This window comes from Sylvia atricapilla, chromosome 27 (genome assembly GCF_009819655.1).
Source record: "Sylvia atricapilla isolate bSylAtr1 chromosome 27, bSylAtr1.pri, whole genome shotgun sequence".
NCBI classification, from domain to species: Eukaryota; Metazoa; Chordata; class Aves; order Passeriformes; family Sylviidae; genus Sylvia; species Sylvia atricapilla.
Window position 1 is genome coordinate 3,996,940 of NC_089166.1, and position 222,019 is coordinate 4,218,958.

Below are 222,019 nucleotides of genomic sequence, written 5' to 3' on the forward strand. Positions count from 1 at the left end.
GACTTTGGGGTGTCCTAAGCATGGCAGCCACCAGCAACATCCTCCTCTGCAGAGAGGGCTCATGGAGTCAGTGGTGCAGATCTTGGGGTGCTGGATGCAGGACAGGGCCCAGGCAGGAACATCTTGTCTCTGGGTAACAGCATTTCCTTAGGCTTCTTCCAGCTGGAATAACAGCAAGGAAAAAACATCTGAAGCAATAAGGGCAAAGAAATAACCGTGAAGGAAATAAAAGGAAAAAGTCAAGGAAACAGTAGTAAGGAAAACACCAAGAATATTGCCTCCAAGGAAGTATTATCCAAGGAAATAGGAGCAAATAAATGACAATGAAAGAAAAGCTAAAGAACCGGGATCCAAGGAAATATCCTGGGATATAACCACCAAAGAAGCAGAATCCAAGGAAAGCCTCAGCAGTTCCTACATCAGAACAAGAGCTGATGAAAAAGTGCAGGCATTGCCTGTACTAAAAGTATCGGCCAGGCCCTTAATTCCCAGGAAAATTAATCCCTGACGGTGCAATGCAGGGTACTGGGATGTGGAGACAGACATTTTCATACACCATTCAACTTGCTGTGAACACTGGACATGAATGAAGTGGCTGAAAATGGGAAGAGCCTGGAAAGCACAGTGGAAGGGAAGGATTTGGAGAGGCGAGGAAGACCATGAAGCACATAGTAGCTGATCTCACCTACTCTACATCCTCTGCCTTGTACTTCTTCCTCTCCATTACAGATTTTCAAAGAAGCTCAGAACATTTTGCTCCCAGGGGTTCAAGGGCCACAAAGAAATCCCTCTCTGGTCAACACTCAGTTCAGCTCCCAAGGAGAGCATCAGGGATGAAAATAATTCAGCCATCAGTCTGGGAGCCAGGTGGGTGTGAGGGAGGGCAAAGGGAAGGAGAAAGAGAGGGAGACTTCAGGGTTGCAGAGGAGACAGTGCTGTTTGTGCCAGCACTGGTGCCAGCACCACGGGGGCACCAGTGCCATGGCCTCTGCAAGAGGACACCGGCCATTCCACCTCCAGCCACCACCCCGAGCTCTTGCGCTCGCAGGAGTCACTGGTAACGCAAAAGTGTTGACCTTGGAAAGCTACAGGGGCCTTGGGACGTTTTAGAAGCACTGCTGCAAAGCCTTTTCCTTTGCTATCCAAAGAGCTATCCAGGAAGGCCTCGTTGCAATGAGAAGCCACGTTGCACCTGAAGCAGGAAGGGAAACCCAAGTGCTGAGCAGCAAGGAGGTGACTGATGGCGCTGGGTGACGCTCGTACCTGCACCACCCCAGTGCAGGGCCAGCTGCTGGGCACAGGCAGACAGAAGGGCACAGACAATGGCAAGGGGAGCAGCAGTGGAGGGAAGGCACCTCTGGATCTGGGAAAGATCCCAAAGAATTGATGCACGAGGGAAGCGGATTGGGAAGGGACGTCCAAGCTGGAAAGAAGCAGGAAGGCAGTTTCCTCCTCCGAGACTTTGGCTTTGTCCTCATCGGCCTCCCAGATGAGAATCCAGCTGCGGTTTCTGCTGTTCAGTGCGCCATAGGCAGAATACGGCACGTGGTGACCCAGAGGGAGCTCGTGCAGTTCCTGGGCCGCTGGCAGTGCCAGAGCCAAGCAGTGGCAGCGAGCTGGCAGAGGTAACGGGGAAAATGGAAACAGGTCCCTGCTCGGGGCAGCAAGGGAATCCCCTCCTGGCCCATCTCACCTTGCCAGCTCCCGCTACACAACACGGTGGAGGCTCTGGGCCTCTGGGGCCGGGACAGTCACAATGGGGACAAAGGCCCTTGCAGGGTGCAGGGGCTGCCCAGGGTGAGACAGTCCAGCCACGCTGGTTGAGAGGCTCCCTGGGGACGCTGGCCTGAGGGGCAGAGGAGTCCAGGGCTGCTGGACGGTGTGCAAGGAGAAATCCTTGAAGGCGCAGGCAAGAACAGGCCACGCCCGGGTGCCCAAAGACGAGCTGGTGAGGAAGCAGAGCGGCTGAGCAGGAAGCTTTGGCTGGGTCTCTGGGAAAACACAGAATTTACAAACCTCAAAGAAGGGCAGCGCTGCAGGAGGATGGCAAAGACGTCGTTGGGGCACGCAGGGAGAAAGATAGCAAAGCAAAGGCCCAGCTGGAACTGAATTTGGCCCATGCCGTAAGAGGGACCAGAAGCCGCTTTTACAAATACATCAGCCATAGCAGGAGGAACGAGGATAATCTATGTTTTTATTAAATGCAGGGGGAATCGTTGCCACAAGGGCTGAGGAAAACACTGAGGTACTGATGCCTTCTCTGGGTGCCCTGAGCTCGTGGCCGCCCACAGTACCCTCCAGCCTTCCCTCAGTGTGACAGAAAGAAAATAACGTTCAAGGAAAAAACATCAAAGGAAATAACAACAGCCAATGAATCAACATCGAAGGAGATCCTCAGCAGGTTCTCGCCAGCCTCAGGAGACAAGTTGTTAGCATCTCGTTAACTTCTTCCACATCTGGAAAATCTTCCAGTCACTTGAGTTCTTCACACTATGTCTCTTCCTGGAATGCTTTTCTGTCACTTTCATAGGAATCCGTGATACACTGAAGCAAGGGCATTTCAGATTTCTTGAACAGAGAAAAGCCCTGGAAGTCGCGGAGGAAGGGAAGGACTCTGAAAGGTAAGTATGCACGGGCAGTCTGGGAAGAGGGGTTACACTGGAAGGAGCTCCCTGCCCTTTTCTGCTCTACATTCCGTGCCTCCTTGGTATCCTTCCTCCCTCTCTGTGGCAGTTTTACAGAGAACCTGAAGAAAAAAAAAGAAACAGGAAGGGAAAACAGGGAGAAATAGAGAAGGCAGCTGGTGATGGAGGCTGTGGGTAGCAGGGCTGCCTGTGCTCTGCCCTGTCTGGGAAGCAGCCGCTGGGGGAGTGGGGAAGTGGCATTTCCAGCGCTGCAAACCAATGGAGTGTGCATGGTAAATGGGGAGAAAAAGGCTTCTGGGCATCACATCCTGAGAGGTCCCTGCTCCCGGTGCATAGGCAGTGCGGTTTGGCCAGAGGAAGGTGCAGCAGGTGCCAGCCCCTCTCCCTGCTCGGTGGGGCTGTGTCGTCAGCAGAGCCTAAGGAAGACGGGGAGCCCCAGCGGGGCTGGCAATGGCTGGAGTAGCTGGGAATGAGCCCTGGGTGCAAAAGGCAACTGGGTGGAAGGGATGGGAGTGAGTTCTTCACAGGCTGCTCTGGGAAGGGAGCGGGGCAACATAGGGCAGAGCCATCAGCAGAGGAGACTGTTTTGTGAACAGAGAGGTATTGCTCATGCTCACAGAAATTTGGGATCTCACTGGAGCCCAAGACATCCGTCCCAGTGCTGGTGTGGGAAAGGCTGCTCGGGCTGGGAGCTCCTGGCCGTGCCCAGCGCTGTCGCCCAGGACCCCTTTTCCCAGGGCTCCGCCAAACACAATGTGTTTGAAACACAGCCAGGGGAGTCCTGGTCAGCGGCACCTGCACGGCCGTGGGGCTTGGGGAGGAGTTTCTCTTCGCAGGAAAGACTCTTGGTGGCACAGCAGTGACACGGGCACAGAGGAGTTACCTTCTCGGGCAAAATTTCCTGGCAATGCAGGCTTGGGAATCGTGACCGGCTTGGGAATTATCTTCATGTGATAGGAAGCACATCTGGGGATGGAAATGGGAGCTTTGTAACTTCATTTTTCCTGAAAGATATACTATATATAATATTATTATTATATTATTATTATATTTTACTAAAATACTGCCATCCAGGAGAGGGCGAAAGCTCTCATTACTGTGTGGCCGAAGGCAGGAGAGCAAAGCAAAGCTGGGAGAACTGGGACAGAAGGCAGGACAAGCTTCCCCTAGGCAGACTGAACCCTGCTGAGCTGGGTGCTGTGGAAGCTGCCACATGCTCTAGGCTTGGGAAAACAATCTCCAGTGGTAGCCATCACGTGCAGGGGCATCTGCAGTGGCATGTGCGGCTGGTCACCTGGGCACTCTAGCTACAAGACAGACATCTCTGTGTCAAAGAAGATATTGGCTTACATGGAAGAAGACTTTCAGCAGCACACAGATGATAACAACGATGGATAACAAAACAACAAACATGACCACTTCCGCTCTCTGCTGTAGTTTCTGTTCAGAGAAAAGGAAGGAAGATGATAGGAGTGAGAGAATTACTCCCACCATTCTCCATTGCCCAGGTAGACACATGCAGCAATGACCAGCAGCTCTCCTACCTTCCCTGTAAATTCCTTGCTCTTCCCCAAGGCCATGCGTCTGGAGATATTCTCTTGCAGAGGACACTTTCGTATGCGATCAGAGGATCCCTGGATCTCTTGCCTCTCACTGAGCACCTTTAGAAGCAGCCCGGTCTTTGAGACCATCTTTGCACAGGCCAGCTGGAGCTGGGGCAGGCTGCAGTCCATCCTCAGGGCTTGTTCCATGTGGGCCATGAATGTCCGCAGGCTTTTGTCTGGCACCAGCAAGCGCAGGTGATGATCAACCACAGTTTCCAAGGGCTCTCCTGGAACTGTCACAAGGTCTGGACTTTGGGGCTTCCAAGGTTTATTGAGGAACCTGGAACCTTCCTGCTGTCCTTTCCAGTGTGTGTGGGGGGTTTCAGGGATGACCAGTATGCGCTTGCTTAGAGAGGGATGTTCCTCCTCAGCCATGGCCTCTCCACTGCTGCTCACAGCAGGGTGGCTCTGAACCAATGGATCGGACAGAAAATCCAGGTTCCTGTTTAGGCGCTGCTCATCTTTGGTGGCTGTGGCTCTGGGCTCTCCCTCTGCTTTCACTGGGCTCAAAAATTGGTAGAAAAGCCGATTATGGGCAAGCCAATACTGGCTGTCTTCCTTGGGCTGTTCTTGAGTACTGACATAGTTCTGCCTTAGAGCTGCATCACCCACCTCATCTCTGAGGTGTCTGTCGACAGACTCACCATGAGTGGGCTTTAACCCACCAGCTACATCCCAAGGGTTCAGTGCTTGCCAGTTCAAACGTGAGTCCATCTCCTTTTGATGCCAACTGGAGGGTGTCTTTCCCTCCACGTCCTCCAGCCTGGCAGGCTGGAGCTGGTGTGGGACAATGCTTTTTGCTGCCTTGATGCTTTTAGACTTGTGCAGCTTCTTCTTGAGCTTGGCCCTCCGGTCGTCAACACTTGTTTTGCCTTTGTGCCCCAAGAGGCGCTGAGGGGGATACGAATTTGTTCTGGAATTGTCCAGGCTGCTGACATCCCCCTCAGCGCTCCGGGTCAGGGCCACCGCAAGCGTTACAGTTCCATGATCTGCCAGTGAAGGCTCCTTGGGCTTGAGGCTCAACACTGGGCTGGTGTTCAGTTCTTCCATGTCCATTATTTCTCCCCGTGTCCGTACCAGCGCTGTGTGAGCTGGAGAACACCAAGAGAGCAGATCAGCGGCTCGGCACAAACACAGGCTCTGAGATTACCCCGAGCAGCAGAAGCTCATCTCAAGGCCAGGGAGCGTGAGAGCAGAGTGCGGCATGTGTTGTGGAGAGCAGAAGGCCCCTTCAACCCTTCAGTGCATCCCATTGTGCCCTCTGGGCAGAGCAGAGAGCTGCTTCCTTCCTGGTGTTTCCTGGGGCTCTGTTTGGATGGGAGGGAAGCATCCCTGGGGAACGGGTTTGCTGTCAGAGAGTTTCCTCCAGCTCCAGATGAGCCGGGCTTGGGTTGCTCTGCAGGAGCCAGTGAAGAGCCAGAGACCCCCGAGGATAGATCAGCACTGCCACGGGGGGCACAGACGGGCCGCGGAGAAAAGCCCAGGGACTCCTTTGCTCCGGGGCCACTGCCAACAGCAGCAGCTCAAGCTGTTATACCATGAAAAACTTCCTCAAGGGCACCAGAGCTCTGGGACCGTGCTATGGGAACCCGGGGGCTGAGGCAGTGGGAGAAGCGAGCTCCCTGGGGACCTTGGAAAGCTGGCCGTATATGCCTTTGCAGAAGTCCAGCCTGGCCCTGCTGTGGAGAGGATGTTCTCTGCCCTGTGCCCAGCTGCAGCTGGATGGTGCTTTGTTCCCACTGCACAGGCCAACGAGGGGATAACGGGGCTAGTGCTCACCCAGCAGAGCACATCAGGGGGCCCTGCCTTTTCTCCTGCATGTGGGCACAGGGGTGAGGTGGCACAGAAACCGGGCAGTTAGGGGAATTTAGGGGAGGTTAGGAGCAGATGTTGCCTTCCAGCCCCAGGGAAGGGCACTTGGCATTCCTGCTTTCCTTGCCTGGGGGCACAGTGTGGATTGGGAGCTCTTAGGTCTGGTGAGTCCAGTGAGCTGTTCCGTCTCCAGACAGCACTGGACACACAGGATATGTACAATCATCAGGAACATTTCAACCCAAAGCGCTTTGGCCAAGTCCTGTACTCCAAGGGGAGATCAGGACCCCCCAACACGGGGCAGGGCTGCAGCTCCTCCTCCGGCTCGAGAGAAGTGGCAGGTTTGAGCTCCACACCGCCCCCCCCAAGCCCCTCCGGACACCAACCGCACTGCGGGGCGCTGGTGCTGCACAGCTTCTCGCAGAGGAACTGGATGGTCCTGCACGGGCTCTCGGTGCGGGGACGCTCCTGGCACAGGCAGCAGGCCACCTCCTTGGGCACTTGGCTAGAGACAAGAGGGCATTATTAGAGGAGCACCCGGCCACCCCATCCATGGCTCCGAGCCCAACTCAGGGAACACACGGATACCCCGCATGGGGCTCGTGTGCCACAGCTCTGGGAAAGTCCCCTCACTCCCAATGCAAACCATGAAAAAGGGGATTTTATCCTGGAGAGCGGAACTGCTCCCAAAATAGCACCTGACACAGAAATGCAACCAGCTGGAGTTGAAACTCCCCTTGGAGAAACCTGCAGCAAGTCACCCGAAAGGTGAAATTCTGCCTCCGAGCTGGAGTCTTCTGGCAGGTTGCCAGAAGGAAACGGCAAGCCTTGAGCTTACTGGGCTTGCTCTGGTTTTGTGGCACACCGATTTGTTTCCCAAGCAGAGCCCTTGTCCCAGCCCTCAGGGTGTGCTGGTGGCTGGGGTTCAGTCGCACACACTCACAGGGTTTCCAAGCTCAGTGTGGTCTGCAGGAGCAGCAGCAGCGTCTGCGGAGTCACTCGGGTGGCGCTCAGGTCTCTGCAAGCATTGGAAAGACCTCACTGAGTTCTCTGGTGACATTGCCAGAATTGTGCAGTGAGAACAAGCCCAGGCCCCTGATGAGCGTGGTGCTGTTGGCAGAGGCCTCCACGTCTGCCTGATCAAAGAGAAGCCGTTCTGGAGCCCAGCTTCTCTCTGCCTTGCCCTGCTCTAGACCAGGCCGTGGGAATGTGGACGACAGAGTCCTGCAGCTCTCGTGGCAGACGAATGCCACGAGGAAGGATTGCCCCGCTCCTGACCCCGCTGCTGCTCTCCCCTAAGGGCGGCTCCAGTGCCTGAAGGAGGCAGGAGCCTCGAGCTGCTGGCGTGAGTGCTCCTGCAGGAGCGCAGTTGATTTATTCCCAGAGCCACTCTTGCAGGCCCCAGACCTGGATGGGCTGTCGTCCCTGCAAGTTTGTGTCCCAGTTCCTGGCTTGCTTTGCAGCTGGGACACACCAGCACTGCTTGGCTTCTGCCTTGCTCTGCTGGAGCCGCGAGTAGTTGTGTCTCCAGCAGACTCAGGCTGGGCAAGAGGGAGATTTGCTCCTGCACCTCTGCTGCTTTCCTGAGAACAGGGCACTCGAGGGAGACACAGATCTTGGCGGATCTGCTCCAAAGGAGCCAATACTTACAGAGACCTCACTGAGGGCAGCTTGAAGAAGGCAGCGTCATCAATGACAGCCAGCGGGTTATTGCTGAGGATCCTGAGAAACAACAGAGCTCCGTCAGGGCTGAGGCAAGGTCGTGAGCTGGGCGTGCCGGGCACGTGGGCATGGCCTTGCCCGTTTAGTAGGAAGCCTTGCAGGAGACAGGCAGGGCAGGGGAAAAGGCCTTTCCCGCTGCACACACTCCGGGTGCTCCCTGGCTGACATCCACAGGCCAAATCAGGACTTGCCAGAGGGCAGATCTGCTTTTGCCCCTTGACCCCGCAGAGACTCGCCCTGCCCTGACTTTAGCCCTGGTGCCACTCACAGCTCCTGGAGAAACTGCATCCCATGCCAGGCCTGGAAAGTGCCGCTGTGGATGTGCGTGAGGTCATTCCCGGAGAGGTTTCTGGGGAAAGAGGAGGAGGTCACACTGAGGAATCGGGCCTGTCCTACAGGAAGAGGGGGCAAAGCGGGATGCCTTTGTAGGAAAGGTGCAGATCCCAGGTGAAAGAGGGAGGAAAGTGCCGCTTTCTCCGTGTTTGTGAACTGCCCAGGAGGGGAAGTGAAGGGCACAAGTGCTGCCTGTACTTGTGTTCCAGGATGCAGCCAAGGCTGCGAGAACTGGCTGCTCTGATTGTCTGCGTGTGGACAACCCCGCTGGGGTCTGTCCCCCCGGCGTGGCCGTCCAGCCATCGGCATGGACCTCTGCAGCCCAGCCGGGCTCTGAGCAGGGCAGATTCAGGGAGTGTTGGGAGAAGAAAAGGAGCGGTTTCTGACACAGGAAGGGTGCCCAATGCAGAGCCTGCGCTAAAAACACCAGAAAGAAACTTTCTCACTCACAGAAGCTTCAGGAAAGGCAGCGGCTCAAAAGCCCGTTCCTCAATGGACAGGATCTCATTGCCGGACAAATCCCTGTTCCAGTCAGAACACCAAAGGTCACTTCCATTTGCCCTGTTGCTTTGACTTGCCTCTGCAGCCTGGATCCCAGGAGGGACAAAGGCCACATGCCCGCGGCTGGGCTGAGCAGGAGGGCCCCATGGAGGGGCAGGCAGGAGCCCCCAAGGCGTGGGCAGGGCACGGTGCTTACAGGTGCTTCAGCAGGAACAGCCCCTCCAGGGAATGGCTCTTCACTGCCCGCAGCTCATTGTCCCTGAGCACTCTGCAAAGGGGACACAGAGACAGTGTGACAGCGGCCGCTGGCCAGCAGCAACTGGGACCGTGGTGGGAAAATCTCCTGCAGCAGCTTGACTCAAGCATCTCTTTGAAGCATCTCTTCAGGCGCCTGCTCCTGGCCGCCTGAAGCTGGCCACAGCTTGATCCCTGGGCAAACAGACCCGGCCCACGGTGCCCTGGGCTGCAAGAGACGCGGCTCCCGGCATTTCTTGCCGTGCTGGGAAGCCACGGTGATTCACACCCCTTCTTGCAGAGCAGCCCAACTTTGAATTCCGATGGAAACGGGTGGTGTGGGGGCTGCTGCTCCAGCCCCAGACCAAAGGATGGAAAACACCCAAAGTCCTGACTTTCCAACTGCTGCAGGGCACTTACAAGGTCTCAGTCCATGGGTAGTCCTTCCAGGCTTGTTTTCCAACAGCAGCAATGGAGTTGCCGGTGAAATCTCTGCAAAGAAACCAAAGACCTTGTCTCCTCTCAGGAAAACCCCTTTCCCTGCTGTTCGGGTGCCCATCTGGAAGCGGGCTTTCCCTGGAGAAGGCCCGACGTGCCCAGCCTGGCTTCACCCTCGCGCTGAGCTCTGGCCCCCAAACCCCCGCTGTCCTCTGGCCAGGGAGACCCCCGGGTGTTCCACGTGGGGTTCGCAGCAACAGGGAGCTGAGGAGGGGGAGCAGCAGGGCTCTGTGGGGCAGAGGGACTCACAGGAGGGCCAGGGCCCGACGGCGGCTGGCCGGGGGCACGGTGGCCAGGCCGGCGTGGCGGCAGTCCAGCCGCCTACGGCCTGGGCAGCGACAGGGCTCTGGGCAGAGCTCCTTGGCCGCTCCCGGGTAGGGGTCTACTGCCAGCAGCAGGGCCAGCAGGAGCAGAGCGCGCGTGAGACGCGTCACCAGGTCCATGGCGAAGCAGGACTGGCTGCAGTCACCTGGGACGCAGAGCTGAGGTGTAGCTGTGGCAGTTCCTGTGTCACAGTGGTGCTGCCAACATCACAGTGCTCCTTCTCATGTCACTGTAGCAATGCTTGCGTCACCGTGGTGGTGGCTGGCATCAGAGCTCGCAGCTAAGCTGAGTTCAGGGCAACGCTGTCACCAAATGACTCTGTCTCAGAGCCATCAATCTGCGGAATCACGCAGTGGATTGGCTTGGAAGGGGCCTTAAGGATGAAGCGGTTGCAGCCCCTGCCACGGGCAGGGACACCTTCCACTACCCCAGGTTGCTCCAAGCCCTGGCCAGCGTGGCCTTGGACACTTCCAGGCATCCGGGGGCAGCCACAGCTGCTCTGGGCACCCTGTGCCAGGGCCTGCCCACCCTCACAGGGTAGAATTCCTCCCAAACACGCCATCTAACCCTGCCCTCTGTCACGGTGAAGCCGTTCCCCTGTGTATTGGGGTTGTGTGGCCAGGTTTTGGTATGGGTTTGGGGCTGTTGGAATTTCAACAGGCGCTGTTGAAAGCTCTTTTGCTTCTCATTATCCTGCACCGATTTTGTTGCTAATAAAGGTAATTAACGTTGCCAAGTCCTGTCTGTTGTGTCCGTGACGGTGATCGCTGAGGGACCTCTCCCTCTCTTTCTGCAAACTCATTTGAGCCTTGCGCCGTGTTTTCTCTCCTCCCCTGTCCCCTTGGGCAGGGCGGTGAGGGCGCCGTGTGCGGGCACCGGGCATCCAGCCAGGCCCGTGACCCCCGCCTGGCGCTGGGAGAGCGAGGGGAGCTTCCCGAAAGCCGGGCAGAGCTCGGAATGTCCCCGGGCAGAGGCTGAGGGAGCCGCAGCGCCTGTGGCGGGAAGCGCTGGGAGCCTGAGGGGCGGCAGCTCCGCCTCGGCGCGCCGGGAACAGCAGCGGCGGCGGCCGGGCCGAGCCCTCTGGAAGCGCCGCTGCAGCCGAGCCCCTGAGGCCTCCCTGAAGCGCCCCGGCACGGGGGGCTCTGGAGGCGGCAGCGCGGGGACACCGACGGCAAAGCTCCCGACGCGGCCGGAGCGCCACACGGGCGCCGGCACAGGCCGAGGAGGGCGGCTCGGCCTCAGCGCGGCGGCACCGGCAGCGGCCCCCGTGGCGAGGAAGCCGCGGGCAGCTTTGGGAAGGCCGGCACAGCCGCAGAAGCGGCGCCCAGAGAGGCGGCCCGGGCCCGGGCGGGAAGCGCGGCCGCTCCGCCGCACAGGCGGCTCCGGCTCCGGGCAGCGGCTCCGGGCAGCGGCGCCCCCGGCCTGAGGGGAAACGCGCGGGCGAACAGCTCGGGCCGGGGCAGCTCGGGCAGCGCTTGGGGCAGGACGGGCTCCAGTCGTGGACACGGACTCACGGAGCCTCAGAGTCACTGATGATGGAAAAGACCTCTGGGTTCAGCGAGTCTATGCTGTGCCCGATGCCCACCTTAGCAGCCAGGCCACAGCCCTCAGTGCCACCTCCAGCCGTTCGTTGGACACCTCCAGGCATGGGGAGTCCAGCACCTCCTTGGGCAGCCTCTTGCAAGGCCTGACCACCCGTTCCGTGAAGAATTTCCTCCCTCATGTCTGCGTTGCCCATCTCATACACCCTGACGCTACTGTAAAGCTGTTCTGGGCCATATTAAACAAATATGTGCGTTTCATGCATGCGCATTAAACCTCCTTGAGAAGATGATTCTTCTCGGTGCCAGCAGCCCTTCTGCAGGAGGTACAACTGAGCAACCATCAGCCTGGGAGCCAGGCGGGTATGAGGGAGGGCAAAGGGAAGGAGGAAGAGAGGGAGACTTCAGGGTTGCAGAGGAGACAGTGCTGTTTGTGCCAGCACTGGTGCCAGCACCACGGGGGCACCAGTGCCATGGCCTCTGCAAGAGGACACCGGCCATTCCACCTCCAGCCACCACCCCGAGCTCTTGCGCTCGCAGGAGTCACTGGTAACGCAAAAGTGTTGACCTTGGAAAGCTACAGGGGCCTTGGGACGTTTTAGAAGCACTGCTGCAAAGCCTTTTCCTTTGCTATCCGAAGAGCTATCCAGGAAGGCCTCGTTGCAATGAGAAGCCACGTTGCACCTGAAGCAGGAAGGGAAACCCAAGTGCTGAGCAGCAAGGAGGTGACTGATGGCGCTGGGTGACGCTCGTACCTGCACCACCCCAGTGCAGGGCCAGCTGCTGGGCACAGGCAGACAGAAGGGCACAGACAATGGCAAGGGGAGCAGCAGTGGAGGGAAGGCACCTCTGGATCTGGGAAAGATCCCAAAGAATTGATGCACGAGGGAAGCGGATTGGGAAGGGACGTCCAAGCTGGAAAGAAGCAGGAAGGCAGTTTCCTCCTCCGAGACTTTGGCTTTGTCCTCATCGGCCTCCCAGATGAGAATCCAGCTGCGGTTTCCGCTGTTCAGTGCGCCATAGGCAGAATACGGCACGTGGTGACCCAGAGGGAGCTCGTGCAGTTCCTGGGCCGCTGGCAGTGCCAGAGCCAAGCAGTGGCAGCGAGCTGGCAGAGGTAACGGGGAAAATGGAAACAGGTCCCTGCTCGGGGCAGCAAGGGGATCCCCTCCTGGCCCATCTCACCTTGCCAGCTCCCGCTACACAACACAGTGGAGGCTCTGGGCCTCTGGGGCCGGGACAGTCACAATGGGGACAAAGGCCCTTGCAGGGTGCAGGGGCTGCCCAGGGTGAGACAGTCCAGCCACGCTGGTTGAGAGGCTCCCTGGGGACGCTGGCCTGAGGGGCAGAGGAGTCCAGGGCTGCTGGACGGTGTGCAAGGAGAAATCCTTGAAGGCGCAGGCAAGAACAGGCCACGCCCGGGTGCCCAAAGATGAGCTGGTGAGGAAGCAGAGCGGCTGAGCAGGAAGCTTTGGCTGGGTCTCTGGGAAAACACAGAATTTACAAACCTCAAAGAAGGGCAGCGCTGCAGGAGGATGGCAAAGACGTCGTTGGGGCACGCAGGGAGAAAGATAGCAAAGCAAAGGCCCAGCTGGAACTGAATTTGGCCCATGCCGTAAGAGGGACCAGAAGCTGCTTTTACAAATACATCAGCCAGAGCAGGAGGAACGAGGACAATCTTCGTTTCTGTTGAATGCAGGAGGAATCGTTGCCACAAGGGCTGAGGAAAACACTGAGGTACTGATGCCTTCTCTGGGTGCCCCGAGCTCGTGGCCGCCCGCAGTACCCTCCAGCCTTCCCTCAGTGTGACAGAAAGAAAATAGCATTCAAGGAAAAAACATGCAAGGAAATAACAACAGTTTATTTAAGCCTTAACCGGTTATACTAAATCCTAACAAATGCTTCATTGGAAGCCAATGAAACAGCTTCCAAACAGAGCCTCAGCAGATCCTTTAGTAAAATGGGAGGTGAAGAACCGCTGGCATCCGAATAACTTCTTCTTGAAAGTCTTCCACCTGAGTTCTTCACACACTGTCTCTTCCTGGGATGCTTATCTCTGAGATTCATAGGCATCCCTGATGCGTTGAAGCCACGGCAGCTCCGACCTACTGAACAGGGAACAGCACTGGGAAGCACCATGGATGACGGGGGAACAGAGGCCGCACTCGGAGGAGCTCCCTGCCCTTTTCTGCTCCGCATTCTGTGCCTCCTTGGTATCCTTCCTCCCTCTCTGTGGCAGTTTTACAAAGAACCTGGAAAAAAAAAACCAAAAACAGGAAGGGAAAAGCGGGAGAAAAAGAGAAGGCAGCTGGTGATGGAGGCTGTGGGTAGCAGGGCTGCCTGTGCTCTGCCCTGTCTGGGAAGCAGCCGCTGGGGGAGTGGGGAAGTGGCATTTCCAGCGCTGCAAACCAATGGAGTGTGCATGGTAAATGGGGAGAAAAAGGCTTCTGGGCATCACATCCTGAGAGGTCCCTGCTCCCGGTGCATAGGCAGTGCGGTTTGGCCAGAGGAAGGTGCAGCAGGTGCCAGCCCCTCTCCCTGCTCGGTGGGGCTGTGTCGTCAGCAGAGCCTAAGGAAGACGGGGAGCCCCAGCGGGGCTGGCAATGGCTGGAGTAGCTGGGAATGAGCCCTGGGTGCAAAAGGCAACTGGAAGGGATGGGAGTGAGTTCTTCACAGGCTGCTCTGGGAAGGGAGCGGGGCAACATAGGGCAGAGCCATCAGCAGAGGAGACTGTTTTGGGAACAGGGAGGTATTGCTCGTGCTCACAGAAATTTGGGATCTCACTGGAGCCCAAGACATCCGTCCTAGTGCTGGTGTGGGAAAGGCTGCTCGGGCTGGGAGCTCCTGGCCGTGCCCAGCGCTGTCGCCCAGGACCCCTTTCCCCGGGGCTCCGCCAAACACAATGTGTTTGAAACACAGCCAGGGGAGTCCTGGTCAGCGGCACCTGCACGGCCGTGGGGCTTGGGGAGGAGTTTCTCTTTGCAGGAAAGACTCTTGGTGGCACAGCAGTGACACGGGCACAGAGGAGTTACCTTCTCGGGAAAAATTTCCTGGCGTGGCGGGCTTGGGAATCGTGACCGGCTTGGGAATCAGCTTCGTGAGATAGGACACGCTTCTGGGGATGGAAAGTGGGATATTTTAAACTTCACTCTTCCTGTAATATGCTGCCAATCGGGAGAGGGCGAAAGCTCTCATTACTGTGTGGCCGAAGGCAGGAGAGCAAAGCAAAGCTGGGAGAGCTGGGACAGAAGGCAGGACAAGCTTCCCCCAGGCAGACTGAACCCTGCTGAGCTGCGTGCTGTGGAAGCTGCCACAAGAGCTCCAGGCTTGGGAAAACATCACCTGGGGTAGCCGGCACTTGCAGGGGCATCTGCGGTGGCACGTGGGGCTGTGTATCAAACAAGATATTGACTTACGTGGCAGATGGCCGTCAGTATCAGCAAAACGGCGACGAAGAAAGACAGTAAACCCGCCACGGTGATCACGTACACCACAGCCTCTAGTTTCTGTTGTGAGGAAAGGGAGGAAGAACACAGGGGTAAGAGGATTGATGCTGCCATTCTCCTTTGCCCAGAAGGACACATGCAGCAGTGCCCAGCAGCTCTCCTACCTTCCCTCTGTGTTTCTCGCCCTCCCCCAAGGCCATGTGAATGATCATGTTCTCTTGTAGAAGACACTGGTCCATGCGATCAGAGGCTCCCTGGTTCTCTTCCCTCTCCCTGAGCGCCTTTAGAAGCAGCCTGGTCCTCAAGACCATCTTGGCACAGGCCTGCTTGAGCTGGGGCAGGCTGCAGTCCGTCCTCAGGGCTTGCTCCACGTGGGCCATGAACGCCTGCAGGCCTTTGTCTGGCTCCGTCAAGGGCCGGTGATGATCAGCCGCGGCGTCCAAGGGTTCCTTTGGAACGAGCACAAGGTCTGGACTTTGGGGGATCCCAGGTTTATTGCGGAGCCTGGAGTCCTCCTCCTCTCTCTTTTCAGGGGTGATACGGATGTGCCTGCCTAGAGAGGAATGCTGCTCTTCCTCCATGGCCTCTCTCCTGCTGCTCAGAGCAGAGAGGCTCTGAACCAATGGATCAGAGAGAAAATCCAGGTTCCTGTTTAGACCCTGATCGGCTCTCGGCTTTCGCTCCGCTTTCCCAGGTCTCCAAACCTGGTAGAAAAGCTGATTATGTCCACGCCAATACTGGTTGTCCTCCCTCTTGTGCCGTTTGCGTGTCCTGACGTAGTTCTTCCTGGGAGCTGGAACCTCCTTCTCAGCTCTGTGGTGTCCAGTGATAGGGCCATCGTCATAAGGGTCTAATATCCCCGCTCTATGCGAGGGCTGTAATGCTTGCCTGTTCAAACGTGAGTCCATCTCCTTTTGATGCCAACTGGAGGGTGTCTTTCCCTCCACGTCCTCCAGCCTGGCAGGCTGGAGCTGGTGTGGGACAATGCTTTTTGCTGCCTTGATGCTTTTAGACTTGTGCAGCTTCTTCTTGAGCTTGGCCCTCCGGTCGTCAACACTTGTTTTGCCTTTGTGCCCCAAGAGGCGCTGAGGGGGATACGAATTTGTTCTGGAATTGTCCAGGCTGCTGACATCCCCCTCAGCGCTCCGGGTCAGGGCCACCGCAAGCGTTACAGTTCCGTGATCTGCCAGTGAAGGCTCCTTGGGCTTGAGGCTCAACACTGGGCTGGTGTTCAGTTCTTCCATGTCCATTATTTCTCCCCGTGTCCGTACCAGCGCTGTGTGAGCTGGAGAACACCAAGAGAGCAGATCAGCGGCTTGGCACAAACACAGGCTCTGAGATTACCCCGAGCAGCAGAAGCTCATCTCAAGGCCAGGGAGCGTGAGAGCAGAGTGCGGCATGTGTTGTGGTGAGGAGAAGGCCCCTTCAACCCTTCGGTGCATCCCATTGTGCCCTCTGGGCAGAGCAGAGAGCTGCTTCCTTCCTGGTGTTTCCTGGGGCTCTGTTTGGATGGGAGGGAAGCATCCCTGGGGAACGGGTTTGCTGTCAGAGAGTTTCCTCCAGCTCCAGATGAGCCAGGCTTGGGTTGCTCTGCAGGAGCCAGTGAAGAGCCAGAGACCCCCGAGGATAGATCAGCACTGCCACGGGGGGCACAGACGGGCCGCGGAGAAAAGCCCAGGGACTCCTTTGCTCCGGGGCCACTGCCAACAGCAGCAGCTCAAGCTGTTATACCATGAAAAACTTCCTCAAGGGCACCAGAGCTCTGGGACCGTGCTATGGGAACCCGGGGGCTGAGGCAGTGGGAGAAGCGAGCTCCCTGGGGACCTTGGAAAGCTGGCCGTATATGCCTTTGCAGAAGTCCAGCCTGGCCCTGCTGTGGAGAGGATGTTCTCTGCCCTGTGCCCAGCTGCAGCTGGATGGTGCTTTGTTCCCACTGCACAGGCCAACGAGGGGATAACGGGGCTAGTGCTCACCCAGCAGAGCACATCAGGGGGCCCTGCCTTTTCTCCTGCATGTGGGCACAGGGGTGAGGTGGCACAGAAACCGGGCAGTTAGGGGAATTTAGGGGAGGTTAGGAGCAGATGTTGCCTTCCAGCCCCAGGGAAGGGCACTTGGCATTCCTGCTTTCCTTGCCTGGGGGCACAGTGTGGATTGGAAGCTCTTAGGTCTGGTGAGTCCAGTGAGCTGTTCCGTCTCCAGACAGCACTGGACACACAGGATATGTACAATCATCAGGAACATTTCAACCCAAAGTGCTTTGGCCAAGTCCTGTACTCCAAGGGGAGATCAGGACCCCCCAACACGGGGCAGGGCTGCAGCGCCTCCTCCGGCTCGAGAGAAGTGGCAGGTTTGAGCTCCACACCCCCCCCCAGCCCCTCCGGACACCAACCGCACTGCGGGGCGCTGGTGCTGCACAGCTTCTCGCAGAGGAACTGGATGGTCCTGCACGGGCTCTCGGTGTGGGGACGCTCCTGGCACAGGCAGCAGGCCACCTCCTTGGGCACTTGGCTAGAGACAAGAGGGCGTTATTAGAGGAGCACCCGGCCACCCCATCCATGGCTCCGAGCCCAACTCAGGGAACACACGGATACCCCGCATGGGGCTCGTGTGCCACAGCTCTGGGAAAGTCCCCTCACTCCCAATGCAAACCATGAAAAAGGGGATTTTATACTGGAGAGCGGAACTGCTCCCAAAATAGCACCTGACACAGAAATGCAACCAGCTGGAGTTGAAACTCCCCTTGGAGAAACCTGCAGCAAGTCACCCGAAAGGTGAAATTCTGCCTCCGAGCTGGAGTCTTCTGGCAGGTTGCCAGAAGGAAACGGCAAGCCTTGAGCTTACTGGGCTTGCTCTGGTTTTGTGGCACACCGATTTGTTTCCCAAGCAGAGCCCTTGTCCCAGCCCTCAGGGTGTGCTGGTGGCTGGGGTTCAGTCGCACACACTCACAGGGTTTCCAAGCTCAGTGTGGTCTGCAGGAGCAGCAGCAGCGTCTGCGGAGTCACTCGGGTGGCGCTCAGGTCTCTGCAAGCATTGGAAAGACCTCACTGAGTTCTCTGGTGACATTGCCAGAATTGTGCAGTGAGAACAAGCCCAGGCCCCTGATGAGCGTGGTGCTGTTGGCAGAGGCCTCCACGTCTGCCTGATCAAAGAGAAGCCGTTCTGGAGCCCAGCTTCTCTCTGCCTTGCCCTGCTCTAGACCAGGCCGTGGGAATGTGGACGACAGAGTCCTGCAGCTCTCGTGGCAGACGAATGCCACGAGGAAGGATTGCCCCGCTCCTGACCCCGCTGCTGCTCTCCCCTAAGGGCGGCTCCAGTGCCTGAAGGAGGCAGGAGCCTCGAGCTGCTGGCGTGAGTGCTCCTGCAGGAGCGCAGTTGATTTATTCCCAGAGCCACTCTTGCAGGCCCCAGACCTGGATGGGCTGTCGTCCCTGCAAGTTTGTGTCCCCGTTCCTGGCTTGCTTTGCAGCTGGGACACACCAGCACTGCTTGGCTTCTGCCTTGCTCTGCTGGAGCCGCGAGTAGTTGTGTCTCCAGCAGACTCAGGCTGGGCAAGAGGGAGATTTGCTCCTGCACCTCTGCTGCTTTCCTAAGAACAGGGCACTCGAGGGAGACACAGATCTTGGCGGATCTGCTCCAAAGGAGCCAATACTTACAGAGACCTCACTGAGGGCAGCTTGAAGAAGGCAGCGTCATCAATGACAGCCAGCGGGTTATTGCTGAGGATCCTGAGAAACAACAGAGCTCCGTCAGGGCTGAGGCAAGGTCGTGAGCTGGGCGTGCCGGGCACGTGGGCATGGCCTTGCCCGTTTATAGGAAGCCTTGCAGGAGACAGGCAGGGCAGGGGAAAAGGCCTTTCCCGCTGCACACACTCCGGGTGCTCCCTGGCTGACATCCACAGGCCAAATCAGGACTTGCCAGAGGGCAGATCTGCTTTTGCCCCTTGACCCCGCAGAGACTCGCCCTGCCCTGACTTTAGCCCTGGTGCCACTCACAGCTCCTGGAGAAACTGCATCCCATGCCAGGCCTGGAAAGTGCCGCTGTGGATGTGCGTGAGGTCATTCCCGGAGAGGTTTCTGGGGAAAGAGGAGGAGGTCACACTGAGGAATCGGGCCTGTCCTACAGGAAGAGGGGGCAAAGCGGGATGCCTTTGTAGGAAAGGTGCAGATCCCAGGTGAAAGAGGGAGGAAAGTGCCGCTTTCTCCGTGTTTGTGAACTGCCCAGGAGGGGAAGTGAAGGGCACAAGTGCTGCCTGTACTTGTGTTCCAGGATGCAGCCAAGGCTGCGAGAACTGGCTGCTCTGATTGTCTGCGTGTGGACAACCCCGCTGGGGTCTGTCCCCCCGGCGTGGCCGTCCAGCCATCGGCATGGACCTCTGCAGCCCAGCCGGGCTCTGAGCAGGGCAGATTCAGGGAGTGTTGGGAGAAGAAAAGGAGCGGTTTCTGACACAGGAAGGGTGCCCAATGCAAAGCCTGCGCTAAAAACACCAGAAAGAAACTTTCTCACTCACAGAAGCTTCAGGAAAGGCAGCGGCTCAAAAGCCCGTTCCTCAATGGACAGGATCTCATTGCCGGACAAATCCCTGTTGCAGTCAGAACACCAAAGGTCACTTCCATTTGCCCTGTCGCTTTGACTTGCCTCTGCAGCCTGGATCCCAGGAGGGACAAAGGCCACATGCCCGCGGCTGGGCTGAGCAGGAGGGCCCCATGGAGGGGCAGGCAGGAGCCCCCAAGGCGTGGGCAGGGCACGGTGCTTACAGGTGCTTCAGCAGGAACAGCCCCTCCAGGGAATGGCTCTTCACTGCCCGCAGCTCATTGTCCCTGAGCACTCTGCAAAGGGGACACAGAGACAGTGTGACAGCGGCCGCTGGCCAGCAGCAACTGGGACCGTGGTGGGAAAATCTCCTGCAGCAGCTTGACTCAAGCATCTCTTTGAAGCATCTCTTCAGGCGCCTGCTCCTGGCCGCCTGAAGCTGGCCACAGCTTGATCCCTGGGCAAACAGACCCGGCCCACGGTGCCCTGGGCTGCAAGAGACGCGGCTCCCGGCATTTCTTGCAGTGCTGGGAAGCCACGGTGATTCACACCCCTTCTTGCAGAGCAGCCCAACTTTGAATTCCGATGGAAACGGGTGGTGTGGGGGCTGCTGCTCCAGCCCCAGACCAAAGGATGGAAAACACCCAAAGTCCTGACTTTCCAACTGCTGCAGGGCACTTACAAGGTCTCAGTCCATGGGTAGTCCTTCCAGGCTTGTTTTCCAACAGCAGCAATGGAGTTGCCGGTGAAATCTCTGCAAAGAAACCAAAGACCTTGTCTCCTCTCAGGAAAACCCCTTTCCCTGCTGTTCGGGTGCCCATCTGGAAGCGGGCTTTCCCTGGAGAAGGCCCGACGTGCCCAGCCTGGCTTCACCCTCGCGCTGAGCTCTGGCCCCCAAACCCCCGCTGTCCTCTGGCCAGGGAGACCCCCGGGTGTTCCACGTGGGGTTCGCAGCAACAGGGAGCTGAGGAGGGGGAGCAGCAGGGCTCTGTGGGGCAGAGGGACTCACAGGAGGGCCAGGGCCCGACGGCGGCTGGCCGGGGGCACGGTGGCCAGGCCGGCGTGGCGGCAGTCCAGCCGCCTACGGCCTGGGCAGCGACAGGGCTCTGGGCAGAGCTCCTTGGCCGCTCCCGGGTAGGGGTCCTACTGCCAGCAGCAGGGCCAGCAGGAGCAGAGCGCGCGTGAGACGCGTCACCAGGTCCATGGCGAAGCAGGACTGGCTGCAGTCACCTGGGACGCAGAGCTGAGGTGTAGCTGTGGCAGTTCCTGTGTCACAGTGGTGCTGCCAACATCACAGTGCTCCTTCTCATGTCACTGTAGCAATGCTTGCGTCACCGTGGTGGTGGCTGGCATCAGAGCTCGCAGCTAAGCTGAGTTCAGGGCAACGCTGTCACCAAATGACTCTGTCTCAGAGCCATCAATCTGCGGAATCACGCAGTGGATTGGCTTGGAAGGGGCCTTAAGGATGAAGCGGTTGCAGCCCCTGCCACGGGCAGGGACACCTTCCACTACCCCAGGTTGCTCCAAGCCCTGGCCAGCGTGGCCTTGGACACTTCCAGGCATCCGGGGGCAGCCACAGCTGCTCTGGGCACCCTGTGCCAGGGCCTGCCCACCCTCACAGGGTAGAATTCCTCCCAAACACGCCATCTAACCCTGCTCTCTGTCACTATGAAGCCGTTCCCCTGTGTATTGGGGTTGTGTGGCCAGGTTTTGGTATGGGTTTGGGGCTGTTGGAATTTCAACAGGCGCTGTTGAAAGCTCTTTTGCTTCTCATTATCCTGCACCGATTTTGTTGCTAATAAAGGTAATTAACGTTGCCAAGTCCTGTCTGTTGTGTCCGTGACGGTGATCGCTGAGGGACCTCTCCCTCTCTTTCGGCAAACTCATTTGAGCCTTGCGCCGTGTTTTCTCTCCTCCCCTGTCCCCTTGGGCAGGGCGGTGAGGGCGCCGTGTGCGGGCACCGGGCATCCAGCCAGGCCCTGACCCCCGCCTGGCGCTGGGAGAGCGAGGGGAGCTTCCCGAAAGCCGGGCAGAGCTCGGAATGTCCCCGGGCAGAGGCTGAGGGAGCCGCAGCGCCTGTGGCGGGAAGCGCTGGGAGCCTGAGGGGCGGCAGCTCCGCCTCGGCGCGCCGGGAACAGCAGCGGCGGCGGCCGGGCCGAGCCCTCTGGAAGCGCCGCTGCAGCCGAGCCCCTGAGGCCTCCCTGAAGCGCCCCGGCACGGGGGGCTCTGGAGGCGGCAGCGCGGGGACACCGACGGCAAAGCTCCCGACGCGGCCGGAGCGCCACACGGGCGCCGGCACAGGCCGAGGAGGGCGGCTCGGCCTCAGCGCGGCGGCACCGGCAGCGGCCCCCGTGGCGAGGAAGCCGCGGGCAGCTTTGGGAAGGCCGGCACAGCCGCAGAAGCGGCGCCCAGAGAGGCGGCCCGGGCCCGGGCGGGAAGCGCGGCCGCTCCGCCGCACAGGCGGCTCCGGCTCCGGGCAGCGGCTCCGGGCAGCGGCGCCCCCGGCCTGAGGGGAAACGCGCGGGCGAACAGCTCGGGCCGGGGCAGCTCGGGCAGCGCTTGGGGCAGGACGGGCTCCAGTCGTGGACACGGACTCACGGAGCCTCAGAGTCACTGATGATGGAAAAGACCTCTGGGTTCAGCGAGTCTATGCTGTGCCCGATGCCCACCTTGGCAGCCAGGCCACAGCCCTCAGTGCCACCTCCAGCCGTTCGTTGGACACCTCCAGGCATGGGGAGTCCAGCACCTCCTTGGGCAGCCTCTTGCAAGGCCTGACCACCCGTTCCGTGAAGAATTTCCTCCCTCATGTCTGCGTTGCCCATCTCACACACCCTGACGCTACTGTAAAGCTGTTCTGGGCCACATTAAACAAATACGCGCGTTTCATGCACGCGCATTAAACCTCCTTGAGAAGATGATTCTTCTCGGTGCCAGCAGCCCTTCTGCAGGAGGTACAACCGAGCAACCATCAGCCTGGGAGCCAGGCGGGTGTGAGGGAGGGCAAAGGGAAGGAGGAAGAGAGGGAGACTTCAGGGTTGCAGAGGAGACAGTGCTGTTTGTGCCAGCACTGGTGCCAGCACCACGGGGGCACCAGTGCCATGGCCTCTGCAAGAGGACACCGGCCATTCCACCTCCAGCCACCACCCCGAGCTCTTGCGCTCGCAGGAGTCACTGGTAACGCAAAAGTGTTGACCTTGGAAAGCTACAGGGGCCTTGGGACGTTTTAGAAGCATTGCTGCAAAGCCTTTTCCTTTGCTATCCAAAGAGCTATCCAGGAAGGCCTCGTTGCAATGAGAAGCCACGTTGCACCTGAAGCAGGAAGGGAAACCCAAGTGCTGAGCAGCAAGGAGGTGACTGATGGCGCTGGGTGACGCTCGTACCTGCACCACCCCAGTGCAGGGCCAGCTGCTGGGCACAGGCAGACAGAAGGGCACAGACAATGGCAAGGGGAGCAGCAGTGGAGGGAAGGCACCTCTGGATCTGGGAAAGATCCCAAAGAATTGATGCACGAGGGAAGCGGATTGGGAAGGGACGTCCAAGCTGGAAAGAAGCAGGAAGGCAGTTTCCTCCTCCGAGACTTTGGCTTTGTCCTCATCGGCCTCCCAGATGAGAATCCAGCTGCGGTTTCCGCTGTTCAGTGCGCCATAGGCAGAATACGGCACGTGGTGACCCAGAGGGAGCTCGTGCAGTTCCTGGGCCGCTGGCAGTGCCAGAGCCAAGCAGTGGCAGCGAGCTGGCAGAGGTAACGGGGAAAATGGAAACAGGTCCCTGCTCGGGGCAGCAAGGGAATCCCCTCCTGGCCCATCTCACCTTGCCAGCTCCCGCTACACAACACAGTGGAGGCTCTGGGCCTCTGGGGCCGGGACAGTCACAATGGGGACAAAGGCCCTTGCAGGGTGCAGGGGCTGCCCAGGGTGAGACAGTCCAGCCACGCTGGTTGAGAGGCTCCCTGGGGACGCTGGCCTGAGGGGCAGAGGAGTCCAGGGCTGCTGGACGGTGTGCAAGGAGAAATCCTTGAAGGCGCAGGCAAGAACAGGCCACGCCCGGGTGCCCAAAGACGAGCTGGTGAGGAAGCAGAGTGGCTGAGCAGGAAGCTTTGGCCGGGTCTCTGGGAAAACACAGAATTTACAAACCTCAAAGAAGGGCAGCGCTGCAGGAGGATGGCAAAGACGTCGTTGGGGCACGCAGGGAGAAAGATAGCAAAGCAAAGGCCCAGCTGGAACTGAATTTGGCCCATGCCGTAAGAGGGACCAGAAGCCGCTTTTACAAATACATCAGCCAGAGCAGGAGGAACGAGGACAATCTTCGTTTCTGTTGAATGCAGGAGGAATCGTTGCCACAAGGGCTGAGGAAAACACTGAGGTACTGATGCCTTCTCTGGGTGCCCCGAGCTCGTGGCCGCCCGCAGTACCCTCCAGCCTTCCCTCAGTGTGACAGAAAGAAAATAGCATTCAAGGAAAAAACATGCAAGGAAATAACAACAGTTTATTTAAGCCTTAACCGGTTATAATAAATCCTAACAAATGCTTCATTGGAAGCCAATGAAACAGCTTCCAAACAGAGCCTCAGCAGATCCTTTAGTAAAATGGGAGGTGAAGAACCGCTGGCATCCGAATAACTTCTTCTTGAAAGTCTTCCACCTGAGTTCTTCACACACTGTCTCTTCCTGGGATGCTTATCTCTGAGATTCATAGGCATCCCTGATGCGTTGAAGCCACGGCAGCTCCGACCTACTGAACAGGGAACAGCACTGGGAAGCACCATGGATGACGGGGGAACAGAGGCCGCACTCGGAGGAGCTCCCTGCCCTTTTCTGCTCCGCATTCTGTGCCTCCTTGGTATCCTTCCTCCCTCTCTGTGGCAGTTTTACAAAGAACCTGGAAAAAAAAAAACCAAAAACAGGAAGGGAAAAGCGGGAGAAAAAGAGAAGGCAGCTGGTGATGGAGGCTGTGGGTAGCAGGGCTGCCTGTGCTCTGCCCTGTCTGGGAAGCAGCCGCTGGGGGAGTGGGGAAGTGGCATTTCCAGCGCTGCAAACCAATGGAGTGTGCATGGTAAATGGGGAGAAAAAGGCTTCTGGGCATCACATCCTGAGAGGTCCCTGCTCCCGGTGCATAGGCAGTGCGGTTTGGCCAGAGGAAGGTGCAGCAGGTGCCAGCCCCTCTCCCTGCTCGGTGGGGCTGTGTCGTCAGCAGAGCCTAAGGAAGACGGGGAGCCCCAGCGGGGCTGGCAATGGCTGGAGTAGCTGGGAATGAGCCCTGGGTGCAAAAGGCAACTGGAAGGGATGGGAGTGAGTTCTTCACAGGCTGCTCTGGGAAGGGAGCGGGGCAACATAGGGCAGAGCCATCAGCAGAGGAGACTGTTTTGGGAACAGGGAGGTATTGCTCGTGCTCACAGAAATTTGGGATCTCACTGGAGCCCAAGACATCCGTCCTAGTGCTGGTGTGGGAAAGGCTGCTCGGGCTGGGAGCTCCTGGCCGTGCCCAGCGCTGTCGCCCAGGACCCCTTTCCCCGGGGCTCCGCCAAACACAATGTGTTTGAAACACAGCCAGGGGAGTCCTGGTCAGCGGCACCTGCACGGCCGTGGGGCTTGGGGAGGAGTTTCTCTTTGCAGGAAAGACTCTTGGTGGCACAGCAGTGACACGGGCACAGAGGAGTTACCTTCTCGGGAAAAATTTCCTGGCGTGGCGGGCTTGGGAATCGTGACCGGCTTGGGAATCAGCTTCGTGAGATAGGACACGCTTCTGGGGATGGAAAGTGGGATATTTTAAACTTCACTCTTCCTGTAATATGCTGCCAATCGGGAGAGGGCGAAAGCTCTCATTACTGTGTGGCCGAAGGCAGGAGAGCAAAGCAAAGCTGGGAGAGCTGGGACAGAAGGCAGGACAAGCTTCCCCCAGGCAGACTGAACCCTGCTGAGCTGGGTGCTGTGGAAGCTGCCACAAGAGCTCCAGGCTTGGGAAAACATCACCTGGGGTAGCCGGCACTTGCAGGGGCATCTGCGGTGGCACGTGGGGCTGTGTATCAAACAAGATATTGACTTACGTGGCAGATGGCCGTCAGTATCAGCAAAACGGCGACGAAGAAAGACAGTAAACCCGCCACGGTGATCACGTACACCACAGCCTCTAGTTTCTGTTGTGAGGAAAGGGAGGAAGAACACAGGGGTAAGAGGATTGATGCTGCCATTCTCCTTTGCCCAGAAGGACACACGCAGCAGTGCCCAGCAGCTCTCCTACCTTCCCTCTGTGTTTCTCGCCCTCCCCCAAGGCCATGTGAATGATCATGTTCTCTTGTAGAAGACACTGGTCCATGCGATCAGAGGCTCCCTGGTTCTCTTCCCTCTCCCTGAGCGCCTTTAGAAGCAGCCTGGTCCTCAAGACCATCTTGGCACAGGCCTGCTTGAGCTGGGGCAGGCTGCAGTCCGTCCTCAGGGCTTGCTCCACGTGGGCCATGAACGCCTGCAGGCCTTTGTCTGGCTCCGTCAAGGGCCGGTGATGATCAGCCGCGGCGTCCAAGGGTTCCTTTGGAACGAGCACAAGGTCTGGACTTTGGGGGATCCCAGGTTTATTGCGGAGCCTGGAGTCCTCCTCCTCTCTCTTGTCAGGGGTGATACGGATGTGCCTGCCTAGAGAGGAATGCTGCTCTTCCTCCATGGCCTCTCTCCTGCTGCTCAGAGCAGAGAGGCTCTGAACCAATGGATCAGAGAGAAAATCCAGGTTCCTGTTTAGACCCTGATCGGCTCTCGGCTTTCGCTCCGCTTTCCCAGGTCTCCAAACCTGGTAGAAAAGCTGATTATGTCCACGCCAATACTGGTTGTCCTCCCTCTTGTGCCGTTTGCGTGTCCTGACGTAGTTCTTCCTGGGAGCTGGAACCTCCTTCTCAGCTCTGTGGTGTCCAGTGATAGGGCCATCGTCATAAGGGTCTAATATCCCCGCTCTATGCGAGGGCTGTAATGCTTGCCTGTTCAAACGTGAGTCCATCTCCTTTTGATGCCAACTGGAGGGTGTCTTTCCCTCCACGTCCTCCAGCCTGGCAGGCTGGAGCTGGTGTGGGACAATGCTTTTTGCTGCCTTGATGCTTTTAGACTTGTGCAGCTTCTTCTTGAGCTTGGCCCTCCGGTCGTCAACACTTGTTTTGCCTTTGTGCCCCAAGAGGCGCTGAGGGGGATACGAATTTGTTCTGGAATTGTCCAGGCTGCTGACATCCCCCTCAGCGCTCCGGGTCAGGGCCACCGCAAGCGTTACAGTTCCATGATCTGCCAGTGAAGGCTCCTTGGGCTTGAGGCTCAACACTGGGCTGGTGTTCAGTTCTTCCATGTCCATTATTTCTCCCCGTGTCCGTACCAGCGCTGTGTGAGCTGGAGAACACCAAGAGAGCAGATCAGCGGCTCGGCACAAACACAGGCTCTGAGATTACCCCGAGCAGCAGAAGCTCATCTCAAGGCCAGGGAGCGTGAGAGCAGAGTGCGGCATGTGTTGTGGTGAGGAGAAGGCCCCTTCAACCCTTCGGTGCATCCCATTGTGCCCTCTGGGCAGAGCAGAGAGCTGCTTCCTTCCTGGTGTTTCCTGGGGCTCTGTTTGGATGGGAGGGAAGCATCCCTGGGGAACGGGTTTGCTGTCAGAGAGTTTCCTCCAGCTCCAGATGAGCCAGGCTTGGGTTGCTCTGCAGGAGCCAGTGAAGAGCCAGAGACCCCCGAGGAAAGATCAGCACTGCCACGGGGGGCACAGACGGGCCGCGGAGAAAAGCCCAGGGACTCCTTTGCTCCGGGGCCACTGCCAACAGCAGCAGCTCAAGCTGTTATACCATGAAAAACTTCCTCAAGGGCACCAGAGCTCTGGGACCGTGCTATGGGAACCCGGGGGCTGAGGCAGTGGGAGAAGCGAGCTCCCTGGGGACCTTGGAAAGCTGGCCGTATATGCCTTTGCAGAAGTCCAGCCTGGCCCTGCTGTGGATAGGATGTGCTCTGCCCTGTGCCCAGCTGCAGCTGGATGGTGCTTTGTTCCCACTGCACAGGCCAACGAGGGGATAACGGGGCTAGTGCTCACCCAGCAGAGCACATCAGGGGGCCCTGCCTTTTCTCCTGCATGTGGGCACAGGGGTGAGGTGGCACAGAAACCGGGCAGTTAGGGGAATTTAGGGGAGGTTAGGAGCAGATGTTGCCTTCCAGCCCCAGGGAAGGGCACTTGGCATTCCTGCTTTCCTTGCCTGGGGGCACAGTGTGGATTGGAAGCTCTTAGGTCTGGTGAGTCCAGTGAGCTGTTCCGTCTCCAGACAGCACTGGACACACAGGATATGTACAATCATCAGGAACATTTCAACCCAAAGTGCTTTGGCCAAGTCCTGTACTCCAAGGGGAGATCAGGACCCCCCAACACGGGGCAGGGCTGCAGCTCCTCCTCCGGCTCGAGAGAAGTGGCAGGTTTGAGCTCCACACCCCCCCCAGCCCCTCCGGACACCAACCGCACTGCGGGGCGCTGGTGCTGCACAGCTTCTCGCAGAGGAACTGGATGGTCCTGCACGGGCTCTCGGTGTGGGGACGCTCCTGGCACAGGCAGCAGGCCACCTCCTTGGGCACTTGGCTAGAGACAAGAGGGCGTTATTAGAGGAGCACCCGGCCACCCCATCCATGGCTCCGAGCCCAACTCAGGGAACACACGGATACCCCGCATGGGGCTCGTGTGCCACAGCTCTGGGAAAGTCCCCTCACTCCCAATGCAAACCATGAAAAAGGGGATTTTATCCTGGAGAGCGGAACTGCTCCCAAAATAGCACCTGACACAGAAATGCACCCGCCTGGAGTTGAAACTCCCCTTGGAGAAACCTGCAGCAAGTCACCCGAAAGGTGAAATTCTGCCTCCGAGCTGGAGTCTTCTGGCAGGTTGCCAGAAGGAAACGGCAAGCCTTGAGCTTACTGGGCTTGCTCTGGTTTTGTGGCACACCGATTTGTTTCCCAAGCAGAGCCCTTGTCCCAGCCCTCAGGGTGTGCTGGTGGCTGGGGTTCAGTCGCACACACTCACAGGGTTTCCAAGCTCAGTGTGGTCTGCAGGAGCAGCAGCAGCGTCTGCGGAGTCACTCGGGTGGCGCTCAGGTCTCTGCAAGCATTGGAAAGACCTCACTGAGTTCTCTGGTGACATTGCCAGAATTGTGCAGTGAGAGCAAGCCCAGGCCCCTGATGAGCGTGGTGCTGTTGGCAGAGGCCTCCACGTCTGCCTGATCAAAGAGAAGCCGTTCTGGAGCCCAGCTTCTCTCTGCCTTGCCCTGCTCTAGACCAGGCCGTGGGAATGTGGACGACAGAGTCCTGCAGCTCTCGTGGCAGACGAATGCCACGAGGAAGGATTGCCCCGCTCCTGACCCCGCTGCTGCTCTCCCCTAAGGGCGGCTCCAGTGCCTGAAGGAGGCAGGAGCCTCGAGCTGCTGGCGTGAGTGCTCCTGCAGGAGCGCAGTTGATTTATTCCCAGAGCCACTCTTGCAGGCCCCAGACCTGGATGGGCTGTCGTCCCTGCAAGTTTGTGTCCCAGTTCCTGGCTTGCTTTGCAGCTGGGACACACCAGCACTGCTTGGCTTCTGCCTTGCTCTGCTGGAGCCGCGGGTAGTTGTGTCTCCAGCAGACTCAGGCTGGGCAAGAGGGAGATTTGCTCCTGCACCTCTGCTGCTTTCCTAAGAACAGGGCACTCGAGGGAGACACAGATCTTGGCGGATCTGCTCCAAAGGAGCCAATACTTACAGAGACCTCACTGAGGGCAGCTTGAAGAAGGCAGCGTCATCAATGACAGCCAGCGGGTTATTGCTGAGGATCCTGAGAAACAACAGAGCTCCGTCAGGGCTGATGGCAAGGACGTGAGCTGGGCGTGCCGGGCACGTGGGCATGGCCTGGCCCGTTTGTAGGAAGCCTTGCAGGAGACAGGCAGGGCAGGGGAAAAGGCCTTTCCCGCTGCACACACTCCGGGTGCTCCCTGGCTGACATCCACAGGCCAAATCAGGACTTGCCAGAGGGCAGATCTGCTCTTGCCCCTTGACCCCGCAGAGACCCTGCAGAGACTCGCCCTGCCCTGACTTTAGCCCTGGTGCCACTCACAGCTCCTGGAGAAACTGCATCCCATGCCAGGCCTGGAAAGTGCCGCTGTGGATGTGCGTGAGGTCATTCCCGGAGAGGTTTCTGGGGAAAGAGGAGGAGGTCACACTGAGGAATCGGGCCTGTCCTACAGGAAGAGGGGGCAAAGCGGGATGCCTTTGTAGGAAAGGTGCAGATCCCAGGTGAAAGAGGGAGGAAAGTGCCGCTTTCTCCGTGTTTGTGAACTGCCCAGGAGGGGAAGTGAAGGGCACAAGTGCTGCCTGTACTTGTGTTCCAGGATGCAGCCAAGGCTGCGAGAACTGGCTGCTCTGATTGTCTGCGTGTGGACAACCCCGCTGGGGTCTGTCCCCCCGGCGTGGCCGTCCAGCCGTCGGCATGGACCTCTGCAGCCCAGCCGGGCTCTGAGCAGGGCAGATTCAGGGAGTGTTGGGAGAAGAAAAGGAGCGGTTTCTGACACAGGAAGGGTGCCCAATGCAAAGCCTGCGCTAAAAACACCAGAAAGAAACTTTCTCACTCACAGAAGCTTCAGGAAAGGCAGCGGCTCAAAAGCCCGTTCCTCAATGGACAGGATCTCATTGCCGGACAAATCCCTGTTGCAGTCAGAACACCAAAGGTCACTTCCATTTGCCCTGTCGCTTTGACTTGCCTCTGCAGCCTGGATCCCAGGAGGGACAAAGGCCACATGCCCGCGGCTGGGCTGAGCAGGAGGGCCCCATGGAGGGGCAGGCAGGAGCCCCCAAGGCGTGGGCAGGGCACGGTGCTTACAGGTGCTTCAGCAGGAACAGCCCCTCCAGGGAATGGCTCTTCACTGCCCGCAGCTCATTGTCCCTGAGCACTCTGCAAAGGGGACACAGAGACAGTGTGACAGCGGCCGCTGGCCAGCAGCAACTGGGACCGTGGTGGGAAAATCTCCTGCAGCAGCTTGACTCAAGCATCTCTTTGAAGCATCTCTTCAGGCGCCTGCTCCTGGCCGCCTGAAGCTGGCCACAGCTTGATCCCTGGGCAAACAGACCCGGCCCACGGTGCCCTGGGCTGCAAGAGACGCGGCTCCCGGCATTTCTTGCCGTGCTGGGAAGCCACGGTGATTCACACCCCTCCTTGCAGAGCAGCCCAACTTTGAATTCCGATGGAAACGGGTGGTGTGGGGGCTGCTGCTCCAGCCCCAGACCAAAGGACGGAAAACACCCAAAGTCCTGACTTTCCAACTGCTGCAGGGCACTTACAAGGTCTCAGTCCATGGGTAGTCCTTCCAGGCTTGTTTTCCAACAGCAGCAATGGAGTTGCCAGTGAAATCTCTGCAAAGAAACCAAAGACCTCGTCTCCTCTCAGGAAAACCCCTTTCCCTGCTGTTCGGGTGCCCATCTGGAAGCGGGCTTTCCCTGGAGAAGGCCCGACGTGCCCAGCCTGGCTTCACCCTCGTGCTGAGCTCTGGCCCCCAAACCCCCGCTGTCCTCTGGCCAGGGAGTCCCCCGGGTGTTCCACGTGGGGTTCGCAGCAGCAGGGAGCTGAGGAGGGGGAGCAGCAGGGCTCTGTGGGGCAGAGGGACTCACAGGAGGGCCAGGGCCCGACGGCGGCTGGCCGGGGGCACGGTGGCCAGGCCGGCGTGGCGGCAGTCCAGCCGCCTACGGCCTGGGCAGCGACAGGGCTCTGGGCAGAGCTCCTTGGCCGCTCCCGGGTAGGGGTCCACTGCCAGCAGCAGGGCCAGCAGGAGCAGAGCGCGCGTGAGACGCGTCACCAGGTCCATGGCGAAGCAGGACTGGCTGCAGTCACCTGGGACGCAGAGCTGAGGTGTAGCTGTGGCAGTTCCTGTGTCACAGTGGTGCTGCCAACATCACAGTGCTCCTTCTCATGTCACTGTAGCAATGCTTGCGTCACCGTGGTGGTGGCTGGCATCAGAGCTCGCAGCAGACCCGAGGTCAGGCAACGCTGTCACCAAATGACTCTGTCTCAGAGCCATCAATCTGCGGAATCACGCAGTGGATTGGCTTGGAAGGGGCCTTAAGGATGAAGCGGTTGCAGCCCCTGCCACGGGCAGGGACACCTTCCACTACCCCAGGTTGCTCCAAGCCCTGGCCAGCGTGGCCTTGGACACTTCCAGGCATCCGGGGGCAGCCACAGCTGCTCTGGGCACCCTGTGCCAGGGCCTGCCCACCCTCACAGGGTAGAATTCCTCCCAAACACGCCATCTAACCCTGCCCTCTGTCACGGTGAAGCCGTTCCCCTGTGTATTGGGGTTGTGTGGCCAGGTTTTGGTATGGGTTTGGGGCTGTTGGAATTTCAACAGGCGCTGTTGAAAGCTCTTTTGCTTCTCATTATCCTGCACCGATTTTGTTGCTAATAAAGGTAATTAACGTTGCCAAGTCCTGTCTGTTGTGTCCGTGACGGTGATCGCTGAGGGACCTCTCCCTCTCTTTCTGCAAACTCATTTGAGCCTTGCGCTGTGTTTTCTCTCCTCCCCTGTCCCCTTGGGCAGGGCGGTGAGGGCGCCGTGTGCGGGCACCGGGCATCCAGCCAGGCCCTGACCCCCGCCTGGCGCTGGGAGAGCGAGGGGAGCTTCCCGAAAGCCGGGCAGAGCTCGGAATGTCCCCGGGCAGAGGCTGAGGGAGCCGCAGCGCCTGTGGCGGGAAGCGCTGGGAGCCTGAGGGGCGGCAGCTCCGCCTCGGCGCGCCGGGAACAGCAGCGGCGGCGGCCGGGCCGAGCCCTCTGGAAGCGCCGCTGCAGCCGAGCCCCTGAGGCCTCCCTGAAGCGCCCCGGCACGGGGGGCTCTGGAGGCGGCAGCGCGGGGACACCGACGGCAAAGCTCCCGACGCGGCCGGAGCGCCACACGGGCGCCGGCACAGGCCGAGGAGGGCGGCTCGGCCTCAGCGCGGCGGCACCGGCAGCGGCCCCCGTGGCGAGGAAGCCGCGGGCAGCTTTGGGAAGGCCGGCACAGCCGCAGAAGCGGCGCCCAGAGAGGCGGCCCGGGCCCGGGCGGGAAGCGCGGCCGCTCCGCCGCACAGGCGGCTCCGGCTCCGGGCAGCGGCTCCGGGCAGCGGCGCCCCCGGCCTGAGGGGAAACGCGCGGGCGAACAGCTCGGGCCGGGGCAGCTCGGGCAGCGCTTGGGGCAGGACGGGCTCCAGTCGTGGACACGGACTCACGGAGCCTCAGAGTCACTGATGATGGAAAAGACCTCTGGGTTCAGCGAGTCTATGCTGTGCCCGATGCCCACCTTAGCAGCCAGGCCACAGCCCTCAGTGCCACCTCCAGCCGTTCGTTGGACACCTCCAGGCATGGGGAGTCCAGCACCTCCTTGGGCAGCCTCTTGCAAGGCCTGACCACCCGTTCCGTGAAGAATTTCCTCCCTCATGTCTGCGTTGCCCATCTCACACACCCTGACGCTACTGTAAAGCTGTTCTGGGCCACATTAAACAAATATGTGCGTTTCATGCATGCGCATTAAACCTCCTTGAGAAGATGATTCTTCTCGGTGCCAGCAGCCCCTCTGCAGGAGGTACAACCGAGCAACCATCAGCCTGGGAGCCAGGCGGGTGTGAGGGAGGGCAAAGGGAAGGAGGAAGAGAGGGAGACTTCAGGGTTGCAGAGGAGACAGTGCTGTTTGTGCCAGCACTGGTGCCAGCACCACGGGGGCACCAGTGCCATGGCCTCTGCAAGAGGACACCGGCCATTCCACCTCCAGCCACCACCCCGAGCTCTTGCGCTCGCAGGAGTCACTGGTAATGCAAAAGTGTTGACCTTGGAAAGCTACAGGGGCCTTGGGACGTTTTAGAAGCACTGCTGCAAAGCCTTTTCCTTTGCTATCCAAAGAGCTATCCAGGAAGGCCTCGTTGCAATGAGAAGCCACGTTGCACCTGAAGCAGGAAGGGAAACCCAAGTGCTGAGCAGCAAGGAGGTGACTGATGGCGCTGGGTGACGCTCGACCCTGCACCACCCCAGTGCAGGGCCAGCTGCTGGGCACAGGCAGACAGAAGGGCACAGACAATGGCAAGGGGAGCAGCAGTGGAGGGAAGGCACCTCTGGATCTGGGAAAGATCCCAAAGAATTGATGCACGAGGGAAGCGGATTGGGAAGGGACATCCAAGCTGGAAAGAAGCAGGAAGGCAGTTTCCTCCTCCGAGACTTTGGCTTTGTCCTCATCGGCCTCCCAGATGAGAATCCAGCGGCGGTTTCCGCTGTTCAGTGCGCCATAGGCAGAATACGGCACGTGGTGACCCAGAGGGAGCTCGTGCAGTTCCTGGGCCGCTGGCAGTGCCAGAGCCAAGCAGTGGCAGCGAGCTGGCAGAGGTAACGGGGAAAATGGAAACAGGTCCCTGCTCGGGGCAGCAAGGGGATCCCCTCCTGGCCCATCTCACCTTGCCAGCTCCCGCTACACAACACGGTGGAGGCTCTGGGCCTCTGGGGCCGGGACAGTCACAATGGGGACAAAGGCCCTTGCAGGGTGCAGGGGCTGCCCAGGGTGAGACAGTCCAGCCACGCTGGTTGAGAGGCTCCCTGGGGACGCTGGCCTGAGGGGCAGAGGAGTCCAGGGCTGCTGGACGGTGTGCAAGGAGAAATCCTTGAAGGCGCAGGCAAGAACAGGCCACGCCCGGGTGCCCAAAGATGAGCTGGTGAGGAAGCAGAGCGGCTGAGCAGGAAGCTTTGGCTGGGTCTCTGGGAAAACACAGAATTTACAAACCTCAAAGAAGGGCAGCGCTGCAGGAGGATGGCAAAGACGTCGTTGGGGCACGCAGGGAGAAAGATAGCAAAGCAAAGGCCCAGCTGGAACTGAATTTGGCCCATGCCGTAAGAGGGACCAGAAGCTGCTTTTACAAATACATCAGCCAGAGCAGGAGGAACGAGGACAATCTTCGTTTCTGTTGAATGCAGGGGGAATCGTTGCCACAAGGGCTGAGGAAAACACTGAGGTACTGATGCCTTCTCTGGGTGCCCCGAGCTCGTGGCCGCCCGCAGTACCCTCCAGCCTTCCCTCAGTGTGACAGAAAGAAAATAACATTCAAGGAAAAAACATGCAAGGAAATAACAACAGTTTATTTAAGCCTTAACCGGTTATACTAAATCCTAACAAATGCTTCATTGGAAGCCAATGAAACAGCTTCCAAACAGAGCCTCAGCAGATCCTTTAGTAAAATGGGAGGTGAAGAACCGCTGGCATCCGAATAACTTCTTCTTGAAAGTCTTCCACCTGAGTTCTTCACACACTGTCTCTTCCTGGGATGCTTATCTCTGAGATTCATAGGCATCCCTGATGCGTTGAAGCCACGGCAGCTCCGACCTACTGAACAGGGAACAGCACTGGGAAGCACCATGAATGACGGGGGAACAGAGGCCGCACTCGGAGGAGCTCCCTGCCCTTTTCTGCTCCACATTCTGTGCCTCCTTGGTATCCTTCCTCCCTCTCTGTGGCAGTTTTACGAAGAACCTGGAAAAAAAAAAACCAAAAACAGGAAGGGAAAAGAGGGAGAAAAAGAGAAGGCAGCTGGTGATGGAGGCTGTGGGTAGCAGGGCTGCCTGTGCTCTGCCCTGTCTGGGAAGCAGCCGCTGGGGGAGTGGGGAAGTGGCATTTCCAGCGCTGCAAACCAATGGAGTGTGCATGGTAAATGGGGAGAAAAAGGCTTCTGGGCATCACATCCTGAGAGGTCCCTGCTCCCGGTGCATAGGCAGTGCGGTTTGGCCAGAGGAAGGTGCAGCAGGTGCCAGCCCCTCTCCCTGCTCGGTGGGGCTGTGTCGTCAGCAGAGCCTAAGGAAGACGGGGAGCCCCAGCGGGGCTGGCAATGGCTGGAGTAGCTGGGAATGAGCCCTGGGTGCAAAAGGCAACTGGAAGGGATGGGAGTGAGTTCTTCACAGGCTGCTCTGGGAAGGGAGCGGGGCAACATAGGGCAGAGCCATCAGCAGAGGAGACTGTTTTGGGAACAGGGAGGTATTGCTCGTGCTCACAGAAATTTGGGATCTCACTGGAGCCCAAGACATCCGTCCTAGTGCTGGTGTGGGAAAGGCTGCTCGGGCTGGGAGCTCCTGGCCGTGCCCAGTGCTGTCACCCAGGACCCCTGGGGACAAGCTGGGGGAAGTGTGTCCTGACTTGTGTCTCAGTTCTCTCAGCTTTGCTTTGCTCTCCTGCCTTTAGCCACTTAGCAATTGGATTGGGAGCTCTCGGAGTTCTGAACAGCTCTGGGAGTTCCTGCAGAGAGAAACAGGAAATTGGAAAGGAATAACAGGTTCTTTTTTAAATAATGGCTGCTGGCACAGACTTGTGCCTGTGTAGGAAAGACTGGGCTGGGTGAAGGAGTTTTTGGTCTTTCATGTTCTCTAGAGAATGTCAAGAAATCTCTGGTGTTACACAAGTCTCTCTACTTTCCAAGGTGTGTTCCAAATGTACTGCAGCTGTTTGCCGACAGCTACTGAGCACGAAATCTTGGCTGAGAAGGTAACTCCTCCCTGCCCATGCCACTGCTGTGCTACCAAGAGTCCTTCCTGTGAAGTGGAACTCTTCCCCAAGCCCCACAGCCAAGCAGATGTCGCTGCCCAGGACTCCCTTGGCTGTGTTTTGGTCTTTGAGGAAGCTCTGGGAAAGGGGGTCCTGAGCAACAGCGCTGGGCATGGCCAGGAGCTCCCAGCCTAAGTAGCCCTTCATGCACCAGTGGTGCTCCCCAGGATGGGGTGCATGTGTTGGGTAGCCAGGGATGTCCTTTCTGGGGCCCCATCTTCCTTGGGCTCAGGTCAAATACTCCCAAGCAGGGAGAGGTGCTGCACCTCCTGCAGACCTGCCTGGCCAAACCTCCCTGCTTATTTTCTTTTCAGGTTGTCTGTAAAACTGCAACAGGCATGGAAGAAAAGGAAGTACGGGGAGGCAGAGGATGCAGAGCAGGTAAGGGCAGGGAGTAGATGCCAGTTCTGTTCCTCTTCCTGCACCACCTGCTCTTCCTCACCTCTCTAAATCCTTCCCTTACATGGCAATTTCCAGGACTTGCCTGAGCTCAGCGAAGCTGAATTGCTGTTGGTTCAATACATCATGGATGTCCTTGATAAAGAGGAGGAAGAATTGCAGAAGCAAATGCAGAAAGAGAACACAGATGTCTTGCAGGAAGACACACATGAGGAACTCGAGTGAGGAAGATTTTCAAGATGTGGAGAACAAGAAAGTAGGATGCCAGCACTTGTTATCCAGCTCCTATTCTGATAGAAGAACTGCTATAACTTTCCTTGGAAGCTATTTTCTTATCTATTTCCTTGGATGCTAGTTCTTGCCTTGGAGGTTATTCCTTGGCTATTTTCTTACTGCTATTTCTTAGACTATTCTCTTGCCCTTATTTCCTCAGATGTTGTTTTCCTGTGGTCATTCCAGTTAGAAGAAGCCTAAGGAAATGCTGTTACCCAGAGACAAAATGTTCCTGCCTGGGCCCTGTCCTGTGTCCAGCACCCCAAGAACTGCACCACTGACTCCATGAGCCCTCTCTGCAGAGGAGGATGTTGCTGGTGGCTGCCATGCTTAGGACACCCCAAAGTCCCCTGGGGACTGTGACAGGGGGGATCCAGGAAGCTCTGGGTGTCCCAAGCAGTCACCGCAGCCCAGCCTCTGGAGCCGCAGCCTTCCCGGGGCCATGACACCCTGGGGGGCACCCTGTGCATGTGACGGGGTCCGCCTACACAGCCCTCTGTGTGCAGCTGTTGTATCTGTTACCAGGTGGGAATGCTTTCCCAATAAATGCTGGTTTTGTACACCTAGAGTGTCCTGGAAGTGTCCATGTATTTGCTGAGCTGCGCCCATTTCTGTGGGGCTGCACACAGGTGTATAGTGTTGTGTTTCTAGACCTGGTGCCAGAAGCAGGACTCATATTTGAAGTGGCAAACATTGAACCTGTGCGATGTAGCTGGTGAGTTATTCCCTACTCATGACAAGTGTGTTGACAGACACCTCAGAGATGAGGAGGAAGGTCCAGCTTGAAGGCAGAAGTCTGTCACAAACAGCCCAAGGAGGACAGCCAGTATTGGGCTGGGCATAATCAGTTTTTCTACCAGTCTTTGAGCCCAGTGAAAGCAGAGGGAGAGCCCAGAGCCACCGCCACCAAAGACGAGCAGCGCCTAAACAGGAACCTGCATTTTCTGTCCGATCCATTGGTTCAGAGCCACCCTGCTGTGAGCAGCAGTGGAGAGGCCACGGCTGACGAGGATCACCCGTCTACAAGCAAGTGCATCCTGTTTATCCCTTGCACCCCCCACACACACTGGAAGGAGCAGCACGAAGGTTCCAGGTTCCTCAATAAACCTTGGAAGCCTCAAGGCCCAGACCTTGGCCCAGTTCCAGAAGAGTCCTTGGAAACTCTGGCTGATCATCACCAGCCCTTGCTGGAGCCAGACAAAGCTCTGAAGATGTTCATGGCTCATGTGGAGCAAGCCCTGAGGACGGACTGCAGCCTGCCCCAGCTCCAGCTGACCTGTGCCAAGATGGTCTCAAAGATCTGGCTGCTTCTAAAGGCGCTCAGGAAGAGGGAAGAGAACCAAGGAGCCTCTGATCGCATGGACGAGTGTCCTCTACTAGAGAACATCTCCAGATGCATGGCTTTGAGGACAGGCAAGGAACTCACAGGGAAGATAGGAGAGCTGTGTGGCACTGCTCCATCTGTCCACCTCAGGATGTGTCCTCCAGCATCTCAATACATGATGGAAGCCCTTAATAAAGAATAAGAATTCCAGGAAGAGACGCAATGCAAAACACGTCGGTGAGGAGGAAAAGAATTTAAGATGAAACGGTAATTTGCACACGAATAATTCTCCTCTACCTCCTATTCCAACAAATTAAGTGGTGAGGCTTTCCCTGGGAGCTTTTAACCTGTTATTTGTTTCCAGTTACTTGAGAGGGAAGCACCCCAGAGAAGCAGCAAAAGTGAGGAAATGCTATCACCCCAGGATGAGGTACCTCTGCCCAGACACTGCAGTGCAGCCCAAGACCTGGCACATTTAGCCCACGCTGCAAAGACAGGTGCTGCACGCAGCCAGGACCTTGAGGCACCCAGAGAAGTTGGTACCTCAGTGTTTTCCTCAGCCCTTGTGGCAACGACTCCCCCTGCATTCAACAGAAACGAAGATTGTCCTCGTTCCTATGCTTTGGCTGATGTATTTGTAAAAGCAGCTTCTGGTCCCTCTTACGGCATGGGCCAAATTCAGTTCCAGCTGGGCCTTTGCTTTGCTATCTTTCTCCCTGCGTGCCCCAACGATGTCTTTGCCATCCTCCTGCAGCGCTGCCCTTCTTTGAGGTTTGTAAATTCTGTGCTTTCCCAGAGACCCGGCCAAAGCTTCCTGCTCAGCCACTCTGCTTCCTCACCAGCTCGTCTTTGGGCACCCGGGCGTGGCCTGTTCTTGCCTGCGCCTTCAAGGATTTCTCCTTGCACACCGTCCAGCAGCCCTGGACTCCTCTGCCCCTCAGGCCAGCATCCCCAGGGAGCCTCTCAACCAGCGCGGCTGGACTGTCTCACCCTGGGCAGCCCCTGCACCCTGCAAGGGCCTTTGTCCCCATTGTGACTGTCCTGGCCCCAGAGGCCTAGAGCCTCCATCATGTTGTGTAGAGGGAGCTGGCAAGGTGAGATGGGCCAGGAGGGGATCCCCTTGCTGCCCCGAGCAGGGACCTGTTTCCATTTTCCCCGTTACCTCTGCCAGCTCGCTGCCACTGCCTGGCTCTGGCACTGCCAGCAGCCCAGGAACTGCACGAGCTCCCTCTGGGTCACCACGTGCCGTATTCTGCCTATGGCGCACTGAACAGCGGAAACCGCCGCTGGATTCTCATCTGGGAGGCCGATGAGGACAAAGCCAAAGTCTCGGAGGAGGAAACTGCCTTCCTGCTTCTTTCCAGCTTGGACGTCCCTTCCCAATCCACTTCCCTCGTGCATCAATTCTTTGGGATCTTTCCCAGATCCAGAGGTGCCTTCCCTCCACTGCTGCTCCCCTTGCCATTGTCTGTGCCCTTCTGTCTGCCTGTGCCAGGCAGCTGGCCCTGCACTGGGGTGGTGCAGGTACGAGCGTCACCCAGCGCCATCAGTCACCTCCTTGCTGCTCAGCACTTGTGTTTCCCTTCCTGCTTCAGGTGCAACGTGGCTTCTCATTGCAACGAGGCCTTCCTGGATAGCTCTTTGGATAGCAAAGGAAAAGGCTTTGCAGCAATGCTTCTAAAACGTCCCAAGGCCCCTGTAGCTTTCCAAGGTCAACACTTTTGCATTACCAGTGACTCCTGCGAGCGCAAGAGCTCAGGGTGGTGGCTGGAGGTGGAATGGCCGGTGTCCTCTTGCAGAGGCCATGGCACTGGTGCCCCCGTGGTGCTGGCACCAGTGCTGGCACAAACAGCACTGTCTCCTCTGCAACCCTGAAGTCTCCATCTCTTCCTCCTTCCCTTTGCCCTCCCTCATACCCGCCTGGCTCCCAGGCTGATGGTTGCTCGGTTGTACCTCCTGCAGAAGGGCTGCTGGCACCGAGAAGAATCATATTCTCAAGGAGGTTTAATGCGCGTGCATGAAACGCACGTATTTGTTTAATGTGGCCCAGAACAACTTTACAGTAGCGTCAGGGTGCATGAGATGGGCAACGCAGACATGAGGGAGGAAATTCTTCACGGAACGGGTGGTCAGGCCTTGCAAGAGGCTGCCCAAGGAGGTGCTGGACTCCCCATGCCTGGAGGTGTCCAACGAACGGCTGGAGGTGGCACTGAGGGCTGTGGCCTGGCTGCCAAGGTGGGCATCGGGCACAGCATAGACTCGCTGAACCCAGAGGTCTTTTCCATCATCAGTGACTCTGAGGCTCCGTGAGTCCGTGTCCACGACTGGAGCCCGTCCTGCCCCAAGCGCTGCCCGAGCTGCCCCGGCCCGAGCTGTTCGCCCGCGCGTTTCCCCTCAGGCCGGGGGCGCCGCTGCCCGGAGCCGCTGCCCGGAGCCGGAGCCGCCTGTGCGGCGGAGCGGCCGCGCTTCCCGCCCGGGCCCGGGCCGCCTCTCTGGGCGCCGCTTCTGCGGCTGTGCCGGCCTTCCCAAAGCTGCCCGCGGCTTCCTCGCCACGGGGGCCGCTGCCGGTGCCGCCGCGCTGAGGCCGAGCCGCCCTCCTCGGCCTGTGCCGGCGCCCGTGTGGCGCTCCGGCCGCGTCGGGAGCTTTGCCGTCGGTGTCCCCGCGCTGCCGCCTCCAGAGCCCCCCGTGCCGGGGCGCTTCAGGGAGGCCTCAGGGGCTCGGCTGCAGCGGCGCTTCCAGAGGGCTCGGCCCGGCCGCCGCCGCTGCTGTTCCCGGCGCGCCGAGGCGGAGCTGCCGCCCCTCAGGCTCCCAGCGCTTCCCGCCACAGGCGCTGCGGCTCCCTCAGCCTCTGCCCGGGGGCATTCCGAGCTCTGCCCGGCTTTCGGGAAGCTCCCCTCGCTCTCCCAGCGCCAGGCGGGGGTCAGGGCCTGGCTGGATGCCCGGTGCCCGCACACGGCGCCCTCACCGCCCTGCCCAAGGGGACAGGGGAGGAGAGAAAACACAGCGCAAGGCTCAAATGAGTTTGCCGAAAGAGAGGGAGAGGTCCCTCAGCGATCACCGTCACGGACACAACAGACAGGACTTGGCAACGTTAATTACCTTTATTAGCAACAAAATCGGTGCAGGATAATGAGAAGCAAAAGAGCTTTCAACAGCGCCTGTTGAAATTCCAACAGCCCCAAACCCATACCAAAACCTGGCCACACAACCCCAATACACAGGGGAACGGCTTCATAGTGACAGAGGGCAGGGTTAGATGGCGTGTTTGGGAGGAATTCTACCCTGTGAGGGTGGGCAGGCCCTGGCACAGGGTGCCCAGAGCAGCTGTGGCTGCCCCCGGATGCCTGGAAGTGTCCAAGGCCACGCTGGCCAGGGCTTGGAGCAACCTGGGGTAGTGGAAGGTGTCCCTGCCCGTGGCAGGGGCTGCAACCGCTTCATCCTTAAGGCCCCTTCCAAGCCAATCCACTGCGTGATTCCGCAGATTGATGGCTCTGAGACAGAGTCATTTGGTGACAGCGTTGCCCTGAACTCAGCTTAGCTGCGAGCTCTGATGCCAGCCACCACCACGGTGACGCAAGCATTGCTACAGTGACATGAGAAGGAGCACTGTGATGTTGGCAGCACCACTGTGACACAGGAACTGCCACAGCTACACCTCAGCTCTGCGTCCCAGGTGACTGCAGCCAGTCCTGCTTCGCCATGGACCTGGTGACGCGTCTCACGCGCGCTCTGCTCCTGCTGGCCCTGCTGCTGGCAGTAGACCCCTACCCGGGAGCGGCCAAGGAGCTCTGCCCAGAGCCCTGTCGCTGCCCAGGCCGTAGGCGGCTGGACTGCCGCCACGCCGGCCTGGCCACCGTGCCCCCGGCCAGCCGCCGTCGGGCCCTGGCCCTCCTGTGAGTCCCTCTGCCCCACAGAGCCCTGCTGCTCCCCCTCCTCAGCTCCCTGTTGCTGCGAACCCCACGTGGAACACCCGGGGGACTCCCTGGCCAGAGGACAGCGGGGGTTTGGGGGCCAGAGCTCAGCACGAGGGTGAAGCCAGGCTGGGCACGTCGGGCCTTCTCCAGGGAAAGCCCGCTTCCAGATGGGCACCCGAACAGCAGGGAAAGGGGTTTTCCTGAGAGGAGACAAGGTCTTTGGTTTCTTTGCAGAGATTTCACCGGCAACTCCATTGCTGCTGTTGGAAAACAAGCCTGGAAGGACTACCCATGGACTGAGACCTTGTAAGTGCCCTGCAGCAGTTGGAAAGTCAGGACTTTGGATGTTTTCCGTCCTTTGGTCTGGGGCTGGAGCAGCAGCCCCCACAGCACCCGTTTCCATCGGAATTCAAAGTTGGGCTGCTCTGCAAGGAGGGGTGTGAATCACCGTGGCTTCCCAGCACGGCAAGAAATGCCGGGAGCCGCGTCTCTTGCAGCCCAGGGCACCGTGGGCCGGGTCTGTTTGCCCAGGGATCAAGCTGTGGCCAGCTTCAGGCGGCCAGGAGCAGGCGCCTGAAGAGATGCTTCAAAGAGATGCTTGAGTCAAGCTGCTGCAGGAGATTTTCCCACCACGGTCCCAGTTGCTGCTGGCCAGCGGCCGCTGTCACACTGTCTCTGTGTCCCCTTTGCAGAGTGCTCAGGGACAATGAGCTGCGGGCAGTGAAGAGCCATTCCCTGGAGGGGCTGTTCCTGCTGAAGCACCTGTAAGCACCGTGCCCTGCCCACGCCTTGGGGGCTCCTGCCTGCCCCTCCATGGGGCCCTCCTGCTCAGCCCAGCCGCGGCCATGTGGCCTTTGTCCCTCCTGGGATCCAGGCTGCAGAGGCAAGTCAAAGCAACAGGGCAAATGGAAGTGACCTTTGGTGTTCTGACTGGAACAGGGATTTGTCCGGCAATGAGATCCTGTCCATTGAGGAACGGGCTTTTGAGCCGCTGCCTTTCCTGAAGCTTCTGTGAGTGAGAAAGTTTCTTTCTGGTGTTTTTAGCGCAGGCTTTGCATTGGGCACCCTTCCTGTGTCAGAAACCGCTCCTTTTCTTCTCCCAACACTCCCTGAATCTGCCCTGCTCAGAGCCCGGCTGGGCTGCAGAGGTCCATGCCGATGGCTGGACGGCCACGCCGGGGGGACAGACCCCAGCGGGGTTGTCCACACGCAGACAATCAGAGCAGCCAGTTCTCGCAGCCTTGGCTGCATCCTGGAACACAAGTACAGGCAGCACTTGTGCCCTTCACTTCCCCTCCTGGGCAGTGCACAAACACGGAGAAAGCGGCACTTTCCTCCCTCTTTCCCCTGGGATCTGCACCTTTCCTACAAAGGCATCCCGCTTTGCCCCCTCTTCCTGTAGGACAGGCCCGATTCCTCAGTGTGACCTCCTCCTCTTTCCCCAGAAACCTCTCCGGGAATGACCTCACGCACATCCACAGCGGCACTTTCCAGGCCTGGCATGGGATGCAGTTTCTCCAGGAGCTGTGAGTGGCACCAGGGCTAAAGTCAGGGCAGGGCGAGTCTCTGCAGGGTCTCTGCGGGCTCAAGGGGCAAGAGCAGATCTGCCCTCTGGCAAGTCCTGATTTGGCCTGTGGATGTCAGCCAGGGAGCACCCGGAGTGTGTGCAGCGGGAAAGGCCTTTTCCCCTGCCCTGCCTGCCTCCTGCAAGGCTTCCTACAAACGGGCCAGGCCATGCCCACGTGCCCGGCACGCCCAGCTCACGTCCTTGCCATCAGCCCTGACGGAGCTCTGTTGTTTCTCAGGATCCTCAGCAATAACCCGCTGGCTGTCATTGATGACGCTGCCTTCTTCAAGCTGCCCTCAGTGAGGTCTCTGTAAGTATTGGCTCCTTTGGAGCAGATCCGCCAAGATCTGTGTCTCCCTCGAGTGCCCTGTTCTCAGGAAAGCAGCAGAGGTGCAGGAGCAAATCTCCCTCTTGCCCAGCCTGAGTCTGCTGGAGACACAACTACCCGCGGCTCCAGCAGAGCAAGGCAGAAGCCAAGCAGTGCTGGTGTGTCCCAGCTGCAAAGCAAGCCAGGAACTGGGACACAAACTTGCAGGGACGACAGCCCATCCAGGTCTGGGGCCTGCAAGAGTGGCTCTGGGAATAAATCAACGGCACTCCTGCAGGAGCACTCACGCCAGCAGCTCGAGGCTCCTGCCTCCTTCAGGCACTGGAGCCGCCCTTAGGGGAGAGCAGCAGCAGGGTCAAGAGCGGGGCAATCCTTCCTCGTGGCATTCGTCTGCCACGAGAGCTGCAGGACTGTCGTCCACATTCCCACGGCCTGGTCTAGAGCAGGGCAAGGCAGAGAGAAGCTGGGCTCCAGAACGGCTTCTCTTTGATCAGGCAGACGTGGAGGCCTCTGCCAACAGCACCACGCTCATCAGGGGCCTGGGCTTGCTCTCACTGCACAATTCTGGCAATGTCACCGGAGAACTCAGTGAGTTCTTTCCAATGCTTGCAGGGACCTGAGTGCCACCCGAGTGACTCCGCAGATGCTGCTGCTGCTCCTGCAGACCACACTGAGCTTGGAAACCCTGTGAGTGTGTGCGACTGAACCCCAGCCACCAGCACACCCTGAGGGCTGGGACAAGGGCTCTGCTTGGGAAACAAATCGGTGTGCCACAAAACCAGAGCAAGCCCAGTAAGCTCAAGGCTTGCCGTTTCCTTCTGGCAACCTGCCAGAAGACTCCAGCTCGGAGGCAGAATTTCACCTTTCGGGTGACTTGCTGCAGGTTTCTCCAAGGGGAGTTTCAACTCCAGGCGGGTGCATTTCTGTGTCAGGTGCTATTTTGGGAGCAGTTCCGCTCTCCAGGATAAAATCCCCTTTTTCATGGTTTGCATTGGGAGTGAGGGGACTTTCCCAGAGCTGTGGCACTTGAGCCCCATGCGGGGTATCCGTGTGTTCCCTGAGTTGGGCTCGGAGCCATGGATGGGGTGGCCGGGTGCTCCTCTAATAACGCCCTCTTGTCTCTAGCCAAGTGCCCAAGGAGGTGGCCTGCTGCCTGTGCCAGGAGCGTCCCCGCACCGAGAGCCCGTGCAGGACCATCCAGTTCCTCTGCGAGAAGCTGTGCAGCACCAGCGCCCCGCAGTGCGGTTGGTGTCCGGAGGGGCTGGGGGGGGTGTGGAGCTCAAACCTGCCACTTCTCTCGAGCCGGAGGAGGCGCTGCAGCCCTGCCCCGTGTTGGGGGGTCCTGATCTCCCCTTGGAGTACAGGACTTGGCCAAAGCACTTTGGGTTGAAAAGTTCCTGATGATTGTACATATCCTGTGTGTCCAGTGCTGTCTGGAGACGGAACAGGCTCACTGGACTCACCAGACCTAAGAGCTTCCCAATCCACACTGTGCCCCCAGGCAAGGAAAGCAGGAATGCCAAGTGCCCTTCCCTGGGGCTGGAAGGCAACATCTGCTCCTAACCTCCCCTAAATTCCCCTAACTGCCCGGTTTCTGTGCCACCTCACCCCTGTGCCCACATGCAGGAGAAAAGGCAGGGCCCCCTGATGTGCTCTGCTGGGTGAGCACTAGCCCCGTTATCCCCTCGTTGGCCTGTGCAGTGGGAACAAAGCACCATCCAGCTGCAGCTGGGCACAGGGCAGAGCACATCCTATCCACAGCAGGGCCAGGCTGGACTTCTGCAAAGGCATATACGGCCAGCTTTCCAAGGTCCCCAGGGAGCTCGCTTCTCCCACTGCCTCAGCCCCCGGGTTCCCATAGCACGGTCCCAGAGCTCTGGTGCCCTTGAGGAAGTTTTTCATGGTATAACAGCTTGAGCTGCTGCTGTTGGCAGTGGCCCCGGAGCAAAGGAGTCCCTGGGCTTTTCTCCGCGGCCCGTCTGTGCCCCCCATGGCAGTGCTGCTCTTTCCTCGGGGGTCTCTGGCTCTTCACTGGCTCCTGCAGAGCAACCCAAGCCCGGCTCATCTGGAGCTGGAGGAAACTCTCTGACAGCAAACCCGTTCCCCAGGGATGCTTCCCTCCCATCCAAACAGAGCCCCAGGAAACATCAGGAAGGAAGCAGCTCTCTGCTCTGCCCAGAGGGCACAATGGGATGCACCGAAGGGTTGAAGGGGCCTTCTCCTCACCACAACACATGCCGCACTCTGCTCTCACGCTCCCTGGCCTTGAGATGAGCTTCTGCTGCTCGGGGTAATCTCAGAGCCTGTGTTTGTGCCGAGCCGCTGATCTGCTCTCTTGGTGTTCTCCAGCTCACACAGCGCTGGTACGGACACGGGGAGAAATAATGGACATGGAAGAACTGAACACCAGCCCAGTGTTGAGCCTCAAGCCCAAGGAGCCTTCACTGGCAGATCACGGAACTGTAACGCTTGCGGTGGCCCTGACCCGGAGCGCTGAGGGGGATGTCAGCAGCCTGGACAATTCCAGAACAAATTCGTATCCCCCTCAGCGCCTCTTGGGGCACAAAGGCAAAACAAGTGTTGACGACCGGAGGGCCAAGCTCAAGAAGAAGCTGCACAAGTCTAAAAGCATCAAGGCAGCAAAAAGCATTGTCCCACACCAGCTCCAGCCTGACAGGCTGGAGGACGTGGAGGGGAAGACACCCTCCAGTTGGCATCAAAAGGAGATGGACTCACGTTTGAACTGGCAAGCACTGAACCCTTGGGATGTAGGTGGTGGGTCAAAGCCCACTCATGGTAAGTCTGTTGACAGACACCTCAGGTATGAGGTGGGTGATCCAGCTCCAAGGCAGAACTATGTCAGTACTCAAGAACAGCCCAAGGAAGACAGCCAGTATTGGCTTGCACATAATCGGCTTTTCTACCAGTTTTTGAGCCCAGTGAAAGCAGAGGGAGAGCCCAGAGCCACTGCCACCAAAGATGAGCAGCGCCTAAACAGGAACCTGGATTTTCTGTCCGATCCATTGGTTCAGAGCCACCCTGCTGTGAGCAGCAGTGGAGAGGCCACGGCTGAGGAGGATCATCCGTCTACAAGTAAGTGCATCCTGTCTATCCCTGACAGCCCCACACACACACTGGAAGGAACAGCACGAAGGTTCCAGGTTCCTCAATAAACCTTGGAAGCCTCAAGGCCCAGACCTTGGCCCAGTTTCAGGGGAGTCCTTGGAAATTGTGGCTGATCATCACCGGCCCTTGCTGGAGCCAGACAAAGCTCTGGAGATGTTCATGGCTCATGTGGAACAAGCCCTGAGGATGGACTGCAGCCTGCCCCAGCTCCAGCTGACCTGTGCCAAGATGGTCTCAAAGATCAGGTTGCTTCTAAAGGCGCTCAGTGTGAGGCAAGAGACCCAGGGAGCCTCCTATCGCATGGGCCAGTGTCCTCTGCAAGAGAACATCTCCAGACGCACAGCTGTAGAGGAGGATCAGGAGCCCACAGGGAAGGTAGTAGAGCTCATGGGCCCTTCTGTTTGTGTTCTTCTTAGCAAGGGAGAATGGATGGGGCAGTCCTCTCACCCCCGTGATCTTTTTTCCTTTTTTCCTAGCCAAAGGCAGAGACTATGGATGACACAGTCACGTTCATTGTATTGCTGTCTCTCATCGCAGTCATTTTACTGATACTGAAGGGCATCTGCCGTGTAAGCCAATATCTTGTTTAATACACAGCCCCACGTGCCACCGCAGATGCCTCTGCATGTGCCGGCTACCCCAGGAGATGTTTTCCCAAGCCTGGAGCTCTTGCGGCAGCTTCCACAGCACCCAGCTCAGCAGGGTTCAGTCTGCCTGGGGGAAGCCTGTCCTGCCTTCTGTCCCAGTTCTCTCAGCTTTGCTTTGCTCTCCTGCCTTTAGCCACATAGCAATGAGATTGGGAGCTCTTGGAGTTCCGAACAGCTCTGGGAGTTCCTGCAGAGAGAAACAGGAAATTGGGAAGGAAGGACAGGTTCTTTTTTAAATCATGGCTGCTGGCACAGACTTGCGCCTGTGTAGAAAAGACTGGGCTGGGTGAAGGAGTTTTTGGTATCATGTTCTCTAGAGAATGTCAAGAAATCTCTGGTGTTACACAAGTCTCTCTCCTTTCCAAGGTGTGTTCCAAATGTACTGCAGCTGTTTGCCGACAGCTACTGAGCACGAAATCTTGGCTGAGAAGGTAACTCCTCCCTGCCCATGCCACTGCTGTGCTACCAAGAGTCCTTCCTGTGAAGTGGAACTCTTCCCCAAGCCCCACAGCCGAGCAGGTGTCGCGGCCCAGGACTCCCTTGGCTGTGTTTTGGTCTTTGAGGAAGCTCTGGGAAAGGGGGTCCTGAGCAACAGCGCTGGGCATGGCCAGGAGCTCCCAGCCTAAGTAGCCCTTCATGCACCAGTGGTGCTCCCCAGGATGGGGTGCATGTGTTGGGTAGCCAGGGATGTCCTTTCTGGGGCCCCATCTTCCTTGGGCTCAGGTCAAATACTCCCAAGCAGGGAGAGGTGCTGCACCTCCTGCAGACCTGCCTGGCCAAACCTCCCTGCTTATTTTCTTTTCAGGTTGTCTGTAAAACTGCAACAGGCATGGAAGAAAAGGAAGTACGGGGAGGCAGAGGATGCAGAGCAGGTAAGGGCAGGGAGTAGATGCCAGTTCTGTTCCTCTTCCTGCACCACCTGCTCTTCCTCACCTCTCTAAATCCTTCCCTTACATGGCAATTTCCAGGACTTGCCTGAGCTCAGCGAAGCTGAATTGCTGTTGGTTCAATACATCATGGATGTCCTTGATAAAGAGGAGGAAGAATTGCAGAAGCAAATGCAGAAAGAGAACACAGATGTCTTGCAGGAAGACACACATGAAGAACTCGAGTGAGGAAGATTTTCAAGATGTGGAGAACAAGATAGTAGGATGCCAGCACTTGTTATCCAGCTCCTATTCTGATAGAAGAACTGCTATAACTTTCCTTGGAAGCTATTTTCTTATCTATTTCCTTGGATGCTAGTTCTTGCCCTGGAGGTTATTCCTTGGTTATTTCCTTACTGCTATTTCTTTGACTCTTCTCTTGCCCTTATTTCCTCAGATGTTGTTTTCCTGTGGTCATTCCAGTTAGAAGAAGCCTAAGGAAATGCTGTTATCCAGGGACAAGATGTTCCTGTCTGGGCCCTGTCCTGCGTCCAGCACCCCAAGATCTGCACCACTGACTCCATGAGCCCTCTCTGCAGAGGAGGATGTTGCTGGTGGCTGCCATGCTTAGGACAGCCCAAAGTCCCCTGGGGACTGTGACAGGGGGGATCCAGGAAGCTCTGGGTGTCCCAAGCAGTCACCGCAGCCCAGCCTCTGGAGCCGCAGCCTTCCCGGGGCCATGACACCCTGGGGGGCACCCTGTGCATGTGACGGGGTCCGCCTACACAGCCCTCTGTGTGCAGCTGTTGTATCTGTTCCCAGGTGGGAATGCTTTCCCAATAAATGCTGGTTTTGTACACCTAGAGTGTCCTGGAAGTGTCCATGTATTTGCTGAGCTGCGCCCATTTCTGTGGGGCTGCACACAGGTGTATAGTGTTGTGTTTCTAGACCTGGTGCCAGAAGCAGGACTCATATTTGAAGTGGCAAGCATTGAACCTGTGCGATGTAGCTGGTGAGTTATTCCCTACTCATGACAAGTGTGTTGACAGACACCTCAGAGATGAGGAGGAAGGTCCAGCTTGAAGGCAGAAGTCTGTCACAAACAGCCCAAGGAGGACAGCCAGTATTGGGCTGGGCATAATCAGTTTTTCTACCAGTCTTTGAGCCCAGTGAAAGCAGAGGGAGAGCCCAGAGCCACCGCCACCAAAGACGAGCAGCGCCTAAACAGGAACCTGCATTTTCTGTCCGATCCATTGGTTCAGAGCCACCCTGCTGTGAGCAGCAGTGGAGAGGCCACGGCTGACGAGGATCACCCGTCTACAAGCAAGTGCATCCTGTTTATCCCTTGCACCCCCCCACACACACTGGAAGGAGCAGCACGAAGGTTCCAGGTTCCTCAATAAACCTTGGAAGCCTCAAGGTCCAGACCTTGGCCCAGTTCCAGAAGAGTCCTTGGAAACTCTGGCTGATCATCACCAGCCCTTGCTGGAGCCAGACAAAGCTCTGGAGATGTTCATGGCTCATGTGGAACAAGCCCTGAGGATGGACTGCAGCCTGCCCCAGCTCCAGCTGACCTGTGCCAAGATGATCTCAAAGATCTGGCTGCTTCTAAAGGCGCTCAGGAAGAGGGAAGAGAACCAAGGAGCCTCTGATCGCATGGACGAGTGTCCTCTACTAGAGAACATCTCCAGATGCATGGCTTTGAGGACAGGCATGGAACTCACAGGGAAGATAGGAGAGCTGTGTGGCACTGCTCCATCTGTCCACCTCAGGATGTGTCCTCCAGCATCTCAATACATGATGGAAGCCCTTAATAAAGAATAAGAATTCCAGGAAGAGACGCAATGCAAAACACGTCGGTGAGGGGGAAAAGAATTTAAGATGAAACGGTAATTTGCACACGAATAATTCTCCTCTACCTCCTATTCCAACAAATTAAGTGGTGAGGCTTTCCCTGGGAGCTTTTAACCTGTTATTTGTTTCCAGTTACTTGAGAGAGAAGCACCCCAGAGAAGCAGCAAAAGTGAGGAAATGCTATCACCCCAGGATGAGGTACCTCTGCCCAGACACTGCAGTGCAGCCCAAGACCTGGCACATTTAGCCCACGCTGCAAAGACAGGTGCTGCACGCAGCCAGGACCTTGAGGCACCCAGAGAAGTTGGTACCTCAGTGTTTTCCTCAGCCCTTGTGGCAACAACTCCCCCTGCATTCAACAGAAACGAAGATTGTCCTCGTTCCTCCTGCTCTGGCTGATGTATTTGTAAAAGCGGCTTCTGGTCCCTCTTACGGCATGGGCCAAATTCAGTTCCAGCTGGGCCTTTGCTTTGCTATCTTTCTCCCTGCGTGCCCCAACGACGTCTTTGCCATCCTCCTGCAGCGCTGCCCTTCTTTCAGGTTTGTAAATTCTGTGTTTTCCAAGAGACCCAGCCAAAGCTTCCTGCTCAGCCGCTCTGCTTCCTCACCAGCTGGTCTTCGGGCACCCGGGCGTGGCCTGTTCTTGCCTGCGCCTTCAAGGATTTCTCCTTGCACACCGTCCAGCAGCCCCGGACTCCTCTGCCCCTCAGGCCAGCGTCCCCAGGGAGCCTCTCAACCAGCGCGGCTGGACTGTCTCACCCTGGGCAGCCCCTGCACCCTGCAAGGGCCTTTGTCCGCATTGTGACTGTCCCGGCCCCAGATCCTCCACCGTATTGTGTAGCGGGAGCTGGCAAGGTGAGATGGGCCAGGAGGGGATCACCTTGCTGCCCCGAGCAGGGACCTGTTTCCATTTTCCCCGTTACCTCTGCCAGCTCGCTGCCACTGCTTGGCTCTGGCACTGCCAGCGGCCCAGGAACTGCACGAGCTCCCTCTGGGTCACCACATGCCTCTTGCAGAGGCCATGGCACTGGTGCCCCCGTGGTGCTGGCACCAGTGCTGGCACAAACAGCACTGTCTCCTCTGCAACCCTGAAGTCTCCATCTCTTCCTCCTTCCCTTTGCCCTCCCTCACACCCGCCAGGCTCCCAGGCTGATGGTTGCTCGGTTGTACCTCCTGCAGAGGGGCTGCTGGCACCGAGAAGAATCATCTTCTCAAGGAGGTTTAATGCGCATGCATGAAACGCACATATTTGTTTAATATGGCGCACAGAACAGCTTTACAGTAGCGTCAGGGTGTATGAGATGGGCAACGCAGAAATAAGGGAGGAAATTCTTCACGGAACGGGTGGTCAGGCCTTGCAAGAGGCTGCCCAAGGAGGTGCTGGACTCCCCATGCCTGGAGGTGTCCAACGAACAGCTGGAGGTGGCACTGAGGGCTGTGGCCTGGCTGCCAAGGTGGGCATCGGGCACAGCATAGACTCGCTGAACCCAGAGGTCTTTTCCATCATCAGTGACTCTGAGGCTCCGTGAGTCCGTGTCCACGACTGGAGCCCGTCCTGCCCCAAGCGCTGCCCGAGCTGCCCCGGCCCGAGCTGTTCGCCCGCGCGTTTCCCCTCAGGCCGGGGGCGCCGCTGCCCGGAGCCGCTGCCCGGAGCCGGAGCCGCCTGTGCGGCGGAGCGGCCGCGCTTCCCGCCCGGGCCCGGGCCGCCTCTCTGGGCGCCGCTTCTGCGGCTGTGCCGGCCTTCCCAAAGCTGCCCGCGGCTTCCTCGCCACGGGGGCCGCTGCCGGTGCCGCCGCGCTGAGGCCGAGCCGCCCTCCTCGGCCTGTGCCGGCGCCCGTGTGGCGCTCCGGCCGCGTCGGGAGCTTTGCCGTCGGTGTCCCCGCGCTGCCGCCTCCAGAGCCCCCCGTGCCGGGGCGCTTCAGGGAGGCCTCAGGGGCTCGGCTGCAGCGGCGCTTCCAGAGGGCTCGGCCCGGCCGCCGCCGCTGCTGTTCCCGGCGCGCCGAGGCGGAGCTGCCGCCCCTCAGGCTCCCAGCGCTTCCCGCCACAGGCGCTGCGGCTCCCTCAGCCTCTGCCCGGGGACATTCCGAGCTCTGCCCGGCTTTCGGGAAGCTCCCCTCGCTCTCCCAGCGCCAGGCGGGGGTCAGGGCCTGGCTGGATGCCCGGTGCCCGCACACGGCGCCCTCACCGCCCTGCCCAAGGGGACAGGGGAGGAGAGAAAACACAGGCGCAAGGCTCAAATGAGTTTGCCGAAAGAGAGGGAGAGGTCCCTCAGCGATCACCGTCACGGACACAACAGACAGGACTTGGCAACGTTAATTACCTTTATTAGCAACAAAATCGGTGCAGGATAATGAGAAGCAAAAGAGCTTTCAACAGCGCCTGTTGAAATTCCAACAGCCCCAAACCCATACCAAAACCTGGCCACACAACCCCAATACACAGGGGAACGGCTTCATAGTGACAGAGAGCAGGGTTAGATGGCGTGTTTGGGAGGAATTCTACCCTGTGAGGGTGGGCAGGCCCTGGCACAGGGTGCCCAGAGCAGCTGTGGCTGCCCCCGGATGCCTGGAAGTGTCCAAGGCCACGCTGGCCAGGGCTTGGAGCAACCTGGGGTAGTGGAAGGTGTCCCTGCCCGTGGCAGGGGCTGCAACCGCTTCATCCTTAAGGCCCCTTCCAAGCCAATCCACTGCGTGATTCCGCAGATTGATGGCTCTGAGACAGAGTCATTTGGTGACAGCGTTGCCCTGAACTCAGCTTAGCTGCGAGCTCTGATGCCAGCCACCACCACGGTGACGCAAGCATTGCTACAGTGACATGAGAAGGAGCACTGTGATGTTGGCAGCACCACTGTGACACAGGAACTGCCACAGCTACACCTCAGCTCTGCGTCCCAGGTGACTGCAGCCAGTCCTGCTTCGCCATGGACCTGGTGACGCGTCTCACGCGCGCTCTGCTCCTGCTGGCCCTGCTGCTGGCAGTAGACCCCTACCCGGGAGCGGCCAAGGAGCTCTGCCCAGAGCCCTGTCGCTGCCCAGGCCGTAGGCGGCTGGACTGCCGCCACGCCGGCCTGGCCACCGTGCCCCCGGCCAGCCGCCGTCGGGCCCTGGCCCTCCTGTGAGTCCCTCTGCCCCACAGAGCCCTGCTGCTCCCCCTCCTCAGCTCCCTGTTGCTGCGAACCCCACGTGGAACACCCGGGGGTCTCCCTGGCCAGAGGACAGCGGGGGTTTGGGGGCCAGAGCTCAGCGCGAGGGTGAAGCCAGGCTGGGCACGTCGGGCCTTCTCCAGGGAAAGCCCGCTTCCAGATGGGCACCCGAACAGCAGGGAAAGGGGTTTTCCTGAGAGGAGACGAGGTCTTTGGTTTCTTTGCAGAGATTTCACTGGCAACTCCATTGCTGCTGTTGGAAAACAAGCCTGGAAGGACTACCCATGGACTGAGACCTTGTAAGTGCCCTGCAGCAGTTGGAAAGTCAGGACTTTGGGTGTTTTCCATCCTTTGGTCTGGGGCTGGAGCAGCAGCCCCCACACCACCCGTTTCCATTGGAATTCAAAGTTGGGCTGCTCTACAAGAAGGGGTGTGAATCACCGTGGCTTCCCAGCACGGCAAGAAATGCCAGGAGCCGCGTCTCTTGCAGCCCAGGGCACCGTGGGCCGGGTCTGTTTGCCCAGGGATCAAGCTGTGGCCAGCTTCAGGCGACCAGGAGCAGGCACCTGAAGAGATGCTTCAAAGAGATGCTTGAGTCAAGCTGCTGCAGGAGATTTTCCCACCACGGTCCCAGTTGCTGCTGGCCAGCGGCCGCTGTCACACTGTCTCTGTGTCCCCTTTGCAGAGTGCTCAGGGACAATGAGCTGCGGGCAGTGAAGAGCCATTCCCTGGAGGGGCTGTTCCTGCTGAAGCACCTGTAAGCACCGTGCCCTGCCCTCGCCTTGGGGGCTCCTGCCTGCCCCTCCATGGGGCCCTCCTGCTCAGCCCACCCGCGGGCATGTGGCCTTTGTCCCTCCTGGGATCCAGGCTGCAGAGGCAAGTCAAAGCGACAGGGCAAATGGAAGTGACCTTTGGTGTTCTGACTGCAACAGGGATTTGTCCGGCAATGAGATCCTGTCCATTGAGGAACGGGCTTTTGAGCCGCTGCCTTTCCTGAAGCTTCTGTGAGTGAGAAAGTTTCTTTCTGGTGTTTTTAGCGCAGGCTCTGCATTGGGCACCCTTCCTGTGTCAGAAACCGCTCCTTTTCTTCTCCCAACACTCCCTGAATCTGCCCTGCTCAGAGCCCGGCTGGGCTGCAGAGGTCCATGCCGATGGCTGGACGGCCACGCCGGGGGGACAGACCCCAGCGGGGTTGTCCACACGCAGACAATCAGAGCAGCCAGTTCTCGCAGCCTTGGCTGCATCCTGGAACACAAGTACAGGCAGCACTTGTGCCCTTCACTTCCCCTCCTGGGCAGTTCACAAACACGGAGAAAGCGGCACTTTCCTCCCTCTTTCACCTGGGATCTGCACCTTTCCTACAAAGGCATCCCGCTTTGCCCCCTCTTCCTGTAGGACAGGCCCGATTCCTCAGTGTGACCTCCTCCTCTTTCCCCAGAAACCTCTCCGGGAATGACCTCACGCACATCCACAGCGGCACTTTCCAGGCCTGGCATGGGATGCAGTTTCTCCAGGAGCTGTGAGTGGCACCAGGGCTAAAGTCAGGGCAGGGCGAGTCTCTGCAGGGTCTCTGCGGGTCAAGGGGCAAAAGCAGATCTGCCCTCTGGCAAGTCCTGATTTGGCCTGTGGATGTCAGCCAGGGAGCACCCAGAGTGTGTGCAGCGGGAAAGGCCTTTTCCCCTGCCCTGCCTGTCTCCTGCAAGGCTTCCTACAAACGGGCAAGGCCATGCCCACGTGCCCGGCACGCCCAGCTCACGACCTTGCCTCAGCCCTGACGGAGCTCTGTTGTTTCTCAGGATCCTCAGCAATAACCCGCTGGCTGTCATTGATGACGCTGCCTTCTTCAAGCTGCCCTCAGTGAGGTCTCTGTAAGTATTGGCTCCTTTGGAGCAGATCCGCTAAGATCTGTGTCTCCCTCGAGTGCCCTGTTCTTAGGAAAGCAGCAGAGGTGCAGGAGCAAATCTCCCTCTTGCCCAGCCTGAGTCTGCTGGAGACACAACTACCCGCGGCTCCAGCAGAGCAAGGCAGAAGCCAAGCAGTGCTGGTGTGTCCCAGCTGCAAAGCAAGCCAGGAACGGGGACACAAACTTGCAGGGACGACAGCCCATCCAGGTCTGGGGCCTGCAAGAGTGGCTCTGGGAATAAATCAGCGGCGCTCCTGCAGGAGCACTCACGCCAGCAGCTCGAGGCTCCTGCCTCCTTCAGGCACTGGAGCCGCCCTTAGGGGAGAGCAGCAGCGGGGTCAAGAGCGGGGCAATCCTTCCTCGTGGCATTCGTCTGCCACGAGAGCTGCAGGACTCTGTCGTCCACATTCCCACGGCCTGGTCTAGAGCAGGGCAAGGCAGAGAGAAGCTGGGCTCCAGAACGGCTTCTCTTTGATCAGGCAGACGTGGAGGCCTCTGCCAACAGCACCACACTCATCAGGGGCCTGGGCTTGCTCTCACTGCACAATTCTGGCAATGTCACCAGAGAACTCAGTGAGGTCTTTCCAATGCTTGCAGAGACCTGAGCGCCACCCGAGTGACTCCGCAGACGCTGCTGCTGCTCCTGCAGACCACACTGAGCTTGGAAACCCTGTGTGTGCGACTGAACCCCAGCCACCAGCACACCCTGAGGGCTGGGACAAGGGCTCTGCTTGGGAAACAAATCGGTGTGCCACAAAACCAGAGCAAGCCCAGTAAGCTCAAGGCTTGCCGTTTCCTTCTGGCAACCTGCCAGAAGACTCCAGCTCGGAGGCAGAATTTCACCTTTCGGGTGACTTGCTGCAGGTTTCTCCAAGGGGAGTTTCAACTCCAGCTGGTTGCATTTCTGTGTCAGGTGCTATTTTGGGAGCAGTTCCGCTCTCCAGTATAAAATCCCCTTTTTCATGGTTTGCATTGGGAGTGAGGGGACTTTCCCAGAGCTGTGGCACACGAGCCCCATGCGGGGTATCCGTGTGTTCCCTGAGTTGGGCTCGGAGCCATGGATGGGGTGGCCGGGTGCTCCTCTAATAACGCCCTCTTGTCTCTAGCCAAGTGCCCAAGGAGGTGGCCTGCTGCCTGTGCCAGGAGCGTCCCCGCACCGAGAGCCCGTGCAGGACCATCCAGTTCCTCTGCGAGAAGCTGTGCAGCACCAGCGCCCCGCAGTGCGGTTGGTGTCCGGAGGGGCTGGGGGGGGTGTGGAGCTCAAACCTGCCACTTCTCTCGAGCCGGAGGAGGCGCTGCAGCCCTGCCCCGTGTTGGGGGGTCCTGATCTCCCCTTGGAGTACAGGACTTGGCCAAAGCACTTTGGGTTGAAAAGTTCCTGATGATTGTACATATCCTGTGTGTCCAGTGCTGTCTGGAGACGGAACAGCTCACTGGACTCACCAGACCTAAGAGCTTCCAATCCACACTGTGCCCCCAGGCAAGGAAAGCAGGAATGCCAAGTGCCCTTCCCTGGGGCTGGAAGGCAACATCTGCTCCTAACCTCCCCTAAATTCCCCTAACTGCCCGGTTTCTGTGCCACCTCACCCCTGTGCCCACATGCAGGAGAAAAGGCAGGGCCCCCTGATGTGCTCTGCTGGGTGAGCACTAGCCCCGTTATCCCCTCGTTGGCCTGTGCAGTGGGAACAAAGCACCATCCAGCTGCAGCTGGGCACAGGGCAGAGCACATCCTATCCACAGCAGGGCCAGGCTGGACTTCTGCAAAGGCATATACGGCCAGCTTTCCAAGGTCCCCAGGGAGCTCGCTTCTCCCACTGCCTCAGCCCCCGGGTTCCCATAGCACGGTCCCAGAGCTCTGGTGCCCTTGAGGAAGTTTTTCATGGTATAACAGCTTGAGCTGCTGCTGTTGGCAGCGGCCCCGGAGCAAAGGAGTCCCTGGGCTTTTCTCCGCGGCCCGTCTGTGCCCCCCGTGGCAGTGCTGATCTTTCCTCGGGGGTCTCTGGCTCTTCACTGGCTCCTGCAGAGCAACCCAAGCCCGGCTCATCTGGAGCTGGATGAAACTCTCTGACAGCAAACCTGTTCCCCAGGGATGCTTCCCTCCCATCCAAACAGAGCCCCAGGAAACACCAGGAAGGAAGCAGCTCCCTGCTCTGCCCAGAGGGCACAATGGGATGCACTGAAGGGGTGAAGGGGCCTTCTGCTCTCTACAACACATGCCGCACTCTGCTCTCACGCTCCCTGGCCTTGAGATGAGCTTCTGCTGCTCGGGGTAATCTCAGAGCCTGTGTTTGTGCCGAGCCGCTGATCTGCTCTCTTGGTGTTCTCCAGCTCACACAGCGCTGGTACGGACACGGGGAGAAATAATGGACATGGAAGAACTGAACACCAGCCCAGTGTTGAGCCTCAAGCCCAAGGAGCCTTCACTGGCAGATCATGGAACTGTAACGCTTGCGGTGGCCCTGACCCGGAGCGCTGAGGGGGATGTCAGCAGCCTGGACAATTCCAGAACAAATTCGTATCCCCCTCAGCGCCTCTTGGGGCACAAAGGCAAAACAAGTGTTGACGACCGGAGGGCCAAGCTCAAGAAGAAGCTGCACAAGTCTAAAAGCATCAAGGCAGCAAAAAGCATTGTCCCACACCAGCTCCAGCCTGACAGGCTGGAGGACGTGGAGGGGAAGACACCCTCCAGTTGGCATCAAAAGGAGATGGACTCACGTTTGAACTGGCAAGCACTGAACCCTTGGGATGTAGGTGGTGGGTCAAAGCCCACTCATGGTAAGTCTGTTGACAGACACTTCAGGTATGAGGTGGGTGATCCAGCTCCAAGGCAGAACTATGTCAGTACTCAAGAACAGCCCAAGGAAGACAGCCAGTATTGGCTTGCACATAATCGGCTTTTCTACCAGTTTTTGAGCCCAGTGAAAGCAGAGGGAGAGCCCAGAGCCACTGCCACCAAAGATGAGCAGCGCCTAAACAGGAACCTGGATTTTCTGTCCGATCCATTGGTTCAGAGCCACCCTGCTGTGAGCAGCAGTGGAGAGGCCACGGCTGAGGAGGATCATCCGTCTACAAGTAAGTGCATCCTGTCTATCCCTGACAGCCCCACACACACACTGGAAGGAACAGCACGAAGGTTCCAGGTTCCTCAATAAACCTTGGAAGCCTCAAGGCCCAGACCTTGGCCCAGTTTCAGGAGAGTCCTTGGAAATTGTGGCTGATCATCACCGGCCCTTGCTGGAGCCAGACAAAGCTCTGGAGATGTTCATGGCTCATGTGGAACAAGCCCTGAGGATGGACTGCAGCCTGCCCCAGCTCCAGCTGACCTGTGCCAAGATGGTCTCAAAGATCAGGTTGCTTCTAAAGGCGCTCAGTGTGAGGCAAGAGACCCAGGGAGCCTCCTATCGCATGGGCCAGTGTCCTCTGCAAGAGAACATCTCCAGACGCACAGCTGTAGAGGAGGATCAGGAGCCCACAGGGAAGGTAGTAGAGCTCATGGGCCCTTCTGTTTGTGTTCTTCTTAGCAAGGGAGAATGGGTGGGGCAGTCCTCTCACCCCCGTGATCTTTTTTCCTTTTTTCCCAGCCAAAGGCAGAGACTATGGATGACACAGTCACGTTCATTGTATTGCTGTCTCTCATCGCAGTCATTTTACTGATACTGAAGGGCATCTGCCGTGTAAGCCAATATCTTGTTTAATACACAGTCCCATGTGCCACCGCAGATGCCTCTGCATGTGCCGGCTACCCCAGGAGATGTTTTCCCAAGCCTGGAGCTCTTGCGGCAGCTTCCACAGCACCCAGCTCAGCAGGGTTCAGTCTGCCTGGGGGAAGCCTGTCCTGACTTGTGTCCCAGTTCTCTCAGCTTTGCTTTGCTCTCCTGCCTTTAGCCACTTAGCAATGAGATTGGGAGCTCTTGGAGTTCCGAACAGCTCTGGGAGTTCCTGCAGAGAGAAACAGGAAATTGGGAAGGAAGGACAGGTTCTTTTTTAAATCATGGCTGCTGGCACAGACTTGCGCCTGTGTAGAAAAGACTGGGCTGGGTGAAGGAGTTTTTGGTATCATGTTCTCTAGAGAATGTCAAGAAATCTCTGGTGTTACACAAGCCTCTCTCCTTTCCAAGGTGTGTTCCAAATGTACTGCAGCTGTTTGCCGACAGCTACTGAGCACGAAATCTTGGCTGAGAAGGTAACTCCTCCCTGCCCATGCCACTGCTGTGCTACCAAGAGTCCTTCCTGTGAAGTGGAACTCTTCCCCAAGCCCCACAGCTGAGCAGGTGTCGCGGCCCAGGACTCCCTTGGCTGTGTTTTGGTCTTTGAGGAAGCTCTGGGAAAGGGGGTCCTGAGCAACAGCGCTGGGCATGGCCAGGAGCTCCCAGCCTAAGTAGCCCTTCACGCACCAGTGGTGCTCCCCAGGATGGGGTGCATGTGTTGGGTAGCCAGGGATGTCCTTTCTGGGGCCCCATCTTCCTTGGGCTCAGGTCAAATACTCCCAAGCAGGGAGAGGTGCTGCACCTCCTGCAGACCTGCCTGGCCAAACCTCCCTGCTTATTTTCTTTTCAGGTTGTCTGTAAAACTGCAACAGGCATGGAAGAAAAGGAAGTACGGGGAGGCAGAGGATGCAGAGCAGGTAAGGGCAGGGAGTAGATGCCAGTTCTGTTCCTCTTCCTGCACCACCTGCTCTTCCTCACCTCTCTAAATCCTTCCCTTACATGGCAATTTCCAGGACTTGCCTGAGCTCAGCGAAGCTGAATTGCTGTTGGTTCAATACATCATGGATGTCCTTGATAAAGAGGAGGAAGAATTGCAGAAGCAAATGCAGAAAGAGAACACAGATGTCTTGCAGGAAGACACACATGAAGAACTCGAGTGAGGAAGATTTTCAAGATGTGGAGAACAAGAAAGTAGGATGCCAGCACTTGTTATCCAGCTCCTATTCCGATAGAAGAACTGCTATAACTTTCCTTGGAAGCTATTTTCTTATCTATTTCCTTGGATGCTAGTTCTTGCCTTGGAGGTTATTCCTTGGTTATTTCCTTACTGCTATTTCTTTTACTATTCTCTTGCCCTTATTTCCTCAGATGTTGTTTTCCTGTGGTCATTCCAGTTAGAAGAAGCCTAAAGAAATGCTGTTATCCAGGGACAAGATGTTCCTGCCTGGGCCCTGTCCTGCGTCCAGCACCCCAAGATCTGCACCACTGACTCCATGAGCCCTCTCTGCAGAGGAGGATGTTGCTGGTGGCTGCCATGCTTAGGACACCCCAAAGTCCCCTGGGGACTGTGACAGGGGGGATCCAGGAAGCTCTGGGTGTCCCAAGCAGTCACCGCAGCCCAGCCTCTGGAGCCGCAGCCTTCCCGGGGCCATGACACCCTGGGGGGCACCCTGTGCATGTGACGGGGTCCGCCTACACAGCCCTCTGTGTGCAGCTGTTGTATCTGTTCCCAGGTGGGAATGCTTTCCCAATAAATGCTGGTTTTGTACACCTAGAGTGTCCTGGAAGTGTCCATGTATTTGCTGAGCTGCACCCATTTCTGTGGGGCTGCACACAGGTGTATAGTGTTGTGTTCTAGACCTGGTGCCAGAAGCAGGACTCATATTTGAAGTGGCAAGCATTGAACCTGTGGGATGTAGCTGGTGAGTTATTCCCTACTCATGACAAGTGTGTTGACAGACACCTCAGAGATGAGGAGGAAGGTCCAGCTCGAAGGCAGAAGTCTGTCACAAACAGCCCAAGGAGGACAGCCAGTATTGGGCTGGGCATAATCAGTTTTTCTACCAGTTTTTGAATCCAATGAAAGCAGAAGGAGAGCCCAGAGGCACCATCACCAAAGACGAGCAGCGCCTGAACAGGAACCTGGATTTTCTCTCTGACCCATTGATTCAGAGCTGCCATGCGGTGAGCAGCAGTGGAGAGAAGCATTCCTCTCTAGGTGGACACCTCTTGACTCCCTAACATCACACACACACACTGGAATCAACAGCAGTAAGGCTTCAGGTTCCTCAATAAAACTTGGAAGCCCCAAGGCCCAGACCTTGTGCCAGTTCCAGGAGAGCTCTTGGAAACCTCGGTCGAGTGTCACCTGTGCTTGCTGGAGCCAGACAAAGGCCTGCAGGCGTTCATGGCCCACGTGGAGCAAGCCCTGAGGATGGACTGCAGCCTGCCCCAACTCCAGCTGGCCTGTGCCAAGATGGTCTTGAAGATCAGGCTGCTTCTAAAGGTGCTCAGGGAGAGGGAAGAGAACCAGGGAGCCTCTGATCGCACGGACCAGTGTCTTCTACAAGAGAACATCTCCAGATGCATGGCTTTGAAGAAGGGCAAGGAACTCACAGGGAAGATAGGAGAGCTGTGTGGCACTGCTCCATCTGTCCAGCTCAGGATGTGTCCTCCTTCATCTCAATACATGATGGATGCCCTTAATAAAGAATAAGAATTCCAGGAAGAGACGCAGTGCAAAACACTTTGGTGAGGAGGAAAAGAATTTAAGATGACACAGTAATTTGCACATGAACTATTCTCCTCTACCGCTTATTCCAACAAATTAAGTGGTGAGGCTTTCCCTGGGAGCTTTTATCCTGTTATTTGTTTCCAGTTACTTGAGAGGGAAGCACCCCAGAGAAGCAGCAAAAGTGAGGAAATGCTATCAACCCAGGATGAGGTACCTCTGCCCAGACACTGCAGTGCAGTCCAAAACCTGGCACATTTAGCCCACGCTGCAAAGAAAGGTGCTGCATGGAGCCAGGAGCTCGGGGCACCAGAGAAGTTGGTACCTCAGTGTTTTCCTCAGCCCTTGTGGCAACGATTCCCCCTGCATTCAATAAAAATGAAGATTGTCCTCGTTCCTCCTGCTATTCCTCATGTATTTGTAAAAGCAGCTTCTGGTCCCTCTTACGGCTTGGGCCAAATTCAGTTCCAGCTGGGCCTTTGCTTTGCTATCTATCTCCCTGCATGCCCCAATGACGTCTTTGCCATCCTCCTGCAGCGCTGCCCTTCTTTGAGGTTTGTAAATTCTGTGTTTTCCCAGAGACCCAGCCAAAGCTTCCTGCTCAGCCACTCTGCTTCCTCACCAGCTCATCTTTGGGCACCCGGGTGTGGCCTGTTCTTGCCTGCGCCTTCAAGGATTTCTCCTTGCACACCGTCCAGCAGCCCTGGACTCCTCTGCCCCTCAGGCCAGCGTCCCCAGGGAGCCTCTCAACCAGCGCGGCTGGACTGTCTCACCCTGGGCAGCCCCTGCACCCTGCAAGGGCCTTTGTCCACATTGTGACTGTCCTGGCCCCAGAGGCCCAGAGCCTCCACCGTGTTGTGTAGCGGGAGCTGGCAAGGTGAGATGGGCCAGGAGGGGATCCCCTTGCTGCCCCGAGCAGGGACCTGTTTCCATTTTCCCCGTTACCTCTGCCAGCTCGCTGCCACTGCATGGCTCTGGCACTGCCAGCAGCCCAGGAACCGCACGAGCTCCCTCTGGGTCACCACGTGCCTCTTGCAGAGGCCATGGCACTGGTGCCCCCGTGGTGCTGGCACCAGTGCTGGCACAAACAGCACTGTCTCCTCTGCAACCCTGAAGTCTCCCTCTCTTCCTCCTTCCCTTTGCCCTCCCTCACACCCGCCTGGCTCCCAGGCTGATGGTTGCTCGGTTGTACCTCCTGCAGAAGGGCTGCTGGCACCGAGAAGAATCATCTTCTCAAGGAGGTTTAATGCGCGTGCATGAAACGCACATATTTGTTTAATGTGGCCCAGAACAGCTTTACAGTAGCATCAGGGTGTGTGAGATGGGCAACGCGGACATGAGGGAGGAAATTCTTCACGGAACGGGTGGTCAGGCCTTGCAAGAGGCTGCCCAAGGAGGTGCTGGACTCCCCATGCCTGGAGGTGTCCAACGAAGGGCTGGAGGTGGCACTGAGGGCTGTGGCCTGGCTGCCAAGGTGGGCATCGGGCACAGCATAGACTCGCTGAACCCGGAGGTCTTTTCCATCATCAGTGACTCTGAGGCTCCGTGACTCTGTGTCCGCGACTGGAGCCAGCTGAAATCTGAGTCCTGCTTCTTGCACCAGACACACCAGCACACACGCACATACACACAAAAACACATGCACAGATGTTTCTCCCCACTCACAGGACACTCTGGCTGCATTTATTACCAGCATTTATTCAGAAATAACATCCAAGGAAAGAACTGTGAAGGAAGTAACACTCAATGAGAGTCAAAGAAATATCAGTAAGGAAATAGCTAAGGGAATAACATCCAAGGCAAGAACGGGGATCCAAGGAAATAGACAAGGGAATTACATTGTGGTGTCCTCTGGAGTGGTTCGAGCAGTTCCATGTCCTGCCTGTGCTAGGGACCCCAGGGCTGGAGGCAGCTCTGCAGGTGGTGTCTCACCTGAGCAGGGCAAGGGGCAGAATTCCCCCCTAACCATCTGGTCACACTGCTAGGGATGGTGATAATTTCATATTTTGATGCATTTATAAGTCAATAGAATATAGAAATTACATTTCCACCTGAGAAAATGCCCCAGGAGGGATTTATTTCCACAGAGGCCAAGTTCCCTGGTTGCTCTCTCCCCTTGTTAATCACTACATCTTCCGACCTGGAGTTCTCCACGTTCTGTGTCCAGACATTGGATTTTGCTTTACCTTTGCCCTTGTGCTTTCAGCTCAGCCAGGGCCAGGGCCAGGGCCAGATTTCTCCTGTAGCAAATCACCCCTTTCCTCTCTTTTTTGTTAAACAGGCTACATTTCCCTCATTTCAAGAGGATTCTCACATCATTCCTGTGGCTCATCTCTGAGCTCTCCCAGTTTTTGGTTGTCTTTTTTTTTTTTTTTTTTTTTTTTTTTTTTTTTTTTAAGAGAGGTCAAAATATCTGAGCAAAGAGTTTGTTGTGAAATAAGACACTCCCCTACTCCCTTCATGATTTGGTGAGCTTGGTGCCCCTTCCCACTGCTTGAGCTGCCCCAGATATTCATTCATTACCAGGTTACAAGACCATATTTCTTTCAATGGAAAACATGTTTGAAAGTAGAAAGAACCTGTGTTTTACATAATGTTAATGCCCCAGCTACTTGAGGTTCAACACCTGTGGTTCACAAGGCTCTTGTGGCTCAACACATTTATTACAAGATTTATTTTTTTTCTTCTTAGAGAAATACTTTTCTGTGTCTGTGCAAACGAGTCCCACAGCTACTCCTACTGGTAAAACACCTTGCACCTTCAGTTTTCTCAGAGCAACTCTGGGATTTACGTGGGCTCCTGCAGGGAGGGCACATTCCTTTTGTTTTTCTGGAAGTGCTGCACACATCTAATACTCTGTCTAAATAATCCTGCAGCTCTGCTGGTTCCAGATATAGCTGACCTCAATAAGTTGACAGGAAAACACCTCCTTTCCAAAACCAGCATTTATTTTGGGGCCTAATTTTAGTATCATTTGGTTTTATTGCCCATTTCTGTTGCTGTTACATATTTGGAGGAGAAGCAGACGTTGGATGTGACGCAGGTGGTGTCTTACAGCATTAAATTTTCATCTCTAATAAAACACTGCAAAACTTTTGGAAATGATGAAGAGAGAGTTGCTCCAATTCAGTGGCATCATTAAAACTGAGATCTAACAAAACTTCTTCTTTGAGGTCAAACTGTTCCGAGGAAAATTCATTTGCCTGGGAGAGAAATCAAGGCCAAATTACTCTCTACAACATGTTTCAGTTTCAGCCTTATGAACATATTTGTCATATGTAAGGGACAGCTTCCCCAGAATTTACCACTTGAAAATGTTTCTGCTTTGGAAGAACTGACTGACATCACGAGGCAGTGAGCCAGAAGGACACCGAGCCACTCTCATCCCAAGAAAGTCCTTCCAAATCCCTGTCTGTTCTCCTTTCCATTGGGCTGGATGGTGTCTTGCCAAGAGCGAGTGTCCAATTCCCTCCCACACTCTGTCACAAGGGAAGCAAGTAGGCAGAAAGCTGAGGGATGACTTCTGCAGGAACAGAGGTTTCTGTTTGACTCTGCTGCTCACTTCCCCTGTGGATAGTACCAGTCAGGTCAGCACTCTGTGCCTTTGGAAGGGGCTGGAGAGTAGGGGCTGCAAGGATGTGTGTGGAGAGGCAGCAAACCAGCAGAAATTCCATCTTCTCAAATGATAAACAAAAAATCTGATGGCTATTGCTTGTATCACACCCCAAAATGCTCATTTTGCTGCTGCTCTTCAGTAAGGACCGGTTGTGCCTGTGGACAGCAGGTGACTCAGTGTCATCACAGGGAACAGGGTATCAAGAGTGGGCAGACACTGCTCCAGGCAAACCGCAGGAGTCAGAACCACGGAATATCCTCAGCTGGGAGGCTCATTCCAGTCCCACCGCTGGCCCTGCACAGACCCCCCCAACAATCCCACCCTGGGCATCCCTGGCAGCGCTGTCCAAATGCTCCTGGAGGTCTGGCAGCCTTGGGCTGGGACCATTCCCTGGGGAGCCTAGGCAGTGCCCAGGGCTGGCTCACAGCCGGAGCAGCTCTAAGGAAGCCAAGGCCATCCTGGACTGGGCTCCTTACAAGCAGACAAGAAAATTCAAACCCTCTTTTCTGTGGGACAAATGGAAGCACAACAGGGTCTCAGGAAATGACACCACAAGAGAAAGCAATGGTAGAGTTGAGCACTGGGAATGAGCTACAACTGAGGGGATTTGGGGACACCTCTCTGTGTCCTCCTTTCAGCTGCTTTAACAACAAAACATGACCCTGCAAGGCCACGGCTTTGCTTGCTGTCAGCTTTTCCGCCTTTGCCATGAGGTTTGTGTTGAGAAGTGCCTGTACCTGTTCAGGTGAGTGGGCTCTGGGCACAAAACTGAGCCTCCCCAGGGAAGCTGTGGTGTTCCCAAACTCAGTGACAGGAAAATCCTGTGCTCAAGATTGGCTTGTATCAAGGCTGGCCCTAGCACCCACCTCGTGAGCACCACCAACACAGATCACCTTGGAATCAGCTCCTTCCAAATTCATCCCCCAGCTCTACTCTCATCAGACCTCAAATCCACTTTCCCAGCCCCAAATCTGCTGCTCAGTCCCAAATTTACCCCCAAATCCCTCCCAAGCCACAAATTCACTCCCCTCAGTTCCAACTTGGCCCCCAACCCTAAATCCAATCCCTAATTCACCCTTCCCACTCCAAATCCACCCCCAGCCCCAAATCGCTGTTCAGCCCCAAATCCGCTCCCAATCCCCCCTGCCCCAAATCTATCCTTCTAGATCCAAATCCACCCCCAGCCCCAAATTGCTGTTCAGCCTCAAATCCGCTCCCAATCCCCCCTGCCCCAAATCTACCCTTCTAGATCCAAATCCACCCTCACAGTCCCAAATCCTTATCCTCCAGCTCCAAATCCACCACCCAGTCCCAAATCTACCCCTAAATCTCCCCTAAAGCCTCAAATCCACCCTCTCAGCCCTAGTTTTCCCCCTCCACCCCAAATCCACCCCACAGTCCCAAGTCTATCCCCAAATCCAACATCCCAGCCCCAAATCCACCCCAATTTTCCCCCAGCTCCAAATTCAATCAAATTCTCAGACCTAAATCCTCCCCTCCCCAGCCCCAAATCCTCATCGCCCAACCACCAAATTCACCTCCGAGTTCCAAACCCTCACCCCTCAGCCCCAAATTGCCCCTGTGGCATCTTGCCCCTTGCACTCCCCCGAACATGCTGTACCCCCCAAAAGCCAGACTCGTGTTGGTAGTAGCGGGTTTTATTCTCCAGTTTCCTCTCCCAGGAGCGGGACGGGCTCAGAGGGCGCAGTTCCCCTCTCCGTAGCGCCGGCACCTCATCACCTTCAGGTAGGTCTCCACCTTGTGCAGGTCCTTTTTGAAGCACGACAGAAGCCCGTAATTCTTGAGCAGCGCGTCCTCGCCGCGCAGGTGGAGCTCGAATTTCTCGTAGGTGGGTTTGAGCACCTGAACTCCCCGCGGGCTCCGCTCCTCCAGTTCCTGCGGGACAACGGGGACATCCCGGGCAGGGGCATCTCCCAGGGAAAAACCTCCTGCCGACCTCTGGGTCAGGTGATCCCCCCCACCCCCGCTCTTAAATGGGATTTCAGATATGGTTTTGGGCGTGTGTGTGGCAGAACGCACAGGTGGATGTGGTGCCACGGGGTGATGCCACACTCTGTGTTCCAGTGACACACACGGGGCTGCAGGGGGGGGCTTAAAATAAAGGCAAAATCACAGGGTCTCTCTGCAGCCCCTCCAGCCAAAGAGATGGGGAGCTGCACAAATAATTCTCTCTTCCCTCACTTTTCCAAAGCTCTGATCCGGTCCCACATCTTCATCTGGAAATCTGTAGTCAGCCACTCCACCTGCTGTGCTCAGCAACAGAATGGTTTTGGTGAAGTAAAAAGTGTCATAAAAGGTGAAAAGGGAAATCGGTTGGTGAAAAGAGCACATTTGTGTAATTTCTGTGTGTGGCTTCCCAATGCCCAAACACACATGGAACGCAGAGCAAAGTCTGCAGTGGTCCTGATTCCTTTGCCTGCTTACTCCAGCACAGAAGGTCTGTGTTTGCTCACACGGCCTGACTTGCAGCGTTATTTAACTGCTAGAAGATGTAAATAATGGCCCAGAACTCATTTCTCACAGCTACTGCTTCAGGGTAATGCTGGCAGATAAACCTATAGAATAAGCATAACTGAAGGGTGTCCTGGCAGATAATGAGCAATTTGATTTAAAACAACAAACACCAAATTAAAGGTTTATAAGCCCTTAAAGGGACTTATAAAAGAGAGGGCAAGTGACAAGGGGGAATGGTTTTAAACTAAAGGAGGGGACATTCAGGTTAAGTTTCAGGAAGAAATTCCTCCCTGTGATGGTGGGGAGGCCCTGGCACAGGGTGCCCAGAGCAGCTGTGGCTGCCCCTGGATCCCTAGAAGTGTCCAAGGCCAGGTTGGACAGGGCTTGGAGCAGCCTGGGACAGTGGAAGGTGTCCCTGCCCATGGCAGGGGTGGCACTGGGTGGGCTTTAAGGTCCTTTCCACCCAAACCGTTCTAGGATTCTCTGACAAGATCTTCCTTAGAGAGATCACTCTCCAGCTCTCAGCTTGAAGTGTTGTATTAATGGAAGAGGGAAATATCAGAGCAAGTCCTTCCCTGCACAAAAATGTGCTTTTAAAATGTGAGATTGCAAACCTTGTGAAGTTTGCCCCATTTCAAAGTACTATGCCTGGAGATGTAACAAATATCGTGCTGCTGTTTGTCTAACGTATTTCAGCAACTGGAAATTCTTTGGTGCTGGGTTTGTGAAGATTTTGGATCTGTAATATTGTGATTCCTGTGGATTCTACTGCCTGAGGGGTTGTAACAGTGCAGGTAACACTGTCCTGTGTTCTTACCCTCCTCAGTGATGGGACCTGTCACTGGGGGGTCAGCATCTTGTTATCTAAAGGGAAGGAAAGTCCAAAGGATGCCCTCTGGAAGGCAGGGAGATTTCTCACAGTGTGTGGATCTCTAAGAGTTCCCCATGCCTGGGAGGTCTCTGTTATTCCACAGTCATGCTGGGACTTACCCTCATCAGAGCTTGGATCCCTTCTTCCAGGTCCTTTAGCTTTTCATACACCCTGTCTGAGGTGCCAAAAACCAAGTTGTTTGTGAACACCTTGCTCAGGTACTGCACTGGAGTCAGCCAGGACTGGATGAGAACCAGGGAAAACCGGAGAAGCTCCATGTCCTGAAATTGAGGCAGGAAAGGGTCAAAGCTGAGTAGGTGTGGTGTTGGTGGAGTGTCCTTCTCCCTCTGGAACAGCCTGGAGTGACCCAGGGAGGTCCTGCAGCTGCTCTTGCAGCTTCAGTTTGCAGGCTGAGGGCACCACCCAGTCCCATGTCCTGTGCAGACAGCAGTGTTCTCATCCTGGAGCTGGGAATATGATTTAACCCAAAGGCGTCTGCAGGGTTTAAATAGCAAAGAAGAGAGAGGAGGGTGAAAACACCGAAGGTCTCACAGGTGGAAACCCTCTGATCCTGCAGCAAGGACTCTACAAACAGGTCTGTGCCTGCCTCAGGTCAAAACTCACCGATTTCTGCTGGGCATCCTCCTTTCCTGTGGGAGCAGGGATGGTTTCTGAGTAGCAGTAGGCTACCTGGGAGTTTTTGTTGGTGTGCCTTTGGTCTTCTGGGATGTAGCTGCGTTCCTGTGGAGACATCCCAGATACACTCAGGTCTGCTGCCCATGGACTGGAGAGGAACACAGAGAATTCCCAAGCTATACTGCAGTTCCTCTTTGCAAGGAATAAATGGGAGACAGCAGGTGCCTCTGGACAGGGTGGAGAGCTGGGAAACAGGAGTTTGTCTGTTGGCACAACAGCTGCCCTGGAGGTCTCCCTCTCTGTAGGACAAGGTGCTGCTCTTCAGTAAGGGCCAGTTGTGCCCGTGGACAGCAGGTGACTCAGTGTCACCACAGGGTCTCACAAGGATGGGCAGACACTGCTTCAGGCAAACTGCAGGAGGAGGAGGAACAGAACTCACTTGGACAGGTTCTCCCAAGGAGGAGATGACCCCCAAGGACAGCCTATGCCAAAGAGACAGCCCATGCCAGCTCCTGGGCAGCAGCAGACACTTGCTGGGTTTAAGCACTCAGACCCTCCCAGGGACAAAGGTGACCAACACAGGGAAGTCCTGGAAAATATCTGTGCTACCTCCCAGCTGTCCCTGTGAAGTGGGTCTGGACACAGGTGGGAATGGCCCCAAAGAGGCATCAGAGAGGGGACAGAGAGGTGACAGTGTCCAGGCTGGTGGGACACAATCTGCCCTATCCTGTTAAGGTTCTTTCTCCTCCCTGAGAGCTGGCAAAGATAGCAACAGCTGGGAATTCTCTGGGAAGTTCTACAGTCCTGGAGCCATCAAGGAAACACAGAGGAGGTGCCCTCAGGCCACAGCACTCACAAACTCTTTGTAGGTCTCAGCAGCCAGGAGGTGAAGGTGCTGAGCCCTCAGCACAGCGTTGGCAAACAGGCTGGACAGGGGCATGGCCGGGAAGGTGGCAGCTGGCTGTGGCCACTGCAGTCCCAGGGTGATCACCGCAATGGCCAGAGGAGAGAGCCAAGACCCTGCAAAGTGGAGAGGAAAGTGTTGGGAGCCCTTGGGAACTATGCTGAGGAGGAGGTGGCACCTGGGAATTCATTCCCAGCCTGTTCTGCCCCTGCTGGATCCACGGTCACCTTCTGTGGTGCCCTGTTGGACACTGGGTGGGCTCAGCCCTCCCCAGAATCAAGGGAGACCCTTTCACTGGACCTGCCCTTGGGGCCGGGGCTGCTCCCAGTGTGACCAGCAGCATCTTCCTGGCTGGAATTGTGGTTGCTCCATGAAAACTAAGGAGTGTCCCTGTGGTTTTCACTGACACACTCATGTTTTCCTCTAGGCCTTGTCCCTGCCCTCATTGGGACAAGAGCTGATGGCATCACCTGTGCTGTGACCAGCTACTTTTGCTCCCTGGGTCACACCTTTAGGATATGGTGATCTTGGTCAAGCCTAAAGGTTTTCAGCCCATGACATCCAACACAAGTGTCCACTTGTGCTCACACAGACCACAAAGCTCATCGCAAACAAAGACCCTTAGGAGGAGGAATGCCCTGGAGCCTGTAGGACTTGGACATTATTAGACATCATCCTCATCCCTATCTGAAGTTTGGAATATGAGTTTTATTGTCCCTGCCAACATTTATAGTAATAGTAACTATTATAACTGTGGCTTGATCTTGTTCTTCAAGCTCACAGCACTCTCCCTGCCCACTTTAGATTAAAGGTTAATTCATGGATTAGAGTCACACTGCAGGGAAAGGTTTTCTTTTTCATGGATGTAGAAGTTGCCATATTTTAATTTAGAGATGGCAAGGAGTATGTTCAGCCCACCACAGAACCACCCCATCATCATCATGATCTCCTGTCGCCCTACAGACCCAGCACTAGAAATACTTTAAAACTGAAATAAAATGTACCTGGAGCCATTTCTGCTGGGTGAGCTGCTCAGGTCTGGCTTAGTTGGGAATGTTTCCTCCTTTCACCTGGTGAAGGAAACTGTGGAGCCCCCCCTTATATAGCAGGGGATCTGTTTAAAATGGATCTGTGTGTCCATGATCACAACAACAGCTCTGCACCTTTCCCCTGCATAAATGCACAATTGTTCACGGTGGTGCTACCTCATCACAGGTATTTTCACAGATGTGCAGCTTGGGGAGCTTTGTTTGCCTTGGGATGAGACCAGTGCGCCATGATTTCGCCATATTCTCTTGTTTATTGCAATTAAAAATTTCCTCATCACAGCAAGACCCATCCCAGATCAGATCGTGGTGGAAGTGGTTATGTCCTCCTGACGTTCCCGCCTGGCTCTGCAGCCTTGGCCCACAGTTCACAGGGCTGACTGCCCGGCCTGGGACATTTCTGGCTTAAAGCGAGTGGCACCAGGAGGGGTGGATATTAAGGAAGAGTTTTTCCTGAAAGGAATGTCCAGCACTGGCACAGCTGCTCAGGGCAGTGGTGGAGTCCCCATCCCTGGAAGGATTTAAAGCTCTGTGGATGTGGCACTTGGGGACATGGGTTAGTGGTGACCTTGGCAGTGCTGGGGGAATGGTTGGACTGATGATAGAAACCTTGTCCAACCTAAAGGATTCCATAATTCTGTGATATTTTCCTTCTATTGTTTGTGGGGGTAGAGCTGGCTGCATGTTGTCAGATGAATCCTATTTCTGCCAAGGAATTGCTTCCAATTTCTCCCAAAATGTCAGAAGTTCATCAAACATTTTTGCTGAGCTGACTTGTCACTGGTGTGAGAAGGAGCTGTCCTGCCTTGGTGCTGGTTTGGATTCCAACTTGCCCAGTGCAAATCCAGAGCTCTGGGAGCTTTCTCTGATCCTCAGCTGGACAAGGCTGTGAGAGAACCTGGTCATGTGCATCTTCCTGCTCCTGCCTGAGCTGCAAGCATGAAATACCATGGGATTAAGAAGAGGAATGATGTGGGAAGGAGATAGGAGGGATGGGGAAGAGGAGATGGGGAAGGGAATCTTGGAGTGGTTTGGGTTGGAAGGGACCTTAATGCCCATCCAGTGCCACCCCCCACCATGGGCAGGGACACCTGCCACTGGCCCAGGGTGCTCCAAGCCCCATCCAACCTGGCCTTGAAGAAGAGAGGACACAGCTTACCCATCCCTGCATTTGAGAAAAACAAGACAGAACCTGGAATGGGCAGCTCCAAGGGATATTTAAAGGACTTTTATTCTGCAGAAAGCCCCCATTTCCCCAAACCAGACTGGTTTGGCCTTTGTCTGGTGTTCAGGGGATGTCCTGTGTTAGGAGGTGATTTGGCTCCCCCAGGCCCTAGGTTTGTGGTGTGTTTGCCTTCGGTTTCCAAGCAGCAGCATCACCCCCGGAGCCACTGGAGCTGAGGGAGTAGAGAGAGTAGAGCTACTCGATAAACATGAGGGAGAGCAGGGCTGTTCTGAGAAGTCCCCGGGTGTTGCTGCTGGAGACGCGGTGGTGTCACAGGCAAATGTCAGTCCCGGCAGCAGAGGGAACAGCAGGTCCTGCCGCTATCAGGTGTCTCGTCACCCCATAGCGGCAACATCTGGGCGTGTTTTTGTGTTTTCTACCCCGGGTCGTGTTTAAATCTGTCAGCGCTGGTCAGGGACGAGCCGAGCCGCAGCTCCCCAGCGCAGCCCTGAATGACGCGGCTGTGTCCCTGCAGCTCCTGCGTGTCCTGCGCAGCGCCGGTGGAGGGAGCGCGGCTAAATTCACATGATTTGTGCCGCAGCCGGCACCGAGGGGCCGGGGTGATCCGGGCCGAGGGCTGCCCGAGGCTGGGTTTGTCCCCGGCGCTGTCTGGGCAGTAAATGAGGCAGAAGCGGCGCATGACGAGCGCCCGGCCGGGCAGAGCCGCGGTTGCATAAGCGGCTCCCAAACCTCAGCCGGGCTATTTTCCGGCTCTTCAACTCCTGCATTCCCAACCCACAGCATCCTATCTAAAGCAGCCGATCTAAATCACTCCGTGATTTCCACATTCCTTGGAAGAGAAAAAAACCCTCCATTCTCTTCAGGATGGCTCCGCGTCCGCCCACCTTTCCATGAGCTTTTAAACAAATGAAACATCTTTTCCTGGAGGCACCGTGTGCTCCAGGACCCCGGGTGATCCCCGGCCTGGAGGAATCCTGACCGAGGAGCTGCTGCTGAGCCACAGCCCAGCTCTGCCGAGGGTTTAGGGTGTGGGGGATGATCTCTCCTAACTCACTACTCCTAGTGAAATTCCATTTCAGATTTATGGGGATTATTTACCAGAGCTCGAACTGCTGGGTTTCACTGAACTGCTGTGGAAAGATGAGGCTGAACCCCCAGGTTCAGTTCCCCAGGACTGCAACCCCGCCTGTCTGCCTGAGCATCCCAATGGAAAGCAGGGATTTTCCCTTCCTACAATTACCTGGAAGGGGGTTGTAGCCAGGTGGGGGTCGGTCTCTTCTCCCAAGGACAAGAGAAAACAGCCTCAAGCTGTGCCAGGAGAGGCTTAGGTTGGATATTAGTGAGAATTCCTTCCTTGGAAGTAGTGTCCAGCACTGGCACAGCTGCCCAGGGCAGTGGTGGAGTCCCCATCCCTGGAAGGATTTAAAAGTTGTGTGGATATGACACTTGGGGACAGGAGCTAGTGCTGGAGGACACAATGATCTCAGAGGGCTTTTCCAACCTGAGTGATTCCATGAGTCGATTGACAAAAATCAGGACAAAATACAGAGCCTGGACTGTATATACTCATATATTTATTTACATTAAATGTGTTTTAAACACAGACCATTCTCAATATAGAATGAAACCAACTCCCATCTCCAGGCTCCTCAGAAACTACTTCAAGCATTTCAAATAAACCAACAACACTGCAGAAATATTTATTTACTTACGGCATTTTAAAGGAGGCCAAAGCCCTGGGCTGAGGGAGCAGCAGAGCAGGACTGGGGTCACAAAAACTGCTTTTGACATCAGTGATTCCTCACCAGATGCAAACAGCAAAATTTCTTTATTTTTTTCTATTATTCTATTCAGTCATTTGAGTGAGTTGTTTACACAGGTCAGAGAAATCTGGAAATGGGAAGGCCAGAAAAAATTTCCATCTTCCATTTGGAAACTGAAAATAAGGAATGGAGGGATGAGCTCTGCTAGACCTAAAATCTTGGCAAATGTGAAAACCAGGAACAGCCAGTTCTTTTCTCTCCCTGTGAATGCTCCTTTTTCAATTAACCCATTTTACAAGTAAAATATACTTAAATAACTTTTATATATATGTGGCTGAACTAATTTGGGGTAGTTTTATTTAACTAGTAAAAATCAAATTTAAAGTGCTGGGTTTTGTGCTGCTTAAAATGAATTCGAGTTTTCCACAGAGGTGCTCTACTGGTAAAGAACTATTCTGTTACTTCTGAAAAGCCCTTTTTGCTTAGAATTCTACCCTTCTCTTGCTGTTTTTGGGGTGCAGAGCAGTTGCAGGAACTGCTTAAAGCCCACAATGTTGTGAACCATCAAGACACAGAGGCCTTGGGCTCTCTGAGAGGGGACAGTTTGAGCCACAATGTCCTTGTCACCCTCATCCAGCCAAGTCCCCACCCCCCTGTGCCCCCCAGTTTGGGCACCTGGCTGGCCCCAAGCCCACCAGTCTCAGTTGCTGCTGCCATGCCAAGATAATTTAATTACAAACCGAATCTCCAGATGTTTTTAGCTTCTCCTTCAGACCTAGCTGAGAGTGGAGCTGCTGGTCCTGGGCCTTGTTCTCCTGTTTTGGATCCTGGTGATTCTCTTTGTACAGTCCCAAGCTGATGTTTTGGGACTGCTGAGGTCCCTACTGGGAGCCTCACATCTGCTCTTGGTTTTCCATCCCTGCCTGCCCTCGGGGTGAAGTTTAAAGAGGTGAAGTTTGGTTCCAGCAAAGCTGGACCCAAAAAGCTGCTTGTTATTCCTAGGAAATCAGCAGCAGGGTTATGGGACACCCCTGGAATGGGCACAGCAGGATGAAGCAGGATGAGGATTTACCCATTACCTTTATTAGGACTTCAAAAGCAGTTAGAGGATTGTGGTCCACAATTTACAACTTTCCCAGATGTTCTGAGGTCACACCTGTCCCTCACCATGGGAATGACCTTCTGACAGGGACCAGCTCTTGCCTAGGGAGCAGCAAGCCTTTGAGTGAGACCTTTCTCCCCATCTTTTCCATAGTCTTTGGAGAAAAAGAGGTGCTTTTGGGGGATTCTGCACCTCAGACCACCTGGGTCTGTGGACACAGCCATGGCTTTGACAGCTGAAGAGTGGCCCCAAATCCGTTTCTCACAACACCCACATGGTGCTGTTGGCAGTGTCCTTGTAGTGCCTGGTCCTGTCCTTCCTGGGGTGGTGGGGTTGGAGCAGATCCCTCATTCCCAGTCTTTCCATGGCACTGACCAGGCTGGAGCTCAGTGCTGGGTGTGGGGCTGGCCAGGCTGTGGGACAAGTTTGATACTAGGGGGATCACAGGTGGCTCCTAATTTCTACAGAGGCTTTAGGGGTTGGTCAGCAGGGTGGGGACAGTGACAGCCAGGGCGGGACAGCCTCGGAGACACAGCCTGGACACGTGAGCACCCCAGGGCAGCAGGATCCCAGCCCTGGGCAGGTCTGCACAGGTGTTTGCAGCCCAGGATCCAGGCAGAGCCGTGCTCCAGGGTATCTGTCCCCACAGGGGCTGGCAGGGCCTGGCAGAGGGCGCAGGACCCCTCACTCTTCACCTGGGTGCTCTCCCACCGCCCACTTGGCCTTCACGTCCCGGAAAGGAGTGATGTCCTCGTAGGTGGCCATCTGCTCCACCTCCAGGCCCTGCAGCAATGACAAGGAAGGTGGGACATGGGAGGAGGTTCCAGCCACAGTGCATCCTTTGGGACACCCAGCTGGGGACCATCCCAAGAGTCCCTGAGACTGGAGCAGCTTCTGACAGGGAGAGAGGATGGAGATGGTCGGATGTTGGATGTGCACTGGCTGCTTTTTGGGGCAGCTCAGCAAAGCTGATGCGTAATTTGGGATGAAGGTGCCCTGATCCTCCTCCCATGAAAGGGGCTGCAAGGTGACCCCCAGCAGACACCCAGCAGGGGCAGAACTCCCTGTTTCAAGGCTCAGGGTGATATTAGGGAGGTTCTGCTATCATTAATTACCTCATACGTGTGGTCCTCCTCTGGGCTTTTCTTGTCTTCACCCTATGGAGAGTCACAGGTTGGTGTCAGTGCCCACCAGGTGCCCTGTCCCCAGCCTTGGTCCCCCAGGCCAGGTCCTACCAATTCTACAGGCACATCCATGGAGTCCCCAGCATTTGAGATGGTTATGTTCCCACTTCAGACATCCATGTTCGCACCCACAACCCCAAACCCATCCCATGCCCTAAACTGCCTGGGATGCACTGGAGGACACTGCTGTGAGCCCAGCTGGGGACATCCCCTCTGCTGGAGGCACTGTCACTTGCCTTGTCTAGGAAGAGGAGGATGGGGATGCTGATGAAGATGACGAGCAGGATGGACTGAATTATGATGATGGCATCTTTCAGCGTATTCCTGTTCTGGACCTGTTTGATGCTGCTGGTACCTGGGAGTAACAGCACAGGGAAAGCCCAGGTCTCACCTCTGTGCCGGGCTGCAGGGGGAGGCGTGAGCTTGCCATGGTCAGAGTGTGTCACCAAGGGGGCGTGTGGGGACCAGGGTGACCTGTCCTCTGCACTGGGAGAAACCAGAGCACTGCAGCTGCCCCCAGAATTTGCATCAGGGAGCAACTCTGGGTTGGGACACCTTGGGCAGCACCCAGCAGTCACCAGGAACAGGACAAATCTGAGAGGAACATGTCCCTGCTTTTTGCAGGATGGACATGCCAGGGCAGATCCAGGGAGGTTGTCCTGCTCTTGGGGCTGGCAGTGAGGAACAGAACCTCTGTGGTGCCATAGCTGGGTCAGGGAGAGTCCCACCAGCACAGGGAGAGGAGGAGGTGTGGGAGCACCATGTGGGGTTCATCCGGAGGGGGAAATGGGAGAGGAGGAGAAAAAGCAATTCCTGGCTTGCAAGAGGACAGGGAGCTGCCACTCACCCATGACCCGGAGCTCTGTCCCACACGAATGCAGCTTCTCCTTCTGCACCAGGCCCTTCCTGTCACACACATAGACCCCACTGTCCTGGTGGGTGGCCCTGAACAGGGTGAGGTTGATGGAGTTGTCTGTCCTTTCAATGCTGTAGCTGGATGTGTTCTGATCCAGCACATGGAGGTCATCCCTGGACTCTGCTGTCTTGTACCACTGCATGGTCTGGGCATCCTTGGAGTAGCACATGAGGTAGATGGGCATGTTCTTCTTGACAGCCACATACCGCAGGTTCTGGTACACCGGGGGACACTTGCCACCTGCAGGGGACAAGGCTGTCACTGCAGCCACTCCCATGAGAGCCCCTCAGCACTTCACAAACAAAGAGCTTCCCATTTTCATGCTGCTTTTGAGCATCCAGCTTGGTTTGGGTGAATTATCCTCATCCCAGATGCCCCAGGGAATGGTCCCAGCCCGAGGCTGCCAGAGCTCCAGGAGCGTTTGGACAGCGCTGCCAGGGGTGCCCAGGGTGGGGTTGTTGGGGGGTCTGTGCAGGGCCAGGGGTGGGACTGGATGATCTCTGTGGAGCCCTTCCAATCAGGATATTCTGATATTCTATGAGATCTGAGGATTTTGGTGGAAGTCTGTTTTTAATGGAAACTCCAATTTTCTGAGGGAATACCTTCACTCCAATAATTCAGTCCTGCTCCCACCCCTCTCTGTGCACATTTAGTTAATCCCAGCTCCAAACTTACAGCCTGTGGAATCCCAGCTGGTTTTTCTTTTGCTTCCACATTTTTGTGACTTTTGGTTTATTTTGTAGTTTTTGGCCATGTTTTAGTCCCAAAGTAGTGACTTTGAGAGCCCGTTTGGGTTGAAGAGGTCACCCTTAGAGCCTCATGGGTGGGAACAGCACAAGGACCATGGCACAAGTGCTGTGGCACAAGCCCAATGCTGGTCCCAGACTTGGTCGTGCAGCAAATGCAGAGGGAAAACTTGTGGGTGCTCAGGAAAGACAGAACACATCCAGCTTTGCAGAGGGAGAGGAAGGTGCAGGACTGGGGATGAGCCATGAGGGATATCACAGCCTGGGAATGGCCTTTGTTGGGGGGAAGGCCTGTGGGTTGCAGGGTGAAACCTCGTAGAGTAGAAATCAGAAGGTTTATTTACAATTAATTCAGCCTTTTTATAACATGTTGTGCTAAGAAGGCACGTTATTGTCCATAGGACTGACACCTCTCCCACTGGATGAGTAACAGAAAATAGCAAACAACACCTGTTGTTGTGGGAAAGGAATATTGTTTACACAAGGTTGTTTTGGGAAAAAGAAAACTGTTGAAAAGTTTCCCTTGGGAAGAGCTCAGCAATTCTCAGGCTCAGAAAATATCTAGCCCACAGTGGGTGGTGGGATAGCTGCTCTGGGGGGCCAGGAGGGACTCTGGGGGGATACATGCAAGGGAAGGGCCCAGCAGGTCTGAGGGTACCTGTGCTGTTCCTGGTGTTGCTCTTGTCTGCTGAGATCCCACCTGCAAGACAGGAGAAGGGTCTGAGATCGTGGCCAGGAGCCCACCAGGATGTCCCCAGTGGGACAGATGTGTCCTGGGCCCTTCCTGTCCACTCCATATGGGATGGAGCTCTGAGTAGCAACAAGGGAGCCCTCTCAGAGGACCTTGGGCAGTGCAGATTTGGGTACAAACCCTTCAATTTCCATCCTGTCTCCTCAAAGTTTTCCCAATTGTTTTCTGGTTGATACCCCAGTGAAACCAGCTCCCTATAATGTCCTCGAGGCTGGTGCCTCTTGGGAAGATTCCAGATACTCCCAGCTCTGCATTTCCACTCTCTGAACCAACCAGAAACCCTCCCCTGCTGGTATTTCCAGGGTCTGAAGCCCTGTGATGGCCAGGGGCATTCCCAGATCCTGTGGCCACACAGTCCGCTGGGACAAGGGCTGCGGGTTGGTGCTGTGGGACCTGCAGTGCAGGAAGCAGGGTGAAGTGGAGAACCCCCCAGCACCCATGGGTGCCCTGCCCACAGCTCCCAGTGCTGCTGGGCCTGGTTCCTCTTGCTGCAGCTGGGCAGGAAGCCCCAGCCCTGTTTACTGCCCCGCTTGAGTGCCTAGCTCTCTTCTTGATGGAGATTCACCAGAGTCTGTGGAGGAGCTGGCACAAAGGTGGGGCTGCAGCAGCTGCAAACCTCCCTATCCCCAGAAGGAGAAGAAGGAACAGAAAAAGAAGAAGAAAGGTTCAATTCCCCAGCCTGAGCTTTGTGCCACCCTCCTGCAGACTCCCAGCCTGCTGGGACCTCCTGGCTTGGACAGGGGCTCCTGTCATTTCCCCAGAGCCCCTTCCAGGTCCCTGCTGCCCTGTTCATATTCAGCACCGATGCCTCTGCAGGCAAATCCTCCCTTCAAGCCCCATTGCATTTTTTTTTCCATGATGGGACATGCTCTTTGTCCTGGCTGTGCACTGGCTGGGTGTCCCTGTCACCTGCAGTGCCACTGGCTAAGGCTTTGCTCTCCAGGTTCTCTTGGTGTTTCTAAAGGAGGACCAGGCTGGTCCCTCACCTGAAAGCCCTCAAGTCAGGAGTTCCATTGCAGCCACAGGTGGCCGTAACTTCCCCTGTCCTCTCCCAAAGCCATCATGAGAGCCAAGTTCAAACCCTGCAGCTTTGAATCCATGCTGGACTTGTGTGGCCATCACAGGAACCCTTTAAAGGCCCTTTGTCCTGTGAGCACACATTTCCCTCTGAGGGTGGGATCTGCTGCAGGTTCTTGTAACTGTCCATGCACTAGGCAAGAGGAGCTGGAAGGGGGCAGGAGCCATGTCCTGGGTTTTGCTGTTGCTTCTCCAAGGGGAGCAGTGCAGGGATGTTCACACAGACCCCACAGATCACCTCAAAAGCCTTTTTCCTCCCATTTCTCCTCTGCTCCTGGGCACTGAACCCCACAGAGCAGAGATGTGGCTTGGCCATGGCCTTGGTGATGTGCCAGCTCCATCCCCGGGCCTCTGAGAGTAATAAATGGTTAAACCCCCCTCAACAACCCTTCTTTCCTGCCACCTGCAGCCCCAGCCAGGCTGTCTCTGTACCCGCTCAGCCAAAGCCACCTGCCTGCCCCAGAATGTGTCTTGGCTGCACACCCCCAAGGGAAGCACAACCCAAACCCAAGGCAGGTGCTGGGCTCCGAGCCCTGTGTGCCCTCCCAGCACAGAGCAGGACTGAGAGAGATCAGCACAAAGCTTAAAATTATTGCCCTGAGAGGCAGAGTTGGGGGAAGCCCCCGATCAGGGGACACCCCCCCCCCGTCATTATCCTGGCTCCTTGCTCTGAAGTGCAAACCCTGTTTGTGCCTACCTGTGAGCAGAGCCAGCAGCCAGAGGGTCACCGGGAGCAGCCAGAGCCTCGTACCCAGATCAGCCATATTTCAGTGCCCAGGGCAGGCAAACATCCAGCCTGTGCTTCTGCAGAAACAGCGGCTGCTCCCACCACCCTGGCCCCAGTACCTAAAAATGGCAAAGCTGCTGCTCCGAGCGCGGCCCCTTTCCTGCTCATGTAAATCCTCCCCGCTGGGGACTTTCCCTCGGGGCTGGTTTTGAATGCGGTGCAGACGCTGGGGCGGCCGTGCCGGTGGGCAGGGCACCATCCAGCCCCGGCTCCCTGGGCTTCATCCATCCTCCTGTCCCTGGGCACTGTCCACCCTCATATCCCTGGGCACTGTCTACCCTCGTGTCCTCTGTTGGCTCCCCGTGGTGTCAATATTCCCTGGAGGTATGAACCTGCAGCAGAGCTGGGAATGAGCCCATCTACAAAGCAGGAGATGCCAAACCCGGGCTGAGCACGAGATGTGTCCAGGGAATGGGATTGGTGCTGCCTGGCCACATCCCTGGGGACAGGATGGGGGTGACCCCCAGGGTTTCCCCCCAGCTCCACTGATCCCCCCAGGGTGTTTGGCCCTGAAGGGGATGGGCAGGGATTGATGGTGGCCCAGTAGCCGAGAATTGCAGCAGGAATGGGGTAAGAATAGGGGATATTTGTGGAGCTGCTTGTGGGATGCAATGGCATGGGGCCCCCAGCTCCCATCCCTGCATCCCAGGGAGACCAGAAATCTAAAATCATAGAAACATGAGCCAATCACAAAATCATTATGGCTTGAAAAAATGTTTAGGATCATCAGCTCAGCACCACCACCATGATCACCACCAACCCATATCCTCTAGTGCCACATCCACGTGTTTTTTGAGCGCTTCCAGGGAGAAGGTGAGAGGGGGAAATGGCCAAAATAAGGAGTCAGTCGGGTGCCAGCCATGCCCACCCCTTCTCCAAACCCCATTTGCCACTTCCAAGAGAGTTCTCCAAGGAACCTTTAGACAGCCAGGCTCCAGGGAAGCACAGTGAGGCCACCCAAGGTGAGCTCTGATGCAGAAAGTATTTCCCCCAGGCTCTGCCCCCCTGTTGTTGCTGGTTACCAGCTGTGGGTGAGCACTGAACTGTAACTCCAGTGAAAAACACCTTTGGGTACTTCTGCCAGTCGTGTTGGTCCCCAGAGCCCGGTGCCACTGCCTGGGGCCTCCCCAAACCTTCATCTTCTGCAGGCTGGGTGGGTTTTTTTGCCAGTTCTGAGCATCTGATGGGTGCTGGGAACCAGCCCCAGCCTGATTTTGCATGCAAAGGGACAGAAAGCAAGAGAAATAAGTTTTCTAGAGAAAAACTGGCTTCATGAGGAAACGATGATGGGAGAGCTGCCTTCTCTCACTTCTGTTCACAGGGGCAGCACTCTCAAGTGCTTGTTGCCATCACCCCTGGGTCTGGCTGGAAAGCAGAGCCTGGCCCTGATATCCCAGCAGAGCAAAGCGAAAGGGAAGCCCATGTGCTTGGCAGGCATTGAAGGGGTTTCTATGGGGCTCTGGGGCTGCAGATGGGAGCTGGGATGCTGGAGGTTCCTGGGAAAGCCCTGTGAAGTAAAACCAGGAGTGGGGCACAAACTGCGGAGGGTTTTGCAGTGACAGTGGCTGAATCAGCCCCTGCGCTGCCTGAGGGCTCCTTGGCACCCTTGAAAGGCACAGAGGGGCTCGGTCTCCCCTGGAGACCCCTGTGCTTACAGCCACCACGACACGGGCTGTAGGGGAACCCGGCTGCCCCACCGGGAAGGTCCCATGTCCCCACGCCCGTTCCCTGGGCCACTCTGCCTGCACGGCTCCCCGAGCAGAGCAGAGGCACTGCCGGCAGCTGCCCGTTCCCCGCCGTCCCCGCGGCTGTCGGGGTTTGGGTTTCACAGCCCCTCCTGCCGGCTCCGGCAGCCCCGGGACGGGCTGTTCCAGCGGCAGCGAACACAGCGGCACGCCGAGCCGTGGCCCCGGGGACGTCAGCGGGGCCCGGGGCGGCTCCTCCTCGCTGACGCACAACCTCCTTCACCCACCGCCGTCCTCTCCCGGCGGTGCTCACCTGCTCCCACGTGGCTGCTGGGGTGGGGTTGGAGACTGTGTGGGCAAACTGAGGGGCTTGAATCTCCTCCAAACCCTCCTCTGGCCTTGGTGGAGCCCACAGCAGCGTCTCCTGTGGCTCCCGGTGTCAGCGAGCACCGAGGGCTCCAGGAGATGGGGTCACGAGCAGAGCAGAAGCTGTGGGAGCTGGGCTGGAGGTCCCAGGGGTCAACCCTGGGCCCTCCTGAGCAGGATGAGACCCCCAGGTCCTGCTGAGGTTGGCAGGTCCAAGGCCAAGCACAGGGAGCCAAGGAAAGGGGTGTTCACCCCTCCCGGTGCAGGGAAAACATTCCTCCCCCAAGACACCTCAGACATGCTTGGTATTGTAATAACAGATCATTTACAGTTTATTGTAAGAAAGGTACAAAGAAAAACGGCTTTAGCTCACACAAACCCTGCTCTGGGGCATTTCCCCATCCCTGACGATACAAACGTAGAAGCAGCATCAGTTGTGAACCACGATCCAGGCAGGGACTGCCATGCCAGGTGTGCTTCCCATGAAAATGCCAGCGACAGCCGCTCAGACTCCTGCTGCAGGGAGCATGGACATGGAAATGAGAGCACAAGGCCACTGGACGAGCCGAGTGTCCCCACTGTCCCCACCTGGCTGGCAGCTCAGCCAAGCTCAGCACCACTCCTGGCCAGCCTGGCCGTGGGGTATCCGTGACGGCAGCGCCCAAAGCAGCCCAAGAAGAGAAGAGAATCATCAGAGTACAAAAAGACATAGCCTTTGGCTTCAGGAACAGCCCTTGTTTGAACTGCAAGAGGTTTTGGTTCGTGTTTGTTTTGATCTCAAGAGGAGTTTTTTCCCTTTTGAAGACAGAAGATGGTCAAAGGTGAACTTGGGACTTTTGCTCATTTTCCACAGAATAGTTTGAGTTGGAAGGACCTTAAAGCTCATCCAGTGCCACCCCTGGCCATGGGCAGAGGCACCTTCTACTTTCCCAGGGTGCTCCAAGCCTTGTCCAAGCCTTGGACACTTCCAGGGATGGGGCAGCCACAGCCGTGCCGGGGCCATTTTCCTTGATTTACTTTCCTTTTGCTCACCTTTGTGAAGAACAGCAAATCCTTTTTCTACCTGGGAAAATGCTCCTCTGCCTGGAGGTTTCGTGGTGAGGACCTGCCTGGCCCATCCAGAAGGCGCCACCGGGGCCTCTCTGCAGCCCCAGCCTAGGGAAGGATGCTCTGTCTGAGCGTTTTGGGATTCACACCCCAGTGGGATCATTTATTACATGCGGCCACCTGGGGCTTGGGTGGGGTTTAGGCACCCCTAAAGCAGCTCATGGAAAGGGTCATTAAAACATCTGCTCTGATCCCTCATCTCATCTCATTAATTAACACTAGGGAAGAGGATGTTTGGAATGCCAATCAAGAGCACTCCAGTGGGATGGTTCCTCTTGCAACAGGGCTAGGAAAAAAACCCTGAAAAGTTTTGTCCTGGGGACTGGGGATTCTTTGAGGATGTTTTACAAACCCTACCTTTGCCCATTGCTTTCCTGCCACAAAACCTGGATGGAAATTAGAAAACCAAGTAAAACCTGACTATAAATAGTGTTTACAGTCGTCCTACAGAGACCTGAATGATTTCTGGTTTCAATGCATATTCAGAGACCTTGAAAACCTGATATTTAACCCTGAGAACAAATCTACAGATGCTTTGCTTTGGCTTTGCAAACCAAGTTTTAAGACATAATTGCACTTTCTCTTGTATGTAACAAAAAATAATCAAGCTTATTCAGAGGTTCAAAAGAAAGGTGCTACTTTAAGACTTTGGAGATTTTTGTTCACAAAACCTTCTGTTTTCTGTAATTATTCTTAATATTATTTCACTTGGCTCATCTTTCACTGGTTGCTTGGCTGCACCCTGGAGGAATAAAATACAAGAAAATCTCTTAATTGTGAAATAACATTAATAAATAATTACTTTAAGTGAAAGAACAACCATACTCTTCTGTTCGTGCCTGAAAACCATCGTTAAAGTGATGAGATAATTTCAAAAGTAACTTGTTTCTCTTTCACCGACAACAGATTTCACATTTGAGTTCTCATAAGAAAAAGAATTAAACTCTTTGCAAGTGCAGTGGGCTGTGAAACCCAGGATCAGGAGGAGATCCTGCTTTGAAATTCAAGGTGGTTGCTTGAAATATCTGAAAATAGCTCAATTTCTAAGATCTAGAGATCTGTGCATGGAAGAGCTTTGGACAGGAGATACAAATGAAGTCTCTTCAGGCTGGGCCAAGAATCCTCTTGTGTTACACCAGTGACTCTTTCACCACGCGTTCCTTATCCCAAACCTGTGCTTCCTCAGGAGCATCCTGGGGTGTCTCTGAGCTGGGAATGGGCTCGAGGCCCAGGGCAGCGGCTGTCTCCACATCTGTCCCAGTGTTCCCATACATCTCCTGCATTCTGGTGGCGATCAGCCCTTCCTTCTCGGGCGCGTCCTGGCCCAGCGTGTCCTGGCTGTGCCTGTACATGTAGGATGCCTGCTTCACCGAGCGCCTCAGGAGGTATCTCCGGAAAGCCCTCTGGATCTTGGTAGCACAGACCTCCTCTTGTTTCCTCTTCAGGGTGGTGGTGATGGGTTCATAGGAAACCTTCGAGGGGTTGGCAGCCATGAACTTCTCCTCCATGGTGGCCTTCAGGGCATCCATCTCTCCTGAATCTCCCAGCACTTCCTTAGTCAGCGCAAAGAGGATGTCTAGGCAGTGGATTTTGTCCCCAGCAACCATTGGTAGATCCATGGTGATGAGTTTGATCTTGTTGGGCTTGGGAACTCTGAGTGGCTCCTGCAAAGTGTCCACAAAGTCAGACAAGGTGCTGTAGGCGATGAACTGGGTGGCGTCTGGGTCAAACTTCTCCCAGGTTTCATAAAACATTTCAAAATCATCTTCGCAGAGGGGCTCGCTGCTCTCCTCCGTGGCCACACTGAAGTTCTCCAGGATGATGGCAATGTACATGTTCACCACGATGAGGAAGGAGATGATGATGTAGCTGCAGAAGAAAAAGATCCCAATGGAGGGATTCCCACAGTCTCCTTTCACCGAACTCCCGGGGTTCTCCAGCTCAGGGTCGCAGTCGGGGGGGCCGCTGTTGAGGATGGGATTGAGGAGCCCATCCCACCCTGCTGATGTGGTGATCTGGAAAAGGCAGATGATGCTGTTCCCAAAGGTTTCAAAGTTGAAGATGTCATCGATCCCCGACTCCTTCTTGACATAGGCGAAGTTGGACATCCCAAAGATGGAGTAGATGAACATGACGAGGAAGAGCAGGAGGCCGATGTTGAACAGGGCAGGCAGGGACATCATCAGGGCAAAGAGGAGCGTCCGGATGCCTTTGGCTCCTCGGATCAGCCGGAGCACGCGGCCGATCCTTGCCAGCCGGATGACCCTGAAGAGGGTGGGGGACACAAAGTACTTCTCGATGATGTCCGAGAGGACGATACCTGTGGAGGGATGAAGGACAGATGAGTTTGGTGTGCCACCAGTGGGAGGTGAAGGGGAGCTGCTCCACTCTGTCTGGGCTGACGCAGTGAAGTGAGGCCTCCCCCGACTGGCTTCTCCAGTGACAGGGAAAACATTAAAAAATAACCTCTGAGCACAGACCCAAGGGTTAAACTCTGGCTGCTCTGTTTCAGAGAAAGAGAACACCAAGGGCAATAACACTAAGGAGGAGCAGAGATGTCCCCAGCCCCTCGCCCAGCCTGGTGGCCTGGAGAGGCCTCACATCTGTCATGTCTCAGGGTCCTGCTGGCTTGGCCCTGCTCAAAGGATGGGTGCAAGTGGAGTCTAGTGACAGCTCGGTGGGTGTGGATTGGTGAGACCACTTCCAGTCTTCATTGTCCAGTGGGTTCCCTTAGGGACTGGTGGGAGCAGCAGGACTCACCTAGGATGGAGAGGATGACCACCACAAAGTCGAAGATGTTCCAGCCCACAGTGAAGAAGTAGTGGCGCAGGGCGAACATCTTGAGCACGCACTCCCCGGTGAAAATGACGATGAAGACCAGGTTTATCTTGTAGAGGACAGAGGTTTTGAGCTCGCTCTGGTCATCTGTTTCCACCATCATGGTGACCATGTTCAGGCAAATCAGGATCATGATGGTGATGTCAAATACTTGCTTGGTAACGAAGTCAAACACCTTCCCTTGGAATTTGTTCTGCAATGAGAGACATGAGGGTGATGATGGAACACCAGGGAAGAGGTGGGAACATGGGACAGACGCAACAAAACAAAAACATAATAGAAAGAGAGGAAGGAACCATATTTACAAGTGTGGGAAACCTCAGGGTTGTGGGCAGCATGGCTCTCACAGCCCCAAAAGTTATGGGGGGAGGATTCCTAGCACTTTTCAGGATGGAGCACACCTGGGAATGCCATGCCAGGAGGAGTGGGCACAGGCCACAGTCACTTGCCAATTATATCCACAGCTGATAGGGCACAAATTAACACATGGGAAGGACCTCCCTTGTGCAGGACTACAAAACTCAAATCACAACTGAGAATATTTTGGCTGGACCAGGGTCCCTCCTAGTGGGTTGAAAGCTGAGCTTTCCCTGATCCCAGCTCCCTTCTAGAGAGGAGCTGAGAGCTGAACTAGGAAGAAACCCAAATTCCTGCAAACGAAACCCCATCATTTTCCTTGCCAGAAGACCCAGGGCCAATAGGCAGACCCAAAGGAGGTGGCCTGATGTCAACCTCTTTTTGAAGTCCCAGCTCTTGGCCAGGTCTTGTCTGAAAAGTAACAATGGGGCAAATGGTCTTCCCCGGACCCTTCTTGTTCCCTTTGGGACAGCTGGTGGCTTGAATTGTTCCCTGTGTGCTCCACTCCAGGAGGATGAGCCCAACATACCGCTGGCCTGGGGATGGGCTTCTGGGGTTTCTTGGAGCCCAGCTTCTTCATGGCATTGTAGTATTTCTTCTGCTCTTCTGTCATGAAGATGTCTTTGCCTCCAAAGTATAAAGGGAATCACTGCTGTTATTCTCAGGAATTGTCTTCCCACCAAGTGTGTTTGACCATGTCCCTTCCCACCACGTATCTCCAGCCCCTCAGAGATCCTGCTGGGAGCAAGGTGTCCTCTTTGCAGACCTTGCTCAGCACCACTAGTGTGCTTGGCCCTGCTCACCCTCTGCCCAGCCACTGCTCTGAGCTGTCAGTTCTGAGCTACTGGCTTGGAAGCAGAAGATGAGTCTCAACCTCATGCATGGGAAAATTATTCCAGGATAGGAAAAAAATTTAAAAGTGATGGCCCAGGCAAGGGAAAACATAGCCTCCCTTTGCTTCCTCCCTCTGCACCCATAAACTAGGTCCTCTGTATCTGCTATGATCAGGACACAAAGCTCCATGTGCTGCTTATCAAGTGCAGGAAGGCACTAATAGATAAGAATCCTGGGATCCATCCTAGTCCTGGGCATGGTGGCCCTGGTACCATCACCCCACTGCTGTGTTGGCCCCCTCCAGCCTAGAGCAGCACCTCAGGGGCAGGAAATACTCATCTTTTTCTTCTGCTGGTTGAAGTTGTCGATGATGACGCCGATGAAGAGGTTCAGGGTGAAGAAGGCACCAAAGATGATGAAGATGACAAAGTAGATGTACATGTAGAGGTTGACCTCATACTGTGGCTGCTCTTCAATCTGGCCAGGAGAGACAGGAAATGTGAGACTGACCCTGTCCCAAAAAGGTGTCCCCAGGCCTCCAGAAAAGGGCTTGTGGTGTTTAGACAGAGTCAAGAGGTGGCTGCTCCAAAACTTTTGGCTGTATGTTCCCAATGGGAAGAAGCCACAGGAAGGGACATCCATGTGACACTGACTGAGTGACAACGACATCCTAACCCCTGATCCCACAGCATGGGCAGGGGAATGGGAAAGGAGGTCCTTTGCAGTGATATTAATGAACAAATTAGTTTCTTTCCAATAATCATCATTCCAAGGGCTGAAATATCTGAGAGGGGAAAGGAAAAATGGATTAATTTGTCACACCAGCACAGTTGGGTGACACAGCCCAGCAACCCTGGACAATGCTGCTCATCCCAAGGAGCATCCCTTAATCCTGCTCTGTGTTTGCCCAGAGATACCCCACGGTGACCCCATTGGCTTCCCCCATTTTGAGGAAAGCTCTTGGCAGAACAGGTAGGATTTCCTCCCAAACCAGCTTTGCCATAGCATGGGCCTGAGGGACTTTCAGAGAGTGATGGAAGTAGGCTAAAAAAAGGCAATGAAAACTACCCCTTCAGGCCTGTGGGTGTGTGGGGTGACCCTCAGTGTGACTGGAGAAGAGTAGGAAACCCCTTCTGCTGTGGGGACACTTTTGGGGATGGATCACAGTAGGAGTAGCCTTTGTACAACACTCTTCAAACACTTGGGTTTTTTAAGTAACTCAGTGAACCCAATGGTTAAATGCTGGCTGCTCTGTTCTCATAAACCATTGATTGCTCAAGGCAAGCCAGGCACTTTCTCTGGGATGGGATGAGCTTTCCCAGCTAGAGGGGTCATGGAGGACATTGTGTCACAGCAGGCAGAAGGATGAGCCCTCTAGGTTGAAGCAGTGGGGGCAGAACAGGGATTTTGGCCCCTGGAACTGAAGCTGAGTGGAGCAGATTCAGCCTCAGCTGTGGGGTGGGGTGGGAGCCCAGTGTGGGGCCAGGCTGCAGGTGACAGTGACATGGATGGCACAGGGACACATGGCTGCCCTTTCTGAGGCTGTGCCCCTCAGCAGGATGTTGTGGCTGCCAAGGTATCCAAGGCTGGGTTGGACAGAGCTTGGAACAACCTGAGGTAGAGGAAGGTGTGTCTGCCCATGGCAGAGGAAGGCACTGGATGGTTTTTAGGGTCACTTCCAACACAAACTGTGCTGGGATTCCACAATCTGCTACATTTTGGTGTTTCTCCACCCTGTAGCCCATGTCCTGACTGAAGTCATGGGTGGGATGCAGGCAGCCCTCAGCACCAAGAGGCAGAGCCAGAGGTGATGCTGTAGTCAAGGATCCATCCCAGCCTCAGTTCTGGGATCCTGTTCCTAGTCTGCCAAGGAGAGTCCCCCTCTGGAATCAGCAATGTGTCCCTGCATGTCCCCTCACCTCACGTGAGTCCACAGCTGCGTACATGATGTCCATCCAGCCTTTGAAGGTTGCCTGTGGGAACAGGAATGGTCAGATTTGGAGGCTTTTCCAACATAAACGATTTTGTGATTCTGTGGCAGTGGAGAAGAATGTTTTCTGGGAATTGTTTGGGGCTGGGAAGAAAGGGAAAGTGATGGATGCGTGTCTGGGGTTAAGCTCTGAGCACTCCAGCTTCTCTCTGGGAATGGCAGGAGAGGACTGTGGGTTGAATCCACAAGAAAAATGTCCCAGAAATATGAAAATTCCCATGTGAAAATGCATGGACCATTCTGGGGCTGAGGCTACCAGTGACTTCCTAAAACACCACTGCAAACAAGGAAGGGAAAAGAAGCAATTGACTCTTTTCTCCCTTCTCCTCTTGACTTTGAAGTAATTTTCCCAAAGGCAGAGCTTTGCCAGGGCCAGCTGCCTCCTTTTCAGTCCCAAACTATGCCACCTCCATAGCCCTGAGTTCCATATCCTGCCTCTGGTTCTGCTGAATTCCCATCCCAGCAGGGTGGGGGGTTACACCAAATCTTTTACAGGGTCTCCACTGCATCTCTTACAGTCTTTTGCTGCTGATTTGTTAAACAAAAGCTCTGCGGATCTTGTTTCCTGAATCTGATGGAACAACAAGGCTGAAGAGGAAGCTGAATTTAGAAGCAGGGTTATCAGCTGGGGTTGTTTTCCGATTCTGCAGCCACCAGTTGCCCTGGATCTGATGGGAGTAGCCCCAGCCTGCCCAATAATGGAGCCCACACCTATATTTTTATTCAAGCTGTGGTGAGCAGTTCCCCTTTGCTGCCTGGCCCAGCTGTGGGGTGTTCGGTGGAACCCGGCTGTGTTCACCCACTGCCCACAGGGGACACATGTGCCCTTTTTCCAGTTGTCACCCGCCCCACGCAAACTCCCACAGCCTACGGCTGGAGCACACTGAACTTTCCAAAGGAGTGCAGGGGTAAAATACAGCCTCTCCTCCTGACTCCTGCACCCCGTGCTGTGCAGGGACTGCTTTGCAGCACCAGCTTTGGTACTATCTGTAGCAGTTCCCTGGTGACAGCTTCCCCTCCCATCTTCTACTCTGTCCCTTTTCCTCTTTGGCTAGGAGGAACCCCTTTCCTAACGTTTTTTTTTTTTTTTTTTTTTTGCATTAAAAGGCAGGTTTGGAGCTAAGAAGCAGCTAAGAAACCCCATCCAACATCAGCCCTGATGCTCATCCCACTGCCCTGCTCTGTGCATCTTGGACAGTGACACCCAGTGTTGTGACGTACCACCTGCAGCAGGGACAGGTATCCCAAGCCCACGTTGTCGAAGTTGACCTTGACGTTGACCCATCTGACCTCGTTGCTGTAGAGCAGGGCCATGCAGTCACTCTTGTTGTTGACGTAATCAATGCTGAAGAGCTCGCCCGTGGTGGTGTTGACACACCTGTAGTACTTCCCTGCGAACAGGTTCACCCCCATGATGCTGAAGATCAGCCAGAAGATGAGGCAGACCAGCAGGACGTTCATGATGGAGGGGATGGCGCCCAGCAGGGCATTCACCACTACCTGGAAGGAGAGAAAAGACCTTGGGGGATGTGGATGGAACCTTCATGTCCCCATGCCCCAACCTTGCCCTCCTCAGCAGCACTAATTGAGGTCAGACTCGACCAGAGGTACCTTAGCATTGATCCCACTGATCTGGAGGCCCCTCAAAACCAACTGGGATGTCCATGATGTAGGAGATTGTCAAGGCCAGCAGCATATGGGGACACACTTACCCTCATGCCCTCAAACCGGGACAGAGCGCGCAGAGGTCGCAGAGCCCTCAGTGTCCGCAGGGATTTGATGGCTCCCAGCTCCGAGTATCCCAGCCAGTTTGCTGTCAGGCTGACCAGGGACACCTGGAAGGAGCATCCCAAGTGACTAGTAGCACCTCAGATAGTCCTGCCCTTCCCTCTCTCCCCAGTCCCTCAGGCTGGTGGTCATCCCTGAGAGACAGACATTGAGTCCTTGGGGGACCGGACACTTCAAGGGTCACAGAATCCCAGAATGGTTTGGGTTGGAAGGGACCTTAAATCCCATCCAGTCCCACCTCCCGCCATGGCAGGGACACCTTCCAGTGTCCCAGGCTGCTTCAAGCCCCGTCCAGCCTGGCCTTGGACACTTCCAGGGATGGGGCAGGATGATGCCTCTTGTGTGTGGGGGTGGAATTGCTGTGGGGCACAGAAGGGACAGATTGGTCTGTCACAGACCATTTGGGGGACCCTGTGTCTGTTCACAGCTCTGCTGGTCCTGGTGGAACTGCAGGGGCTGTTCTTGGCTTGGGTGTAAAACAGGAGGGTTTGAAAGGTTCCTGCAACCTTTCAAATGAAGTGTTCCTTCCTGTGGGGGACCATTGCTTAAAGTAATGGTGTAAGCCCTCATTCCAGTCACTCCTTTAGCCTCTAAAATACAATCTAGTCTCAGTTACAACAGCCTCTAACACACCCAAACCCCTCGGCTTGGCCCTGCTCATCACGTACATCCACAATGAGGAAATCCAGCCAGCACCAGGCATTGGTGAAATACACCTTGAAGCCATAGGCCACCCACTTGAGCAGCATCTCGATGACGAAGATGTAGGAGAAGACCTTGTCTGCGTATTCCAGGATGGTGCGGATCACCTTGCGCTGCTCGATGTAGATGTCCTCGAAAGCCTGCAAGGGGCATGGACCAACAGTGACATCATCCTTCCATGGAACCCCCCAGTGACAGTCATCTTCCATGGGACCTGTGGCATCCCAGTGTACACCCAGATGTTGGCATCTCCCTGCTTTCCCAGGGCTCAGGAAGCTGGAAGCGTAAGGACGGCTGGTCCACGAGGACCTGACCAACGTGGGGTCCTGCTCCTGTTTGCAAGTCCCTGTTGGCTTTGCAGGCTTGGACCTAAAGCAGAGCTTCACTGAAGCCAAAGTCCAGCTGCATCCAATTCCCAAGTGTCTCAGCTTAAACCCCAGGACACCAGCCTACACCTTGGGATACTTTGGGAGTTTTGAAAATGTCCTGAGGAGTTTGAGTGTGTGCTACACCCACGTGTTGAGTAAGCACTCAGAGGTAGGGGTGTGGTCACCAGGTGTTGCACAGCTGGCGTAGGACAGCTTTCACCTGCACCAGCTACAACTTCAGACATCCCCAAAACACCTCAGAGCAAGCTGCAGACATGTAAAGTGTGTCTGAAAACCCTCTCAGTCCCTCTCTCTTCACCTCCAAACCTGCAGAGAATATATTTCCTGGGTTAAATCCAGCCAAACACTTGGAGAAGTGCACCAGGCCAACACATAATTAATTCACTTGGTTTAATGGAACATCCAGGCTCTGAGAGGGGGCACCAGGCACTGAGTGCACTTTGCTGAACAGCAAAATAAAACCCATGATCTCTTTGTTCACCTGACACCAGTGATGGTGGTGGTGAAACAAGGAACCACGCAAAGCACAATAAATTGTTCAGATGGTTCACAGTTGGCATTAAGAGCAGGAGTGGGGGCTGTAGGCAGTGGCATCCCCTCGAGCCCATGGACCACAGCCTGTGGATGATGGTCCAGGGATGCTGGGGAGGGTGACCAGAGGATGTTAGAGCTGAGCCAAATGGTATTTGAAATCAAACATCTGCCCACAGCTGGATTATTTGGCACAGGAGATGCCCAGGGCCTGGGCTCTGTTACCTCCCTGGGCTCCCCTGGGCTGGGAAGCTGCTGCAGAGTCCCTGGGATGGGAAAGGTGGGACCTACCAGTGCCCCGCTGCTGAGGAGGATCATGAAGACGATGAAGGTCTCGAACCAGTCGTGCTCCACAATGCGGAAGCAGGTTTTCCTGAGGTTCCACCAAATCCTCCCTTTCTCACTGGTGATGTCCACATAGAGGCAGGGGAACCTCTTCACACAGCCTGGGGACACAGGGCTGGGGGTCACTCCTGGCCAGGGCATTCCCACTATTCTCAGATTTATTGGCATTTTAAACCCTCGCTGGTGGAAGTTGGACCAGGATCCTGCTGGGCTTAGGTGGGGTGCATGAGGGGAGCTCCATGGAGATCATCTTTATGGTGGTACAGGAAGATCTGGGGTTGGGGCTGAGCTCAGGGAGCCTGGGGGTCCCTGTGCTGCAAGAACTGGTTGGCAGTGGCCCCTCCACCCCCCTTTTCCCCTCTCCCCACCCATCTCCCCCTGTCCACAGGGTCTCCAGCTCTGCACTGTCCCTCACCTTCAGTGAAACATTCCTCAGGCTCATTGCTCTCCTCAGCCACTTCTGCCACCTCCTCCTCCTCGGGTGCGGGCGGTTTGTAATCCACTGTGCTGCACATGGATGAGGCATTGTCACTGGACAGGGGGTTCTGCAGAGGGACAGGAATTCAGGCCAGGCTTCTGGGCTTTGGGTGCCTCCAGTCACGCTCCTTCTGCCCCACAGAGCCCAGGCAGGACCAGGTGGGTGGTGGGACCCCATTGTTTGGAGGATGCTCCGAGTCCCCCTCCTATGGGCACACAGCCCAGAAGCAGTTGAATCATCCAGGGCTGGAAACCTTGGAGGATCGTTGGTACCTAAGTTTTGCTTTTCATCCAGGTTCAGAGGAACAAAAAGTCCCCTGATGCCAACCTTCCTCCCAGCACAGCAGCTCCATCTCCCATCACCTGTGCCACCACCTCAGGCTGATCTTCTCACCACCCCCTCCTCGTCCATGTGTCCCTATGCAAGAATTGCTCTGCCAACCCTCCCTTTGGTGCAGAAACCCAAGCAGCCTCTCCTCTCTCCTCCCTCTGGCTTGCCTCGTGCTGAAGGGCCCCCAGCCCGAGATTCCCCCAAGTTCAAAACCTTCATCCCAAATACCTCTCTCCAGCTCCATCCTGCTCCACAGCTCAGCTTGGCTGCCTTCCCAGACACCACTCAGCAGGGCCTGAGGGGCTGATAACAAGAGAAAACCTTGGCAAGCCCTTGGGACTCTTTTCTCTCTGTGGGTGTGTTTGTTTGTGAGAAGCCCTCGTGCAACACTTGAGGAATGAGCAGATTCTGAGCCCTGCCTATCCCACCTGGGAGCAGAACCAGAGGATCCAGGATGGGTATTTCCAGGATAGGAAGGTGTTTGCTTCCTGTCCAACATGGGAAGGAGATAATCCTCCCCTCAGGCTGCTTCTGCTTTTGTAATCCATAAAGGAGCTGCTCCATCATCCAAAGATCAGGGAAAAACCTCTGGGGTAAACTGAGGCACTATCACTGCCCACAACTTCAGGGGCCACAGCCACATGTTCATGAGACATTGCTGTGGGGGACCTTTGGGGACATGCAGGAGAGAACAACAGCAGCAGAGGTGGCACCAGCTCTCAGCTGGTGGCTCTCAAGGACCACGGGGACCACCCTCAGTTGAGGTGGGGGGAAGGACAGGAGGGGCAGGGGGATTAGAGAGCCTCAGCAGAGAGCCAGGCAAGCTGTGACCCCAGGGAAGGACACACAGGAGCCATCTGCCTCCAGGATAGCCTTACAAAGGGTGAAGGTGGGGACAAACCAGTGCAACTGCCCTGGAGGTGTGGGGGAAGGTCCAAAAGGCCCTTGGGTGGCTCATGGAACCCAGGAGTTCTGTGAGTGGAGCTCAGGGCAGGTTCTCCTGGGTGGGGACAAGGATAAAACGCATTCCTGGAGGCTCCTGAGCCCTCCCACACCTAGAACCAGCAGGTTTGGAGGGCAATTTCCATCACACACCTGGCACAGCATCTCCAGCCTGGCTGGGGCTTTTCCATCCTTGGTGCTGCACACCCTGACTCAGCCCATGACCCCATAATCCACAGCACTGAGAATCACAGAATGGTTCAGGTTGGAAAAGCCTGCCTGGACCATCGAGTCCAGCAGGGCCAAGGCCACCACTGAGCCATGTCCCCAGGTGCCACATCCACAGGGCTTCTAAACACCTCCAGGGATGGGGACTCCAGCCCTGCCTTGGGCAGCTGTGCCAGGGATAGGCAACGCTTTTAGTCTTCAATCCAAGCCTGCCCTGGCCCAGCCTGAGGCTGTTCCCTCTCCTCCTGTCCCTGTTCCCTGGGAGCAGAGCCTGACCCCCCCGGCTGTCCCCTCCTGGCAGGGAGTTGTGCAGAGCCACAGGATCCCCCCTGAGCCTCCTTTTCTCCAGGCTGAGCCCCTTTCCAGCTCCCTCAGCTCCACTGACAATACCCCTGTGCTGCACCACAGCCTGGAGCATGTCATGACACAATCACCCTGCCCAGCAGGATGGGATCCCCACGGAAAAAGCCCCTGGAAGAGCCCTGAACCCCTACACTGATTCTGCAGAGCCACAGAGCAGCCTGGCACCTCCTCATTGCTTTGAGCTACAAAAAGAAATCAACCACAAGACCCAAAATCCTGCCGCTGTCATTTCCCCGAAAAAGAGCTTTTCTTTGGAAACCAGCTGCTCTGGAAGCGGAGGGGATTTATCAGCGTGTCTGAGCTGCCCGTGTGGAGAAGCCCCCGCGGCTTGGGATCGTGGCGGTGGGAGCGGCCCCGGAGCGGGCGCTGTGCGGGGCTCTGGCTCCATCTGGAGCTCATCGCCGGCTGTGAACTCCCCACCAACCCCCGGGAACAGCGCAGGGCTCCCACCAATTAGCACCTGATTGCTAATTGTTATTTCACCTTGTATAGACAGGCTGGGAGAGCAGGGGAAAGGTCAGCCTGGAGAAGGGAAGGGTCTGAGAGAGCTCCGAGCTCCTTCCAGGGCCCAAAGGGGCTCCAGGAGAGCTGGAGAGGGACTGGGGACAAGGGATGGAGGGACACAGGGAATGGCTTCGCACTGCCAGAGGGCAGGGCTGGATGGGATATTGGGCAGGAATTGTTCCCTGGGAAGGTGGGCAGGGCTGGCACAGGGCACCCAGAGCAGCTGTGGCTGCCCCTGGCAGTGCCCAAGGCCAGGTTGGATGGGGTTTGGAGCAGCCTGGGACAGTGGAAGGTGTCCCTGTCATGGCAGGGAATTGGAATTACATGGTCTTTGAGACTCTTACCAACCCAAATAATTTGTGATTCCATGATAAATTGCAGCTCGTCGTTCCCCCTGCCTGGGCAGGGCCCGTTTTTAATCCATCTCCTTGTCTCCCACCTGAGTCAGCTTTGACTGAATTTAGGCACTGAACCCACCAGCCCCGATGGGCTGAACTGGTATTTACTGGTTGAGAGGTGCCTTTTGCCCACTGCACGTGCTGAGCAGCCAGGGATGGCTCAGAGTTTTCCCATGCAGTGTTTGGAGCAGGTGCTATTGGCTGAACACACCCTAAAGCCCAGAGCTGTGCCAGGATGGGTCCGATGACTACACACCAAGGTTTTCCCTTGGCCAGGCTGGCATTGGCATCACCTCTGCAGTGCACCCAGTGTGCTGGGCACTGCTGCTGTGGGACTGGGGTTGTGGTGGGGAAAAGTTGGGGGGAAATGCCAACTCTCAGCTGAGGGAACTGAGGGAACTGAGAGCAGTAGTTCTCATGCCCTTGACCAAGGTGCTCCATGTTTTTCCCCTCTGTAGGGCTTGGCAGTAACCACCTTTCCTCCTGTCCTCCTCCTGCACCCCAAATGCTGAAGCTCTCCCTATTGTCCCAGATAAAACTAAATAATCAGGATTGTCCCCTCTCCTTGCCCCACGTTATGCCAAGCTGGGCTACTGTCACTGTGCTGAGCTGTCAGGAGCCTGCAGATGGGAGGGAGGTGAGAGGCTCTGCAGTTTTGGGAGCCCTGCATCATTTTCCAACCTTTCCTGGGGCTCCCTGAACACCAGCCAGGTGTTCAGCAGCACCAGATGCCTACTGGACCTGGGAGACTGGTTGGGATGGAGCTTTCCAAGTTCCCTCAGCTCCTGGGCACACATTTGCCATTCAGTCCTGAGAAATCCCTGCTCAGAGCTGTCCTGTTGTCCAAACAAACCCCCTTCCCAGGCTGATGCACCTGCTCCTGTCCCTTTCAGCACCTCCAGGTGCCCCCTGTGTCCCCAGGACCTTGGAGGGAGCAGCAATTTCCCACCACACCATCACTCTTTGTGTCCGCTTGGGTCTTCCCAAGTTTTTTTTCCCCGCCCACCACCCTCCCAGTGGACTCCAGCAGTACCCTGGAGACTGACTCAGCTGTCTCAGCTTTGGATCCCACATCTCTGGCTTCATGTTCACTCCTGCTAAGCTCCTCCATCTGGTTCAGGCCCCCCCAGGATGATGCTTTCCGAGGCATTAGCAGTGGATCCAATGATAGTGCCATCAGCAGATTTCCTGGCATCAGATTCCTCTGGAACATCTTTAACCCCAAACTGAGCACTCTGACCCTTGCACTGCCCCTGTGGGGCCCTCTGGCGTTGGCAATAACCCCATAGTCCGACCCAAATCAGCCAAAGCCCTGCTTGGGCCCTCCCCTCCGTCTCCAGCTTACACTGGGAAATGCCAGCATGGAAAATGCTACGTTTGGCCCATGCCACACCCTGTGAGAAAGCCTAAAGTGACCCAAATCAACATCATTCTTTGAGCAGCACGGCAGGAAAGGGCCAGTCCCAGCTTTGGGGTGAAACCTTCCCTTCCACCCGCCTTCCTAACCTTGGTGGTGTCCTCGGTGTCGGACTGGGTGCTGGTCTCCTCGTAGAGGTCAGACTCCTCAGAGGCGATGGGGACCTGTACCGTCAGGTTGGGGTTGTTGATGAAATTCATGTGGTCCAACTCATCCATGAAAATGTGCTCCTTGCCTGTGATGCCATCCAGGTACCCCGACTTGGGCTCCAGGGCCGAGTCCATGTGGTTGAGCACAGAGTTGTCCCTTTTACTGGGGTCCTGCTCTTCTTCTGGGGCCACCTTCTTGCCCTTCCAGAGGCGGCGGAGCAGCCCGAGGAGCGTGGCCTTGGCGAAGGCGATGCCGCGGGTGATGCGGCCAATGGCGATCTGCAGGTTGTTCATCTCCCCGTCGTCGTCCGACGCTGCCAGGCTGTCGGCGCTGAAGGAGCTCAGCAGCAGAGCCAGAAACAGGTTTAGCACCTGGAGGGGCAAAGCAAACCCCAGCCCTGAGGTCCAGCAGGTCTTGAGTTTCAGTATTTCCCTCTGGAGCTGCAGGGATCACTCCTGGCTGGGGAGAACCCCCTTCATGGAGCGTCTCACGGGCTCTGCCCTGCCCTCACTGGCTCTGGGGACTGCGGAGGGGCCACTCCTAGTTCCTGGAGGACACGGACATGTTCCTTCTCAAACCCCTGGGGCCCTGATGCCTTCAACCTCCCCCTGGTCTCCCACGGTCCTGCAGATCCCTCTGCAAGGAATGCCAGTCATGGCTCTCAAGCTCCGCTGTGGATCCATGGGTGTGCCCCTTCCCTTAGTCTCTTGGAGCTCAAGGAATCCCAGGGGGACTCCTCAAGCCTCTGGTGCTTCTCCCCACCACCCCCAGGGATGCACCCCTCAGCTCTTGCAGCTGCCCCATCCCTGGAAGTGTCCAAGGCAAGGTTGGGCAGGGCTTGGAGCAATCTGGGAAGTGGAAGGTGTCCCTGGCCATGGCAGGGGGTGGGACTGAGTGCTCTTTAATGTCCCTTCCAACCCGAATCAGTCTGAGATTCCATGATTCTGTGATTATGTCCCTTCTCTCCCCAGAATGAAACCTCCTGCTTGTTCTCTCTGCTGCAGCTCTTCTCTCCTCTTCCCTGGCTTTGGTAGCTCAGATGCCCAGCATCTGAGGGTCTCCCACACCCTGGAGACATGGAGGAGCCTAAACCCCAGCTGTGACCTCATTCCTGTGTTCCACCCAGACTCTGTTCTGCCTCATCAAAGCAATGTTTCACCTCAGCACTAGCCAATAAATGCTCTGTGTAACTCCAAGCATGGGCTCGTGTGCTTCCCCTTTTACTTCACCATCCCAAAACGTGACTGGACCCCACCACGGCCTCTCCTGGCACAGCTGGGGTCGCTCCCTGCCAGAAACCTGGAGCAGCTCGGGAGCAGAGGAGTGGGACAGGCACCGCCGTGGAGCGGAGCAGGGACAGAGCCGGCCCACAGCTGTCGGTGTTTGTGCCGTGCGGTGCCAGCAGCGCATCTGAGACGGGAATTAGCTGCTATCCAAGGACACTGCTGTTTTCACATGGCTCATGCCATGTGCCTTAAACCACGTCTTTAAATAAATCCCCGCGGGCCCAGCAGTTGAATGCCCCCGTTAAGTACCAGTTACAGTTAATGGGCGCCGCTGGCTCTGTCTTTGTTGGACAGGACTCCGTTACCTTGTCACCCGACTGACTTCCTCCCTTTTCCCTGAATAACCCCAAAGGAAATGCTCAAAGTGTCATTAAGAGCAAAGGACAGGTCACCTTCTTCCTGCGCAGGGGAAGCGCGGAGAAACGTACACCTCCCTGCCCCGGGATACTTGGGAGCCTCTGGGACGGGCTCCAGGACTCGGAAATACCTGAGGCACGGCCACGAGAGCCTGGCAGAGGAGGGCACAGAGAGCTCTGGCCGTGTTTGTGCTCCGTGTTTCTCTGCTGGGCTGGAAATGGAGCCCGTGCAGGAGTTGCAGAGCTGCCCCAAGGGCTGGTGCAGCTCAGGGAGGGGACACCCACGCCTCTGGGATGGGGACACCCACGCCTCTGGGATGGGGACACCTGCACCTCTGGGAGGGCTGTCACTGACCCCACCATCTGAAATTGTGCTGCCCCTGTGTCTTCTCTAGAGCAGTCTCCTGGAGAGGTGGATAGACTGTGCTACTCCAAAAGTGAGCTCCAGAAGAGGGAAACTTTCCAGAGCCTCTTTTGAGGCCCTGTTTTTGGAAGGCTCTGCAGGGAGCCCCAGCTGTGATTCTGTGAGTCTAAACTCTTGCACTCCCTGCAGATGGTTCTGGAGAGGCTCCTGCTCCTTACAGGTGCCCTTATGGGTGATTTTCAGCCTGACCCAGCCTTACAGCCCCTGGAAAGGTGGCATCACAAACCTTTGCTGACTGGTGGGAGATGGGCAGCCTGGGGGGACACGGGGCTGCTCCCCTCGTTTGCCCAGCACAGGCCTGGGGCAAGGTCTGCAGCCAGAGGCTCTCCCTTCAAAGCCCCAAATCCCTGGCATGAGCCAGGGAAGACAAGAGGCAAACAAATCCCAAATTTCTGCCCTCAAAGTGGGACACTCCAAGCTGACTCGAGCCGAGGGCTGCTCTGAGTTTCTCCCCGGGCTCCTTTCAGAGCCTCCCTGGGGACAGGGGTCAGCAGCTCCCGGGGGCAGATAGTTTTTCAAAGCAAATTCCAAAGGGATTACACAATCCCGGCAAGTAATAGGAGCGAGTCGACGCTTCCCTCCCCTGCCCTGCTTCTCAAGAAGGGAGAGCAGGGCCCACGCAGGCTGCAAAACAAGCTCCAGAGCTGCCAGCGCTGGGGTTACCAAGTTTAGAAAGGATTTCACGCTCGCCTGGAACTCACAAACCTGTAGCTCAGGCAGCACAGGCAGCTGGGGGGAGCGGGGAGGGTGGGGGCAGGATGGGGTCAGGGGGGCAGGGGGTCCTGTAGATACAGGGAAGGAGGTTGGCCATCACCAGATGCCACCTGGAGCACGGTGAGGACGGGGCAGTTTGGGGATCTGCAGGAGACCTGGTGGAGCGGGGGGGTGCTGCTCCCTAAAGCACCTGGAGCAAAGGGTGGGATGAATAAATGGATGGATGGATGGATGGGGCTCTGCCTCATCGGTAGAGTGGGAAATGGGGCAAGAAAGCTGGAAAAGCCAAGTGGAGGACATAGGGCAGCTTAAACTGAGCTGTGTTTTATCCCAGAGTTGCTCCTGCCTCTGCCTAAAGCCCATTTGTGTTTTCTGTGCCTCAGTTTCTCCCCAGTTCCCTGGTCTGGTTTCAGCTGGAGGTCCCGTAGGAATAATTTCTCTCTCTGTTGCACACAGAGCTGACACAGCCCATCCCAAGGGCCTGGGGAGGGAGGAGAATCCCAGCTCCCTGCAGCTCCAACCAGACCCTGCCCATGGGCACAGCGCTGTGGAAAGGCTGAGCAGGACAGAAGTGTCCCCACCCTACCACCCCCTCTGTCCCTGCCCCCAGTGAGGGACCCCCGGCCCCAGCCTCACCACGAGGTTCCCAATGACCATGACCATCATGAAGACGATGAGGCACATGGTCTGGCCGGCCACCTCCATGCAGTCCCACATGGTCTCGATCCACTCCCCGCAGAGGATGCGGAAGACGATGAGGAAAGAGTGGAAGAAGTCGTTCATGTGCCAGCGGGGCAGGGTGCAGTCCACGGAGATCTTGCACACGCACTCGATGTAGCTCTTGCCGAAGAGCTGCATCCCCACCACGGCGAAGATGAAGACGATGATGGCCAGGACCAGCGTGAGGTTGCCCAGGGCACCCACGGAGTTGCCGATGATCTTGATTAGCATGTTGAGGGTGGGCCAGGACTTGGCCAGCTTGAAAACCCTGAGCTGTGGGGGGCAAGAAGAGAACGAGGGTAGCTCAGGGTGTCATTGCCACAAGGTGCCAGCAAGGCTGTGGCACTGCCATTTGGCCCTCTCAGGGCTGTTTGATCACGGCAGGATGGGTTAAACCCCCAACTGCTCTGACTCCGACTTCCCTGAATATTTCATTTGACTCAGTCTTATCTTTAACAGGGGCCAAGTTGATCCCTCCCAAGCTGAGCCTCCAGCATGAAGGAGGCTGAACAAGTCACCCCCAGCCTGTCCCTGTCACTGCCCAGGTGTCCCCTGGCACGTACCAGGCGGAAGGAGCGGAGCACGGAGAGTCCCTGCACGTTGGCCAAGCCCAGCTCCACCAGGCTCAGAGTGACGATGAAGCTGTCGAAGATATTCCAACCCTGTTGGAAATACTCGTAGGGATCCAGAGCAATGAGCTTCAGAACCATTTCTGCTGTGAAGATCCCTGTGAAGACCTGTGGGAAGCACCACCCTTGATCACTTGTTCATAAACCAGTGCTGAGCTGTGGGGTGGGTGGGCTGGGCAGCTTCCCTCTTTTTTTGTGTATTCCCAAAGCATTTCACACTGTTAGGGCCAGCTCCAGTTGGGAATGAGCTCCCCAGATGCTGCCCAGTGTGGCTGGTGAAGCCAGACTGGGAATACTGGTGACTGATTCCTCTGGAGGGACACAAAGGTGTTAGCAGCTGGAAATTAAAAATAAAATTTCCTTGGCAAAGAGACACCTTTGGAATGACTGGGAAATCACAGATGCCCAGCACTGGAACTGGGCTGCTACTGGGATGCCCCTGTCCCTCCCTGAGCTCTGTGACAGCTGAGCTGGATTTTAGACATTGCTCCTTTCCTGGGACCACAACAGCACCTGCACTATTGTGTCACTGCAGAGAAGGCTCAGGCAGGTGACAATTGAAATCCTCGCTGCAATTCTACGGCACAGCACATGCAAAGGGCCTGGTGACAGATTTGGCCTGACTGGGGATGGTGTTGGGACAGGTCTGTCCCCTACTGCTCCTTCATCCCCGAGGTTATCCCCACATGTCCCTTGCATGCCAGCCCACAAATGTCCCCTGTCCTGCTCTAGTATCCCAGGGGATTGTCCATACGTGTCCCTTCCATGCCAGCCCACAAGTGTTCCTGTCCTGCTCCTGCAGCTGCATCCCAGGGGACTGTCCCTACGTGTCCTTTGCACGGCCACAATCATCCCTTGTCCTGCTCCAGTATCCCAGGAGATTGTCCCCACATGTCCCCAGCATGCCAGCCCACAAATGTCCCCTGCCCCGTTCCTGCTCCCATATCCAGGGGATGATCCCCACGTGTCCCTTGCATGGCCGCCCACAAACATCCCCTGTCCTGCTCCTCCTGGCTGATCCCTGCCCTTGTCCTTGACACCCTGCGGTGGGACAGGCAGCAGAGCTGCAGCAGGCAGGGGATGTGGGGGAATCCTGTCCCAGTGGGATCTCCTCCACCTGCTCCGGTCCCCACCTGGCCCTTCCCCAGCAGATCATTCCCCCGGGGGTGCCCCCGCAGCCAGACTCCGCTCCTGGCTCCAAGGAAGGGCTGGAGCCGCCTCAGCCCGGCCGTGCCTTGAGCACCGGCCCATTAATCCCGTTGTATTTCCTGAATGAAACCAGAGCCAGTCCCGCCCGCCCGGGCAGCGGCATCTGTCACTCCCGGGCTGCGCTTCCAGAGGCGCCGGCAGGTGCTGGAGCAGGGCACAGCGGCAGCAGAGGGATAGGAGCTCTCCCATTCTTTAGCGCATTTCCCACCGCTGCCGGGGGGCTCCGGGCTTGTCCCACCAGCAGATCCACCCAGCTCAGAGCCATTTGTCGCCAGCTCCGAGCAGGAGCAGCCACAAAATGAACCTATAAAATCAGGACAGCTGAGATTTACAATGATTCTACTGGGCAAATCGCTGATTATTATTAATTTTAATGCTGCGTTGTTGCTTCCCGCTCAGTGGGGACCTGTTTGTTCCCACAATCTGGAACACCTTCTGCTCTGCCCCGTGGCCACCCAACGTTTCAGGGACACTGTGGGGTCACCCAGGGCTGGGTGTGATGCAGAGGGTGGCTCAGGATGCACCAAGCCAGGCAGGGACTGCAGCAGGAGAGGAGCAGGGAATGCTAGATCCCAACCTCACACTGGTGTGGACCATCCCGCAGCCCAGCCCTGTGCAGGGTGCTGTGGGCAGAGCTGCAGCTGGGATGTTTCACACAGCAGCAGAGGGGGATCTGCCCTCCAGGATGGGGGCTGGGGCTGCTGGGCTCGAAAGGGGAGGGATGGAGCTCCCTACCAGGTTCCCCACGCTCAGCACGTTCTCGAACTCTTCTGTCATGGGGTAGTGCTCCATGGCCATGAAAAGAGTGTTGAGCACGATGCAGATGGTGATGCCCAGGTCCACGAAGGGGTCCATCACCACCAGCTTGACAAACTCCTTCAGCTTCACCCATGGAAGGCAGCAATTCCAGACCAGGAATGTGTGGGCGAATTTGTACCACCAGGGTGGGCATTTCTGGTGAGCTTCTTCCAGCTCTGAGAGTGGGAAAGGAAAAGTAGGGGATTATCTTGTCCTCACCTGGATGGGCAAATGCTGACCCTCAGGAGAAGTTCTCCTGTGGTCCTGGACCAGCTCTGGATGATCTATGATTTTAAATATCATGGCATATCCTGATCTGGAAGACATCCACAGGGATCATTGATCCAGCTCCTGGCCCTGAACAGACACCCCAAGAACCCCACCCTGGGCATCCCTGGCAGCGCTGTCCAAAGGCTCCTGGAGCTCTGGCAGCCTCGGGCTGGGACCATTCCCTGGGGAGCCTGGGCAGTGCCCAGCACCCTCTGGGGGAAGGACCTTTCCCTGAGCTCCATCCCAACGCCCTGGCACAGCTCCAGCTGTTCCCTTGTCCTGTCCTTGGTCACAAGGAGCAGAGATTGGAGCTGCCTCTTGGGAGGAGCTGAGGTATGACTGTAGGCTCCTCTTCTCCGGCTGAACAGTGACCTCAGCTACTCCTCATGTGGCTCCTCCAGATCCTTCATCATCTTCTTAGCCCTCCTTTGGACACTTCCTAAAAGCTTTAGATCTTTTTTATATTGTGGCACCCAAAAAATACAGGGGCTAAAAGGAGGAGCCTTCCCATGCCCAGGCACAGAGGTGATGCAGACCTGGCTCTCCAAACTGGAGAGGGATGAAAAGGCAGATAAGCCAGAAAACTGTGGATCCAATCCTTCTCCCAGCCCCTGGCGAGGATTTGAGGTGTCTTTGCCACCCTGAGACTGCCAGGACATCCAAAGAGACTGCTCTGTGCTGACCAGAGGGTTTTGTTCCCGTTCTTGGGGAGATGGGGGACATGAACTGCTGAGTTCATGGTGCTTTTTGCTGAAGCTGACACAGCGACTCCTGGGAAGCTGCTCAGCAGTTCCCAGATGGCTCTAGAGACTCCTCTAATCACCTGCAATCCCATTAATTTGTGTGAGATATTTGATTATTGCCTCCAGGCATCATCCCAGTGGATTGGGATGAAAAGTCTGGCTTGAGCATCACTGACCCCATACAGAGATCCCAGGGCTGGAGTCATCCCTTATGTGGGGCTGGGAATTTGGGACAGTCACTGTCACCAACCCAGGCCCTGAAGCACTGACCAGGACCCTCACCCAGCGGGACATACCTTCCACAGCATTGGAAATGACACTGATGGCACTTCCCACCCTCTTCTCCAGCCCTGGCCCATCTTGGTTGCCCACAGTGAGGTGGTTGAGGTCCAGCTTCTCCGACTCATAGGCGGGGTTGAACTGGGAGGAGAGGAAAGAGGGATGCAGAGTTATTCCATGCTCTGAAAGGCAGAGCAGGCAGAAAACAGGAAATGGTCTGGAGGGACCTCCGGGTGCAAGGTGGGGACCCCAGAAATGCTTATAGGTCCCAACCCATAGTGAGGTGGGCGCAAGGCTGTCCCCTCAGGAGGTTGGTCAGGGTGGGCACCCAGGGATGGCAGGGGCACAGCTGGCACTTACATCAACCACGGTGTCGGATCGCTGCAGGGTGATCTTGGGCACCACCTGCCCGTTGCAGTCCTTGGCCTTGTCCTGGTCACTGCTGAGGTCCGAGCTGTGCCCCTTGCCGGCCACGCTGCTGGGCAGGGAATCGCTGCTGGACGCGCGCTCCTGCAACTGCACAACCCCGGCCCTGTCACCCCTGTGTCCACAGCCATGGGGACATCCCACGGTGCCTGAAGGCTCCAAGGGGGTGGGAAAACTCCTTCTGTCCCTGGAAGTGGTGGATGGATGAGGCTTGGAGGAACCTAGGGCAGTGGGAGGTGTCCCATGGCAGGGAGGGGACTGGATGAGCTTTCAGGTCCCTTCCAACCCAAGACATCCGGGGATTTCCAAGCCTTTCCCTTTCCCTTTCCCTTTCCCTTTCCCTTTCCCTTTCCCTTTCCCTTTCCCTTTCCCTTTCCCTTTCCCTTTCCCTTTCCTTTCCTTTCCTTTCCTTTCCTTTCCTTTCCTTTCCCTTTCCCTTTCCCTTTCCCTTTCCCTTTCCCATCCCTTGCATCGTCTGCACTCAGCTCTCCACAGCTGAGTTAGATCTTCTTAGATTTAGTCAGGGAGAATAATTCCTAAGGATGAAAATGAGCAAATATTGGTTCTTCCAGCAGCAAACTTTACCCTTTGCAATGGGCTCTCAATCCAAAATGGCAAAGAAGCAAAATTCTCAAGCCTCTTACTGAAATGTGACCTCTAGGATTTTTGCACTTGCACAGAATTTGAGAATGTTTGGATCAAAATTTATTTATCCCCCCAAAATATTATATTATCACATGTACATTCATGTACAATTATTTCCTTTTTTTTTTTTTTCGTTTTGTTTTGTTTTGTTTTTGGTTTCTGTCTTTTTCTTTCCAACAGTGCTATTAAATTTGAAGTTCCAACCCTCCTGCAATGAGCATGGACACAAGGAAACATTCCAGGTTTCCTTGGCTCCCGTAGAACACCACGATCTCCCTGGTGAGGTGCAGGGTGTCTCGAGCCCTTTGTTGTGTCTCCAAAGCCAAGGGTTTGCTGACACACTGAGCTGTGCTGCCCCATCTTCCCTGAATGCCTCCTTTGTGCCCTGGTGACACGGAGCTGGGGCTCCTGCCAGGCTTCCTGATGTGCTGCAGGAGATCGACAGGAACTTCTGAGGCCTTTTATGTCTCTCACCTCCTCCTATCAAACAACACCTCACCCCTGTGCTGCTCCTCTCTGCTGCCTCCCACTGCACCTTGGGCTGGCATTTGGATGTGTAAATTTGATATTTTCAGCTTTTTTTGTCCCCACCCATGACAGTATCTCAGTTTTTCGATTCAAATATGATGCCCAAAATAGTTACTCCATTTTTTCTTTACTTCCTATGGACCAAACAGAGTTTTACTTTGGATTTTACACCATGCTTGTTGCTGTCTCCATTTCCTCTCCCTATTCCCAAGACCCCTCATTTTGGCCTCCACTCTTCCCACTCACCAGTCTTTCCTGCTCCTCTTGCTGCTTCTTCAGCTGCTCCATGAGCTGCTGGAATTCCTCCTCCTTCTGCTGCTCCTCCAGCATGGTGGCATCGTTCTGCTCGGCATAAGCCATGGCCACCACAGCCAGGATGAGGTTGATGAGGTAGAAGGAGCCCAGGAAGATGATCACCACGAAGAAGATCATGTAGGTTTTCCCTGCTGCCCTCAGTGTCTGTGGGAAGAGGTGGCAGGGATGTCACTGTGTCACTTTGGTGACACTCCCAAGAGAAGGTGCTGCCCCTGGGCACCTGGTTGTGGTAGGAGGGAAATACTTTGTTCCTGTCTTCTCCAAGGCTTGGTTATTGCCCAACAGACCTTCCTGCAGGTGCTGGCACTGGGTTGGGACTGGTGAGAGACAGAGAGAAGCCTTGGTTGCCAAGGTTCCAAAGGGCTGGGAGCGATGGAGGTGTGATCAGTATTCCATCACTGGTTTGCTTTGCTCAGCCCCCACCTTCTCAGGCCTCACCTTCAGGCCAACATGGTCCTTTTCTGACTCATGATCTGGGCAAACCTTTCCAGAGGGCAGAGGCAGCCTTAGGTGTAGGATCCCTTTCACCTGGCCAGCCTCTGGAGCTGGGGTCAGCTGGGGTTTTGTGGTGCTTCCCTAGAGGACAACTCAATGAGGGGACAAGTGACCTGGCTTCCCTTTATCCTGTCCTTCAGCTCGAGCCAGAGATGCTCTGGACAATCTGATAAATCCCTGATTTCCATGACAGAGCTGACAGCATCCTGGGAAATCCACTGCACTCCCATGTTAGGGAAGTAGTAAATGGGACCATCCCCATCTCCACTGATCCTGCCTGGATCCACAAACCACAGGAAAAATACCCACAAGCTTCCAGTCAGTGACTTTCCACCTCAGGGGCAGCACGGAAACAAGAGGAACACTTGCACAGGGAAGGAGGGGCAGAGCCTACCAGCTGGAAGAGGTTCTCCCAGTAGTCCTGGGTCATGAGGCGGAAGAGGGCCAGGAAGGCCCAGCTGAAGGTGTCATAGCTGGTGTAGCCATAGTTGGGGTTCCTCCCAGCCTTCATGCACTCGTAGCCCTCGGGGCACTTCCTGCCAGGGGGACAGCAGGGATGAAACCCTGGCATGGCCCCGCAGCCAAACCCATCCCTATGGAGAGGGGGTGCAGCAGGGGGGATGCTCCCCTCCAGGGTGAGACAGGTGGGATGCCTGGACTGACACCATCTGCCCCTGTGTGATACCTGATACCCCCAAAGCTGATCCAGGCAAGATGTCAGACTGAGACCCCTCAAGCTGATACATTTGGGATGCCTGAACTGATTGCACCTGAAGTTGATCCAGTTGTGATGCCCACACTGATACCCTCGAGCTGATACCCTCAGAATGCTCCAGCTGACAGCCCCAAAGCTATCCCCAGTTGGGATGCCTGGATCAATATCCCCTCAAGCTGATACCATTGGGATGATCTAACTGATAACCTCAGGATGGTCCCCAAGCTGATCCATTGGGATTCCTGGACTGTTCCCCTGCAGAGCCATGTTCCCAGCCCCAACCCTGTCCCATCCCAAGCATCAGGGATCCCACAAGCTGTGCCAGCTCCCTGTCCCCTCCCAGGGATCCCGAGGGAGGGGGTCTCACTCACCCAGCATCGCTGCTGTTCCCACAGAGCAGAGCGTCGAGGGCTCCCTCCAGGAAGTAGTAATTGGCTTTGCAGGTGGGGAAAGAGTAAGGAAGATAAATAATTAAATAAATAAAGAAATAAATAAGCACAAACATTGATTTTCAAACTCCTGGGTGCAACTTGCTGTCAGGGAAATTCCTTGAGTCCCAGGGGAATTTGCTGACTCCTAGTGTCAGGCACATGGGGTATCTACTCTCTGTTGACTTTGTTGTTTGTCTTGGCTCTGTCTCAGGGAGCTCCTGGGATTGTTTCATCAATCCAACCGGGTCTCTGTCAAACCTGGAAAGAGCTCTGGATCTGGTCAAGGCCAGGCCACCTGGAAAATGGGTTAACGTGAGATCAAAGGATCAGGGCTGGCCTGTTTTCCTGGGAAATCAGCATTTGCAGGAAGCACTGAGCATGGGGCACTGCAGGAAAACCTGGGGAAACTGCTCCTGCTCCATGGCTGCACCTTCTCCTGCTGCTCCCATTGCTGGTGGGGACACCCCCACCCTGCTCACAGACCAGGGGTCCTTAAGGCTCTTCCTTTCAGCTCCCGCATGTATCCAGAGCCACAGGAGCTGCCAAGCAGTGCCACCACAGGTCATCTGCCCCAGGGACACAGAGGAGCACATCTGCAGACACCCACACCTGGATATGGCAGAGGGCAGCTGGATCCAATCCTGAACATCACCCAGCACGGCCCTCCCAGGACTTCTGGAGCTTCCTGAATCCTCTCTGGCTCTGCCTGCCTTCTTGCCACGAGGCTTCTCTTTGTCCAGGGAGGAAATACCCTGTTTGTGCAATTTCAGGTTTTAGCCTGGCCCCAGCAGCTGCTCTGCTGCACCCTTGGGCAGTTGCTCTTTGCACAGAGCTCATCAGATCCTATGTATTGAATTTTCCCACTACCAAAACCTTCCTGTAATGAAGCCTGGAGCTGATTGTTGGGCCAACCAGCTCAGCTGAGACCCAGCCCGGCCTTCTGAGCTCTGCTGAAGGTCCTGAATGAGCCATGGAGCATCCCTGTGGGGGACCCTGCTGCCCTGCAGTTCTACCAGGCAGCTTTGCTGAGATGTTTACATTTTTCACGGAGTTTAAAAACTCAAAACTGAAGAACAAACAAAATTCACCACACTTTGGGCAAAATTTTCAAAGAAGGGGTAGGAAAGGAGCAATTAGACCTTCCTGAGGACCTGTGCTGGTCCCACCTTTCCCTCCCTCCACTCCTGTGGCTTTTGTGGTGTTGCATAAAGAGTTGATTTGGCACTGTGGTGCCTGGGGAAGGTTCCAGATAGTGAAAAGTGTGTTAAAAATGTCATTCCTGCGTTTTTTCCTCTGGTTTTTCACCCGAAGTTCCACCTGCTCCTCAAGGGTTTGATCTCTTTGCAGTAACCACCCTGATGGGATATTGGCCCTGACCAGCAAGTGAGAGAGATGGAGACACTGGTCCATCCAAACCTTCCTGTTGTGAAAGCTTCCTGGAAGAGCTTAGCTGGCCCAGGTGGAGCTCATTTTTCCTGTCCAGGGGGATTTGATCTCATCTGCCCCTTCTGTGAGGGTGCACAGCCTGTTCCACCCACCAGCCTTGGCAGGAAGGTCCATGTAAGCCAACCTTGGAGCAGTCAGGACGAGCAGGAAACTGAGGAACAAACCAGGGTGAGGGGTCAGAGAAGGGGCTGCAGGAGCTTTACCTTCATCGTTGATGTAGGCATCAAAGTCAAAGGTGCTGTTGCTGGTGAAGTTGCCGGTGAAGTTCCCAGTGAAGTTCCCAGTGAAGTCATCCGTGAAGTCGTAGAAGGTTGAGTTGACCAAGGTGTCGTTGTCCAGCCCCAGATCCTCCAGGAAGGTGCTGTTGGGGGGAGGCCACCGCACACACTTCTGCCGGAGGTTGCCCATGAAGAGCTGGAGGCCGATGAGGGCAAAGACGCTCAGGCAGAAAACCGTGAGGATCATCACGTCCGAGAGCTTCTTCACCGACTGGATCAGAGCCCCCACAATCGTCTTCAGCCCTGGGGGGAGGCGTCACTGCTGAGCTGATTGCTCATTTTTTAATTGTGGGCAGCAGGCTGCGGTGTCCCCAAAAGGTACTGGCTTTGGTGGGGACGTGTGTCACCACTGAGTTCAGCCCCCAGCTCTGTGCTCACATCACATCCCAGCTCTGTCCCCACACATGGCTGGGCCCCCAGGACTGTCACCCTTGGGCTGGTGCTGGTGACTCCCCCATCCCAGACTTGGGATATCCAAACCAAAGCCCATCCCAGCCTGGCAGCCATCAATTCCTTTAGATTTTCTTTTTTCCCTAAATGCCACAATCTGGCTTTTTTTTGTACCAAACTACTGGAGCGAAGCACTTCAGAGTGAGACACAGAGAAGCTCTTTGCTGGCCCAGCTGGATGATGCTGGGCACCTCTCCCAGCTCCAGAAAAGCCTCTGCAGTCTAACTCCTGTCCCTGGGTGCTTGGGAGCCCAGCCGACCTCTCATCCGGATCCCTTCAAGCTGGAAAATCCCTAGTGTACCCAAGTGAAGGTGACAAAGTGACATCTGGATTAGCTCATCTCTCTCCCCAACATCACCGTTCCCTCCCCAGAGGAGGCTCATCCACAGATCCTCAGTGGGATTTTTCCATGGAGGATGGAGTTCCTATCAGCCAAGGTCTACGTGGATGATGGGCAATGCTGGGACATCCCAGTGTTCATCTTCAGAGCTTCTCTGAGCCCAGAGCTTTCTCACATGGAGAAATTCTCCAAGGAAATGATTTTTAGCCCTGTCCTCCTGCCAGCTCCTCATTCCCCAAACTATTTAGGTAAAATCCTGTTCTCCAAGGGCCTGACCAAGGTCAGATGTTCTAAACCAGCTTATTTTTGCCACTGCTATTCCTGCAGAGCCCTTGGGGATGTCATTCCAGAAAGAAGCAACAGTTTACATTTTGCTCAATGCAATTTTTAGCCTTTTTGATGAAGGAAAGAAAAAACATTCAAATGTGAACCCTCACTATCTGGAGCCTGCAGGGACACCACAAGGATTTATTCACCACAAGGAATTTTCATTTTCAGTTCAATCTCATGCTTCAGATTTCTGTGTGCTTGCACCAGGTGTTGAAAGCACAGTGTTGAAATGGTACCAAATTTGGAAACTGGCAATCAGAGGGATTTGATAAGGTGCTCCTCACACGAGTCTGGATGTTTCAGGTGATGTTAAACCAATACCTGTTAAATATCTCAGCCTCAGCACCAGAGCAGCCAACAATGGTCACAAAACTGAGTCTATAGCTTCAAAAATGGAGAAATTTAGTTTATCAAACCCATAAATCCACTGGGAGCACAAATTCCCTTAATTCATCTCCAAGGAGCCTTAAAAACATCACATCTGCTCCTTCAGGGGCTGCCAAACAACCTGATGAGTGCAGCTGATTTCAACATGTATAATCAGCAGGACCTGACCCAAAATCTGAATTACGTGGAAAATTTATCAAATACACATTTCCTCTGTTTTCTCTTGGAGCTGCCAAAAGAACCAGGAATTTTGGGGAATAGTGGGAATACCTGAGCTCAGGGGAAGGCACAGAGAGGAGTCCCCTCCTCTAAGTCCCACCTGGTATCACCGTGATGGTTTTCAAGGCACGGAGGACACGGAAGGTCCTGAGAGCAGAGATGTTCCCCAGGTCCACGAACTCGGTAATGTAGCTGTGAGACAGGAGAGGGAAGAGTTCCAAGGGCTTTGCCTAGGACATTCCTTGTTCCTCCAAATTTCCCTCCTGTCCTCCCCATCCCACAGACTCACGCCATGGAGATGACCATGAAGTCCAGCCAGTTCCACGGGTCACGCAGGAATGTGAAGTCATCGATGCAGAAGCCTCTCGACAGGATCTTGATGAGAGACTCAAAGGTGTAGATCCCAGTGAAGGCATATCTGAAATGGGACTGGTCACTCAGGAGACACTTGCCCAGGTCCAAGGTTTTGTTCACCCCACCCAGGGGGAATATCTTGAGGAGCTGAGTTTAAGGCTGATGGGTTTTTGGGGTGCTTCAGCACTGGGAGAGGTTTTCACCTCACCCTGTAAGGTGAGTCGGGACATTTTGAGGTACCAATCTCTCTGGTGACCATTCTACAACACCTCTGTCCCTGCTGATGTCCCACCACCCCCATGCTCTCGGTAAAGCCCTGCTGAGACCTAAGTGTGCGGAACCACAGCAGAAGATGCTGGATTTCCTCTCTCCCCTGGGTTGTCCATGGTCCTTGGACAGGTGGATCAGCTTGGCCTCTCCAGACTGATAGTGCTGACCCATTCCAGTCCAACCTGCTCTTCAGGGCTCTCCAGATACGGAGACCCCACCAGATTTTGGGCAACTCTGAAACACTCTCCCTCTTTGATGCCCTATAGAGAGTGTGGACATCCCTTCCGAAGGCCACCAGCTTCTCCCAGTGACACTTCTCCTACTCGGAAGGGTGCCTGGGTCCCCACCCCCCTCTCTCAGCCTTGTCATGTCCCTCCTGAGGGACATTGCCAAGCTGGGCAGTCCCCGTGGCTGGGGGAAGTCTCAGGACTCACTCAACGTTCTTGGACCATGCCGGGGGGTTGCTCATCGTCATAAACACGCAGTTGGTTAAAATGGTGATCATGATGAACATGCTGAATAATTTAAAGCCTAGTCAAGGACAAATGCTCTGGGTGGTGCCTGGATCCCCACTCCCCATGGTCAGGAAGCCAAGTGTCCCTGTTCCTCTTGTCCTGGCTGCCTCCATGGTCCCTCATCCTACCCTGCTCCTCCTGCTGCTCTCTGCCTCAGTCCTGTGCTCACACTTCCCTCTCTTCCTCTTTGCTCCTGTGCATAGTCCCAGCCCCTTCCCTTTCTTTCTGTTCCGCTTCCCAGCTCTATGGTGCTGGCTCTGCCTCTCTTTCTGCCTCCTGTGCTCCTTCTTTTTTATCACCTTGCGATACAGCTTTCCCTTCCTTTCATAGTCTCTCCAGACCTCAAAAACCTTCAACCTCTTTCTAGAAAGTTCTAACTCTTGGGCTTAGACCCCTCTGCTGCAAAACCTCCCTCTTTTCCTCCTCCCTCATGGCCATGAACCCCCACTTCCTCCAGAGCCCTCCTGGGATCACTTCCACCCACCCTGCAATGCCGCTTGTGCTCTGGCTCCTTTCCTGCCTTTCCCTCTCTGTCCTGGTTCCTCTGCTTTCCTCTCTCAAAGCCTCCTTGGAGCTCTCCTGCTCGCCCACTTCCCAGTGGGACCAGATTCCCTGACCCATGAACATTTCCTTCCTTTCCAAGTCTCCCCAGACCACAAAACCCTTCAACCTCTCCCTAGGAAGCTTCACGACTTGAGCTTCTTTCCTTCTCCCGCCAAAGTGATTCCTCCCTTCTCCAACCTAGAGTGAGCTCTTGGTGTCACCGAGGTGCCCATCAAGCACCTACTCTTCGGACTAAAGCACTGCACAGCAGGTCCTGGCTGTGCTGGGGCCCAGGAGGTTTCCTTACCACCCCCTCATGAACACCTTCCCTTGTCCCTCTCCTGGGGCTGTTTGGACTCTGAACACCAGGGTTTGACCTGACCATGGGAGCAGCATCCCAGAGATCAAGGATATGAATGGATGAGGATTTTGATGGCTCCTCTGCGGATGGGGTGGAAGGGCCCCAGCATGTAGAGGGCAGGGGTGGCCGAGAAGCGGAAGATCGACTTGCCCTTGTTGAGGACTATGAACGTCTGTGGAGAAAAGAGAGGAGGGGAGGGTTAGTCCTGCACTCCCCAAAACACCACAAACCAAGGGCTGCCTTCAGAGGGGAGATCTCTCTGCATGTTTGGAGCTCCAAAGGCTTGGAGATGCTCTCTGCTTTGGAAGAGAAGCAACCAGAGCAGTCTGGGCTGGTGGATCACCAGGATGGGCTCAGGTAAGCACGTGGAAAGTACAGGAGGTCCCTTCTTGAGTCTTTTGCCGGGGACTTACACCTAAAGCCAAGCCTACCACGGACAAAGCTCTGGCCCTCACCTTCTTGTCCTTGTAGAAAGGGTCCAGATCTTCCAGGGGGGTCCCAATCAGCTCCAGGGGTGGGTCACCATAGATGAGGGGCAGGTTCTTGCCAGCTTCCAGGTCACTGCTGGGCTTGACCTCCTCTTCCTCGGGCATCTCCACATGCTGCCGCTTTATCCGGAGCGCCTCGGCCTCGGCCATGCGCTGCTCGATGGCGGCCAGCGAGGCCGGGGTGAAGGGGCGCAGGTTCTCGGGGCCCGGGATGTGCGGCAGGCCGGCCATCCTCTCATTCTGCTTCCGGGCCACCCGCGCCCTGCCTGCGGGGACACGGGGCTCAAATGTCACCTGGGGACATCTCGGGGGCAATCGGTGGCAGGGTCTCAGTGGATTTTAAGCAAATGGGTTTACGGCAGAAATCTTGAGCTCGCAGGGAAGGTTATTGTATGTGGATCACAGAGCCCCCCTCTGTGTTCCTGCTCCTCCCAGACCGCCATTCCCTTTTGGAGCTGGGAAACCTCAGTCTGGAGGAGGCTCAGGGGGGACCTTCTGGCTCTCCACAGCTCCCTGACTGGATGGGGCAGCCAGAGGTGGGTGGGGCTCTGCTCCCAGGAGCAGCCACAGGACAAGGGGACACAACCTTAGGGGACGTAAAATTCCTAAAGACTGGACATCAGGAGAAACTTTTTCCAGAAGGGTTGGGCATTGGAAGGGGCTGCTCCATGGTGGTGGAGTCACCATCCCTGGAGGTGTTTAAGGAAAGCCTGGGTGTGGCACTGAGTGTCATGGTCTGGGTGACAAAGGGGCTGTTGGGTCATGGATTGGACTTGAAGATTTCAAAGGTCTTTTCCAACCTCCTTAATTCTGTAATTCTGTGATTCTCTGATTCAACCTCCGATCAGGAGGCACCACGAGGCTGGGACACCTGGTGTCCCTGTCACCTCCTGGCTGTGTCAGACACACAATTTCACAGCCCAAACACAGTGTTTCAACACAACCAAGCACCTTTGGGAGCAGTGGCCCCACTTCAGCTGCCTCCCTTTGGCAGGGCATCAACAACTTTGCTCCTGCAGCTCCTGCAAGAGGCCTGTGCTGCCCTAAACGAGAGGTTCCTGAGCCAGAGGAGCTGGGTCCTGCAGGGCTATGGCCCTGCCAGAGCTCCCAGCCATGGGAAGCACAAGGAGCCTGCACCTCTGGGTGGCTCTGCTCCCAGAAAGCGTTAAAGGCTTGTCCTGAACCTAGAAGCGAAGCAGTAATGGCACTTTTGAATGCTACAGGGATCAGGATGACTTCCCAGAGGGAACAGGGTGGGTGGGTTAGGAGAGGTAGGGATGTTCTGCTGCACAAGAAGGGTTGGAGAGAGGGAAGTGTGGAGCAGAGGAGTGGCTGCGTTTGGCGAGGAGGCTGACGTGCCCTGGGAGAGGTGGAGATGCTGACAGAGGCTCCCCCAACACCACAGATGTTCTTGCTTTCAGCTCCTGTGCCTTAACAATGTCCCATAACCACCAGATTGTGTGGGATACGAGCCCAGCATTCTGTAAAACTCAACCCTGCTTCTCATGGATACTGGGACAGCTGCACCTCTGTGCCTCACCCTCCCAAACCAAGCATCCCACTGGCAAACCCAAACTTTCTGTGAAGCTGCCAGGCACCTGCCCCCAAAAAACCTTCAGGATCAATACTGCTCACCACCCCAACCCTGCTGTGCTGAGAGCTGGAAACCCTCAGCCCTTTGGGATTAGGGAGAACTGGACATTTACAGCCCTGATGGGAAAAGGAACTAGAAATGGAGCTGAGGGAGCTCAGCTGGAGAAAAGGAGGCTCAGGGGGGACCTTGTGGCTCTGCACAACTCCCTGCCAGGAGGGGACAGCCGAGGGGGGCGTCGGGCTCTGCTCCCAGGGAACAGGGACAGGAGGAAAGAGAACAGCCTCAGGCTGGGCCAGGGGAGGTTTAAATTGATTGTTGGGAAAATTTCTTCATGGAAAAGTTAGCCAGACTTTGGAACAGGCTGCCCAGTGCAGTGGTGGAGTCCCCGTCCATGGAGGGGTTTAAAAGCTGTGTGGATGTGGCACTTGGGGACAGGGGCCAGTGGTGGCCTTGGCAGTGCTGGGGAAACAGTTGGGCTTGATGATCTCTGAGGACTTTTCCAACCTGAAGAATTCTCTGACTCCATCTGTTTCAGGAGAGTTTTGTCCTCACTGAAGGGGGTTATTTAATGGCACAAACTGAGACACGTCACTGCAAAGTGGAGTCTGGCCCCAGCCCAACTTGTGGCCCCAACTGCTGCACAACAGAGCCCAGAGCAGGTTCTCCGTGAGGGGGATGGACCCCAGAGGTGGGACCTCATCAAAGCAATCAAAAAGGGAATTTTGGCCCCCAGGTGTCTCTGGGAAGGGACAATGCCCAGGCAGAAGTGCCACCAGTGCTGCTTCTCATGGAGTTACTCTGGACTTACACCCAGCTGCTGCTCCACTTGAGCAGCTTTGGAACCTTCTCCTCGATAACAAGGAGCTAAAATAACCAAAAAGCACGGGGCTGTGTCCAGCTTTGTCACCCCAGACCCCACTGGGAATGCACTGGTGCAGGGGATCACAGAACGCCTCCGGCTGGGAATGGATCCATGGGGATCATAGAGGGAGCAGCAGCTCCAGCAGGACCCTCAGTGCCCACGGGCGGCTCCGAGGACTCAGAGGAGCTGGTTGCTTTGGGCAGCCTCAATTTCCTTGGAAATGGGGATCTGCAGGGCTGTCAGGGCCAGCCCATGGGCTGTCCCAGGCTCAGTGCAGGCGGCGCTGCCCGGGCCGCGTTTCCCTCGGGCGCTGCCGCTGCGGTCCCCAGCGCTGTCCCCGCTGCCGGAGGTGGCTCTGCCTCCAGCTGCCACCAGCGATCAGCGCCGGGCTCAGGTTTCTGCAGCCCCATGACTCTGCTCATTCCTGTCCCGGCGGCAGCCGCAGCGAGCAACCCCAGCCCTGCTCCTGCCCGTGTCCCCTCTCCGTGTCGCTGGGCTGGAGCCACCGAGCCGCACCAGGAGCGGGCCGGCAGCCACCCAGGGAGATGCTGGGGCAGGGCAGCACTGCCTGGGGTCACACCGGGAGGCTCAAAAGGGGGTGCTGCCCCTGTCATGGGGATTCTCTGTGGCTTTTTGGGGTCTTTTGCAGCTCTTGGTCCTGCTCAGAGCCCTTTGGGGCCAAGCAGAGCAGATGGGATGGCTCCAGGGGGCAGGACTAATCCCATGTCCACATCCCACACACCACAGTCGGGAAGCCACCAGCATCTCGGGTGGCTTCCCAAATTCAGAAGCAAAGCCAAGGCCAGGCTCTGTGAGGGCTCAGCCCAGCACCTTTGTGTCCCCAGTGAGCCCAGTCCCACACTGGTGTGGGTACGTGGCTGGGTCCCACCAGACCAGATGAAGGGTCCCACCCTGGGACCAGCCCCTGGCCATGGGGACAGGAGGAGCAGCCCTGGCCATGCCCTGGCACATCCTGGCACATTTTTAGCAGCTCCTATAAATAACCCAGATCAAACTCTTTGCGCCTCCATAGGTAGAGGCAGTCCATGCCCAGTGACAGGTGCTGCCCTGGGCACAAATCACCCACGAGGTCCCTCAGGGCTCTGGCCTGGCTCTTCAGGACCCGAGTCCTCCAAGAGTCCCTGATTAAGGAAGATCATCCTTCCTGCTGGGAAATCAATCACTTAAAATGTCTCTACAGTGCACTGTTTTATTTGCTTCTTAAATTTTGGCCACCCAGCTAAGCTGAATGACTCCTTTTTGCTGTGACACGGGTGATTGCAGCTTTGGGACATCTGAACCCTCAGCTCCTCCATCAGGAATTGCCAGCAGGGAACTGAGAGCAACTCCCGGCTCAGGAGTGCCCAGGCTGCACTTGGAGAGAAATTCAGTTCCCTCTGATATTTTTGCTGCTCTGAGGGCACACAAAGGATTCAGGCTCCAAAATAACAGGACTGGTTTGAGAGGTCCCAGGGCTGCTGTGTTAGAGGTTCTGTGTAACAGGACAGAGGGTGGCAGGTCCTGTCTGAGGCTGCTGGAAAAGTCACCCCATGCAGACACTTCATTCAGCCCAGAAAATGACCTCCCATGGGCTGAGGAAGAGGAGGGGAGGACATTCTTGGCTCTGAAGGCACAGGGGTTTGGGATGTCCCTGCACCTGCCTGACCCAGGCTCCAGCTTCTCTCTCCCTAAGGTGTTTTTCAGGGGGATCACCTGGAGTCTCCTGTGCTCTGGGGGAGCATCTGCAGCCCCAGTTTCCCATGGAATCGGCCCAGAGCGGTGCAGTTTCCCCTCTTTCCCCTCTCACCACACTCAGGGGCGGGTTAGTGAGGGCAGGCACCCCTGGGGGTGTGCCAGGGATGGAGGCTGCTCCGGGGAGATCCCAACCCCACGGACATCGGGGACAGCAGTGGGATGTCCTGACCATTCAAACACAGCTCAGGGAGCTGCCCTGACCTGCTCTAGGAGGAGTTCACCTGTGAACCTACCCTACAAGGTTAATCCTCTTGAGACACTCTGGAAAAAACCCCGCAGAGACCAAGTGGGACACGAGCCCAAGAGAGAAAACACCCGGAGCGGCCCCGAGCGGGTGTAAATCAGCTTCACTCAGCAGGAGCAGCAGAGCCAGCCCGGGGCCCTGCAGCAGGGATTAGTGTGGGACAAGGGACTCGTGTGACCGCTGCAGCGAGGGGACAGACGGTGCCAAGCGGGCGCGGGGCTGGCCTCGCTCCGGAGCTGTGTTAGCACCCAGCACTCGGGAAAGCAGAGCCTGTCACAGCCCCGCCCAAACCCGCCCAGCGCAGCCCTGCAGCATCCCCTCGGTGCCTCCCAGACCCTCCCGGAGGCAGCGCTTCCACCCCAGCAGCGCCCGGGGCTGACACCGCCAGGAAATCCCCTCCCTCTGCATCCCCATCGTCCCCGGCGGGCTGGGGCAGCAGGGCTCGGCTGGTCCTGCAGGCTTTGGGGCTGAGTCACAGCTCAACCCTGGGAGCTCGGGGAATGTCCCCAGGGCTGCCGTGGGCACCATCCCTCCTCCCCTGCACGTCCCCGAGCCTCCAGGAGCAGCTCTCTGTCCTGGGCTGCATTCCCTGGGCAGCAGGGAAAGGGGATTCTGCATCCATCCCCGACATCAGAGGGATGTGGGATGAGTCCAGAGGAGGCCACGGAACCTCTCTGGTGCCAGGCTGGGAGAGCTGGGGGTGTTCACCTGGAGAGGAGAAGCTCCAGGGAAAGCTCAGAGCCCTTCCAGGGGCAAAGGGGCTCCAGGAGAGCTGGAGAGGGACTGGGGACAAGGGATGGAGGGACACAGGGAATGGCTTCCCACTGCCAGAGGGCAGGGCTGGCTGGGATATTGGGCAGGAATTGTTCCCTGGCAGGGTGGGCAGGGCTGGCACAGGGTGCCCAGAGCAGCTGTGGCTGCCCCTGGATCCCTGGCAGTGTCCAAGGCAGGTTGGACGGTGCTTGGTGCAGCCTGGGGTAGTGGAAGGTGTCCCTGCCCGTGGCACATGGGTGGAATTAAATGGTTTCTAAGGTCCCTTCCAACCCAAACCATTCCATGATCCTGTGATCCCTGAGCCATTCCCAACCCTGCTCTCCCAACCCTACTGTGTGTCCATGAATCCCCCTCTCCACCCCTGCATGCACTGAATAGGTTTTAAAGCCCCCAGATTCCACGGAGTAGGCTGCCAAGAAAGCACAAATTTGCTCCAAGCCCAGCCAGGGCACCAGAAGCCTGCAGGGTGACAGGAGCTGTGTTGGAAAGTCTGATGGCTGCAGGAAACCCTCCTGCCAAGGACCTAGGGATGCCACAGGCTGAAAAAGTCTCATGGGGTGTTTATTTGTTTAGTTCTTACTGTATTTCCCAAAAATTTTAGGAAAAAACGTGGGATGATTGAAACAAAGCTGATGTGAAATGGATTTTGTTATCCACAAGTGGCAGAGGGGTGGAGAACTTCAATCCTGCAGGTGGGGACGATTCACCTCGGGTCCTGCACATTTCCCAGGGGCTGAACAGCGCATTGGAATTTTCAGGATTATGGGGGTTTCTCTCAGGAACTCGGATAAGTGGTCTCAGTTGTGCCAGGAAAAATCAACTATTTTATAAACAATTTTACATCCCTTTCTGTGCCTTTGAAGACTTTGATGCTTCCACCCCTGGATAAATACTGGTCCCTTAATTCTATGCTGTAACTCCATTACAGAAACAATCTGGAAAGATACAGGAATTCTCCACAATTTCCTTTTGCACACAAATGGCTCTTAGGACACTGCTGTGGGATGCTGGAATTCCACTGCCATGGTGGTGCTGGAAACTCACTGGGTTTTTAGGCTGCTTTAAAGGCAGATTTTAAAGGTGATTTTCACAAGAAAACAACACCATTAAGGAAATTAAGCCTTTCCCCACTCTGTTTTAAAATAGTGGTGGGCTCGGAAGACTTAGAGTGAGAAAAAAAATTATTTTTTTATTTTCCAGCATTATCCTTTGAATCTCCAATGTTTTGGAGCGCTCAGTGGGCTGTGTGGCTCAGACACCTCTGGCCCTGGTGGCTGCCGTGAGTGACACATCCCAGGGCTGGTTCCTGTCACCACCACGGCTCTTTACCCTGCTCTGGGTGGGGTTTGTTGCTCTGCCTGCAGCACGGCCCAGGCCAAGTGTGCCAGCGGGAATGTGGGATGTTTCCAAGCGCATCCGTCACCCCGGGGCTGCCTGGAATCCACCCCGACAGCCAAAGGGAAGGACTGCTGAAAGCCCTTGGGAAATTATTCCAGAGCCAGCCCAGCACTGCTGGATGCCTTTTCCCAGCCAGAGCAGGGACACTGAGATGCTGCAGCAGTTCCTGCTCCTCAGGTGCCACCACAGTCCCTCAGGCAAGGCCACTTCATGTCACCCACAGGTCACCCAAGGCAGCAGTGTTGGAGGGGCTGAGGAGGGACTTGGGACAAGGAATGGAGGAACAGGACTGGGAATGGCTTCCCACTGCCAGAGGGCAGGGCTGGACAGGATAGTGGGAAGGAATTCCTCCCTGTGAGGGACTGGGATGGAATTCCCAGAGCAGCTGTGGCTGCCCCTGGATCCCTGGCAGTGTCCAAGCCCAGGTTGGACAGGGCTTGGAGCAACCTGGGACAGTGGAAGGTGTCCCTGCCCATGGAATGAGCTGAGCTTTAAGGTCTTTCCAACTCAAACCATTCCCTGATTCCACGATTTTAAGCACACACAGAATGAATTCTCAGCTATGGGAATGATGCAGCTCTGCTGCCTTTTGCCTGTCTCGAGCAAAGAGGAGCCCTCCCAACACTCTCCAGCCTCTTCCTGGCAACAGCCAAGCCTCTCCAGCCTCGTGCTGCACTGGGAGGACACCCAGCAGCTGTGCTGGGGCTGGGGGATTTCCACAGAACAGGAGGGACGCACAATTCCATGGGAGCTGTGTCCCATTCCAGCAGCACCTTCCGTGGGTTCTCCACTGCTTTGGGTGCTCTGCACCTGCCAAAAAATGGTGCCACACCCTCCTCCAGCTCCTTGCAAAGACTCAGCCGAGCCCATCCCGGCACTTCCTTCCTTTGGAGAGCCAAACCCTCCGTGCTGAGCCTCCAGCAGGGGCACAGCTCCTCCAGGCACACGGACCCCAAAAATCCAGCCCCGCAAAAGTGTCTCCGCTCCTGCACCAGCATCAAACCCATGTGGGAACGAATTCCCTGAAATTCTCGGATCCTGCTGCCCTGGAGTTCCTGGGGCTCGGTGCCCTGAGGCTGTACCTGCTGTGCTCGGGGCGGGGTGGCACACACAGCCCGAGAGCTGTGAAATCCTGGGATACTCTCCCCGGCCACAGATGGAAATAGGAGGTTGCACCATCCTGCAGCCATGCACTGATCCGTTCCTGCCTGGAGCCGGGGATGCCACCCCATCCACTCCTGCTGTCCCTGCTGGGGGACAGGGCATTGCTGGAAAGGGGACACCGGGCTGGGTGGCGGCTTGGGGTTATTTTGGGGGGGTTGGCAGTGCTGGAGGCTTGAGCAGCCAGGGAAGGGTTAAAGTGGGGTCCCTGAACTTCCCCACTGCCCACCCTGCACTCGGGTGTCATCCGGAGCTGCGGCTCCTCCCTGCCAGCAGCTCCCGTGTCAGGCTTGGGAAAGACCTGAGCCGTGCTGGGAGGGCAGCGAGGGGACAGCGAGGGGGCCCGGAGAGTGGTGTGGGACTGGAGTGACCTGCTGTCCCCACGGAGTTCCCCAGGCTCGGGGGCTCGGGGGCAGAGATGCCCCCAGCTCCGGGTTTGCCAAGAGAGACACCAGCTCCTGTAGGGATGCCCAGCACCCAGGAGCAGGTCCCAGAGCTGCTGCTCCCATGGGATTTGCAATACTGGGAGCCCTGCAATTTCCCAAGGCTGGAGGGTGCCCCTTTTCCCTTTGCAGCCTCTGGATCCCAATTCCCTGGACCAGCATGGGGCACCTGGAGCTGTCACAGATGCTGAGCCTCACAGCCCAAGGGATCTCATTCACATCCACCTGCAAATGGAGAAGGGGCACCCAAAGACAAGATGTTCCAGGGATTTATGAATCCCAGGAGGGAGGCAGCAGGACAGGCACAGAGGCTGAGCATCCTCCCTGCTCTCTCCCGAGCTGAACTGGGATCTCCACCCTCACAACTTCCCAAAGTATCCACCACCTTCTCCCCTGCACAGAAACCACCTCATTAGTCCAACCTGCTGCAAACAGAAACGGTGCTGGATGTCTCCTCATGGCTCTGCTGTTCTCACTCCCACTCCAAATCCAGCAAATTTCCCTGAGTGGAGATGGAGCTGCCCAAGGGACTCCACAGAGCCCTTTTGCCTGAACTGGACCCTTTTGCACACATCAGAAAATAGAAAATGCTATTTAAATATTAGCACAGCAGAGTCAAAGCAGGACTTTGTGCTCATTTAATCAGTTCCTGTAAATATGCTTTACCCCCTTCAAATCATTATAAATCTGGCATTTTTCCTGGAAAGGAAAAAGGGGGCAGCTCCAGTGCTGCACCAACCCATCCAGGAGCTCCCCGGGATAATGGGAATGACTGGGATGTCCTGCTGTCCCCAGGGCTTTATGGAATTGTTGTCTCTTGCCGGCAGCCGCATCCCTCGCCTGCCGCAGGCTGATCCCTGACAGCTCCATCCGTGCCCGTGAGGGCAGGGGAGGAAATGCTCGTGCTCCTCGGCAAACTTCCCTCTGCAGCTCTGCACCGGCCCCGGGAACGAGGGATGGGGAAATGGGGGGATGAGGGAATGTGGGAATGTGGGAATGGGGGGAATGGGGTAATGGGGGGAAGAGGGGGATGAGGGGAATGGGGGAATGGGGGAATGGGGTAATGGGGGAATGGGGGAATGGGGGAATGGGGGAATGGGGGAATGGGGGAATGGGGGGAATGGGGGAATGGGTGCTGACTGCCCCCTGGATAAACCCCCAAATGGCTCTGGGGGTGCACAGCGGGCCCTGCCCGTGCAGTTACTGAAGGGAGCTGGCACAGAGGGGATACAGCATCCAAAAACCCCAAGCTGAACCCCACCCTGGCACTGCCTGATTGCCGTGGGGGGATACAGCTCTGAACCCCACCCTGGGCTCACCCTGGCACCCTTTGGTGGCCTGTGCACCCACAGCGCCAGTGTGAGAACAGCCTCCCCTTGCTACCCCATCCCTGACATTCCCGTGCAGAACAGGGGTCCCACCTCCTGCCCTCTGCCCTCAGGGTCCCTCCCTGCTGCCCCACGGGGACGGGGGCTCTGCAGAGACAGGGCTTTTCCCGAGAGGAGACACTGGGAGCACCCGCAGACCTTTCCTTCAACCTTGACTTGCCCAGGCCGGGGTTTATATTTAGACCTCCAGGAGGAGAAGCCAAAGAAATGAGCCTTGCAACTTGTGAGCCCTGCCTGTGGCTCCTTTACTGCCGCGGGGACAGTGTCTCGGGAACCCACTGCCCACCATGTCCCTGGCTGTCTCCTCTCATCCTGACACAGCTCTGTGGCCACTGGGGGCCCATTGGCTGCTGCCACCCTCGTCCCCGTGCCCTGCCTACACCTCTGTGGGGACTTGCTCCCCTGTCCCGGACAGTTTTCCATGCAGGGGGGTCCAGCAGGTGCCTCCAGCCCTAAACACCCTCCCAGAGAAAAGAGAGTCCCTCCTGGTCCCATCCACCTCCAGCACTTGGACTGCAAATCCCGGGACGTTGCTGGTACCGCTCCAGACACGGTGACAACGACAAACCTGGGGACATCCAAGAGCCCGCAGCCCCTGCCCGGGGGCCTGGCAGCAGCCCAGGACTGACCCCAGTACTTACTGTTGGGTGGAAAGTGCGAAATCCCAAGGAGAGACCTTTTAGGGCCAGAATTTCCCTCTCCTTCGACTCCTGGAGGCTTTGGCTCGGCGAGTTGGCAGAGCAGCTGTTGCTTCTGCTGTCAGATGGTCATGAGTGAAACCTGAGGACATGCGGGGTCCTTCAGGTAGCCTGGCCCGTCTCAGCTGTGGCATTCGTCCCCCGCCGCGCCAATCACGGCGCTGCCGGGGCCGGGCCCCCGCGGCCCCATCTCCTCCAGCCCCATCGCCTCCAGCCCCATCTCCTCCGGCCCCATCGCCTTCAGCACCCTGGAGCAGCCACGCTTCTCCCCTTGCTGGCAAATGAGGGGTGTCTGTCGCTTGTTTGTGCCTCCCACTCACCCTCTTGCACCAGAACATCCCAAGAGCATCCGATGGCTCCTTGCATGTCCTGCCCACGGGGAGCCCCGTGAGCCACAGCCGGGGTGACACGGAAAGAGGGATTTGCCATGGGGTTGTGGCCCCTTTTGTGTTTCCTGATGGGGCCTTTGGGTGCTCCTGCCAAGCCCAGGTGTTTCTGGGGTTCGTGGGGTGCTCGGGGCACACCCAGGGTCGGGAGGAGGGTGGAAGGGCACCCAGCTTGCAGGGTCACCCTTTTGGGGTGCTCAGAGCTGTGTTGGGGGTGGAGCAGCCACCCCAGTACTCAGCCTGGTCAGAGGGTTCATTACCTCCCCAAAACCACTGTCTCTGTGAATCATTTCTGCTTTTCCAGTCCCAAAACACCCTGGAGAAACTTCCCAGTGTTGGGGTGGCTTCAGTGGAGCTGCAGCCCCTGCCTTGCCCAGCCTGGAATCCCATGGGAATCCTCTTCCCTGCCCAGTCCCTCACCCCTGTCCTCTCCAGCATCCTCCACAATCAACACATCCATGGCCAGGCCTGCAGCCCTGACACCCAGGGAACTGGGAAGTGAAGTTCCTTGGATTGATTCTGCTTCTCCCTCTGTGAGTTTCCTTTCCTGTGTGAGGCTGTGGGAATAAGGCAGAGCAGGAGCAATTTCAGCTCTCTAGAGAGAACTGGTGCAGGATGAGCTCCGTGCAGGGGATGCCAAAGATGTGCTTTAGGAGGCATCACTTGGGTCTCTTCAATTAAAAGTCAGGGGTCTTCTGGCTGGCTTGGAGGGGATAAAGCCGAGGCAAGGAGGGAGGGAGGAGCCCAGAGCCATACCAGGGATGGGTGGCTACAGGGCAGGGTTGGCACTGGGAGCCCACTGGGAGCTCAGCAGCAGATCAGCCACGATCCAGGGGCATGGAGTGTTCCCTGTGCATCCCGGGGTCAGTGGGTTTGGCTGGTGGGGACAGCATGGACAGGGACATCCTCCTGCTGTGGCTGCAGGGACTTTCCACTTGTTCTGTTGGTCACAGCAGGGAATTAAAGGGATGTTTGGTGGCTCCCAGCAGCTGCCCCGAGCCCAGCCTTGTCACCATGGGAAGGCTTTTCAAGCTGCACAGGTCCATTTTTGTTTTTCCCAGACCAAGAGCAGGCCTGGAGGGAGGCTGGAAACCCTGGGATGTGTCTCCTGCCCTGTGGGATGTGGAGACACTGAGGGGCCCCAGCAGGGCATAGGGGCACAGTTCTGTCTGCAAAACCAACTAAATCCCAATGGGAATGGGAGCTTGGGGCATCCAGAGGTACTGACAACACTGATCAGGGTGGGGAAATGTGTCCTTGGGTTTCCAGGGTGGAATTAGGGAAATGCTTGGTCCAGCCTGAGGGACCCTGGGGTATTTGAGGTGCCTTGGCTTGTGGTGCTGGAGCCACAGGATCATGGAATGGTTTGTGTTGGAAGGGATCTTAAAGCCCATCCAGTCCCGGCAGGGACACCTCCCAATATCCCAGGTTTCTCCAAGCTCTGTCCAACCTGGCCTTGGATACTTCCAGGCATCCAGGGGCAGCCACAGCTGCTCTGGGCACCCTGTGCCAGCCCTGCCCACCCTGCCAGGGAACAATTCCTGCCCAATATCCCATCCAGCCCTGCCCTATGGCAGTGGGAAACCATTCCCAGTCCTGTCCCTCCATCCCTTGTCCCCAGTGCCTCTCCAGCTCTCCTCTCCAGCGCTGCCATGGGACTGGCAGTGTCCCCTGGGCAGGCGGGGACTGGGCAGAGCCGGAGCTGCCCGCACAGGGAAAGGTGGCAACTCCCGGTGTGCTGGGACGCGGAGAGGGCGAATTCCCCGAGCTGTAGAGCCGGGACCGTCCCGGAGCGGGATGAAGGAGCACACGGAAGCACAGAGCACCCTCTGGGCCCAGGCAGGGAGTGCTGGCGGTTCCGGAGGAGGAAGGATGCCGGCACGGAGAGCAGCATCAGACACCGCGCTCCCAGCCCTCGGCCCTATTCCCTTCCCATCGCGGATTAACCCGCACCTGGCCGGCGCTGCCGGGCTGTCCCAGCTCTTCCCGAGCGGCCAGAGCAGTGTGACTCTTACCTCACTCGCTGGGGCTCTCGGAGCCGGGGTCGCTGGCCGCTGTCACCCCCGGGTGCCCTCGCTTGTGTCGTGCCCCGCGGGGACACCGCGCTCAGCGCTGCCACCCCGGGCTGCTGTCCCCGCTGTGGAGGGGCCGCAGTGCCACCCTCCGGCTCCAGGCAAAACACCCTCGTCCCAGACACTGCTCCGGCCCTGCGGGGCCACTCAGGACATCGAGGACAGGGTGGGTGAGGACGATGCCAGGCTGTGGCGCTCCGGCCATGCAGGAGAAGGGATGCGGGAAACCTGACCCTGCTCTGCCTGGGCTCAGCCTTCCCGAACACAGACTCGGGATCTTTTAGGTTGGATAAAACCTCCAGGATCACGAAGATCTTTGGAAGAAATTCCTTCCTGTGATTGGGGGGAGCCCTGGCACAGGATGCCTAGAGAAATTTCTGCCCCTGGATCCCTGGAAGTGTCCAAAGCCAGGTTGGCCAGGGCTTGGAGAAACTTGGGATAGTGGAAGGTGTCCCTGTCCATGAGCTTCAAGGTCTCTTTCAAGGCTTTAAGATCCCTTCCCATGTTCTTTTGCAGCTACAGGGTGTGGTCCATGCTGGGAACCTTTGGAAAACCTTTCCTGCAGGCTGAGGGTGATTCCCAGTTCCCTCCTGGACCCACACTGGGCTCCTGCCCTGCAGGGGCTTAACAGTCCCATGGGGATGGGCTTTCTGTCCCATGGGGCTCAAAGCCCAGCACACCCCAGAAGATCATTTGCGGTCATTTATCACTCCAAAACCCACCTGCAGCTGTGACCCGGATGGGACAGAACCTCTGGGACAGCTCGTGCTGCCCCCAGCTTGAGCTCTTCCTCATCTTCCTCCTCCATCTCCTCTCTGTGAGCTTCACCAGGTGGGTGGAAAGCAGAGACTGCCTGGGAGCTACTTCCAGGCGTTCCATCATGGGCAGGATTTTCATCCTGTGGCACCCCCAGTCTCACATCCTCCAAGTTTGTGGAGCAAACCAACCCTCTGAAAAGCGAGACTGGATTTGAGAATAAAATTTTATTGGCAAAACCCTTCCTATCCCTGGAAAATGAACCCCAGGGAAGCCAGGTGAGTCCCATTCCTCAGTGCAAAGGATGGGGAGAGTTCTCCGGGCAAGGGAACATCTCCAGTTCGATCAACTGACACAGGAGAAAGGGAAACATTTTGGGAATTGGGGAGGAGCTGGGTCCTGAGGCCACTGGGGCTCTCTTGTAGAGGTGTGGGGTTTTGCCTCTCTCTGTATCCTTCCTTCATCCCCAGGGTGGCTCCTGGCTGTGTTTAGGAATCTTCCCAGAAGGGAACTGATTTTGTAAACCAAGGGGAAAATATCCATCAGTGAATCGCTTCAGTGTTGGGGCCACTCGTTTCCCTTCAGTGCAAACAAAATCCACCAGCTGTCCTTTGGCCAAGGATTTTTGTGTTTCTTTCCCAGTTTCAGGCAGAAAAGTGGAGAATTTCCTTTCCCTTGCCTGAAAATCTGCCCTGAAACAGTGAGAGCTGCGGGGGGTGAGGTGCCAGCACAAGGTACAAGATCCACCAGCACTGAGCAGGCAGAGCCTCTCCCATGGTTGTTCTCACCATCCTCTGAGGGTCTTAGACCCAGAACCTCCAAGATCAGAGGGGTTGGGTCTTTCTGGGACCTCAGCCATGGAGTTGCTCCTCCAGCAGCACAACTTCCCTGGAATGTTGTCCTGGTCACGCTGTGAAGTCCTGGGTGGCCAGGTTGAAGACATTGCTCTCCATGGACCTTTGCCACTTGCCCCAGTTCCTCCTGATCTCAGCCTGGACCTGCATCAACACCACAGGCAGTGCTGGCACCCAGGGACATCAGGCAGCACCCCACGGAGGGAACTGCGGGGGGTAGGGAACTGTCACTTTGCCCACGTGTGGCTTTGGGGCACCCTCGGGGTGGCCCTGTGCACATTGTTGTGCCTGGGGTTGGGGTGGGCACACACACTCACCTCCCCGTTGAGGAAACAGTAGAGCAGAGCCACCAGGAAGCCCTGGAGAGGATAGGAAGATCAATTTTCACCGAGAGGAAGGGGCTGGACCCTTCTGTGCTCATCTTCTCCCTGGTTTTCCCTCCTCCCACACCTCTGACCCACTGCAGGGCAGAGGAAATCCCTGCAAGGTTTTCCAGGCTCAACCCTTGGGCCCTGCCCCGGGTGTTTGGGGGCACCCTCTCCCAAAAGAGGCCAAAGCCCCACATCCCAGGGGTTCCTGGTGGGATTTGGGGAGGGCCCATGGGGTCTTTCCCTGCCCATCTCACCTGGTAGGAGCCGAGCACCAGCTCGAAGTAGAGCCGGGCGTCCACGCCCACGTGCTTGGGGAAGAGTGCAAACACCACGTAGTGCACCCCAAAGAGGGGGATGAGCAGCAGTGTGGATTTGGTCAACCTCCTGTGGAGAGTGAGAGGGGTCTGAGTGCTCCTGCTGCCCCACGAGACCCCCCCAAAATCTTGGTCTTAAGCCCAAGTAAGTTCTCTGTGAAAGGCAAGTCTTGGAGGCTCCAAGGTTGTCCTCTGTGCCCCTCCAAGGAGGGTCCTCTGCCCTGGGACCAGACCCCAGGGTGGGCTCAGCCCTGGCCCCTTACATGTACTGCTGCTTGTGGGTTTTGCTGAGGTCTGGGCACCGGATCTTCTGTGCCAACATCCTGGTGACGTTGAGGAAGATGAGGAAGTTCACCTGTCCCAGGAAGCCACGTCTCAGGCTCTGCACAGCCCCTGGCTGGATCCCCAGGCCATGTGGGACCCCTGGCTCTGGGGTGGGACTCTCAGGGAACACACTCACAAATATGGCCAGGAGGATGGGAGCCTTGATCACCCACCAGAACAGGCTGGAGTAGTCATCCCAGCACCTATGGGACAGGAGAGGTGGCTCTGGCACCCACTGGCACCTGTGTGTCCCTGGTGTCCCCCTGCCATTTCTATGGCCAGTCCTCTGATCTCTTTGCACCTCTCTTGCCACAGGACCCAACAGAAAACAGAAATAACATTTAAATAAAGTGCTGGTCCAGTCCTCCCCTCCTGAGCATCCCATGTCAAAGGTTCATTTCCCAGGACATGGACTGGGACATGTGGCTGAGGTGGCCTGGAGAAGGCCAAGGGGCAGCTGCTCTTACCCATGGTTGTCGTACTGGAGCCTGGTGAGCACCCACACCCCGACTGTGACCATGGGGACACCTGCCAAGACAGGACACAGCCACAGATGGTCCCTCCAGTGCTCTGGGAAACCCCTGTGCCACCCCTCTGTCCCTTGTCCCCAGAAACATGTGTTTAGCTCAGTTCTGGATATGGCAGGAAGGTGACAACCTTCCCACCTTCTCCAGGAGAAGGAAATGGTGCTGTGGTGCTGTGTGCACTGATGGTGCTGTGTCTGTGTCACCTCCTGGCCACCCTCCTGCACCCGTGCTCTGACATCACACCCAGGCACCTGGGATGGGTGTTCCCAGCCCCAGGAGGGTGTGGGAAGAAGGGAGGACCTGTTCTGGGTCTGGCCATGCTTCCCCAGCAGCTCTGGGGTCTGGGAGGAGCAGCTGGGTGCCAACCAAAGCCATGCAGATGTTGGGATGGGGACATGCTGGGAGCAGCCCTGGGGACCTCTGGCCAGGTGGGCCTCAGATCGGGCCATTCCCAGGTGGCTCCTGCCCGTGGATGTGCAGGGATGTCCGGGATGTCCCCAGGCTCACCCCAGCCGATGAGGATGTAGCCCCAGGTGTAGCTCCTGTCGCAGGTGAAGGTGAGCAGCAGCAGCGTCTGCAGGTACAACCCCTCCACCAGCAGCCAGTAGAAGTTGGCCAGCACTGAGTACTGGAAGAAGGTGATGGCTGCTTTGCAGGTCACCTGCCAGGGGACAACACGGACAGCTCAGAGTGCACCACACCCTGTCCTGGGGGTACTGGAGGTTGTCACCCCCAGCTCAAGGTGCATCAGACCCTGTCCTGGGGATACAGGGGATTGTCACCCTCCCTGTCCACCCTCTTGAGGACACCTGTGATGACCTCTCAGTGATGACCTCTCAGTGCAGCCCCAGGGACTCTGCCTCAGACCCTCATGTCACCTGCACCAGGTTCTGCTCTGCCTTGGCCCACGGGCAGATGACCACAGGCTGGTTTTGTAGGACCTTTAAAAAGCCTGTGGTTGTGTCCATGGTATTCTCAGTGTTGTTATCTTCATTCAGGGATTCCTGTTTTGATTGAAAACCTCAAATCTGGGCAGTACCTGATGCTGGTGGGGCTGTGCTGAGCTTTAGCCCCGCTGGGGACACCACTGGGGACACCACTGGGGACACTCAGCCTGAGGCCAGTGGCAGTTTTGAGGACAGAACTTGTTCCCTGCACAGAGGGAAATGCAGAAGTGCTGAACCTTCCCAGGGCCATCCATGACAGAATTTCCTCCATCTCACACCCTCTCTCTCTCCTCTTTCCTGTAACAAATCCACCCCAGGTCCCAACAACCCCTTCCCAATGAGCCCCTGTTGCTGTCCCTGTCCCATTCCCAGGCTGTGATTTGGGATTTACCGTGGACATTGTGCAGTGGTCGATGGACTCGTCCGAGAAGAGGATGCTGTCCTTGATGAACACGGCAGTGCCCCGCAGGATGAAGGAGGTGAAGAAATGGATGTGGATGGAATTCCTGGTGCAGTGCAGCTTCCTGCAGGAAGGAGAGATGGGCTGGGCCTGAACAGGGCAGAGAAGGTGCTTTGGTGTTCCCTTCCATGGCTGGAGCCCAGCCCAGGGATCACTGCTGGTGATGGTCACAAGGCGATGGAGAAGCTTTCCTGCTCTAAAATCAGGAAGGGAAGGGTTGTGCAGTGCTTGGGACTGCTCAGGGACAAGGGAATAGCCCAGGAACCTCTGGAGAGCCCAAGTCTGCAGCAAAAGGAGATTTGTTCTGCAAAGCCAGAACTCAAGAGGGCCACCAGAGAAGGACGATGCTCCCACTCCTCTCCTGTCTTCCCAGTTTTCCTGTTGGCAGGGACGGGTCCTGGCTGCTCCAGGAGGGGACAGGCTGAGGGCAGCCATCCCTGCTGGGATTTACGCCATGTCCCTCCAGCCCATGCAGCTGGAGCAGCTCACAGCCCTACCTGAAGCAGGAGAAGATGCCGATGGCCAGGAGCAGAGCTGCCATCGACGTGGAGTAGCCACAGGTGTAGAGCACCTTCATGGTGACAAAACGGCCTCTCTGGAAGGGACAACACCCGCAGAGTGAGGGGACATGGACTGGGTGTGGACAAGCAGGGATGGCATCTCCCAAGGAGGGGGTAACCCCGGGAGCAGCCCCATGGTTCTTTGCCCAGGGGGCAGTGTGGGGAAGTGATGGGGACAGTTCCCCCACAGCCTTGGGGTTCCACCATGCCTTGGCCTCGGTGTCGTTGTTGCTGCTGAGGGTCTCCAGCTGGCAGGCACTGTGGTAGGGGGGACTGGGGAGGCTCCAGCCCCACTCAGTGCAGTTCCTCTGGATCAGCCCTACAGGACAAGGAGGAACATCAGGAGATGGGTGTCACCTCTGATGGCACCCCCAAAATGCCCGGCCTGGAACAGACCTGAGTGTCCTGGCTGTCCCATCCCTCCCAGATCCCACTGCTCCTTCTGTATCCCATCACTGCCCCTTCCCTCCAGATTCCATTGCTACCCCATCCTTTCTGGATCCCATCACTCCCTCTGGCCCCGTGCCTGGAGCTGCCAGGAAAACTTTGGGCAGGGTGTGAAAACAAGCACAGACCCCTCCAGTGGAAGTGACATGGGAATTAAGGCCATACAAGTCTTCATTCATCCTGTGAGGGCTCCATCGAGCCTCTCCTGAGCTGTTTCTGCCCCAAAACAAACATTTCCCAACATTTTCCAAATCACTCCTGTCTGAAGAAGTGCTCGGAGACTGCGGAAGTGCTGGAAAGCTCTGGGTGGGAGCGCTCCTTCCCAACCCTCCACCGGGGATGGAGACAGCTTGGCAGCATTGGGATGATGTGTGGGAAAGGAGGGCACCAAGCACCAAGGGCACTGTCCTGGTGTCACCAGAATGAAGGATGAGGTCCCCAAGTGCTCCACCCACAAAGGGATGAAAGGATTTCCCCAGGCGCTCAGCTCAGGATGTATCCTGCTGTGGCAGCTCCCTGAATCTCCGCTTTCCCTGTGCCCTGCTTGGGCTGCAATTTACACCAAGGACATTTGTTTTGGAGTGGCAGGAGCCGTGGGGTCAGGGGGAAGGCCTGGGGTGGCTCAGGAGTGCCTGGCAGCGTGGGTGGGTCCCACGGGATGAGTGATCCCCACTGGATTTACACCTTTGGACTTCTTGAAGACGTTCAGGATGTCGGGACAGGCGACAGCTCGGGACTGGCCAAGGGGTAGGGCGGGCCAGCAGCTCACCCCGTCCCACTCCGTCGGGCAGCCTGGGGAGAGAGGGGGTGGTGATGACACCAGGAGGGGACATGCGGGTGACACCGCAGGCCTGTGCAGGTGACACGGCTCCACGGCCACCCCTGTCCCCCGATCCAGGGCTGGGCCATGCCCCACAGGAACCGCGAGCCTCCTGGCTCTGGTCTGGGAACATCCTCTCCCGGCACTGGGATCCCCTTTTAGGACCTGGGAGTCGCTGGGGCTGCATCAGACCTTCCTCCTGTGGGAATCCCCTGGGTGTGGGATGGGCTGGGATTTGCCCGTGGCTCCTAAAATAATCCAGATTTCTGATGGATTTTTGCACCTGGAGGCTCAGCTTGGGATGTGTCCCAAGGACAGGAGGAAGTCATGCAAAGCTTGCTGTGAGTGATCAGCTTAAGCAACTTTTGCTTCCCTATCCAGCACTGAATTCCTGTTTAAATCACTCTCTGATTTTCTTGGGAATGAGCATGGCCAGGCAGACTCGGGGCCTGGAGGAATTTGTGATGCAGCAGCTCAGGATGGGACAAGGACATCCCATTCCAGGCCAGCTTCTGCCCCAGCACAGCTCCATCATTAACCTTGCAGATCCACATTATTCACCTGGAGCCACATCCACTCCCAGCCAGGGAATGTGGAATTAGACAAACTGATGAGTTTCCTCTAATTTTAGCCTGGGGGTGTCAGCACAGGCAGGGAAGGATTTGCATCCACAACGGCAAAGTGAGGCTTAATTTTTGCTTTGGAAAATCAGGGAAGTGAGCACAGGATTGGGATCATCACTGAGAGCAGTCACTTCATTTCTTGGGGTCTTGTCAGCAGGGGATCATGGAATGGTTTGGGATGGAAGGGACCTTAAAGTCCACCCAGTGCCACTCCTGCCACAGGCAGGGACACCTTCCACTACCCCAGGTTGCTCTGAGCCCTGGCCAGCGTGGCCTTGGACACTCCCAGGGATCCAGGGGCAGCCACAGCTGCTCTGGGCACCCTGTGCCAGCCCTGCCCACTCTCACAGGGAACAATTCCTGCCCAATATCCCAGCCAGCCCTGCCCTCGGGCACTGGGAAGCCATTTCCTGTGTCCTGTCCCTCCATCCCTTGTCCCTCCATCCCTTGCCCTCTCCAGCTCTCCTGGAGCCCCTTTAGGCCCTGGAAGGGCTTTGAGCTTTCCCTGGAGCTTCTCTTCTCCAGGTGAGCACGCCCAGCTCTCCCAGCCTGGCTCTAAAGGAGCCTTCGGAGCATGTCCAGGGCTCCTGTGGAATTTGGAGCCCCCATAGTCCAGAGGATGCCACAGAAATGGTGCAAGGAATAGAAGAGCTCTGCCATGAGGAAAGGTTGGGAGAGCTGGGATTGTTCACTTGGAGGAGTTCCAGGGAGAGCTTCCAGGGCTCAAATGGGCTCCAGGAGAGCTGGAGAGGGACAGGGGACAAGGGATGGAGGGACAGAGCACAGGGAATGGCTGCCCACTGCCAGAGGGCAGGGCTGGACGGGATATTGGGAGGAATGAGGAGATTCCAGAGTTCTCTCACCCTGTCCTTGGGATTTGAGCCTGTCCTCGAGTCACACTCCCCATGCAGGTGCAAGCAGGGAAAGGGATGAATGCAGTGCAGGTGGACGGGGGGCAGCAGGAACCCCAGGATTAATCCAGGTTTTAATTATACATTCTCGCTTCTCGGATATTTTCCTGCAGTGATAGTCCTTCCCCTTGGCTGGCAGAATTCAGGTTGCAAAATGGACCTTTTCCAATCTATTTGGCTTTTCCTTGCTAAGCTGAAGGATAAATGACATTTCTGCAGAGTTACTTAAGCAATTATGCACCTTCATATGCATTTATTGTTTAATTTTTCCAGAGCTATGAGATTAAACCCCTGGAATGACGCATTCCTTATTCTCCAGGGGACAATTTTTGCCCAGGATTTGGGCCATTCCACTTTTGGATGGAAACTGAGATGCAATTTTAAAAAGGATGTCCAAAAGCAGCACTTGAAAATTGGTTTTTCAACCAAATAATTTGTTTAAAATCCCAAATATGGGAAAATTGAGTTCCTAAAAAAATGTTTGGCAGTAAAATTTACTGAATTAGGAAGAGGAGCAGATGTGAGATGGTGACACCACAGAGTGACCTCGGTGCCAGTGGCCACAGCCCTGCCATTGCTGCAGAGGGATCGAGGGGGGTCTGCCAGGGGCATGGACCAATCCAGCACTGCTGTATTCCAGGAATCCCACGCTGTGAGGATGAGGAGGCGCCAGGGAGAGCTCAGAGCCCCTTCCAAGGCCTAAAAGGGACTCCAGGAGAGCTGGAGAGGGGCTGGGGACAAGGGATGGAGGGACAGGACACAGGAAATGGCTTTCTACTGCCAGAGGGCAGGGCTGGCTGGGATATTGGGCAGGAATTCCCTTCCCTGGGAGGGTGGGAAGAGGCTAGAATGGATTTCCCAGAGCAGCTGTGGCTGCCCCTGGATCGCTGGAAGTGTCCAAGGCCAGGTTAGAAGGGGCTTGGAGCAGCCTGGGACAGTGGAAGGTGTCCCTGCCCATAGCAGGGGTGGCACTGGGGGGGCTTTGAGGCCCCACCCAATCCCAGCCATTCCATGATTCTGTAAATCCACCAGGACTGAGTTCCCGCTGTTGTTTGTATCCCTCAATCCCCTCTATCCCATTCCAACAGCATTTTTGGGGCCCTCCAGGGATTCTCCTTGACCTTTGCCTTGGTGCTCTCCATTTCCCTGGAAATCCCTGCTTTTCCACATCCATGTGCACTCTGCAATCCCCTGCCATGGGTCACCCTCCAAAGACCCCTCAGGAATTCCTCCCCTGCTCCCAAGGGAGCTGATCCCAGGCTCACCTTCCTGCCCAGGGAGTGCAAGGGTTTGGCTCTCACGCTGGATCCTCTCCAGACATTCCACTTCTCGCTCCTGGAAGTGGAGGATGACGGAGCAGTCGGGGTGAGTCCCTTGCACCTTGGGTGAGGGAGAAAAGGGCAGGCAGGAGAATCACAGAATTGTGGAATTGGGTTCATGGAATTGTGGAAATGTAATCAGGGATTTGGGTTGGAAGGGACCACAAAGCCCATCCCGTTTCCCCCTGCCACTTTCCCAGCGGGCTGTGGGCACAGCAAACCTTCCATTCCCAGCCCTGGGGTTTGTCAGCAGAGGTGATGGAACACTAGGGGGAATGTCCAGATCCCAAAAATGCGAGAGACGTGATGGCTCAGTGTGCAGGGATTGGATTGTCTGGGAATCCCTGCTTTGGGATTTGCCTCCTCAGTTGGAGAACCAGGAGACTGAATCTGAACTGGGAGCAGACCAGGAACTTTGCCTGTCCATTCCCATGTATCCCTGCCCATTCCCAAGTGTCTGTGCCCATGTATCCATGTCCATTCCCAAACATTCGAGTCCATCCCCAAGTATCTGTGCCTATTCCCAAGAATCTGGGCCCATTGTCAATTATCCATCCATGTCCATTCCCACACATCTCTGCCCATTCCCAACCATCCCTGCAGCATCTGGATTCAAGGCTGTCTGCGACAGGGATCTGGGGCCAAGACCTGGGATTGGGTTCCTGATTGTTTTAGGTGAGGGGCCAAAGATGTAAAAGCTAGAGGAACAGAGGGATGAGGGTGGATCCGTAAACTTCCCAGCAGAGGGGAGTGTGGGACATTGGAGCATCCCTTGGCTGAGCCTGACTTGCCCTGTCCTGGGTCCCTTCACCTCCCCCAGAAGATTTTGTTTTCTTTTCCTGCTGAACACAAGATTTCAAGGGAATTTCCAGCCTGGAAAAGGCATTTCGGGGATGGCTCCAGACACAGCACTGGGAAGGACCAGGAATTCTCCTCCTTCATCCTGCCAGTGATGAAGGATATGGACAGAGGGATTTTTCTCAGCCCTTTTTAGCTGCAGAGCTGCTGAGTTTGATTGGTTATTTCTGGCAGCGGGGCCAGTATGCTGAGGCAGGAACAGGGAACATGCAGGGTTCCCTTGTGAGCTCCCTGCAGGTAAAGGAATTCCTGCTGTGCCTCAGTTTCCCCCCTGGAAGAGGCCTGGTACCATCAGTCTCTAAAACCCTCCAAGTCTCCAGTGCTCCCACAGCGCAGCTTCCCCTCCCCTTCCCCTTCCCCTTCCCCTTCCCTTCCCCTTCCCCTTCCCCTTCCCCTTCCCCTTCCCCTTCCCCTTCCCCTGCCCCTGCCCCTGCCCCTTCCCCTTCCCTTTCTCCCCGGAGCACCCTGACCAGTTCAGGGCTGTTTCTCTCACTCTGGCAGCACAACCATCCCACTTCCCCCCCATTCCTGCAGGGATTTGGTGCCAGCCATTCCCATGGCTCTGTCCTGGGATGGGGATCACTCACAGTTGTCCTTGTCCCCTGCACCCCCAGTCATTGCAGTCCTTGTGCCTGTGGATGCTCCCCAGGGAGTTCAGGGTCCCTCAAGGGGTGTAGGACACTGGGTGATGTGGGATGGTGGATCTGTTCCCAAGGGACCATCCCCAGGACCTGAACCAACGGGACCTGACCCCATTGGGGGCCCCTGAGTGCTGCCCAGTCCTGTGGGCTCCCAGCACCACCCTTGTCACCATATTGTCCCCAGGAGCTGTGGGAAAGTCACCAAGGGGGGCTTGCAGATCATCCCCTGGGTTGGGAGCATGACAGATGGGGATGGGATGGGGTGGGATGGGATGGGATGGGATGGGCAGCTCCCACCCTGGGCAGAAGGACCCTTCACTGCTCCCGGGCCCTAGGGTAGCTGGCATGGGGGGACTTCCAGTGCCTCCCACCCCATCCTCGCGTTGTCCCCAGGGCCACTCACCTGAAGCATGGGGAGGAGCAGCAGGAGCAGCAGCGAGCGGGGCTGGGGCAGCTGCCAGGGACCCTCCATGGCTGCACTCAGGGGGTTCCCGGTTCTGTCCCCAAGGGGTTGGGGACACCCCAGCTCTTCCTTCATGAGCCGGGGCTCCGGGGCTGTCCCAGCACCTTCCTGCCCTTCCCCCTTTGCCCTTCCCAGCGCTGTCCTGTCCCGTGTCCCTCCGGACCCTTCCCTGCCGATCTCGGTGCCGCCCGGGTGTCCTCGCGCTGTGGCTGTCCCCGGCGCCGCTGGGCTCGTCTCTCCGCGAGCCTGGATGTCACCGCTCCGGGATCTGGGACCTGGAGGCTCCTCCCTCCGCTCCCCCTGCCCACGCTGGGGTTGGATGGAGCAGCTCGGGAGGGCCCCCCGGCTGGCACTGCCCCCAGCACCCACCGGCCACTCGGGGCCCCCAGCCGGGCCCAGGGGGGCTCAGCGGGGACACCGAGCCCTGGGGGCCGCCGCGCTGGAAAACCGCCGGAGAAAGGCTGCGGGAGGTGGGGGCGCAGCCGGGCTGGGGTGCGGGGGACAGGGACGCTCCAGCCCTGCCTCAGCGGGGCTCTGCTAGCCCCAGGGTGACCGCAATGCTGCTGTCCTTGTCTCTGCCCTGTCCCCTGCCCCATCCTGCCTCTCCTCCCTGGGACATCCCCGAACCCCTCCCCAATATTCCCCCTTGCCCAGAAAGTCCTAAGATGGGTGTGTGACAGCCCCTCTGCAAACTGACCCCAACTCTGCCCAGCCCTGGGTTTTGGGGTCGCGATTTTGGCGTTTTGGTGTGTGCCAGGTGTTGTCACCTCCGTCCCAGAACAGAGCAGGGAAGGTTTTGGGGAACGCCACGAAGAACCTGGGATGGACACAGAGCAGGGAACACTGGAGCTGCATTCCTGGATCTCCCCCAGGGACGGGGCTGCCCTTGGATCCAGAACCTCAAGCAGCATCTGGGCCCTTCTTACAGAAAAAAAAAATTAAATTATTTGTCTGTAAATATAAAAATATGTATAAAACAGATATAAATACATAACGTGGGTATGTAAAATAAATGCATTTATAGAATCCTCCCTACTGGAAAGTCCCAGCCCCCTCAGCAAGGGGAATTTTGACTCAAACGTCACTATCTTATTTATTTAAATAATGGGACCCCAAATTCTGGGAAGACTTTAGGGCTCCCATCCCCGATGTTGGGGGGAGCGTCTCTGTAGGTCACATCCCTAGTTTTTGGGAGACTTCTGGGAGTTTCTGGGAGCCCCATCCCCAATATTATGGGAAGATATTTAGGGGTCCCATTCCCAGTTTTAGGCGGGTCCCATTAAGAAGTTCTGTGTAAATGAGATCACCCTGAAGAACGCGGATGAAAGAACCGGGTCCGCAATAACTCCGAGCCCTCGTTTGGCGAAATGAGGCGGCAAAGGCGGAGCCCCAGGTTCTGCTGACACCGAAGCTGCCGAGGCCGGGCCAGGCTCATTAACATCTGAAACGCAACCACTCAAAGGAATCATTTTCCAGCAGCCCATAAACGGGACGGAGCCTAAGGCCCGAATTAAACAGTCCCTGCTGGAAGAAGCCCGCGGCCCCCTCGGCACTGCCCCACGGGGCTGCGCTGAGGGCGCAGTGGCCTGCCCGTGCCCCAGGTGTCCCCACGGGGCCCATCTGGGGCCGTCTCGGCCGCCGGCTTTGTCCTCAGGCTGGGAGGAGGCTGAGCTGGTTGGAAAGGCAGAGAAAATCGGGAAAGCATCGCTGTGGGATGGGAACCCCTCTCCCCTTTCCCAGGAGGATGGAGTGCCCCGGGGCTCCTTCGGGTGATTCCCAGCCCACGCACTCCCGAGCTGCTCCCGATCTTCCTGCGGCGAGGAGGAGCGGGGACAGGCCGTGGTGGCCTGGCCTCCTCCTTCCCGGTGTGGGGTGACCTGCCCAGCCCTGCTGGCCTTGGGTCATCGTCCCCTTTGGCAGGAGCAAGAGGGAAGGAAATGAGGACAGACTCTGTGGATTTCAAACCCCGGACCCAAATCCTGCCCGCTCGGGGCTGCCACCAGGGGGTCCCCTATGGGGTGGCGGTGTCCCTTCATGCGGCAGTGACAGTGGCAGTGGAGACTGGCGGAGGAGACAGGACAGGAGAGGACAGGCCAGGAGGCTTTGCCTGGGGCACACGGCTGTGGTGTGGCAGCACGGCCCCGGTGGCGGGGAGCGCCGGTTGTGTCCCTGCCGAGGCCCCAGGGAATGTCCCCAGAGGCTGCCCCGCAGCCACGGGCGTTCCCATTGATCCCGCCGCGAATCGGGGCTGACTCAGCCGGTGCAAAGCAAAGGAAGTCACCGACAGGACTCCTCCTGCAGGTGACAAACGCTCATTTAGGGAGGGCTGGGATCACTGGTTGTGCCGCCTCCCTCCCACCAGGGATGTATCCAGGTGAGGTCCCCGCCCCCGCCAGCTGCCTCTTCCTGGATTTGGGGCTCCGTGGAAGGAAACAAGTCTGGGAAGGGAAATTCGGAGGCAGAGGAGCCCTCGATGGCGGGGTGACAGCTTGGGGATGATGAAGATCAAAGCAACGTGAGACCTCCTGGAAAGGGGATTTTTTGTAGTTATCGTTCAAAATGAGGAGCTTAAACCCATTCACAGTTCCGGACACAGAGATTGTCCCCAGAGGTGTGCCCAGAGTGCCTGAACGTGACAGCGTGATGGTGAACAGCCCAGGGGACAGCAGCTCCCCCACTGCCACTCCACAGCCGGGGTTTGTCCCCGTGTGCAGCGACAAACTGCTCTGGGACTGGGTTTTGGAGGCCCTGGGAGGCAGCAGGGGCTGGGGGGATGTGTTGCCTCAGCGGTCCTTTCTTCATCTCCCCCGAGTCTTGGGCAAGGCTGCTGGTCCTGCCGGGATTTCCTCACCTTGGGAATCTCTCTGGCTCCGCTTGGTCTCCTGGGAAGGGAAGTGGCACAAGGGATGTGCTGTCACCTCCAGAGCACCCCAGGGCTCTGTTCCTCACCTTCCCGGTGTTCCCGGTGCTCCCGGTCTGACCTGTCACCATGCCCTGCCTGCCTCTGCTCTGTTATTTTGCCGAAGTTGGTTGATGCCCTGCAGAGAGGGGCTGGATCCCACTGATCCCATTCCAGGAGCTGGAGCAGCATCTACATGGCCCAAGGGGTGGCAGAGGGTCCCTGTCCCTCCTGTCCCCATTCCAAGGCCTTGGTCCTGAAAAGCAAAATTCCTGGTCCAAGGCACAGCTCCTGGGACTCACCCTGTGCCTGAGCAGGCATGGAGCTGAGATCCCTTCCCTGGGCTGGGTGTAGGGGGGAGTTTTGCAGAGTTTCCAGAAGAAGTCCCAGAGTTGCTGTAAGAGATGGACTCCAGAGTTTTCAAAGGGAGCAAATCCTCTGCTGGGCATCCTCAGAGTGTCCTTGGAACTGGGTGGCTCTTCCAGGGGACAGCGGGATCTATCCTCATCAGAGCTGGAGAATCCTCTGATCCCTCCTGGGTTTTCCATGGGGATGTTTTATGTGTCCCCACCAAGCACTTGAAGGTGGGAACACAAACCTGTCCAGGGCTGTCACCTCTCCCAATGTGGATGAGTCACATAAGGGGTCAGCAGAGGTGGCACCTCCAGCTGGGACATCATTCCTCCCTACGGAAAGTGACTTGGGCAGTGTCCTGAGGACAGCACAGCCACAGCTGCTAACTGTCCCCATCCCACCTGCCTCAACATTGGCATTTCCCTGTGCCCAGGCTCTGCTTTCCAGGCCAGTTCCTGTCCTGTCACTCACGTCCCTCTGGCCATGGATCCTCCTGCTTCTCTAAAGGGCAGGAGTGCCCCCTTCCTGGGACTGTCCCCAGCCTGACCCGAATTCCATGGCCCTGAGCTTTGAAGAGGTTTAGGAGTTGGGCTGATGGGAGATTCTGGGGGAATTGAAAAGGGACAGGAGACAGGGGACAGGTTGGAGCCAGGCCTGAGCCCTGTCCTGCTGCACAACACACTCGGGACCAGCCTTGCCTGTGCTTGCTTTGGCTCAAGAAAACTTCCCAAATTCTCTCCTTCTCCTTCTTTCTCCTTCTCCTCTTTCTCTCCTCCCCTCTCTCAGTAATGACCCCCCAGAGGGGCTCAGGCTGCCAATGGGGAGGCTGAGGACATTCCAGGCAGGTCCCTGTCACCGTACATATCCCACCCCCAGCACGAGGCTCTCTTAGACTCCTCACTCCCCATCCCGGTGCTTGGATCCCTCTTAAGGGTGTTGGAGTCCAGGACACCCCCTTGGATGAGCTGGGACCCAAGGAAGGGAATTTGAGCCCTGGACAGGGGAGTGTGGAGCTGGTTCAGGGGGCTCAGAGACCTTGGCACAGAGCCCAGGAAAACACTGGGTTTGATTTTAGCCCATGGGAGAGGCTCCCAGCACAGAGAGAGGAATTGCAAACCACTGGGATGTGAAAAGAGTAGTTTAGCACAGTATAAGATGCAAAATTCAGTAGTTTAAAGGTTCATAGAATAGAGGTAAATGGGGACAAGATGGTGGAATTCGGGTGGTACCTCATGTACTTCTCCTTCTTCCTCATCCATCTTTTGGGGTGGTGATGGCACAAAGTAGTTAGAGTGGATTGGGTCAAAGGAGAAATGACCCTGTCAGTGTGAGCACTAGGTATTGCTATGAAATAGTAAATAACCGATACGTAGTTTTCTGTATAAATGTAAGGGAACATCCCATCAGGGGCAGTCACCTCGTGTCCCAGCTGCTGTCCAGACCTCGGCTGGGAGCAGAGAAAATTCTGAGATACCAAATAATAAACATCACGAGAAACCTGAAGACAAACCTTGAGGACTCTGCTTTTTTATACCAATGCGACTCGGGGCTTTTAGAGGGCCAAGGACTTTAAACAGTCTGAATCTCGGGTGAGGAAACCCTCGCTGAGAAAGAGGAGATAAAATCAGGATCAGCCCAGCTGGGCTCTGCCAAAACGGGCAGGAAGCAGCACAGTAATTAAATGGGCAAATAACGGGAATTTAGGATTATAACAAAAGGCAGAAAAGCAATCCAGAGGGGGTCGGAAAAATCAGGAACACGGAGAAAAGTCCAATCAAGCAGAAAATAGCCCAAACTGGAGCCAAGGACTGGGGGCTGAGGCTGCTGGGCTCAGAGCCCAGGGGGAGGATTTTGGGGGGTCTCCAGTGCCCTTCTGGGGCAGAATGAGAGTTTTGGGAGAGATCTGTTCCCGAGCAGAGCTGGCTGTGGGCTGCAGCCCCGGGAAAAGCTCCCAGATCTGCACTGGGGCATGGCAGATCTGGGATGTGATACCCGTGGAAATCTCCCAGAGGAGCTGGGAAGTGCGGCTGCGGGGACAGAGGGGACGTGCCTGAGGCTGGAGGGCTGGGATCGGTAGAGGTCTCTGGGGGGACAGAGTGGATTTTGCTGGAATTCAATGTTTCGTGCAGATTGCCCATTACCAGGATTTCCTGGGATGAGCCGGGGACACGCTGAGCTCTCTGCCAGGGAAAAAGCAGGAGATTGGTGTGCTCTGCTGGACAAATCCCCTTGGGAATATCCTGGGAAGGAGCCATGCCAGGGGTCTCTGGGGGCTCCCATCTCAAATAATGGGGAGATTTTGGGGGGGTTCTGTGGTTCCCACCCCCAATTTTGGGAAGACTTTTGGGGGTCTCTGGGGTTCCTACCCAAATTTCATGGAAGACGTTTGGTTCCTATCCTCAGTTTTGGGAAGATATTTGTGTGGTTCTGTGGTTTCCATCCACAGTTTTGGGGGGGTTTCTGAGGGTCTCAGCCCAAGTTCTGGGGAGGCTCCAGCTGTTCATTCCAAGGTTTCCTCGGGGAATGCAGTGGTTGGTCACTGCATCCCTGGGGACGTGGTGCAGGGAGCTGGGAGACAGCCCTGTGGGACCCGGCAGGGTAACACAGACATCCTGGGGACCCCAGGTGGCACTGAGGCTGTGACATCCTGGGGAGCAGCCCTGGGGTGGCACTGAGGCTGAGTGATATCCCAGGGACCATGCCCAGTTTTGAGGAGACTTTGGAGGGCCCCAACTCATATTTTGGAGGGATCTCTGGGGGTCCCATCCCAACCATGGGGAGAATTCAGGGGTCCCATGTCAATTTTGGGGAGATTTTTTGGCATTTCTAGGAGTACCATCGTCTAGTATTAGAGGATTAGAGGATTAGAGGAAGTTCAAGGATCCCATCTTCAATTTTACAGAGGTCTCTGGGATCTCAACCTCAGTTTTGGGGAGACTTTGAGGAGGTTTCTGTGGTTCCCAACCCAAATTCTAACTGAGAATTTTGGAGGCCTCTGGGGTTGCCACTCAAATTTTAGGTGAGACTCTGGGGGTTCTGTCCCCAGTTTTGGGGAGACTTCATTAATCCAGTGCCCCCCCCCCCCCCCCTTCCCTAATGAGGCTCAGAACCCATTAATTGCTCCTTTCATTCCTCTCACCACGAGACACGAGGGTCGGGGACACAGCCCAGCCCCGTGGTGACACACGGATGCCCCAGCCCAGTATCCCCAGGACTTTCGCGGGGATTTCCTGCCGGGAAAACCAGCTCGGGGACATTCCTGGCGCGGCTGAGCCTCCCTCCGGGCAGGCTTTGTTTCTCCCGGGAGCCCTGGAGACGATCCCGGCTCCTGCCGCAGCTCCGCTCCGCTCGCACCCGAGCCATGGAGGGCGGAGCAGCCGGGGACCCCCGCGGGCTCTGGGGGGACATCCCAGCAGGGACCTTCCTTGTCCCAGGCAGGGTGAGCCCCGGAGCGCTTCTGCCTCTGGATTTTGGGATAAGGGTGGAGAGAGGTTGCGGTCGGAGGTTTGGGTGGGCACGGAGGTGCCCTGCAGACCCCGAAAGGCCATCCCTGCACAGGGACCTGTCCCCAGAGGTGGGGGCTCTCCAGGTCTGGAAGTCAGCCAGGATGGGAGGGCGGGATTCCTGGGAAAACCGGGGAAGATCAACCATTCCCTTCTCCCGTCCCGCTTCCCCCAGGCCACGTGCTCCTCCCGCCACCAGCCCTGTCCCCTCTCTTGCCACCACCCCCGTCCCCTTTTCTCCCCGCCACCGTCACCGTCTCCCGTCCCGCCTGCCACCCGCCGTGTCTCCTCTGTCCCTGCCGCCCCGCTGGAAGGACGCTGAATTAACCGGGAACGTGCGATCCCGGGTTTTTCCTTCCCCTCCTGCCTTCCAGCTCCGCGCCGTGGGCTCGCCCTCCGGAGCCGTCCCCGTGTGGCAGCCGCCCGTGCTGATCCTGCAGCAGCTGCCCGGGCCCGGGGCCGCCCCCGCGGGACCCCCGCCCGTCCGGGGAGGTGCGTGCGGGCAGAGCTGCGGGAGGGCAGCGCTAAACCCGGCTTGACTTCAGCCGCGCCTTTCTCCCAGCGTCTTCCAGGGTGAGAGGCAGCGCGGCTGAGCCACATTCAGGAATGTCCATCCCGTCCTTGGAGAGATGTTTGGCCCCACGAAATGCGAGTTTTCGGGGGTTTACCAAATCTTGGCTCCAAGATGCTTCTGGGGAAGAGCCTGGGGCTGGTGGTGGGTTTTTTTGGTTGGTTGGTTGGGGTTTTTTTGTTGTTGTGTTGGGGTTTGTTTTTTTTTTTTTTTTTTTTTTTTTTTTTTTTTTTTTTTTTCCTTCTAAAATTCACCTGTTTTTGTTATCCAAAACCCCATTTCCTGCAGTCATTCCCAGGGAAGGCCAGAGTGCCATGGGCTCCTTGGAATTGCGAGGTCAGATTGAGTGAGATTGGAAGTCTGGGCTGTGCCACTGTCCAGAGAGGCTTCACCCAACCTTGGGCCCCCAGTCTGCAGCAAATCTGGGCTGAGGGGGCTAGCAGCAGGGCCAGGGGCTGTGGTCACTGGGGACAGCAGGGCCAGGGGACTGTGGTCACTGGGGACAGCAGGGCCAGGGGGCTGTGGTCACTGGGGACAGCAGGGCCAGGGGCTGTGGTCACTGGGGACAGCAGGGCCAGGGGGCTGTGGTCACTGGGGACACACCATGGGCAAAGTCACCTTGTGCTGTCGGGAGAGAGATGGCAGAGCTGTCCTTAAAAATCCGGGGAGGAAAAAGGATGCTAAAAATCAGTGTGGAAAGAAAAGAGGGACCCAGCCCAGGCCCCGTGGGATGGGTGGGATCCATTCAGAGCCTCCAGCACTCCATGTCCCACCCCTGGTTCTCTTCCTTCTGTTCCTCTGCTGGGGTGCTCCCTGCTCCCAGAGCCAGCACAGCAGAGTCCCAGGATGCGCTGGGATGCTCCTGGCTGCAGGAACAGCCACCTCCTGATGTCCTGGGAGCCCAGCCTGGCAGCTCTGGGGATCTGGCACATGGAGTATGGGGCGGTCCAAACCCTTTTTTACTCCAGGTCATGGAACCAGGGAATCCCAGAATGGTATGGACTGGAAGGGGCCTTAAGGATCACCCAGTTCCAGCCCCCTGCTATGAGCAGGGACACCTTCCACTGTCCCAGGCTGCTCCAAGCCCTGTCCAACCTGGCCTGGGATCCAGAGATCCAGGGGCAGCCACAGCTGCTCTGGGTGGATGAAACCAGCAGCATCTCAGGGGAATCCAGCATGTTTATGGGAATTTTCCAGGGGAATTTCATAACTGCAGAAAATGGGGATTTTTGGGGGGGATGCAGAGCCAGATTTGGGGCTTCCTCTGTATGGATTTGCCTCAGCAGCCACCCTCAGTGTGGCCATCCAGCCAGGGGGACACAGACACTGCCCTGGGCCCAGCTCCTCATGTGGAGCCAGGTAGGGGTGAGGAGACACTGAACATTCCCACCCTGCTCCTCACCTAGATCCAGCTCCCAGGAGTGGGGATTGGGGTCCTGGGATCACTCCCATGGTGCAGCCCCAGCTCCTGCCCCTTTGGGGTGCTCTGAGCCCTGTGCACAGAGCAGAGCCGACCCTGGCATGCTCTGGGCCACCCCAAGGATGCTGTGTCTGCCTGCTGGTGCCAGAGCAGGTGCTTCCCAAACCCCTGAGCACTTCAGGCTGGAGAAATTCTCCCCAGAATGGGTGCAAAGTCTGGTGCCTCTAGCCCCAGTGATCACCCCTTGTGAGCCAGCCCAGCTGTTCAGTCACGTTTGCAAGGAAGAAAAGGCGCAAATATGGCAATTTTCAAGCTTTATCCAAGCAAAATAATTTTTAAACACCACATGGGGCTTCCAAACCAGGGGAGGGGAAGTCTGGCTTTGCTCCCACCGCTTGGGAACAGGGAGGAGCCTTGGGGCCATCCCAGGCACTCATCCAGGGCTGTGCTCCTCCTGCCCTCCCTCTGCTCCCTCTTTGATGCAGAATCTCCAATTCTCCGGCAGATTTGATGGAGTTGATGCTGATCCAAACCTCCCAAATGCACCAGCTGCTGATGCATGGCCTGGCCATGGCAGCTCTGATGCCCCTTGGTGCGGGGCCAGCCCCCACCCAGGTGAGGCTCAGGGGGTCTGGGTGGGCAAAGAGACCAAAGAGGGGACAGAGGGACCTTCCCAGGGCTGTTCAGGAGGGTGGGATCACCTTATCTTGCTTTGGGACCCTCTGGGTGCAGCACTTGGGTGGTCCCAGCCCCGCTCAGAGCAGCCTCTGTGGTTTTGGGGCCTCTGTGGTGGTTTGAACCCCAGCTCTGACAGCTCAGAGTCCATCCAGGCCCTCGGGCAGAGCTTTAGCCCAACTGGGAAGAGCCTCTGGGAACACAGCTCAGTCAGGCAGGAAGGCTCTGCAGGGGCTGCCATTTAAAAATCCAGCTTGAACCAAGCCCATGTGAAAGATTTCATCTCTTTGGGAGGAACAATGCTGCTTTTGGGGCAGGGCTGGGCTGTGGCACCTCCTGGCCCTCACACCAGTGCCACCAGCCCAGGGCTGGCCAGGACCGGACCCTGCCTGCTCAGATGGGTCTCACACAGATCAGAGAGGCTCTTCACACGGGCCTTCGGTCCCATCTGTGGGGCTGCCACCGCTCTGTGGCCCCAGCAGCCGCTTCCCAAAGCCACAGCGGGCCTTTGTGCAGCTCTGCCCCTGCCCTCCCCACAGGCGCTGCTGGGGCCTTCGCAGGCCGAGGAGGAAGAGGAGGCCGTGGTTTTCCACCATCACTACATCCCCTGGCCCGCCCCCGGCCCGGGCCCCGTGCGGTTCCTGCGCTCCTCACCCGGGGCCGAGGGGTGAGTGCCGGGCTGGGGCTCGGTGCCCCCGTGGTGTGACGGCACCTCCAGCCGCAGCCAGGCTCCAGGGACACCATCAGTCCCTCTGACCTGTCCTTGCCCCTCTCCAGCAGAGCTGTGCCCCCTCCGCCGCCCCCCAGTGCCACCGGGACGGTGGGACCCGGTGTCCCCCCAGCAGCGGGTAAGGACACCCTGGGCGACATTGTCCCCATGGCCCCCGACAGCAACAGCTCAAACTGCCATCATCCCAGGCTGAGCTTCCCTGCTCCCTGTCTCCATCCCATCCCATCCCATCCCATCCCATCCCATCCCATCCCATCCCATCCCATCCCATCCCATCCCATCTCATCCTATCCCACCCCATCCCATCCCATCCCATCCCATCCCATCCCATCCCATCCCATCCCATCCCATCCCATCCCATCCCATCCCATCCCACCCCATCCCATCCCATCCCATCCCATCCCATCCCATCCCATCCCACCCCATCCCACCCCATCCCATCCCACCCCGTCCTGTCCCGTCCCGTCCCATCCCATCTTATCCTATCCCACCCCACCCCACCCCACCCCATCCCATCCCATCCCATCCCGTCCCATCTTATCCTATCCCACCCCACCCCACCCCACCCCAGGAATCCCTGTCCCCACAGAGTACTACAGTGCAGAGGAGCAGGGGCTGTGAGCTCTGCCTCCCTCGATCCTGAAGCTCCCGGATGGCTGCTCCACAATTCCCATCATTTTGGGGTGACAGGACAGGGGTGCCCCAGCCCTGTCCCTGGCCCCGGGGACACCTCGATCCCAGCTGGGCACTGCACCCCCACCAAGCCACGAGGCCAGGGTGGCACAGGCTGTGCTGTGTCCCCATGGGTGGGGACAGGGGGATGTCCCCAGCCCAGGTGGTTTCAGCCTTCATCAGCCCCTCCAGCTCTCAATGCAGCTTTGCCTGTAATTAATTTTCTTTGTTAAGAGAGCGCCCTGCTGTCGCTAATTAAGCATTTGTAATTACAGAGGCTGGTGGCTCCGTGCCTGAGTGCAGGGGCTCCCTCGGGGCTGGGGGGCCCCAGGGCCTCTTGCACCCCGTGTGGGGGTCTGTCAGTGCTTGGGGAGTGCTGAGGGGGGTCTGTCAGAGCCTGGGGGGTGCTGGGGTGGTCAGGAGGGCTGAGGGGGTCTGTCAGAACCTGGGGGGTGCTGGGGTGGTCAGGAGGGCCGAGGGGGTCTCTCAGAGCCTGGGGAGGTCGGGGGGGGCTCTGTTGGTGCCCGGGGCTGCTGGGTGTGAGAGGGCATGCTGGGTGGGATCTGTCAGTGCTCGGGGGGTGCTGAGAGGAGGCCTGGGGGTTCTGTCAGGGCCTATGGGGCTGAGGGGGTGCTGGGGCTGGTGCTGGAAGCTCCAGACTGGGATCTCCTGGCTGAGCACAGGTAGAGCTGGATCTTGGTGGGGATGTGGTTGGGAGAGCAGCCTGAAAGAGGGAAATCCTGGAGTTTCCCAGGATTCAGAGACCCCTCTGCTCCCCAGGAAGCACAAGGAATTGGGGAATGAAGGCTTTCGGGTGCTGGGAGCTGTCCCCTGCCTGTGCCACCTCCCCAGCCTCACAGAGGGGTGCCAGCCCTGCTGTGCCCTTAGGGGGTTCCTGCAGAGCTCCTGGCAGGACACCTCAGGGCCAGTGGTCTGGAGCTCTGAGGATGCAGAAAGGCACCTTAAACCCCCACTGTGGGCTGCCCTGCCTCTCCTCTGCCCAGTGAAGAGCAGGATTTACCTCCCCTGTGCTCTGGAATGGGCAGATCTTCCCCAGCCTGGCTCCTGGAGAAGCTCCCAAATGTGGGGCAGGAGGATCATGTTGGATTCCAGCAGGAAGGTCCAGCTCCTCTAGCTGGGAGGGACAGAAGGAGGCATCCAAAAGCAAAGCTGGGATTATGGGAGACCAGGCTGGTACCCAAAGGTTCCCACATGGATACAGAACGGGAAGGAGGTGAGGAGTCACTTGGAATGGGCTGGACAGGAAGGGTGGGCTCATCAAGGGTGACCCAATCTTTGCTTTAATATGAGAATAATGAGAGGAATGGGAGGGTGAAGCAATGGGCATTGCAACACCGCTGGTGGACGTAACCCCGGGGTTACTGGTCAAACTGGGGTACCCTCCTGCATGGCCAGAGCCTGGGGACATCTTTGTCACCTCTAGGGAACAGGGGAAGGCGTGGGTGGAAGAGCAGCCCTGGCACAGCGGGGGCAGCCATGCAGAGCTGTTGGCTGAGTGAGGGCAGGTCCTGCCAGCTAAGGGGCAGCGGGGCTGGGATGGTCCCAGCAGAGGTGACACCTTCCCAGGAGTGGCCTGGGGGGACTGGGAGACCCCAGGGACCCTGCTGGGGTTGTTATGGGGAGGCATGAGGGAATGCACTGCTCACAGCTCCTGACCTGGGTCAGGTCTGACCCTCTGGCTCTGGGCAGCAGCACAGGGATATCCCTCCTCTCCCCATCCCTGGAAGTGTCCAAGGCCAGGTTGGATGGGGATTGGAGCCACCTGGGACAGTGGAAGGTGTCTCTGCCCTGCCATCCAGGGGGTGGCACTGGATGGGCTTTGAGGTCCTTCCCACCCAAACCGTCCTGGAATTCTGTGAGTCCCTGATGTAGGCCATGGACCAGAGGGGCTGAGTGATGCTACTGGGGGCTGACAGCAGCCCAGTGTCCCTGATGTGACAAGGACTTGGTTCCAGGAGTTTCCACGGGGCTGGCCTGGATCCTCTGTGCCCAGAGCAAGGCACCAGAGCAGGAGGAGAGGTTAATTACAGCCTGTGCTAATTGCAGCCATGAAAACACCTAATGTAACACAGCCCCTAGCTGCCAACTGGGCCAAGGGCTGGCACCTCCTGCAGCCCAGGCTGGCAGGTGACAGAGCTCAGCCCCCCAGGCACTGTGGGGACCTTGGGGACAGCTGCTGGGCCTTGGGAGGGGAAGGGCAGAGGGGGTCCTGCTGCCTGAATTGAGCAGGGATGGGGAGCGCTGGTGCCACATTCCTGCTGTCATTCCAGATGGGAGATGTCTTCCAATAATCTGATGCTCTGCAGGGTGCCAGCAGGTGACTGTGACCAGCCTGGCTGGGGTGATGGCCATGGAGCAGGAGCAGCTCCTGCTGTCCCCACCAGCTGAGACTCCCTTTCCTAGGGCTGGCATCCCCATGGTCAGGAGAGATTCCTGGGACAGGGACACTTTTGTGAGCAGCAGATCTGATCTTATCAATCTGGAGTCACAGCAATGACACAGGAGGGCCCTGTCAGCAGTGACATCTCAGGTGACTCAGGGTCCCAGTGTGACTCATGGCCACTCTCCACCCTTGGGGGGGTGTCCTGCTTCCACCTGAGCCACTCCATCCCGGGGGTGAGATCCACAGCAAGCCTTCCCCTGGGCCAGCCCCAGCCGCCCACGCAGGATGCTCCTGATTCACCTGGCGCGCTCCCGGCAGCCCCGGCCACTCGCAGTCCTGTCCCGGCTGTGGGCTGAGCTCCAGGGTGGCACCATGGACCTGCTGCTGCACGGGCTGCTGCTCCTGCCCCTGGCAGCGCTGCTGCTCTACAGGTGCAGCCCCTCCTTCCAGTACCTCTGCAAGGTGGCCTTTTTCAACTGCTGGATCGTGGCCATGGCCACCCTGCTGTCCCCCTTCGCCGCCTTCCGGGGACGCTCCGTGGAGAACATGAAGTGAGTGTGGGCTGGGGATGGGGAGAGCTGGCTGGGGCTTGGCTCAGGCGGAGGAAGTCCCGTGGTTTGTGGCCACAGGCTCTGTCCTGCCCTGGATGGACTCACAGCTGGTGACAGAGCCCTGGGGCCATGGCGAGGGCTGTGGTCACATCCATGGTGTAGTGAACTGCATCTTGTGATATGGGAGGTGCTGGAAATGCCCAGGGAAGGTCAGGCCATGCTGGAGTTGGGATTTGTGGTCCCTGAGGTCTGAAATAACATAAAAGGGGTCATTCCTGGTCATGGCAATGTTGGGGTCATCACTTGTGTGGGTTGGGGGTCAGGGGACAAATGCACACCCAGTGCTGTGTCTCTGTTTTTGCCTATGGGAGACCCTGAAACAGCACTTTGGCAGAGGGATTGAGGGTGGAGTGGCCCTGACACAGATGATTGCATGGCTGCCCCATCCCTGGAAGTGTCCCAGGCCAGGCTGGATGGGACTTGGAGCAACCTGGGACAGTGGAAGGTGTCCCTGCCCATTGCTGGGGGGGGGGGGGGGGATACTGGATGGGTTTAAGGTCTCTTCCAACCCAAATTTTTCCATGTTTTTATGTTTTTGGGATGTCTTGGTGGCTGTCAGGGGCACAGCCCTGTCCCTGTCACAGCCATGTCCTGATCACAGCCATGTCCCGACTCGAGCTCCCGAGGGTGAAGCAGGGAGATAACATCACTGAGATGACATCGCTGTGCAACACCGGAGGAAGGTCAGGGTGTTGCAATCCCGTTGCTGGATTCCTGGGCAGGATGAGCACACCAGGAGGGATGTTTTGATGTCACAGGGAAAATATCCCAGCTGGAGAAATTTATTTAGGATTTTTGTGGATGGATTCTGGCCTGTGGTGGGAGTGTGGTCAGAGCTTCGCTGTTATCAGTCGCAGGTTCGGTGTTATCAGTCGCAGGTTCGGTGTTATCAGTCGGAGATTTGGTGTTATCAGTCAGAGGATCACTGTTATCAGTCACAGGTTCGCTGTTATCAGTCGCAGGTTCGGTGTTATCAGTCGGAGATTTGGTGTTATCAGTCAGAGGATCACTGCCACCAGTCGCAGGTTCGGTGTTACCAGTGGTGTTGCAGCCTCTCCCAGGTCCTTCCCGGCTGGAATGCTGGGTGCACGCAGCATCCAGGGCTGCTCCAAAGCCAACGCTTCCGGCCTGCTGGAAATCCCCGAGGGAGGCAGAGTGACTCACCTGCCTTATCAGCGCTGCCTTATCTCGTCCCACCAACACCCGGCGCAGCACGCTCAGCTCCCTCTCCTCCGAATCCCAAAGCCCGCGGCTGGGAGCGCTTCCCTGTCATTAGCCCTGGCTTTGGGGCACTGCTTCTCCTCGGCTCCTCGGGGATATCCCAGCCGGCGGATCCCGAGGGTTGGGGGCGATACCACGGACCCCCATCCTTCTCACCCCTGCGTGGTGCTGAGCCCTTCCCTGCTCCGTGCGCTGTCCCCTGGGGGCAGTGACAGATGTGGGGACCCCGGCACAGACTGTCTGTGGGTTGGACAGTGCCTCATTCCAACACCGACGTGTCCCAGGACTTTATCTCCAAGGTTGCTGGAATCCCTGGTGCTCCCTCCTCCCTCCATTCCTCTCGTTATTCTCATACTAAGCGTCACTCGTCGCTGTGATCCTGATATTCCCCTTCCTGTCCAGCCCTCCCGGGATGTGACACCTTTTCCTCTCAGACCCATCTCTTCCCGACACCGCAGCTCCGGTGGAGCGATTTGTGATTCCCCTAAGGAATGTATCCGGGCTGGTTTTCCCTTCCGCCTGCAACACAAAGCTGCGCAGGGGCAGTCCCTAGGGTCACCCACATCCCTGGGGATCTGCCTGTCCCTCTGCCACCCGTCGCCTGTGCTCATCCATGCCCAGCTCAGCTCCTCTCGGCTGAGATCAGGCTCTGCTTTAGGAGTCTGGGGTCTGGATTCCCGTCCACACACGGATCCAGCTGAGCAGAGACAGTTTGTCCTCGTTGGGATGTGAAGATCCGCATCCCCATTCCCGTCCCCATTCCCATTCCTCCCCTTCTCTTTTTGCTTTCCCATCATCCCTGGATATCCAAATCCTGTTTTTTCACTCCCACCCTCGAGTGTGACCTCGTGCTGGTCACTCTCCCTCCCCAGCAGCTCCCTCTGTTCTGAGCCAGGAGCCGGGCCCCGCTCAGGTGGGAACCAGGTGAGTTCTGAGCCTCACAGGCTGCCAACGTGTGGGAAACCCAAGCGTCCCCGAGGCCGGGTCCAGCAGAGCAGGCGCAGCCCAGCCCGCCCGCCCCGGCCGCTGCAGACCCGCTCCCCACACGTGTCCCTCCGCCTTATCTCGTCCCTTATCTCCGGCAGGCTCCTGCGCTCCGCGCTCCTGCCCCTCAAGCGCTTCTACGGCATCAGGATGCGGGTGCGGGGCTCGGAGCGGCTGCAGCTGCAGGGGCCCTTCGTGATCGTCTGCAACCACCAGGCTTCCCTCGACCTCATGGGTGCGTGCGGGGCACGGCGGGGGGGTCCTCGGCGCCTCTGGGGACTCCAGGGGGGCACCAGGATGGCTCTGGGGAGTCAACACCGGGATTAGGGCAGGGATGTGTGGTGGCACTGGACCAGGAGAGCTTTTGGGACAGGGCTGTGCTGCAGGGAGAGGTGGGACAGCGGGAGGTGATGCCACAGGGTGGTCGTGGGACTGGGGACAGCTGAAAGTCCTTTAAGTCAAGACTAAAAATCCCCAACCTGGTCCTATATTAGGGTATAAATGATTAATTGATCTGTGCACTGATATAATTTTGCCTCTATAGGAAGTTCCTCTCTGCAGTCATCACCTTTCAGGGCTGATTGAGCTGCAGAACTTTTTCCTGATAGCTGTTTTGTCCAACCTGGAAAGCTTAATTCCAAGCACTAAATCATTTTCCAAACTGATTTTTCCACTGCAAAACTTATTCCTGATATCCAGCTGGTTTGTCCAGCTGGGGGAATTCAAATTCCAATCAGTTTTCCAAGGCGATTTTTCTGCTGCCAATACCATGGGGTTAGGAAGGTGTTAATGTGTCGCAGTTGTGAGTTGACTGCAACAAGTCTTTTGGGTTTCCTGATTTCAGGGCAGATGTGGTGCAGAAAAAGGGGTGGGTGTGATGAAGTGCCTGAAAAGGAAGATCACTTTAATAAGAAATAAAATAGGGACAATGCCCAGAAACCAAACACAGAACTCTCAGGACAAAAGCTGTATGGGGGCGAACTCCCAAGACCAGAAATGAGAGGGGAGTGGCCATATATAGGCTTGGGGATAGAGGGTTCTAGAAGCAAATATGGAACATTGACAACCAATAGCAGAGCTGAACTTAGGTTCATTAACATAATAGCTGCAAAGGGTCCTGGGAGGATACTTCTAGCTCACCCTACCTGAACAAAGGTCACACAGGGCTTGAAGTCAAGACCTGGTGAGTCAGGGATGAGACTTAGCTGGCCCTGTGCCCATGTCAGGCTGATGCCCATGTTAATAGATGTTATCTGTGCCCCAGGAATGGTGGAGGTCATCCCTGAGCGCTGTGTGCCCATCGCCAAGCGGGAGCTGCTCTACCTGGGCACGGTGGGCTGGGCCTGCTGGCTCAGTGGCATCATCTTCATCGAGCGGCGCCGCAGGGACGCGGCCATCGGGGTCATCTCCCGCACCGCCAGCACCATGCGGCGAGAGAACGTGAGCACAGCTGCCTTTGGGGGGGAAACACCCCTGGGGTGAGGGGGTGTGGGCAGGACTGACCTGGCTGAGGGCCAGGGTCACCTCTGTCCCTGTCCCCTGCAGCTCCGTGTGTGGGTTTTCCCGGAAGGCACCAGGAACCCAGGCAAATCCATGCTGCCCTTCAAGCGTGGGGCTTTCCACCTGGCTGTGCAGGCACAGGTAAGAGCGTCCTTATGGTCGGTCAAAGGTTGGACTCGATGGTCTTGAAGGCCTTTTCAAAAATGATTCCTTCTCCTTTGGTTCACCCTGGGTGGAGTGGGGTGGGTGTGGACCCTGGGGCAGAGTGATGGGCAGGTTTGTTCCCCAGGGATGGGGGGTTTGTTCCCCAGGGATGCGGGGTTTGGTCCCCAGGGACAGATATGGTGCTGGGCAGCACCAGGGAGGGACAGGCAGGAGCAGAAATCCCATCTAGGGAGGGCTCTGTCTGGTGAACCCCCCTGACCCTCTGTGTCCTGCAGGTTCCCATTGTCCCCATTGTGATCTCCCCATACTGGGACTTCTTCAGTTCCAAGGAGAAGAGATTCACCTCAGGTAAGGGATGGACAGGAATTCCCATGGCAGAGGGCAGGGCTGGCACTGGGGATGAGGCACTAGGGGGTGTCTATGGGAGGCTGAGGGGTGGGAGGCAGCTGGGGTGGAAGATGCTCGGGGGAATATCCGGTTCTTGCTGGGACCCTCTAACACATCTCTGACTTTTTCCTCCTCCCCCAGGGACCTGCACCATCCAAGTCCTCCCCAGGGTAGAAACGCGGGGCCTGAGTCCAAAGGATGTCCCTGAACTGACCGAGAGTGTCCGCCAGGCCATGGTCGAGGCCCTGGCTGAGATGTCCAAGAGTGACCACGGGGACCAGCCTCTGCAGCAGCCAGGGGAGGACAGGGACAGCCCCCAGGGCCAGGGGGACACAGCTGGGAGCAGCAAATAGGCAGAGGGAGCAAGTCCCTCGAGGACAGCAGGAAGGTGTCCCTTTGTCCCCTGAGGAGGTGTCCTGCAGCCGTGCCACCGCCCCGGCAGGACGGTGCCCTAAATGGAGCAGAGCAGGACAGGATGGGGACCAGGCAGCACCCCCAAAACAGAGCAAAGTGCCCTCTAAAGCCCCTCATTGTGACTGTGCATTCCCTGGATGTCCCTCTGCCAGACCTGGAGCTGTGGCTGTCCCCTGGGATGGCTCCTGCCTGCTTGCTGGGCAGGGCAGGGATGCTCCAAGAGGGGCTGGCGGTTCCCACCCCATTTTCCACTCCTGATTGTTGGGTTCCCCCATAGATTCTCCTTCCAGAGGCTCCTACAAGCTGGACATGCTGTTTGGGTGCAGCCAGCTCTGGGGAGGGGCCCAGAGTGTGTGGCCTGGGGAGGGGGACACGTAGTCCAGGGGAAGTTGCCAGGGGTGGGAGAGAGCATCCTTGGAGCTGAGCTGTGCACCAGAGGTGCGACATTAAAGAGTCTGGAGCTGGTGCTATGTCCTGGCTGTGCTGAGGGGGCTGAGGGGGTGGGGGATCCATCTCCTCAGGGAGACTTCATCCCTGCACATAGAGCATCCCCAGAGCTTCTCCAGGGATGGTGTGAGGAGCACATGGCAGGGTGAGGGTTACACTGGTCTGGGTCAGTCCCTTAGGTAGAGCTCCACCTCCATCAGTAAATGCACAAGAAGAGCATCCTCAAATTTCCAGCAATACCTGGACTGTGCCCACCTGGACATAGTCCCACCTGGAGGCACCTCTGCGTGGGCTCTGGATCATGACTCATCCAACAGCTGGATGGTTCCCTGCAGCCAGACAGGAATTTGAGATCTCCTGGCTCCTTCCCATCTGAGCAGCTCCTGTGCCAGCACCCCAGGGTGGCAGTAGGACAGGGATGGGGCAGGGTGTGGCTGTCCCCTTGTGGGGAGCAGTGTGGGTAACCTTCCCCTCCTATCCTGGGATAAAACGTGCAAACCACGGGCACAGAGCTCTGGTTTGGCATAATTTCTGCTCTCAGGAGCAGCTGGATTATGGAGGAAATCCTTCAAATCTGTTGCAATCATCTGACATGAAATAGCAAAGAGGCTTCCCATGAGGGACAACCTGCAGGATCAGGAGATGTCACATGGACATGGCCAAGGGCACAATAAGGTCCCATGTCCCAGAAAACCTCCTTAATCCTTTCCTGCTTCTCAGGATTCCCAACAGATGGCATATGTCAGCTCTGAGCTGGCCTGGGGGTCTCACCACACCCTCACCACCTTGGGGATGGTTTGGCTGCCCAAAGTTTGGGTTTGGGGGGTTAAGCATCAATAGAATCATGGGATAGTTTGGGTGGGAAGGACCTTAAAGCTCATCCAGTTCTGCCATGGGCAGGGACAACTTTCCACTGTCCCACGGTGCCCCAAGCCCCATCCAGCCTGGCCTTGGGCACTTCCAGGGATCCAGGGGCAGCCACAGCTGCTCTGAGCAAACCCTTGTCCTGCCTGGAGGGCCAGGGTCCAGCAAGAGCCCTCCTTGGATTTTTCTCTGTCAGTGGGAGGTGAAAGTTTGAGGAGAAGGAAAGAACCTTGCAATAGGGGCTCTGGGAACAACTTGCTTTTTCTGGTCCTCCGAGGCCTGTCCTGCCTGGCTGCTTTGGTTGCCCAGCCCAGGAGGGATTTCACAGCCATATGGATGTGGCACTTGGGGGTGGGGGTCAGTGGTGGCCTTGGCAGTGCTGGGTGGTCCGTGAGCTCCTTGTCCGTCCAAGCAGGCTGGGATGTCTGGCAGGGCACTGACCCCTGCCCACATCCTGGCAGGACATGCTCCTGCCTTGTGTCCTTGGGGGTGGCAGGTCCAGCCCCTTCCGGCCACCCACAGCCGGTGAGGCAGGTCCAAAGGGCAGGGAGGTGGGCAGAGCCTGTGTCCAGTAAAATCTGAGCTGGGGAGGTGTGGGGACAGAGCTGTCGCTGAGATCACCTGAGATGATCCCTGATGGGTCACCCGAGATCCCACGGGAAGGGTCAGCCCCATCCATGGCTTCCTGTGAGGCCCTGGCACAGATTCCCAGAGCAGCTGTGGCTGCCCCTGGATTTGTGGAAGTGTCCCAGGCCAGGTTAGGTGGGGCTTGGAGCACCCTGGGGTAGTGGAAGGTGTCCCTGCCCATGGCAGGGGCTGAAAATGCTTTAAGGTCCCTTCCAACCCAAACCATTCCATAGCTCCCACACCCTCAAGGGGAAGGGATGTGCCAGGCCCCAGAGCACAGGATGTGCTCAGGACACTGGGGGGCTGTCGTGGAGCTCCTCAACTGTCCTCAATTCCCACCAGGACAAAGGGAAGCAGCTCAGCCCTGCCCTGGCAGGTGTCCAGTTCCCATGTGTGGCATGGGAGCAGATGAAGCATTGCCACATCCCAACACTCTCCTGTCCCTCTGTTCAGACTGGATGGAACTGGAGGAAAGTGGGCAAAAAGCCAACCTGGGACATGTGATCAGCCCAAATCTGGTTACATTTGAAATACCTGTAAATTTTCCCTTTCTGAGAAATCACTCTCAGTCCCCAGCCACTCCTGATATTGTGCTCCCTATTTTCATTTTCCATGTGTTCCCGCTACCTCCTGACATCATTTCCCAGCAAACCTGTGTGGAGGTGGCTCTTGCTCTGAAGTCCAGGGACCTTTCCCAATATTGCAAAACCCCCTGGGATCCTTGACCCCCAGGAGCTCTGGGTAGAGGGCAAACATTGCCTGGACTTTATCTGCAGGTGCTCGGGGTTCCTCTGCCAGCCCCGAGCTCCTCACTGGATGGGACACAAAGATCCCATTTCAGACACAGATCCAGAGTGATCCAAGACCTGCAGGAGGAGGCTGCAGCTGTTCCCAACATTCACATCCAGCTGGAGACATGATGTCTCCAGCCCTTCCCATCCTCTTCACCATCCTGCTCCTCTTAGCCAGGGCCTCTGGAGCACCGTAAGTCCCCTCTGTGTCCATCTGTGCCTGCTGGAGTGGCTTTAACCTTGGCTCCCTTGCAATTCCTGGTGGGATTCAATCCCTCCTGTGGTCCGATTGCTGCCCAGACTGGGAACATTCAGGCTGGGGGTTCTCCCTGCCCAGGAGCACTGAGGACACAGCCCTGGTGCTTGTGGCGGCTCTGAGGAGTTCTGCCCTCGCCTGCAGAGCTGAGCTGAGGAGCCAAGCGCAGCCCAGAAGCAGAGAGGGGAGGCTGGGGGTGTTCCTATGCTCCCAGGGCTTTCCCAGGTCCAGGCCGTGCTGGATGTGCCTCAGCCCCGGGCTCTCCTGTCACTTGTCCCTGCCAGGAGTTATGTGGTGGTGTCCCCGGCCGTGCTGTACCACCCTCACCCTGCCACGCTCTGGGTGCACCTCAGTGACCTCCAGGGGCCCGTCCAGGTGCATGTCCAGCTGAAGGGGGACAACAGGATCCTGCCCATCACCCTGCTGAGGAGAGAGGTCCTGGAGCCTCATCTGCACCTGAATGTCACCTTCCCCGTGAGTGTCACCCCATGTCACCCCCAAGCCACTCGGGAGCAGGGAGGGACAGCCCTGGCTGGTCTCCAGGCCGTTTCCATCAGCTCCATGCGGGGCTGGGAACAGATGTGACTTCCCCATCTCGCGGCAAAACTCGGCTCCGATTATCCGGTGGCTGGAATGGCCCCGTTTGCAGAGCTACAGTGTGCTGGGGGGACGCTTCTTCCCCTGGCTTGGGGAAGGTGTTCCCAGGGTGAGGAGTGCTCCGAGTACCCTGGAGGGAGCCCGGGCACCGTCCTTGTCCCCACGCAGAGCTGCTGTTCCCCCTGCAGGCTCCAGCCCCTGCCAAAGGGAGGGAGGAGATCGTGGCCCTGCACGTCTCAATCCAAGGAGACTCCCTGAATGTCTCCGAGTCGAAGAAGGTGATGCTGAGAGCTGTGAACCCCGGGATCTTCATCCAGACGGACAAGGCTGTCTACAAGCCTGGGCAGGAAGGTGAGGGAGGCCGGAGGGATCACCCTGCTGGGGGAGAGGAGTCAGGAGGCCCGGCCTCGCTCCAGCACTGCCTGGAAATGGGAGGATTGTCCTGGGATATCCTGGAATGCCCAGCACGGGCACAGGGCAGTGCCAGGGCTCGCTGGAGGCTGTGCTGCCTGAGGGGAAGTGCAGGGCTCAGGGTGGATTTCCATCCACCTTCCCATGGGGGATTTCCCTCCCTGCGGAAGCCGCTCCTCCATCCCCGTTTCCTTTCGCAGTGAAGTTCCGAGTTGTCTCTTTGGATAAAGACCTGACTCCCAGCAACCAGAAGGTGAGAGCAAGGCTGGGACGTGGGGAGGTGACAAGGGCTCCCTGCAGTGTCCCAGCCAGCCGTGGGAGAGGTGTGGGAGTCACCTTTCACCTTGGGAATGCTGCCCCGGCCAGCTCTGCCCGGGGAGCTGCCCCGGGGGCAGGGATGCCCTGTGCTGCTCAGGGATGCAGCAGGATCAGGAAGGAGAAAGCAGAGGGCACGTGTGACACGAGAATGTGCCCATGCCAGCTCCCAGTTAGGGATGCAGCCCTGGTGAGTGGGAAGTGGGGAATGTGCTGATATCCATCAAGGCATCAGACACCAGGAATACCGGCAGGCTCAGCCTCTGGCACCCCTAAGCAATCACTGGGGTCCCTGGAAGTGCAAGATGTTCCCGGATTAAAGGGGTTCTGGAACCTTTCTAGGGCACTGGGAGATACCACCTCTCTGTGCCAGGATGGCAGTGTCCTCAGCTCATCCCTGCTGGAGCCAGGCTCAAAATCCATCCCAAAGTATCTTGAGGGCTGGGAAGTTCACAGCATCCCACAGAAAACCCTCCCTCTGCCCCATCCATGGCTGTGCCCGCCCTGGTGAGATCCCAAGGAAGGGAATTGCTCCTCTGACCATCCTCTCTTTGCCTTCCAGCTGCCCCTGGTGTTCCTGAAGGTCAGTTGGGGACACTCAGGGAGTGGGGTGGGCTCCGGAGAGGGGCACAGGACACAGCTGGGGGCTGTTTGCCGGGCTCCCCGGGCGCTGATCCCGCGTGTCCCTGAGCAGGATCCCAGCGGGAATCGCATCGCGCAGTGGCGGGAGGTGGCCCCTCGGCAGGGAATCGTGGATTTGTCCCTCCCCCTGGCCTCGGAGCCAGCCCTGGGCACCTACACCATCAACGTAGAGGGGAAAAGCCACTCCTTCAGCGTGGAGGAATACGGTACACGGGGACTGGGAAGTGGGATCCCACCATGAGCAGCAGGTCTTGACCCTCTCGAGCCACCCAGGAGATGTTGTTACTGTCCTGGGAGTGACCACCCTGTGTCTTTGTGCCTGTCCACCAGTGCTGCCCAAGTTTGAGGTGACCATTCATCTCCCCAGCGCGCTGTGGGAGAAGGACGAGAAGTTCTCGGTGCAGATTTGTGGGCGGTGAGCTGGGCACAGGAAATGGGGGATGGGGGGATCCAGCAGGGTGGGCCCCCCCTGGAACAGCCTCTCCACTGTCCCCACACAGCTACACCTACGGGAAGCCTGTCCAGGGGAAGGTCCAGGCTGGCATGTGCCTCACTCAGAGGCTCTGGTATCACCAAAAGGGGAAGACCTGCACCCAGGTTACTGGGCAGGTGAGCTGGTCAGGCTGGGACTGGGGGTGTCACTGGCATGGCTCCTTCCTGGGAATGCTGCTGATGGGGTTGATCTTCCCTCCAGACAGAGAAGAGCGGCTGCTTTTCCACAGAGGTTTCGTTGGCTGCCTTCAACGAGACCATCTTGGAGCCGGGGAAGGAACTTGAAGTCGAGGCATCGCTGGTGGAGGATGGGACAGGTGGGGATGGAGTGTGGCCATCCCTAGGTGCTCCTAAGGGATTGGTCTTCTCCAGGAACTCCTAAAACCACTGCTGGGATTTAGGGTTGCACATGCAGGGATGGGGTTTGGGTGGGGGTGTGAGTCAGGTCGGCCTGGCAAGACTTGGAATTCCAAGCAGAGGAAAAACACCTTTCCAAGATCCAGCAGTTCTGTCAGTGCTGGGAGCTGAGTCCTGGCAGGGCAGAGTGGTTGGGTTCACCCAGGCTGGTGGGGTGGCTTCACCTCTGAGCTTATCCCTCACTCACCACCTCCTCACCCTGGGGGAGCCTGGCCTGGCTGGAGAGAAAGGAGAGCAGGGATTGTCCCTGTGCCCAGTGGCCCCAGGGGGCCCCTCATGGTGGTGCTTCGGTGAAGAGCCTTTTCTGAAGTGTCTGCCCCTAGCTGGACCCTGGCTTTAGGTTTGAAATATTCCACAGGGCTTCTGCTGCTCTTTTAGGAGATGCAAACCACGCTGGGAGCCCAAATGTCCAGAGACCTTTTCTGTGTGGGGACAGGGGCACTGGCTTGGAGCTAAGCTGTGTCCTGTGTCCCTGCAACACCCTGAGCTCCCCACTCACTCTCCATAGGGCTGGAGATGAAGAGCACCAAGAGCTGCAAGGTTTTATCTAAAATAGTCACGGTCAGCTTTGAGAACCCTGATCGCGTCTACAAGCCCGGCCTCCCTTACACCGGGACGGTAACGAAGGGTCCCCTCTCCCTGCAGGGCTCACCTGCCCCCTGCTGCTCCCAGCCCTGCTCCTGCCCACCCCCAGCCCTGTTCTGCCACAGCTGCAGCTCCCACAAACTGTGGCATCTCCCCTTCCCTCCTGGCACAGATCCGGCTGCAGGGAGCCACCGGCTCTGGGCTGCCCCAGAGGCAGGTCCTGCTCTCGGTCAGGAACCAGAGAGAAACGAAGACACAAAACCTCCTGACAGACAGCTCAGGGAGAGCCTCCTTCCAGCTGGTGGCTTCTGGCTGGAGTGGGAGGGTCTCCTTGACGGTAAGTGCCCCACCCGTGTCCCCCCCTCAGGGGTCCCGGAGCTGCTTCCTCCAGTGGAGTGGAGCCTTGAAGCTACACCAGCCTCGGGGGCTGCTGGGTGGATTCACCCCGATTCCCACCTCAGGCTGAAGTCAACAGGACAGCTGGGAGCCAGGAGGAGGACTCAGCAGTCACCTACCAAGGTGCCTTTCTGGCAGTCATGCCCTACTCATCGAAGAGCGGGAGCTTCCTGCACATCCGAGACCCGGAGGGGGAGCTGCCCTGTGGCCATTCCCAGCTGATCCATGTGGATTCCATCTTTGGCAAGGAGGCTCTAGGCAGTGAGCTGAAGAACCTGGATCTGGTTTTCATGGTGAGCCCCAGCCCAGGGAGGGAGGGCAGCAGGAATCAGGGCGGTTATGTGGGAAGGGCCACATATCCACACACGTTCATGGTGGTGTCCCCAGGGACAAGACAGTGAGCAACCTGTCCTGGAGAGACTGAGGGACCTGTCAGAGGAGGTGGCTGCTGCCACTCTTCAGCCTGCATCCCAGTGGGAGATGTTGGGGGGCTAGAGACTGTGTGTGGTCAAAAACCATCCCAGAACTCTCATCAGGGGTCTGTCCAACATCCGGGCACTTGGATTCCACACTCAGCATCCATTTTGTTCTCACCCCTTCCTCTGCAGGTCATAGCCAAGGGAACCATTACCAGCATCTTCAGGAAAGAGGTCACTGCAGAGCCTGGTACGTCCCATGGCATGGAGGGGCTGTGCAGGGCTCTGCTCCCTGTGCCTACTCCTCACAGAACCGTGGAATGATTTGGGTTAGAAGGGGCCTCCAAGCCTATCCCATTCCACTCCCCTGCCCTGGGTAGGGACACCTTGCAGTCTCCCAGGGTGCTCCAAGCTCTGTCCAGCCTGGCCTTGGACACTTCCAGGGCTGGAGCAGCTGCAGTTTCTCTGGGTAACATCTCTCCCCCTTCCATGACCCAGGACAGAGGATATCCATCTTCCTGGAGGTGCCCATTGGGCTGGAGCTGGCGCCCATGGCCAGGCTCTTGGTCTATGTGCTGCTGCCCAATGGCGAGATGGTGGCTGACACCACTGAGCTCTACGTGGCCAAGTGCTTCCCCAATCAGGTGAGAGGAGTTGGGCTGTCCATGGCTGCCTGCCTTGGCATCCATCCTGCTCCAGGTGCATCACAGTGTCGCAGTCTCTCAAGCTCTCAATCAATGCCCTGATCCCCAAACCCTCTGAGAAGAGTCCTCCCTCTCTGTGGCTTGGTCGTGCCCCTCCACAGGGGATGACTGTCCTCTGCCCCTGTCCCCATGATGTCCCTGTGCAGGTGAAGATGGCGTTTTCAGAGGCCAGGGCCCTACCCGGGGCAGCGCTGAGGCTGCAGCTGGGGGCTGCCCCAGGCTCCCTGTGTGCCGTCCGAGCTGTGGATCGCAGTGTGCTGCTCCTGAAGCCCGAGGCTGAGCTCAACGCCGAGGCCGTGAGTGCTGACCCTGCCTGGGGTCCCCCTGCAGCCCCTGCAGCAGCCTGGGCTGGCTGTGGGAGGACACTGGCTCAAGTGTCATGTGGACCCAGTGTTGTGGTGGCTCCCAGGCAGAGCCCTGAGCTCCAAAAACGAGGTTTTTGCACGTCTTTATTCCCAGGTCTACAAAGCGCTGCCTGAATTCAACTATCCCCAGAGCATCCAGGATGAACCATCCTGTAGCTTTTCCTGGTGGGACTCCAAGATGGAAACCTACAAGTTATTCCAGGTGAATAACTACCTGGGCCTCCCTGTTCCTCCCCATCCAGGAGCTTCTCCCAAGTGCTAGGAAAGCCACTCCTGTGGCAAAGGACTTTCCTGCCAAGCCCAGGCTCCTTCCCTACTTGTTTTCTGTAGCCTGGGGACTACTCAGTGCTGGAAAGGGGATATTCCTCCTGCTGGCTGTGGGAGTTGGACAACCTCTGCTTTTTCATAGGGTGCAGCACTGAAGCTTTTCACCAATGCCAAGACCAGGGAGGATTGCCCACGCAGGTTCCCCTTGTTTGGACTCGCAGGTCCTGTAGGTGAGCACAGGGTCTTTTCACCTTTATGCTGAAAAGAGTGAAGATCTGGTGGCCAGTCCTGGCTGCTGTGTCCTCAGGAGGACTTGGAGCCATCCAGAAAATACCCTTGGCATCAGAGAGGATGAAAGAGGATGGAAAAAGATTTTGGTCACCCTTGTGCTGGCTGCAGACGAGGTCCAGCTGAGACCTGAGGCCCCCAAATTCTGCTCTGCCTTTTCCAGGAGCGAATGTACACTACAGGTCCTTTGTGCAAAGCAATGTTGTCCCACTTGTGGGGGCATTCAGCCCAGACATCGCAGACATCCCAGACATCGAGGACAAGGATGAGCCCCCAGCACCCCGGACATATTTCCCAGAGACGTGGCTGTGGGACCTGGTCCCTGTGGGGTGAGAGTGGACAGTTCTCAAGGAAAGACAGTTGGGGATCTCAGGACTCTTTCTCCCTGTGGGATGGCACCAGCAGTGTCACAGTGGTGCCACTCAGGCGATGCCACCAGTCATGCTGGGGTGGCCTCATGATATTCTCTGTGCCGCAGGGAGGGCGGCTCTGCCGAGATGATGGTGACAGTGCCCGACGCCATCACGGAGTGGGAGGCCGGGATGTTCTGCATGGCCCCACAGGGCCTGGGGCTGTCCCCTGCTGTCACCCTCACGGCCTTCCAGCCATTCTTCGTGGAGCTGGTACTGCCCTATGCTGTGGTGCGCCATGAGACCTTCACCCTCAGGGCCACTGTCTTCAACTACCTGCGCCAGTGCCTGAGGGTGAGTGGGGACAGGCAGGGGCTGATGGAGCTGTCGCCATGCTCTGGAGAGTTCAGGTGAGGCTCAGGCAGGTGACCCCAGTTCTGGGGTCTGACAGAGCCATGGCTGTGTCCCACAGGTTCAGGTGACGCTGGCAGAGTCGGTGGAGCTGGAGGTGTCACCAGGCACAGGGGACACCTACAGGGGCTGTGTCTGTGCAGATGAAGCCAAGACCTTCCAGTGGGGCGTGCGAGCCAACAGCCTGGGTATAGAGCTGCCACCACCACACCCTGCTGCCCAGGGACTCCCTCAGGGAATGGGGTAGGGTGGGCAGGGAGGGCAGGAACCCCATGGGACCTGGGGACTTCTCCCTTGCTCCACTCCCACCCTTCCTGGGGACCCCCAGCCCAGCCCTGCCAGCCCCACCCCAAGCCCAGGGGGCTGTGCTCCAGTTTGGGGCCTTCCTGGGGACTGAGGTCTGTGTTTGCACCTGCAGGGGAAGTGAACATCACCGTGACCACCGAGGCCCTCAGCTCCACCGAGCCCTGTGGCAACGAGCTGCCCCTGGTGCCAGCCCAGGGCCGTGTGGACACTGTGATAAAGCCCCTGCTGGTTCAGGTCAGAGGGTTGTGGAGGAGGAAAATGGGATGGATTTGGGAGCACGGTGCAAACAGCCCTTGGAGGGCAGTGAGAGAGCACCCAGACACGAAGCCGGGGTGATCCAGGGGACAGGGGGACAGGTGGGTCCCTCCTCCTGACTGATTGGTGCTGCTTCCACACAGCCTGGGGGGATCCTGGTGGAGAAGGCTCACAGCTCCCTGCTCTGCCAGGAAGGTAGGACTGTCCAGGGGTGTCCAGCAGTGCGGTGGGTGAGGCTGCCACGGGCCAGGCCAGGAACAGCTGGGCATTCCCACTGTCATGGGCCTCTGTACCCACAGGTGCTGAAGAAGTCTCCTTGGAGATTCCTGCAAACATCCTGGAGAGCTCCCAAAGAGCCCATGTCACTGTGATGGGTAAGAGACAGGCCAGGGGGGCTGGGGATCACAGGGGACATGGCGGGTGCAGAGGTCCCCAGGCTCAGCAGGATGTGGGACCACCCAGAGCCAACACAGAGGGGGACATAGGTACTGGTGGCAGGGGCACAGCTGATAATGTGTCCCCCCTGGGACAGGTGACATCCTGGGCAATGCCCTGCAGAACCTGGACAGTCTCCTGGCCATGCCCTATGGCTGTGGGGAGCAGAACATGGTTCGCTTTGCCCCCAACATCTACATCCAGCAGTACCTGGAGAAGACCGGGCAGCTGCTCCCGGACATCCGCGCCAAGGCACAGGGCTTCCTGCAGAGCGGTCAGTGGGACCCTGCCCCCTTGCCTGGGAGGGATACCACTGTCGCACAGCGCCCTCCCCACTCTACCTGGCTCCCCTGGGCACAGAAATAGCGCCCTGTGCCCCTGTCCTCCTGCAGGGTACCAGCGGGAGCTGCGGTACAAACACGATGATGGCTCCTACAGTGCATTTGGGAACAGTGATAGTGAGGGCAATACCTGGTGAGGGCTCTGTAGCTGCATTCGGGGCTCCTCCTGGCACCCAGGGAGCCCCAGTGCTGACTCAGCCCTCCGATGTCCCCCTGGCTCCAGGCTGACGGCGTTTGTCCTCAAGTCCTTCGGGCAGGCCCGACCCTACGTGGCCGTCGAGGAGCGGCACATCATGGACGCACTGCGGTGGCTGCAGCAGCACCAGAGGAAGAGCGGCTGCTTCCGCAGCGTGGGCAAACTCTTCAACAACGCCCTGCAGGTGGGGCAGGGACTGGGACCCAGAATGTGGTCTGGGCAGTGGGGGTGTCCCTGTGTTGGTGTCACAGTCCGGCTGGACCCGTGTCCTGCTGTCCCCTTGCAGGGCGGTGTCTCAGACGAGCTCTCACTCTCGGCATATGTGACGGCAGCGATGCTGGAGCTGGGGCTGCCCACGCTGGTGAGGATGGACCCTTCTTTCCCACAGGGACTGGTGGGGTGGGGACAGATGCTGGGACAGGTGATTGGCCATTCCAGGCCACCTTGCAGCCTGAACTGGGCACAGCTGGTCGCACTGGGCAGCACTGGGGGCTCTGAGTGAGTCCCATGTCCTGGGCTGGCTTCTGACTCGCTGCCATGCCAGGAGCCAGCGGTGAGCTCGGCCCTGAAGTGCCTGGAGGATTCTCCCACGGACAACCCCTACACACAAGCCCTGCTCGCCTACGTGTTTGGGCTGGCGGGGCTGCGGGAGCAGCAGCAGGCGCAGCTGCAGCGCCTGGCCCAGCACAGCGTCAGTGCAGGTACTGCCCAGGCAGGGGCACCACGGGCAGTGCCACCTCTGGGAGGGACCGCAGCCCGCAGCAGAGGCTGAGCTGCTGCCCCTGCTCCCCCAGAGGGGCAGCTCTACTGGCGGAGGAAGGGGAAGGCTCAGAAGCCCTTGGAGCTGTCCTGGGCCGCGGCTGCGCCCGCCGAGGTGGAGATGACGGCCTATGTCCTGCTGGCCTACCTGTCCCAGCCCTCCGTGTCCCCTGCTGACCTGGGGACAGCATCCCAGATTGTCCGCTGGCTCTGCAAGCAGCAGAACCCCTACGGGGGCTTTGCCTCCACACAGGTACTGGCCCTGGGCTCCAGGGGCTGCTCCAAACTGGCCTCTCCTGGGAGCTGCTCTCAGGGATGACCCTGGTGCTGTCCCCACGCACAGGACACGGTGGTGGCCCTGCAAGCCCTGGCCAAATACGCTGCCCTGACCCATGGCAGCAATGGAGACTTCACGGTGACGGTGACATCACCCTCAGGGACAGTGCAGGACTTTGTGCTGGACAGCAGCAACCGGCTGGTGCTGCAGCGCACGGCCCTGCCCGAGCTGCCGGGCACCTACGGGCTGCGAGCCCGTGGGCAGGGCTGTGCCCTGGTGCAGGTGGGTACAGCCTGGGCTCCCTGTCCTTGCCCCTGTGCCTGTGCCCTAGCTGGCCTCACCTTGTGCTGTCCCCCAGGTGACTCTGCGCTATAACGTGCCCCCCCCTCCCAGCACGGGGGCGTTTGAGCTGCGGGTGGAGACAGAGCCGCTGCCTGGCACACAGAACCCCCAGTTCCTGCTCCGGCTCTGGGCACGGTAGGGACTGGGGCTATCCCACCTTCGAGGAGGACAGGAGCAGCCAGGGAGGAGGGAATCCCCAAGCCCACCCCGGGGCTCTGCCCTTGCAGGTACAGCGGGGAGCGTCCGGCCACTAACATGGTTGTCATCGAGGCCAAGCTGCCATCGGGCTATAGCCCAGAAAAGAAATCCGTGGTGGAGGTGAGGAGCCCCCTGCCCCCCTCTGGCATACCCCATCCCATAGGTCCCTGCTCTCAGGAGCTGTGGGACACAGGAGGGACACCTGCTCGGGGTGCTGGGCACTCATGGAGCAGCTGTGGCCCTTCCTGAGCTGTGTCCCTGCAGCTGAAGAGGCAGAACCTGGTGAAGAAGGTGGAGGTGCAGCCCGACCAGGTGACAATTTACCTGGATCAGGTGAGATGGGGACAGGAGCTGTGGGACATGGGGGGGTTTCCCTATAGTGGGTGGCTGCACCTCCCCTCTGGGCTGTCTCCACAGCTGAGCAAGGAGGAGGAGACCTTTTCCTTCCGAGCCCAGCAGGACTTCCTGGTGAGAAACCTCCAGCCAGCCACCGTGTCCCTGTATGACTACTACGAGACAGGTGAGCCCTGCAGGGCCACATTCCCTGGCCCTGCTGCCACCCCTGCAGCCCCAGGGGCTCAGTGCGGTCTGGCTCAGCTCCCAGCTCCCACTGATGAGCTTTGGCTCGTTAAGGGAGCAGCCCCTTTCCAGGCCCATGGTCACCACCCCTCTCATTGCAGGTGACCGTGTGGATGTGGCCTACACTGCACCCCTCAGCTCAGGTAGGCGCTGAGCCTGCCAGGCCAGGGGTCACCCCATCTTCGGGACCCTGATGGGGACACACGCACCCTGGGGGGCCAGCCTGGGCTGTGCTGAGCCCCAGAGGGAGGTGGGCAGGGAGTGGGGAACAAAGGAGTCCATCCCAGAGTCCTGCCCTGCTTGTTGGGGATCTGCTGGCCAGGGCTCGGGGGCAGAGGTCAGGGAGGCCCCAGATGTCCAGGCTGGGGGCGCCCAGCCCCCATCAGCCCTGGCCTTCCTCCAGCGACCCCCTGGAGCTGCCCACCCAGGAGTTTGGGGTCACACAAGGGATGGGACACTGAGCTCCAAGGGATGGGGCTCAGCCAGAGGGTCAGGGGCAAGCAGGGGTGGTGGGGGGGTTGTGGGCATTCTCTCACAGCACCATATTCCATTTTGAAGAGGAGCAGGACAACGTCTAACTCAGCCTGGAGCCTGGCAGCCCACCCCTGCCCCTGCTCCTGCAGCCGCTGAAGACAGGGAAGGCCGAAGGTCTCTGCTCCCACCCTGGCCATGGTCCTGACCCTCCACGGGGGCAGGAGGTGGCCCAGAGACCCTCCCAGCACCACTGGCCCTCAGCAGGGCCCCTCTGGATGGAGCCACAGCTCCCTCCTGCCAGGATCTGCAGCTGAGGGACTCCTGCCGGCCCAAGGACACACACAGGGCTTTTCCAGCCCTGCCACATGATGGACTTGGCTGAGCAGCCACAGTGGGAACTCCACAGGGAGACCCCTGAGCCACCTCCTGCCTCCCCTGCACGAGGCTTCTGGGGTACCAGCCCTGGCCTTTCCCCTCCGCACAGCACCTGAAGGGGACTCGGAGCTCTTCCCTTCCTGCCAGAGCTTCCTGGCAGGTCCCCACCACCCCACATCCACACCAGGATTCACAGTGCCACCCCTGGCCCCTCCCCAGCACTGACACAGTCCCAGTGTCACCATGAGGGACTCGGGGACACTCCACAATCCCAGCACAAACCAGTCAGGTGCCTCTTGGAGAGAAGCTAGGGCCTGTTGGACCCCAACCCCTGGCCTGCATCTAAATAAAGCCATGTAGTCAAGCACTTCTTTACTCTTAAGTCTTTCTTTTCCTTGAGTCCCACCCCAGAAGAGAGTGGGGATAGAAGGGACAGGGTGGCTGCTGTGGCCTGGGGCAGGAGGTTAAGGTCAGGAGAGTCATTCCTGTGAGACAAAGCTGGGTGGGCTCCTGAGGCACAAGCAGGTATACAGAACACACCCAGCAGTGCCCTCCCTCTCTGCCTGTCATATGGCACAAGGGGACATGGCAGTGCCAGCACAGGTCCTTCGTCTCAGCAGGACACAACCCTGGGCAGCCTCAGACTGGGGTTAAACCCTGCTGTCTCTGGGGACACATACCACTGTTCCACCACCTCAGTGACAACTCTGGCCCAGGATGCCCCCCAGAGCCACATCCTCCTTGGGGACATCTGGGACTGGTGTGGTTGCTCCTGTGATCTCCCCAGGGGGAGTCACCCAGCAGAGCCAGCCTGGTGACACCTGGACCTGTGGCTAAGGGCCAGAGCGCTGGGGCCAAATGACCCCTCTGTGCCTCAGATGAGGGCATAAGGCACTGTCACAGGAAGTCACAGACTAAGCAAGGTGTGGCCACGCCCCAGCCCTGTTCCCAGGGCTCCTGAGGTGGCAGTGGGGCACAGGAGCCAGCTCTGTGCCCCGAGCTGTGTCCCTTGCTGGGGACAGAGCCACTCCCATCTCATTTGTGGCGTTTTTTCTTCTGCTCTTTACGCTTCTGAGCCCTGACATCCTTCTTGAGGCGGCTGTCAACCACCTTGAACTGGCCCTTGACACCAGGGGGACGCCGCACCCGGGGTCCCACGCCTTTCTTGGCCACCAGGTAGGTGACCTGGCGCTTCTCCTTGGCCAGCCCAGCCTTCTTGTAGATGCTGCAGGAGAAGGACAAAGGTCAGAGTGAGTTTGGCTGGGACAAAAACCAAACCCAGTGTTGGGACATTGAATCCCATCCCTCCTCTGGTGCTGCCACCCCTGGGTCAGCCTGGCTGGGGACACAGGGCTGCCCCAGTGGCTGCAGGGACACGGCCCCACCAGCCAGCCCAGCCACAAAGAGAGGAACTGGATCCTGACTTGGCCACTCACCGGCGCAGCTGGGCCACCTTCTCCCGCTCTGAGATGTCCACGGTGCTCACCACAGCTTCGGCCTTCTTCTTCATCTGCTCCAGCTTCTTCAGCATCTGGGGGAACAGCCAGAGGGGACATGGGGTCAGAGGAGGGACAGTCAGAGGTGGGACAGGTGGGTATCAGAGAAGGGACAGGGGCATTGGAGGAGGGACAGGGGGGTCAGAGGGGAGGACTGAGGCCCTGGGAGGGGAGTCAGGGCACCCCTGGGAGCCCACCCTCACTCACCCTCCGCTTCTTGCGGGCCTTGGCCTCCGCCACCTTCTTGATGGGGCGGGCGTTGATCTCCTTCCAGCGCTGCCGATAGGCCTCAACCGTCTGCTTGTCCACGGGCAGCTGCCGGCGCCGGTGCTGCCGCTCCTCCTCTGTGAACCACTCAGGCAGCTCCCCCTCCTCCTCGTTGTAAGAGTACCTGGAGGGGCCCAGGTGAGCTGTGCTGGACATGGAGGCCCCACTTCACCTGTCCCTGCAGGGGAACAACACCCTGCAGCCCCCAGCCCGGTACCTGTTGAAGGAGTCGTCGATGAGGTCTCGCCGAGCCTTTTTGGAAGTGGCAATGACAGAGCCGAGGGCCAGGCCCTCTGCATCCAGGACTCTTTTCACTGTGGGACATGGGAAAGCTTGGCCTGGCGGCAGCCCAAGACCCAGGGAGCAGCCCTGGGAGCATGGTCTGTCCTTGCCCCCATCTCCCATCCCTCCCAAGGGACCCCCATGGCCCCACACTCACCTGGTTTCTCAATGGGCACCACCTCGAAGCCACAGGGCTCAACACGGCTCTGCTTCCTCCCCACCGGTGCAAGTGGCCTGTGGAGGGGAGTGGGCAAGGCTGGAGTCCCTCAGCTCTCCAGGTCTGTAGAGCTGGGGAGGACACCCCAGACCCCCCTCAGCCCTCACCTCTCATCTTCACTGCTGCTGTCATCATCACTGCTCTGCTCCTCCTGAGCTTCACTGGCATCAGGAGCTGTGCTTGCTGCAGGGGTGGGCTCAGCTGGAGTCTCCTTCTGGGCCACTTTCTTCTCCTTCTGTCCTTTCTTTGTTGTTTTTTCTGGGAATGGGAAGCACCAGGTGAGACAGAGCCAAGGCAGATCCTGCCACAGACACTTCTCTAGAGATCCTGCTCATTAACACTGCACTAATGACAACTTCTTAGTGACACTGGCTGGGAACAGCCTCTGGTCTAGTGGAAAGTGTTCCTGCCCATGGCAAGGCTTGGAACTGGGTGCTCTTTAAGGTCCTTTCCAACCCAAACCAATCTATGCTGCTGCTCAGGGCAGCATCTCCATTGTGGCTGGACCCAGTGCCCCACACTGGGCTGTGGGACTGTCTCCCTGTGTCCTCTCACCTCTTTGAGTCTCACGCTGCCTCTCAGCCAACATCTGGGCCTGCCCTAGCTCCAGCTCCTCATCCGCATCATCCTCGATGCCAGCGAAGGCATCCTGGGATGGGGAACAGTGAGGTCAGCCCCAGGGAGTGGGGGTTCAGCCCCAGGACAGTCCTGGGAAGCTGCTGGGGCTGAGGCTGCTCCATCATTCCTCCCCCACAAGTGGGACTCACCTTCCCAAACCACAGGCTGGTCTGTCGCTCCTCCAGCACTGACTTTTCCTCCAGGGGCACCAGCAGAGGATTCTCCACTTCCTGCCCTTCCTCATCCTCCTCCTCTTGCTTCCGCTTAAACTTCGGCCTGTGACACGGAGCAGCAGGATCAGTGTCCCCCGCTGTGGCTGGGTCCTGGAGCTGCTCCCAGGGCAGCCCCTACCCCAGGAGCCCTCTCCTCTCTCACCTCTTCCCACGCTGCTCCCGCTCCAGCTTCCGCTGCCGGGCCTCGATCTCCAGCAGCTCTTCTGGGTCCAGGTCGCTGGCCAGGGACACGTCGTCCTCTTCGTCGTGATCCGACACGTAAATGTCATTGTCCCCAGGGCTGATCTCCAGCAGGGCATCGGCCGAAGCCATGTCCCCCCGGGACAGCTCATCCAGCAGCTGCAGCACAGGTTACAGTCACACAAGTGACACGAGTGACAAGCAGGCCCTGTCCCACCCCGGGAGCTCCCCCACGCACCGGGGTCCTGTGGATGCTCCGCAGGGAGAACATGCCGGTGTCACCATCGTCGGCGATGGACACTCCAGGCAGGTCCATCTTCAGCTCCACACGCTCCCGCTGCTTCCGCTGCTCCTTCAGGATCTTCTTCTTCTTTCTAGAGGAGGTAAAGGAATGAGGCCACACTGTCCTCTCCCCACATAAACACCCCAGAGGCTCAGCCCCTGCCACAGCACTGCCAACCCCCCTGTGAGGGGTCTCCAGGGCTGGGACAGCCTGGAACAGCTGCTTCAGCTGCTCGGAGGGGCAGAGGAGCCCAAGGACCCCAAATCCACAGCATCCCCTCAACTGACACTGCCACCCTTTGTCTCCATGGCTGCAGCCCCACGTCTCCTCCTCTTTCTACCTCTTCAGCTCTGCTAGCTCCTCAGCCTTCATCTCTGCCAAGGCCAGCTCCACCTCCTCTTGCTCCTTCGCCTCCTCAGCAGCTGCAGCTTTTGCCTCCATCTTCTCCTTCTTCTCCTCCTCCCTGCTCTCCTCCTCCTCACCGGAGCTCAGACTGCCAAAAGGAAGGAGCTCCGTGGAGCTGTGCTGGGGACAGCCCATCCCAGCCTGGGGACAGCCCTGCTCCCTGCTCTTACTTGATATCCAACTCCTTTGCCTGCTCCTTCAGCTTCTTGGCCAAGAACCGCCGCAGCTTTGTCCTCCAGTTCAGCAGGGCCCTGGGTGGGGTGGCAGCTGTTAGGGACAGCCAGCAGGCCCAGCTGGGGGGTGTGGCTGTCCCAGTGTCCCCCAGCACCTGAGCTCCTTGCGGCCCAGCACTCGGATGTCCCTGCAGCACTGGCGCAGCTCTTCTGTGGTGGAGCTGTGATTCTCCAGCTCCCCATCCCCCAGTGTGATCTGGCAAGGGAAAGAGATTTAAATCCCAGCCTCCCCTCCACAGGACAGGGACAGGGAGTCTTCCAGACACCCACCTCGTTGGCCTTGGAGAGGAAGTCCACGGGGTTGGGAGCCTTGAGGAAGTCCATGAGGGTGAAGCGGTGGTACAGGGTGGTGTCACCCTCAGCGTAGCCTTCAGCCTGGAGAGAAAACGAGTTGTGGCAGTGAGGACAGAGGACAGACAAGCAGATACCATGAGCCCTGAAGGTTGGATGGGATCACCTAACACACGTCTTGCTGCAATGGCCACCTAAATGGATCTGTGGGTTGTACTTGAGAACTTTAGAAATTGTTTCCAACCTCAGCCTGAGCAAGAACAAGTCACCAGCCTCAGCCCAGCAGCAGCTCCCAGCCCTGCCTCAGACACAAAAGCTAACAATGACAGGTTTGTGTCAGCTCTGTGCTCAGCTCAGGCCACCTGACACAAATTTACTGTCCTAAAGCCGTCTCAGAGAGACACAAACCCCATGTCCAACCCCTGTAGAGTTTAACTGATCCAGCCCCAGAATCCCCACTTCAGAGCTGCAGCGACTTTAGGGCTCCAAACCTCCCCCAACACTTCCCATCCCAAAATCTTCCATTTTTCTGAACAAACTTAATTATCACAACCTCTTCAAGCTCAGTACTATTTATATCTAACTTTACTCATACCTTGGGCTTCTTTTTGCTGACCAGCTCACTGACGGACTTGGTAGGAACCTCCACATCCTTGAAGGCATATTTGGGGTCAAAAAACTTGCTGTCGATTTTGTCTGGAGCCTGATAACCTGGGATGGAAAAATCAGAGCCATGAGTGACACTCCCCTGGGATGGAGGAACCAGAACGGAGGAATCAGAGCCATCAAAGCCACTCCTCCTGGGATGGAGGGATCAGAGCCTTTTCTGCTGGGATGGAGGGATCAGAGTCACCAACAGGTTTTTCCAGCCCCATCCCAGCTGCTCACCCTGGCACACCACAAAGATCTCAGCAGACTCATTGCGAGAGGCTTGGGGCTTGGTGGCCTGGACCTTCTGGAAGAACTGCTGGAAGATCCACAAGAGGGGCTGGTAATCCCGGGAACGGAACACCTTGGTGATGAACCAGCCACCTTTGCACAGGAACTCACAGGCCAACTTCAGGGCCATGAGGGTCAGGTTAGCTGCAGTAGGAGAGAAGATGGAGTGAGGGAGTGAGAGGGGAGGGTGGAAAGGGGCTGGAATGCGTTTTCCAGAGAAGCTGTGGCTGCCCCATCCCCAAGACCAGATTGACCTGGGGCAGTAGAAAGTGTCACAACGGCAGAGGCTAGCACTGAATGGGCTTTAAGGTCCCTCCCCACCCAAACCACCCTGGAACTGTCTAAGAGCAGTGAGATGTCCCTGTCCCCGTGTCCCCACACAGCCCCACCCTGGGAGTAGGCATCGTGCACCCAGCTGGCTCCCACGTTGGGCGCTCCATCATTCAGTACCACGTCTACCTTCCACGTCTGCAGCTCCTTGCGCAGTGCCTGTGGGACAGAGACACCCATTTGACCATCACCAAGGACCCCACCCCATCCCCCGTGACCCCCCTGCCACCACAGGGGACCTGTGGAGCCCCAGGCCAGCGGGTGACATTTGGGACAGTACCTGGCGGCACTTCTCGGTGGTGATGTCCTCCTGCAGTGTTACCACATTGGGAATGGGCTTGATAGGCACCAAATCCACCCCTAGTTAAAGAAAGACACCAAATCCCCTCAAAAGCGGATCCACTCCACCCTAAGTGGCTTCCCTACCCACCCCCTCCTCCTCCCAGGATCCCTTTCACCTCTCATGTCCAGGTACTGTCCCCAGCTCCTACCAAATGCCACCACTCACCAATGATCAGGCTGGACACTGGCATGAATTTGGAAGCCACCTGAAGCCTGAAAAGAACAGAGCGAAGCAAAGCTGCAGCAGGATTCCAGGAGGGCTCTCAGTCTGGGACTGAGCTCCCAGGCTTTGGGAGCAAGGACAGAGACACAACAGGAACACACAGGACATCCCCGCGGCCAGCTGGTGGCACTATGAGTGGCACTGCGGGCGGCCTGTCCCCACTCACCACCCGCCGGGGGCCGCACAGAGGTCCAGCAGTGCCCGGGCCTTCTGTAGGAACTGGAATTTCCGATTGAGCTGGAGCAGTTTGAAGGAGGAGCGGGAGCGGAATCCTGGAGGGGAGCAGAGGGGTGATTATCGGGGTGACAGACACTGCAGCCCCCCTGTCCCCAGCGCCAGGCAAGGGCCTCACCCGTCTCCTTGGCCAGGTGGTAGAACTTGTCCCGCCGGCTCTTGCCCAGTTTGCTTTTCTTGCCCATGGTGGTGGTGGGGTAGCCCCACGGGAGGGCTGGGAAGTGCTGTCAGCCAAGGGCTCGGGCCTGGGGGGGAAACAGGGGTGAGGTCCCCGCGGTCCCCCGAAGCTCTGCAGGTGAAGCCCGGCCTCCCTCAGTGTCCCCTCCAGTGCTCCCTGCGTCTCTTTAGCGCTCTCTCAGTGCACCCCTCGTTACCGCTCTCAGTGCCCCTCCACTTCTTTCCTCACCGCCCTCCCAGCGACCCCCTCGCTGCTCCCGGCATTGCCCCCTCAGGCCCACCTGCACCCCGCTCCCCCCGAGGCGCATCCCGGCCCCGCTGTTCTCCCCTGAAGCCTCCGACCACCCGGGTTCGAGATCCCCCCGGCCTGACACCCCCGTGCCCCCTTCTCCAACCCGAGCCGCCGCCCCCAGGACATCGACACGACCCCGATCCTGACCTGGACCCCGATCCTGATCCGCGTCCCGCCCCCACCGCGTGCCTGCACCACCTTCCCGGCGTGCCCCGCGCGGAGCAGCCAGCTTCCGCTTCCTCCTGCTCTGGCCGCCATTTTAGGAGTGGCGCACCCCCTCCTCCGCAGCCTGCAGGAGGAAAAAGAGGAAGGATAACGGGTCCCCTCGGAGGTGCGGGAAACAATAACGGGCCCGCTCGGTGGCGCGGCCACGATCCTGTCCTTCCCCTCCGGTACTTTACAAGACAGTAAACTCATCTTTGACCGTTCCAAGATGGCGGCAGAGTCCCGACACGAGTGAGGGGCCACTATTGCTCATGCGCACCGTGCCCGCCCGGCGGAGTGTTTCGGAGAAGGAAGTGACGCCATCACGCCGAGAGCGCAGGGGTCGGGCAGCAGAAGGCGGTGGTCGCCATCTTTGTTGGGGCCCGATGCCGGCGGAGAAGATGGCGGTGGACGGGCCCGAGCAGGTGCCGACTGGCCGGGACTGGGCTGGGATCGGGCTGGGGATGAACGTGGCGGGGCTCAGGGAGAGACTCGGGGCCCTCCGCGATTCCCCCGGGCTGTGCTGTTGCCGGGGTTGCTCGGACCCTGGCAGCGCCGTGACTCGGCGGGTCTGGGGAAGGTGGCGGGGCCTGAGAGGCGGGACGGGATCGGGACCGCGGGGCTCGCGGTGGAGTTGGGGATGCTGTGGGCACCGCTGGGAGCACGAGACACGGGGCACCCAGGACTCGGCTTGGGTGGGGGGGTCGGGAAGGGAGTGAGGGGAGGGAAAAGGACATTCGGGAGCCAGAGGAAAGGGGGAACTGGGGATTGGGAACAGAGGCTGGGAGGAGGGAAAACAGGACCCAGGACCCGGCCCGGCGGTGGTGATGGGGGAACTGGGGACCTGCAGGGCAGCCCCGAGGTCGGTGAGGGTGCGGGGGTGTCGGAGGCCGCTGAGATCTGTTGTCCCAGATGGAGATGGACGACGGGAAGGGCGGCTCGGGGCTGCGGCAATATTACCTGTCCAAGATCGAGGAGCTGCAGGTAAACACAGCTGCAGGGAGCACCGCAACAGTGTCACTGTGCTTCCAGCAGGGATGGTTTAGCCGCGTCACTGTGGGCTCTGGGGACACGAGGTGGGGCTGTGCTCTGAGCTGGAGGCGATGCTGGCCCTGGCTCAGGGGCTGTTCCCATCCTGTCGCGGGTGCCAGGGTTAGGTGGGATATTGAGATGCAGTTGTTCGCTGGGAGGGTGGGCAGGCCCTGGCACAGGGTGCCCGGAGCAGCTGTGACTGCCCCTGGATCCCTGGAAGTGTCCAAGGCCAGGTTTGACAGGGCTTGGAGCAACCTGGGGTAGTGAGAGGTGTCCCTCTCCATGGCATGGGGCAGAATGAGATGAGCTTTAAAATCTTTCCCAACGCAAAGCATTCCATGCTGCCATGCTAAAAGCCATGGTGTGGGGTGCGGGTGAGCCCAAGGCCACTCAGCAAAGCCTTTCCCCTTCAGCTCATTGTGAACGAGAAGAGCCAGAACTTGCGGCGGCTGCAGGCGCAGAGGAACGAGCTCAATGCCAAGGGTATGGCTTGGAGCCTCCTCCTGCTCACCTGAGGGCTGAGGGCTCTGGGCTGGGCTTTGGGGCTCTGGGCTGGGCACGGGGGGCTCCAGCCCACGGGGCTGGTGCTGAGCTGTCACTGTCCCTGTCCCAGTGCGGCTCCTGCGGGAGGAGCTGCAGCTGCTGCAGGAGCAGGGATCCTACGTGGGAGAGGTGGTGAGAGCCATGGACAAGAAGAAGGTGCTGGTCAAGGTACGAGCCTGAGCTGCCCATAGGGCTGCAGTAGGGGTTTGGGGACTGTCCTGTGTCCCCATGGGGGATGGGACAGCTTAGGGACAAGAGGCGGGATGTCCTTGTCCACGGAGCTCGTTGGAATGGCTCTGCTGGGCCTGGGGCTGCCCCAGGGTGTCCGGTGGGGTTGGAGCTCCTGGCTTCTGCTCCTCCCAGGCCATGTGGATGTCCCTCAGCAGGGAATTCCCGGGGAAACAACTCCTGGGAATATTTGCTCCTTTCCAGGTACACCCAGAGGGCAAGTTTGTGGTGGATGTGGACAAGAACATCGACATCAATGACGTGAGTGCCCCCGGGCTGCAGGGTGTCCCCAGGGCTGGCAGGGACACCCAGCCCCTGTGCTGTCCCCAGGGCTGGCAGGGACACCCAGCCCCTGTGCTGTCCCCACAGGTGACCCCCAACTGCCGCGTGGCCCTGCGCAATGACAGCTACACCCTGCACAAGATCCTACCCAACAAGGTGGACCCGCTTGTGTCCCTCATGATGGTGGAGAAGGTCCCAGACTCCACCTATGAGATGATCGGGGGCCTGGACAAGCAGATCAAGGAGATCAAGGAGGTCATCGAGCTGCCTGTGAAGCACCCAGAGCTCTTTGAGGCGCTGGGCATCGCCCAGCCCAAGGCAAGTGCTGCTCTGGGGGATTCCCTGGGCTGTCCCTGTGTCCCCAGCCAGGCTCTGAGGGGCTGTGTGGCTGTTCCAGGGGGTGCTGCTCTACGGTCCCCCTGGCACAGGGAAGACCCTGTTGGCCAGGGCCGTGGCCCATCACACCGACTGCACCTTCATCCGTGTGTCCGGCTCCGAGCTTGTGCAGAAGTTCATTGGGGAAGGTAACAGGGCAGGGGTGGCTCTGGGGGACCTTGGGGCCGGGTGGGCTCAGGGCCAAGCTGAGCCTTGTGCCCCCCAGGGGCCCGCATGGTGCGGGAGCTGTTCGTGATGGCCCGGGAACATGCGCCCTCCATCATCTTCATGGACGAGATCGACTCCATCGGCTCCTCCCGCCTGGAGGGCGGCTCGGGCGGGGACAGTGAGGTGCAGCGCACGATGCTCGAGCTCCTCAACCAGCTCGATGGCTTTGAGGCCACCAAGAACATCAAGGTAGAGGGGCCAGCCCTGCCTGGGGTGCTGCCAGCCCCACAGTGCCCAGGGTGGTGACAATTGTTCCCCTGTGCAGGTCATCATGGCCACCAACAGGATCGACATCCTGGACTCAGCCCTGCTGCGCCCTGGCCGCATCGACAGGAAAATCGAGTTCCCCCCTCCCAACGAGGAGGTATCAGAACCACCCCCAGCTGGCCCTGTCCCCACCCTCTCCCTGGGAGCCATTCCTGGGCTCCAATCCTCCCTGTGCCCCTGCTCCAGGCCCGCCTGGACATCCTCAAGATCCACTCCCGGAAGATGAACCTGACCCGGGGCATCAACCTGCGGAAAATCGCGGAGCTGATGCCTGGGGCCTCGGGCGCGGAGGTGAAGGTGAGCTGGGGACTCTGGGGACACGGGGGCTGGCACAGGGAGCACTGGCTGATGTTCTCTCCTGTCCCTTCAGGGTGTGTGCACAGAGGCAGGGATGTATGCACTGAGGGAGAGGAGGGTGCACGTCACACAGGAGGACTTTGAGATGGCCGTGGCCAAGGTGGGTACCAGGGGAGAGGTGACAGTGGGGGGTGACAGGGGCACAAAGTGTGCTGTCAGGAGCACAAACAAAGGGGGTTGTCACCATGTGAGTGACACGGGAGAGGCTGCTGGGACACATAGCCTGGTTGGACAGAGTGGCTGCTGAGCCCTCCCAGTGCAAGCCTGAAACTTGGTCTTGGGATAATGAACGCTCAATTTGGGTAGTGAATGTTGGATGAACCCCTGTCCCCTCCCCCCAGGTGATGCAGAAGGACAGTGAGAAGAACATGTCTATCAAGAAGCTGTGGAAGTAACCTGTGGCTGGAGCTGCTCCCTCTGTGCTGTCAATAAAGAGCTGCTGTGGCCAGGCCTGTAAACTGAGTTGGGGACTGAGTTGGGGACAGGGTGGGGGCTGCAGGACACTGCAAACCCCCAGAGCTGCAGGACACAGCACACACCCCACAGAGCTACTGCTAACTGCTTTTATTAGAAAAGATCCAAAATAGACAAAAACTGGTTACACAAGAGGCAGAGCAGGCACCCCTGAGCCCAACCCTGGGAATCTGTAAACGCCCCCCCACCTCGGGAGCCTGCAGGGGGGCAAAGGCACTTCAGTGGGGGTGGCAGTGGTGGCACTGTCCCCGTGGTCCCCTCCTTCGTTCCCAGTATCTCCAGTTCTTAATGCCCCCATGCCCCTACTGGTTGCAGGCTCCTGGGGCAGTCACCCCCTCTGCCCCCAAACCTCGTCAAGACAAGTGGTTAATTATGGAATTATGTAAAAGAGCGGGAGAGGGGAAGGAATAAACTGATTGTCTCAAAATGAACCCCAACCCTCGGTTCCGTATCCCCAGAGCAGCCCAGGCAGCCTCCCTGAGCCCCTGCAGAGCCCAGTGCAGGAAAAGGAACTCAATCAATATATTAATTAATAATTCAAATACAAACCCACTGTACAAAACGCTGCCTTTTTTTTTTTTTTTTTTTTTTTGGTTTTTTTTTTATATAAAACCTGTTCACAAAAATAGTGCAAAACGTCGGGGGCCGGGGAGAGCTGGCGTTTGGAATGACGAACTTTGGTTGAACAGGGGCAGGGCGGGCCCTGCTGGGCTCGGGGTGGGGCTGGCAGCTCCTCCGCCTGGGCACGGGCAGCGCTTCCCGGCTCCCGGAGGATTTTTGGAAGCGGGAAACCCGCGGGGGCTGCGCGGGGAGAGGCGCGATGCAAAGCGGAGGAGGCGCTGCGGGGGCTTGGGGGGAGCGGGGACCCCGCTGTGCTCGGCCCGGGGAGCCCGGGGGGGCCCCGGGGGCTCCCATCCCTCCAGGCACATCGGGTTTGTGCAAGTGCTGTGGCTTCCAGTCGGTACCGTCCGGCTCGGGCAGCGGGGCGGGAGCGGCCCCGGGCCCCTCCCGCCTTAAGTGAGGCGGATCCCGAGCACTTGTTCCAGTTCCTGCCGGCGCTGCTGGACCTGCGGACACCGCGGCGGTCAGAGGGGGGCAGGGGACACTGCCCGGTGTCCCGGGGATCTGTCACTGCCATCCCAAGCCCGACCCCACCCCTGAGCTCACCTTGGCAAAGATGTGTCTGCCCACGGCCTCCTGCGCCCAGGGCTGTTGGTAAAACTCGGCCCGCCGCTCCTCCTCGGGATTCCCGATCACATCCGTGATGATCTGACCCAAACGGGACGGGCACCAGCAGTGAGCTCCACGGGCATCCAGATCCCTCCCTGAGCTCCAAGATGGACCCAGTCCCCTCCCTGCCCCGCACTCTGCCCAGCCCCAGGACTTCACAATCATGGAATTGTTAGGGTTGGAGAAGACCTTCAACCCCTATCCCACAACACCACCACCATGTTCACCACTGACCCAGGTCTCCAGGGGCCACATCCATGGTTTTGAACCCCTCCAAGGATGGAGACTCCACCACTGCCCTGAGCAGCTGTGGCAGCACTAGACAACCCCTTCCACGAACAAATTTTCCCCAATATCCAACCTAAATCTCTTTAGCAATTGTTCCCCTTTACCTTGAGGTCCCTCCTCTGGGATTTGATCCATTCCTGGATGAAATCCTGGGGGTTGTTGCTGAAGCTCAGCATGAAATCCCTCTGTGTCTTCAGCTGGTTGATGGACTCGATGGTCTCATGGATCTGGGGAGGTGCCAGGGGTCAAAGGGGCTGTGTCACCTCACAGGACACGGCTGTCCCCGCCTGCAAAGCTGTCCCCTGCAGTGTCCCCTCCTACCTTGGCATCCAGGGAGGCGATTTCCTGCTGGTTGGTGGTGGAGGCCAGGAAATTGCTCATCTGGGCTTTGAGGGGATCGTCCACCTCCACATCGATGTCATAGCAAGCTGTCTTCTTCTGGTCATTGGGGTCCACACTGGGAGAAGGGGGTTGGGGGGACCTGCTGAGCCCCCACCTGGCTGGGGGTAGATGGACCCCTGACAGCAACACCAGTGCCCCAAGAAGCCTCAAACTTGGTGGTTCTTCCCCTCCCAGGTGACTTGTGCTGGTCCTTCAGGCTGGAGACCTCAAAGTCTCCTGTGCTCCCACCCCATGGAGCCCCCCAGCCCTGGGGACAGTGCCTGACCCAATACTCACCCCATGGAGCCCCCCAGTCCTGGAGACACCGCCCAGCCCACTGCCCACCCCACTGAGAGCCCCTCCCAGTCAGGGACCAGTCCCCACCCCACTGAGATCCCTGGGGACACACGCACTCCCCACCATACAGAGCCCCTCCATCCTGGGGACACTGGCCAGCCCACTGCCCACCCCATGGAGACCTCCCAGTCTTGGGGACACTGCCCACCCTATGGCACCCCTTCAGCCCTGGAGAATGCCAGTGCCCATCCAGTGCCCAGCCCACAGAGCCCCTCAGTGGCTGTGCCCACGCTGTGCCCCACCTGATGGTGTGATTGATAATGATGGGGTCTGGGTGCTGCAGGAGCCCCGCCAGCTTCATGGGGATCTCGGAGAAGCGCATGCGGACACAGTTGAAGATCTGGAGGGCAAAGCAGAGACTTTGACACCCATGGCTGGGTTTCCCCTCACCTGTGCAGCCAGGTGGGGCATCCCCAAGCTGGTGGTGCAAGCCAGAGCCCAGGGAAAGGGCACAACCAGAGCCTGGAGGGGCTGTGGGAGCTGGGGAGAGGCTCTTCCCAGCTGGAGGAGGTGGGAATGCGTGGGTACCTGGCGAAAGTAGCGGTTGCAGTTGATGAACTCCTTCTCGTGGCTGTCCTGCAGTTTGTTGTGTTTGATGTAGAGCCACAGGGCCTGCATGATGCTGGCCCTGGTCTGGGTGTGCACCCCCAGGAGCCGGGCCAGCCTCGGGTCCAGCTTGTACTGGGGAGGCTGCAGGGACAGCCAGGGTCAGCCACAGGATGAGCCGGGAGGGAAAACCAAAGCCCAGAGCAAAGCCCAGCCTCTGACCCATCCCTGTTCTCCTGCCCCTGGCACTGAGTGCACAGCTGTTCCTGGGACAGCTGAAGGGATGGGGACTCCACCACTCTTTGGGCAGCCTGTCCCAGTTTTTAACTCCTTTTTCACAGATAAATTCCTCCTGCTCCCCAAAGAACAGGCACTCGGGAGTGTCCCCCCACAACCCCTGTGTCACTGCAGCCCCACATCCAGAGCTCTGTGCACCTTTTGATCCCTGCATCCCCCAAACCCTCATCCAAGGCCCTGTCCCAGTTTTTAGCTACCTTTCCATGGAGAAATTCCTCCTGCTGCCCAAAGAAGGGTGTCCTGTCTGGCCCTCGGGAGTGTTCCCCCCCAGCCCGTGTGTCACTGCAGGTCCATGCCTGGAGCTCCCCATGCTCTTTTCAATCCCTGCATCCCCAAAGTCTCATCCAAAGCCTGTCCCAGCCCATCCCCACTCCTGGCTGCCCCAAGGCCATACCTGGTGGTCCAGCATGAGCAGCAGGGTGCACTTCACATTGACATCCCCAGGACGCTTCACCTGGAAGCCGTCAGTCTCCTGGGTTGTGGGCATCCGGTGCCACTGCGAGGGACAACAGGGACACTGCTCAGGCCATGGAAGCCACTGCCAGCAGGGTCTGTGTCTGCAGAGCTGGGCTGGGGCTCTGGGCAGGGTCTGGTACAGCCTGGGGTGCTCCTTGGCAGCTCCTGATCCCAGTGGTAGCAGCTCAGAGCTCTCCCAGTCCATCCCATCCCGGGATGTGCTCCAGCACTGTGATGGACTGGGGCAGTTCCAGCCCTGAATGTTTGGGGTCCAGGGCTCCCACAGCTTCTCGATCAATCCTCAGGGAATGTGCATCAGAGCTGCTCCCAACACTCCCTGGAAGGGGATTTAGCCTCTCCACAAAATTACCCAGGGTAAAAGCATGAGTTTGGTGCAGGGAGAGCTCCAAGCAAGAGAAGCCAAAAAAGGTCTGATCCCTTTCCCAGCCACAGCTTAACCCCTCAAGGACCCTCCAGCTCAGGGACAGGCAGGAGGGCAAATCCTTCTTCCCACACAGCACTGGGATGAGCCCCCTGTGGGATCAGCACCCATGTGGGGACCAAGCTGTGCCAGGCTGGGAGGGAAAGCTGCCTCTGGAGCCACATCCCTGCCCCACACAGCACAGCTCCAGCTCTAGCGAGGACAGGGGGTGTGAGGGGTCAGAGCTGAGCTCGCCAGGGAAGGCATCCCTGAACGTGAGCTGGGAGAGCAGGAGAGTGTGGTCCCCACAGAATGCCTGGCATTGCCCCCAGCCCCAAAAACCTGCTCAGGCCCCTCTCCCAGCAGGACAGGCCCTGGGCTGGGAGCTGAGCATCCAGAGGGGGAGCAGCAAGGCCATGACCCCCATTTCCCACTGGGATCCCTTCCCACCTCACCTCCACCAGGTGATTGTCCGGTCCATAGAGCTCCTTGTCCAGCTCGATCACGAGGCTCTTGAAGAAGGAGGAGAACTTCCTCTTCTGCTTGCTGGGCTGCAGACAGGGCAGCAGAGATTCCTGATCCCAAACCCAGCCCCAGACCCCAGAGTAGAGCAGGGGCTGCCCCAGCTGAGCTTCCAGCACCTCCACGCCCCTCCTGGTCCCTCATGGACCAGTGCTCCTCCTCCCACCACTTCATCCCTCCTGGATTATCCTGATGGACCAGCTTCTCCTCCTACCATCACTCCTTCCCTCCTGGATCCCTATGGACCAGTGTTTCCACCACCTCCTCATCCATTTTGGATCGTTATGGACCAGTGTTTCCACCATCATTTATCCTGAGTCCTGATGGACCAATGTTCCTCCCACCAGCACCTCATCCCTCCTGGATGGTCCCTATGGATCAGCTCCTCCCACCACCACTACTCCATCCCTCCTGGATGCCCCTGATGGACCAGGATTCCTCCCCCCATCCCTGCTACATCCTCACATCCTCCAGCAGTTTCCCCTCCACACGGAGCTCCCAGGAGGCCACACGCTCCCCGCCCTCTCCTTCCTCCTTGGCCGGGGTGAAGGTGTTGGAGATGTAAATCCTGAGCTTCCGCTTTTGCTGTGGAATGGGAACAGAGAGAGGGACAGACACAGTGAGAGGGGACTGTAGCACCCATCTCCATGCCAGGATGAGAGGAAATGGCCTCAGGGGAAGTTTAGATTGGATAATAGGGAAAATTTCTCCACAGAAAGGGTTGTAAACCATTAGAATGGGCTGCTCTGGGCAGAGGTGGAATTCCCCATCCCAGAAATGTGTGGATATTCCACCTGGGCACATGGCTTAGGGTTATGGTTGGACTTGATGACCTTAGAGGATTTTTCCAACCTTAAGGATCCCGTGACCCATGACTCCATGACTGCCAGCCCCCCTCCCAGCCCTGCACTCACTGTCAGGGGTTTCTTGATGGCCTCCTGGATCTCCATCCTCTTGCGAGCAATGGTTTGGTCCAGCTTGCGCTCGAAGGCCAGCAGGTCCATGTAAGCCTGGGATTCTGGGACCAGCTCCCGGATCTGGACACAGGAATGGTCAGTCCTGGTGTGCTGGGATGGGCTGGAGCCCCCACAGTCCCAGCAGCCAGGGAGACACCAGGTGATGAGTATAGCACCCAGTTCTTATTTTAAACTCGCCGGGAGCCCTGCAAAGCTCTGCCCAAGCTGGTCTGGAGCCTGTTGCTGTTCCCAGCAGCATTCCTGGTGTCCCAGAATGGAACCTTGGAATCTCAAGAGGAACTCCTAGGACCTCCTGAGATCTCCATTCCACCCCATTCCTCGCTTGCGCTGAGTCCAACCTCACCCCAACCCTCTCCTGCCACACCAGAGAGAGAGACAGAAACACTGCAGGGTGGTTTAGGTTTGAACAGAAATTCCCTGTGGGCAGAAAGAACTCAGGGAAATCCTCCCCTTGCAGGGACCCCCGTCCCTGCAGCAGCTCAGCTCTGTCCCCTGGGCTGAGGTGACACTCACCCTCTGTGGCAGCACCTTGTCAGCCATCTTCCTCCTCTTCACCCTGGGAAACAGGGGAAAATTACAGCTCCCACAGGACATCCCACTTCCTGCCCACTGGGGAGATGGATATTGGGAAAGGTTCTTCCCCCAGAGGGTGCTGGGCACTGCCCAGGCTCCCCAGGGAATGGTCCCAGCCCGAGGCTGCCAGAGCTGCAGGAGGGTTTGGACAGCACTGCCAGGGATGCCCAGGGTGGGGCTGTTGGGGGTCTCTGCAGGGCCAGGGGTGGGACTGGGGATATTCCCACTCAGAATATTCCTGGGGAGAAGGTGTTGGGTGTTGGAGGGAAGAAAATCCAGGAAATCCTGGAGCAAGCAGAGGTGAAAACAAGGCAAAGCCAGGGCTGCAGGACAGAATTCCCAAATTTCCTCCCTGAAAGCAGCCATCCCATTCTCCCAAGTGCTCCAAACCAAAGCCACTGCCAATAACTCCCTTAAACCCAGCTCAAACCAAACCCTACTGTGGTGGGGCTGAAATCCTGGGAAATCCTGGGAAAACCTGGCTTGGCTGGCTTCAATTCTGCCCACTGCAGCCTCCCATCATCCTGAGCCCATCCCAGTGCCCACTGAGCTCCTGCCGAGCCTGGGCATAGCAGGAAATGCTCTCCTCCTGCTTGCCTGCACAGGAGATGGGGCAGAGTCCAGCTGCACAGGGAATTCCCATTTCTCCAGCTGCATGTGGAGCAGCAGGATCACACAGGAGGGGTCTGGGGGACACTGGATGGTCCAGGGGAACACACAAGGAGAGGTCAGAGCCCCACTTTGGAATAATTACTGCCCCATCCAACTCCTCCTGCCCACAGGCTCTGGACACCCCAGAGCAGCTGGCTGCCCCTAAACCCTTGATCCACTGGCTGGGAGCAGGGAATGCCCAGGCAGCTGAGCCTGGCTGATCCCAGTCCCCAGCCTGGGATGGCTCTGATCTCCCTGTGGGTGCCAGGCTGCTCCCCGATCCCCAGCTTGCTCTGGCTGTGCAGCACTGAGATGCCCCAGGAGGGATGAGGGAGCCAATGGAGCTGCCAGGGAAGGGAATGAACCCTGAGCATCTATGATGGGATCCTGCCCAGAGATTCTAGGAACCAAAAAGCCCCCACAGAGAGGGATCAGCAGGGCTGTGAACCAGCAAGGAGCTGCTGGCAGAATCCAAACGAAGAGTCCTGCCCTGACTGCAGCTCCAGGGAGCATCCCTCAAATCTGCCAGCCCCATCCCACACTTCCAGCCACATCTGTGCTGGCCAAAGCCACCAGAGACCCCTGGGAGGATGAGGAAGACCCCCAGGAGCTGCTGCTGCTGGGGACCCCACAAGGCTCTTTGGTTCCTGGCATGGAGATCAGAGGGAGGGGAAGCTACAAACTGAGGGATCTCTGCCCCCATCCCAAAACATCCCATTCCCAAGCTCTGGCAGGTGCCAGGCTAGAGGAAAACCCTGCTGTGTCCCCTGCTCTGTAGTATAACAGGAGCTGTGGCATTCTGCATGACGTGACACTTGTGACACACTTGTGTGGGGACCTGAAGAGGCTTTGCGGTCTTAAAGGGGGTCAAACACTGACTGGACAAAGGCCTGGGATCCCTGTCCTGAATGGAACAACATCCATCTTTCTATAGCTCTCTATCTGCAGTGACATGTCATTGATATCTCCATTTGTATTAAGTATTATTTATATAGTATTTCCAAAACACGGTTCTCCTGTGCTCTGGAGAAGTTTCCCAGCAGAAGATCCTGTTGGGACTGAATTGCTGTGCCTGGTTTGAACAAAGCAGCTCCTGGCTCGGTTCAGATGGAAAACACAAAGTGAAACACAACCTGGATTCATTGAGAAGCAGGGATGCAGCTTCCTGTCAGCACGGATTAGTGTGGTAGTCCTGGGAATATTCGAGGAGCTTGGAGCACCCCGGGATAGTGGAAGGTGCCCTGGGGTGGCACTAGATGGGCTTTAAGGTCCTTCCACCCCACCTATTCTGTCATTTTACCAAGGGCAGCGGGGAGCCATCGGGACCCCCGTCCTCCCACGGGAATCCCTCCCGGACGGGACATTCCAGCCCTTACCCTCTCCTCGGGGTGGCCATGGGTGGCTGTGCCTGGGGGGTCAGCAGGCGCTTCCTGAAGGGATCCATCATGGCCTGGGGCAGGCCGGGCCTCAGCGGGGTCGCTGCTCCGTAGGGGGGTGCTCCCGGGGGTCCCACCTGCAGCCCTGCCATGGGCATCCTGCCCCCGGGGGACATCCCGGGCCGCTGCTGCAAAACAGGGACACGGGCGTTAAACAGGAGCCTCACCAGCGTGCATCCACCCTTCAGTGCCATCCACCCTCCGCGCCACCTCTTCCTGAGGGTGCATCCCGGGCCAAGGCAGGGAGCAGGGAACGACAGCAGGAGCTGCGGCTGCAGGAAGTGATGGGAGAGCAGGAACAGGCACAGAAGCCCTGGGGTGCAGGGAAGCCTGGCCTGCCAGCTGTGGAGCCAAAGTCAGGCTGGTGGCCCTGTGCCACCAGCCCACAGCTGCAGCAGCACAAGGACACTGCCAGCTACATCCCCACCCTGGGGACCTCGTGGGTTCCTCTCTGGAAAGCAGCACAGGACGGGGGAGCAGGGCAATCCCACTTCCTCCCACAGGCAGGAAGGAAGTGAGGGATGGAGGAGGCAGCAGCCCTCCCCTGTCAGCAGCCAGCTCCCGTCCTTCCCCTTCCAGGGACACACACGGAATTTGGGAGCCATGGCACAACCCCAAGGGGTCCCAGCCCTGGCAGCTCCTCTGCACCTTCAGAGCACTGATCTGGCAGCACCCACTGGTGCCTCATGTGCCACCAGATTATCCTTCCCGGCTACAATCGGCCCCAGCCCCCAGGACCCAGCAGCCCCCCCTCCTGCTCCACCTTGGGGCCGATCCAGCAGCTCCCTGCAATCCTTTGATCCTCAGCTCCCCCTGCCAAGGTGGGAGGCTGGGAGAGCCACCGAGCCAGCAGAACAACATTTCTGCCCTGCCCTGCTCCTGACGTGCCAGGACATCCCCACAGCCCAGCAGGGCAGGGAGCCAAGGAAACACCTCATTCCCTGCACACAGGGATACGTCTGGGAGTGAACCCTGGATGCAAGAGGGTTAGGAATATGGGATGCAGCCGGCCTGTCCTCCACAGCTCAGAGCTGTAGCGGGGGTTGGTTTGATAGAGCTACAGCCTAAAAAACACCCTAAAGAAACCCTAAAAAACACCCCAACCTCAGTGAAAAGCTGATAAACACAAACCCAAGAGTTTGAGCTGCTCCTGGTGCCTCTGCCAGTGGCAGATCCCAAGAGCAGCACTGTGTTCCAGGCGGGATCAGGGCAGCAGCAGGGCCCCAGGATTAGCTGCACGTGGAAGCTCAAACCCCCCCAGGCCCAGGCTGAGCCTGTTACACAACAAACAAGCACACAGGGCTCCAGAGCCTTTGGAGCGCCTGCTCTGGCCCGCCCTTCCCCAGGGCCCGAGGCTCCTTTACCCTCCTCCCAGCTCCCAGATGTTCCTCTCCTCCTGCTCAGCCCCATGTGCACAACTCCCTGTGACTCTGGCAGCAGCACCCTTTTGTGCCAAAACCACAAGGCTAAGACCCATTTTTTTGGGGTTTATCGAGAAATCCCTTGTGGCAGGGCCGGGTGCACCCACACCCTGTGTAACAGGACAAACCACTATAAATGTTCTGCAGTTCAGCTCCAGCAGGGCTGTGAACCAAACCTGTGCTGACACCTACCAGGGCTTCTGGAAAGCAGAGAAATGCCAAGAAGAAGCTGAGAAACTTTTAATCTGAAATTTCTGGGGCCCCAGAGCAGCTCAGTGCAGAGCCCAGGCTGGAAGCATTCCCTGGAGCCACCAGGAGCAGGAAATGGCTCCCAGGGAAACGCTGCCCCGGCTGTTTTTCAGTGCCTGGAAGGCCAGGGAGGTTCCACAGCTACAGAGACATTCCCTGTCTTAGGAATGCTGTCAGGAGCTGCCTGGAGCTGACCCGGCCATGCTCAGCTCCTGTCCATGCCCTGTCCTTTGGCCAGGGCAGCTCTGAGGTCTCTCCTCCCTCCCTCTGCCACTACATGGAGCACATTTCAGATCCGTCCCTGAAGTGAGAGATCTGGAGGCTTCAGAGTGTCTTTGACAGTTCCACATCTTTGGGCAAGATCTCTTGTGTGTCCAGCTGCTCTTTCCAGGGCTCCACTGAGACAGTTCCATCAGCAGGGAGAGGTTCAGCACAAACATACACAGATTTGTCACACTTTAACTACACCATCACCTCCCAAACCATCTGAGAACCATCAGCCACAGCTGAGCTGCCAGGGGAGTGACTTCCAGCCCACCAAGGATCCACACTGGACCGTGGGGACTGTCTCCCCTTATTGCTGTAAGAGAGCAGAACCCTCCACACAGATTTTTCCTCTCAGTTTACTCTCAGGATTTTCAAACTTGCAACAGAGAATCCTCTCGGCTGAACCAGTCACCAGTGCCCAGGGCAGACTTGCCCCCAAAGGCTCCCAAAGCCTTCTCACACAAGCCCAGCCGAAAACCTCCAGCCAAGGCAGGAAGCAGCACCACAGCCCCGGGGTGAAGCCCATCTCCAGCCTCTTTTGGAAAGCCTGGAAATTCCCAGGACGCAGAGGGCTTAAGCTCAGGAAATTCGATGAAACCAGCCGCAAGCAGGAGCTCATTCCTGCCCAGCACCCGCTGTCCCTGTGCCACCCCCGGGCCCGCCCTGTCCCCTCCCCTCGGAGAGGCGGACAAAGGGCGAACCCTGCAAGCTCAGCGCCAGGAACAGGCTGGAGCCCATCCAGCGCTCCCTGCGGAGCCTCTGGAAGCGGACAGCAAACAGCTCGTTTCTGCTCCCCGCCAGGGATGGGGCTGCCTTCGGGGTTCAGCCCAGGTCACTGCACAGGCCACGGGCCTCGGGGCAGCTCTGCTGGGAATCGGCCCCGGCTGAATCAAACGGGAGGCTGGAAGCGCTCCTGAGGGATGTTTGCTGGCATGGCAGGAGCCTCTGAGCCTGCCGAAGGCCCCTTATTGAGGAAGGGCAGCCCAGGAACTGGGGGCTGATAGCAGAACAGAGAAGCAATAAATCCCAGGACAGATCTGCAGGAAGCAGCTGGGCTGGAGAGAGAAGCTGAGGCAAAGCAAACAGCTCCAGAGCCTCTCCATGTCCCCTCCAGGATCCTGGCTCTTCCCCGCAGCCCCCAGGCAGGGAGGAAGGCTCCTCCCCACACCCGTCCTGTCCTGCTCCAGATCCAGCTCTCTGCACACTGACAGGCAACCAGGGAGCCAGAGCCCACATCCATCCTCACCCGGGGCTCTGGAGCACAGCCTGGCCCAGCGCCAAGAGCTCCTCCTGCAAGTTCCTTCCCTCATGCCCAGGCAGCAGCACTTCTCATCGGGATACAGAAACAATCCCTGTTCAAACAGGATTCCAGCTCCACATGGGGTTGGGCTCCAGGAGAGCTCTGCTGCCCAGGGCTTTGTGTGGATTGGATTGGATGAGCCCCCCGCACACCTCAGAAGGGTGAATTTCCCCTTTGTTCCTCCTTATCTGTGAGCAAATCCCTCTTGGGAGGGTGCCAGGGAGAGCCTGGGTTGGTGCTGGCACAGACCTTGAGCTGGGAGGTGCTGCTGGGATGGAGACGATGCTGCTGCAAACTCTGCTGCAGCTCCCTGCAAGCTCCCAAATCCTCCTACATTTGGAAAACCTCCGTGTTTGACACAGGAGCAGCTCCAGGAGCCAGATCTGAGCTGTAAAGCTGACATGAGGAAGTGGTAAATCAAAGGGAGAAGGGCACAGCACAGGCACAGCCCCCAGCAGATCCAGGACACATCCTGGAATGTCTCCAGCAGCAGCAGAGCTGTCTGGGCTGGACAAACCTGCCTGCCCACAGCCTCGCAGCTGGAGCTCTGGATGTTCCAGGGCAGGGAAAGGAGAGGGCACAGGGATTCAGACCCCACAGGGGCAGGAACAGCAGCAGGAACAAGGAACAAAGGTGTTGGCTCCTCCTGGGAGCTGCGAGAGGCTCTGGGGAGGAGCAGAGACGGGCCTGGCACAAACCCTGCCCGTGGTGCTCCTGCAGGACCCAACTTTCCGGGAACGGCCTCGAGGGCTCCCCAGAAGGCCCTGTGGGAGCGCAGGGAGCAGCAGTCCTGGAGGTGGTGTTGTTCCCCCTTCACTGTCACGTTTCCCAGGAACAGCCGAGCGTGCCTGGGCTCTGCTCTGCCCTCCTCCCCCTGCTCCAAAGGACACTGTCCATCTGCTTTGGATCAACGCTGGAAGCAGCTCCAGGCTCTGGCTCTGATGAAACCTGCCTTGGAAAACCTCTCCCTTGGGAAGGGTGGGGTTATCCAGCGCAAGCAGCCTTAATGCACAAGCAGCTGGAATAGCTCCAGCCCTGGCTGTTGTCCCCTGGCCCCCTCCAAGCCAGTCCCAACCACTCCATGAGCAGGAACACTGCTCTCCCTGCTCCCAAACGGGTGGATTTCTTCTGCTCTACACCAGCATGTCCAGACCTCCCCACAACATTCACCTGGCACAATATTGCACAGTTCTTCAGCTCCTCTGTCCCGCTGCCCCCATGGATTTCTCCATGAAGCATGACTCTCCTTCCCACTGCCATCTGCCCAGGGACAGGATCACAGAGCTGCTTCCAGGCTTGGGAGTTCTCACGCTGCAGCAGCCTCCCGGCCCAGAGAATCCAGGCTCTGTCTTCCCAACACGTGCCAATAAAATCCATTTAATGGGGATCTAATTCTGCACCAGGGAAGCTTTAGCTGGGGGTAGCTGCAAGGCCAGAAAGCTGAATTCCAGGGTCACATCCCACATGGATTCACACTGCTCCAGGCCATGGTGTTAAACCCAAAACTTGGGAAAAACTCTCCTAAACCTGAAACCAGCAGCTGAAAAAACAGGAAGGCTCCTTCTCACTGAACTTGCATGGAACTTGGCTGCTGGGGCTCAGCCTGAGCATCCTGGCTGCTCTAGGGGCAGGGAGAGGGATCAGGGTGAGGGATCTGCCCACAGCCTGCACCATGCCTGATGCTCCTGCCCCTGGAAAAAGGCCTCTCCTTCTGCTCCAGGTATGGCACCGGCCCCTGGCTGCTCTGGAAACATCAGCTCCCACCAAAGGAGCCCCTTGGATTCCCTGCCTGGGCTGCCAGGAAATCCCCAGCAGGCACACAAGGATGTCCAGAGGACAAGCATATGTTTAATAATCCCAAGATTAGAGTCCCTAAGCCCTCGCTGGCCTGGCCAGGGCCTCTTCTGTCTCCCGGTGCCCAAACAACGCAGCTCTTCCTAAAACTGGGACAGAATCAAGCCCTGGGGGGATGGCAGGGATGGGAGGGGCTGGTTTCCTCAGCCTGGGAGTTGCAAAACAAAGGGCAGACCCTCTGGATCCTCTCCTTTCCCAGGCTCAGGGGGAGGCCACTCAACAGGAGCCCTGGGGCTGGATCCGGCTGTCCCAGTGCTGTACACTCTGGGGACATCACTGGAGCCATCACCGCAGGGCCATCACCCTCTGCCCCCAACACCTGCTGCCGTCCCAGCCCTGGGGGAAGCAGCATCTGCCAGCCTGTTTACCCGGCTGCTCCCAGCTGGATTTTGTACCCTGCACATGGAAGGTCAGGCAGTGCCCCCGCCTCGAGTTACCAGCGGCTCACACCCGGCCAGCTCAGCTTCCAACACCATTTCCTGGCGTTTTGAAGGCTGCAGGAGGAAGTTGTTTCCTTCTGCTGCGTTAAGGAGCCGGAATTTCCCTGAGCTTGGTTTGTTTCCTGAGTTTTAAATCATACAAATCAGGCACAGCTCTGGGGGAGGCAGCAGCGGGCAAGGAGAATGTGTTGCACAACTGGGCTCCTCCATTTCCAGCCTCTCTGGAAAACTGAGTTTTACACCTGAGAACTCATTCCCAAAATAATCAGCACGAGCTTGGGAGAGAACTGAGAAGCTGGGTGTTCAAAGGGAAGCAGGAATGTGTGTCAGGATATACTTTTTACTGCTGAAATAGCATAGAAACATGGAATGGTTTGGGTGGAAGGGACTTTAAAGCCCATCCAGTGCCACCCCTGCCATGGCAGGGACACCTTCCACTGTCCCAGGCTGCTCCAAGCCCTGTCCAGCCTGGCCTTGGGCACTGCCAGGGATCCAGGGGCAGCCACAGCTGCTCTGGGCACCCTGTGCCAGCCCTGCCCACCCTGCCAGGGAACAATTCCTGCCCAATATCCCATCCAGCCCTGCCCTCTGGCAGTGGGAAGCCATTCCCTGTGTCCTGTCCCTCCAGACCTTTGGACACACAGTTCTTACTGCCTGAATTCACTTGTAAAAGATGCCAGGCTGAAAAGTGAATGATTTCACGTGCTTTTTGAGGGCTGCCCATTGTTTTGGTTTCCTTTAACCAACAGTGCCGAGCGCCTGCTCTCCTCTTCTACCGCTAACCAACACCTCGTCCTTCCGGAGGACACACCGAGAAAACTCCGAGGATACTCCGAAGTTACACCGAAGCTGCACCTGCACACTACGCGTTAGCTCCGCCTTTGCCAAGGACACAACGTGCTCCCGGCGGGTCCGTGCCGGGGGCTGAGAGGGACGGGAAGGGACGGGGCGGCTGCGGAGAAGGATCGGGCTCGCGGCCCACGGGAGCGACCCCGGCCCGGCCCACCCTCTGCGGGAGGGGACGGGCCCGGCTGAACTTTTACCGCGTTCGGAGGGTGCAAAGTGTGAGCAGGAGAAGAGAGCGGTGTCCCGACTAAGAAGGGCAGCGGAACGGCTCCGCCGGGGGTCCCGGGCCCGCTCCGGGCGATGCCGGCCAGGCCCGGCCGCGCTGCCCCGGGAAGGCCCCGCCGGCCCGCCCGGCCCCCTGGGCGCTGGCCCGGGCCCGTGGGTGTCCCGCGCCCTTCCCGCCGCCCCGGGACGCCTCACCTGGTACTGCGCGCCGGCCGGGCCCATGGCGCGGTAGCCCGGGGCGGCGGCGGGCGCGGGGCTGGGGCCGCGCAGCAGGGCGGTGCCGGGCCCCGGGGCCGGCGGGGCGGCGGTGGGGGGCAGCGGGCTGAGCGGGAAGGCGCCGCGCCCGGCCATGGCGGGGCCGCAGCGGACGGGACGGGACGGAAAGGCCCCGGCGGCGGCTCCGAGCGTCGGCGCCGGAACGGGAACGGGAACGGCTCCGAGCCCGCCGCCTCAGGCCCCGCCCCCGACAGCGCCTCAGGCCCCGCCCCCGACAGCGCCTCAGGCCCCGCCCCCGACAGCGCCTCAGGCCCCGCCCCCGACAGCGCCTCAGGCCCCGCCCCCGACAGCGCCTCAGGCCCCGCCCCCGACAGCGCCTCAGGCCCCGCCCCCGACAGCGCCTCAGGCCCCGCCCCCGACAGCGCCTCAGGCCCCGCCCCCGACAGCGCCTCAGGCCCCGCCCCCGACAGCGCCTCAGGCCCCGCCCCCGACAGCGCCTCAGGCCCCGCCCCCGACAGCGCCTCAGGCCCCGCCCCCCGGGCGCAGCCCCCATGGCCCCGCCCCAGACCCCGCCCCGCCTCAGGCCCCGCCCTGTCTCGGGCCCGGCACCGGGCTCCCGCGGCGGCGCGCGCACACCCGGGAGCTCCGTCCGCCCAGCAGAGGCTCCGCCCCCAGCGCGCTCGTGTGACGTAGCGCGCGTGACGTGATGTTCAGGGCGAGTGCGTTGTGTGTGTGTGATGTACACGTGTGTGCACGCGTGTGAATGTGTGTGATGTACACGTGTGTGCACACATCTGCACGTGTGTGTGATGTACACGTGTGTGCACATATGTGCGTGTACGCGCACACATCTGCAGGTGAGTGTGTGCCAATGTGTGCAAACAAACGTGTATGTATGAACAGCTGTGTGTATGCGCGGACGTATGTGTGTTTGAGCGCGTGTGTGTGCATAGGTATGTTTATGGGCCTGTGTGTGTGTATGCAGCACGAGCCCTAGAGGCTGTGTAGGCGTGCACACGTGTGGAGGTGTGTGCGTGTGCGTTGATACGGGTGTGTGTGTGACACAGATAAATGTGTGACACGGGTGTGTGAGTGAGATGTGTCTGTGCAGGTGTGTGTGTGACACAGATGTGTATGTGACACGGATGTTTGTGACACGGCTGTGTTTGACCCGTGTGTGAGTGACACAGGTGTGTGGGGGTGTTTGCACACCTAACGGGGTGAGGGCTCGTGTGTTCGCACTTGAAGTGTTTGCACACACGCGTGTGCAGGTGTGGGGCACGGGGGGTCGGGCATAACTCGGGTGTGGGTGTGAGGAGCCGGGGGCGTCACAGACACACGGGGTGCGGCTGCGGGGGCGCGGCAGTTGCGGGAGTCCTGGGGTTCTCGGCGGTGCCGGGGGTCCTTATGATCGCGGGGGTCCCAGGGTTCTCGGCGGTCCCGGGGCTCGCGGGGGTCACGGGCACACGCGGGTGCGGAGTTGGCGGTGGTCCCGGGAGTCAGGAGGTTCTGGGCGTCTCGCTGGTCCGGGCCGTCCCGGTGGTCCGGCTGTCCTGGGGGTCGCTGGTGTCGCGGGGAAATCGGTGTTCTCAGGGGTCCCGGTGGTGGTCTCGGGGGTCCCGGTGGTGGTCTCGGGGGTCCCGGCTGTCCCGGGGCTGTTCCGCAGCGCAGCCGCCAGGGGGCGTTGCAGGGCTGCGCTCCGATGTCTGGCGGGAGCAAAAGCCCCGAAATGCCCCAATTCCCGTTAAATTCCTCAGTCCTGGCGGGGAGCGCCCCGGGCCTGCGTGCAGTGAGGGTTTAGGGCTGTGTTTCCAAGCCCTCCTGCTCTGCAGCCGCACCTGGACGCTCCCACAAGCGGCCTTGAACCATCACTAAAGCCCTTCGGAAAGGCTGACACCCCAATAAACGCAATGAAACCCTGTCCCGGGGCGATTTGAGCCGCTGGTAATCCTCAGTGAAATCCCAGGAAAGGCTGGAATTTCTGCGTGCTGCCACAGGGCACTCAGAGAGGCTCAGGGCCCACTCCGTGCCCGGGAATTCCTCACCTGCCGAGTCCATCCCCAGGCTGGCATCACACCCTCACTGCAGATGTAGTTGCTGTCCCTCACCCCAAGTTTCCTCATGGTTTTGGGGAGGTTTTCGGGCTTTAGGGACAGTCTGTGTCCTGCCCAGTCCCTGTCTGTCCAGTGAAGGCCTCAGGATGGGCAGGAAAAGTGACAGTGACATTCCCCTGCAGTGGCTTCACCACAACATCCCAGGCAAAGGGCACAGGCAAACCCCAGCTGCAGGTGACAGCTAAGCCTCCTCACATCATGGGTGTCACTGCAGACCTTCCCCTGAGCAGAACTGCTGGGTATTAAAGGTTGGAAAATTCTCCTTTCTCCCTTACAGGGCTCTCAAGTTGTCGCAGTCTCATTCCTGGTGGCTCCATGAGACAGCAGTGAGGACAAGGGTTCACTCCCTGCAAGACTCTGCTCTTCAGTCACTGAGATGATTTCCCTGCTTCCTTCAGAGAGGGCTGTGCTGGGCACTGCTTCCCTTTCCCATAGGAAAACCATTTTCCTGGATCCAGAGCTCCTTTTCCCACTTGTAGGTAAGAAAAAACCAAAAAAACCAAACCCCAAACGAACACAAAACAAAACAAAAAACCACACACGCACACACAAAACCCCTCAACAACAACAACAGCAACAAATTAAACTGGAGAAGCCTCTCTTCGTGGATTTTTTTGCTTTTACTGAAATGTAAGCAATGCTTCCTAAGCAAAGTAAACTGGAAACCAGGTGGGCAAGGACAAGGCTTGAGCTGTACCTGATTTCTCTCTCTCCAGGCAGGTCCCAGCCATCCTTCTGGGATGCAGAAGGGATGGGATTCCAGGGAAATCAGGCAGGGATTATGAGGATTAGGGCTTTATTGCTTTCCTAACTCTGTTGTCATTCCTGTTGTCGTATCTGAGCCCATGGGAAGTCTCGGAGCTTGGGGACACTCCCAGGACATTGGGTCCTTCTCCCATCCCCGCATGGCTGAATGACCTTCAGGAAGTTGCTTTTTCCCCTCTCTCAGCTTTCGTGCCTGTGCTGGAGTGGGAACTGCTCCATCCCAAAGCTCTGCTGCCAGCAGGAGATTCCCCAGGCAGGGGCAAAGTTCCCAAAGAACCACAACTCCATTTTCTCAGCTGGAAAACACTTCTGGGAGTATTCCCATGCCTCAGCAGGGGCATCTTTGCAGTTGCTGTGCTCCCTGCAGCACCTCCCTGCTCCACTCCCCTGCCAGAGGTCATCAGGGACTTTGGAAAAAGCCTCCTTCCTGTTTCCCCTCCCCACAGCCTCTGGAGCTCCCAGGAACACCAGGCTCCATCCTCTCCCCTTACTCAGGTGCTGGTTTCAGTCTCCTCTTCTTGGGATATTTTCCAAGACACGGAGACCCAGCAATGAATGGCTTTGCTGGAATTCCTCTGGAAATGAGGAACTTTCCAGCAGGTGCCAGCTCAGGATAAACCCAGAGGATGCTGATTAAAGGATCATTTCTGTGGTGATTAAAGGTGATTACTCTGCCTTCTTTATCATTAGGCTGAAACCAAATTAACCAGACCCTGTTAACCAGCGTAGGTGAGCCTCAGTGCTTCCCTGGGAAGGTGCTTGTTCCTGGCTGTCTGCAGGGACCAGGGAATCTTCCCCTCTGGAGGGAAAACCAGGAGCATCTTGTGCATATTTTTCATTTAAATCTCCCTTTTTCAGGTAATTCCAAATCTGTGCCCATGGCCACTCCGTACCTTGGGGATGGAAGGAGGATATTCCACAAAAACAGTCCTAGGGCTGGAAAACTGTCCCAGATGGTGGAGGAGGAAAGCAGCAGGATCACATTTGTTTGATGATGCCCTGATCCTGCCAAGGAAGGGCCTGGAGCAGCTGCAGAGATTCCAAACAAAGCTGTATTCCAGAGGGAGGATTGAGGGATGCTGTGGAACCACCAACACTGCCTGGGCTCTGCAGGTTCCATGTCAAGCTTTATTTTTTGGAGCAGCTGGATGGCTGCAAGCCTTGGATGTCTCTCCATGAGTTGAGCCCCTTCCCAGGATCCAGTGGCTCCCAGGGAAGCATTAGAAGTAGGTTTTGGGGGATAATGGGCTAGAGATGGCTCTGTGTGGGAGAGACATTCCACACTGAGATCTTGGCCATCCATCACCCTGCTGCTTCCAGGACAGCTCCATGAATCCATGGACAAACCCATGGTTTTCCTTTCTGGAGGGGTGACATCTCCAAGGACAGTGTCCCTTCCCAGTGGGGCAAGTGGCTTTGTGGTGCCCACTGACATTTCAGGCCTCCACAGCTTGAGCTGAAACCTGGAGAGGGGCTTTTGGATGGACACAGGACACAGGGAATGGCTTTGCACTGTCAGAGGGCAGGGATGGATGTTGGGATATTTGGCAGGAACTGTTCCCTGGGAGGGTGGGGAGGGGTTGGGATGGAATTCCCAGAGCAGCTGTGGCTGTCCCTGGATCCCTGGCAGTGTCCAAAGCCAGGCTGGACAGGGCTTGGAGCAGCCTGGGACAGTGGAAGGTGTCCCTGCCATGGCAGAAGATGGGACTGGGTGGGTTTCAAGCTCTCCCAGCCCAAACCATTCCATTCTCCCAGTGGTGTGGAGCAGATTCCAAGCTCAGAGGACATCACTCCCCTCACTGGGGCAGGTGTGCTCCTCATTTGGGAAGGAAATTCCCTGCTTTTCATCCATCCCCAGCCTGGCTGCTGCACAATCTCCATCCAACCAGAAGCCCATTCCTGTCCCAGCTGCAGCTGGTCCAGGCTGGCACACAGTTCTCACATGAGGCACATGATAACACTTTGAGTTACCACCCTGGTAACTCAGGTTTAAAATGATTCCGCTGGGCAGGGAAGGTTCTCTGGTCTGGGAGAGTCAAAGGGATGTTGGGAATTCATCTCCTGAATCCCTTCGAGTTTGTCTTCTCCCCACAGGGCTATCCCTGGGCACTGGAAGCCTCCAGGGTGGCTCTGGAACCTCCCAGACTCCATCCATGTGTGCTGGGCTCGGGATGAGTTGTGTTGCCTGGAGAGTGGGGACAGCCCCTCCCTGTCCCCTCCATCCCCTGGGCCAGGGGACAAAGGCAGGGCTTGGAGGGTGGGCGATGTTTGGTACCGTGGAACAGAACTGAGATGGATTTTCCAGCTGAGCCAAGAGGTTTTGAAGGGAAAAGAAGCAGCAGCAACACCTCCAATCACCTGCTAAATCCTCAAGTCCTGGGCACCCCGTGCCAGGAAGCTGCACCCACTCTGCCAGGGGAGCTGGGTCTCCTGGTGCATTCCTGGCACCAATTCCAGTCCTGGTGCTTCTTCCCACACCCCGATTATCCCTGGGAGTCACCCCAAGTCCCCCCTTCCCTCCCAGCCATGGGGGACCTTTCGTGACCCAGAGCTCCCGGTGTTTAAAGGTTGGGTTGGTCCCAATGGAGAAGTTCCTTCCGTTTTCCCAAAACCACCGAGGAGACGCATTCCGGGCTCAGCCCCTCCGTAAATTCGGGCACAAGAGGGCACTGAAACACCACCAGGATCGCGAGCTACAAAGTCCCTCCTGCCCCTTCCCCTGGGCTCAGGGCAGAGCAGACACATCCTGAGACTGCCCTGCCTCACCCCATGGAATCTGTGTCCATCCTGGGCCCTTCCCTGGAATTACATCCCCTAAAATGAGGGGAACACGAGCAGAGCTGGGATTTCTCGGGCCAGGACCAGAAAAATACCAATCGAACCCCTCAAGATTTGCAGAGTTTGAGGTCAAACATCTGCAGAGCAAAATGCCCTTCACGTGCCAGGGTTGGAGCCGGTGGGAATCAGGGGCTGAAGCCATTGGGAATGGGGTTGGAGCCCGTGGGAATCAGCCTCAGCTGCGCTCCACAAACCTGGCAGCTGTTAATTGATATTAATCCCATCAATGCAAATCATATTAAGCTCCCTGGACCCTTCCCAATGGCAGCACTGATAATTCCCTATAAATCAAATTTAGTGGCCCATAAGCATTGGAACATCCCATGGCCATATTCACCCTCCTAAAAACCCATCAATTGCTGCCTGCCTGGATTAGAGGGAATAAATTCTGGAATTTATCTCCCTGCCACAATCACGGACAAAACCACATAAAAGAGACACTGGGAAGCTGCTTTTGTGTTGATTGTTATGGAGCTGCTGCTCCTCGGCTTTTTCAATCCACTCAGAATTGGGGATAATTGAGGGATTTTAAATCCTTCAGTGCTTAAATGATAAAGTTGTTGCTTTTCCGAGCCCTCAAACACCTGTGGGAGCAATTTTCGCACAGGTGAAGAGAAAAAAAACCAACTTTGTAAGGATCAGGGTTTGGGAAGAAGGAAAATAAATACCTTTATTTTCTATTTTTAGGGGTGAGGGGAAAGGAGAAAGGATCTGATGGGGGAAAAAAGAGTTTGAGCTGTTCAGCTCCTCAGAAAGAAGACTGGAAGGTGTTCTTATTCCAGTAGGTGTATCCCTGGAAGAGCTGAACATCCAGTGGGAGAAGAAGCAATCGGGAGCGGTAGCTGGGAGGGAATGAGGGGAGAAGGGAGGTGATTCCCACAGGGAGAGGTTCAATACATCTGCAGGAAGAGACGGGATTTCCTGCAGAGCCTGGAGGGTTTGGGAGCTGCTTCTTTCCCACAAGATTTATGGGAATGGAGCTGAGAAGGTCTTGAGGTTGAACACCCCTGGGATGAGGAGAAAGGTGGGGGACCAGGAGACTGCAAATCCTTGAGTGTCCTCACACTAGGCACAGGCCTGATCTTCCTCCAGGGTGCCCCTGGATCTCAATCCATCCTTCCTGGGACATGCTGCTGGGATTTGCTCTGCAGGAGATGAGCATGGGGACATCACCTCCTTAAGGGACAACCACTTCTTGGTGGCTTTCCTAGCCATGAAGTCACACAGGAGCTGTGACCCTGTGTCCCTCTGTCCCTCCCAGCAGAGCTCTCCTCTCTCTCTCTCATCTCCTCTGTTTCCTCTCTTCCTGGTTTTCCTCTGTCCTCTTCCTGCCTGGCTGAGGCTGGAGCATCTCCCCTGTTCTCCTGCCCCTCTCTGCTCCCTCCACCTTCTCCTCCAGGGCTGCTCAGGTGCTGGAGCTCCTGTTTCCATGGCAATGGAGTCTCACCAGCTCCAGACTCCTGCACAGGGATGTCCCTGCAGAGGAGCACTGCTGTCCCCTCCTCCTCGGGATGGAACCCCCAAGTGAAGTGGCCACCAAAACCCCCTGGAAGCCTCAAATCTTGGTGTGGTCACCCAAGCTGGGGACAAAAGCCTAGGACAGGGGTGTCCATGGCTCGTGGCTTGTCCCTTGCTCAGCCCCAGTTGGGTTTCATGGGGATGTCACCGTGGATGGTGACACCGCATCCCTCCTCCCTGTGCTTGGGGACAGGGAGGGATTGAGAGGGTTCACAATCTGGATTTATCCTTTGTTTCTGTTCCAAGAGCACTGAAGTGACTCCAGGGGGATTATCCATGTTCTCCAGGAGAAATATCCAGGGACACTTCCCTTGGCACATTTGTGGGTGGGACAGTGGCCCCAGAGGACATCACGATGGGCTCATCTTGGCCATGTGGAAACTCTCCCAGTGGTTTGCAGGAAATGTAGGATTTTCCTGGGATGTCTTAATGCTGTGTCTGGAAATTGTGGATAGAAAAGGGAGGGATTCTGCACTCCACAGAGCACATGGAGGGGCTGGAGGGCAGCGTCTCCAGGGGGGTGTGGAGCTCCGAGTCCAGCAGCAGTCGGGATCCAGCAGGAATCAGGATCCAGGATTTGTGACCATCTCCAGCCGGGGGAGGCCTGGCTTTGATTTCCATTCAGCTCTGATTGATTGATTGATTGATTGATTGATTGCTCTTAAGGAGCGCTCCGAGCCCAGCGAGCGCTAATTGCTCTGCTAATGACTCCTCTGGATGTCCTGGCTGCCTTGGCTTATCCCGGCAGGAAATGCCTGGAGTCTAAAGGTCGGGAATGGGAACATCATCGTGACAGCATCATCTCCTCGGCTGGATGTTTTCCAGGGGCTATTCCTGCATCCCACCGACTCCTGCTCCGTCCTGCAGCACCTCTTGTCTGGATACGGGGTGGGCTCTTCCCACGGACTTGGAATTCCAGGGAGTCCTGGCACATGGAAGCTCCTTGGAGCAGCATATGGAGGGAACGATCCCATTTTCTGCTGTGCAATCATTGCAAAGATGGAAGAGAAAACAAGAGGGAATTGGTTCTCTGTGGATTTAATATTTTTCAGGAAGGGGAAATGCACAACGGGTTTTTGAGCCATGGAATTGCTTGGGTTGGAAGGGAACTTTAAGCCCATCCAGTGCCACCCACTGGGACACATTCCACTATCCCAGGTTGCTCCAAGCTCCATCCAACCTGGCCCTGGACACTTCCAGGGATGGGACAGGTAAATATTCCTCATAAAATGCCAATGAGCCTTTAATTGGCATCATAGTAACACACATCCATGGTTTCTGTGTGTTGGTGGCTGCTTTGGCTCCAGAAGCTCACCCGGACCCTCCACCCGGAGCTGCTCTGCCCAGGCCAGCACAGAGCCAAAGCTCTTTCCTGGCTGATCCTGGGGCTTTGCTGACTTGGATTTATCACCTCCTAGAGTGGATCCCCTCTCAGAGCTGTGTAGGAGCATCCGTGGACGGCAGGGAGAGGGAACTCTGCGAACCTGAGACGCTTAGAGAAACGTGGTTTTATTGCAAGGGTGGTGGGTAACAGGGCTTTGCCTACAGCCACCAGCCTCGGCTGCAGGGAAGCCCCAAGGAGAGAGAGAGAGGGGTAAGAAATGAGAGCTAAGAGGAGAGAGCAAGGTCAGAGAGCTGGCAGGGGTAGGGGAGGTGAGCGAGGTAAGGTAAGAGAGTAAAGTAAGAGGTGTAAGAGTGGGAGTTAAGAGAGAGCAGAGTAAGAGATGTAAGAGAGAAAGCTAAAAAGGGGCCGAGGTCCTTGTTACAACACATTATATCTCATTTTGTGTTGAATATTCTAATTTACAGTGACCAACCGGTGCAAGATACAAAACCTACAGACTTTGCACACAGCCTGTGAGAACTGCTGTATTACCATGTCATTCTGTATTCTAAACTCTAAAGACTACTCTTCTTATCTACCTTTTCCTGGATACCTTTGGAGGCTACTTCCTCGAGCCCCTTTGTTTACTACCACCCAACCCATCACCAGCTAATCGCTGTCTTCCTGCCTGCCGTGCCTACATCTCAAAGCTAGCTTTCATTTCTATTTCACTCACAGGTTTTATATTTTTAGTGTCTCTTGCCAGGCAATCATATTTGCAGTCTTTTCCTGTCTCACCTTTCCCAACAGAGCTGAGCAGGGGGCTGTGATAAGCAAGGAAGAACTTGGCTATGGCAGCTTAAAAAAATCACCTGAGATTTTGGGATCCCGTGGGATGTGCGGACAGGAGGGCCTGGTCCCCATCCACGGGTGGTAGAGATCCTTCAGATCCTGATGGGCTGGTGGAGATCCTCCAGCTTTGTGGAGGTTCTTGGCTGGATAAAGAGAGCCCCAAACTGATGCCTTGCCCAAGACTTTGGTGGTGGCTTGAATGAGTTTGGAGTGATCTGGAGATTTCCTCTCCTTCTGGAGGACACCAGAAGGAGCTGGAATTCTGGTGGGATATTTTACAGGCACAGCAGTGCATGAGAAACCTGGCTATGTTTCCCCTCCTCACAGAATATCTCTGTTTTCTTTTTCCTTTTTTTCTTATAAATATGGCTTTTCCCATTTTCCCCATAAAAGGGAAATCCCTCCTCAGACCGTGCCAGGTGACAGATGATGGCAGTGACTTCCAGAGGTTTGTCTTGCTGTTAGGAATTTCTCCACTGGATTTTATTTGCCTGTTCCCATCCCTCCTGCTTCCTTCAGCAGAGCATTCCTCCCACAGACTGGGAAGGAAGGCAGGGATGGGGCTGGTTCAGGGAGTCGCACTCCAGGTGGTCCAGAGCCTTCCTTCATCCCCTGACACATCCCCAGCTCCCTCCAGCCTTAAAACTTCCATAATTAGAGCCTCTCCTAAAGACAAACAGTGCCCAGGAAGATTTATCATTTCTGCTGCTGTAATTACCTGTCAGGATTAAAATAATGGCCCTTTCCAGGGAACGCTGGGCTTGTTCTTTAATTAATTAATATGCGTCTTGTCATGCAAAATCAAGGTCATCAAGATGGAGATGGAGATGATGTCCCAGCACTGCTGCTCTTCCACAGCCTGGCAGAACCCAAGGGGGAGAGATTGGAGGAGAGTGGGGAGGGTTTATTTGGGAATCTTGCTCCTCATGGGCCCCATTGAGCCAAAAATGCCTTGTTAATATAAATGATATCCTTCTAATTGAGACACTGTGAGTTTAGATGGGATGTTGGGAAGGAATTCCTGGCTGGGAGGGTGGGGAAGCACTGGCCCAGGTTGTCCAGAGCATCTGTGGCTGCCCTTGGATCCCCAGACTTGTTCAGCATAGTACAGAGCTGGGAGCACCCTGGGACAGTGGTGTCCCTCTCCATGGCAGGGGTGGCACTGGATGGGCTTTAAGGTCCCTTCCAAACCATTCCAGAATGCTGGGACGATTCACTGTCCCTTCAACCTGGGAATACTCAGAGGAATTGCCATGGATTGGTTTGTGCAGGGACACATCAGGACAAGGTTTCTACTCCCAAAATGTTCCTGAGATCTGCTGGCTTTGGAATTTCTCTCCTGGGACTCTGCAGGAGGAGTTGGGAGACCTGGGTTCATCCAGCCCAGAAAAGACAGTGGGAGATCTGGATTTTGGGTGTCCTAAAAGGCACCAGGCCCCATGTCTGAGTCCCTGCTAGGCTGGTGCCTCTTGGAGAAACAGACATAAAACTGGGATGTCATGGGGGCATGGACCAATCCCTAAATTCAGATATTCCATGGATACAGGGGAAGAGGATGGATCTGTCAGCATGGGAAGGATAGGGATTTTCCCCATTTTCCTGGTGGGCTGTGGATGTCCCTGCTCATCCTCCCACTCCAATCCTGGTGTATCCCAGAAGTTTTGTAACCTGTTACCTTCTGCTCCAGCCCTCTGGATCCCTTGGGATGCTGCTGTCCCTGGGCAGGATTATTTCCCTTGGATCACAGACTCTATTAGCATGAGGAATTGCTGCTGCAGCTCCAGAGACAAATGTTCCTGTTCTTCCCGAGAGGGATCTGTTGGGTTGGGATTGCACTGCCCATAAATTATGGAGACAGGCTCAATTCCAGCTGCTTTCCCAGCCCATAATTGGAACTCCATTAGAAATTGTAAACATGGACTTTGGGATATAAATGCTCCTTTAAATTCATTGGAGTGGAGAGAGATGGGAGGGGGAGAGCAGGGAGGAGGGGAAAACAGACAGGGAACAGGGAACAGTGACAGGGAACAGGGATCAGATCCTCCAGCACCAGCTCCAGGGGATGAGGAAGGGGCTATGGAGCAGCTGTGGGGGAGTTTTGGGGCAGATCCTCAAAATATGTGAATTTTGCTCCGTTTATAGAGCAGCTCAGAGAATCTCAGGTTCTCTGAGATTGGAAAAGCCCTCCAAAGTCACTGAGTCCAAGCTGGGCCTGATCTCCACCTTGTCCCTAGCCCAGGACACCTCCAGGGATGGGCACTCCAAAGCTTCCTGGGCAGCCCCTGCCGAGGCCTGAGCCCCCTTTCCATGGAGAAATTGCTGCTCATGTCCACCCTGAGCCTGCCCTGGCCCAGCCTGAGGCTGTTCCCTCTCCTCCTGTCCCTGTTCCCTGGGAGCAGATCCCGACCCCCTTGGCTGTCCCCTCCTGGCAGGGAGTTGTGCAGAGCCAAAAGGTCCCCCTGAGCCTCCTTTTCTCGAGGAGGAGTCCCTTTGCCAGCTCCCTCAGATCTTCCTGGGGCTCCAGCCCATTCCCAGCTCCATTCCCTCTCTGGGCATACTCCAGCCTCTCAGTGTCCAGGATGAATCCTTCTGGCCCCTCAGTGGGATAATCTCACTCCTAGAGCTGCTCCTCCAGGCTGGCACTGGGACTGTCCCTTGTTCCCTCCATCTGGAGCCACCCGTGATCCCAGGCTGGGCTTAGCATCTCCTTCCCATCCCAGGCTGGAATGTGTGGAGCCTCTGGCCAGCACCAGGCTGGAGCTGGAGGGTTTCTCCAGGAAATATGGGATTTGATCTGGAAAAAGAAATAACTTCCAAAAAACCATAACCTTCTTCTGGATTTGTTATTGGATTCTTATTCTTATTCTTATTCTTATTCTTCGCTGTTTCTCTGCATATTTTCCTCCTGCTGAAACGCCAAATTCCCATCAAAACCTTGGTGTTTAGCCCTCCCTTGCCTTGATTTCTATTTCCAGCCATCCCTGCCTGTGTTTCCCTGGAGATACTCTAAGGTGTGATTAGAGCTGTGCAGAGGTGATGGGGGCAGCTGGCTCGTGTCACCTCCTCTCCCAGCACGCAGTGACCTGGGTGACATTTATTTAATCTATTATTGAGTCATGGTTTGCATGGACAGAAGCCTTTGAGCCATCCATGGGGCTGAATTCCTAGGAAAATGATCTCCAAAGGAGCTGGGAACCTGCTGCTGCTGCAGGAGGGGCCCAAGGAGAATCCTTTGTCGGGGAGGAAGTGGAGGGACCTGGATGTTCTGGGTGAGACCTGAAAGTTCTGGATGTGCAGGAGAAAACCTGGAAATGCAGGATGTGGGAACAAGATCCAGTGTGGGACATGGGATGGAAAGCAAACACAAATCCATAGGAAATTTGGTTTCCTGGTGCTCTCCCAAAAAGCACTCAGTGCTGTTTGGTGTCCCCAAAACTTTAATAATTCCATGGAGGTGTTAGCTACCAAGGATTAAAAGGGGCTGGAATCCAGCAGGGAGAAGAGCAGGAATGCTCCTGGTCCAAGCAGGAGCTGGGATCTCAGAGCAGGACGTGGCCACTATTGGCTGGCTTTTAAATCTTTTGCAGACTCCTCTTCCTCCCTTCTGTTCTCCTCTACCCCAAGCAAAAAACTGAAATCAGCTTCGAAAAATTGAAAACTTTATTGTTTCTTCAGACCTTTCTTTCCCAACCTCCAGGATTTTGTTGGCACCTGAAGAGCAGAGTGATCCTGGCCCTGTCTTGTTCCTGGGATTCATCCATCACCCACTGCCAAGATAATCATTTCTCCAGGTTGGGAGGAGCCATTTTCCCCATCATTATTTAATATTGGATAAATTCCCCCAAGCTCTGGGCCCAGAATTTCAGCAGCTCTGGATAGAGGATGTGAGGGAGCCTGAATTGGTGGATAAGGAAAAACATTCCCAGGGGTTTAGCTTCATCCTAGAAAGGCAGATTGTCCTCTGTTCCTGCTTTTCACTCCTATTTTCCTGCCTTTTATCCCTCTGCTCCTTCCATTTATTCCTCTGCCCCAAACCCATGATGTGTTTGTTTTGAGCATCCACTGGGGAGCAAATCCATAAAACTTTGTGAGGTAAATCCAGGGTGGATCAGGTTCTTTCCCCCCAGAATAAGTGATAGGACAAGAGGAAGCCTCCCCAGGCCAGGGTTTGGGTGGATTTCAGGGAGAATTTCTTCATGGAATGGGGAAAGGTTGCCCAGGACAGGGCTGGAGTCCCCATTCCTGGTGGGATTTAATATCCATGTGGATGTGGCACCTGGAGACAGGGATCAGTGGTGGCCTTGGCAGTGCTGGGAGTGGTTGGAATTGGCTTTAAAGGAATTTTCCAGCCTAAACAATTCCAGGAAATAGGGAGCAACACTATTCCCTGGAATAAGTTGCTTTGTAGCAGGTTCTGGAGTCTGGGGGCAGTCTGAACATGGGATTCATGGATTTAAAGTGGGAATGTGTCCCTCTTCTGCAGCACCTTTGACGGGAGCAGAGGCTTTTTTCTGCTTTATAAAGTAAAAGAGAAAATGAAGCAACTCTTTAAAATCAGCCCAGTTCTGTTTGAACTCCTCTGTTTGGGGCCTCTGAGTATCACCCCGAGTTCTCGTCTTCCTGCTCCAACTCTGATTTAAAGGAAATTCCTCCTTATCATCTTAATATTCCTTTGGTCTTGGAAAAATGTATCCCAGGCAGTTGCTGGCAGGATTTTACCTCTTGGGGCAAACCTGCCTGAAGGAAAACGTGATCCAAGAGCAAAAACTCTGGGTTTGGTTTGATAATAAACAAATTAAACAGCTCAATGTGGATTTTATTCCTTCAATAAAAAGAAGGAGAAGAAAGCGGTGGGAGTTTTGTGGAATGAGCTTTCCTGGAGTTCTTGGAGGGAAATAAAAATATTTTATGTTTTTATTTTATTATAAGGAGTTTGCAGGGATGGTTGGAACAACCTCGTGTGAGGAGTTGAAGGTGGTGGTTGTGGGCGCAGAGGGAATGTTCTCAAAACACAGAGTTTGCCTGGGAATGGGGATTCAGAGAATTCCAGAATTCTTTGTGTTGGGAGGGAACTTAAATCCACCCAGTGCCACTCCTGCCATGGGACACCTCCCACTGTCCCAGGCTGCTCCAAGCCCCATCCAACCTGGCCTTAGACACTTCCAGGGATCCCACGGCTGCTCTGGGAATTCCATCCCAGCCCCTCCCCTCTCTCCCAGCCAGGAATTCCTTTCCAATATACCACCAAACCAAAATTCTTCCTTTGGGCTCTCCCACTTCTCTTTTATGGCCACTTCCACCACTCCAGGCTGCCCCATGCTTCTGTGGGGTCATTTCGCTCACATCCCATCCTGCAGATCCCAGAGAAGCTGTGGCTGCCCCATCCCTGGAAGTCTCCAAGGAAAACTGGACATGACCCAGGAGCATCCATTCCTGTGGATCCCAGTATCTCTGCTGGGCCCCTCCCAGACTTCTTTTGACAACCTCAGAGGGAAAGGTGTTATTCCTTTGCAGCCTTCAGGCTTTCCTGTCAACTGTAAGAACCACAAGGGAATTATCCCAAATTTTAGGATGATCCTTAAGGCCCTTCCAACCCAAGCATATGAAAACCCCTTCTAATCTGGAAGTTTCCATGGAGGAAAAGCTGGAACTGTGGCTCCTGAGACCGTTTGTCTCCCATCCTCTGCTTGCTGCAGCCCAGCCCATCCATGGCTGAAGGGCTGGAGACCTCGTCCATTAAATTATGAGGGAGTTTGGGATCAAACCATTCTCTGGTGACATTGCAGGAGAGCTGAGGGACAGAGGAGCTCCTGCAGCTCCTGCTGAATTCATCCCAACATTTTTCAGCAGAGGAAATTATCCCTGAGGGTGCTTCTCCAGCATTTTTAGTGACCTCACGTAAAGGAAAGTGACGGAAATGTTTAAGGCAATAAAAAATAAGTGGGAAAGGGTTTTTTAGGGAGCTGTGAGCTGAGGATGATGCTTCATTTCATCAAGAGCTCAGTAGAAATGGAATTTAAGCTGCATTTTATGGGAAAAGCAGCAGAGGATAAACTGTGGATCACCTTATTCCAGTTACTGCTTCCCTGGAAATTGTGCTGGGGTTGGGAAGAAATGGGAACTGCAGGGGTTTGTATTTCCAGGAGAAGGTTTTGAGTGGGTTTTAACTTCAGCAAGAGCATCCCCTCCTTTCTTTGGGAATTCTCCTCCTGGGAATCAGCTCTTGGAAGTGAGTCCCCAGCAAGGACTCCCCCATCAGAGCCTTATTAACATCCTAAGCTAATTATATTCATTAACAAGAGCTGCTGAGGCACAGCCCTGCAGGTCCTGAGCTGCTGTGACTTGAGGGGACCCCGCAGAGGGAGGGGACACAGGCAGGGGACAAATCCCACTGGTGCTTCCTGCAGAATTCCTGGACAGCCCTGGATAACAACTCCCCACATATAAACTTCCCGACCCACCAGACCTCCCTCAGTGATGTCCTAACAGGAATTCTTTAGGCCCGGCTGGCCTTGTTTGGAGAGAATTCTGATCTGGAAGAGGCTCCCACTGGGATTGGAGTGGGACCACCAGTTCTCAGTGGAACAGAGGGGATTTGGAATGCCCTGGGAGGGGAAGGAGGGGATTTTTGCCCTGCTGGGCTTTGTAGGGTCTTTCCAGGCCAAGGAGCTACTCTGGGATGTGGGAGAAGAGGATGAGCTGAGGCCGCTGGTGCTGGGCTCGGCAGAGCTGTCACCAGTGGCACTGGTGGCACTGGTGACATCTGGATCAGCTGGCCTGAGGTGGCCTTGGCTGTGGGATGTTTGGATCCTCCATGGCCACGGGAGCAGGGCTGGGATCCTAAACCTGGCCCAGGATTTCTCTCTGTGCCCCAGCTGTGCCTCTGCTTTGGGAATCCTGGGAAAGCTCAGGGGTTTCTTGTTCCCAAATGGTTCCAGAAGTCACCTCTGCCAAGGGATGGAATCTGGTTGTCCACAGGAGCCTCTGTCTCCTTCCCAATGCTCCCAGCCTTCATTTGCCTTTGCAGCCCTTTCGTGCCCTCATGGATAAGTGATAAAACCCTTTCCCTCCTCCTCTGCCCTGGATGATCCATGGAGAGCCCTTCTCCAAGGGCAAATTCCTCCCAGAACACAAGGAAATCTTTGTGGAGCCCTTAGGATGTCTGGCTGAAGTCAAACTCAGACATGAGTTGTCCACCCACAAACCCCATTCCACAGGATAGAAGCCTGTGGGAATTTGCTGTCAGCCCCACAGATTTTGTGGCTTCCAAACCCAGCATTATTTAAGTAAAATATTAATTTTAATCAGATTTCTGAATGAAAATTTGAGCAGGAAGCTCCCGTTTCTCCCTCAGGTTGGGATAACTTCCTGTGCGTTCCACAAAAGCTCAGGGATGAGCTCCACTGAGTGGGGCTGAGCACAGGATCAGGGAACATCCTGAGCTGGGAGGGATCCACAGGGATCAGCCGTTCACAATCCTGGCACAGCCCGGATACTCCAACAGTCCCACCCTGACTTGGGAGTGTTGTCCAAGCCTTGGGGCTGTGACCATTCCCTGGGAATGATGATCCCTAAGGTCTGAATTAGGGTTTGAATTCCCTGATGAAACTTTCCTTGGGTTTTCCATGTGGGAGATGATTTTTGGGAGCCAAGGATGAACAAGGCAGCCCTTGCTCAGGTATTTGAACACTTTGGAATTTACTCCTCTGTGCTCCACTAGGGTTTGCCCCAATTTCTAAACTTCTTGTCTCTTTAGAGGCTTCAATACTTCACATCCCATATGGGGAGAGCTCTGGGATGGTTTTGCTCATGGAAAATAGGGCAAATAAACTTGGGATTCAGCCATGTGAGAAACAGCTGGATGGATTTAGGTGGGATTTTGAAAAGGAATTCCTGGCTGTGAGGGTGGGGAGGAGCTGGGATGAAATTCCCAGAGCAGCTATGGCTGCCCCCGGATCCCTGGCAGTGTCCAAGGCCAGGCTGGACACTGGGGCTTGGAGTAGCCTGGGACAGTGGGAGGTGTCCCTGCCATGCCAGGGGTGGAATGGATGGTCCTTAAGGTCTCTTCCCACCCAAACCATTCCAGGATTTGAACCTCTGCAATAACAAAACAAAAGCCTCACGTTGTTCCTTGGCTCACCCTGTCCTGGTGATTCCCCTTGGGAGCATCCGCAGCCACTCCTCCCTCCGCAGGGAGCCACTGCAGGAACTCCTGCAGCCAAATCCTGCTTCAGCAGCTGCAGCATCCCAGGAAATCTCCAGGATTTTCCTCCTTGGAGCAGCCACAGGAGTGAGGGGAGCCTAGCGACCCCTGCATCTCCTGCAGCCCCACGTGAGTTCCAGCTGCTGTTTGGTCATTCCAGGTGAAGGCAGCACAGGAATATTCCCTGTTTCCATCCCTATTTCCACATGGATTCCCCAGGAGCTGCCAATTTTACTCCTGGTTTTGGCTTGCTCAGTGAGCAGTAATGGGAAAAATGGATTTTTCTTTAATGAGGGTTTTTGTTATTTATTTGTTAAATTCCCAAGAAAACAAACAGCTGGGAGCTCTGCCAGGCTGGAATTGGTTTTCTCCTGCCTTGCTTGGGCTCCTGGAGGTCGTGGAAAAATGGGAGAGGAGCACCAGGAGCTGCAATTCTGTGTCCTGGATGTCTTTGTTGTATGGATAAAGGGAGGATTTATGGTGAAGGAACATTTTGACCTCCAGTTGAGGATGGGGGAACAGCTCCCAGATTCCCGAACTCTGACCCAGAGTACACAAACCAAATCCACCCTGGATTTTCCACTCCAACAGATCCTTCCTGGAGTGAAGGCGGATCTTCCAAGGCTCCAATAAACCTTTAAAAGCCTTTAATTAAAACTCCATCCAGCCTGGGAGGGTCAATCAATCCAGTTAAGGACTCCCAGTGGTGCACGTGGGGCTTTTTCCCAGTGACCTGTGAGGGGACAAGGGACAATTCCAGGTGTCCCCAGATCAGCCTCTCCAGGGCTGTCCCAACCTGAGGGAGAAACGGGAGCTTCCTGCTCAAATTTGCATTCAGAAATCTGATTAAAATTGATATTTTACTTAAATAATGCTGGGTTTGGAGGCCACAAGATCTGTGGGGCTGACAGCAAATTCCCACAGGCTTCTATCCTGTGGAATGGGGTTTGTGGGTGGAAAACTTGAGGTTGTGTGTGAAAAAATGCTCCTTTTACTTTGGAGAAATCAACTTTGTGCACAAAGGCACAGCCCCAAAGTTTGAAGGCGGGGAGGATCCTTTGATTCCTCAAAAAAGTTGGATGCACAGGAAACAAAGGGAAGCAGTTAAAAAACTGGGATGGGGAAGAGCTGGAGAGGGAGATGGGAACTGTCATCAAATGTCCCCAAATCAGCCTTGATGGTGCTCCCTGAGGAATGGCTTTGGAAGGACAAGGAAGGGGGGAAGAAACAGCTCCTTTTATTCCACTCCAAACCCATCCTTTGGTACTGAATGAAGGGAAAACATTTTATGTGTCCAGAGAGACATGAGGAATGTTTGTGTCAGAAAAATCCTTCATCCTCCAGCAGGAGGGAACAGGGAGTTGGCACTAAACTGGGCCTGGAGAGGGAACTGGTGCTAAACTGGGCTGAAAAGAGACAGAGATGAGGGCAAAGCTCCTCCTGCTTTAGAAGAAATCCTTTGGCAAAATGGAAGGGAAGAACATTTCCAAACCAGAGCACAGAAAAATGGGAATGTTTTGCTCAGAGTGAGTGATCCAGGGAAAAGCAGCTGTTCTGGGAGACATCTGATGTAATCAAACCATCAAGTTTGTGATGGGAACAATTGGCAGGGACACAATTACAGCCAAACCCTTGGAATCCAAGAGAAAAGCAGAGGGAAGGGAATAAAAGATGTGTGGGAAACCCCTGGAAATGCCTCCCCACCACAGCCTGCTCAGGGACCTGGACTTTCCCAAGGTTTTGGGGGAATTTACACACTGGGAATGCCCCCTCCTTGGAGCACCTGGGTGGTTGTGGTCCTGAAGGCTTCGGTGGCTCTGCCAGGTAAGGCTCAGAAATGAGTCCTTGGGACGTGTCCCTGGATGTGGGGAGCCAATGTGGGACCCTGAAAATGGATTTTTAAGGATGCTCTTTGTGTTGTCCCTCATTTGTGTTGTTGCTCATGGAGGTGGGTTGGACCATGTGCCCTTTAAATGTCCCCTCCAACCCAAACCACCCTGGGATTTCGTGGTTCTGGGATCTTTGGGGATGGGGTTCTTTGTGTTCCTGACCTTCCTGTCCTGCCCTGAGCCTTGGGAAGTGCCATCCCAGGGATGGAACTGTGACAAGGCTGGGCTGGGGGCACAGGGGGGTTTGCACATGTTGGGGTGACCTTGGCTGGATGCCACCAAAGCCTCTCAATCCCCTCTGCAGGACAGGGAGAGGAAATAAAAAAGATTCAGGAGCTGAGAGGAAGAGAGAGACAAATCCCTCCCCAACCCCATCACGGACACAACAGATGGAATTTGGGGATATTATTTGAATTAATTCCCAACAAAATCAGAGCAGGAAAAAGAGCATCAGAATGAATCTCGACACCTCCCCACCAGCCCTCCCTCTTTCCTGGCCTCTCCCTCATCCCGCTGGCAGCGCAGGGAGATGGGAATGGGGCTCACGGTCAGCTCATCCCACGTTGTTCCTCCTGCTGCCGCTCAGGGGGAGTGCTTGGAGTCCTCTCCTCACTGCCCGGCTCCTTCTTCCCCTCTTCCTTGTCTGTCTTCCTATTCCCTGTGTCCCTCTCCCCCCTCCCCCTGTCCTGCTTCCCTCTCCCCGTCTTCATCTTTCCCCCCATCCTGTGCCCCTTCCCCTTTGCCATGTCCTGTTTCCACAAACTCCTAACTGGGATTGGGATTGGGACTGGGACTGGGACTGGGATTGTGACTGGGACTTGGACTGGGATTGGGATCCTGCAGCATCCAGCACTGGGACCCCCAGTCCTCTTCCTATTTTTTTGCCCAGCCCTTCCTGATTTTTTCACCCTGGAATTTGGGGGGGATTTTGCACATTCACAGCTCTCATTCCCTCTGAAATTATGGATGGGGATCTACAACCTCTGTTCCAGCCTAACAATTCCTGGTTTATTACCAGGATCAATCAAATCAAAACCTGATGGCTTCCAAATGTTCTCCCTCCTCGCTCCTGTTGTTATTTCCTTGTTTTTTATTAGGAGAGACAAGTTCTGGCTCCGGGAGATTTCCCTGCCAGTAAACAATGCCATTAAAAACAAATCAGGAGCCTCATTGTCCATGGATCCGACAAATTCCTGCGCTCGGCTTCACGCCTGCCACTGCAGGATGGGGACAGGGCGGGGGGTGGCTCATCCAGGTGGTGTCCAACAGCTGCTCCTGCTGCCTTTGGGGCTTCTCCCTGGACTCGTGTCCCTAAATCCTGGCCTTGCTTCTCCAATGCGGCTGTTGCAGCCTGGATGTGTGGGATCAGGAGGTGTCTCAGGATTTGGGATGTTGCCTGTCACCAGGGGGTTGGACCCAACCTTGTCCTGACTGTACAGGGCCTGAGGTCCCCACGTTTTGGGGATCCAGGATTTTCTGTTGGGATCCATTCCCTCCTTTTCATGGGGATGATCTCCTCACGTTTTGGGGATCTGGGCTCTTCCCTTGGGGTTAATTCCCTCCTTTCACAGGTCGGATTCACATTTTGGGGATCCAGGCCAGATTCCTCTGCTCCAAAGTGCTGCTGATCCCTGTTTAGGGATCTTAAAACTCCTTCCAGCTGGGAGGGCAAAGGAGCCCGTGATGCTCTTCCCACAGCACCCCTCCTTGTTTGGGGTGTTGGGCACTCGGGGGGACTGGAACACTGGGAAAGCATCCCTGTCCTCTTCCCAGTCCCTGCTTTTGTGCCTCTCTGCCTCTCCACCTCTCCAGCCTCCAGTCTGTCTGATCTTGTCCTCTTCTCAGAGTCTGATCCCTGTCCCTTTTCCCAGTGTCTGATCCTTGTTCCTTTTCCCAGTGTCTGATCCCTGCCCCTTTCCCAGTGTCTGTTCTCTGTCTCCTTCCAGATGTTTGATCCTTATTCCTTTTCCCAGTGTCTGATCCTTGTTCCCTTTCCTGGTGTTTGATCCCTGTCCCCTTCCCCTCTGGATCCCTGCACACAATTCCCTCCTCCCAGGCTGCATTCCCATCCCAGCATGGGAATTCTCTCCCACCAGGAACCAGGCACAAATTTGGAATATTTAACGTACAGTTTAGCTACAGACTGGGAGCCTCTTTGGAATGTTTTATCCAGGTCCTGGCAGAGCGCTTTGCAGCCTGGCTGTGAGGGGAAGGCTGGGAATTCTGTGCAGGGAAAAAGGCACTTCCCAAGCTCCTGAATTTTTCATGGGTGCCCCACATGACAAAGTGCTGCTTGTAAATCCATCCATTATCCCTTATTTTCTCATCCATAATTAAAAAGCTGAATCCTGTTCTCAGCCAACTAACAGGGAATTTACAGGGATGCTTCCCCCTGGATCCTCACAGCCCCTGGAGCAGCTCCTTCCTCCTCAGGCTGCTGCTGGGGGGTGACAGGGCCCCTTTGGAGATGGTTTTCCATGGCTGCAGCTGGAGAAATCCCTGTTGGAGGTGGCTGAAGGTGTTCCCAAGGCTGTGCCCTTCTCCCATATCCTGTTCCCACCGTTCCTGGTTTCTGCCTCCAATCCTGGCCTAGGGCTGCTCTTGGACTTTGGTTTTTGTGGATTTTTCCGGCCCCAAGAGCAACCCTGGCTCAGCTCTGTCCAGTCAAGGCACCCCAGGGTGCTGCCACATTCCTGCCACTGCTGTGCCATGGGAATGGGAATTGGGCACTCCTTGTGTCCCTGAGTCAGGGTTTGAGTGGGAATTCATGAACAAGCTGGAAAGTGACAAATTCCGGTGCTCCCATTCCTTATTCAGAGAATCCTGATGGAAAAAGGCTCTGGGGGGCTTGGGAAGCCCCTTGCCAAGAAGGGGGATGGGAAAGGGAATTCTGCCTGGTCCAATGAAATACTCTGTTGGAATGGCACTTCTGGGTTATCCAAATTAAAGCTTCCCAGAATCTCGGCCATGGGTTAACTGGGAAAATCCAACTGTGCCTGAAATCCCAGTGCTTGGAGCTGTTCCTGGGGATTCAGGGATTTGGGACAGGGGGGATCCAGGCAGGGTCAGTCCACAGGGGAGTGAAGAGCAGAGTAATGCCATGAGGTGTTCCCTGGAGGGCTCCTCTCCAGAATCCTTCATCCAACATTTATTTTGGGATCACTGGGATTTTCCCAGTCGCTGCTTCCTTTCTCCTGGACATTCCTGTGCCAGCCCCAAACCCTGCCAGGGTTATTTCTGCAGAACCTGCTCATGGAAACAGCCTGCTGTGCTCCTGCTCCCAGAGCAATGATTTGTGGTTGGATAGTGAAATTCCCATCTGGGAATTCAGGAATTACAGTAGTTAATTACATTAAGGAGGAAAATCCCCTCAGGGAGCCTCTGGATGACCAATGTCCTCCACGGAATGTGGGAAACCAGGACAAACCTGCAGCTGAGCAGTCCTAGCCCTGGACTTGGGAAAAATCATTGGGATATTTCCAGGAAGAGCCAAAGGTGCGATTTCCCCGCCTGGTCCTGCTCCACTTCGCTCCTCTCCTGTCACATTTTCCTGCAGGAGACTGGTGGAAAAAAGGGATTTGTGCTCTGCAAACTTCCCTGCTTTGCCCGAGGTTTTCCTGCTCTTTGCCAAGTCCCTCCCAGCAGCACTGGGAGGAAGGACACAGATCCTGGAGGGGACTTGGGAATTTCAACCAGGCTGAAGGAAAGGGAGGATGAAGCACACGGAGGAAAAGCTGGGAGCTGCTGCACTTCCATCCTGGCTGTGGAGCCAACAGCTCATCCCTGCTGGAGCCGGCCCTGCCCTTCCCTTGGGAACAGCTCCGCAATCCAACAGAACAGCCCTGGGGGTGTCTGGAGTGGGGAAACGGGGAAGCAGCCCCGATGGGACAGAAATGGGGGATCAGCCTGCGTGGAACAGAAGTGCAGGAGCAGCCTGGAATGCACAGAAAATGTGGGAACATGCTGGATGGCTCAGAAATGAGGGAACAGCCTGGAATGCAGAGGATGCTCCAGCATCCTGGCTAGGAGCAGCTTGGATAGTGGAGGAATGGGACAGGAGCAGCCTGGATGGCACCAGAATATGGGAATAGAACAGGAGCAGCCTGGATGGAATAGAAATGAGGGAGCATCCTGAAAGGCACAGGAATGGGACAGGAGCATCCTGGACAGCACAGAAATGGGGAATCAGCCTGGATGGCACAGAAATACGGGATCAGCCTGGATGGCACAGGAACGTGGGACCCGCCTGTCCCCCTGCAGGGCCGTGTTCGGGTGAGCAGGACCCTCCGAGCCTGGAGCAGCCCCGGGAGCTGCCGTGGAGGGATCCCAGATTCCAGCAGCTCCAGCTGGTTGGGCACAGCCGTGTCAGGAGCAGCTGCTGAGGCCTGCGAATCCCCGAGGGAGAAATGAAGGAATTATTTCAAGCGACAGGAATGGCAGCACGGTTTAGTTGCAGGCACAGAGGGAGCTTGGGGAGCCCCTTGGGGAGCCGGGCTGCAGGACAAAAATTTATGGAAAAAGAAATTCTTGGAGGGGGTGGAGAGGCTGAGGGAGGGAAAAATGCAAAGTTGGGAGCAGGAATTCT

At 57.0% G+C, this 222,019-nt stretch overlaps 10 protein-coding genes and 1 long non-coding RNA gene across 15 annotated transcripts; 5 read left to right on the forward strand and 6 right to left on the reverse strand.

The window, feature by feature from the left end:
- Positions 1-66,799: 66,799 nt before the first annotated feature.
- Positions 66,800-71,086, reverse strand: LOC136372063 (somatotropin). Its single transcript, XM_066336524.1, has 5 exons — positions 71,029-71,086; positions 69,977-70,140; positions 69,109-69,225; positions 68,604-68,765; positions 66,800-67,034 (listed from the first exon to the last, which is right to left on the reverse strand). Exons 1-5 carry the CDS (start codon positions 71,036-71,038, stop codon positions 66,834-66,836), a joined length of 654 nt encoding a protein of 217 aa, XP_066192621.1. The 5' UTR covers positions 71,039-71,086; the 3' UTR covers positions 66,800-66,833.
- A 3,994-nt stretch (positions 71,087-75,080) lies between these two features.
- Positions 75,081-80,586, reverse strand: CD79B (CD79b molecule). Its single transcript, XM_066336655.1, is given in 6 exon segments — positions 75,081-75,904; positions 76,237-76,278; positions 76,542-76,660; positions 77,153-77,461; positions 78,626-78,667; positions 80,493-80,586. Coding segments are annotated over 6 exon segments (705 nt in total). The 3' UTR covers positions 75,081-75,805.
- Positions 80,587-82,961: 2,375 nt separating this feature from the next.
- On the reverse strand, positions 82,962-125,642 carry SCN4A (sodium voltage-gated channel alpha subunit 4). Its single transcript, XM_066336851.1, has 26 exons — positions 125,549-125,642; positions 115,256-115,554; positions 114,854-114,972; positions 113,816-113,905; positions 113,047-113,175; positions 112,858-112,949; positions 110,957-111,274; positions 109,248-109,311; positions 108,556-108,697; positions 107,598-107,810; positions 106,113-106,268; positions 105,770-105,893; positions 104,398-104,636; positions 102,388-102,561; positions 101,741-102,097; positions 98,264-98,695; positions 93,930-94,059; positions 93,461-93,615; positions 92,216-92,389; positions 91,472-91,594; positions 90,981-91,259; positions 89,689-89,742; positions 88,109-88,246; positions 87,465-87,569; positions 86,501-86,771; positions 82,962-86,060 (listed from the first exon to the last, which is right to left on the reverse strand). Exons 2-26 carry the CDS (start codon positions 115,517-115,519, stop codon positions 84,871-84,873), a joined length of 5,532 nt encoding a protein of 1,843 aa, XP_066192948.1. The 5' UTR covers positions 115,520-115,554; positions 125,549-125,642; the 3' UTR covers positions 82,962-84,870.
- Positions 125,643-129,670: 4,028 nt separating this feature from the next.
- LOC136372140 (vasoactive intestinal polypeptide receptor 1-like) lies at positions 129,671-139,267 on the reverse strand. Its single transcript, XM_066336609.1, has 13 exons — positions 139,199-139,267; positions 137,243-137,357; positions 134,308-134,415; positions 133,386-133,495; positions 133,114-133,211; positions 132,548-132,680; positions 131,717-131,870; positions 131,150-131,210; positions 130,819-130,885; positions 130,622-130,713; positions 130,299-130,428; positions 129,991-130,032; positions 129,671-129,817 (listed from the first exon to the last, which is right to left on the reverse strand). The coding sequence occupies exons 1-13, from the start codon at positions 139,265-139,267 to the stop codon at positions 129,725-129,727; spliced, it is 1,272 nt and encodes a 423-aa protein (XP_066192706.1). The 3' UTR covers positions 129,671-129,724.
- Positions 139,268-145,872: 6,605 nt separating this feature from the next.
- Positions 145,873-150,328, forward strand: PRR29 (proline rich 29). Its single transcript, XM_066336657.1, has 6 exons — positions 145,873-145,950; positions 146,389-146,506; positions 148,511-148,634; positions 149,078-149,347; positions 149,458-149,528; positions 150,000-150,328. Exons 1-6 carry the CDS (start codon positions 145,873-145,875, stop codon positions 150,029-150,031), a joined length of 693 nt encoding a protein of 230 aa, XP_066192754.1. The 3' UTR covers positions 150,032-150,328.
- Positions 150,329-152,697: 2,369 nt separating this feature from the next.
- AGPAT1 (1-acylglycerol-3-phosphate O-acyltransferase 1) lies at positions 152,698-158,146 on the forward strand. Its single transcript, XM_066336956.1, has 6 exons — positions 152,698-153,037; positions 155,404-155,537; positions 156,567-156,742; positions 156,848-156,943; positions 157,243-157,315; positions 157,496-158,146. The coding sequence occupies exons 1-6, from the start codon at positions 152,772-152,774 to the stop codon at positions 157,705-157,707; spliced, it is 957 nt and encodes a 318-aa protein (XP_066193053.1). The 5' UTR covers positions 152,698-152,771; the 3' UTR covers positions 157,708-158,146.
- Positions 158,147-160,493: 2,347 nt separating this feature from the next.
- LOC136372345 (alpha-2-macroglobulin-like protein 1) lies at positions 160,494-172,313 on the forward strand. The gene is made up of 36 exons (XM_066336944.1): positions 160,494-160,690; positions 161,038-161,227; positions 161,539-161,701; positions 161,962-162,014; positions 162,639-162,659; positions 162,771-162,924; positions 163,049-163,133; positions 163,219-163,327; positions 163,413-163,527; positions 164,136-164,245; positions 164,385-164,549; positions 164,674-164,901; positions 165,217-165,274; positions 165,523-165,668; positions 165,875-166,024; positions 166,188-166,295; positions 166,503-166,590; positions 166,812-166,977; positions 167,127-167,352; positions 167,471-167,597; positions 167,828-167,949; positions 168,114-168,165; positions 168,270-168,344; positions 168,503-168,679; positions 168,798-168,879; positions 168,970-169,126; positions 169,229-169,303; positions 169,487-169,643; positions 169,737-169,954; positions 170,045-170,260; positions 170,337-170,455; positions 170,548-170,638; positions 170,783-170,851; positions 170,936-171,038; positions 171,199-171,240; positions 171,656-172,313. Exons 1-36 carry the CDS (start codon positions 160,623-160,625, stop codon positions 171,673-171,675), a joined length of 4,305 nt encoding a protein of 1,434 aa, XP_066193041.1. The 5' UTR covers positions 160,494-160,622; the 3' UTR covers positions 171,676-172,313.
- A 14-nt stretch (positions 172,314-172,327) lies between these two features.
- On the reverse strand, positions 172,328-179,247 carry FTSJ3 (FtsJ RNA 2'-O-methyltransferase 3). Its single transcript, XM_066336945.1, has 22 exons — positions 179,136-179,247; positions 178,638-178,764; positions 178,452-178,557; positions 178,229-178,275; positions 178,001-178,080; positions 177,780-177,879; positions 177,340-177,534; positions 177,047-177,162; positions 176,431-176,535; positions 176,256-176,356; positions 176,098-176,178; positions 175,863-176,015; positions 175,478-175,613; positions 175,202-175,398; positions 174,976-175,102; positions 174,764-174,857; positions 174,316-174,466; positions 174,149-174,225; positions 173,927-174,023; positions 173,650-173,833; positions 173,383-173,477; positions 172,328-173,171 (listed from the first exon to the last, which is right to left on the reverse strand). Exons 2-22 carry the CDS (start codon positions 178,702-178,704, stop codon positions 172,982-172,984), a joined length of 2,499 nt encoding a protein of 832 aa, XP_066193042.1. The 5' UTR covers positions 178,705-178,764; positions 179,136-179,247; the 3' UTR covers positions 172,328-172,981.
- A 220-nt stretch (positions 179,248-179,467) lies between these two features.
- On the forward strand, positions 179,468-182,962 carry PSMC5 (proteasome 26S subunit, ATPase 5). 5 transcript variants are annotated; one of them, XM_066336949.1, is made up of 12 exons: positions 179,468-179,617; positions 180,105-180,176; positions 180,638-180,707; positions 180,838-180,935; positions 181,200-181,256; positions 181,365-181,595; positions 181,675-181,801; positions 181,879-182,069; positions 182,146-182,244; positions 182,334-182,444; positions 182,518-182,604; positions 182,846-182,962. In XM_066336949.1, exons 1-12 carry the CDS (start codon positions 179,579-179,581, stop codon positions 182,897-182,899), a joined length of 1,236 nt encoding a protein of 411 aa, XP_066193046.1. In that variant the 5' UTR covers positions 179,468-179,578; the 3' UTR covers positions 182,900-182,962. The 5 variants fall into 5 exon arrangements, with proteins under 5 accessions (XP_066193046.1, XP_066193045.1, XP_066193047.1 ...); XM_066336948.1 differs by having other exon boundaries at positions 181,200-181,595; XM_066336950.1 differs by lacking the exon at positions 181,200-181,256.
- Positions 182,963-183,053: 91 nt separating this feature from the next.
- Positions 183,054-198,167, reverse strand: SMARCD2 (SWI/SNF related, matrix associated, actin dependent regulator of chromatin, subfamily d, member 2). Its single transcript, XM_066336947.1, has 13 exons — positions 197,911-198,167; positions 191,054-191,241; positions 188,967-189,009; positions 188,391-188,513; positions 187,942-188,061; positions 187,410-187,505; positions 186,472-186,573; positions 185,763-185,924; positions 185,477-185,574; positions 184,818-184,953; positions 184,601-184,723; positions 184,146-184,247; positions 183,054-184,045 (listed from the first exon to the last, which is right to left on the reverse strand). Exons 1-13 carry the CDS (start codon positions 198,064-198,066, stop codon positions 183,992-183,994), a joined length of 1,503 nt encoding a protein of 500 aa, XP_066193044.1. The 5' UTR covers positions 198,067-198,167; the 3' UTR covers positions 183,054-183,991.
- A 263-nt stretch (positions 198,168-198,430) lies between these two features.
- LOC136372353 (uncharacterized) lies at positions 198,431-200,728 on the forward strand. Its single transcript, XR_010745477.1, has 2 exons — positions 198,431-198,796; positions 200,333-200,728. It is a non-coding gene; the product is annotated as an uncharacterized lncRNA (long non-coding RNA).
- Positions 200,729-222,019: the final 21,291 nt, after the last annotated feature.

Coding starts and splice junctions, on each gene's coding strand:
- LOC136372140 (XM_066336609.1), bottom strand. CDS start 139,267: ATGGAGGGTCCCTGGCAGCTGCCCCAGCCCCGCTCGCTGCTGCTCCTG. Junction 134,416..137,242: donor TGCACTCCCTGGGCAGGAAG/GTGAGCCTGGGA, acceptor CTCTCTCCCCAG/GCTGCCCGACGGAGTGGGAC. Junction 130,714..130,818: donor CCATCCTCCTGGCCATATTT/GTGAGTGTGTTC, acceptor TTCCTGGGACAG/GTGAACTTCCTCATCTTCCT.
- PSMC5 (XM_066336948.1), top strand. CDS start 179,579: ATGCCGGCGGAGAAGATGGCGGTGGACGGGCCCGAGCAG. Junction 182,070..182,145: donor AGGCCACCAAGAACATCAAG/GTAGAGGGGCCA, acceptor TCCCCTGTGCAG/GTCATCATGGCCACCAACAG. Junction 182,605..182,845: donor TTGAGATGGCCGTGGCCAAG/GTGGGTACCAGG, acceptor CCCTCCCCCCAG/GTGATGCAGAAGGACAGTGA.
- AGPAT1 (XM_066336956.1), top strand. CDS start 152,772: ATGCTCCTGATTCACCTGGCGCGCTCCCGGCAGCCCCGGCCACTCGCA. Junction 153,038..155,403: donor CGCTCCGTGGAGAACATGAA/GTGAGTGTGGGC, acceptor TATCTCCGGCAG/GCTCCTGCGCTCCGCGCTCC. Junction 157,316..157,495: donor GGAGAAGAGATTCACCTCAG/GTAAGGGATGGA, acceptor CTCCTCCCCCAG/GGACCTGCACCATCCAAGTC.
- PRR29 (XM_066336657.1), top strand. CDS start 145,873: ATGGAGGGCGGAGCAGCCGGGGACCCCCGCGGGCTCTGGGGGGACATC. Junction 146,507..148,510: donor ACCCCCGCCCGTCCGGGGAG/GTGCGTGCGGGC, acceptor ATTCTCCGGCAG/ATTTGATGGAGTTGATGCTG. Junction 148,635..149,077: donor ACCCAGGTGAGGCTCAGGGG/GTCTGGGTGGGC, acceptor CTGCCTGCTCAG/ATGGGTCTCACACAGATCAG.
- LOC136372345 (XM_066336944.1), top strand. CDS start 160,623: ATGATGTCTCCAGCCCTTCCCATCCTCTTCACCATCCTGCTCCTCTTA. Junction 164,246..164,384: donor GCCTCCCTTACACCGGGACG/GTAACGAAGGGT, acceptor CTCCTGGCACAG/ATCCGGCTGCAGGGAGCCAC. Junction 167,950..168,113: donor TAAAGCCCCTGCTGGTTCAG/GTCAGAGGGTTG, acceptor GCTTCCACACAG/CCTGGGGGGATCCTGGTGGA.
- SMARCD2 (XM_066336947.1), bottom strand. CDS start 198,066: ATGGCCGGGCGCGGCGCCTTCCCGCTCAGCCCGCTGCCCCCCACCGCC. Junction 188,062..188,390: donor CCATCAAGAAACCCCTGACA/GTGAGTGCAGGG, acceptor CCCATTCCACAG/CAAAAGCGGAAGCTCAGGAT. Junction 184,954..185,476: donor ATTATCAATCACACCATCAG/GTGGGGCACAGC, acceptor CCCTTCTCCCAG/TGTGGACCCCAATGACCAGA.
- FTSJ3 (XM_066336945.1), bottom strand. CDS start 178,704: ATGGGCAAGAAAAGCAAACTGGGCAAGAGCCGGCGGGACAAGTTCTAC. Junction 177,535..177,779: donor GCACGATGCCTACTCCCAGG/GTGGGGCTGTGT, acceptor CTCCTACTGCAG/CTAACCTGACCCTCATGGCC. Junction 175,103..175,201: donor CGGGAGCAGCGTGGGAAGAG/GTGAGAGAGGAG, acceptor TCCGTGTCACAG/GCCGAAGTTTAAGCGGAAGC.
- SCN4A (XM_066336851.1), bottom strand. CDS start 115,519: ATGGCCGGCCTGCCGCACATCCCGGGCCCCGAGAACCTGCGCCCCTTC. Junction 113,906..114,853: donor ATCAAAATCCTCATCCATTC/ATATCCTTGATC, acceptor ACTAGGCTTTAA/ATTATTCAGCATGTTCATCA. Junction 87,570..88,108: donor TCAACCAGCAGAAGAAAAAG/ATGAGTATTTCC, acceptor TTCCCTTTATAC/TTTGGAGGCAAAGACATCTT.
- LOC136372063 (XM_066336524.1), bottom strand. Junction 68,766..69,108: donor AGGATGCCCAGCAGAAATCG/GTGAGTTTTGAC, acceptor CCTCAATTTCAG/GACATGGAGCTTCTCCGGTT. Junction 67,035..68,603: donor GGATCCAAGCTCTGATGAGG/GTAAGTCCCAGC, acceptor GTTGTCCCGCAG/GAACTGGAGGAGCGGAGCCC.